At 46.9% G+C, this 288,358-nt stretch overlaps 2 protein-coding genes and 1 long non-coding RNA gene across 3 annotated transcripts; 1 reads left to right on the top strand and 2 right to left on the bottom strand.

Moving 5' to 3' along the window:
- Positions 1–58,786: 58,786 nt before the first annotated feature.
- On the bottom strand, positions 58,787–62,206 carry LOC119973681. The gene is made up of 2 exons (XR_005462369.1): positions 61,045–62,206; positions 58,787–59,896 (listed from the first exon to the last, which is right to left on the bottom strand). It is a non-coding gene; the product is annotated as an uncharacterized LOC119973681 (long non-coding RNA).
- A 42,726-nt stretch (positions 62,207–104,932) lies between these two features.
- Positions 104,933–259,780, bottom strand: ube2h (ubiquitin-conjugating enzyme E2H (UBC8 homolog, yeast)). Its single transcript, XM_038811779.1, has 7 exons — positions 259,211–259,780; positions 175,919–175,995; positions 150,439–150,513; positions 125,381–125,420; positions 117,363–117,415; positions 107,672–107,800; positions 104,933–105,932 (listed from the first exon to the last, which is right to left on the bottom strand). The coding sequence occupies exons 1-7, from the start codon at positions 259,261–259,263 to the stop codon at positions 105,808–105,810; spliced, it is 552 nt and encodes a 183-aa protein (XP_038667707.1). The 5' UTR covers positions 259,264–259,780; the 3' UTR covers positions 104,933–105,807.
- On the top strand, positions 195,853–196,218 carry LOC119973518 (60S ribosomal protein L39). The gene has a single exon (XM_038811780.1). It carries the CDS (start codon positions 195,906–195,908, stop codon positions 196,059–196,061), a length of 156 nt encoding a protein of 51 aa, XP_038667708.1. The 5' UTR covers positions 195,853–195,905; the 3' UTR covers positions 196,062–196,218.
- Positions 259,781–288,358: the final 28,578 nt, after the last annotated feature.

Raw genomic sequence — 288,358 nt, 5'->3', positions numbered from 1 at the left:
TTTATTTACGGCCATTTTAAAATTTACAGTCAGCATATACTTTGATTAATCTGACTCAAATCCAGTTCCATACCCCACCATTCCGCCCATAAACTGGCTCAACCATTTACCCCCTCTGTGTCCATGCCGAGGTTTAAATCCACTTACCCCCTCTGTCCGTGCAGACGTGTAAATCCAGTTACCCCCTCTCTGTCCATCCACAAGTTTAAATCCAGTTACCCCCTCTGTGTCCATGCACAGGTTTAAATCGAGTTACCCTCTCTGTCCATACACAGGTTTAAATCCAGTTACCCTCTCTCTGTGTCCATGCAGAGGTTTAAATCGAGTTACCCCCTCTCTGTGTCCATGCAGAGGTTTAAATCCAGTTACCCCCTCTCTGTCCATGCACAGGTTTAAATCGAGTTACCCCCTCTCTGTGTCCATGCAGAGGTTTAAATCGAGTTACCGTCTCTCTGTGTCCATGCAGAGGTTTAAATCGAGTTACCCCCTCTCTGTGTCCATGCAGAGGTTTAAATCGAGTTACCCCCTCTCTGTGTCCATGCAGAGGTTTAAATCGAGTTACCCCCTCTCTGTGTCCATGCAGAGGTTTAAATCGAGTTACCCCCTCTCTGTGTCCATGCAGAGGTTTAAATCGAGTTACCCTCTCTCTGTGTCCATGCAGAGGTTTAAATCCAGTTACCCCCCCCCCCCCCCCCGCGTCCATGAGAGGTTTAAATCCAGTTACCCCCTCCCTGTGTCCATGCAGAGGTTTAAATCGAGTTACCCTCTCTCTATGTCCATGCATAGGTTTAAATCGAGTTACCCTCTCTCTGTGTCCATGCAGAGGTTTAAATCCAGTTACTCCCTCCCTGTGTCCATGAGAGGTTTAAATCCAGTTACCCCCTCTCTGTGTCCATGCACAGGTTTAAATCGAGTTACCCTCTCTCTATGTCCATGCAGAGGTTTAAATCCAGATACCCCCTCCCTGTGTCCATGCAGAGGTTTAAATCCAGTTACCCCCTCTCTGTCCATGCACAGGTTTAAATCGAGTTACACCCTCTCTGTGTCCATGGAGAGGTTTAAATCCAGTTACCCCCTCCCTGTGTCCATGCAGATGTTTAAATCCAGTTACCCCCTCCCTGTGTCCATGCAGATGTTTAAATCCAGTTACCCCCTCCCTGTGTCCATGAGAGGTTTAAATCGAGTTACCCCCTCTCTGTCCATGCACAGGTTTAAATCGAGTTACCCCCTCTCTGTGTCCATGCAGAGGTTTAAATCGAGTTACCCGCTCTCTGTGTCCATGCAGAGGTTTAAATCGAGTTACCCCCTCTCTGTGTCCATGCAGAGGTTTAAATCGAGTTACCCCCTCTCTGTGTCCATGCAGAGGTTTAAATCGAGTTACCGTCTCTCTGTGTCCATGCAGAGGTTTAAATCCAGTTACCCCCCCCCCCCCCCGTGTCCATGAGAGGTTTAAATCGAGTTACCCCCTCTCTGTCCATGCACAGGTTTAAATCCAGTTACCCCCTCTCTGTGTCCATGCAGAGGTTTAAATCGAGTTACCGTCTCTCTGTGTCCATGCAGAGGTTTAAATCCAGTTACCCCCCCCCCCCCCCGTGTCCATGAGAGGTTTAAATCCAGTTACCCCCTCTCTGTGTCCATGCACAGGTTTAAATCGAGTTACCCCCTCTCTGTGTCCATGCAGAGGTTTAAATCGAGTTACCCCCTCTCTGTGTCCATGCAGAGGTTTAAATCGAGTTACCGTCTCTCTGTGTCCATGCAGAGGTTTAAATCGAGTTACCGTCTCTCTGTGTCCATGCAGAGGTTTAAATCCAGTTACCCTCCCCCCCCCCCCCCCCCCCCCCCCGTGTCCTTGAGAGGTTTAAATCGAGTTACCCCCTCTCTGTCCATGCACAGGTTTAAATCGAGTTACCCTCTCTCTATGTCCATGCAGAGGTTTAAATCCAGATACCCCCTCCCTGTGTCCATGCAGAGGTTTAAATCCAGTTACCCCCTCTCTGTCCATGCACAGGTTTAAATCGAGTTACCCCCTCTCTGTGTCCATGCAGAGGTTTAAATCCAGTTACCCCCTCCCTGTGTCCGTGAGAGGTTTAAATCCAGTTACCCCTTCTCTGTCCACACACAGGTTTAAATCCAGTTACCACCCCCCCCTCCCCCCCCCCCCCCCCCCCTCTCTCTGCCCACACACAGGTTGAAATTCAGAGATCCTCTTTCTCTCTCTTTTCTATCATGGGAATCAACATCCTTTTAAACAGAAAACCCACCACACCGATCATCGTTCCTGGGCTAAAATAATTTGCAATATTTCATGTGAATCAAATTAATGTTTACGATTAATCAGTATCCATTGAAGCTTGTGTTTCGGATTTAACATGTGGGTGAGTATATGCCAAGGTCGCCATCTGATAGCAAACCAGTTTGCCCTGATTTAAACTGCCGGATAGTCCTTTTTGTTAAAAACGTTGTGATAACACGGCTTAAAGCGAGAGAGATACAGGGAGAGAGAGAGGGTGGGGTGGGGGAGGGAGAGAGAAAGAGGTAGAGGGAGAGAGGGGGGGACAGAGAGAGGGGAAGAGAGAGAGAGGGACAGAGAGAAGGGAGAGAGAGAGAGAGGGAGGGGGAGAGATAGAGTGAGGGGGAGAGAGAGAGAGGGGGAGAGAGAGAGGGAGGGTGGGAGAGAGAGGGTGGTGGAGGGAGAGAGAGAGAGTGATGGAGGGCGGGAGGGAGGGAGGGAGAGACTGAGAGTGAAGGAGGGAGAGGGAGAGAGAGAGGGGGGGGAGAGAGAGAGGGAGGGAGAAAGGGGGAGGGTGGGGGAGAAAGGGGAGGGTGGGGGAGAGAGAGAGGGAGGGTGGGAGAGAGAGGGTGGTAGAGGGAGACTAAGTGAGAGTGAGATGGAGGGAGGGTGAGAGGGAGATGGAGGGAGGGAGAGAGAGGGAAATGGAGGAAGGGAGGGAGAGGGAGATAGAGAAAGGGAGAGGGAGATAGTGAGAGGGAGAGAGAGATGGAGGGAGTGAGAGATGGAGGGAGGGAGGGAAGGAGAGAGGGAGGGAGAAAGGGAGGGAGAGAGATGGAAGGAGAGGGAGGGAGAGAGATGGAGGGAGGGAGGGAGAGAGAGATGGAAGGAGAGGGAGGGAGAGAGATGGAGGGAGGGAGGGAGAGGGAGATGGAAGGAGAGGGAGGGAGAGAGATGGAGGGAGGGAGAGAGAGGTGGAAGGAGAGGGAGGGAGAGAGAGGTGGAGGGAGAGGGAGATGGAAGGAGGGAGGGAGGAAGAGGTGGAGGGAGGGAGGGAGAGGGAGATGGAGGGAGGGAGAGGGAGTGAGAGGTAGGGAGAGAGAGAGAGGGAGAGAGAGAGAGAGGGCGAGAGAGAGAGAGAGAGAGGGGGGGGTGGAGAGAGGGGGAGAGGGGTAAAATGGAATTGAAATCTCAGAACTCTCCCCCAATCCCTGGATATTTAACTAATTTCAATGGTTAATGTTGAACTACCTGAGCTTTCGGCGGGCCGGCTCTCTCTCCCTCTGTCCTCATCCAGGATGTGGGGAGTGGGTTTCGCCTCTCGCCCCCTCCCTCACTCCAGCTCTGTCTCTCCTCAATCGGATGGCAAACGACAGGAAGCATCGACTTTCCCCGTCTCTTCTCACACAGACACCAGAGGACAAAATAAATAACATTGAAAGGAAAGAAATCTGGAGAGGAGGAAGGGTGGGAAGGGTGTTTCTGTCTAGCTGCCACATTGACACTCCCTTTATAGCAGCTCAGCTACCCAGCCCGCCCTCCTGTGACTCGCATCTTTCCCCTGCTCCCGCTTACCTGCTGTCCCCAATTACTCGGATACTTTTAGAAGCCCCTTTTCCATATTTGATGAAGTACCTGAGCCTGATCGTGTTTCTCTGCCTCCCCCCCCCCCCCCCCCCCCCCCCCCCCCTCACACCCACCCCAAGCCCCTCCTCGTCAAGCAGCCTCCCTCCCCTGCTTCCATCAACTCCCAGACCAGGCTCCAGCCAACCAAATCTCATTGTTGTTTCCCGTCCACGTGTGTTAACCCCGCTCGCCGGCTCCAGTGGCGAGGCTGGGGGGGGGGGGGGGGGGGGGGGGGGGAGTGAGGGAGGGAGACCCCCCAACTCAACCTGGACCACAACTGAAAGCTGAACTGACCGCTTTCACATCAGGAGATTGGACCCCACCGCGCCTGCTAAATATTTTAAGAGCCCCCGGATTAAACTCCCACCTTACACCGCCCCAGACTCCAGGTGACAACCCTGCCCCCAGCTAGCTGCTCTCACAGCTGTAACACTATCTCACCTGTGTGCCATTCCTCCAGCCCAGTCTGTAACCGAGCCCCGCCGATCACAATGAGGAGTCAGGGAATTGAACCCAGTCCCCCGCGGTTTAAATTGGCTCCACTTACCTCCTGGGCAGGCTACTTTCAATCCCCCCACTTCCTAAATGTCAAAGACCATTGGCGTCGCCATGAAGGCTGCACTTTGAGCGATGGTCGTTCTCACATGTCTGGAACCTTCTTATAGTTTCCCGAATAAAGTGTATGTTCTGCTTCGTTTATCTTTTAGTCTGAATGGTCTGATTGCCGGGAAGTGCGGCTGAGCAAATCGCCACAATAAAACCCCACTCTACAAAACCGGGGAGATGGAATGCAATAGGAAAAGGAGACATCATTGCCATCAATAAATACAAACAAGGCAATGATGGAAATGCTGCTCAGGCCAGGCTGCAACCGCGGGCAGAGTTAAAGATGACCTTTCAATAGAATATTGTATCATTTCTGTGTCAAATCTGATCGCCGGCGTTTGGGGTAATTTCATTTATGTTTCCCTGTCTGTGAGTGAATGGGAGTCGATGATTCTGTGTGTTTGGAGGGATGTGAGTGGCTGGGTGTATCTGTGGGTGTCTGCCTGCGGATTCCTATGTCTGGGGCTTCTATGAGCTTGTTTGGCTGTGGGGCTATCATTCGATGTGTGTGCATGGCGTGCCTGTGTGTGTGTGAGTGGCCATGGGAGGGTGTGAGTGAGTGAATGACTCTAAGGACAGAGCGAATTCTGCTTTTGGTGTCAGCTTCCCGGCCAACTCTGTGTTCCTCCTTTGCTGCCCGGACAATTTGGCCGAAGTCAGGAGTCCCAGAGTCCGGGAGACAGGTGAATGCAGTGCTCAGGTGGGATTTCAGATCTCACCCCCAGGCCCATGTTCCTCTGCCTGTTTGGCTGCAAAACGTGAAGTCGTTTCGCTCCAATTCCCGGTGAACAAGGGTCCAAGGCACAGAGTTGCTGCCCATCATTTTACAACCTCAGTCAGAGCTGTCTCCACTGTGCACACAGTAACGATGGTGGGTGGGTGGGTGGGGGGGGGGGGGGGCGGTCTGGAGGGTTACTATATACTAAACCTTTCATGGGAGGCCATGGAGCTGATAGATAGGAAGTGTGTCATTCTCTAGTTCTGTTGTTGCACGAACAGAAGATAGGAGCTGGAATAGACCACATGGGCATCTCCTCAACCACCGCCACCCTGGGTCATGGCTGATGGCTTCACCTCCACTTCCCAGCCCCCTCCCCATCTCCCTTAATTCCCTAAGAGACCTAACCCCCCCCCCCCCCCCCCCAGCCATCGAGCACCCACAACCCTCGCGACTGCACAATTCCAAAACGCCACAATCTTCTGAGTGAGGCATGACAGTCTGAAATGATGGATCCTCAGTCGGTGCTTGTCCAACCCCCCCCCCCCCCCACCCCCAGCCCCCCCCCCCAACCCCACCATCTCCATTCGAGTTTCTACCCTGCCAACCCCATCAGACATCTACATGGTTCAATGAAATGAAGGATGTTGGAATTCAAGAATCGCCCTTTTTAAAAGCTAGTTCCTGAGTACAGTTCACTGATCCTGTCAGTTACCCGGATAGACAAGACAGGATTTAGTCAGTGTCACCTACACCTGGAAAAATCAACAACTGATACAGGATTGACACACTCAGCACTGGCCAACAGGGTAAATGATTGAATCATATCAAATCATTTGATGTTGTGAGGAAACACTCCTCTAAATCCTGGATTGTGATTTAGTAAAACTCTGGGAGGTGCTAACACTGAGGGAGATTTCAAACCAGGCGAACTACAGCTGGGACCGAACGATAATTTCATTCAACCCATAAAGCAGAAAGTGGCCATTCTCCTATTTATTCGTTAATAGTTTACTTCGTTAAGAAAGGAGCACCGAGGTATATAACCCAGACAATAAAACCTTATATTCGTTTAAAAAAAAATTAAAAATCAGCTCCCTGTGCATCGCACCGATTTAGAAAATAGCTGCCAATTTCTACCCCAACCATGCAGTTAATAATCATTGCAGAACATTTAAATTGTGTAAAATATCAAACATTTGGCAGATTTGGGGATTCAGGTGAGCTGGCAAAGTTCTGCAGTTATGTACGTTTCATTAACCCGTCCCTTCACCGATAGAGTTGGATCAGTAATAATAATAATTTGTATTATTGTCACAGGTAGCCTTACATGAACACTGCAATGCAATGTCTGTGTGGAGTTTGCACAATCTCCCTTTGTCTGCGTGGGTTTCGCCTCCACAACCCAAAGATGAATAGGCTAGGTGGATTGGTCACGCTAAATTGCCCCTTAATTGGGGGGAAAAAATGAATTGGGTAATCTAAATTTATTTTTAAAAAACACTGCAATGAAGTTACACGAGGGGCTCTGACCATTGGTTACATTTTAAACATGGGAACATTATACCCCCAGAATGATTCAATTCAGCTCAAGGAAGCAACACTGCCTGTCGGCTACCATCTCATTCCCTGTCAGGGGTCACCCAACAGGCAAGATTCAGGGGACACCCAGTTTTATATTATGGGATGGGGGGGAGGAGAAGGGTAAAATAGTTGCTGGCGTTTTTCTGTTGCACGATTGTTCACTGTTAATGTTGGGCATGTGCAAGTCTATTTCAGTGTAAAATGGCGCAAATATGGTTCATTTTTTCCTCCCTTTTTATTGCATCGACATAATCTGTTTTCTCCTGTCCAGATAGCAGTATCCGCACGGAGGCAGCTCGCTGTAAAGGCTCAACCCCGTTTTCAATGCACACCCAGCACCCACCACCACAGAAATAAATCTCATAATCCAGCTGCTTTTTGTTTGGGGGGGGGGGGGGGGGGGGGGGGAGGTTATTTCATACAATCGACCGAATATTGCAGAGGGACAGGGCGGGATCCGGAGTAAGGAGGGAGCGGGACAGTTTGTTCTTGATGCAGAGGGAAGGGTTTAGTCCCCGCAGCGGCTGAGATTATTCATGAACCTTCTCAACCTTACCCCTCATCTCTGCAGTGTGCTGACCCTCACGTTAAATCGCCATCACTAAGGGAAAACAGCCTATGTAAATCTGGGTCTAAACCACTTTTTAGGCTACCATACTCTGGAAATTGCCCGAAATCTGACACAGTCAATGTTTTTAAGCGCAAGAGCAACATTGTGCTTTCCTTGTCAATTTCATTGTGTCCAGAGCCATGTGTTGTTAATCAGGGCGCCGCCCTTCAGGGTTAACCAGTGCACAGAGATGCTGACACATTGTGCCTTTCCGAGCGGCGAGCCGCTCTAGAGAGCCCCTGTTATATTTCCACAATATTAACATCAAACTTGAATTAAAAAAAAACATATCTGACAATAAACAAATCCTGCTCGCTCTCGCATTCTGGACATCTTAATATTTGCACGAATCCTGAGCGTGGATTTCCAGTCCCAGTTTGAAGAGACATCCTGCCCTTCCCCACTCTCAAAGCACCTCTCCAAACACATTCTGAAGCATGTGTCATTAGGTATAAAAACAGAGTCCCGAATGGGTTAATAACATGCTGTAGACGTGGGACGGCGGGCAGTTTAACTTCATTCTACAGATCTACAGGTTAAAGACACGTTGCTCATCAAGCGTCTCATCTCCCGCTGTATGTATGTGTGCGCAGCCTGTGTTGGGATGACCGTCCTTTAAGATTCATTTGTCAACATTTTCACCTGCATTTGAAGAGTTTAATCCTGTGAAGGTTGGATGGTATGTATCTGAGAGTGATATTTCCCTCCACAGAATTCTTTGAGGTGGTAACCAGTCGGATAGATAAAGGGAACCAGTAGATGCAATATACTTGGATTTCCAGAAAGGTTTGATAAGGTATCACACAATTACATAAGAGCCCATGGTGTTGGGGGTAGTATGTTAGCATGGATAGAGGATTGGCTAACCAATAGAATCATAGAATTGACAGAATAGAAGGAGGCCTTTTGGCCCATCGAGTCTGTACTGGCCCTTGGAAAGAGCACCCTATTTAAGCCCACCCCTCCACCCTACCCCCATAACCCAGTACCCCCACCTAAGCTTTTGGACACCAAGGACAATTTAGCATGGACAATCCACCTAATTTGCACATCTTTGGACTGTGGGAGGAAACTGGAGCACCCGGAGGAAACCCACGCAGACACGGGGAGAACGTGCAGACTCCGCACAGACAGTGACCCAAGCCGGGAATTGAATCTGGGACCCTGGAGCTGTGAAGGAATAGTGCTAACCACTGTGCAACTGTGCTGCCCTCCAAGGAGGTAGTATATTAGCATGAATAGAAGCATGGTTAGAGGATTGGCTAACTAATGGAAGACAGTGACTTGTGGTACAAGGGGCATTTTTAGGATGACAACCTGTAACCTGTGGAGTGCCACAGGGATCCGTGCTGCGGCCACAATTATTCACAATATATATAAATAATTTGGACAAGGGAAGTGAATGCACTATTGCCAAGTTTGCAGATGACACAAAAATAGGTGGGAAAGCAAATGGTAAGGACACAAAGGGCGGGATTCTCCTGTACCCGGCGGGGTGGGGGTCCCGATGGGACGGTGTGGCATGAACCACTCCGGCGTTGGCCCACCCCAAAGGTGCGGAATCCTCCGCACCTTCAGGGGCTAGGCCGGTGCCGGAGTGGTTTGCGCCCCGCCGGCTGGCGTGGGAGGCCTTCGGACTGCTGACGACATCCCCGCACATGCGCAGGGCGGGGGTCACCTACGCGTCGGCCATTGCAGAGGCTGACACGACCGACACGTAGGAAAAGAGTGCCCCCACAGTACAGGCCCGCCCGTGGATCGGTGGGCCCCGATCGCGGGCCAGGCCACCGTGGGGGCACCTCCCGGGGCCAGATCCCCTGCACCCCCCCAAGAACCCCGGAGGCCACCCGCGCAGCCAGGTCCCGCCGGTAAGGGACCTACTCCAATTCACGCCGGCAAGACTGGCAGTAAACGGGCAAGACTGCTGACATTGGAGGCAGCCCTGGGGAGATTCATTCAGTTGATCCCGGGTATGGAGGAATTTTCTTTTGAGGAGAGGTTGCGTAGATTGGGCCTATACTCATTGGAGTTTAGGAAAATGAGAGAAGACCTTATTAAGGCATATAGGATTCTCGGGGGGGGGGGGGGGGGGGGGGTGGGGCTCGACAGGATAGATGCTGAGAGGTTGTTTCCCCTCATGGGAGAGTCTAGGACCAGAGGGCATAATCTCAGAGTAAAGGGTCACCCATTTAAGACAGGGATGAGGAGGGATTTCTTCTCTCAGGATAGTGAATCTGTGAAATTCTTTACCGCAGAGAGCTGTAGAGGCTGGGCCGTTACGTCTGTTCAAGGCTGAGATAGACAGATTTTTAAAATATATATTTTCATAGAACATACAGTGCAGAAGAAGGCCATTCGGCCCATTGAGTCGGCACCAACCCACTTAAGCCCTCACTTCCACCCTATCCACGCAACCCAATAACCCCTCCTAACCTTTTTGGACACTAAGGGCAATTTAGCACGGCCAATCCACCTAACCCGCACATCTTTGGACTGTGGCAAGAAACCGGAGCACCCGGAGGAAACCCATGTACACATGGGGAGAACGTGCAGACTCTGCACAGACAGCAACCCAGTGGGGAATTGAACCTGGAATCCCGGCGCTGTGAAGCCACAGTGCTACCCACTTGTGCTACTGTGCTGCCCACAGTTCCTCAGACAGTTTCATAAAAATAAACCAATACAAAGAAAAATCGTTCCACATTATCAAAAAACAAAACCCACTCCCTCCCCTGCTCTACACTATCACACCCTTCTCCCACCCTGCCTTCTCCATTTAAACCCCCTTACCCCCTTCCACCTCCTTGATGACCCCTCAATTCCCCTTACAGGAGTCAATGAACGGCTTCCTCCTCCAACTCAATCAACATATCCTATCCCTTGATCTCTTATGTGCTTATCTAAATTTCTGTAAATGCATCTCTGCCCGTCACCTTGACCACATGTTGTGGATGCGAGTTCCACACTCCAGACACTCTCTGGGTAAGGACAAAGAACTGTGTTATCCAGTTATATCTCCCCTCCAGCTGTTGTCCATTGCTGGATTTAAACTGCATCAGATTTTCTCACTCAAGTGGATTTTGTCAGTTGACAACTTTGTCTAACACTGAGATATTTGACCACAGAGGGCACATTAGCAACGTGAAAACAGTTTTACTGAGAAAGCTACTAAAAGCGAGGCAGAACGAGAGGACACAATGAATGAAAATACACAGAATGAGTGTGATTGAACATAAGAACATAACTAGGAACAGGAGTAAGCCACCTGGCCCCTCGAGCCTGCTCCGCCATTCAATAAGATCATGGCTGATCTTCTTGTGGACTCAGCTCCCCTTATCTGTCCGCTCACCATAATCCTTAATTCCTTTACTGTTCAAAAATCTATCTATCTTTGCCTTATAGATATTCAACAAGGTAGCCTCAACTGCTTCACTGGGCAGGGGATTGCACAGATTCACAACCCTTTAGGTGAAGAAGTTCCTCCTCAGCTCAGCCTGAAATCTGCTCCCCCTTATTTTGAGGCTATGCCCCCTAGTCCTAGTTCCATCCGCCAGTGGAAACAACCTCCCTGCTTCTATCTTACATATTCCCTTCATAATTTTATATGTTTCTATAAGACCCCCCCCCCCCCCCCCCCCCCCCCCCCCCCTACTTATTCTTGTAAATTCCAATGAATATAGTCCCAGTCTACTCATCTCTCCTCATAAACCAATCCTCTGAACTCCGGAATTAACCTAGTGAATCTCCTCAGCACCCGCTCCAGTGCCAGTACATCCTTTCTCAAGTAAGGAAACCAAAACAGTACCCAGTACTCCAGGTGTGAACGCACCAGCACCCGATACAGCTGCAACATAACCTCCCTGTTTTTAAATTCCATTCCTCTAGCCTTCTTAGTTACCTGGTGCACCTGCAAACCAACTTTTTGCGATTCATGCATAAGGACACCCAGTTCCCTCTGCACAGCAGCATGCTGCCATTTTTTAACCATTTAAATAATAGTCCATTTTGCTGTTATTCCTACCAAAATGAATGACTCACATTTACCAACATTGTACTCCATCTGCCAGACCCCTTGCCCACTCACTTTAACTATTTATATCCCTCTACAGACTTTCAGTGTCCTCTGCACACTTTGGTCTGCCACTCACCTTAGTGTCAACTGTGAACTTTGACACATTACACTTGGTCCCCAACTCCAAATCATCTGTGTAAATTGTAAACAATTGCAGTCCCAACACTGATCCCTGAGGCATGCCACTAGCTACTGATCACCAACCAGAAAAACACCCTTTTATCCTCATCCTTTGCTTTCTGTTAGTTAACCAATCCTCTATCCATGCTAATACATTACCCGTAACTCTGTGCACCTTTATCTTAAGCAGCAGCCTTTTGTGCGGCACTTTGTCAAATGCCTTCTGGAAATCCACATATACACATCCATCGGTTCCCCATTGTACTCCGCACTCATAATGTCCTCAAAGAATTCCAGTAAATTGGTTAAAAATTACCTGCCTTACCCGCCTTTCATGAACCCATGCTACGTCTGCCCAATGGGGCAATTCATATCAAGATGTCTTGTTATTTATTTCTTGATGATACATTCAAGCATTTTCCCCACGACCGAAGTTAAGCTAACTGGTTACATGCTTTTTGGCTACCTCCTTTCTTAAACAATGATGTCACATTTGCTGTTTTTGAATCTGCTGGAATCGCCCCAGAGTCCATTACCATGAGCGCATTTGATATTTGCCTCATCATAGTACCCTGGGATGCTTTCTATCAGGGCCAGGGGACTTCCCTACTTTAGCTCCATGAGCTTGTCCAACACTACCTCTTCAGTGATAATGATCGTTTCTAGGTCCTCACCTGTCATAACCTCCTTGCCATCAATTATTGGCAGGTTATTTGTATCTTCCACTGTGTAGACTGACACAAAATACCCGTTCAATGTCTCGGCCATTTCTTCATTTCCCATTATTAAATCTCCCTTTTCATCCTCTAAAGGGCTAATGTTTACCTTAGCCACTCTGTTTGTATAAGCCACTATATTTGTAGAAGCTTTTGCTGTCTGTTGACCTTTGAAGATTTTCCAATCCTCTAGTTTCCCACTAATCTTTGCCACTTTGTACACCTTTTCTTTCAATTTGATACACTCCTTTATTTCCTTAGATATCCATGGCTGATTAGCCCTTTTCCTACAGTCCTTCCTTTTCACTGGTATATACTTATGCCGAGCACTGTGAAAAATCATTTCAAAAGTCCTCCATAGTTTCTCAATTGTCCCACCATAAAGTATTTTATCCCAGTCTATCTTAGCCAACTCCTCCCTCATCCATTGTAGTCTTCTTTGTTTAAACACCAGACACTGGTATTGGATTTTACCTTCTCACGCTCCATCTGTCTTTTAAATACAACCATACTGTGATCGCTCCTTCAGAGAGGATCCCTGACTATGAGATCATTAATTACTCCTGTCTCATTACACAGGGCCAGATAGGGTAGCTTGCTCCCTCATAGGTCCCATTACATAGTGTTTGAGGAAACTATTGTGGATACATTCTATGAACTCAGTTCTTTCTGTCTGCAAAACACAGGGCCTGGTGTATTAATATGTGCAGATTCCAGTACACCAAGCTGCAAGCCTGACTGACAATCTTAAATTATTTGTCAGTGTAATCCTTAGCGCACTGAATACTTAGCAAATGTTGTCCAATTGCAGAATTAAATCTAATGTTGGACAATATGTTTTCAGTTTTTCAAATACTGGCTGGTTGGGAAAAGCCTGTACTTTGTCCATTGCATACAGAAACTAAGAGGTGCTGTTTGTAACAATCTGCCAGTCTTTGGGACATTATGCACTGGCTCTCATTTGTGTGATAGGCAGAACTCTTTTTGTCTTGATGGCAGCATCTTGGTAATGGCTAATACCACTTGTGTTGGTACTGCATAGTAGCAGCATGAATCAGCTAGTTCTATCTGGTTTTCAAGTTCTTGAGATACATTGGGGCGGTACAGTGGCACAGTGGTTAGCATTGTTGCCTATGTCGCTGAGGACCCGGGTTCGATCCCTGGTACTTTAAATTTATTAATAAATAAATTAAAATGTTCTTGAGATACATTGTCCTTCCAGTGAGGTAGAATTGGAACTTTTGGGGTGGCACGGTGGTGCAGTGGTTAGCACTGCTTCCTATAGCGCTGAGGATCAGGGTTCAATCCCTGCCCTGGGTCACTGTCCATGTGGAGTTTGCACATTCTCCCCATGTCTGTGTGGATCTCACCCCACAACCCAAAGATGTGCAGGTTAGGTGGATTGGCCACACTAAATTGCCCCTTAATTGGAAAAAAAAATTTAAAAGAGAAAAACAAGAATTGGATCTTTTCAGCGTCTAATGTGCCGGCCTGCAATCTGCCCATGATTTTGCATGAAATACAATGAGCAATGATCTGATCGGGGTAGCCATTATCATGCAGGATGCCTTTGATCTGCCCTGTTACAGCATCAAGCTTGCATGTACACAGTCATAAACAACTATGAAACAGAACACCCGGAGGCCTTGTTCATTGTGGCCGGAGACTTCAACAAAGCCAACCTCAAGAGTGTACTGCCAAAATTCCACCAGCACATCTCCTGTCCCACCAGGGGCGACAACACTCTTGACCACTGCTACTCAAAAATCAAGGGCACCTGCCGTTCCATCCCCCGACCGCACTTTGGGAAATCAGACCATAAGACTGTGCTCCTTCTCCCAGCTTACAAGCAGAAACTCAAGTGGGAGAATCCAGCTAAGAAGGTTGTGCAGTGCTGGTCCGAGGAGACAGAAGAGCTCTTACGTGACTGCTTAGAGACAGTGGATTGGTCCATATTTAAGAACTCAGCGACTAACTTAAATGAGTATGCCACCACTGTCACAGACTTCATCAGCAAATGTGTGGACGACTGCGTGCCAAAGAAAGTACGTACGTTTCCCAACCGGAAACCATGGCTCAACCGCAAGATTGACTCCCTACTGAAGGACAAATCTGAGGCGTTCAAGGCAGACGACCCTGTCCTATACAAGAAATCCAGGTATGACCTCCGCAAAGCCATCCGAGATGCCAAGAGAGAATATCAAACTAAGCTAGAGTCACAGACAGACTCTCGGCGGTTGTGGCAAGGACTAAACAACATAACGGGCTACAAAGCGAAGCCGAGCAGTATCTCTGGCAGCAGCGCACCCCTCCCCGATGAACTTAATGCAGTCTATGCTCGGTTTGAGCAGTTAACCAACAATCCGCTGTCGAGTGCCCCAGCAGCCCATAATTCACCCATACCCACCATCACAGTTTCCGAAGTCAGATCGGCCTTCCTGAAAGTGAACCCACGGAAGGCGATGGGCCCGGACCGGATCCCTGGTCGTGCACTCAGAGCCTGCACATACCAGCTGGCAGAGGTATTCACAGACATCTTTAACCTATCCCTACTCCACTCCGAGGTCCCCACCTGCTTCAAGAAGACCACCATCATACCGGTACCAAAGAAGAACCAGGCAATATGCCTCAATGACTACCGCCCTGACGTCAGTTGTAATGAAGTGCTTCGAGAGGCTGATCATGAAGTGCATCACCATCATACTCCCGGAACGCCTTGACCCACTTCAATTCACATACCGTTGCAACCGGTCCACATCAGACGCCATTTCCCTGGCTCTACACTCATCCCTCGAGCATCTCGAAAACAAGGACTCCTGCATCAAACTCCTATTTATTGACTACAGCTCTGCCTTCAACACCATAATCCCAGCCAAGCTCATATGAAAGCTCCAAAACCTAGGACTTGGCTCGCCACTCTGCAACTGGATCCTTGACTTTCTGACCAACAGACTACAGTCAGTAAGAATGAACACCAACACCTCCTCCACAATAGTCCTCAATACCGGTGCCCCGCAAGGCTGCGTACTTAGCACCCTACTCTACTCCCTGTACATACACGACTGTGTCGTAAAACTTGGTTCCAAACTCCATCTACAAGTTTGCTGACGATACGACCATAGTGGGCCGGATCTCGAATAACGACGAGTCCGAATACAGGAGGGAGATAGAGAACCTAGTGGAGTGGCGTAACAACAACAATCTCTCCCTCAATGCCAGCAAAACTAAAGAGCTGGTCATCGACTTCAGGAAGCAAAGTACTGTACACACCCCTGTCAGCATCAACGGGGCCGAGGTGGAGATGGTTAGCAGTTTCAAATTCTTAGGGGTGCACATCACCAAAAATCTGTCCTGGTCCACTCACGTCGACGCTATCACCAAGAAAGCACAACAGTGCCTATACTTCCTCAGGAAACTAAGGAAATTCGGCATGTCCACATTAACCCTTACCAATTTTTACAGATGCACTAGAGAAAGCATCCTATCGGGCTGAATCACAGCTTGGTATGGCAACTGCTCGGCCCAGGACCGCAAGGTACTTCAGAGAGTCGTGAATACCGCCCAGTCCATCACACGAACCTGCCTCCCATCCATGGACTCCATCTACACCTCCCGCTGCCGGGGGAAAGCAGGCAGCATAATCAAGGATCCCTCCCACCCGGCTTACTCACTTTTCCAACTTCTTCCATCGGGTAGGAGATTCAGAAGTCTGAGAACACGCATGAACAGACTCAAAAACAGCTTCTTCCCCACTGTCACCAGACTCCTAAATGACCCTCTTATTGGCTGACCTCATTAACACTACACCCTGTATGTTTCAACCGATGCCAATGCTTACGTAGTTACATTGTATATTTTGTGTTGCCCTATTATGTATTCTCATGTATTTTCTTGAATTTTGTTTAATTCCTTTTTCTTCCATGTACTGAATGATCTGTTGAGCTGCTTGCAGAAAAATACTTTTCACTGTACCTCGGTACACGTGACAATAAACAAATCCAATCCAATCCAATCCAATGATGAGCAAATGGCTTCGGCCCTATTTACAAGATTGCCAATAAGACCAGCCTTACAGATTGAAATGAATGAAATGAAATGAAATGAAAATGAAATGAAAAATGAAATGAAATGAAAATGAAATGAAAATCGCTTATTGTCACGAGTAGGCTTCAATGAAGTTACTGTGAAAAGCCCCTAGTCGCCACATTCAGCCGCCTGTCCGGGGAGGCTGGTATGGGATTGTGGGTCTGTAAGAATCGTATATTGACCAAGAGAAGGTAGGTGTTTATTTGGCTGCGGTAGTGAACCCGCTGACAGATTCCTGTTGTTTTCCCCTGACATTAGTATTTGTGTCCTGATGAGTTCAAGGCTGAAAGCTTCGACAGGTCTCTTTTTGCAGCAATATTTTAATATTAATATAATTAATATTCTGCCTTTGTTGGCCTCCTACCAAACAGGCTGAGTGGCAGCTTGTGCACAGGCCTGGAAACCAAGTTCAGAAAAAGACATGTGGGCACCAGGTTTTGGCAAAGCGAGAGGGAGGACATGCAGAGAATAATGCAGAGTGTCCTGGGGGATGGGGCAGGGGCGGGGAAAGGGCATGTGTGGAGGGAAAGCAGGGATAAGTGAGAAAGCAATCGGCCAAACCGGTCTGTGCAGTGTCTTAGATCAGATTCCAAATGAAACAGGAATAATTGGCAGCTGACAGCCAAGCAACTATTCAATTACACAGGAAGATAAAGTGATATATTCAAATAAATAACATGGATTCAAATGCTGATCATTACAAAAATTGACAGATTCTGACATTAAATCTGGATTATTTTATTTCCAGTTTATTTACTTCCTTCTCACCCCCCCCCCCCCCCCCCCCCCCCCCCCGCTCCGCCAGCCTCCCTCCTGATTCTTGGCTGAAGCACATAGGGATGCCAGATATCCTCCAGTTCCTCACTCAATAGATTTTTCTTTGTGCATATGCCTTGTGTCAGTGAGCTATTTGACTGCAGGGGCACTATCCCTGTGCTTGGGCCGTGCATGGAGCTTTGTGATGAAGGGTCTCGAGCTGAAATGGTATCTGTTTTCTCATTCCTGATCCGCTCCTCGCCCAATGTCAGGGCACTCACTCCGACCAGTAGGGGCAGACGGAGAGCTTTAAGGAGCAAGGATGTCAGATGATTGACCTTTTGCTTCCAGTGGGTTCTCTCTCTGTTCTGCAATCTAGTCATTTCTTTTGTCCTGTCTTTCCCTCACCCGGCCTGACTGCTGTTCTCTGGCACGTTGGTCAGCAGCAAGGATCCCGATCCTGGTCAACTCGACGATTCGCTGGCGGACAGCCTGGTGTTGCCGACAGCAAGCTCACCAAACAGCAGCACGTCCTTGGGGATGCAGCCACCATCCATCCAACTGACATGACCCAGCCAACGGAGTCGCCTCTGACTCAAGAGGCAAACATGCTGGAGCCCGGCACACTGGTGTGTTTGGGTATTTGACACTCTGTCCTGCCAAGAGATGCCCAATATTCACCTGAGGCAGTGGAGGGGGAAGCTGGCCAGATGCTTGCTCTTGGCTTGCAGTAAGGGAGGGTGCTGAGAACACAAGGCTGTAAGGGAGGGTAGCTGAGAACACAAGGCTGTAAGGGATGGTAGCTGAGAACACAAGGCTGTAAGGGAGGGTAGCTGAGAACACAAGGCTGTAAGGGAGGGTAGCTGAGAACACAAGGCTGTAAGGGAGGGTAGCTGAGAACACAAGGCTGTAAGGGAAGGTAGCTGAGAACACAAGGCTGTACGGGAGGGTGCTGAGAACACAAGGCTGTAAGGAATGGTAGCTGAGAACACAAGGCTGTAAGGGAAGGTAGCTGAGAACACAAGGCTGTAAGGGAGGGTAGCTGAGAACACAAGGCTGTAAGGGAAGGTAGCTGAGAACACAAGGCTGTAAGGAGGGTAGCTGAGAACACAAGACTGTAAGGGAGGGTAGCTGAGCACTGAGAACACAAGGCTGTAAGGGATGGTAGCTGAGAACACAAGGCTGTAAGGGAAGGTAGCTGAGAACACAAGGCTGTAAGGGAAGGTAGCTGAGAACACAAGGCTGTAAGGAGGGTAGCTGAGAACACAAGACTGTAAGGGAGGGTAGCTGAGCACTGAGAACACAAGGCTGTAAGGGAGGGTAGCTGAGAACACAAGGCTGTAAGGGAGGGTAGCTGAGAACACAAGGCTGTAAGGGAAGGTAGCTGAGAACACAAGGCTGTAAGGGAGGGTAGCTGAGAACACAAGGCTGTAACGGAAGGTAGCTCAGACCACAAGGCTGTAAGGGAGGGTAGCTGAGAACACAAGGCTGGAGGGGAGGGTAGCTGAGAACACAAGGCTGTAAGGGAAGGTAGCTGAGAACACAAGGCTGGAGGGGAGGGTAGCTGAGAACACAAGGCTGTAAGGGAAGGTAGCTGAGAACACAAGGCTGTAAGGGAGGGTAGCTGAGAACACAAGGCTGTAAGGGATGGTAGCTGAGAACACAAGGCTGTAAGGGAGGGTAGCTCAGAACACAAGGCTGTAAGGGAGGGTAGCTCAGAACACAAGGCTGGAGGGGAGGGTAGCTGAGAACACAAGGCTGAAAGGGAAGGTAGCTGAGAACACAAGGCTGTAAGGGAGGGTAGCTGAGAACACAAGGTTGTAAGGGAGGGTAGCTAAGAACACAAGGCTGTAAGGGAAGGTAGCTGAGAACACAAGGCTGTAAGGGAAGGTAGCTGAGAACACAAGGCTGTAAGGGAGGGTAGCTGAGAACACAAGGCTGTAACGGAAGGTAGCTGAGCACTGAGAACACAAGGCTGTAAGGGAGGGTAGCTGAGAACACAAGGCTGTAAGGGAGGGTAGCTGAGAACACAAGGCTGTAAGGGAAGGTAGCTGAGAACACAAGGCTGTAAGGGAGGGTAGCTGAGAACACAAGGCTGTAACGGAAGGTAGCTCAGACCACAAGGCTGTAAGGGAGGGTAGCTGAGAACACAAGGCTGTAAGGGAAGGTAGCTGAGAACACAAGGCTGTAAGGGAAGGTAGCTGAGAACACAAGGCTGGAGGGGAGGGTAGCTGAGAACACAAGGCTGTAAGGGAAGGTAGCTGAGAACACAAGGCTGTAAGGGAGGGTAGCTGAGAACACAAGGCTGTAAGGGAGGGTAGCTGAGAACACAAGGCTGTAAGGGAGGGTAGCTCAGAACACAAGGCTGTAAGGGAGGGTAGCTCAGAACACAAGGCTGGAGGGGAGGGTAGCTGAGAACACAAGGCTGTAAGGGAGGGTAGCTGAGAACACAAGGCTGTAACGGAAGAATAGCTGAGAACACAAGGCTGTGAGGGAAGGTAGTTGAGAACACAAGGCTGTTAGGGAGGGTAGCTGAGAACATAAGGCTGTAACGGAAGATTAGCTGAGAACACAAGGCCGTAAGGGAGGGTAGCTGAGAACACAAGGCCGTAAGGGAGGGTAGCTGAGAACACAAGGCTGTAAGGGAAGGTAGCTGAGAACACAAGGCTATAAGGGAAGATTAGCTGAGAACACAAGGCTGTAAGGGAGGGTAGCTGAGAACACAAGGCTGTAAGGGAAGGTAGCTGAGAACACAAGGCTGTTAGGGAGGGTAGCTGAGAACACAAGGCTGTAACGGAAGGTAGTTGAGAACACAAGGCAAAAGGGAAGATTGGCTGAGAACACAAGGCTGGAGGGGACGGTAGCTGAGAACACAAGGACGTAAGGGAGGGTAGCTGAGAACACAAGGCTGGAAGGGAAGGTAGCTGAGAACACAAGGCTGGAGGGGATGGTATCTGAGAACACAAGGCTGTAAGGGAGGGTAGCTGAGAACACAAGGCTGTAAGGGAAGGTAGCTGAGAACACAAGGCTGTAAGGGAGGGTAGCTGAGAACACAAGGCTGTAAGGGAGGGTAGCTGAGAACACAAGGCTGTAAGGGAAGGTAGCTGGGAACACAAGGCTGTAAGGGAGGGTAGCTGAGAACACAAGGCTGTAAGGGAAGGTAGCTGAGAACACAAGGCTGTAAGGGAAGGTAGCTGAGAACACAAGGCTGGAGGGGAGGGTAGCTGAGAACACAAGGCTGTAAGGGAGGGTAGCAGAGAACACAAGGCTGTAAGGGAGGGTAGCTGAGAACACAAGGCTGTAAGGGAAGGTAGCTGAGAACACAAGGCTGTAAGGGAAGGTAGCTGAGAACACAAGGCTGTAAGGGAAGGTAGCTGAGAACACAAGGCTGTAAGGGATGGTAGCTCAGAACACAAGGCTGTAAGGGAGGGTAGCTGAGAACACAAAGCTGGAGGGGAGGGTAGCTGAGAACACAAGGCTGTAAGGGAGGGTAGCTGAGCACTGAGAACACAAGGCTGTAAGGGAAGGTAGCTGAGAACACAAGGCTGTAAGGGAGAGTAGCTGAGAACACAAGGCTGTAAGGGAGGGTAGCTGAGAACACAAGGCTGTAAGGGATGGTAGCTCAGAACACAAGGCTGTAAGGGAGGGTAGCTGAGAACACAAAGCTGTAAGGGAGGGTAGCTGAGAACACAAGGCTGTAAGGGAGGGTCGCTGAGAACACAAGGCTGTAACGGAAGATTAGCTGAGAACACAAGGCTGTAAGGGAAGGTAGTTGAGAACACAAGGCTGTAACGGAAGATTAGCTGAGAACACAAGGCCGTAAGGGAGGGTAGCTGAGAACACAAGGCTGTAAGGGAAGGTAGCTGAAAACACAAGGCTATAAGGGAAGATTAGCTGAGAACACAAACCTGTAAGGGAGGGTAGCTGAGAACACAAGGCTGTAACGGAAGGTAGCTGAGAACACAAGGCTGTAAGGGAGGGTAGCTGAGAACACAAGGCTGTAACGGAAGATTAGCTGAGAACACAAGGCTGGAGGGGATGGTAGCTGAGAACACAAGGCTGTAAGGGAGGGTAGCTGAGAACACAAGGCTATAAGGGAAGATTAGCTGAGAACACAAGGCTGGAGGGGATGGTAGCTGAGAACACAAGGGCTTAAGGGAGGGTAGCTGAGAAAACAAGGCTGGAAGGGAAGGTAGCTGAGAACACAAGGCTGGAGGGGATGGTAGCTGAGAATACAAGGCCGTAAGGGAGGGTAGCTGAGAACACAAGGCTGTAAGGGAAGGTAGCTGAGAACAGAAGGCTGTAAGTGAAGGTAGCTGGGAACACAAGGCTGTAAGGGAAGGTAGCTGAGAACACAAGGCCGTAAGGGAGGGTAGCTGAGAACACAAGGCTGTAAGGGAAGGTAGCTGAGAACACAAGGCTGTAAGGGAGAGTAGCTCAGAACACAAGGCTGTAAGGGAGGGTAGCTGAGAACACAAGGCTGTAAGGGAAGGTAGCTGAGAACACAAGGCTGTAAGGGAGGGGAGCTGAGAACACAAGGCTGTAAGGGAAGGTAGCTGAGAACACAAGGCTGTAAGGGAGGGTAGCTGAGAACACAAGGCTGTAAGGGAGGGTAGCTGAGAACACAAGGCTGTAAGGGAGGGTAGCTGAGAACACAAGGCTGTAAGGGAAGGTAGCTGAGAACACAAGGCTGTAAGGGAAGGTAGCTGAGAACACAAGGCTGTAAGTGAGGATAGCTGAGAACACAAGGCAGTAAGGGATGGTAGCTGAGAACACAAGGCTGTAAGGGAGGGTAGCTGAGAACACAAGGCTGTAAGGGAAGGTAGCTGAGAACACAAGGCTGTAAGGGAAGGTAGCTGAGAACACAAGGCTGTAAGTGAGGATAGCTGAGAACACAAGGCAGTAAGGGAAGGTAGCTGAGAACACAAGGCTGTAATGGAGGGTAGCTGAGAACACAAGGCTGTAAGGGATGGTAGCTGAGAACACAAGGCTGTAAGGGAGGGTAGCTGAGAACACAAGGCTGTAAGTGAGGATAGCTGAGAACACAAGGCAGTAAGGGATGGTAGCTGAGAACACAAGGCTGTAAGGGAGGGTAGCTGAGAACACAAGGCTGTAAGGGAGGGTCGCTGAGAACACAAGGCTGTAACGGAAGATTAGCTGAGAACACAAGGCTGTAAGGGAAGGTAGTTGAGAACACAAGGTTGTAACGGAAGATTAGCTGAGAACACAAGGCCGTAAGGGAGGGTAGCTGAGAACACAAGGCTGTAAGGGAAGGTAGCTGAGAACACAAGGCTGTAAGGGAGGATAGCTGAGCACACAAGGCTGTAAGGTTAGATGCTGAGAACACAAGGCTGGAGGGGAAGGTAGCTGAGAACTTAAGGCAGTAAGGGATGGTACCTGAGAACACAAGGCTGTAAGGGAGGGTAGCTGAGAACACAAGGCTGTAAGGGAAGGTAGCTGAGAACACAAGGCTGGTGCACTGGGAGTATTTCCGGTTAGTTTACTGTTACTCCCAAATTGACCCCAGTAAGATAGCTACAACTTTGGCAATCCTGGGGCTGATCTCAGCGGGGACCGATTCCTGATGATTGTTGATCAACGGCACATGAAACTGTGGACGACCTCTGGAGTGAGGCTGGCCATGTTGATGGGAGGTGATGTCTTTACTTCCTGACCCATAGCTTTGTCAGTCCAACCTCCTTAGCTTGTGCAGGAGAACTGGTCTAAAAGCTGCTGTGAGTGAATTTAAGTGTGGGATGTCAGGGTGGAGTGCTCAGGAAATAGTAACTTATGGACCAGGACATGACATATTTGACCTCGGTCCACCGTCTGAGCAAATTGAACAGCTTGTTGCCAGCTTTTGTGTTGCTGAACGTGTACAATAGCGGCATGGAGGAAAATATGTGAAGGTACCTGACGCCAGGACATGGTCCTGCTTTACCCTGCTGCTGAATCTGAAATCCTCCGTTGATGCTCCATTGTATCTGATGAAACTCTGCACATTCTTGTGCTAAGGAAAAAAAGATGCCCAAGAGTGCAGGTGGGCACTCTTAAAGAGTTTGGCTCAGCTGACAATGCCAAAGGCCTTGGTGCGGTCAAGTAGATGGTCTATGCTCTTCAGTGCACTTCTCCTGTGAGAAAATCATGTCGACTATTGTCCTGCCCTCTCTGAAGCTGCAGTGAGAACCAGGGTAGGTGAGAAACGCCAGCATCTGCAATCAGGTCAGAGTCATGTGAACAGTGACCTTCCCTGCAATACTTGACAAGCAGATGTCTCAGTAATTGTTGCAGTCACTCTGATTCCCTTTGTTTTTGTACAAGGTGACTGTGTTTACATCCCCCATGTCTGGAGGCACCAATCCTTCCTTCCAGCAGAAACAGAAAAGTTCCTGGCAGTGCTGCCGCCCTTCTGGTTTGCCATTCTGGGTGATTTCAGGCGGAGTGCCAACATTTCCTGGGGCTTTACCACTGGCAAAACGGTCAATGCCTTTGTTGAGCTCTACTATGGTGTCCTCATCATCCATCTCCTCCATGACGAGCAAGTCTCTGTTGGTAGAGTTTGAGATAGTGTTCCGTCCACCTTTGCATCTGTTTGATATGTTATAAGACAACAATAACGTCATGAGGTACATCCATCAATGGGAAAGGTGAATTATTCTCTCGGGCCTCAGTCTCCAAGAGATCACTCAGTACTGCAACAAATTCTTCCTCATCACTCTGGGGAAAGCCAATTCAGGTCCAGCAGGTCTTCATGGAATGCTGCAGTGTCTTCTGTACCCACCCCATCTGGCGTTACTTTGAGAAGAACTGAGAGAATCCTAACTTACATGTCTGCCCGGTGGTCTGCTGGGTGGTGTCTCTGTGAAAGAAAGGAACTTACTGCTGATCGGACCAACCTCCTGAGCTGCTGAAGGCTGGATTTCCAACTGCTTTGAAATAAAAGGTTGAAAGAATCGTTCAAATCATGAGCATCGTCTGTTTTTTCTCAGATCACCAGAAGTATGTCAACGTCGCCACTCGACATGTTGATTGTGAAGAACATAGAGAGCGAATCAACGATCTGTTGCTCCTTGTAGTGAAGAGCAGCAATAATCCTGCCTTTAATTGGAATGTCAATGCCATCTGGGCCTTGTACGTTGATGGATAAATGGTCGTTGGCTGAAGCCAGTCAAGGTCATCTGTTGATATGTTAGCAGATGTCCCAATATCAATTTTAAAAGTACAGTAAGAAGTCTCACAACACAAGGCTAAAGTCCAACAGGTTTGTTTCAAATCACTAGCTTTCGGAGCACTGCTCCTTCCTCGGGTGAATTAATTTAAAAAGTAATATAGAAGCCTTGATCTTGTACTATAACCAGCCACTAATCTGGATTGAGGCTAACAACGTACCCTAGGAATTTTGCAGGGTCATCATTTTCTGGGCTTTCCATTTCTTGAAAGGAATTTGTTTCGCAAATATTAGCTGGTCTGCTAATTTGACTAAAACTACTGGATTGGCAGTAATGCTTTAAATGTCCAGTTTGATGGCACTGGAAGAATCTGCGCCCCCTGCTGGGCAATGTTAGCATCTATGCTGGGACTTTAATCCAGTTTGCAAGCATCTCAAAATGGCTGCTGGCATGGAGTCCTATCCTTTCAGTTGGCTGATGGGCTTGTATGTGGGTGCAGTAGACGGCGAGGCCACTGTCCATGGGCCTACCCAATTGAATGAACCATGTGACGCCTTGAGTCTGCCACAAATTATAGCCTGATTAAAAGCTCTAAACTCGGCCTACCTCACAATATGGACTGCCTGGTCCCATGTAAAATCATCTTCGGTCTGCAGAAACTTAGTGCTTTTCATCCCAAACACCCATGACCATCCAATCATGGAATCACTTGTCCTTCAGCGTCCCATAGCCACAAGAACTAGCTGAGCAAAAAGGTCAGTTCGAAATAATTCAGTCGATTCCTCAGTTCATTGTGAGTGCTAATTAAAATATGCTCGTTCAATTACTAAATTTTGCATCAAGCCAAAATAGATGTTAAAGACTATAATAATGGAATCAAAATGTTTGGTGGAGTCTTGGAGAACTTCATCCGTGGCTAGACCTACTGCATAATGGAAGGAGCTAACTTGAAGCATTGGTTCTTTCTTGTGATGACCTGATGCTGCTCGGCTCTGGAGAAAATGGCTTTTCCGTATCTCCCACTGCTGGCCTCTCCTCAGACCCTCAAGGCAGCCAAACTGGCAGGACAGGGCCGGGAATTCTCACCAGGTACGCTCATCATTTACCAGTGTGCTTCCTTCCTCTACCAAAATTCCTCAAGCTGCTTTCAAAGGTTTCTTCTCTCTGTGCTTCATTCGATAACACCCATGTGTTTTTAAAAACGATGGCCCCATCGATGCCGCCATCTTCTATGATTGGGTCCTTCTGTCTCCGGCTCTAGTCACGGGACTTGGTTCGTAGACAGACTGTGGACATACTCAGTTTAACACCTGTTTATTATTGCTGCAGGTTACAGAGCATGCACAACACTCTTAGGTATGATTTGAGAGACAGAGTGTAACACATAACTGACTGGTTTAAGTAGCACATCATCATATACCTCATATATTAGTATATCCCATTTATGAATCCCTTAGATGACAATAACCTGGTCCCTCCCAGTCTAAAATATCGTAGACTGATCAGATAATCTGGCTCCTCCCAGATTAAAATATACATTTGGGTTATATGACGGTCTTTCCGGCTTGATAGATGTCGGGCGGAATTCTCTGTCAGCTGAATTGGGAAATGTGATTGGGCATAGAATTGTTTTTGTAGCCAAAATCGGCAGGCGTCGGTTTCACGCGTGCCTCGACAGCGGCGTCAATGCGTTCCAGAACGCATGTATAGTAAACATCGTTGGCATATCATTAGCAGGCCTGACCCTGTATTCTCCGGGGCCTTCGCACTTCTCCACCTCCACGTGGGCGAATTCCCAACGGAAATTGTTCACTTGTGCTTTTAAAAATCGTGCAACAGGCAGAGTAGCTGCTGTGGGACAGAGAGGGGGTACGGAAAGGGCCCAACATCGCCATAGTTTGCTGATAGTTGTGCTGCTGGTCGGGGGGCTTTTGCCAGGGCTGGCGGGGAGTAGCGGGGGGTGGCCAGGAGGTGGGCTGTGGGGTCAGGGTGGAGGGGCACGGAGCACCATTGCCGTGGCCTGCAAGGCAGCCATGCAGCTGGGCACACCGCTGTGAACTTAGGGTCACGGGTCATATGGATGCCCCCCGGAACACCTCCCTGGGTGCCCTCTGGCCCCAGCTGACCCATCAGTGGGATGGGCGCACACCAGTGCAACCAGTGCCATCTTGTTGGCTGGGATGGTGTGCGTGGGGAGTGAAGTGTGGCTATGCAGCTGCAGCTTGTCAGCCTCCTGAGTGTCAATCACAAACCCGGCGAATCGCGCACCGTTTCTCATTGGAATCGATTGTGTTCCACGTGGCGCCAGGGCTAGCCCCTCAACAGTCACTGATGTGGCATCACTTTTGCTGTCGTGGAAGTTCACGAATCCTGCCGTGGCATCAGCACTTAGGCCAGGATTCTCTGGCCGCTTTTGCCCAGTGACCAGAGAATCCTGGCCAAGGTAAATGGATTTTTCCGTCGTCGGCGTCTCAGCTGTGCCGTTCTTGGAGCGAGCGGAGCGGAAGAATCCAGCCCCTAGTCTCAGGAATGGAGAATCCAGCCCAAGGGTTCTCTAATGCTTTTCAGAGTGCCTGGTTACTCATTACCACAGATAGTGTAGATTTGGTCCTGATGTGTAAAAAAGAAGAGTTGATAACACCAAAATTCCCAATAATAATATTAATCTTTATTGTCACAAGTAGGCTTACATTAACACTGCAATGAAGTTACTGTGAAAAGCCCCTAGTCACCACATTCCGGCATCTGTTCGGCTACACAGAGGGAGAATTCAGAATGTCCAATTCACCTAACAAGCACGTCTTTCGGGACTTGTGGGAGGAAACCGGAACACCCGGAGGAAACCCACGCAGACATAGGGAGAACTTTCAGACTCCGCGCAGTGACCCAAGCCAGGTAACAAACCCGGGACCCTGGCGCTGTGAAGCAACAGTGCTAACCACTTTGCTACCGTGCGCCCAAATTGGACACTTCTGTGTTTATTGACAAATCATGTGTACATTAAATTGTTCTGTTGGCTTATAATTGTTCTTACCTCACTAGTGTTTATCACTCAGCTTTCTAAAAGATCAGGAGCACATTTCAGCCTGTAGTATCCAGGTCACATAGCAAGGAGTTCATTTGTACAGACTCCTGGATTATGCTGTTGTATGACTAGATATTGGCCAGTAATGGCAAACCGCTGATCATAAGGTACCTGTTGGCGGTGCTTACAGGACAGAGCTGGTTGTTGAAGTTAAAAGAATACCTGGGGCAGATTGAAACTTGGTATCAGGACTATTGAGAAAAATAAAGAGCGGGGCCATTGAGCTCACTGCTGAGGTCAGGGAGCTTCAACTCAAAGCAGGCATCAAATGATGATGAAATATTGATGGAATGGAATTAGATGACTATTGATGTGATCCATTTCGCAACCTGACAACAGTCCATCAAGATTGCATTTCAACATTTAGTAATCTGGTACAGAGGGAGAGAGATAGACGGACAGCAGGAGAAGGTGAGGGAATGAGAGAGTGAGCCGGTTGAAGAAGGAGAGCTGGAAAGAGTGAGAGAAAGATCCAGAGAGGGAGATTAGAGAGAGAGAGAGAGAGAAAGAGGGCACGGCAGAGGAAGAGTGAGAGAAGCTGGAAGAAAAAAAAGAGAGAGCAAGTGAGAATGAGGGAGAGAATGTAATAGAAAGAATGGGAATGAAAGACGGTGAGAAGACGAGAGAGATAGAGGAGAAGATAGACAAAGCATGAGAGAAAGAGATAAAGAGACTGCAGGACAAGAGAAAGACTGTCTTATTCCACCGATATTCTGAACATCACTTCCCCTGTTGTGTAGCATCAGAATCCCCCTCAGACTTTTATGGTCTACACTTCACCAGGTTAAATGATGTTCAGAATAATCTGCTGACTGTTATCCCGTTAACTGATCCTGATTACACCGGTCGATATCTAAGTGTGAGCCAGGTGGAAACTTAGTTCTGCATTCAATTTGTTGTTTTTTTTATAAGCACCTACCCCATTCTCCCCCGAACTAAAAATGTAACATGGTCCAGCCGTTTACACACACAGTGGCCCACATCTCATTCTGAAACAACCTTTACTTCTCAAGTGCAATTAGGGATGGGAAATAAATGCTGCCCTAGTCAATGACATCCACATCCCAAGAATGAATAAATAAAACCTGTTTAGGCAAACTGTTTATTGGCTTGTTACCATGTATCTAAACTGGCACTGTTTGATGGAACAGTGCAGGAAGAGCTTTACTTTGTATCTATGACTTGCTGCACCTGCCCTGGGAATATTTGACGGGACAGTTGTTGTAGACACTATAATTATGGTTAACCTTCAAAGGCTAAGAACATTCTGGAAGAATCTGTGTGTTTTTTAAAAAGACATTGTCCCTGTCACCCTGCTTGTTGCTGTTCCTGGAAAACACAATGCACTCCTCCCATCTCCGCCATAGCACAGCGTAGAGGGAACTTTATTCTGTATCTAACCCAGGCTGCAGCTGACCGTGGAGTGCTTGATAGTGACACGGTGTACCTGAAAAGAAAGAATTAAATTATCACAAATAATATCCCTTACCTTGATAACCTTATTTTCAATCAACAATTTATTTAGTAATGTAACGAATAGTTAAAGAAGTGCCACTTTTGTAACATCAGGTAGGATAACATGATATTGCAATCCTAGCTGGGGACGGTTTATATCAAAAAGATGTGGGTAAAATGTAGTGTCAATCAGCAGGATTCAAGGCTATAGCATTCCCTTTTTAATCTTCGCCTCATGCATTAATAATGAAAATAGATCCTACTGCTGAATAATTTTTAGGCTTTGACAATCAAAGGGAGATGGGCTTCGAAATGTGTTGTGTCTGCTTGTGCTAATCACCAGGTGTCCTTTCAACAGATTTCAAAGAAAGGTTTCAGGTCTTTTGTCCTTCCCCTTTCAGCCCCCTTCCCTCCACTCCCTCCCCCTGGAAATCTTTATCTTTGTCTTATCTGTTGATAACTGAATTTACTGGTACAAAGGTCCGTTGTTTTCCCAGTGTCATCGGTACTTGGCCATTTTTCTTTGGCAGGCGGTTCCAAATTTTACTGATATCCTGCGGGCCTGGAAAACCCAATTGGCAAATATCCAACCACCATGGGCAAAATCCGGTCAGTAATTGAGCGTAACAGTAAACTTAAAGGCCATTTGGCCCACACAGCCATTCCCTTCCCATTAAACCATGCGAAATTTGCACCTCCATCAATTCAAACTTGTCTCCAGAAAAGCCGTAGGATGAATAAAACTCTCCTGATCCCTCTATAATGTAGGGGCTTTTGGTCTCTAAGGATGGGGTGGAAAGGGTACATGGACATGGGTATATATCAGAAAGCCAGAAGGACCCAAATGAAGTTTGTAATTGGTGAACATAGTAACATTCCTATGAAATAAAACAGAAAACGCTGGAAAGTCTCAGCAGGTCTGGCAGCATCTGTGGAGAGAGAGACACAGAGTGGACATTTTGAGCTGGCCTGACTCTTCTTCAGAGCTGAAGAGAGGTAGAAATGTGGTGGGTTTTATGCTGCTAAAGAGGTGGGGAAGGAAGGGGTGGTGATAGGGGCAGCTTCGTCCAAACTGGAAGTTCAGGTGAAGATTAGAGGGCAAGGGAGATTAAATAACAAAGTTCTCTTGTAACAAGAGGCAAAGGGAGCGGTAATGCTAGTGAAGAAACAAAGTATTTGTCTCGAATAGGTGATAATGACCAAATAAAATTCAGCTCTGTCTGAAAGCAAAAACATGAAAATAGGGTAGAAATGGGCATTTCCGGTAGGTTTAAAGAAATCAAAATGGAGGACACAGTTCATTGTCTGAGTCCAGAAGGCTGTAAAGTGCCACCGAGGACAGAGATGTGAGCAGGGAGAAAGGTGGTGAATTGAAATGGTAAGGCCCCAGAAAGGTCTGACTTACCAGAGGTGCTTCGCAAAGCGGTGACCCCATCTGCATTTGTCCTCCCCAAAGTGGAGGAGGTCGCATTGGGAGCAGTGAATGCAGTCGAACAAATTGAAAGAACAATAAGTCATTTTCTGCCATCTGAAAGGAGCATAATAATACCCTGAGCAATAAACGACCATTGGCCCATGAACCTACCTCGCCCCCTCTCCAATCAGTTTCTTTACTGTGGTTCTGGAACCAATGGCTCTTCATCCCCTTTCCTAACAATACTTGGACCAGTTTCTGTTTCACCAGCGACTGGTAATCTGTTCCACAATTTTATCCCCCTCTTTCTAAACAAAAAGTTACCTAAGTATCCAATTTTCCTTTAAGATCATTAACGTTCCATTGCCTCCCCTGATTCTCAAGTCTGATGGAGGAAATCCCATCTTCAGGTTTTCCATTCTTTTGCAAATCTCAGACCTCCACCATTTCTTTATTTGTTCATGGGATGTGGCATCGCTGGCTGAGCCAGCATTTATTGCCCATCCCTAAATGCATTGCTGTGGGTCAAGAGTCACGTCTAGGCCAGACCAGGTAAGGACGTCAGATTTCCATCCCTAAAGGACATTAGTGAACCAGAGCAGACAAGCAACAATGGCTTCATGGTTATCTTTTGATTCCAGATTTCTTTTTATTGAATTTAAATTTCACCATCTGCCATGGTGGGATTTGAACCCAGGTTCCCAGAACATTACGCTGGCTCTCTGAATTACTAGTCCAGCGACAATACCACTACTCCACTGCCTTCCCCTAATGAAGCATACAGGTTTAGGCCATGACCAAAACATACGGGTATGATTTTCTGGTCCCCGACAACAATGTTCGCACCCAGCTTCCACCCCTTACAAAAAGAACACTCACTTGGCCGGGTGCTCCCTGTTCATCATCTTGAACTGAATCAAACTAAGCCCAGCGCAGGAGGAGGTTGAGTTGACCCTGTGAAGAGTTTCACTCCAAACCCCTCCCTCAAAATCGGACCCAGCTCTCCCTCCCACTTCCTCCTCACCTCATCCTCAGAGCTTCCTCCGCCGATAAATTCGGCCATAAATTTCCAAAATCCTTCCCTCACCCGCATTGGCCAGGGACTGGCGGGGGGGGGGGGGGGGGGAATCACGTATCTGAAAGTGCCTAAATAAACTAGACCTCAGGAGTTGGAATTCATCCATGAGCTCCTCAAACCTGACAAACCTACTCCCCACTAACAGATCCCGTAACCTCTCTAACCGCCCCCCCCCCCCCTCTCAGGACCTGAACGTTGCGCCCAAACCCGCCGGCACATAAAGGTGATTCCTACAGATAGGGCCAACAGATAGGGGCCAACAGCAACATGGAGCCAACAGCAACATGGAGCCAAGCCTAAAGTGTTGTCTGAACTGCCTCCAAATCCTCAGCATGGACACCACTGCCAGACTCGAGGTAAATTCTGCAGGGAAAATGGAAGCGAGGCAGTTACCAACATCCCTAAACTAGGACCAGTACAAGAACCCATCACCATCTTCCCCCACATGGAACCTGGATCCTTCAGCCACCCCAGTACCTTTTCAATATTAGCCTCCCCGTTATAGGTAAGGCTAAGCCACCCGACTGTCTCTCTGAAGAAACACCCTATGGATCTCGGGGTCTTGCCCGCCCAGATGAAGGAAGCTCTCACCTTATTGACTGTAGCAAAAAAATGATTCGGTGAGAAAAATGGGGAGAAACTTAAGAAGAAATAAAAACCTCGGTAGGGCATTCATTTTGACTGTCTGAATCCTGCCCGCCAAGGATAGGGGGAGGTTATCCTACCTCTGCAGTTTTCCCACCTCTGCGGTTTTCCCACCTCTGCGGTTATCAACCTCTGCGGTTATCAACCTCTGCAAAACACTTCTAACTCCACTCACCAGCCGAGCATAGATTAGTGTATGAAGCGAGGCCCAATCATGGGTTACCCGGATGGCAGGCCCATGCCATGTGGGAAGCCCAAGAATTCTAGCTACGCAAGCTCCCCTAGGCCAACTGGATACACCCCACCAGCACCTCACTCCCTCTCTTCCCCCCCCCCCCCAGGTCATTAACGCCTTGAATTCCCCAAACCTCTTGAACCCTACTCCCAATCCTCTTAAACCCCTCACTGAGACCCCTGACCTCTTCAGTGCGGTTGGGACTGCCTGTAGTCCCAGCAGTGGCCACCATTCCTGGGTGGTGCTGCTGGGACTGCAGTACTCTCAGCCATCTGATTGGTTGGCAGCTTCCTAAGGTGGGACTTCGCGCTGAGAATGGTGCAGAGGTCTTGCCCAAAATAATTCATGCTGCTCCCACTAAATAGCTGCAGGATAGCTATAACGGTCATGGAGGGGCTCAGCTGGGATTCCTGAGGTCAAAGGTTGACTCACAGCTTTTTAAGAATTCTTTCTTGCTGGCTGGGCCCACATTTATTGCCCAACCATAATTGCCCTTGAAAAGGTGGTGGTGAGCAACCTTCTTGAACGGCTGCAGTCATGTGGTGTAGGTACATCCACAGTGCTGTTAGGGAGAGATTCCAGGATCTCGGCCAGGCGACAGTGAAGGAACGGCGTCATAGTTCCAAGTCAGGATGGTGTGACTTGGAGAGAACTGGCAGGTGGTGGTGTTCCCATGTATCTGCTGCCCCTGTTCCCCCCCAGGTGGTAGAGGTTGATTTTGGAAGGTCTTGTTGAAGGAGCCTTGGTGTGTTGCTGCAGTGCATTTTGTAGGTGGTACACACTGCTGCCACAGTGCGTTGGTGGTGGAGGGAGTGAATGTCGAAGGTGGAGTGCCAGTAAAGTGAGCTGCTTTGTCCTGGGTGGTGTCAAGCTTCTTTAATGTTGTTGGAACATCCCCAATCCAGGCAAGTGGGAAATATTCCATCACAAATGGCGTTCAGGTTTTTGCGAATTAGGCAGTGAATTAGTGCCACAGAACGCTAAGCATCTGACCTGCTCTTATTTTTTATTTAAAAAAAAAAAAATTTAGATTACCCAATTATTTTTTTCCAATTAAGGGGCAATTTAGCGTGGCCAATCCACCTACCCTACACATCTTTGGGTTGTGGGGGCGAAACCCACGCAAACACGGGGAGAATGTGCAAACTCCACACGGACAGTGACCCAGAGCCGGGATCGAACCTGGGACCTCGGCGCCGTGAGGCAACAGGGCTAACCCACTGCGCCACCGTGCTGCCCTTGACCTGCTCTTATAGTCAAAGTTTTATACAGCTGTCAAATACATGTCAGTTTTGGTCGATATCAGTGACCAAAACTGACATGGACCAGCCTTATAAAACTTTGACTATAAGAGCAGGTCAAGGGCAGCACGGTGGCGTAGTGGGATAGCCCTGTTGATAGTGATGGATTCAGTAATGGTCAGAGGTGGGCTTACAATAAAACATACAGCGCTTCAACTCTGGGCCCTGGACAATGGGGGGAGGGGGCCCATACAGAGAGGTGACTATGTCAGTCCACTTCTGCTGTGAAGCCTTCAGCGAGGCGAGGTGGAGGCGCTGGGCAACGGCCGCCGAGGGGAGCAGTGGGGTGATTCTCGACCTCCAGGTGAGGGCTGAGGAGGACAGAGGGGTAACCACCCAAAAAGAATAAAGTCCAGTTAGCCTGCAGCAGCAGCCAGGCAACCAGCCAGGAGCACGCACGGCCGTTGAGGGTCAAGGCTCGAGGCCCAGTCACCCGAGCGAGAGCCGAGAGGTGAGCACAGCAGCAATCGGGAGGCGTGAAATAGGCTCGATAAGTGCCGGCATCGTGTCTCAGGAATCAGGGAGCAGCAGCCAGGAGGAGGGGGGCGATTTGACCAGAACCAGAGGCCAGCCAGGTAGCAAGGCTGAGAATGAGAGGACTGGACTGGGCAGCAACCAGACTGGGCAGCGAAGGCATGATTTTGGGTTTCAATGCTTTGCATTGTTTGAGCTGAGGTCAGGAGGGCATTGATGTCATTCAGAGAGGGGCTCAACATTATTGTGTGCGTAGCTCGATTTTGACATCATTGGAGGTAGGCTGCCAAGTCACCAGGGGGCAGGGCACCTTCCAAACCCACAACCACTGCCATCTAGAAGGACAAGAGCAGCAGCACCTGGAAGTTCCCCTCCAAGTCATTCACCACCCCGACTTGGAAATATGTCGCTTTTCCTTCACTGTTGCTGGGACAACATCCTGGAACTACCTCCCTAACTGCATAGTGGGTGTACCTACAACTGAAGGACTGCAGCGGTTCGAGAAGGCAACTCAGCACCACCTTCTGAAGGGCAACTAGGGATGGGCAATAAATGCTGGCCTAACCAGCGATGCCCACATCCTGCCGCCTCAATCACCAGGGAATATCCCCACATTTGATATTATGATGGAGGGAAGGCCATTGATGAAGCAGCTGAAGATGGTTGGGCCTAGAACAGTACCCTGAAGACGTCCTGCAGTGATGTCCTGGAGTTGAGATGATTGATCTCCGACAATGACAGCCATGTTCCTTTGAGGCAGATATGACTCCAACCAGGCAGCACGGTGGCGCGGTGGTTAGCACTGCTGCCTCATGGCACGGTGGTTCCAGGTTCGATTCCGGCTCTGGGTCACTGTCCGTGTGGAGTTTGCACATTCTCCCAGTGCCTGCGTGGGTTTCTCCCCCACAACTCAAAGATGTGCAGGGTAGGAGGATTGACCACACTAAATTGCCGAAGTCTTTTGAGTCAAAGGTCACACAGAGGCAGACAGGATATACCACCCCAAACTGCACTTTTATATAATGCAGTCTTGACCTTGTTAAATGCGGCCCGTGTTTTAGCCAGCTCTGCCCCCACATTTTGATCGAGCCTGATGATGTGGTCCTTCCATTTGTAGCGCCGGTGTTCGATTCGCTGACCTCAGGACTTGTTCCTTCTCCCGTTAGCTGATTGCCCGCGGTGGTTCGTCTGAACGGGGCCTCTGCCAGGGTGACCGATGGGCCTGATCCAGTTCGGGAGGGGATAAATATCCACCCTCCCCCACCAGCCTCCCAAACATCTTTGATATATACTCAGCCATTTCCTCCGCCAGCCCCACGATTCTTTAAAAAAAAATAGATTTAAAGTGCCCAATTATTTTTATTTCCAATTAAGGGGCAATTTAGGGTGGCCAATTCACCTACCAGGTACATCTGTGGGTTGTGGGGGTGAGACCCACGCAGAGGGAGAATGTGCAAACTCCACACGGACAGTGACCCGGGGCCAGGATCAAATCTGGGTCCTCAATGCCATGAGGCAGCAGTGCTAACCGCTGCGTCACTGTGCCACTCAGCCCCACGATTCTCAGGTTTTGCCTCCTGGAGAGATTCTCCAAACCATATACACTTGTTAGTGAAAAAAACACCCATTTATAAATTATTATTAAAGCTTTTAAATCTGTTCAAGTGGTTAATCTCCTATAAAAATAAAATTCTATTGAGTAGTCACGTCAAAAACAATAAATCCTTTAATAGTCTCATCAACTAAGAATGAGAGTGACCGTCTTTGATGGCAAGGTAGCATTTGACCACGTGACATCAAGGAGCGCTAGCAAACCCGGAGTCAATGGGAACCAGAGTGATAACTCTCCACTGGTTGGAGTCATACCATTTTTTCTTAAATTTAGAGTACCCAATTCACTTTTTCCAATTAAGGGGCAATTTAGCGTGGCCTATCCACCTAGCCTGCACATCTTTTGGGTTGTGGGGGCGAAACCCAAGCAAACACGGGGAGAATGTGCAAACTCCACATGGACAGTGACCCAGAGCCGGGATTGAACCTGGGACCTCGGCGCCGTGAGGCAGCAGGGCTAACCCACTGCAGCACAGTGCTGTTGATGTGTTACTTTTTTAATGTTTATCAAAGTTGGACTGGGCGGGAGGCTGGTTGTTCAAGCTTTTTATTTATTAGGAAGGATTTTCTGATGTTGACTATAGCTTGTTCTTTGTTCTTTCTTGATGGGGGGGGGGGGGGGTGGCCATCTTGGGTGGGCTTGATGCCTGGACTTTTAAATGTGTTGTTGGAATATCTCTTTTGGTGGAAATGGCTGACTCAGGTAAGGGGTGGGTGGTGGAAAGGAAGGCCCCAAATTTGGCTGCTGACTTGGAATGTAAGAGGATTGAATGGCCAAGTAAAAAGATTGAGGATATTTGCTGATTTGAAGAGTTTGAACACTGACGTGGTGTTTCGGCAGGAGACCCATTTGCGGATCAGGGTTCCAGGCACGGTTATGGAAGGGATGGATGGGGCACGTATTCCACTCGGGGTTTGATGTTACAGCCAGGGGGAGTGGCGATTCTGATTAATAAGAGGTTTTCTTTGTCAGCTGCTAAGATTATGGCAGACCCGAATGGGAGACACGGGATTACCAGTGAGTCTTTGGCTGGCACCTTGGTGGTGCTGGTTAATGTGTACACTCCAATTTGGTATGATTTGAATGATATTATTAACAAGCTACTGGCCTCTATTCCTCACTTAGACACACACCAACTAATTTCGGGGGGGGGGGGGAGGGGGACTTAAATTGTGTTTTGGACTCTTGATTGGACCATTTAGGCCAAAGTCTCTGATTCCATTAAGAGTGGCAGAAGCAATTTTGGCTTAAGGTGGTCATTAGGGAGTGATAATCTCCTCCAAGTCATACAAGGACAAGACTGGAGTGGCTGGTGGATTTCCTTCTAGAGGTCATAGATCATAGATCATAGGATTTACAGTGCAGAAGGAGGTCATTCGGCCCATCGAGTCTGCACCGGCTCCTGGAAAGAGCACCCTACCCAAGGTTAACACCTCCACCCTATCCCCATAACCCAGTAACCCCACCCAACACTAAGGGCAATTTATCATGTCCAATCCACCTAACAGCCAGTACTCGCTTGCCCCTGAACCAGAATAGTTGGCGAGGAGGAAAAAGTTGCAGACGCAATTTGAACTGCTGTCAATGGGTAAGGCAGTGAGCCAGCTGCGATGCTCGAGGAGGACATTTTACAAGCACGGAGAGAAGGCCAGTCGCCTTTTAGCTCACCAGCTGAGGCAGCAGGCTGCTTCCCGTGTGAGCCGGTAAGGGACTTGGGTGGCAGGTTGGTCTCCGCCCCATTGAAGGTTAATGCAGTGTTTGAAGCTTTTTAATCGAAGTCTGACCAGGTCAAAGCCCCCGGAGGAGGAGTCACCCAGAATGCGGTGTTTGGATGGTTTGTCCTTCCCGATGGTGGAGAGGGAGAGAAGGGAGCAGGTTATGAAGTGTATTGGCTCAATACAGTCAGGCAAAGAAATTTGCGAGGCCATATTTAACAATTCCCTATCCCAGGGGATGTTGCTGCTACACCAGCGCAGGCCTTTATTTCCCTGATTTTACAGAAAGACAAGGGCCCCGCAGAATGTGGGTCGTATTGACCTGTCTCGCTGTTGAATGCTGGTAGTAAATTGTTGGTTAAAGTGTTAGCAATGCGGATGGAGTCCTGCCTTCCAGGGGTGATTTCGGAGGAACAGATGGATTTTGTCCATGGCCAGTAGCTGTCGGCCAATATACGCTGATTATTAAATATCAGAATGTCCCCCTGGCTGGCGCCCGAGCAGGAGGTGATTGTCTCAATGCACATGGAAAAAGTGATGAATAGGGTCAAGAGGACTATCTATTTGAGATGCTGGGAAGGTTTGGTTTCGGGCCATTGTTTGTATCTTAGATTTGTTTGTTGTACAGGATTCTCACCGCTAGTGTTGACAAAAATGGGGGATAATGTTCACCGGGGTAAGGGGACAAGGCAGGATTGTCCATTGTCTCCAGCTCAGTCCACCTTGGCAATCGAACCACTGGCCAGAGCGTTGAGATCTTCCACTGAGTGGATGGGGACAAAGTGGGGAGGGAGAGAGCTTGGAGTTTCCTTGTTTGCAGATGATCTGCTTCATTATATCACGGATCCGGTTTCCACAATGGACGAGGTATTGAGGCTACTTAGGTGTTTCGGCTCTGCCTCAGGGAAGAAGTTAAATTTGGATAAGAATGAATACTTTCTGGTTAACACCCAGGGAGTGGAGCCAACCTGGGATGTTGTCTATTTACCTGGCCAAATCTAGCTTCCATTATCTGAGAATCCGGGTAACCCATGATTGGGCCTCTCTCCATAAACTAAATTATGCTCAGCTGGTGAGTGGAGTTAGAAGTGTTTTGCAGAGGTGGATTAACCGCAGAGGTGGGATAACTGCAGAGGTTGATAACCGCAGAGGTGGGTTAACCGCAGAGGTGGGATAACCGCAGAGGTTGATAACCACAGAGGTGGGATAACCGCAGAGGTGGGATAACCGCAGAGGTGGGATAACCGCAGAGGTGGGAAAACTGCAGAGGTTGATAACCGCAGAGGTGGGATAACCGCAGAGGTGGGATAACCGCAGAGGTGGGATAACCCAGAGGTGGGATAACCGCAGAGGTTGATAACCGCAGAGGTGGGATAACCCAGAGGTGGGATAACCGCAGAGGTGGGATAACCGCAGAGGTTGATAACCGCAGAGGTGGGATAACCGCAGAGGTGGGATAACCGCAGAGGTGGGATAACCGCAGAGGTGGGATAACCCAGAGGTGGGATAACCCAGAGGTGGGATAACCGCAGAGGTGGGATAACCGCAGAGGTTGATAACCGCAGAGGTGGGATAACCTCCTCCTGTCCTTGGCGGGCAGGATTCAGGCAGTAAAAATGATTGTCCTTCCAAAGTTTTTATTTCTTTTTCAGTGTCTCCCATTTTTCTCACCGAATCAGTTTTTTGCGAGAGTCAATACGGTGAGAGCTTCCTTCATCTGGACGGGCAAGACCCCGAGATCCATAGGGTGTTTCTTCAGAAAGAGAGACAGTCGGTTGGCTTAGCCTCACCTATAACGGGGGGGGGGGCTAATATTGAAAAGATACTGGGGTGGCTGAAGGATCCAGATTCTACATGGTGGTGGGGGGAGACAGGTTCTTGTACTGGTCCTAGTTTGGGGACCTTGGTAACTGCCTCGTTTCTGCTTCCCCTGCAGAGTTTACCTCGAGTCTGGCAGTGGTGCCCACGCTGAGGATTTGGAGGCAGTTTAGGCAACAATTTAAGCTCGGCTCCATGTTGTTGTCGGCCCCTATCTGCAGGAATCACCGTTTTGTTCCGGCGGGTTTGGACTCAACGTTTTGTCCTGAGGGGGTGGGTGGGGGGGGGGGGGGGGGGGGGGGGGGGGGGGGGTGGGGGGGTGTGAGGGTGTTGAAGAGGTTTGGGGACATGTTGGGGGGGGGGGGTTAGGTTTGTCGCATTTGATGACCTGATGGGTAAATTCCAACCCCCGATGTCTAATTTATATAAGTATTTTCAGGTGCGCGATTTCCTGCGTAAAGAGATCTTCTCCTTTCCCTTTGACCCTGGCCGATGTGGGTAAGGGAAGGACTTCAGAAATTTATGCCCAGGTCTTATTGGCCCCATTGGATGAGATGACGAGGAAATGGGAGGGAGAGCTGGGTCTGATTTTGAGGGAGGGGTTTGGAGTGAAACTCTTCACAGGGTCAGTTCCACCTCCTCCTGCGCTGGGCTCAGCTTGGTTCAGTTCAAGATGGTGAACAGGGCACACCCGACCAAGGGTGGATGAATGTTTTTTTCTTGGGGTTGGAGGTGCGAACGTTGTTCTTGGCAACAAGTGAATCATACCCATAAGGTGTGCTCGTGTCCTGGGCTTGTAATCTTCTGAATCTCCTTCTTTAACACCAGGGATTCTTGATATCGAGCTGGAGCCTTGTCCGCTGGTGGCTATTTTCGGGGTGTTGGACTTCCCGGTGCTGAAAACCGGGGTAAAGACGGATGTCCTCGCCTTTGTCTCGTTGAAAGCCCGGAGGCGAGTTCTGCTGTGGTGGAGTTCTCCTCGACCTGGTTGGGACATCCTAGACCTCGAGAAGGTCAAGCCCACCATTGGAGGGTCATTAGAACGGTTCTACTCAAGATGGCAGCCATTCATTTCCTTTTTCAGAGAGCTAGTCACCATCAGCTGTTCGGGGGGGATTATTAGTCTGTGGTTACGGGGTTAGTGAAGATGATATTCATGTACTGTACCTGTATGTATTTGTTGGTTAGTGTGGATTGATTTTGTAATAATGAAAAATTACTTTTTGCAATAAAATTATGTTAAAAAGAAAACAAGTGCATGGATGAGACGGAGGTAAAAATGGGTCAGACTTTAGAAGTAGAAGTGAGTGGTCTAGTTGGAAGTCATAGTTGGAGGCTCTGCTCAGTGGTCAAAGGCTGCAAATATCTGGTTTCAGCTCAGACAGTGGCCGGAGATAGGGTGTTGGTGGCCGGAGATAGGGTGTTGGCAGCCGGAGATAGGGTGTTGGTGGCCGGAGATAGGGTGTTGGCGGCCGGAGATAGGGTGTTGGTGGCCGGAGATAGGGTGTTGGCGGCCGGAGATAGGGTGATGGTGGCCGGAGATAGGGTGTTGGCGGCCGGAGATAGGGTGTTGGTGGCCATAGATAGGGTGTTGGCGGCCGGAGATAGGGTGTTGGTGGCCGGAGATAGGGTGTTGGTGGCCGGAGATAGGGTGTTGGTGGCCGGAGATAGGGTGATGGTGGCCGGAGATAGGGTGTTGGTGGCCATAGATAGGGTGTTGGTGGCCATAGATAGGGTGTTGGTGGCTGGAGATAGGGTGTTGGTGGCCGGAGATAGGGTGTTGGTGGCCGAGATAGGGTGTTGGCGGCCGGAGATAGGGTGTTGGTGGCCGGAGATAGGGTGTTGGTGGCCGGAGATAGGGTGTTGGTGGCCATAGATAGGGTGTTGGCGGCCGGAGATAGGGTGTTGGCGTCCATAGATAGGGTGTTGGTGGCCGGAGATAGGGTGTTGGTGGCCGGAGATAGGGTGTTGGTGGCCGGAGATAGGGTGTTGGTGGCCGGAGATAGGGTGTTGGTGGCCATAGATAGGGTGTTGGCGGCCATAGATAGGGTGTTGGTGGCCGAGATAGGGTGTTGGTGGCCGGAGATAGGGTGTTGGTGGCCATAGATAGGGTGTTGGTGGCCGAGATAGGGTGTTGGCGGCCGGAGATAGGGTGTTGGCGGCCGGAGATAAGGTGTTGGTGGCCATAGATAGGGTGTTGGTGGCCGAGATAGGGTGTTGGCGGCCGGAGATAGGGTGTTGGTGGCTGGAGATAGGGTGTTGGCGGCCGGAGATAGGGTGTTGGCGTCCATAGATAGGGTGTTGGTGGCCGAGATTGGGTGTTGGCGGCCGGAGATAGGGTGTTGGCGGCCGGAGATAGGGTGTTGGCGGCCGGAGATAGGGTGTTGGCGGCCGGAGATAGGGTGTTGGCGGCCGGAGATAGGGTGTTGGTGGCCGAGATAGGGTGTTGGCGGCCGGAGATAGGGTGTTGGTGGCTGGAGATAGGGTGTTGGCGGCCGGAGATAGGGTGTTGGCGTCCATAGATAAGGTGTTGGTGGCCGAGATTGGGTGTTGGCGGCCGGAGATAGGGTGTTGGCGGCCGGAGATAGGGTGTTGGCGGCCGGAGATAGGGTGTTGGTGGCCGGAGATAGGGTGTTGGCGGCCGGAGATAGGGTGTTGGCGGCCGGAGATAGGGTGTTGGTGGTGAGAGGGACACTGTTTGTGGAAGCGACGGAAGGAAATGTCATTAGTTCTTCCAAAAAATTTCTGCTCGTCAAAAATTACTGGATGTCTTGAGAAGCCCAGCAAATCAGCAGAGATGGAGGTGAGAGACATGATGGTGAGGTCGATCTGAGTGCCATTAACGTACAAGTGTCTTCAGATATACAGACTTGGCGCCAAAACAACGGTTGGGATTTTCCAGCCCTTCCGGTCCGCTGTTATAACTCCCGTGAGGATCATGATTCAACAATTAATGATCTTCCAATGGGGCTTATTGAATACGAGTTGCTGTATTAGGGGGCAGAGACCCACCACCTGGAGTTCGTCAGACTAGAGGATAAAAGCAGGCCTCAGTCAGGGCACGGTCAGATCCATCGGCCCAGTTGGGTCTACACTGGGAATGAGGTACAGGAATAACGTAGAACTTGTACATATGTACAGAAATCCAGTTATGTTTACAACAGTTTTGTTTGGAATTATTACACCAGTCAAAGGTGACCCCCCCACCCCCTTCCCCCACCATAGCTTTCCCAGCCGCACGGCTGGCGGTCAACGCAAATGGCCATTGACTTCAACGGGACCAGAAGATCCCGCCAGCAGCCTATGCCAAGTTGCCTCCCCTCCCGGAAAAACTCACCGTGAGGGGGCTGTGTGTGTGTGTGTGGGAGAGGGGGCAGAGGAATCCCAGCCAGTACTTTTAAAAATAAATCTAATTTACAAAATAAAGTCAAGAGAAAACAATCCACAAAATGAGGAGGGCATGGACTAATAAAATATGGAACAGTCTTTTCATGGGTGGATGAGTCACTGACATCTTGTACATTGGATCCTGTAACTGAAGAGCCAGCCTCCTGTGGCCTTTTGTTTCCATGCACCCATTTGCTGAGTGCGTCTATTTTCTTAACAGACATAAAGTAGTTCAAATTTCACGATAAAATCAACAGTACGACCGGACCCACTGTTGCCCACCTCATCGGGGTTTGAGGGACCAAGGAAGCGTGGAGTAGATCATTAAACCAATACACATGCTTGCATACACACATACATGTGTACAGTATACAAGTACACTTAAATCCTTATGCATGCACAGAACAAACACACAGATATGTGAACACGTATAAACATAAATGCTCGCAGTTACATATTAGAGAGACACAGTCACAGATCTGAACACAGATGCATGGGTGAGACAGTGGCGGAGTGGTAATGTTACTGGACTGGTAATCCAGCTAGCTAATGCTCTGTCCCACCATGGCAACCAGTGGGAATTTAAACTCAATCAATAAATCTCTGTAATGGTGTCTGTGAAATTACAATTTAAAAAAAAATTTAGAGTACCCAATTATTTTTTTCCAATTAAGGGGCAATTTAGCATTTCCAATCCACCTTACCTGTACATCTGTGGGTTGTGGGGGTGAAACCCACGCAGACATGGGGAGAATGTGCAAACTCCATACGGACAGTGACCCAGGGCCGGGATCGAACCCGGGTCCTCAGCGCTATAGGCAGCAGTGCTAACCACTGCGCCACCCCAAAATTACAATTGATGGTTCACCTTTAGGGAAGGGAATCCTTACCTGGGTCTAGCTCCAGACCCAACTCTGGAATGGCCTAGCAAGCCAGTCTGTTCATTGGCAACAAATGTTGGCCTGGCCAGCGATACCTACGTACCATTAAAGGATAAAGGAAAAAAACACGGACATAGACACTTACAAGCACTTATAGAGACACTTATAAAGGCAGTATAAACACAGGCATTATGAACATTTAAAGCTGGATTAGAACCCAGCCAGGAAAGGAGCATTAAAATGGTGGCTGGGACTGCAAAGAGGGGCCAAGCTAGGTTCCCACATAATGCCACTTTAATATATCAAGGAAAGGCATTGAGGGAGACCCGCTCCCAGGGAGGTGGATGTGGGGGGTGTTACTTCCCACTCAGGTCTGCTGATGTCATCAATAATGTCATTAATTTTAACTCCAAAGGCCATAATACCAAATCTTAGAGCGGCTCGAAATTAGGGGAGAGAACATGAAGAATGAACCCAGAAAACTGAGTGATCCTCTGTCAAAGGCAGGGGCTGCTTGACCTTCATACTTGTGCTCCAAGGATTTCTCAGTTTGATTGCTGGAACATTGATCATCGAGCTCAGATAATCAAATCTCCCGTCCTCTCGCCCATCACTGACGTTACTGCCAAGGACTTGCTCTTTTAATACCTGCTTCACACTAAACTCCCTGCTCCCCCCCCCCCCTTCCCCCCCCCCCTCTCCTCCCCCACCAACCCCTCATTACCCAAAGGATGGCCAATGGCAGGGCACAGTGACAAACGTGCAGCCCTTCCGAAGGTTGCCAATCCTTCCTAATTGCCCTGGAGTTTCCAGAAATGTAGATTAATCCCTAGGGCAGTGCAAACCCCGAGAGAAAATAGAAGATCAGAAGGACTGAAACAACAAGCAAAATGAATTAAACATAGTTTTGAAGATTTTTATTCATTAATTGCGGAAGTATTGGAGATGAGGCAGAAAAGGCAGTTTTTTTTTAATTTTAGAGTACCCAATTCATTTTTTCCAATTAAGGGCCAATTTAGTGTGGCCAATCCACCTAGCCTGCACATTTTTGGGTTGTGGTGGAGAAAAGGCAGTTTGACTAATGGTCAAGATTAAAGCAATTGGATAAAGGAGAGGCTGTCCACCCTCCAATTGACCATTGGATGGAAGTGCCCCAGGAGGATGATCCAATGGTTTGAGTCGGAAGGTGGTGTCACGTTCAAGCTGGGAGGTCATCAGGTGAAATCTCCAGGGATATGCTGGACCAGAGTTGGCAACTAGACCTACCCACCACCCCCTCCCCACTACACCTATCATTATTGGTTGAAATAAAATTTCAGAGTCCGAGGAATTAACCTGCAACCCATCCCAAAGACAGACACATATAAACATACAAACACACACAAAAACACACATGCACTCTAACCCAAACATTACACACACAATCACACGCACAAAGAGAAAGATACGTAAATACAGGCACACGTAATCAGAAAAAACACAACACAAATATACACACACACAAACACTTACGCACAAAAACACACACTCCAACACAGCAGCTGCTATTCTCCACGGACACAGGTTAATTGTCAGGAGCTGACACGAGCTGAAATGAGCTAACTCAGTGCAGTCAGCAGGTCAAGGGTGAAATCTTCCCCTCCTGCAACAAGTTCATTGGCGGGATCAGGAAGTTGGCATAATTCCCGCTCTAGTGCAGGGCAGGTAGAAAGTCCTCATTAGTTATGCATGTGCATGGTCCATGTTGAATTTTGCGGTGGGACGGACAGGAAGTGTGGTGAATGCGATTCACACCGGATTATAATCTGTATATACATGTGTCTATATTGTAAGTGTAGTTGCACTGCCTGTCCTCCAGGGGGAGTAGCTCTGGGAATGCTCGAGTTGTATGGGGCTTCTCCCTTGGCTCTGCCCAGAACTCCTCCCCCGGAAGCTGCTGTATAAAAGCTCAGTGCCACATGGTCAGCCGGCAAGTTCACCGAAAGTTCAATGGCTAACCGGCTGGCTCTGTTGTGAGTATATTAAAACCGCTATTCTAATCCTACAAGCACGTGTCCGTAGAATTGTTGGTTCCAACAATTTAATATACTCAGGAAACAGTTGAAGAAATCGTGGAAGCAGCCCTCAAGCCCGGACGCCTAGAACTCGACCCAGAGGATGCAGAGGCTAAGGAAATTTTTTCCCACTGGCTGAGATGTTTTAAAGCCTACCTGGCAGAAGCCAGCACCGCCGGAACAACGGAGGAACAAAAACTCAGTCTACTGCACGCGAGGGTAAGCCACAGAATCTCCACACAGCTAAATCCGGCCGGTTCTTACACCGCAGCGCTGGCAACATTGGGCAAAATGTACGTTAGGCCCATTAACGAGGTTTATGCAAGCCACGTGTTTACGACTCGCCGTCAGCGGCCTACAGAAACGCTAGCCGAGTTTGTAAGGGAATTGAACAATCTTTCCAATGACTGTAATTATCAAGCCGTTACCGCGGCTGAACATAGGGAGCTTGCTGTGCGGGACGTTTTCGTGGCGGGCCTTAGGTCTAACTATGTGCGCCAAAGACTGCTAGAAAAGGGGGTCCAGGACTTAGACACTACAGTGGAGGCTGCTACCACTATGGAAGTTTCCTTCCGCAGCGTCACCTCGTTTCCCACGGACCCCGCGACCTCATCGTGGACCCCCGACCAACAGTTCCCCCAAGCCTGTGCCGCACGGCCCCCCAGCTACCGTGCTGCCAAAGCCAGTTACTCTGCTGCCCCAGCCAGTTACTCTGCTGCCCCAGCCAGCTACTCGGCTGCTCCAGCCTGCCATTTCTGTGGCCAAAGCCAGCACCCATGGCAGCACTGCCCGGCCCGTAACGCGACCTGCAGCAGCTGCGGGCGAAAAGGACACTATGCCAGAGTGTGTCTGGCGAAGAAAGCCCCAGCCTCTAACCCTCCCACGGCTCAAAGCACCCATTCCCTGAATTCACAGGCCTGCAGGCCCCGAAATGCTGCAGCCTGTATGCCGACTCCACCCCCACCCGACATGTGCGGCTCATGGGGGCGGCCATCTTGGCAATCCTCCTCCATGCGGCCGGCCATGTGCGACTCATGGGGGCAGCCATCTTGGCAATCCTCCTCCATGCGGCCGGCCATGTGCGACTCATGGGGGCGGCCATCTTGGGATCCATCCCCTTCAAACTCTGAAACTCACCTCGACGACTACGAACTCAGAGGGCAGTCATCACAGGGCCACTCCAGCTCAGCTGATCGAGCCACCGACTACCCGCAACTCAGCGCAGTCACCCTGGATCAATCCCGCCCCAAGCACCTACAAAGTTCGATGGCGGAGGTCCAGATCAACGGGTACAGCACGCCATGCCTCTTTGACTCCGGGAGCACCGAGAGCTTTATACATCCAGAGCTGGTAAGACGCTGTTCGCTTTCTATTTTTCCAGTGAACCAAACTATCGCCCTCGCTTCGGGCTCCCACTCAGTCCAAGTCCAAGGACGCACCGTTGCTACGCTCACAATTCGAGGCGCTAGTTATTCTAAATTTAAACTTTATGTCCTGCCCGACCTCTGCGCGCCACTCTTATTAGGCCTGGATTTCCAGTGCAACCTCAAGAGCCTCACCCTCAGCTTCGGCGGGCCCCTGCCCCCACTCACTATCTGCAGCTTAACCACGCTGCGCATCTCCCCCCCTTCGCTGTTCGCCAATCTCACTCCAGATTGCAAACCAGTAGCTACTCGCAGCAGGCGATACAGCCTACAGGATAGGGTCTTTATCCAATCGGAGGTCCGACGGCTGCTCAGTGAGGGGATCATAGAGGCCAGTAATAGTCCCTGGAGAGCTCAGGTGGTGGTCGTCAAGACTGGGGAAAAATTTTGCATGGTCGTCGACTATAGCCAGACCATAAATCGCTTTACGCTCCTAGACGCGTATCCCCTCCCCAGAATTGCAGACATGGTTAATCAGATCGCCCAATATCGGCTATTTTCCACGGTGGATCTGAAGTCTGCATACCACCAGCACCCAATCCGCCCGGAGGACCGCCACTACACGGCGTTCGAGGCAGATGGCCGCCTCTTCCATTTCCTCCGGGTCCCTTTCGGCGTCACTAACGGGGTTTCGGTGTTCCAACGAGCAATGGACCGGATGGTAGACCAGTACGGGCTGCGGGCCACGTTTCCGTATCTGGACAATGTTACCATCTGCGGCTATGACCAGCAGGACCACGACGCCAACCTCCACCGTTTTCTCCAAACGGCACAGAAATGAAATCTCACTTATAACAAGGAGAAATGCGTTTTCCGCACAAACAGACTGGCCATCCTCGGCTACATCGTGGAGAACGGAGTCCTGGGCCCAGACCCGGACCGCATGCTCTTAGAACTCCCCCTCCCTCATTGCCCCAAGGCCCTCAAACGGTGCTTGGGGTTCTTCTCATACTACGCCCAGTGGGTCCCTCAATATGCGGACAAAGCCCGCCCACTCTTTAAGGCCACACGATTTCCCCTGTCAGCTGAGGCGCGCCAGGCCTTCAGCTGCATCAAGGAGGACATCGCCAAAGCAGCCATGCGGGCGGTGGATGAATCCACTCCCTTTCAGGTTGAGAGCGACGCCTCAGAGGTAGCTCTAGCAGCCACTTTAAATCAGGCAGGGAGGCCCGTTGCATTTTTCTCCCGTACCCTATCCGCTTCAGAACTCCGACACTCCTCAGTCGAGAAGGAAGCACAAGCCATCGTGGAGGCTGTTCGTCACTGGAGGCACTACCTCGCAGGTAGGAGGTTCACCCTCATCACTGACCAACGATCGATTGCCTTATGTTTGACAACTCGCAAAGGGGCAAAATAAAAAATGATAAAATCCTTCGGTGGAGGATCGAACTCTCCACCTATAGTTACGATATTAAATATCGACTGGGGAAGCTCAACGAGCCCTCGGATGCCCTATCCCGTGGGACATGTGCCAGCGCGCAGATCAGCCGTCTGAAAGCCATCCACGTTAATCTCTGCCATCCAGGGGTCACCCGGCTCACCCACTACATCAGAGCCCGAAACCTGCCTTTCTCCAACGAGGAGGTAAAAGCGATCACCAGGGACTGCCCGATCTGTGCGGAGTGCAAACCGCACTTCTATAGACCAGACAGGGTCCACCTGGTCAAGGCTTCTAGGCCCTTTGAATGCCTTGCGATCGATTTCAAAGGGCCACTCCCCTCCACTAACAAGAACATTTATTTCCTCAACATCATCGACGAGTTCTCCCGATTCCCTTTTGCCATTCCATGCCCTGATATGACCTCCCACACAGTCATTAGGGCCCTGCATAGTGTCTTCATCCTGTTCGGTTTCCCCAGCTACGTGCACAGCGACCGGGGTTCGTCCTTTATGAGCAACGAGCTGCGTCAGTACCTGCTTAACAAAGGCATCGCCTTGAGCAGGACTACCAGCTACAACCCCAGGAGGAGCGGGCAGGTGGAGAGGGAGAACGCGACGGTCTGGAAGACCGTCCTGCTGACCCTCCGGTCTAGAAAACTCCAAGTCTCCCAATGGCAAGAAGTCCTCCCAGACGCGCTCCACGCAATCAGATCCCTCCTCTGTACAGCTACAAATCAAACCCCTCACGAGCGACTCTTCATTTTTTCTAGGGGCACTACCACGGGAGTCTCACTTCCGACGTGGCTGAGGACACCAGGCCCGGTCCTCCTGAGGAAGCACGTCAGGGGGCACAAAACTGACCCCCTTGTTGAAAAGGTGCACTTCCTCCATTCCAACCCCCAGTACGCATTCGTAGAGTTCCCGGACGGTCGCCAGGACACAGTATCCCTTCGGGACCTGGCACCCGCTGGATCCAGCCCCCCCCTACCCCCGCTGAGGAACCCCTTACCCCGTTCCCTATGCTGCCGCCCCCTCGTGCCCCCGATTCCGCAAGCTCACCCCACCGGTTCCACGAGCCAGAACCAGCCCACCCCCAGCGCCCCCAGTCTCCGGTCGAGCCAGAGGTGTATAAAGTTCGGACGGGACCCGCCCCGGAGTCTGCCATCATACCCCAGCTCTCAAAACCCACCCAGCCACCGCAAGAGGCTGCAACCCCGGTGCCCCGCAGATCGAAAAGAACAATTCATCCACCGGACAGACTAACTCTGAGCCACCACCCCCGCTGGACTCGATTTTTTCACAGGGGGTGAATGTGGTGAATGTGATTCACACCGGATTATAATCTGTATATACATGTGTCTGTATTGTAAGTGTAGTTGCACTACCTGTCCTCCAGGGGGAGTAGCTCTGGGGATGCTCGAGTTGTACGGGGCTTCTCCCTTGACTCTGCCCAGGACTCCTCCCCCGGAAGCTCCTGTATAAAAGCTCAGTGCCACATAGTCAGCCGGCCAGTTCACCGAAAGTTCAATGGCTAACCGGCTGGCTCTGTTGTGAGTATATTAAAACCGCTATTCTAATCCTACAAGCACGTGTCCGTAGAATTGTTGGTTCCAACAGGAAGTCAGGTGTCCCACTGTCACTTCCGGGCACCATATTCAAAAGGTGGATGGATGTCCCTTCACTAACTTGAAGGAGGAAAGGATGAGCAGGAGAAGGCAGCAAACCACAGCTCTCCACTCCAGTGATGCCAGTTGAAGAAAGATGGGATGTCCTCTTCCCTTGGGCTGGCCACAGAAAGCAAACCTGACTGACCACTGCAGCCTGGAAGGAGGTAGCCAGTGCAGTCAGTGCTCATAGGGTTCAGAGGGGGTGGTCTGCAGTGCAGGAAAAGGGCCAGTGCTTTAATCTGTGCCACAGGGTCAGTGAACCTTCAACTTTCCCATCCTACCTCAGCACATCTGTGTTTGACTCATGGGACCTGGGGCGTCACTAGCAAAGCCAGCATTTTTCATGACCATTCCTCCGCAGCCTTGACAAGCTGGTGGGCTGCTGTCTTATTGAACCCCCTGCAGTGCATGTGCTGGGTTATTACTGAGACAATTGCAGGGTTTTCATCCAGCCACAATGAAGACAGAGCCATAGGTTGTAGAGTAGAGGGCAACTTGCCAATGCTGCTGCTGCCATGGGTCCACTGCCCTTGTCATTCCAGCTGGTAGAGCCCCCGGGTTGCAGGGTGCTGCCGAAGGAGCCTTGGTGACTTGCTGCAGTGCATCTTGCACATGGTGTGCACTGTGCCACTGTGCGTCGGTGGTGGAGGAAGTGAATGTTGAGGGTGCTGGATGGGGTGTCAATCAAGTGGCTGCTTTGTCCTGGATGCCCAGAAACACACACCTCAGTGGCTCACACAACTCCTTTGGACTCGGGCTCACAGTGCGGTCACCACACAGGCCCGTGTCTACAGCAGGTGGAGGCAGTGACGGTCAAGGTCTCTGATACTCGGAGCACTGCTGGAGGCGAGGTCTCTGCAAAGTCTGAGTCAGATGAGGAGCGTCCAAAAGCAGCAGTGGAGAAGGCACTGGAGTGAGATTGAGACACAGGGTAACATCAGGCAGATATGTCAGAGACCCTCAACAGAGTGACACGCGAGGCAGAGGAGTTTGTCTGTGATATTGTGGCTCTGACATGTGAGCCCACCAAAGTCTCCATGGGAAGGCTGGCAAATGCCTGGAGACCCTGGTGCAGCAGAATGTCCAGTTTCCTCTGTAGATGTGCTCAGACTTGCACTGTATCCCTGTAGCCATGGGTCAGCTTTCACAGGTACACAAGAGGGGCCAGGGCAGCTCAAACTCTCTCCAGGTACTCCTTCTCCTCAAGGGGGTCAGGGAGGGGCCCTTGGGCATTGAAAATGTGGTGGAGTCAGGCAGCCATCTGGGGGCATCCACACAGGACACTTCAAAGGGTGTCCAAGCGTTCCCAGTCCCCTCTGCCTGCGACCCTCACAACTCCAGTTGCACAGGCCGAGGGCAGTGCACCTGCCACACAGCAGGAGACCCAAAGCAGGCCGGGACCTCCAGGTCTCGGCCCTCCAAAGGACACCTGTCAAACCTGACAAGGGTGACGTCTGCTTTGTGTGAGAGGCCTCCCCACTCACATTATTCCACTTGCCTCCACTGCCATCGTGACCCTCCGGAGAGACCTTGACACAACGGATTAGACTAACCACGTGAGCCCTTGTCAGGCAGGTCCATTCCCCAGGAGGATGGAGGTTTGGAGTCGCCATTTGGCTGCTATTCACCCCTGTAGGTGGCCCCTTCCTCCCTTCCCCATCTTCCCTTCCCTAACTCTGCCCGGGGAAAATGGTCAAGTGCTCAGTGTGAATGGCAGCTCTGCGCCTCACGTTGTAGCGAGAACCCTTTGGGCCAAACCTGTTGCCATGTGGCCTTCACCAAATAGTGAGGAATGGACAATGAGAAGGCTCTCATACAGTCTCCACATGTTTATTATGTTTTCCCTTCAGCAGTCTAACTGTGCTGACCTTTAACCCCACCCACCTGAGCAGATCCTCCCCCCACCTCAATGTTTTGCAGTTGGACACTAGGATGGCGTGTTACATTGCAAACTGTCTTCATCAGCTTTTACCTTCCCCCCTGTCACCCATCAACTCCCCCCCCCCCCCCCCCCCCCCCGCCGCATCCCATCAATCCCCTGATTGTCACCTTCACTCTCCCTTGGTTACCATTGACCCTCCCGCCCACCATCACCGTCAACCTGCACTTGCCTTACCTCCCCTCTGAGCCCACCCCAGTCATTGCTCCTATCACCACCCTGACCCTCCCCATGTCTCCCCACTCCCGTGATCATCATTGTGATGAAACTTAAACTTACCTTAGTCTGAAGTTCGGAGACCAGGAAATCCAGTTCCTGATGAGCCTGGGCCTCTCGTACATGCGCCGGGCGGGAACTGGCCGTACCTGCGCAGTCCGGTTATTTTACAATCTTCAAACTGAGGAGTGGTCGTGTGCGCGGGCACAGACGACAGAAAGAGAAAAGATGTGAAAACCCAGGTCAGATGACCTGACATCCAGCAGGTGTACCAGGGAGCAGTACATGGGAGGGGGGCTGGGAGAGCTCCCAAAAGGAAGATCAAAGCCAGGGATAAAAGACAGGGGCGTTAAATAGGTCCTGTTAAGTACAAAGACGGAGCAGAGAAATCGCCTCCAAAGTGAAGAAAAAGATGCAAGGAGCAGAAGTGGGCACAAGATGATCCAAGAAGGCAGCCAAAGGTTGGTGATTCCATGCTGCAGGCCGTTGGGGCAAAGGTGCCCATTTGGGGCAGTCGTGTTCTGCTTGGCCAAAGATCTCAGATTGTGCTTGGAAGGTGAAGTTTGAATGTACTCAGAGATCTAGGTAAAGAAAATCTCGGAAGGCGAGATTGAAACCCTGCGAGGTGATCATTGTTGAAGACGTCCAAGTGGGAATGAGAATTCCAAGGTTAGATCTTCAAATATAGAGATTGGAAACTCTTGTGAGAATGATAAAGCTTCAGTGAGAGAGGTTGGCTCACAATGTGGCAAACGTCTGGGTAAGTTCCTGGGAAATCCATGGAATCCGGTTTGGTTGCACCTGTCATTTATTGTGCGGTGTGGCATGTCTGACCACAGTTTGTCTGTTAATTCACATATTTACCCTGAATGTTAGAGTATAAGATGGATATTGCAAATTGTTTTTTCTTTTTGACCTTTCATAGTAAAGTTTATTTTTGTTTGTTCCAAATCCGTGGGATCTTGTGGATCTATTCACTTAGTAAGGATCTTGAATCTCAACCTTTATCTACTTCAGACAAAATATTGTTGATCCGTAATTGGGTCTCCCACACCTATGACCTCAGGTCTGGCCAAGGATCATAACGCCATCTTTGTCCCCCTTAGTGAACCCCTGGATAAGAACTATAGCTGCCACAGCCAGACCCTGACCCTTCCACCCTACAGTGCCCCACCTCCCCATACCTATGGTGCAGCCAGCTTCAGCTCCAGGTAAATGCTTTAAAATGTTCCCTCGCTGTGTGTATGCCATGAATGTCCGTGTAGGTTACGGATGGTTACGGAACTGGCTGGGGAGGATGGGGTGCAAGATTTGACAGGGGCACACAATTCCTTTCTGTTGAGGATTTATTGAGCACTCTTCAGTGGGAGGCCCGAGCCGCCATCAACCTGCCATCAACCCGCCATCAACCTGCCATGGACATGAGGAGGGGAAGATCCTGACCTGGTTTCCCAATGTCAGCAAAACGATACCTTTCACCCTCATGCGCCCCAAATCCTGCTGATGGTAGGGGGTGAAAATTCAGACAAAATATTGTTAATCCGTAATTGGGTCTCCCACGCCTATGACCTTGGGTCTGGCCAAGGATTATAACACCATCTTTGTCCCCCTCAGTGACTCCCTGGATAAGAACTATACCTGCCAGAGCCAAACCCTGACCCACCTTCTGTGGCCTGATTGTGCAAATATCCACTGAGTGCTGAGGAACCATTGCCATGAAACAGGGAGTTCTCACCGTGTTATTTACCAAGCAACGGTGACCAGAATTTCTACACAACGTCCATTTGGACAGATCTGAGGAATGAGCAGTTCTGGTTGGTCAGAGGAGCTCTATTCCCACAGCCCTGAACTGAAACAATAACAAATGAGGACAGTGACACACGCAACCTCTCAAACCTATGGTCTTGACAATCATCAACAGCAAGTTCTTTCCATATCTCACCTTTACCCTCTTCTGGTTTCTGTCCCTCGGCTAACAGCAGCAAGTGTGAGGTGCAGGAGGGTAATCTATCTACAGCACAGAGTGTGGGACAAATGGAGGAATGATTGTGAGGGTAGGAGTGATTGGGGAAGGAGTGATGGGTGAAGACTGATTGGGGAAGGAGTGATGGGTGAGGGAGTGATTGGGAGAGGGAGAAGGAGTGATAGGGGAGGGAGTGACTATGGAGGTGAAAATAGCACAGAGGGAGTGTCCAAGGGGAGAAAGGTGGCAGTGAGCGATTGGTTTGTTGAAGCAATTTGGGGATAGTGGAAGTACATTAGGGTGGTGGCGGAGTAGGGAGGAGTTGTATGGGGTGGGGGTGGGTGGGGGTTGGGGAGGAGTTGGATGGGAAGGCGGGAGATGGGTGGGGGTATGTGGGGATTGGGTAGGAGCTGGGTGGGGAGGTGCTGTGATCTGCCTCCCACTCCCTCAATCTCCTTGTATTCTATTTTTTTAAAAATCCAATTAAAGGGCAATTTAGCGTGGTCAATCCACCCACCCTGCACATCTTTGGGTTGTGGGGGTGAGACCCACACAAATACGGGGAGAATGTGCAAACTCCACACAGACAGTGACCCGAAGCCGGGATCGAAACTGGGTCCTCGGCGACGTGAGGCAGCAGTGCTAACCACTGCGCAACCGTGTCACCCTGTATTTTAATGATTCCATGTGACATCTGTGTTTTCCAGAGTATTTTCTTGTTGCTGCACAAAGATGTATTTTTCAGTGATTACCTTTGCCACACGAACCCCAGGGACCTTTACACTCTCCATGGAATATTTCACTGCAATATCAGAAGCTTCCAGAACGTTCTGCATGATGATCAAGCAGCTGCTAATTATATGGCGTACAAAGCTGACATGTCATTCAAATCTCCTCTGCAAATCTCTCCTGACACCAAGTTCCATTCACCCCTGTGCACATTGACCTACATTGGCCCCAGCTAAGCAACGGCCTGTTTTTAAAATTCTCATTCTTGTTTTCAAACCCCTCTGTGGTCTCATCCCTCCCTATCTCTGTAATCTCCTCCAGCCCCAGGTTGTGTCTCCACATCGGAATCAGATGACCAGACATCAGGCATTTTGGTGGCCCGAGGAGAAAACAATGCAGTCAGCATTGGAAGATGGAAGAGCAACTGGCAGGACCGGATCGGAGTGTCCCCAAGGAGCCATCCGAGAGGCAGGCCGGATGTGAGGCGGAGTTCCCCCAAGGAGCCATCCGAGAGGCAGGCCGGAGCGGGGCAGATTTTCCCCGAAGAATCTCCGGAGACCCACGGGGAGCACGAAGATGGTCAAGGTGTCGCTTCATTAGCTGACCTCAAACACGGATCTGGTATGAAACGGGACCAGGTTGGCGAACGACGACCCCAGGAAACCAATATGGACGTTCATTAAAGTTATGAACATTGACCACCGGTCAGGTGTGGAATGTCACAGCAGACTATGCCTATTCGGGCAACGCCCGTGGGTGGCGCACCTTTGCGCCTATGTCGAGTAGCAGCAAACCCAACCAAGTGAAGTTGGTGGCCCATCAATATTTAGGCCAGGGCCACCCCTGTGGTGTCGTCCTATACGAGAAGGGGAAGTGGTCAGCCTGATATCCATCGAACCAATGGTTTGTTTCTTCAGGCCCTGCTTCACCGTTTGAACGACACATTCCGCCAATCCATTCAACACCGAATGATATGGAGCAGTGTAAACATGGCGGATGCCATTTGTATTCATGAAACTCCTTGCTAGTAAATGAGGCCTCGTTGTCTGTAACATGTCACTGGTAATCCGTGGACAGGAAAGGATGTGCGCAGCCTCTCAATGGTTGTGCAGGAGGCGATGGACGTTATTTTGTGGACCTCGAGCCACTTCAAGTGTGCGACCACCAAAATAAGGAACATGGGGCCCAAGAATGGGCCAGCGAGATTTGCGTGAACGTGTGCCCAGGGACTTCCAGGCCACTCGCATGGGTGCAAAGCTACTGCTGCCGGAAGCTTCTGATGGGCCTGACACCCAGGGCAGCACTATGCCACCAGTTCAATGTCCACATTGCTGCCGGGCCACCAGACATATCCCCATGGCAGCATTTTTATTTTGGAAACACCTGGATGAGCAGTATGAAGATTATTCAAAACTAATGGCACGACGATACCCGAGCCTCACAGGATGACACTGTCTTCGACGGTCAATTCCAAAATTTTGGTTGAAAAAGCTTTCAACTCCACTGGAAGCTGTCACGTGGTCTATCGGATAAAACCAAATGTCGCACCTTTGCTAACACCGGATCATTTTGTGTCCAATCGCAGGTGCCATCAGCCGTTACTGCCAAGGCGTCCATGAAATTGAGGACTGCCACAATTTCATCAGCAGAGGGCGGATCCGCAGAGACAACCGGCAATGTTGTGTCAATGATTAACGCGTCGGCATTCACAATCGACGTGCCTGGACGATGCTCGGATGAACATTGGTACGTGGCTGATAGTCGGAGCTCACATCTGGATCTGGGCTGATATAATTGGCGGCACCGCCTTATCCTCGAGAAAGAGGCCAAACAGTGGCTTATGATCAGATATTATGAAAAATGGCGGCCATAAACGTATTGGTGGAGACGTTTAACTCCGAGGACAACCGCCAGATCTTCTTCTTCTACATCGCATAATTGCCTTCTGCAGCCGTTAACGTCCTGGAGGCAAAATATATTTGTCGGTCCTGGCTGTCACCCATGTGGTGGGAAAGGACGGCGCCAATTCCGTACAGCAATGCGTCACATGTCAAATAAAGGGGTTTAGCGACATCGAAATGAGTGAGGACGAAACCAGCGAACGTTTCACCAAACAAAATCCAGTTTTGTGACAGTGGAGCAGCCAGCGTTCCGTATACGTCTTCTATACGAAGGACTGGGTAGCGATCCAAACATGAAGCCGTATTTACGGTTAATTTGTAATTGCCGCAGAGGCAGACAGTCCGGTTTGGTCTCATTACCGGGGTCACCGGCACCACCAATGCGAACCGGCCGAATGATGCCAAGGCTTTCTAACCGAGATCAGCTTCGACCTCGCCCATAATTGCACAGGGGGCTGGTCGAGCACGGAAAAAATGAGCTGGGGGCCTACGGATTGCCACTAATTTTCACTCCGGCCCCTTTTATTTTCCCAAGGCCGGATCTGAAAACCTCAGGGTATTTCTTTTTTTTTTTTTAATTTAGATTACCCAATTATTTTTTCCAATTAAGGGGAAATTTAGCGTGTCCAATCCACCTACTCTGCATATTTTTGGGTTGTGGGGGCGAAACCCACGCAGACACGGGGAGAATGTGCAAACTCCACACGGACAGTGACCCAGAGCCGGGATCGAACCTGGGACCTCAGAGCCGTGAGGCGGTTGTGCTAACCACTAGGCCACCGTGCTGCCCCCTCAGGGTATTTCTGCAGCGCCGCATATAAACCAGCAGCTCCTACCTTGAGCGTACATTGCCAGCCGAGCTGCAAATGGTGCAGCTAATCCCAACCCAGCAGGTTTAGACCGTCGCCCTGCACCACGATAAGGGGAAGAGACAAAAACTGATGTCCATAAACCACCGGAATACGTGTGACGCCCATAATCGACAAACGCTCCTCGGTATACGTAGCAAGGCGGGTGGCTGAATCAGTTAATGACAATGTACTCAGTCTGTGTTGGATCCAGTCAAACATGTGGTGGGTACCTTGGAGACTGTGGCATCCATATCTAATTCCATCCGAATTAAATGGCCATTTACTCACACGAGGATGTGGATAGAGGCCACTGGTGGGGCAGCCACACAGTTCAGCTGCAATTCGGACTCGTCTCCAGCTTCTTCGGGACCATCCAAGTGAAGGGGGCTGATGTCTACCTCATCCTGAGCGGTCTGGGCACTGTCTCTCACACTGCCAGCGGCTTCAGTGTCCACACTTCTCACAGGAGGCGGAGTCGGCCCCTCTCAAATCTGGAGAGAGAATGCACCGCTGCTTAGGTCCCCGAGACTTCGGGCCTGCTGCCTCGCAGCGATCCGTTCTAGCTGTAGAAAGGTAGCGAGGGGGTAGGGGGGGGGGGGGGCAGCGTCTAACAACATTAACCTCCATTCCTTGGAGCTCCTGTACGCCCTGGGCAGCACTTTCCTGTGAAAGAGAAATCTGCAAAGCCAGCTGGAACATTAAGAAGCTTCACCTAGAAGCCGTTTTTTGTATGTCGAGATTGTTAATACCGCAAACCAAGCAGTCACAGAGCCTATTTGCCAGTACAGCCCCATATCCACAATACTCTACGATTTTCCACAGCCGGAAACATATTCGGTAGCTGACTCCCCTTCAGACCTTTCTGCTGTATTAAATCTGCACCGTTGCATAATGATGGATGGTGTCAGGTTGAAATGATGCCCATCAGCGTGATGAGCTGGTCAAATGCTACCCTATCAGGTAAACGTGAGGCCCCAAGTCTGCCGAATGTGTACCCACCACAGGCAGTTAACAAGATCACAGTCTGGCGCTCATTTTCAGTAGACACAGAAAAAGTATCACCAACATTCAGCCTACTGGTTCCATGACTCAACTGCAGGGTCAAAAGCATCTAATTAACTAAACAAAGACACAGTGAAGACTCAACGCTGTACTTTAGTCCCAGGTGAGGCAAAGTCACGGAGAGATGGCGTAAGCGGCAGAGTGGCACATCGACAGTTCCAGTTTATCTTCGTCGCAGCTTAATAAAGGCGAAAGGACTCAGACAAGCAACATAAAGAAGATGTTTATTTATAATACATACTCTTTACAAAGGGGCCAGTTAGACTTCACCGGGTCCTCTCTCTCTGTTGGTCGGTTCCTATCTGGCTGACCTTATATGCACATGGTAATAGCCCCGTAGTTAGCGGGAGAGCTCATACCCCTCGTGCTACACAGGGAAAATGATCAAGCTGGTTCTGTGTGCTCCATGCAGGGTATTACAAAGATGCTAATTAAAACCTACCCCAATGATCAAGCTTTTTGTCTTCTGCCCAAATACCTGCTTATGTGTCGCGGTTTTGAATGTTTGATAATGGGACCTTGGAACATTGTACTCTGTCAAAGGCATTATATAAATACAAGTTGTTGTTACCTTTCTAATTGAATCCAGTGGGAACAATCCAGAGAGCATGGTTTCAAACAACAGCCTCAGTTTTCACCCCAACCTTCGTATAAACTCACTCTCTGTTTTCATCCCTGTTTTAAGCTACAGCCCCACACTTTACCCAATCCTCCATACCTTCCCCAATCTACTACTCCACTGATGTACCCTGGATCTATGCCCAACAATCGCACTTCATGTTTATTACTTATCTATGATTGAGCCCAGTTGATTCGCAGCAAATATATATGATCCAATTGCTCGTTAAAAAATTATTTTCAGAATGGTGGTAAGGCCGCATTTATTGCCCTACCCCAGTGACCCTCACAAATCTCAGACTGATAGACTTCTACGAGCCGAGGGTGTTATTGTATTTGGGAGTTAAGACATGGATCCGGCATAATCACATTGAATAACAGAATAAGCTCAAGGGACTGAGTGGCTGCCTCCTGCTCCTACGCGGGAAGAACAGGTTCCCCTTGCCGTAAGATGGTGCACAGCCTTCACCATAACGCACTGCAGTCCTTGAGGAGATGGCCTCCCTTTGCTCTGTTGGAAAATCCCAGTGATGATGAAGGAACAGCCATTGATGTCCAAGTCCTGGAAAGAGAATTTGGAAGTCACGGTGTTCTTGCAATATTTCTGCTCTTGTCCGTTTTCTTATTGTAGAGTTTGCAAGAATTGGAAGTTGTTGATAGAATAATCTTTAACGGTTGCTGCAGTCCATCCTGTACAATCTAATAATAATAATAATCTTTATTGTCACAAGTAGGCTTACATTAACACTGCAATGAAGTTATTGTGAAAAGCCCCTAGTCACCACATTCCGGCGCCTGTTCGGGTACACCGAGGGAGAATTCAGAATGTCCAAATTACCCAACAGCATGTCTTTCGGGACTTGTGGGAGGAAACCGGAGCACCCGGAGGGAACCCAAGCAGACACGGGGAGAACTCTGCACAGTGACCCAGCTGGGAATTGAACCTGGGAGCTGTGAAGCCACAGTGCTACCCACTGTGCTACCATGCTGCCCTACAATCTACACAGTATTGTCACAGTGAGTCAGTAGTGGAGGGGTGGACAGTGAGTCCACAAGGCAACACCAGTTAAATAACTTGCCCTGTCCCAGATAGTGTTGAGTTGTACTTATCCAGGTGAGTGCTGACCATTCCATCATGTTTGGCCTTGACCTAATTTTGAAGGATAAGACTATCCTTTCTTACCTGTGTCCTTCCTCCTCTCCTCAAGCTGTGGTCTCACACAGAGCCATGCACAAATGCCCATTCTCCGTCTGTGAATCCAGGCTGCAGGCACCAATTGTGTTGTGAAGTTATCATCAGTTTGGGTCCTGTTCTCAGTCAGCCTAATCCAGACCGTCACTCCCTATGTCAGAGCTGAAGGAATGCTGTACTGTCAGTGGTGCTGCCTATCGTAGTGTTTATCAATTCTTTTTTCCCAGGACCCACTTTTACTAACCAATGGATCTTCGGATCCACGCCAGCTGACCTTCACAAAACACCATTTTCTCTTACCTCAATGTGATAGGGGAGCCTGCTTGGTCCTCAAGATGTCAGTTCAATCAGGTTCACAGGAGGAGAGGGAAATGTGCAGAGTTCAGCCAATTCCTTTGTTCTGCTTTCATCTTTATGAGGACGGAAATGCCAACCTCACACATGTAGGTTGTTGTGAAAGGTAAAAGCAACAAAATGCTCATTTTACTCAGCACTGGATATTCCTCGGAGACGCTACTCCAGAATGGTAACAGCCTCATGGACGTGTGGCGTGTTTTTAATGTGCTGTCACAGGTGAAGTGCAGAAGTTCAGTCTTTTCATTTGGAGTCAGCTGTAAGTTAATAATTGACTCTGGGGTAAAGATTTTTCACCCACCTTTTCTGTTTCAAAATCTGAAACTTTGCTTCTGGAAAGTCAAAAAACTGTTGATCAGTGCAGCCAGATGCGACTGAATAAGGCTGCCAGTCTGTTGACAGTTCCGTTACTAACAGTATTTTCTTCGAGGTGTCGTAGCAGTGTGGGGAACATGTAGTAGTTTGGGCTTTGTACTTTCACTTGTCAAACTTTCGATGACTTTTGGAAAGTATATTTTTCTTCACAGTGCCGAAAGCAATCCTTCCCTTGCAATTTGAGGTTCAGTTTGATTAGAATTGAAAAGATGCCTGCAAGATAAGATATGGTTAGCATCCAACTCTCATTTGCCAGTAATTTCCCTGCATATAACACATATGGGCTTTGTATCCTGATTTGCATTGGCACAATTAACAATACCATAACTCAAGAAATCATCTATACACTGCTTTGTTCCTGATTTCAGTTTCTTCTTAATGGATTGAGGCCCTGGAGCTCTGCACACAGTTCACACCAGCACTGCTCCTGTGCAGCACTGTCCAACAGATTCAGTTGGGAAATCCTGGCCAGTTTGTGTCTCTGGCCTTCTCTACCTTATTATAAAATGACCCATCTTCAGAGGTTTCTTGCTTGCTGGCAGCTACAAAATGGAGGGATTTCTCCTCCGTGATTTCGAGCCCAAAGCACGGATGTACAGGGCGCGTAACCTGCTCACTGCTGCCACTTCTGGTGGGAAGACTCCACTGTTCGCATTTAAAGGTCAGTCGCGGCCTGCATACTCAACGTAAAAGCTGGTTGCGGCTATTGGGCGCTTCTCCCGTGATTGGAACCCCCTGAATGATCGCTCCATGGCCCTCCTGACACACACCCAAGGGTTACAACCCCCAGTCTGAAAACCCCTGGCCTATTGGATGAGATATTAAACAGAGGTCCTTCCCTCCTTCTCAAGTGGATGGAAAAGATCTCATGATAATATTCGAAGAAGATCAAATGAGTTCGCCTCGGTGTCCTGACCAATATTTATCCCTCAACCAATATCGCTGTAGTGTGTGGGAGCTTGCTGTGCATAAGATGGTCCCTTGTGTTTCTCAACTTACAACAGTGGCTACACTTCAAAAGTATTTTATTGGTTGTAGAAGATTTACAGATGCCCTTGGTGAAAGGCGCTATATAAATGCAAGTCTTTCTTACAGAATGCTTACAGTGTAACTAGAGGCCATTCGGCCTGCCATAACCTGACTGGCTATCTGTAAGTGAATATCACCTAGTCACACTCACCTGTAGACTGCATCTGCCTCCACTCCAAGTAACCCCTCACTTCATCAAAGAGCTTCCCCTCAGGTCACCTCTGGTTCTTTTGCCAATTCTTCGATATTGGTTCTTGACCCTTCTGGTAGGAAACAGCATTTCTGTCCAGACCCCACATGGTCTTGAACCCCTAATCTCCCCGAAGGAGGACAGCTCCATCTTCCCCAATCTTTCTTTCTTTTCACCCCAGTAGCCACTGCACGGGAATCGGAGGCAGGAACTAGCAGGTTGGCCAATTTGCTCCTCTCGAACCAAAACCGTGAGTGTGGAGGAACACATGAATGCGGGACACCAGAATGTTGAAAAGGAGTAAGCGGGAAAAGCAAACAGGTGGAGGTCAGCTGGTTAGTTGATGCCAGGTTGGGTTTGAGAAGACTGAGGAGTGTAGGAGGGAGGAAAGACCGAGGGAGGTCTTCCTCAATTTAAAAAAATTTTTTTTTTTGCTTTTTTTAAATAAATTTAGATTACCCAATTATTTTTTCTATTAAGGGGCAATTTAGCGTGGCCAATCCACCTACTCTGCACATTTTTGGGTTGTGGGGGCGAAACCCACGCAGACACGGGGAGAATGTGCAAACTCCACACGGACAGTGACCCAGAGCTGGGATCGAACCTGGGACCTCAGCGCCGTGAGGCGGTTGTGCTAACCACTAGGCCACCGTGCTGCCCTAGGTCTTCCTCAATTGATCTCAACCCCAATTAGCCTCACTGCTTCTCACCATTGCCCTCGATCCCTTCTCCATCCTGAAACACTTGCGTCTACTTACATTCCATTTTTGTTCTCCGTTCCACTCCCAGTCTCTCTGTCCTCGGTCTCCAATACGGTGATGATGAAGCTCAATGAAAGTTCGCGGAGCAGCTCCTCATCTTCTGATTGGTTACTTTTCAGCCTTCTGGATTCCACATAGAGTTTAACAATTTGTGATGATAACTCCTGTCCCCTTTCTTTCAGGCAGCAGCTGCTGGTAACGGTTCTGTTGTTGCCATTCACGCTTCCTTTAAACCCATCTTTTGTTCCTTTACTTGACTCACTATGATCCCCGTTTGCCCTGCGCCATCATCCCTTTTCTCACTGAAATCAACGCCGCCTTCCACATTTTTGTTGTTTCTTACCAACCACATTTTTCTAAAATCGGGGTATCATGAATGATCAGGGGCAAGGGGCCTGTTCCTGTGCTGTACTTTTCTTCGTTCTGTGTTATCACCGTAACTTAGCCCAGTGTAAATTAGGTTTCCCCCTCTCCACAGGTTTTGAGCAGTGATGGGAAGATCCTGGTGTAACCATGGCGATCAGTGCCCCTGAATTTTCATGGCCCCAGAATCAATTATTCCTCACAGATGAAAGGTCCAACTGTATTTTTTTTTTAAAGAGTACCCAATTCTTTTTTCTTCCCAATTAAGAGGTAATTTAGCATGGCCAATCCACCTACCTTATACATCTTTTGTGTTTGAAACGGGGAGAATGTGGAAATTCCACACGGACAGTGACCCGGGGATGGGATTTGAACCCAGGTCGTCACAGCCGTGAGAGAACAGTGCTACCCACAGTGCCACCGTGCCACCCCAAGGTCCAGCTGTTTAATCATTCCCTCCTGTGTCCAGTCAAAGGGCAGCTTTTACCCTGAACAAGCTCTCCGTGGTGGTGGTAAGGCAGAATTGGGGGTGCGGTAAGGGGGCAAGAACCAAAAGAACCAGAGGTGACCTGAGGGAAAGCTCTTGGACGCAGTGAGTGGCCTACTTGGGATGGAGGCAGGTTGGACTACTCAGCACGAGTTAAAGTGAAAATTTCCAGTTGACAAACCTCCTGCTTCTCATCAATACCTCAATCTATGGGCCATATTCCTGGTGGAAAATGCCAGGAATTATAGATGAGTGGAAGCTTATTAGCAGATAGTAACACAATCAAGGAGTGAAACATTAGTGGATCTGCAGTCACTGGAGATCCAGGGATTGTTTTACATGACGGAATAAATGTGCTTTCTTTTTAATTAGCTGCTGAGCCTCTGTCTGGGGTTTGGTCTAACATTACCTCCACTGAATTTCTCTCATAACCTGATTACAGTCACGGACCTTTCTGCGGCACATCAGAGGATGAAGGCATTCTTCCCTCATCCTTTCCTGAAGATTTTGACATGTTTCCAACCCTGCCCCAGCTCATCTTCTGCTAAACTCGACAATGCTCTCTTGGCCAGAATTCAGCCTTGCACCCTCCCCTGGAATTAATAATATTTCTTAGTGCCACAAGTAGGCTGACGTTAACACTACACTGAATTTACGGTGAAAAGCCCCTAGTTGCCACACTCCTGTTGAGGTTCACCTGTTCAGGTACTCAGATGGAGAATTCAGAATGTTCAATTCACCTAACAGGCACGTCTTTCGGGACTTGTGGGAGGAAATCGGAGCACCCGGAGGAAACCCACGCAGACACAGGGAGAAGGTGCAGACAGTGTCCCAAGCGGGAATCGAACCCGGGTCCCTGACGCTGTAAAGCTACCGACTGTGCTACCGATCAGCCCGAAACCTGAGCTCTTTCAAAAGTCTGCTGTCTATTTCCTAACACACACCATGCCCCATCACCAATCACTCCTCTGTTGACTGACCTCCGTTTCTGCCTGGGGTCCAACAGGATCTTGATTTTAACATTCTCACCTCTGAACCTGCTCATCCCTCCCCATCTCTGTAACCTTCGCCAGCTCTACCACCCTCTCAAATCTCTGTAACCGTCGCCAGCTCTACAACCCTCTCAAATCTCTGTAACCTTCGCCAGCTCTACCACCCTCTCAAATCTCTGTAACCTTCGCCAGCTCTACAACCCTCTCAAATCTCTGTAACCTTCGCCAGCTCTACAACCCTCTCAAATCTCTGTAACCTTCGCCAGCTCTACAACCCTCTCAAATCTCTGTAACCTTCGCCAGCTCTACGGGGAGGCAGTGGTGTAGCGGTATTGTCCGTAGACTAGTAATCTAGAGGCCCTGAATCACGCTCCCTGTTCGAATCCCGTCATTGCCATGGCAGATGGTAAAAGTCTAATGCTGGCCATGAAACCGTTGTCGATTGTTGTAAAAACCCATCAGGTTCACTAATGTCCTTTAAGGAAGGAAATCTGCCATCCTTACCCGGTCTGGCCTACATGTGACTCCAGATCCACAACAATATGATTGTCCCTTCAATGCCCTCGGGATGGGCAATAAATGCTGGCCCAGCCAGCGATGCCCACATCCCATTAAACAATTTTTTTAAATGCCAGCGTTGTAGCTGTACTGGAACAGCTTGGCTAGTGGCACAGCAATTTGTGGAGCAAGTACTATTGTCAGGGCGCATAGCCTTTCCAGTATCCAGTACCTTCAGCTGTTTCTTGGTATCACTTGGAAATAATCAGATTGGCTGAAGGCTGACATCTGTGATGCTGGGGACCTTCAGAGGAGGCAGAGATAAATCATCCACTTGGCACTTCTGGCTGAAGATTGTTGCAAATGTTTCAGGATTTGCACTGATGTGCTGGGCTCTGCCACCATTGAGGGTGGTTGATATTTGTGGAGCCTCCTCCTTCACTGAGTTGCTTAATTGACCACCACCATTCACGACTGGATAGATCCGTCTATCACTTGCTGCTTCTGATCTTTGGCATGTCGCCTGCATTACAGCTTCACCAGGTTGCCACCTCATTTTACCTCGTATTGCTCCTGGCATGCCCTGCTGCACTCTTCATTGAACCAGGGTAGATGCCCGGGCTTGGTGGTAATGGTAGACTGGGGGATATGCCAGGCCATGGGGTTGCAGATTGTGGTTGAGTACAATTCGGCTGTTGCTGATGATCCACAGCGACGCATGGATGCCCAGTCTTGAGTTGCTAGATCGGTTCAGCACAGTGGTTAGAGTTAGACCACACAACACGACGGGGGGTATGCTCAAAGTGAAGATGGGACTTTGTCTCTACAAGGAGTATTGCTTCTCTACTGTGGACAAAAGGATCTGCAACAGGCAGGTTGGTGAGGACTAGGTTATGCATGTTTTCCCCTCTTGTTGGTTCCCTCACCACCTGCCGCAGACCCAGGCTAGCAGCTATGTCCTTCAGGATCTGGCCAACTCGGTCTGCAGTGGTGTGACCGAGCCATCCTTGGGGATGGATATTGAAGTCGCCCACTCAGATTACATTCTGTGCCCTTCCTGTGAGAGATGAACAATATGAAGCAGTGCTGCAGTGCTGATTCATCGACTGAGGTTGGCTTGGGGGTGGGGGGGGGCAGTGCTGCAGTGCTGATTCATCGACTGAGGTTGGTTTGGGGGGGGCAGTGCTGCAGTGCTGATTCATCGACTGAGGTTGGTTTGGGGGGGGGCAGTGCTGCAGTGCTGATTCATCGACTGAGGTTGGTTTGGGGGGGGGGGGGTGAGGGGGGAGGGCATTGTTGAGAACTCCGAGGGACATCCCTCACCAGCTAATCTGTCCTGCCAATGGAATCCATAGACTCCCAACAGAAGAAGGCCATTTGGCGCACCGAGTCTGCACTGACCCTACCAAGAGCACCTCACCTAGGTCCACTCCCCAACCCATCCCGCACATGTCTGGACACTAAGGGGGAAATTTAGCATGGCCAATCCCACCTCGGTGAGGAAACCCACGCAGGCACGGGGAGAAAGTGCAAACTCCACACAGTCACCCAAGGCCGGAATTGCACCTGGGTCTTTGGCGCTGTGAGGCAGCAGTGCTAGCCACTCTGCCACCCAGTGTAATCACATGTCGGCCAAACCAGATACGTTCTCCTAAAGGATTTTTAAAACATACATTTACGGGCGTCGCTGGTTAGACCAGCATTTGTTGCCCATCCCTAGTTGCCCTTCAGAAGTTGGTGGTAAGTTGCCTTCTTGAACCCCTGCAGTCCTTGAGGTGTAGCTGCAGTTGAGGTGTAGATGTGATTGATGGGAGGGGCGGCCACACTGCAATTTTGGGATGTCCTGTTCTCATCCCTCACCTCTCTTGGCTTTCTGTGGGTAATGACACCACAATTACCAAGAGGTTTACAGAAACAGCTCATTCAGCTCAACTGACCCATTCTGGTGTTTACGTTCCACAGGAGCATCTTCCCACCTTCTTCCCTTTGCTCTAATTAAAAATCATACAGCTGCCTGAAGTCTGCCGGGTAAGAATAAGTTTATTTTTTGCTCAGTCATCGCTGAAAGCTGATGGGGTTTTAAAGGGCCAATATCTTGATGCTTTTGCAACATCTTATTCCTCCAGCGCCTGCCTTTTGAGTATTTAAATCCTGTCAAAACCCTCAAGGATGAGAAGAAATGCAAGTTCTCTCACTTTGTTCTCCCCTTAAGATGCACTAAAATATAATAGTGCCCCACCCCCTCTGCCACAGAGACACTGTACCTTTAAATAGAACTTGGTCCCCGTTGTCATGTGGCCTGCATATTCGTATGTTCCCATAGCAGCGCCCAGCAACAGATACCCATGACCTCATCCCTGGACTGCAGTAACACCACCTGCAGACAACCTGTTTATCGCAATGCGGAGCAGGGACTGAATATTTCATTGCATGCTCGCTGCAGTGTTAACTCATTGAGTGCCAAGTGCCTTTTGGAAAAACAAGCTGTGGTTTTATTGTTCCCCATCTCTCTGTGATTTTTACTGCAGTCATATTGTGTTGTTCTACTCAAGGATAACGAATAATAAGAAGGGAGGAAAGGGGGACTGAGTGTGCAATAGAAACCAGGAGCAGCTGGGAAAACACCACACTCCAAACCGGCATATCCGTGTCAGATTAGGCGTCCCTTCTGAAGAAGGGTTTTCACCTGATCCAGGTTTTCCAACATAAGAACTAGGAGCAGGAGTAGGCCATCTGGCCCCTCGAGCCTGCTCCGCCATTCAATTAGATCATGGCTGATCTTTTGTGGACTCAGCTCCACTTTCGCTTGGGCTTTTCATTATTTCTGGAGAATAATTCTAGATCTATACAGGAACAAAATAATTCTAGACCTATACAGGAACAGAGTAATTCTAGATCTATACGGGAACAAAATAATTCTAGATCTATACAGGAACAGAGTAATTATAGATCTATACAGGAACAGAGTAATTCTAGATCTATACAGGTCTAAAATAATTCTAGATCTATACAGGAACAGAATAATTCTAGATCTTTACAGGAACAAATTGATGAATAATTCTAGATTGGGTTTAGAATCCAACACAGAATAATTTGCAATCTATACAAGATCAATTTGTTGAATAATTCTAGATCTATACAAGGACAGAATATTGAAGCATGCTAGATCTATGTAAGGGCAGATCAGTGAATCGTTCTAGATCTGTACAAGACTAACTCGATAAATAATTCAGCTTGGCACAAGAATTGATCGCTGAATCATTTCAAATGTCTGCAAGATCAGATCAAGAGGACTGGAATCTCGATCTCGACAAGATCTAATCACTGAATAATTCAAGATCTCAACAAAATCAGCTCAATTAATAATTTGAGATCTGAAGACGAACAGCTAAGTAACGTGGTGGATTGTGTCCATATGCTCTTAATGAAATGGTGAAGGATATAGATTTCACTCTGGACACCTGAATCAGGCAATGACTGAAAGCAAAGTGTGTAGAGATTATTGATGGTGCCTGACTGCTTGTTCATTGCTCTGTTTCACTGTAATAAAGGTAGTTGTTGTTTGCTTCCATTCAATCTTCCTAATGTCACTGCACCCCTCCCTGTGATCAGAACATCAGATAAATGGAAGATTGCATTTCCTTCGTTCTGTTCTAAGAACATAAGATCTGGGAGCAGGAGTGGGCAGTCCAGCCCCTCGAGCCTGCTCCACCTTCAATACCATCATGGCTGATCTCATCGTGGCCTCAACTCCACTTTGCTGCTCATTCCCCATAACCCTTCAACCCATTACCAATTAAAAATCTGTTTATATCCTCCTTAAATTTACTCAATGCCCCGGCATCCACCGCACTCTGGCTTTGTGAGTTTCACAGATTCCCCACCCTTTGAGGGAAGTAATTTCTCCTCATCTCTGTTCTAAAACTGCTACCCCTTATCCTAAAACTATGACCTCTCGTTCTAGAGCTTCCCACAAAAGGAAGCACCCTCTCTACCTCGACTTTGTCAACACCCTTTATCATCTTATATACCTCAATTGGCTATCCTCTCATTCTTTAAACTCGAGAGAGTATAGGTTCAATCTCTCTTCGGAAGACAAACCCCTCATCGCTGGAATCAATCTCCTGAACCTCCTCTGAACTGCCTCCAATACAACTCCATATAAATAAGGGGACCAAAACTGCTTGTCCAACAGGTGCAGCCTCACCAATGCTTTGTACAATTGCAGCAACACTTCCCCACCTTTATACTCTATTCCTTTAAAAATAAAGCCCCATTTCCATTTGCCTTCTTTATTATCGGTTGGATAAGGGGCTGGTTTAGCTCACTGGGCTAAATCGCTGGCTTTGAAAGCAGACCAAGGCAGGCCAGCAGCATGGTTCAATTCCCGTACCAGCCTCCCCGGACGGGCGCCGGAATGTGGCGACTAGGGGCTTTTCACAGTAACTTCATTTGAAGCCTACTTGTGACAATAAGCCATTTTTATTTCACCTGCAAGCTAGTTTTCTGCAATTCATGCACAAGGACACCCAGATCCCTCTGCAACAAAACACTCTGAACTTTCTCTCCATTTAGATAATAAGGTGCCTTTCCATTTTTCCAACCAAAATGCATAACCTCACGTTTATTCCCGCTGAAATCCAACCATTCACCTACCTGTCTATATCCATTTGTAAATGTTGTATTATCTCATTGCAACTTACTGTCCATCTATTTTAGCGTGATCTGCAAATTTGATTATAGTATATTTTATCCCTGCATCCAAGTTATTGATATAGATTGTAAATAGTTGAGCCCTGAGGACCAAACCCTGTGGCATCCCACCAGTTACATCTTGCCAATGAGAAAAAGACCCCAACTCTCTGTCTCCGCCAGCCAGTGCTATCCGAGTTAATAAATTAGCCCTACCCTCGGGATCTAACCTTGTGTATTAACCTTCTGTGCGGCACCCTATCAAACGCCTTCTGAAAGTCCAGATATACTACATCTACAAAATCCCTATTAGTCACTTGGTTTGTTACATCTTCGGAGAACTCTAGCAAATTAGGAAAACACGATTTATCCTTCATAAAACCATGCTGACTCTAATGGATTGTGCTTTGTCCTTTTATCACTTCCTTAATAATGGATTCTAACAATTTCCCAATGACAGATGTTAAAATAACTGGTCAGAGTTTCCTACTTTCTGCGCCCCTCCCTTTTTTGAATAAGGGCATAACGTGGCATTTTTCCACATACAGGGAATTCTGGAATATTATAATCAATGGATCCACTGTCTCCACTGCCATTTCCTTTACGACCCCAGGATGTAGGCCATCTGGCCCTGGGGTCTGCTTTCAATCCCAATTGTTTGTGTAGTACTTTTTCCCTATTGATGATGGTCGTTCTGTTAGTTATGGTGAACGTCCCCATCACACTGGAGTTTCCTGATAATCAACCTAAGCTCATCCAAAGCTGCCCATTTCCTAACTCACATCAGGTCTTGTTCACAAATCACCCCTGTGCTCACTGACCCATGCAGGCTCCCTTGTGCGTCACAATCTATTTGATCTCCTCCAGCCCTGCAACACTCCAAAGATTTCTTTGTTCCTCTAATTTTGGTCCCTTGAGCTTCATCGATTTTAATTGTTCCACAATTGGTGGCCATGTCTTCAGCTGCTTGGCCTGGGATTCCCTCCCTAAATGTCTCCATCTCGCTCTCTATGAGGGAGTGTATTTCTAAATCTTGGCACAACACATCGTTTAACTGGCTCCCCTCCCCCAGCGGACCAGCCCCGAGGACCTGCCCCAGTGGCCCTGCCCCAGTGGACCTGCCCCAGTTGCCCTGCCGCAGTTGCCCTGCCCTGAGGACCTGCCCCGAGGACCTGCCCCGAGGACCTGCCCCAGTGGATCTGCCCCGAGGACCTGCCCCAGTGGCCCTGCCCCGAGGACCTGCCCCAGTGGCCCTGCCCCAGTGGACCTGCCCCGAGGACCTGCCCCAGTGGACCTGCCCCAGTGGCCCTCCCCCAGTGGCCCTGCCCCGAGGACCTGCCCCAGTGGCCCTGCCCCGAGGACCTGCCCCAGTGGCCCTGCCCCGAGGACCTGCCCCAGTGGACCTGCCCCAGTGGCCCTGCCCCAGTGGCCCTGCCCCAGTGGACCTGCCCCGAGGACCTGCCCCAGTGGCCCTGCCCCGAGGACCTCCCCCAGTGGACCTGCCGGGAAGACCTGCCCCAGTGGACCTGCCCCAGTGGACCTGCCCTGAAGACCTGCCCCAGTGGCCCTGCCCCGAGGACCTGCCCCAGTGGACCTGCCCCAGTGGACCTGCCCCGAGGACCTGCCCCAGTGGCCCTGCCCCAGTGGCCCTGCCCCGAGGACCTGCCCCAATGGCCCTGCCCCTGTGGCCCTGCCCCAGTGGCCCTGCCCCAGTGGACCTGCCCCAGTGGCCCTGCCCCGAGGACCTGCCCCAATGGCCCTGCCCCTGTGGCCCTGCCCCAGTGGCTCTGTCCCGAGGACCTGCCCCAGTGGACCTGCCCCAATGGTCCTGCCCCAGTGGCCCTGCCCCGAGGACCTGCCCCAGTGGACCTGCCCCAGTGGACCTGCCCCAGTGGACCTGCCCCGAGGACCTGCCCCAGTGACCTGCCCCAGTGGACCTGCCCCAGTGGACCTGCCCCAATGGTCCTGCCCCAGTGGCCCTGCCCCGAGGACCTGCCCCAGTGGCCCTGTCCCGAGGACCTGCCCCAGTGGACCTGCCCCGAGGACCTGCCCCAGTGGACCTGCCCCAGTGGCCCTGCCCCAGTGGCCCTGCCCCAGTGGACCTGCCGCAGTGGCCCTGCCCCGAGGACCTGCCCCAGTAGCCCTGCCCCAGTGGCCCTGCCCCAGTGGACCTGCCCCAGTGGCCCTGCCCCAGTGGACCTGGCCCGAGGACCTGCTCCAGTGGCCCTGCCCCGAGGACCTGCCCCAGTGGCCCTGCCCCGAGGACCTGCCCCAGTGACCTGCCCCAGTGGACCTGCCCCAGTGGACCTGCCCCAATGGTCCTGCCCCAGTGGCCCTGCCCCGAGGACCTGCCCCAGTGGACCTGCCCCAGTGGACCTGCCCCAGTGGACCTGCCCCGAGGACCTGCCCCAGTGGACCTGCCCCAGTGGACCTGCCCCAGTGGCCCTGCCCCAGTGGACCTGGCCCGAGGACCTGCTCCAGTGGCCCTGCCCCGAGGACCTGCCCCAGTTGCCCTGCCCCAGTGGACCTGCCCCAGTTGCCCTGCCCTGAGGACCTGCCCCAGTGGACCTGCCCCAGTGGCCCTGCCCCGAGGACCTGCCCCAGTGGACCTGCCCCAGTGGACCTGCCCCAGTGGCCCTGCCCCAGTGGACCTGCCCCGAGGACCTGCCCCAGTGGACCTGCCCCAGTGGACCTGCCTCAGTTGCCCTGCCCCGAGGCCCTGCCCCAGTGGACCTTCCCCGAGGACCTGCCCCAGTGGCCCTGCCCCAGTGGCCCTGCCCCAGTGGACCTGCCCCGAGGACCTGCCCCAAGGACTTGTCCCAGTGGCCCTGCCCCGAGGACCTGTCCCAGTGGCCCTGCCCCGAGGACCTGCCCCAGTGGCCCTGGCCCGAGGACCATCCCCCGAGGACCTGCCCCAGTGGACCTGCCCCGAGGACTTGCCCCAGTGGCCCTGCCCCAGTGGATCTGCCCCAGTGGCCCTGTCCCTAGGACCTACCCAGAGGACCTGCCCCAGTGGCACCAAAAAGGAAACTCGACTTCACAAAGGGACTTTAGTAATGAAGATAATAAAAGAGTTCCATTTAATTGACCACTGGCCCCAATCTAAATCTGGCCAGTTCTACAGTGCCGCTTTGCATCAACAGGCAAACTTGGTTCCATGCCCGTAGGGCTTCTGAGGTCACAGCAAGATAGGAACTCCTCGAGTCTGCCACACCAGTTAAATCATGGTTGTACTCTATTTACCCGTGTTTACTTCATATTCCCCAATACGCTTACACTTATCCAACAAAGAAAATCTCCCAATCTCAGTTGGAAAGCGCCAGTTGTCCGTCAGCATTCACAATCATTTTGTGTTTCAGATTTCTCACCACCATTTGTGTCAAGACAGATTTCCTGCCTCCCACCTGAATGACTGAAGACAATGTTCGGGACTAATTAATCCGGTTTGGACTGGATTAATCCCGGGTCACATTTTGGTGAACCTGCTCCGTACCCCCCCTGAGGCCAGTGAGCCTCGAGGTGCCAACGCCCGAAGATGTAAGCCGCCATCGAACTCATTGTAACCGAGGTGAACTCTGAACCGTTGGGAAGGTCAAAGCCAATCTGGAGAGACAGAATGTAAAATTCCTATTGAAGGAGGAAAAATAATTTGAGATTTATAAAGGGCGGCACAGTGGTTAGCACTGCTGCCTCATGGTGCCAGGGGCCCGGGTTCGATTCCGACCTCGGATGACGGTCTGTGTGGAGTTTGCACGTTCTCCCCGTGTCTGCGTGGATTTCCTCCAGGCAGGGCTGGCCCAATGCACCGGCAACTCGGGCAGTCGCCCGGGGCGCCATGTGCTAGGGGGCGCCAGACTCGGGTCCCGTGCATGCGCAGTTGGGCCGGTGCCAATTGCGCATGCGCGGTGGCCGCCCTCCCCCAGGGCGGCCCCCTCCGCCCCCCCCTCCCCTCGCCCCCCCCCCCCGCCTCGGGCTCGGCCCCCCCCCCCCCCCCCCCCCGCCTCGGGCTCGCACCCCCCCCGCCTCGGGCTCGGCCCCCCCCGGCCCCGCCCCCCCCTACCCCCCGCCCCCTACCCCCGGCCCCGCCCCCCCTCCCCCCCGCCCCCCCCCCCCCCCCCCCCCGAAGGGCGCCGAAGTTCAGCTTGCCCGGGGCGCCAGCAACCCTAGGGCTGGCGCTGCCTCCAGGTGCTTGTCCGGTTTCCTCCCACAGTCCAAAGACGTGCGGGTTAGGTGGATTGAACATGCTAAATTGCTGCTAAGTGTCCAATGGTTAGGTGGGGTTACGGGGCAAGGGCAGGGGAGTGGGCCTGGGTTAGGGTGCTCTGTCAGAGCGTCGGTGCAGACCCGATGGGCCGAAAGGCCTCCTTCTGCACTGTAGGGATTCTATGAAAGGGTCTTTCAGAACCTCAGGATGTCCCTAAAGTTCTTTCCAGTCAATGAAGTATTTTTGAAGCGCAGCCACTGTTGTACCAAAGAAATGAGAGTCAGGCCCAGTTCCAAGTGATGGGGCCAAAAGCAGAACATTGTCCGCTCTGATTGGCCGGTGAACAAAGAGGCAGAACAATAACAATGTGTCGCTGACTCTGCGCTCCGAGATTCAATCTCGCAGCCACACCCTCTAACCCGTTGTCTTTTGCACCTGCCGCTGATTCAAATATTTATCCAGCTTTTCCTGTAAAAACATGCGAGGGCCTCTTCCTCAAGCAGTCCGTGTGGCAAATCACCCTGGTGTCTCTCTTAGTGCCAATTTTAAATTGAGATCTCCTCTCGTCACTGATTCCCCAACCCAAGGAAATTGTTTTTCCCTGTTGAGGCATGTTGGCAAACAGCCCTCACCCCTCCCAGGAGGTCTGCAGATCGCACATCAGACTGATCCCCAGTCTCAGAACCCTCGAACCGCAGTGAAAGCGCGTCATCCTCCATCCTGAGGGATTGCCAAAGACCACGTCACTGATCTCCTTAAAGTCCCAGCCATTCAGCCCAACTGGTGCTGTAGTGCCATCTTCTGGAGCAGTGACAGCACTGCAGCGCTCCTTCAAACCCTCCCCCCCACCCCTGGTCAGTGACATGCCTCAGTGCTGCTGTGTGTTGGTTCATCAATAAGGCAACTAAATATTTTGTGTTTGTGTTGCACACCTGAGTAAAATACCGCTTCATAAGCTTCACATAATGGGCAGTGGAAATTTGGAACACCCTTTCCCAAAAGGCTGGGGCTGCTGGGGGTGGGTCAAGAGAAAATGTTACGGCCAAGATTCATAGATTTTAGTTAGGAAAGGTTAACAAGGGTTTTGAAGCTAAAATAGGGTAAATGGAGCTGAAGTGCAGATGAGATGTGATCTAACTGAATGGCACAACAGGTTTAGGGCACTGATTAGACCCTCTATTTTCTATGTGTCACCCCTGCACACCCTTCCACCCCCCACCACCACCCCAACTAACCCCTGGCCTTCACCTCCAACACTCTCTCCCACTTCCATGTTAACGGTATCCATTTTGGATCAAAAAAAGAATAAATCAGGCTACTTTTGAGATGGTATGAAGCTAAATTCACTGGATGTCCAAAGAGAGCTGGGGTTCAGGTACATAGATCTTCAACATGGCACAAGAGAGAGAGAGAGAGAGAGAGACCATGGTGCCTTTGGATGGACAGCAGTCAAGCCAGATCCTGTCCTCAACTGAGTCAGTCCCTAACAGGGGCCTCCAGATAGCAACCAGGAGCAGGAACCATGGCTCCTTCTCTTCCACGGAGGTCGTTACCATTGCCAGACTGGGATTAATGCACACACAATGCATCCCACTGTTACTCTGTGGCATAGCCAACAACCACCTGACTCAGCCAACACTTGAGCCAAGCTCGGCTTTGACAAAGTCATCCAGTCACAAAACGTGAGCTCCCTTCTCTCTCCACAGATGTTGTCAGACCTGCTTCGGTTGTCCAGTATTTTCTGTTTTGTTTCAGATTCCAGCATCTGCAGTAATTTGCTTTTATCTTTGGTTCATTTGCTGATGGATAGACCAGCCAGGTGCATCCATCATGGGCATATAATGAGCCAGTGTTCCAACAGCATCAACTGATATTAATATAGCACTGCGAACATTATGGAACATTCCAAGGTGTTTCATCTGAGCACCATTAAAATATGACACCGAACGACTTAATAAGATATATTAGGGACTAAAGAAAGTTGTAATGATAGGAAATGTAGAATGAAGGGTTAACATTAGGAGAGACAGATACTGCTGTAATTATTATGCATAGACATGTAAATATAAAAAAAGAGTGTTTTTCTGGATAACAGTCTATGGTAGCGTTTTTAAGCTACCCTAGCCTAGAAACCCCAGCTAGACCACGAGCCCAAGATGAAACATGATGCCAAGGCGTACAAGACTATGGGCCAAGAGCTGGAAAATGGGATTAGAATAGTCAGGTGGTTGTTTCTGACCTGCGCAGACGCAATAGGCCGAAGGGCCTTTTCTGTGCTGTCGGCATCTATGACTATGATGACAGCTAGTCATTTCTATCAACTTCATTTTCATGTGAATCTATCAAAAACATGGTGGCAGCAGACACAGCATAAAGACCCAGAAAAACACAAAGTGAAGACTGCGGACCTGAAAGATCTACAAATCCTTGGAAAGAGGACTAAAAGAAGTGATGACTCACCTGAGAAAGATGCCTTGTGGATACTGCAGGTGCAAGCAGACACACAGATCAGGGGTCCAGACAGTAGTGAACACAAACCACAATCTATAAGCCAAACTGTTGAGACGGCAACAGATTCAGAACTTGGGCAATCCTCTCAGAACCCTTCTGAAGCACTAAAGGTTTGCAACAAGTTCACCATTAGAACAATGGGAGGAGGCAGTTCGGCAGTGTTACAATCCCAGTTGATGTTGTAACTGGAAGCGAAGATCCCAGAATGAAACCATAGAACAGAAGGCCATTCAGCCCATCAAGTCTGCACCGACTGCCTGACAGAGTATCATACCCATGTCCACTCTCCCGTCCAATCCCCGTAACCTAACCTACATATCCCTGGACACTAAGGGGCACCTGGACACCTTATCAAGGGCAGGACGAAATGATAGCTTGGATTGGAAAGGAACACAAGAAATTAATCTGCCTCCTTGGGGAGTATGGTGCACAAGTGACAAACCAACTTCATTTTGAGAACGAAACAGCCTTTGCAGATAATCACTTCCGGATGCTTCAAAACGTTTAAGGCTGATTTGGATCCATAGTGATGCAATTATTCCATGATGCTCAGTTTCAACTGTTCCTAGTGAAGTAGAATAGAAAAATGATAAGTAAATTATTTGCACATCTTTGGACTGTGGGAGGAAACCCACGCAAACATAGTGAGAAAGCACAAACTCCAAACAAGAATTGGATGAAGACTGATATCTGTGATGCTGAGGACCTCTGGAGGAGGGTCATCCACTCGGCCCTAGCAGCCGAAGATTGCTGCGAATGTTTCATCCTTATGTTTTACACTGATGTGCTGGGCTCCTCCCATCATTTAGGATGGGGATTTTGCGGAGCCTCCTCCTCCTCCAGTGAGTTGTTTAATTGTCCACCACCGTTCACAGCTGGAAGGGACAGGAGGTTGGAGCTGAGATCTGATCCGTTTTGTTGTGGAATTTCATAGCTGCGTCTATTACTTGCTTCACCAGGCTGTGACCTCATTTTTCGGTATGCCTGGGGTGTTGCACCTGACATGCCCTCCCGCACTCTTCATTGAACCAGACTTGACCCCCTGGTTCGGTGTTGCTGATAGAGGTTACGGATTGTGGTTGAGCCTTCAGTGCTTCATGGATCTTGAGTTACTAGATCTGCTGGAAGTTTATCCCATTTAACACAATGGTAGTACCACATAACACGATGGAAGGTATCATCAATATAAAGATGGGACTTTGCCTCCAGAAGGACTGTGCAGTGGTCAATTCGACCGATACTGTCATGGACAGACGCATCTGTGGCAGGAAAGTTTATGAGGTCAGGTGTGGACAGATGCATCTGCACCAGATCCCATCAAGCAGCTATGTCCTTTAGGACCCAACCCGGTCTGTTAGCACACTACTGAGTCACTCTTGGTGATGAACCTTGAAGACCCCCAGAGTACTGTGGCCACCTAAAATGGCATCCAGCAAGGGATGCTGGGAAAAGTGACCAGGGGTGTGGACAAGCAGGCTGCAGCACAGATCAAACAAAGTTGCAGCCCAGGCTTTGCAAACTTCAAAAGATTTGGCAGTTTGCTGCAAACAAAATAGGCAAAAGGCCATCTCCAGGCCACCCCAGGAACTGTCCTGTTAATCACACTTGTTTACCAGACACAGCGGCAGCTAAATTCCTTATTTGGAAGGGCCAACATGCCAGGCATGGCCAGAGTGCCCACCCCAAAATTGATGTGGCAGCCCCTGATTGGACTTGATTGATCAGACTGATGTACATGAAATGAAAATCGCTTATTGTCACGAGTAGGCTTCAATGAAGTTACTGTGAAAAGCCCCTAGTCGCCACATTCCGGCGCCTGTTCGGGGAGGCTGGTACGGGAATCGAACCATGCTGCTGGCCTGTCTGGGTCTGCTTTCAAAGCCAGCGATTTAGCCCTGTGTTAAACAGCCCCTATATATAAAAATCTGTAAATAAACAATAATGATTTTTATATATAACAGTCCATGTTAGCATTCGTTAGGTAATCTGACCTGGTCCACCTACGTCAACGCTACGACCAAGAAAGCACAACAGCACCTTTACTTTCTCAGGAAATTAAAGGAAATTCAGCAGGTCCACATTGACACCTACCAATTATTACAGATGCACCACAGAAAGCATCCTGATTGATTGATATTTATTGTCACGTGTACCGAAGTACAGTGAAAAGTATTTTTATGCAGCCGTGGAACACAGAGTATATACATAGTAGACCAAAGAATAATCGATTGATTTTAAAAAAAAATAATTTTTATTCAAATTTTTCAACAACAAATTTTCTCCCAACAATAAAGTAAATAAGGTGTAGAAATAAACAGAAAGAGAAATCCCCCCCAGTACAAAGCAATAAATGAATAACTTAATAACAATACAAAAAGGAAGAAAACAGCGAACACACCGTCGCAAATACAAACCCCCTTAACGGACCCCGAGCCCCCCCCCCCCCGGGTTGCTGCTGAGATTGACCACCCTCTAACCCTCCGCCAGAAAATCGAGAAAGGGCTGCCACTGCCGGAAGAACCCTTGTACCGACCCCCTCAGGGCAAACTTAACCTTCTCCAGCCTGATGAACCCGGCCATGTCATTGATCCAGGCCTCCGGGCTCGGGGGCTCCGTGTACCTCCACTGCAAAAGAATCCTGCGCCGGGCTACTAGAGACGCAAAGGCCAGGGTACAGGCCTCTCTCGCCTCCTGCACTCCCGGCTCCGATGCTACCCCAAAGATCGCGAGCCCCCAGCCCGGCTCCACCCTGGAACCGACCACCTTGGACAAGGTCCCCGCCACCCCCTTCCAAAACCCCCCCAACGCCGGACACACCCAGAACATGTGGGTGTGGTTCGCCGGGCCTCCCGAACACCTCCCACACCTGTCCTCCCCCCCAAAGAACCGGCTCATCCTGGCCCCAGTCATGTGCAGCACCTTCAGCTGAATTAAGCTGAGCCGTGCGCAAGAAGAGGACGAGTTCACCCTCCCCAGGTCGTCCACCCACGTCCCATCGTCGATCTCTTCCCCTAGCTCCTCCCCCTCCTGCATCACCTGATAAATCGCCGATATCCTACCCTCACCGACCCACGTCCCCGAGAGCACCCTATCCTGCACCCCCCTAGGCGGCAGTAGCGAAAACTCCGCCACCTGCCGCTTAACAAATGCCCTAATCTGCATATATCTAAAATTGTTCCCAGGGGGGAGACCCCACTTCCCTTCCAACTGCTCTACAGTCGCAAACTTCCCATCGAGGAAAAGGTCCCCCATCCGCCTAATGCCTGCCCTATGCCAACTCAAAAACCCACCATCAATTCTCCCTGGTGCAAACCAGTGATTGCCCCATATCGGGGCCCAAACTGAGGCCTTCACCTCCCCCCTATGCCGCCTCCACTGCCCCCAAATTTTGAGGGACGCCACTGCTACTGGACTCGTAGAGTACCTTGCCGGGGGAGTGGAGGCCTCCAAACTCGTACCCACACAGGACACCACCTCCAACCTCTTCCATGCGGCACCCTGCCCCTCCATCACCCACCTACGGATCATTGCCACGTTCGCAGCCCAGTAATATCCACACAAGTTGGGCAACGCCAAGCCGCCTACCTCCCTCGCTCCAGGAATACCCTCCTCACTCTCGGGGACTTCCGCGCCCACACGCCCACAGGGCAGCAGGGTGGCGCAGTGGGTTAGCCCTGCTGCCTCAGGACGCCGAGGTCCCAGGTTCGATCCTGGCTCTGGGTCACCGTCCATGTGGAGTTTGCACATTCTCCCTGTGTTTGCGTGGGTTGCGCCCCCACAACCCAAAGATGTGCAGGGTAGGTGGATTGGCCACGCTAAATTGCCCCTTAATTGGAAAAAGTGAATTGGGTACTCTACATTTTTAGGGGCTGTTTAGCACAGGGCTAAATCGCTGGCTTTGAAAGCAGACCAAGCAGGCCAGCAGCAAGGTTCGATTCCCGTACCAGCCTCCCCGAACAGGCGGCGGAATGTGGCGACTAGGGGCTTTTCACAGTAACTTCATTTGAAGCCTACTCGTGACAATAAGCGATTTTCACTTTCACTTTTTTCACCCCAGAATACTCTTGTTAACCCTCTTTAAAAAAGCCTTCAGAATCAATATGGGGAGGCACTGGAAAAGAAACAAAAACCTTGGGAGCAGCATCATCTTAACTGACTGGACCCTACCCGCCAAAGAGAGTGGCAGCGCGTCCCACCTCCTGAACTCCTCCTTCATCTGTTCCACCAGCCTCGAAAAGTTTAGCCTGTGCAGGGCCCCCCAGCTCCTAGCTATCTGGACCCCAAGATATCTAAAGCTCCTCTCCGCCCTCTTCAACGGGAGCTCTCCTATCTCCCTCTCCTGGTCCCCCAGGTGCAGCACAAACAGCTCGCTCTTCCCCACGTTGAGCTTATAGTCCGAAAAATCCCCAAACTCCCCAAGTATCTTCAACACCTCTGGCATCCCCCCCGCCGGATCCGCGATGTACAACAGTAAATCATCTGCGCTCAGTGACAACCGGTGCTCTTCCCCCCCCCCCCCCCCCCCACTCCCCGCACAATCCCTCTCCAGTTCTTTGAATCCCTCAGCGCCATGGCCAAGGGCTCAATCGCTAACGCGAAGAGCAGGGGAGACAAGGGGCACCCCTGCCTCGTCCCCCGGGAAAGCAGAAAGTCCTCTGACCTCCTCCCATTCGTCAGCACACTCGCTACCGGGGAGCTGTACAGCAACCTCACCCAGCTGATGAATCCCTCACCAAACCCAAACCTCCTCAGCACTTCCCACAGGTAGCTCCACTCCACCCTGTCAAAGGCTTTCTCCGCATCCATCGATGCTACTATTTCCGCCTCCCCATCAGCCGACGCCATCATCATAACATTGAGTAGCCGCCGCACATTAACATTCAGCTGCCTCCCCTTCACAAACCCCGTTTGGTCCTCGTGTATAACCATCGGAACCACATCTTCCACCCTCCTGGACAGTATCTTAGCCAACAACTTTGCATCCACGTTGAGGAGCGAAACGGCCTGTAAGACCCACACTGGAGGGGGTCCTTATCCCGCTTCAGGATCAGTGAGATCATTGCCCTAGACATCGTCGGGGCCAATTCCCCCTCCCCGCCCTCGCCTCATTCAGGGTCCTCACAAGCAGCGGGCCCAGCAGATCTGAAAACTTCTAATAAAACTCCACCGGGAACCCATCAGGTCCCGGTGCTTTCCCTGTCTGCATGCTCCCCAGCGCCTCTATCAGCTCCTCCAACTCGATTGGGGCCCCCAGACCCTCCACCTGCTCATCCTCCACTCTTGGGAACTCCAGCTTATCCAGAAAGCGGTCCATCCCGCCCACTTCCCTAGGGGGCACCGCCCGGTACAGCCCCTCGTAAAAGGATCTGAAAACCCCATTAATGTCCCTGCCACTCCGCACCAAGTTCCCTCCTGCATCTGTGACTCCCCCTATCTCTCTCACTGCCTCCCGCTTCCGGAGCTGGTGGGCCAGCATCCAACTTGCCTTCTCCCCGTACTCATATACCGCCCCCTGCGCCCTCCTCCACTGCCCCTCCGCCTTCCGGGTGGTCAGTATATCAAACTCTGCTTGGAGACTGCGACGCTTCCTCAAAAGCCCCTCCTCCGGGACATCCGCATACCTCCTGTCCACCCTTACCATTTCTTCCACCAACCTCTCCCTCTCACCCCTCTCGCTGTGCACCCGAATGGATATCAGCTCCCCTCTAACCACCGCCTTCAGCGCTTCCCAAACCACCCAACTTGTACCTCCCCGTTATTGTTAGCTTCCATATACCCCTCTATACCCCTACGGACCCGCCCACATACTTCCTCCTCTGCCAGAAGCCCCACATCTAACCTCCACAGCGGGCGCTGATCCCTCCCCTCCTCTAGGTCCACCGAGTGCGGGGCATGGTCAGATATGACTATCGCCGAATACTCCGCCCCCACCACTCTCGGGATTAGCGCCCTGCTGAGGACAAAAAATTCAATCCGGGAATAAGCCTTGTGGACATGGGAGAAAAAGGAGAACTCCCTACCTCCCGGCCTCAAAAACCTCCAAGGGTCTACCCCTCCCATCTGATCCATGAACCCCCTCAGCACTGAGGCCGCCGCCGGCCTCTTACCCGTCCTAGACTTCGAACGATCCAGAGCCGGATCCAGCACCGTATTAAAGTCCCCTCCCAGGATCAAACACCCCGTCTCCAGGTCCGGGATCCGGCTCAACATTCGCCGCATGAAGCCCGCATCGTCCCAGTTGGGGGCGTACACATTAACCAGAACCACCCGTTCCCCTTGAAGCCTACCACTCACCATTACGTATCTACCTGCGCTGTCCGCCACCACACCCTACGCCACAAACGACAAGCTCTTGCCAACTAAGATCGCCACCCCTCGATTCTTCGCACCCAGCCCCGAGTGAAATACCTGCCCCACCCAGCCACTTCTCAACCTCACCTGATCCGCCACCTTAAGGTGCGTCTCCTGGAGGATAGCCACATCCGCTCCCAGCCCCTTCAGATGTGCCAAGACCCGAGACCGCTTCACCGGCCCATTCAGCCCCCTCACGTTCCATGTGACCAGCCGAATCTGGGGTGTCTTCCCCCTCCCTCTGCACCGGTCAGCCATAACTCTCCCTCGGCTCACCACGTGTCCGCAGAACACCCCAGGCCCGTTCCCCATGGTGGTAGACCCCTCCCCCCAACCTCCCCCTTCACCAGCCGTTCCCCTACGGCCCCTGCAGCAGCAACCCGGTACCCCCCCTGCCACCCCCCCCCCTCCCCTCCCCGAGCTAGGGCCCCCCTAGCTGCGTAACCCCTACCATTGTACTTCCGTAAGTCAGCCGACTCCTGCTGACCCCGGCTGCTCCCGCCATCCCAACGACCCTCCCCCCGATGCAACACACCCACCATTCCCCCCTCCCAGTGCCGGCCCCGCCCACTACTCCCCCAGCGCGGGAAGAAAGCCCGCGCTTCCATCCCAAACCCCGACCCAACACGCGGGAAAAAGACGGGCACATGACCCAGCGGGACCGCGAACAGCTACCCAACCCTCCACCAGTGAAAAAACTAAAAAGCACCCAAATAAATAAATAACAGCCCCAAAAAGCAGAACAGCAAAAGGCAACATCATACGCAGCCAGTAAAAACAAAAGGATACCAAGGAGGACCGAGCCTCCGGACTATGCACATCATTCCCCAGCCACCCAGCCCTCAGTTTGAGTCCAACTTCCCTGCCTGGACAAAGGCCCAGGCCTCCTTCGGAGAATCAAAGTAGAGCTGGCGGTCCTTGTAAGTGACCAAGAGGCGAGCCGGCTGTAACAGGCCAAACTTCACCCCCTTCTTGTGAAGCGCTCCCTTCGCCCGATTGAAACCAGCCCTACTCTTCGCCACCTCCGCGCTCCAGTCCTGATAGATCCTGATCTCTGCGTTCTCCCACCTGCTGCTCCTTTCCTTCTTCGCCCATCTCAGCACGCACTCACGGTCAACGAAGCGGTGAAACCGGACCAGCACCGCCCTAGGCGGCTCGTTTGGCCTGGGCTTCCTCAACAGCACTCGATGGGCCCTCTCCAGCTCCAAGGGTCCTCGGAACGACCCCGCGCCCATTAGCGAGTTCAGCATCGCAGCCACGTAGGCCCCCAAATCCGAACCTTCCACCCCCTCCGGGAGGCCCAAAATCCGCAGATTATTCCGACGGGAGCGGTTCTCCACCTCCTCCATCCTTGCCAACCATTTCTTGTGAAGCGCCTCATGCGACTCCACCTTCACTGCCAGGCCCAGGAGTTCGTCCTCGCTCTCCGAAGCCTTTTGCCGAAGCTCTCGGATCTCCGCACCCTGAGCCGTCTGAGTCGCCATGAGCTTGTCCAGTGAGGCCTTAAACGGTTCCAGGATCTCGGCCTTCAGTTCACTGAAGCAGCTCCTGCTGCTCCCGCGCCCACTGCTGCCACGCTGCCGGTTCCCCGCCTGCCGCCATCTTGTTTTTCCTGCCTCGCACCTTTCTCTGCTCCAAAGCCGATTTTTTGACCGCTCCGCTCCTGGTCCAGTCCATCCACTGGCAGATAAGCACAGTGGATGTGTTCCCACCCGGGGAAAAGCTCAACCAGCGCCGTTACGGGCCATTAAAAGAGCCCAAAAGACCAAAATAGCGGGAGCTACCAAACGTGCGGCTTAGCTCCGCATCACCGCAACCGGAAGTCGTCCAATAATCAACTGATTATATTGACAATGGTACATCAACAGCGCCTATCTGGCTGCATCACAGCCTGATATGGCAACTGCTCAGCCCAAGATCGTAAGAAACTAAGAGAGTCGTGAACACAGCCCAGTCCATCACGAGAACCCACCTCCCATCCATTGACTGTCTACACCTCCCGTTGCCTTGGGAAAATGGGCAGCATAATCAGAGACTCCTCTCACCCGGGTTATTCTCTCTTCCAACCTCTTCCATCGGGCAGAAGATACAAGGTCTGAGAAGACAGACTAACAGGTTCAAAACCAGCTTCTTCCCCACTGTTACCAGACTCCTGAATGGCCCTCTTATGGGACTGAACTGATCTCGCTTTGCATCTTCTCTACTGTTGTCTCACTACACTCCGTGTGCTTCACCCAATGTCCATGTCTATGTATTTACATTGCGTATTTATTGTACGTCCTATGTTTTTTCATGTATGGAACAATCTGCCTGGAGTGGACGCAGAACAATACTTTTCACTGAACCTCTGTACCCGTGACAATATATCTAAACAGGCAAACCCTGAAGAAACTCCATCGAGATGGTGTTGAGCTCAAGATGAAACAGGAAGGTAATCAAGGCGGGATTTGACAATAATCTGTCAGTAATGTCAATGACAAATCTGATTTCTATATCTAAATCAGTCAATAACAATATTAGGTCAAGTGACCAAATGTTTGGTTTTAAGGTGGAAAGCAAGGTAAAGAGGTGGAATTCCAGGGCTCGAGTCCGAGGCAACATGGCCACCAGTGGTGGAGCGGTTAAAGTTGTGCTTGTACAGGGCAGCACGGTGGTGCAGTGGGTTAGCCCTGCTGCCTCACGGCGCCGAGGTCATAGGTTCGATCCCGGCTCTGGGTCACCGTCCGTGTGGAGTTTGCACATTCTCCCCTTGTCTGTGTGGGTTTCGCCCCCACAACCCAAAAAAAGATGTGCAGGTTAGCTGGCCTTGCTAAATTGCCCCTTAATTGGAAAAAATTAATTGGGTACTCTAAATTTATATATTTTTTAAAGTTGTGCTTGTACAAGAGGCCAGAATTCAGAGGACAGCGGATGTCTCAGGAGGGTTGTGGCGTGAGAGAAGATTACAGAGAGAAGGAGGGGAAAGGATTTGAAAACAAGAATGAGAATTTTAAAATCAAGCCAATGACTGAACCAACACGGGTCTTGCTGCTGGTTAAGACATGTGCAATAGAGTTTTGTATGACCTCAAGTTTACAGAAGATAGAAGGTAGGAGACCAGCCAGGAATGTATCGGAATATGCAGCTGTATAGGACAGTGCTTTTCAAACTTTTTTGCCCGGGACCCATTTTTACCAACTGCCCGACCTTCGTGACCCACGCAGGCCGACCTTTGCAACCCACCATTTTCATTTACGTTTAATGTTACCTGCTTGGTCCTCATGATCTCACTTGCTTTGTTATTCAATGTTACATTTCTGATAATGACTTCGGCTGATGATTTAAGATCTCACTGCATCTGTTGAATAAAGTCAAGAACTTGCTCTGCTTGATCTTCAAATGTCTTTGAATTTTGGAGGTTTTAATCTTTGCCTTGCCTGTGCTTCCCTACATATAACACACATGGACTTTGAATCATGATTTGCAGTAACCCACACCTCAAGTAATCATCTTTATGCTGCTTTGTTCCTGTTTTCAGTTTCTTCTTTATGGGTTGTTCACCATAGGCCCTGGATTTCACACCAGCACTGCCGGCAGCTGCAAAATGGAGGACTCTCTCTTGCGCGCCCAGCACACGTGACCTCAGTGTAAGGAGCACGTGACCTGCTCTCTGTTGCCACTCCAGGCAGGAAGATTAAAAAACAAAAATCTGCTACTGGGTCAGCGCGTTGACATAAGGAGGAGGGGTTCTGCCCGCTGACCTCTGGGCCTGTGCATTGCTGAGGGGGGCTACGTATACGCGGAATGGCCAGCATTCTGAAAGCTGGTCGTGACCTGCATTATTAAAAGCTGGTCGCACGGTTGGACACGGCTTTCCACGATCGGGAATGCCGCAACACAAGACAAAACGATCAGGAACGCCGCAGCGCATGGTCCCCATGACTCTCCCAACACCTATCTGGGGTTTGAAATGACTGGTACAGGATATCAGTGATACCTCATCTGGAGTACTGCGCACAGTCTTAGTCTCCTCACGTGAGGAAGGATATAAATGCATGAGAGTGGTTCAGAAAAGGTTCACCGGATTGATTCCAGGGAGCAGTTTGGGCCGACAATTGCTGGAGTTTAGAAGAATGAACGTAGATCTAATTGACGTTTTTATGATGCTGAAGGGGACTGACAGGGTAGACAGAGAGCAGATGCTCCCCCATGTTGGACATACTAGAACGAGAGGCCATAGTTTCAGGTTCAGGGGTGGCAGATTTAAAACAGAAACAAAAAGGAATTTCTTCACTCAAAGGGTTGTGAATCATAGAATTTACAGTGCAGTAGGCCATTCGGCCCATCGAGTCTGCACCGGCTCTTGGAAAGAGCGCCCCACCCAAGGCCAACACCTCCACCCTATCCCCATAACCCAGTAACCCCACCCAACACTAAGGGCAATTTTGGACACTAAGGGCAATTTAGCATGGCCAATCCACCTAACCCGCACATCTTTGGACTGTGGGAGGAAACCGGAGCACCCGGAGGAAACCCACGCACACACGGGAAGGATGTGCAGACTCCGCACAGACAGTGACCCAAGCCGGAATAGAACCTGGGACCCTGGAGCTGTGAAGCAATTGTGCTATCCACAATGCTACCGTGCTGCCCTAATCTGTGGAACTCTACCCCAGAGTGCAGGGGACACCAGAACACTGAATACATTTGAGGAGAAGATAGACAGGTTTTAATAGAGAAATGAAGGGCTATGGGGAGCGGGCAGAAAGGTGGAGATAAGGGCAGCCATGATCGTATTGAATAGCGGAGCAGGTTCAAAAGGCTGAATTGTCAACTCTTGCTCCTTGTTCTTATGTTATGAAAAGTCAAGTAGAGGTAATATTACGTGGATGTGGGCAATGTACTGGGAGCCCTGTGTATTTAGGGTATCAGCCTTGACTCAGTCCCCTGAAAATGGACCTTCGACCTGTGCCCACAGGGCCTGGGGCAGGAGTCCTGACAGCAAAGTGGTGTTTCTGTAGATTCTGCCTGTAATCAAAGCTGAAGAAATTCTACTTCTAAATGCAATAAAAACAAAGCACCTCCTTATTTTTAAAATAGTGGAAACCAGGCCATAATTTCAAACTAAACTATGAGAGTAGAGTAGGATAAAGGTTCAAACTAGTTATACTGTAGTATCAGGCGGATAGCAGTCAGCCGGCTTCAATGGTGGTGAAGAGTGAGTGCTGCACTGTCAGCGGCGCCATCCTGTGGCTGAAACATTAAAGCACAAGTGATTCCTCCAGCATCCTGGAGAACTGTAATTCATTAGCAACGAAGTGAGTTACAATGCCCCGAGGTTGTGCTACATTCACACAATTTGTGATACAAACCTATTTCTTGTTTTCTTTTAAATGAGAAACATAGAATGATCTCAAGTGTCAGGGACAGTGGGTAAAAAAAAAAGAAACGCAGATTCCTTCCAGAAACAACTAGAGGCTGTGTTCAGAGAGCACGGGAACTAACATGGGCTGAATAGCTAAGCTCACCTCCATCGATCTCGACATGTTTTGCTAATCAGGTGCAGTGAGGCTAAAAAAGAATACTGTATTGGAAAAACCTAGCAGCAAAACCAAAACATTGGACGCACAGCAGGCTATGAGAACTGGGAAGAGGTAAATCCTTTCATCGGGAATAAACAAGAGGTGAGTGGGAGAGCATAGATTTCAGAAAAAATGAAAATCATTTTTCCAACCTGACAGAATTTGCAAGGCAGAGTAGATAATGGTAATGCAGGGGCTGGACTGTATCTGGTTTTTTAAAAGGCCCTCAAAGAGAGAGAGGCCCCATAATAGAGAAGGTGGAGTCAGGGAGCAAGTGACAGAATGGATTGCCAGTTTGCTGAAAGACAGAATGCAGAGATTGGGAGGAAAGGGTAGTTATTGGAAGAGGCATAAAGTGGTGTCCATAAGGATTAGTGCTGGATTAACTGCAGTTCAGAAATTATAGTAAGTTAGGTCTATGAAATGCATTTAACCCCAAATTTGGTGGGGTGGGGGGGGGGGGGGGGATGAAGGAACAAATAGTTAATATTGAGGCGGGACTGCAATAAAGTTCAAGAGGACAGTATTAAAACTTGCAGAATGGGTAAATAATAAACTGAAGTTTAACACAGAATACAGAGGTAGTATATTTTGGTCGGAAGAATTTTGGAGGTCATTTATTTCCTCGGAGCGGTGCGTCTATGGTGGGCCAGAGGAATAAAGGAATCTTGGGAGTTCAAGAGCAGCAAGCATTAAACTTTGTGCTTCTGATTAGCAAGACCATAAAAAAAGGCAAACCAAACTGGAGACTTTATTTCCAGAGCATTGAAAAGTAGGGAAGTTATGGGAAAGCAATATTAAACCTTGGTTTGGTAATACCTCTTGAGAACTGTGCACAGTTTTGGCTGCTATATCATGAAAAGGATAAAGAAGCACTGGAGAGGGGACAGTGAAGATTTACAACGATCATACCAGTTTTGACAGGCTGGGCTTCTCTTAAATGCTGGCTAAAGGGGTGTTCTAATGTAGATTTTGATAAGAGTGGTTGTGGAGAGAGTGTTTCTCTCGAGTGGGGAAGAGCATAACCAGAGGCCATCAGTATGAGACAAACCCCCCCCCCCCCCCAGAGAGTGGTGAGAACAGGGAATGGTTGAAATAAGTGCTACACATTCATCCAAGGAGAAGCAAGGGATTTACAAGAGTAATGATGGGGGATTTAGATGAGGAAAGAAGGATGGGAGGAGGCTCAGGTGGAGCATTAACATCATCAACTGGTTGGGCTGAATGGCCCGTTTTTGTGCCACAAATGGTTTCTCATATCCCTCCTTATTTCTGGAACATCCTGCTGCCCTACCTACTACTTTCCGAGATCTCTGAATCCCTCTAATTCGGGCATCTTGTATATCCCCCCCATTTCTTTTCACCACTATTGATAGTTGTGGTTTCAGACGCAGTAACCTCTGTAATTGCCCCCATAAACTCAAGTAGAGGGGGGGGGGGGGGCATGGTGTTTAAAACTGCATCAAAGCCATCTCTTTGGCCCCCATCTAACATCCCCTTCTTTGGTTCTGTCCATTTCTTTGTCAGATTTCGCTCCCGTTAAGCACCATGGGACATTTTTCTGCATTAAAGGTGAAATATAAACCCAATTTGTTGTCAGGAATGCTAGATGCCGATTACACTGATTAGGCCTCATGTACAGCATTGGAGCCAGTCCAGGGCACCACATTTCAGGAAGGCTGTCGAGGCCTTGGACAGATTTATGAGAATGGCTCCAGGGATGAGGGACTCCAGCTATGTGGAGACAGAGGAGCTGAGATTGTCCTTCACGATTCAAGAAGGGTTTTGATGGAGTGGAAGAGAAACTGTTTCCAGCGGCAGAAGTCACTATCCACAGGGAGACAGATTTAAGGGGATTGGCAAAAATAAACTTACAGGAAGGAAAAAAAATATATATATATATTAAAACACAGTGAGGTCTTGCAGGCTCGAAAACACTGCCCTTTGGAGCAGATTCAACAGTAACTTTCAAAAGAGAATTAGTTAAAGACTTGGGTGGGGGGGGGGGGGGGGGGACATAAGGAAAGTGCAGGTTTAATTGGATAGCTGTACCAAAAAAGCCAACACCAGCACAATGGACCTGATTGTTTCTTTCTGTTGAGTATTATTCTACAGTTTGATCTAGAGGGCATATACTGGGTTTTACTTTCCCTATATTAGAATGATTGCATTTCAAAAAGTACTCAACTGGCAGTAAAAAGCTTTGGGACATCACAAAGTCATAAAAAGTACTATATAACTGTAAGACTTGTTTTGATGGCCACAGTTTTATAAACATTGCACCAGATGTCCAGTAGGTGGCGGCATAACAGCACTTTCCATCCGGGGACTCTCAGGAGGCCAGATTTACAGGAGATTAGATATCTCAGAGTTGTGGGGTTGGAGGAGATTAGAAGACAGGGAGGGACAAAGCCACAGAGCGCTTGGAAACCAAGGATGAGAATTTTGGAATCAAGGTGTTGCTTGACCAGGGGACAACATGGGCCATTGGGCACAGGGCTGAGAGGGGGATGGGACTTGGTGACCTGATGAGACACGGGAAGCAGAGCTTTGGATTACCTCAAATTTAGAAGATGGAATGTGGGAAACCAGTCAGGAATGCGTTGGACTAGTCAAGTCCAGGAGGTAGCAAAGGCGCAAATATGAAGATTTCAGCAGCAGAGGTTGAGATGGGGTGAAGCCAGGTGACATTAAGAGGTGGAAACTGGCAGTCTTGGAAATGGCACAAATATGAGGGTAGGAACGAATCTCAGAGTCAAATGTGACACCCTGGGGCAGCACGGTGGCGCAGTGGGTTAACCCTGCTGCCTCACGGCGCCGAGGTCCCAGGTTCGATCCCGGATCTGGGTCACTGTCCGTGTGGAGTTTGCACATTCTCCCCGTGTTTGCGTGGTTTTCGCTCCCACAACCCAAAGATGTACAGAGTAGGTGGGTTGGCCACGCTAAATTGCCCCTTAATTGGAAAAAAATGAATTGGGTACTGTAAAAAAAAATTATTTATTTTTTTAACGTAACACCAAATTTGCAAATGTACTGGTTCAATCACCTAACTTTTGCCAGGCAAATGGGTGCGATCAGGAGCTGGGAAACTAAGTTTGGAATGGGAATTGAAAACAATGGCTTCAGTCTTCCCAATATTTAATTGGAAGATATTTCTGCACCTTCATGACAGGTGCTTGGAGAGACCAGAGGTAAAAGTGCAGGAACAGCTGGAGTGGGAAGAGAAGCCATTGGGAGAGTGACACTCTAGATCCAATTGGATAGACAAGAATGTCAGCAGTCCTAGGCAGCTGGACGACAGTGGAGGAAGATTGCGTGCTCAACCGTGTCAAAATCTGCCGACAGGTCAAGGAGAAGGTTTACCTTTGTCCCAGTCACATGGAGTGGCATTTGTGACTGATGAGAGCTTTCTATGGTAGTGAGAGAGGGACCAAACCGGATTGGAGAGATTAAAATATGGAGTTCTATCGAAGATGGGAACAGATTTGAGAGGTCACAACACGTTCATCGACTTATAAAAGAGGAAATTTAAAGATAGGCCAGTAGCTTGCAAGGATGGTGGAGGTCAAGGATTGGTTTTGTGAGGGGAGGGATGATGAGAGCGGATTTAAATGGGAGAGAGGCAACACCAGAAGAGAAAGAAATATTAACAATATCAGTTGACATGGGGATCAAGAGGGAAAGTTGGGTGCTCAGCAGTTTCGTGGGAATAGGATAGAGGTCGAGAAATCAGGTGGGTCTCACAGACAAAATAAGCTCAGAGACAGAAGAGAAACTAGAGAAAGATGAGGGGTCAGGACGAGGGGGGGGGGGGGGAACGTCGGAGGAAGTTTGGTCGGTGGAAGGAGTGACGGGATAGAGGCAACTGTATGATCTTGTCCTTGTGACAAAGATGTTCATGAGTTCTTATTGTTGCAGGTGAGGGCAGAGGGGACAGGGAACGGGTTTGCTGGGCTTCAGGCCCATAGTCTATTTGAACAGTCCAAGCCAGTACCCAGTCACGATCCATCCTTTTCCACCATGGCTACCTGGAGGGAAAGAAGCTGCCTGTTCTTTTTACTTGAACTCCCAATGCAGGAAAATTACTGAGCCTTTGGAAAAGTCAAATTTAGTCTTTTGTTAAATCAAGCGGAGTAAGATCAAGGTCAGAATGTATAATTCTTTGCAGGTTTTCCATGAGGAGGGCAGGCACTTTAACTTCAAGAGCATTTTTGTACATTCTCCCCGTGTTTGCGTAGGTCTCACCCCCACGATCCAAAGATGTGGAGCGTAGGTGGATTGGCCACGCTAAATTGCCCCTTCATTGGAAAAACATTAATTGGGTACTGTAAATTTAAAAACATTTAATTCCAGAGTTTTCTTCAAACCCCCCACCCCAACTATTCGACCACTTTCACCCTTAATTCACCTTCAAAAATCTTCACCAAACCTGTATCTTCAACCCCAGGCTTACTTCTCACATGCCTAAACCTGCTTCCCATTCTTCCCAAGTGCCAAAATCCTCTCCTGCCCACATTGTACAAGTTATTGATTAAAACATTTTTTTTTAAGTATCCAATTCTTTTTCCCCCCCCCCCCCCAATTAAGGGGCAATTTAGCATGGCCAATCCACCTAATCTGCACATCATTTTGGGTTGTGGGGGTGAGACCTTCGCAGAGACGGGGAGAATGTGCAAACTCCACACAGTGACCCGAGATTGGGATCGAACATGGGTCGTCAGCGCCGTGAGGCAGCAGTGGTAACCACTGCGCCACCGTGCTGCCCACAAGTTGAATGAATGTGTGCTTATTTACATCTGATACGAAGGCACATTATTGAGGAGCTATGCTCCGCATCTAATCAAGCTTAAAAATAGCCTAATGTCAATGATGAGAAAATTGTCCATTTCATGGGAACACCAGAACAGGAATAGTCCATTCAGCCCCTCTACCTATTCAATTATAGTTGATGTGCATCTCAAGCCCATTTACCCGCTTCTGTTCCACATCCCTTACTCAATAAAAATATATCAATCTCAGAACTGAAAGCTCCAAGTGATCTCCAGTATGCACAACCTTTAAGTGGGAGAAAGTGGGAGTAAATGACTAATTTCTAATTTTCTTTAAATGGAAAAAGTGCTTCATGGTTTCCCTGCTCCCAAGACCCTGGCTCTAACTTTAAGGTAACAACTCCTTGCTTGTGATACCCACATCAAAGGAAACAGCCTCTCAATCTACCCTACCAAACCCTTTTAGCACTTTAAATGCCTTGATCAAATCACCCCAGAGTCCTCTACATGCAAGAAAATACAAGCCACATTTATACAATCTGCCCCCATAATTTAACCCTGCAAACTCGGGTATCATTCCAGTGAATCTGTGCTGTATTTCCTCCAAGGGTAAAATATTTTTCTGTCCAAACTGACCATTCTAAAGGATGCAATGTGACCAAGGTTCTGACCATTGCTTCTTCCAGTTTGTATTCCAGCTCTCAAGATTAAGACTAATATTCCAATCGCCTTTTTCTAACCACCTACTAGTTTTTAATGATTTGTCCGTTTGGACACACACCCTGTTTGCTACTCTACACTTATTGTTTCTCACCATTTCGAAAAAGTACTTGGATTCATTGTGTTTTAAGTTCAAATTAGATGACCTCACACTTAAACCACATTTCATAGCATCAGTATCAATCACCTTCCCAGAGTATCAAATAAATCACCAGAGTCCAGTTTTGCACAGAACTGCCAAGGTTTTAAAAATTAAAACTGTGCTACATATTTGAACAGGGCAGCTTTCGAATAAACCCAACCCACATTTGGCCACTCACACAGAATGAGGTCGGGTTTACGTAGGAACTCTTCACCGACACAGGAAAGTAGCACTGCACCTCGATATGCTCTTGGAATAAGGACTAGGCAAAGTCAATCTCCATTAAATAGAGATGCTGATTAAACTGGGCATCGCCAGGAATGAATGCAACCCACTGCACAATAATCAGCCAAAAAATAGCAACCCGCATCACAAAAATTAATTTGATCTGATTAGGCAATGTTTAAAAAGTCCAAACTCTAAAACAACTTTTATTTGTATAGTGCCTTTAATGTAATAGGATGTCTCGAGGCACTTCACAGGAGGGTTGGAACGCAAAATGCAACACCAAGTTACACAAGATGATATTTAGGGTAGATAACCAAAAGAGAGGTTGATTTTAAGGGGCATTCCAGAGGAGGACAGTGAGGCAGAGCCAGGGATGTGTAGTTGTGTGTGGTGGTTGGGGAGGGGGGGGGGGGGGGAGAGAAGAGAAGAGAAATTCCAGAGCTTAGGGCCTTGGTACTTTACGGCACAACTACCAACGATGGAAGTTAAAATTGGGGTTGCTAGAAGCTACAATTAGTGTAGATATTTTGGATGGTTGTAGGGCTGGAATAAATTGGAGATCAGGAGGGACCATCTACCCCAATATGTAGCCAGAATCAGAAAAAAAGACAGTCAGGTAAATAAATCAACGTGAGGGCGGCTCTGGAACTGGTATCTCAAAAAATATTTAAGTACAGTAAAGGCCCACCATTCGTGACTTCCTCTTGCAAATTCACTGATCCATGAAGAAATCTCTTGGATGCCGCCAGCTCACCTATTACTTGCCCAAATGTTCATTTAGGCATGGTTTTAAAAATAAGAAAAAAATAGCAGCCATCTTTAGAAAATGCCGAAGAAAAGTCGCCTAAATTAAGTTTTCGTTTTTAAAAAACAAGGTGTTTATGAGGTATTTCCTGCAGTAGAAAATGCAGTTGGCACATGCATGGTCTGCAGCATGTTTTCTCGCAGTCGGTTCCTTGTTGCTGTGATTTAATTCTTGATCAGTCCACCTCTGCGCAAGTACTGCAAGCATGACATAGCGAACACTTTCTTGCTTTAACAATTTCTAGTAAATTTCTGTTTAAATTACGTTTTTATTTTCTTTGATGCTTTACGCATGCAACATTTTAGGATGGCTGCAACCTTATTGACTCCTAGCGTAAAGCATGTTTAACGATTTCACCGGTTGCTATGTTTTGCATGGACTCAGGCTCCGCCAATGGCAGCACTTCACTTGACCATATGAATAAGGTGGAAAGCCTGGAGATTAGAAGGAAAGATGATCAAGATTCTGAAGGGGCTTGACGGAGGAGTCACAATAGGCAATTGCTCTGGCTGCAGACATTAGGACACAGGTTCAGGTCAAGGGGTTGACTGAGATTGAGACACTTGGAGATTAGGAGAAATTTCTCCACTTAGTGGGTTGTGACTCTTTGGAATTCGCTGATCCAGAACATGGTGTATGTTCCATCATTGAGTATTCAGGTCTGCGATGGATAAACTTTTGACCTGTGGTTCAAGGGGATAATGGGGAGTAGACAGGAAAGTGGAATTGAGGTTGATCAGCCATGATTATAGTGAATGGGGAGTTTATTCCTGCTTCAATTTATTATGACATTCAGCGCCTCCGGATCATCCTTCAAAATCCTATGATCTTACTCTCAACATCTGGCTGCCTCCCAAGACAATTGTGGAAATTGCATCCGTTGTCCTTCCTCGATGACCATGCCCTGCAGCTGTAGATATTAAGCTCCCGTACATAAGCAGCAGCCAAGATAGCAATTTAGAATTTTTGCCCCATGTGCCCCATCAAGTTTCCCCATTCTGAAGCTGGATAAGAGGGGGTAACTTGTAACCTTTTTGCACAGCGACTAAATTAAAAAATAATTCCTCATCAACTTGCTGCCTATATCTCAAACTTTTAAAAGCTGAAATTACATCAGCAAGCTTTACAAATGCAGGGGCATCACTGCCAGTAATTCCATGTTTTATTTTGAGGGGCAGAAATCATTGGCATCACTCCCTTCCACTTCACAAACTCATAGATTATCATAGAATTTAGAGTGCAGAAGGAGGCCATTCGGCCCATCGAGTCTGCACTGGCTCTTGGAAAGAGCACCCTACCCAAGGTCAACATCTCCACCCTTTCCCCATAACCCAGTAACCCCACCCAACACTAACGGCAACTGTGGACACCAAGGGCAATTTATCACAGCCAATCCACCTAACCTGCACATCTTTGGACTGTGGGAGGAAACCAGAGCACCCGGACGAAACCCACCCACACACAGGAAGGATGTGCAGACTCCGCACAGACAGTGACCCAAGCCGGAATAGAACCTGGGACCCTGGAGCTTGTGCTATCCACAATGTTACCGTGCTGCCCTTAAAGGCAACTCAAAGACTAACTGCAGAATAATTGTTTTTCCCCACTCCTCCCCAAACCCCAAAATATCAATTATTACAGGAGTGAAACTTGATCTTCTCACACCATCTTTAAAAGCCAAGACTAATTTGTAGACTGCAAACCAAACGATAGTGACATTTAAGGGGTATCTTGACAAATACATGAATAGGATGGAAATAGAGGGATACGGACCCAGCAAGTGTAGATTTTAGTTTAGTCGGGCAGCATGGTCGGCGCAGACCTGGAGGGCCGAAGGGCCTGTTCCTGTGCTGTACTTTTCTTTGTTCGTGAAAATAACCTTGTGAAAAACCTCATCAGCATTTCATCTTTTAAACACAAAATTTGATCCATTGGCAACAACCCATTCGGACATATTTTCACCAGCCTGCAGTGGAAACTTGCCACTGGCAAGAGTTAGTAACCATTCAACACATTTTAGGAAATTAACAAAAGTGTGAAGGGGAGAGTATTTTATTTTTATTATTTTTTTAAAAATGCTGTTCTTGATTTTGAATACGCTGACTGAAAAGGATGGTGGAAGCTTCTTCAACAGCATTTTTTTTTAAATGGGTGCATATTTGTAGAGCTACGGTAAAAGGGTAAGAGAGTGGAACTAACCAATGATTAATCCTCAAGAACAAACCACTCCCAATTGAGAATTCTGCATCACCTGATTAAATTCTAAAGTAGGTGATTCACATTTAAGAAACTGTCAGTTAACGCTAGTTTTAGATGAGTTGATTCAGGACAAAAGAGACAGTTAATGTGAACTTCTGGAGTACAGAACGTGAACTTCTGCAGTACAGAACAGAAAGGAAAAGGTATATACAAATATGGCTGAACAAAACAAACAAGCAAAAGTTCAGTATATAAAATAGCACTGGCAATTTCAGATATTGGCAAATTCCTCTGCATACAATGTTAAGGGAAGCAGAAGCTCAACCTCTTTAAGGATGTTGTGATGAGAAGGGTCATGGATGAAAAAATTAACTTGCATTTATAAAGCAACTCAATACACCCCATAAATCTTCATTATGAATATATTTTCCAAGTGTAGTCTTGATAACTGTATCCAGTTTGCGCATAGCGAGCCCTCACAACCAAGGAACATAAATTGAAGTTTGATAGGGTTATGGCAAAATATTGGCCAAGACAGAACATGTTGCTCTTCAATTAGTAACAGATATTTTCTGTCCATTGGAACAAGTAGCCATCTGAACCTCATCCAAGAGATGACATTTCTGACACTGCAGCATCTCCTCTGTACTGCACTGGAATACCAGATCAACTGAATGGCCTTGCTTCTATCTATCAACCTATCTACCTAGTGCTCTCCGGTATTGCTTGTAGCCCCGAGGCTTTCAACCATGTTCAATTTCAGGGATTCCAATTATATTTGTGAAAATGGAGAATGGCACTGACAATTAACATAGAACATACAGTGCTGAAGGAGGCCACTTGCCCCATCAAGTCTGCACCGACCCACTTAAGCCCTCACTTCCACCCTATCCCCACAACCCTTTCAGTTAGGAGCTGAGCAACATACATCAGGAAATGATCAGGCTCCTTTCTTAGTTGATGCTACGCTGGCCAAGCATATTCAAAATTGCATCGATGGAGCCAAAGAGGGGTTTCATTGTCTCTACAAAATGGAAAGCAAAATTGACCAGGCTTTCCACTCCCAATTGTTACCCCTGCACAGAGATTGCAGGCGAGTCGTCTGGCTCAGCTGAAATGCTGCCCTATCCCTCAGAAAAATAATAGTTTGTTTACATAGCTGGTTTAGCACACTGGGCTAAATCACTGGCTTTTAAAGCAGACCAGCAGCACGGTTAAATTCCCGTCCCAGCCTCCCCGAACAGGCGCCGGAATGTGGCGACTAGGGGCTTTTCACAGTAACTTCATTGAAGCCTACTCGTGACAATAAGCGATTTTCATTTTCACATTCACTCCCTCAGTTCACAAGAAAAAGTCACCTGGGCAAAACATTGCAGGGTTTGGTTTTTGAAGATGCCGGCAAAGAATTCAAGTGAACGCTCCATCCCTCCAAATCCCATTAACAAATCAAATTAGCCCTACAATAGTGCTCACGAGCACTGCAGACCTGCCTATGTTAAAATAACAAATGAAGAGTCTGCCACTGATAAGGTGCTGTATAAGGGGATATTAATACAGGTGAGCAAATAGAACATAGAACAGTACAGCACAGAACAGGCCCTTCGGCCCTCAATGTTGTGCCGAGCCATGATCACCCTACTCAAACCCACGTATCCACCCTATACCCGTAACCCAACAATTCCCCCCCCCCCCCTTAACCTTACTAATTATTTAGTCAAAAGATAGATTTTAAGGAGCATCTTAAAAAGGAGGTAGAGTGGCAGAGGAAGGAATTTCCAGAGCTTAAGTAGGTTTACCCCGCACTGTCCACAAAATGATTGCTGTGTATTGTATTCATATCTGGAAAAAGGATCCAGTACACAGTAAAGAGATAAATTAGGGCCAAGCTGTAAAGTCATATTTGTTCAAAATGAAACAGGTGCATTCCATAACCAGCATCTCTACACCAGATTGGTTATACATGCGATTTAGGGTCATGAATATTCCATGCCATTTACAGTTTTGAACCGAGTCCGGTTGTGGCCCATATGCTGGAAGCGCCATGCAAATCTAATGCAAGGAGAGACTTGGAAAGGAAAGATTTACAGGAATAAAGGGCAACAGAGTGGGGCTAATTGGATACCTCTCAAGGGGACAACAGAGGCATGATACACAGAATTACCAGCTTGTGTGTTGTATAGTTCTAAATAGTGAATATAAAATACATTAATACATGGATTAGCAAGGATTCTATTTCATTTATGCATTAAGACTGTCATGTTTATTTTGAAAAAGTTTATATTTATGCAATAATTTATTCAAGATTTTTATATTTGATTGAAGTAAAAGCACATTCATACTTAGCATCATTTTCAATGTGGCGCCACTTGTACAGCCATATGGCACCGTGTGTATCACAAGAGGATATCAAGGCATCCTAAAAACAAAACACTGCAGACCTTGCACATCTGAACTACAAACAATGCTGGAAACACTCAACGGGTCTGCCAGCATCTATAGAAAGAGGGGGGAAGGGTTAATGTTTCACGTTGATGACTTATTGTTGAGCAGTTCATCAGTAACTGAACCCGAGAAAGACGCCTGGGATTAGAGAAGGGGAGAGGTGATTTAATATCAGAAGTGATAATGCATGGTCAGGGGGCAATGAGAAAAATTTGAGAAACAAGAAATGTATTCAAAGGGTGTGAATGGTTATCAACAGGGGATCGCTACATCAAGCATGTGCAACTACCTTCAGCCAGAGATGGCAACTGGGTGCTGCAACTCCACCTCCTCCCGAGACCTCCACAAGCACAGATGTCAATCTTCAACCAATTTGATTCAATCCATGTGGTCTTAAACAGCTGTGAGGACTAGATACCAGCTGAAGCTAAGGGGCCCAGTTACATCCCAGCTGTACTAAAGATTTGAGTTTCAGAAGTAGCCAATTGCTGTCCCATCAGTTTATACTCATCCATCAGCGAGTAATTGAAGGGACCTCAGTGGTACATGGCTCACCAATTCTCAGTTTGGAGTCTGAAGCACTTGGCTCCAGATCTCATTACAGCCTTGGTTCAAACATGGACTAGAGAGCTGATTTCCAGCAAATGAGTCGAGTGCCCTTGACATCAAGACAGCCTTTGAGAGCGCCATCAAGGAGTCCTAGCAAACATCAATGGGATTGTTAGTCAAAGGTAATCAGGAATAAAGAGTCTCCACTAGTATAAAGGACGATGGTTATGGTTGATGGAGGTTAATCACTGCTTCACTGATTAGGGCAGTATCTTAGACCCATTCAATTCACCTGCTACCATGACATTTCTTTTATAGAATCACTATAGTGCAGGCCATTCAACCCATTGAATCTGCACCAACCCTCTGAAAGAACATCCTAACTATCCCGGTAACCCCATTTAACCTTTTGGACACCAATGGGCAATTTAGCATGGTCCAATTCACCTAACCTGCACATCTTTGGGCTGTGGGAGGAAACCGGAGCACCCCCACAGACACAGGGCGAATGTATAAACTCCAGACAACTACCCAAGGCTCAAATTGAACCTAGTCACTGGCACTGTGAGGTAGCAGTGCTGCCCCTTCATCGTCCACCATGGACCTTCCCTCCATCGTAAGGACGGAAATGGGGATGGTAACCGATTACTGTGCTTGGTTCCAAACACAACGCCTCAGGAAAAGGAAGCAGTCTAAACCCATAAGCGAGACCTGGACAGCATTCACACTTGAGTAAGTGCCAGGCAATGACCATTTCCAACAAGACATGGAACCATCACCCGCTTTCAACACCATTACCATAATCGGATCACCATCAATATCCTTGGGGAAACCAATGGTTAGAATTTGAACTGGACAAGCCACTTAAATACTATGGCTACAACAGGTCAGAAATTGACTGTTCTGTGGATAGTCACTCCCCAAAGCAGTCCACTATCTACAAAGGCATAAATCGGGACTGTGATGGAACATTCTTCACTTGATTGGATGAGTGCAGCTCCAAAAACATTCAAGAAGCTCAACACCATCTAGCACAAAGCTACCCATGGATCAGGACTTCACCCACCACCTTAAACATTCACTCCTTCCACCACTGGTGCAATGTGACTGCAGTGGGTACCATCTACAAGATGCACTGCCCCATTCCTTCACAGAACTCCCGAATCCAGAGCCGCCACCATCTAGGGCAAGAGCAGCTGGTGCATGAAAACACCATCGCCCCCAATTCCCTTCCAAATTATACCAGCTTGAGGTGGAACAATATCACCATTCCTTCATCTTCAAAGTCTGGAACTCTTACCTAACATTTTTCTTTTGTTTTTTTATAAACTTAGAGTACCCAATTATTTTTTTCCCAATTTAGCGTGGCCAATCCACCTAATCTGCACATGTTTGGGTTGTGGGGATGAAACCCATGCAGAGTTTTTAAAAATATAAATTTAGAGTACCCAATTATTTTTTCCAATTAAGGGGCAATTTAGGGTGGCCAATCCACCTATCCTCCACATCTTTTGGGTTGCGGGGGCGAAACCCACGCAGACACGGGGAGAATGTGCAAACTCCACACGGACAGTGACCCAGGGCCGGGATTCGAACCCGGGTCCTCAGCGCCGCAGGCAACAATGCTAACCACTGTGCCACCGTGCTGCCCACCCATGCAGAGTTGTGGAGAATGTGCAAAGTCCATAAGGAAAGTGCCCCGGGGCTGGGATCGAACCCGGTGCCTCAGCGCCCGTAGGCAGCAGTGCTAACCACTGTGCCAACGTGCCACCCCAACTCCTGCTTAACAATGTGACTCTACCACCTTCCGTAGGGCAATAAATTGGACACCTCCTGTAAAATGAAGAAATGCAAGTCCATAATCGTTCCCATTTCCAGATGTTCTTGGGAAAAGAATCCCTCAAAATGCACAGCCAGCAGGGCAGTTTTTTTTTACACATTTGCCTTTTCTCCTTCGATTCTGTTTTGTCAGGTTTCCTTCCTCCTGTTGAGTCTGCTGTAACCATTCACACCCTCTGGATCGCAAATATATCTTGTGCTAATTGAATTTCTCAGCTTTGCCTAGTCTTGCACCACTTTTGTCACTTAATGTTCTTCATCTAATTTCAGATTATTTCCTCTCCCCTTTTCCTGCTCAAAGCTATTCCTCTGTAACATCTTCCAGTTCCAGGAAAAGGTCAACCTGAAAGGTTAACACTACCTTCCTCTCGCTTGTTTCCAGCATTATCTGTTTTAATACCCAGGTACTGCAATTGATGCATTCCATACAATTCCTTTCACATACTGATCACAACACACAGTAACTTTCACCAAAACAATACCATTCACACAATCATTATCCCAAACTCCCTTCACCCAGTCACCAAAGACGTTGAGACATGTGTATATGTTCGTAACATTAGCACAAATGTGTCAAAGCACTTTACATACAATGAATTACTCTGAAATTTAATGGATATCTAGAAAACCATGGCAGCCAGTATTCACATAGCAAGATCCCATAAGCACCAGATAACTGCCCAGTTTGTGTTTGGCAGTGTTCGTTGAGGAAGGAATGTTCGCAGGACACTGGGAGAACTCTGCATACAGTATTCTTGATATCTTTAAATGGGCTCATGAATCACCAGAGGGCTCAACACTTCTGTGGGGTGTGGATTGAATACTCCTTTTTGTAGAAATGGGTCACCTTGCATTGATCTCCAGAATTAAGGTGGTCACCACAAACTACCACCAAGCAGGGTGATGCACTTAACACCAATAAAAAAAGCAGAGCTGTATTGCACAGTCATTCGCTCTAACGAGTTAGTGGGAGAAGCCCAGCTATCTTGCTTCGGCAGAAATCAAGTTTACCCAGGCTGCCATGTCATGACCTATATTAATGAAACGTACAAGTCCGTTCACAGATTGTACATAACCTCCATCTCTCTCATACTCCACGATCTGCAGCAGAAATAGTTATTACAGATGGAGAAATCTTTCAATGCGCACACAAGCAAATAATCCAGGAGTGGCAGCGCTGTCAATCAGGCAGCACAGTGACTGAAGCTCCTCCTTGATCACTCAATTGGATAAGTCTGTTAATACTCTCAACCCAGGCTCCATTAAATAAAAAGGAAAATACTGTGGATGCTGGAAATGTGAACTACGACATGTACAATGCTGAAAATTCTCTTGAGGTTAGACAGCAACTGAGGAGAAGGAAACATAGCATTTCAGGTCAATGATTTTTTTTGTTAGAGCTTATGGCATCAATATGAAACATTATCTCTGTTCCTCTCTGCCACAGGTGTTGACTGGCTTGAGCATTTCCTGCGTTTTCTGTTAGCTCTCATGAATGAGTGATTTATCCAAATCTCTCTGCCACCAATGGAATAGGATAAGCAACTGAGATGCCCATTTGCCGATGTCGGGTACCCTACTCTCCAATATCGTCTTTTGCAGACTACTAAATAACACAGAACATAACAGGCAAATGAAAAGCAGATGAACAGCACTGATTCTTGAGCAATTCAGAACTGCAGTCTTGTTTTGGAAATTAGCCTCCAACACCAAAATTGTTTCTTGCTGACCGTGCTTGCTAAAGTCTCGTACACCAGCAGATAATCTGAGGAAATGGACATTGCACTTGGCAAAATACAGTCCCTTTCACCTGGATTTAAATGCAGCCCAGACTGATGGGTTGAAAGAGTCCTCTGGCTGACGCCAAAATAAGTTGGAAGAGTTTCAATCAGAGTGCAGCACAAAGCTGCCTGCTCTCATTTAGGAGATGGTTAGAGCATGGACTGGGAAATATTCCAGTGGTATAGCTCCCCAATGCAGCGATCCCTCAATCTGATCCATCTGCAACTCACCAAAAAAATTTAACAGCATATTGCAAGTTACCCTGGGTGCAGTCGGGCTGCACTGAAAGGGCAGGGGGCAGCTGGGGATAAGAAATTAAAAATATAATAAGAGTGGGATGATGGCAAAGGACATGATGGCCTAAATAGCCTCCTTCTGTGCTGTAAGATTCTAGTTTTTGGGAGTGGTTGGGTGGGGGGGGTGGGTTGAAAAGAAGGAGCACAGTAGCAGGCTTTGCATTTCAATATGGTTTATGCCTCCTGTGGGTGTATAAAATGTAAATTGTTCCATTCCCCAGATTTCCACCCCGCATCTTGAGCACAAATTTCATACAAACGGGAGGGAATGGATGGAAAATCAATACAAGCTGCAAGGGAGAGGATCCAATTTTCCTTTGTTGTACAGCTGTATTTACAATTGCTGGCACAGAATCCCATGTAGGGGAAAAAAAAAACATTTCAATCAATGCCAAAATCAACTATTGTAACAATGAAAATATACATTTTTTATTTGAAATCACCAGCGAGCATACTAACTAACCCTAAATAAGTCAAACAGGTATAAGTCAGCACATAGCAATAGGCCATTAAAAAAAAAATCTATATAGCAAGATAGGGTGCCGGCAAATATTTCCCCAATAATAATAATACAACGTGCTAATTAGAGTAATCAAGTTCACCACTACCTAGTAATTACTTAATACTATCCTTCAGGTTAAAGCCACAAACACTAGGTTTTTTTAATAATTAAATCTGCTTTACGAACCAAAGTCCTAAACAAGTTGTATTCATCCATATCATGCCACAATAAAAAAGGATGTGTAATCTGTACGTCCATTTTTATTCACGAGGAAAAAAAAATAGGAACAAAAAAAAACATGCAGAGCAAATGTGTTAGTTTTTCTTTTGCCTAATAAACCTTCCATTGTGCTTCGATTTTACTGAAACTTTCTCTGTTCTCTCTAGCGCTGTTTTTTCTCTGGTCAAGAAATGTAAAATGTCATTCTTGTTTGGTTGATATCCTGCTCTGCACCAATCCGTTGTTCGCTTTTTCTTGCTCTCTTCCATTTTGGGTCAAAACATTTTACGAGTTAGGTATACCAAAGTTATGAGATAGCATGCATTTGGGCCTCACACAGCTACTGGAATGTGTGGTAAGATGCACCTCAAGTTGGAGAAATGACCAAGGAGAGAAACAAAATCTAGGGTGATAATATACCAATGCTATCCATAAAAACCTGGTTTTAGTAATAAAAAAAAACTTGCTTTTTTGTTTTTAAATATGAATATTATAGTCTGCTTTTCAATGGTTAGGAAATGATATAGTCTGTCTCTTTGAAAGAGGGTGGTGACACTACTACAATTCCATATCCTGGGCCTCATCCTCGGAGAAGTCAGACATGGAGCTCTCTGATGAACTTTCACCTGCACCCTCCTCTTGTTCCTTTAGCGCCTCTTCTGTCGCGTACTTCTGGATGTATTCTGTGAAGTGAGACAGGGAAGGGGATGGAAAAAAAAGACTCGAGTTTATTTAATACCAAACACTTTGCAAACTCAAATGCAATATTATGAATGCCATGCATCTGAACAAGTGTGCAGAAAACAACAATTAGGTGAAAGGCCAGTTAATCTGTTGGTAGGTCACTGACCCAAGTCTTGCTCCTCTCCTGGACAATACATCAATTCTCAGTGCTGGAATGTCAGACTGCAAACTTAGCCCCCTGGTAGACGAGGAATCCTCAAACACTGCCTGAGGCATAAGTGCTACTCCAGTAAGATGAGCAACACAATAAAAACAGTCTCATGGGAACATATATCAGTCAGCCTTGTAAAGAGATTTTATTTAGCAAATGCAAATCCCTGAAGCCAAACGGTAGCCTCCTCATCTACTGAGTTGAAGGTGATTAGTCCGCTACTTAAGTCTGCAGAGGGGACTGAAAGAGACCAAAAGAATTAAGCTTCTAGTAGAACCTGCCATTAGAGCTTCGAATCAGGTAGCAACACCTCGCTGACTACTTAAATTCAGCTGGCCCTCACAGTCACTTTTGAAAAATTATTTCAAGGGACGTGCGTTTCTTTAGTGAGGCCAGCATTTATTGCCCCTCCCTATCTAACTGCCCCCGAGATGGTCGCGGTGTTGCTGTCTTCTTGAACTGCTGCAGTTCATGCAGTGTAGGTACGCCCACAGTGCTGTTCAGGAGGCAGTTCCAGTATTTTGATCCTGCAAGAGGTGAAGGAATGGCAATATATTTCCAAGTTACGATGGTGACAGGTTTGGAGCAGATCTTCCAGGTGGTGATTTATCCATTCTTCTGGTGTTCTTGCCCTTCTAGATGGTAGTCGTCAGATGGAAGGTACTGTCAAGGAGCCTCGGTGAGTAGCTGTAATGCATCTTGTAGATGGTGCACACTGTTGCTGCTGTGTGAGTGTTGGAGGGAGTGTCAATCAAGTGAGCTGCATTGTCCTAGGTGGTGTCAAGTTTCTAGAGTGTTGTTGGAACTGCACTCATCCAGGCAAGAGTGTATTCCATCACACTCCTGACTTATGCCTCAAATTGTGGACAGGCTTTCAGGAGTCAGGTGACTTGTCAAGTCACCATTCAGTAATGGTGATGCCTTTGAGTGGGCGGCACAATGGCACAGTGGTTAGCACTGTGGCTTCACAGCTCCAGAGTCCCTGGTTCGATTCCCAGCTTGGGTTACTGTCTGTGCGGAGTCTGCATGTTCTCCCAGGGTCTGCGTGGGTTTCCTCCCACTGTCCAAAGATATGCAGGTTAGGTGGATTGGCCATGCTAAATTGCCCTCAAGTATCCAGAAAGGTTATGAGGGGTTACTGGGTTAAGGGGATAGGGTGGAAGTATGGGCTTACGTGGGGTAGTCTTTCCAAGGGTCAGTGGAGACTCGATGGGCCAAATGACCTCCTTCTGAACTGTAAATTCTATGTTCTATGAATGTCAACATAACCAGCACTGAGATTCAAGCACTCAATTTGTGGGCCACTTTGCTGTGGATTCTCAAGGGCATATATAAGTGATTCCACTGCAACATACTCTTCCTCAGCTGGTCTACACTCTGCCACTCGCCATGCTGCTACCGATCAGAGTACTAACTTAACATTGGATTCCAAGTATTCTAGTCTCAAGCACCAATTCTCCACAACCTTCAAAATTAAACTTTAGACCATTTTTACACCGTCCAATGCAATCATAAAGTAAGCCTTACCTTTTATTTTCTGTTTGTACTCTTCTGGTCGATGGAGATACATAGCTGCAGCATCACCATTTAAAGGATCGATTGGATTTGGATAGGCCAGCAGCTGGGGTAGGAACGACTCAAATATATTGGTGAGATCTATAGGGAAAATATCAAAGATTACTTCCTTGTGCAGCGACAAGGCTGTGACGATCTCAATAAAAATCCCAGTCAGTCAGTCAGTCAGTCAGTGTGCTGTCTGCTTTTTCAACAAGACAAACAACTTCAATAGGTCAAGTAATCTCAGAGTGGGAGAGGAAGTGAAGAAGATAAAGTCTCTTTTACTTATAATCAGGAATCCAGAAATCATGTATTTTTGGCCTATGTGTATATCTGATAGCATGCTATTAGATACACAGATATACACATCACCATGCCAAAGTTCCCTGAAATCAAACAGAGAAATATCCACAGAGAGGTCTCTATTTCCTTAGCAGTGACTACACATTCTCACCATTTATTTAATTCAGAAATATGTTTCGAAAACAAAGGTCGCTTTAAGGGAATTAGATTTGCATGGGTAATTATTAGTAATAAGGTATAGTTTTAAAGGGTTTATTGTAATATTTCTGTGCCTGTAAAGGTTACATTCATGCTGGACAACGGTGTTTGTATGTGTGAGCATTGGTCAAGACCCAAATTTGTTTCCATTGTGCTTAGAGAGGACTACCGTGTGAAGAATAAGAAGCATGTGGGTGTTGCTTAGCAACTGGGGCCTTGTAAGATAGAAGAGCTTTTAAGTTTGCTTTTAGCTAATTTGACTGCAGTTGGAGACAGGATCTCGGAGTGAACAGCCCTTTACTCTGCCAAGAAAAAGACTCGACAGGAACTGCAATGGGACATGCTTCCTAAAGTCAGAGTTACAGTCCAGATAGCCAGGGAATCGGGAGAATGTTTGAGAACAGAAACCAAGGTATTGTTCAGAAGAATTCAAGGAAGAGTAAACAAAAAGTGTACTGAGTTATAGACAATTTCAGTAACAGATTTAAAGTGGGACAGCAAACTTCAGAAGTAGATGAAATATTTGATAGCCTGGGAATTGAGAGTTTAAGCAATTGGGGCAGTTTGCACAGTAGTCAAGACTAAAAAATCCTAACTGTGTTGATACAAAATCCTGGACTGCATTTGCTATGAAAGGTGGAATGGAGGCTTTGTTTAAAAGTATTTGGAAAACCTGGTCTGAATTTTGGAATGCAAAGCGCTAAGGGAAGGCATTATTATGAGAAGATTTTAAAGTGTGTTTTTCGGAATGGAGTTTGGAAACTCTCATGTGACCATCTGGGAAGATTCGGAGGAGAAATCCACGGATACTAACTTGGGTTCAGAGTGGAGTGTGTATTTCACCACAGTCATCTTGCATGCTTAAAAGGGACTTATTGTGTGAATTAGACCATTGTAGCTCAAGATGTACTTTATAACCCATGTTAATCATTAATCTGGTGTATATTTAAGCTAAGGGAGAGTAAAGGAGTATTGTATTATAATCCAATTGTGTTCATGTTTAATAAATGCTTATTTCTTGTAAAAACTAATTAGTGGTCCCATGACTCTGGTTCAAAAGAATGTAACTAAATGTGGAGGAACAGAGTTCCATTCTGGCATTTTCCCACCAGTTAGGATTATAGAATACCTTCTGTGCAGGAGGCGGCAATTTGGCCCATTGCATCTGCACCAGCCCTTGGAAAGAGCACCCTACTTATGCCTCCACCATATCCACATAACCCAATAACCCCACCTACCCCTTTTGGACACTGAGGGGCAATTTACCATGGCCAGTCCACCTAACCGGCACATCTTTGGACATCTGCACATCTTATATCACCTGGGATCGTAACAAAGGTTTGACACAGGTTACAACAGCCAAGATTCAGGAATCAAGTGCACAACCAGCAAACCTGGAATTTAGCTAGTCAAAACCCAACTATTCCAATAACTAGGGCCATTATATCCATTGGGTTATGGTGTCTAATTTTTAAGCACACAGGTTGTTAAGACAGTGACTGCAGACAACTATGCAAGTGCAACCACCCACACAATAATGGGCCACCCCAAATAAAAGGTATGTCAACCTATCCACTGCACCACTCCCATCACAACCCTTTCTCAAACTTCACGGTTCTCAGCTCATTTAAACTCTCGAAGGATTGAAGACTGAGGGGATTGGTAAAAGCAGAATTCGGAATATTTATATTCACCAATAGGAAAGAGCTTTTTCCTGGCCTCCAGGTAAAGCGATGCTCAAAATATTTTTCCTCATCACTGCCCTAAAAGGATGAACCTTAATTTTAAAACAGTGCTCCCTAGTTCTGGACTAATCCACAAGAGGCAACATCCTTTCCACGTCCACCTCGTCAACACCGTTCATATATTCATCAATCAAGTCACCCCTCACTCTTCCAAACTTGGAAACAAGCCCAGTCTGTCTAACCTTTCCTCCCAAGACAACCTGCTCATTTCAAGTATCACCCAGTACACCTCCTCTGAGCTGCCTCCAACTCATTTACATCCTTTTCTTAAATAAGGAGACCAAACCGAACACAACATTAGAGATGTGACCCTTCCAATGCCCTGTAAGCCTCAAAACATACAGAGACCACTTAGCATTGTACTGAGAGCACCATTAATAATAAGCAAAACCGCATAGTGTGTGTTCACAGCTACAAATAAAATTACAACTGCAGCTGTGCTTCTCCCCTACTCTATATGGAGTTTTGTCTCCCTCTTCAGACTTCAGGTGGGAGTGAAAACTCCTAGTTTTCACTGACCTTTTCCATTGTCGGTTTAAACGGCCAGGAAAAACCTTACATTTATGAAATATTAGTCAGCTAGTTTTAAGAATATTTTTGCAAGCATGTTATGAAAGAAAAGACAGGCAAATCGGAAAGAGAGAATGCACCCTAGTATACAATCTGTTTAATGGTTACAAACCCTTTCAGCTTCATTGCCATCTCCTGAAAGCATCAGCTCATGCCAGGACATGTGTTGGCAACCCAAGTACCATGTCCTAGTTGCAATTCTTTATGTGAGGGATTAATCTGTCCGCAGAGGCTATTTGACCTCAGGGAAAGCACGATGTTGGAATGAAGCGAATGTTCCAATAAAAAGTAACTGGACACGAGATAGGGCAGCAGAGTGGCTTTCACTACTGCCTCACAGCACCAGAGACTCGGGTTCGATTCTGACCTTGGGTGACTGTATGAGGTTGGCACATTCTTCCTCTGTCTGTGTGGGTTTCCTCCTGGTGCTCTGGTTTCCTCCTACAGTCCAAAGACGTGCAGGTTAGGTGGGTTGACTATGCTGAATTGCCCCAAGGTGGGGTTACGGGAATAGGGTGGGGGAGTGAGCCTAAGTAGGGTGCCTTTTGCGAGGGTTGGTGCAAACTGAATGGGCACTGTAGGGATTCTACGGATTCCATGAGATAAATCTTTGAATGATCACACTGAGAAAAACGTTTGAGACTTTGGTGAGGGATACTGAAGATGATCATCTGGAAGAACGGAGTCAGATTGCAGATAGCCAGCTGGCAACGTAAAGGAATTGAATTAACACAGATGCCTGATCACTCCTGGGTTTTAATGACTCTATTAATGATAGCTCAGCTCTCTTACATGCAATCAGGCTCCTTCAAGTCAGTTGGAATTTTTCTCCCACCTTCCAAATAAACTGAGGTCATTGTTGGAACAACTTTACGAAGATGGAAAGAATTAAGTTGCTGTATTACCAGTGTTCAGCACTAACCCAAAATGACCTGGGCTCAAACTCAAAGCAAATTGTTTAAATCTGCTGATACCACACGAGGGCCAATGGAATCAGAAGCAACTCAGAAATTACAAAATGAGTTGGACAAAATAGATTTTGGGGCAGATGACACTGAATGCCAATCCAAAGTAATGCATGTAGAAGGTGAAAATAGGTAAAGCATGCAACCCATGAATAATTAAGCTGGACGAGACCAAGGTTCAACGTTCAATCAATGCAGTGCAGCAATCAATAAAGTCAATTAATGTGGAATTAAATGATCAAGCAATGTGACACAAGCTAGAGGAAACCTCGATCAAAGTATGTCTTACTCTGAGTAACCGCACGTTATTGCAGGAGGCAAGGGGAGAAATAGCTGGGGCCTTAACAGGCATCTTCACTTCCTCTTTGACCACAGGCAAGTTTCCAGAAGACTGGAGAATAGCCAATGATATCTCCTTGTTTACAAAATGAAGCAGGGCCAATCCAGCAAATTATAGACTAGTGAGCCAGATATCAGTGGTGGGGAAGCTTTTGGAAAAGATACCGAGGGACAGGACATATGCACATTTGGAGGAAAATGGACTAGTTAATGACAGGCAGCATGGTTTTGTACTGGGAAGGTCATGTCTCACCAACTTGATTGAGTTTTTTGAAGCGGTGACAAAGAAACTTGATGAGGGAAGGGCTGTGGATTTAGTTTATATAGACTTTAGTAAGACGTTCGACAAGGTTCCACATGGCAGACTGGTGTAAAAACTAAAATCGCATGGGATTTGGGGTGGGCTGGCTAAATGGATACAGAACTAGCTTGATTATAGGAGACAGAGAGGAGTGATGGAAGGGTGTTTTTCAAAATGAAGATATGTAGCTGGTGTTCTGCAGGGATCAGTGCTGGAACTCTCTGTTGTTGTAGTCTATATAAATGATGTGGGTGGTCTGATTCGTAAGTTTATGGATGACACGGAGATTGGCAGAGTTGGTGATAGTGCCGAGGATTGTCAGAAGATACAACAGGATACAGATAGATTGGAGACTTTGGCACTGAAATGGCAGATGAAGTTTAATCCGGACAAATGCAAGGTGATGCATTTTGGAGGACCAAATCTAGGTATGAATTATACTATAAGTGGCAGAACCCTTAGGAACATTAACATAGAGGGATCTGGGCGTGCAGGTCCACAGTTCCCGAAAAGTGGCAACACAGGTGGCCAAGATAATTAAGGCGGCATATGGATTGTTTTCATTCATCGGCCAGGGCATCAAGTACAAGAGTTGAGAAATCTGGAGATTTGGGGTGGCACGGTAGCACAGTGGTTAGCACTATTACTTCACAGTTCCAGGGTCACAGGTTTGATTCCCGGCTTGGGTCACTGTCTGTGCGGACTCTGCACGTTCTCCCAGTGTCTGTGTGGGTTTCCACTGGGTGCTCCCGTTTCCTCCCACAATCCAAATATGTGCAGGTTAGGTGGATTGGCCATGATAAATTGCCCTTAGTGTTCAAAAAGGTTATTTGGGGTTACTGTGTTATGGGGATAGGGTGATTAGTGTGGGCTTAAATAGAATGCTCTTTCCAAGGGCCGGTGCAGACTGCATTGGTCAAATGGCCTCCTTCTGCACTGAAAATTCTATGATTCTATGTCGCAATTATATAAAACCTTGGGAGGCCGCATTTGGAGTATTGCTAGCAGTTCTGGTCACCACATTATCAGAAGGATGCGGAAGCTTTGGAGAGAGTGCAAAGAAGGTTCACCAGGATGTTGCCTGGTCTTGAGGGTGTTGGCTATGAGAGGTTAAATTAACTAGGATTGTTTTCACTGGAAAGATGGAGGCTGAGGGGAGACCTGATAGAGATCTACAAAATTATGACAGACAGAGACAGGGTGGACAGTCAGAGGCTTTTTCTAAGGGTGGAAGTGTTAATTAAAATGGGGCACAGGTTCAAGGTGAGAAGGGGAAAGTTTAAGGGAGATGTGCGGAATATGCTTTTTACGCAGAGAATGGTGGGTGCCTGGAACGCGCTGCCAGAGTATGTGGTGGAAACAGGCACATTAACAACATTTAAGAGGCACCTGGATGGGTGCATGAATAGGGAGGAAATAGAGGGATGTGGACAGAGTAAGGGCAGTAGTTTTTTTTCCAAGTTAGGGCATCATGATCATCAGAGGCCTGGAGGGTCGAAGGGCCTGTTCCTCTACCGAACCTTTCTTTGATCTGTCCCACACCTTGAATATTATGTTGAATTCTAGTTGCTCAGAAACAAAGGAGATATTCAAACATTGAAGGCAGTGCATTAAAAAACAATGAAACAGATTTTTAGTATCAGAAGTTAGAGGACAGACCGCATTGCCAAGAGGACAATAGAGAGGCAACCTCAAGAGGTGTGCAGGGTAGTGTGTGATAAAGGTAAATTCAGAATATTACATCAAATTAAATTGCAAAACTAGCAAAGGTTCAAAGTAGTAACGGCCACATTTATCTTAAAATTCTTCATCTACAGACTGATGTATATGTGAAATGGATACCCCAAAAGAATATTTCAGTGAAAATCATGGAATGATTAAAGATACAACAGAATGCTCTCTGGGGGAGCCATTTGGATCTCTCTGGATGAACAAATTTAAGATGATCCCAGCTACAATTTTCTATGGGTTTTGTGGCATTTGAATTTTAGGTTTGATAATCCTGTAAACTTGATGGTAACTTATTTTAACTTGTGTTCCTAATGTGAAAGTTAGAAGTGTGCAGTGATGCATAATTCACATCTGCTCTTGATCCATTATGCATCAGATTTTCTTTGAAGGTGGAAATCTTGCTTTTATTTATAATTGCGGAAGGGTTGACACAAGGTTTGAAGGACCAGTCAGGATAGGAGGTAGTGAGAATGCACGAAGATCACAGAACAGGATCTGAAAAAGTGCAACAGATTTTTGAAATTTACAACAGGTCCAACAGGAGAAAGTGAGGGAAAGGAGATGACTTGCAATTCTTTGGCACCTTTCAAAAATTAACAAAGCACTTTTGAAGCGTAGGAAAAGCAGCAGCTGATTTATACACAGCAAATTCCCATGAACAGCAAATTGGCCAGCTTAAGTGACATTAGTTGAAGAATACATATTGGCCAGGACATTGAGAACTCCCCTACTCCTCTTCAAATAAAGGCATGGCATCTTTAACAGTCGGCTGAAGGCAGACAGGGCCCCTGGTTAAAATCAGCACTGCATTGGAGTGTCAGCCTGAATTTTGCATACAAATGTCTGGAGTGGAATTTGAACAACTGACATGAGTGATTGATTATAATACAGATAGCTGAGAATGTAAAATATTTGCATACCTCATTGAAAAGGCACAAAAATATAAAGGTAACAGAATAGTAAAACACAACACAAAACTAATGACCTGGAATGCACAGTCGGAAAGGATGGTGGAAGCAGATTCAATCATAACATTGAAAAACAAATTGAAGAACCATGAAGGAAATAATTTGCAGGGCTTTGGGGAATGAGGAGAGTAGCACCAATTGGATACTTCAACCAAAGAGCTTGCACAGTCACAATGGGTCAAATGGTCGCAGTGTCCACTGTATTAATTCATCACTAGATGAAATCAGGCATTTCATGGATTCAAAAAACTCTGGTGAGTAGACCCATATGCTGTACATTAATTACTGCTCAATGACACCAGAGAAATTGCAAGTACAAAAACAGATAATACTATGGCTGCCGTATAGCGTTTGCTTGAATTTGAACTAGCTGGTGGCTGTGTTTAAATCTCTTTTCAACACACCACATTGGAAAGAAAGTATCCTACACCCATTTAAATTTGTCCAGTCGCATCAATTTAAAGAACAGTCACATTGCTGGTCAACACCCAACCAGACAGCAAATCCTAACCAACTCACATTTACTGTTCAGGTAAAAGCAAATCAGATGTTGGTAAAACTTGCCCAAGTACGATAAATACTCAGCTGCACTGTTGTACATTAACTACGTTGACTTGTAGTTCAAAGATCATAGAGGGATGGTAAAAGCTTAATGTAAATTAGACACTGGTGCTTCAGCAAATAGCAGAGACATCAATGTGTGAACAGTCATGAACTGTTCAATTCTGGCAGAACTCTAACCCGTCACTTCTTTTTATATGCTGCTTGGCACACAAAGTCGCCTTTCTTTGGGAATCAAACAGTTTTTTATGCAAAAGCTTGATTAAAATGCATTTAGGCCTATTTAATCCAGAAAATTATTTCTGGTCTTCCCAGAAAGCAAGTTGCTCAGGTTTCCGAAATCCAGCAAGCGCAGAGAGAAACATTTAACACAATGCAGATTAACGATGGAACTTCTCCAGTTAGTAACTGACAATGATTGTCAAGAGTATCCCTTTACTTGGGCTTCTGAAGAACCTCTTCAAGGCCCGTATGTGCCATTTAGCAAGACAAAAGGAGGTGCACAAAAAGGGTCTCTTTCTCCGCCCCCCCCCCCACCCCAACCATAACAGGTTTCATTCACAGGTGGCATCTCAATGCTAAAACCAAATCAACCTTCGCTAGAATATTTCTTCCATCTATAATTATCCTAGAGCTTCAACTGCTTTCAAAACCAGGTGCTGGAACTGCATTGATTTCTCTCTCTCAAAAACAAAATCTATTTTTAATGATTGTTTATTTTAAATATCTAACACAATTTAAAGAATCTCAATATCCCTTCTTTGCAAGCTGCTTGCCACTTTAGTACTGCGTGCTCCAGGGCTGTGATTGCAAGTTATGTTGATCACTTGATATTCATATTATCGCTTCTTCTCAGCATTTTAACAAATCTTGATCATGCCCTGTTGACTTCTCCAAAGATAATTTTTGTCAGCTACGTCCAAGCCTTTATCGTCCCTCATAGTCGTAACATTAAAACATAGCCTTTTCAATTAATTCAAAAAATTACAACGCTCTAACCAAATGCATCCCTGTAGCTCAGCTTCAAACAGGTTCAGTGAAATGATAAAACATCAAATTCAAAAAGTGCTTTTTGTAATGAACTCCCACTTATTAACTTTAATTACAAACCTGTATTGCTGCACAATTATCTACATGGTGCCATTTCTCATTGCAATTTAACTTTTATCTAAATAGCCACTTCGGAATATCAGCAGGATGCAGAAATTCATAGGAACGCAGGTCTGATGATTAAATAAGTTTACGGAAAGCTTCAGCATCATCTACCATACAAGTAGATCAAAAATCTCCTCGAATCCATCTCAGAATAAACAGACTAGATTAAATCATCACTTCTACCTTGCTTTGCAACTTCACTCTTCTCCATCCAGCTGTTAATTTCTTCAACCATTTTACTAACTTGTCAGTACAAGGGATGATGCATATTCACCTGTGTTTAAATCCAGTACCATTATTAGGATTTCATAAATCTAGATAGAAAAAACTGGGGACTTGCATTCCACCATTGTAAACTAGTGTTGCAGATTGGGGTGGGGGATGGGGGGTTACTTGTTGCATCAATCCATTTCACCATAATATGCATCAAAATTTATTCTTTCATTTTCCTGGTTGACTAAAGGCACTCAATTGTCCATGCTCTTTTACTATGTGATCAACAGTATAGGCTATATTCTGCTTATCGACAAAAAAAGTAACTTAAAGACACAAAATTCCTGTTCAATCAACTTTGTCCCTAATCAGGCTCTCAGGGTTCTGGGTAATATGTCACGCTTCAATCTTTCCTTTTGCTAAGCCAGCTTTAGATCCTGTGTGTGACTGGCTCATTGAGCTTGGGAACACAAGCAAGATCAGCTACACATTGCAGAAAAACACTGACATTCACTTTGCTCCCATTTCAACAGTCAAACCTAGCTCCACTTAATGCAGGATTACAAAAGGAAGGATGGATTTAGAATTCCCTTTTTAAAAAAAGCTACTCACCATAAAGAGCTGTCCACGTTTGGTTAATTACATCTAGACATACAGTTCCTGATCTAGAAATAGAAGAAAAAAAGAGGGATGCCTGAAACAGGTGAGATGCTAATCAATTTTTATAACCTTAAAGATCATATCAAACCCAAGCCCAGTGGTAACTGGAATGGCCAGAGCTCTGTGCAAGCACACAGTACTGAAAATCCTAGTCTTCAAGGAACCAGAGTGGAACAGCCAATTCATATAATGACCATGACAAGGAAGGGAAGCGTGACAGTGATGGTAAAGGAGCATGGTTTTCAGGAGGATAATTAAATGGAGGCACTTCTCACTTTTCAGGGTTGATTTTGACCACTTAAATAATTTGGAAAAGCTGTTTTCAAAATTAGTTTAAAGCAAAGTGCATCCATACAAGTCCAGAAAAAAACACATGGATGAAAAATGGTTCATATGTGTGGTGAATTATAAATACTAATAATCCACACTGTATTGTACAACATGTGTTGAGCCTGTATATTGTATTGGATCACGTGTAGTTGCGCGGCTCTACTCATAGGGGGAGATAAGGAGCTTGTACTGGGCTCCACCCTTGGCTCCGCCCATGGCTCCACCCTTGGCTCCGCCCATGGCTCCTCCCCTTAACCGGAAGTATAAAGGTTGATGCTGAGAGCCTGCCTGCCAGTTCATCTGGAGTTCATCTCGTCACAGGCAGGCTCTGTTGTAAGACGATTAAAACCACTGTTCACTTCTAACCACGTATCGCGTGAATTGATGGTCTCATCAATTTAATTGTCTTAAGAAACAGTAAGTAACGACTATGGAATCAGCCCTCAAACCTGATCGACTGGAACTCGACCCACAGGATGCAGAGGCGAAAGAAATCTTTTCACACTGGCTCCGATGTTTTAAGGTCTACCTGGCTGAAGCAAGCACCACAGAAACGACGGAGGAGCAGAAATACAGCCTACTGCACGCAAGGGTGAGCCATCGTATATCTACTCAGTTAAATTGTACCGGCTCATATACAGAGGTCCTGGCCCTACTCGACAGAATGTACGTGAGGCCCGTCAATGAGGTCTACATGCGCCACATTTTTACTACTCGCCGCCAGCGCCCCACAGAATCGCTAGAAGAATTTCTAAGCGACTTAAAAGCCTTATCCCGGGACTGTAATTACCAGGCTGTAAACGCTATCTGCGATATCTTTGTTGCAGGCCTCAGATCCAATTACGTGCGCCAGCGACGTAATTAGAAGACACTGTTGAACTCGCTACTACTATGGAGGTCTTGTTTCGCAGCCTCACCTCGTTCCCTGCGGACTCCGCGACCCCGTCATGGGCCCCCGACCAGCGACTGCCCCAGGCCTGCGCCGCGCGGCCACCCAGCCACTATGCTGCCCCAGCCTGCCACTTGTGGCCAGCCCCAGCACCCGCTGCAGCACTGCCCGACCTGCAGCAGCTGCGGTCGCAAAGGACACTATGCCAGAGTGTGTCTGGCGAAGAAAGCCCCAGCCTCTAACCCTCCCGCGGCTCAAAGCAGTTCTCTGAATTTGCAGGCCCGCAGGCCCCGTAATGCTGCGACCTATACCTCGACTCCGCCCCCACCGACCACGTGCGACCCATGGGGGCCACCATCTTTGCGGACCCCCACCACGCGGCCGACCACGTGCGACTCATGGAGGCCGCCCTCTTGGACGCCATCTTCCTCGCCACGTGCGATCCACAGGGGTGGCCATCTTGGGCTCCATCCTCTCCAAATTCAGAAAATCTGATCGAAGACTGCGACCCCAGCGGGCATTCACCCGCTCACGGGGCCACCCCAACACAGCGGACCGAGCCACCCACTACCCGCAACTCGGCGCAGTCACGTTGGACCAGTCGCGTCCAAAACACCTCCGCAACTCAATGACGACCGTTCAAGTCAACGGGTACAGTACACCGTGCCTCTTCGACTCCAGGAGCACTGAGAGCTTTGTACACCCAGATCTGGTAAGACGCTGTTCGCTCCCTGTCTTTCCTGCACGGCAAACTATCTCCCTCGCTTCGGGATCCCACTGTGTTCACATCCAAGGGCGCACTGTTGTGACCCTAACGATCCAAGGTGCTAGTTACTCTAATTTTCAACTATACGTCCTGCGCGAACTCTGCACCCCACTCATACTGGGACTCAACTTCCAGTGTATCCTCAAAAGTCTCACCCTCAGCTTCGGCGGACCCCTACCCCCACTCACCATCTGCAGCCTAGCCACCCTGCGAATCTCCCCCCCCCCCCCCCCCCCCCCCTCCACTCTTTGCCAATCTCACTTGCGACTGCAAACCCGCAGCCATTCGCAGCAGGCGGTACAGCCTGCAGGACAGGGTGTTTATCAGAACCGAGGTCCGGAGGCTCCTACGTGAGGGGATCATAAAGGCCAGTAACAGCCCCTGGAGAGCTCAGGTGGTGGTCGTCAAGACCGGGGGAAAATTCCGCATGGTCGTGGACTATAGTCAGACCATTAATCGGTTTACGCTCTTGATGCGTACCCCCTCCCCAGGATTGCAGACATGGTGAATCAGATCGCCCAGTATCGTATTTTCTCCACGGTGGATCTGAAGTCTGCAAACCACCAGCTCCCAATCCGCCCGGAGGACCGCCACTACACGGCGTTCAAGGCCAATGGCCGCCTCTTCCATTTCCTCCGGGTTCCCTTTGGTGTCACGAACGGGGTCTCGGTGTTCCAACGAGCAATGGACCGAATGGTGGACCAGTACGGGCTGCGGGCCACGTTTCCGTACTTGGATAACGTCACCATCTGCGGCTATGACCAGCAGGACCACGATGCCAACCTCCATCGATTTCTCCAGACGACCCAGAAACTCAACCTCACGTATAACACAGAGAAATGCGTTTTCCGCACGACCAGGCTAGCCATCCTCGGCTATGTCGTGGAAAACGGAGTCCTGGGCCCCGACCCGGACCGTATGCGCTTAGAACTCCCTCTCCCTCATTGTCCCAGGGCCCTCAAACGGTGGCTGGGATTCTTTTCATACTATGCCCAGTGGGTCCCTCAATATGCAGAGAAAGCCCACCCACTATTTAAGGCCACACTTTTCCCCCTGTTGGCTGAGGCTCGCCAGGCCTTCAACTGCATCAAGGAGGACATCGCCAAGACAGCCATGCGGGCGGTGGATGAATCCGTCCCCTTTCAGGTTGAGAGCGATGCCTCAGGGGTAGCTCTTGCAGCCACAGTAAATCAGGCAGGGAGACCAGTCGCATTTTTCTCCCGAACCCTCTCCGCTTCGTAACTTCGACACTCCTCAGTCGAAAAAGAAGCACAAGCCATTGTGGAGGCTATACGTCACTGGAGGCACTACCTCGCAGGTAGGAGGTTCACCCTTATCACCGACCAAAGATCGGTTTCCTTCATATTTGACAACTCGCAAAGGGGCAAAATTAAATTGATAAAATTCTGAGGTGGAGGATCGAGCTCTCCACCTACAAATACGATATTATGTATCGACCGGGGAAGCTCAACAAGCCCCCAGATGCACTGTCCCGCAGCACGTGCGCCAGCACGCAGAGCGACCGCTTAAAAGCCATCCACAATTACCTCTGCCACCCGGGGGTCACCCGGCTCACCCACTACATTAAAGCCCAAAATCTGCCTTTCTCCACTGAGGAGGTAAAAGCCGTCACCAGGGATTGCCCAATCTGCGCAGAGTGCAAACCGCACTACTACAGACCATCCAGGGCCCACCTGGTCAAGGCTTCTAGGCCCTTTGAACGCCTCGCTATCTATTTCAAAGGGCCACTCCCCTCGACTAACCGGAATGTGTACTTCCTGAATGTCATCGACGAGTTCTCAGTATGTTAATGAAGACATTTTCCCTTAAGATTGTTAACAATGAGGAACTATCAGGCTCTCTTGATAAATCAATAAACACCTCACACTGCCTGTATTGGGAAGTCTTTGGTCCCAGGCATTTAGAAAAGGTTCAGGCATTTATTTGCAGCTACAAAGAGGGAAATGACAGTTCAACTCTGGTTGGACAAGGTTTCATTCATGAGGAATGAATCAGGAAGTGGCTGTTCCTGAAGCTTTTATTTAGTTGAAACAAGTTCAAGGACTGTCTGCAAAGGACAGGGTCCTGTGTGTTAATATATGTATCATAGAATTTACATTGCAGAAGGAGGCCATTCAACCCATTGAGTCTGCACCGGCCCTTGGAAAGAGCACCCCACTCAAACACACTCCTCCTCCACCCCATCCCCTTAACCCAGAAACCCAAATTAACCTTTTTGGACACTAAGGGCAATTTATCATGGCCAATCCACCTAACCCGCACATCTTTGGACTGTGGGAGGAAACCGGAGCACCCAGAGGAAACCCACGCACACACGGGGGGGAACATGCAGACTCCACAGTAACCCAAGCCGGGAATCGCACCTGGGACCCTGGAGCTGTGAAGCAACTGTGCTAGCCATATAGAACATTACAGCACAGAACAGGCCCTTCGGCCCTCGATGTAGTGCCGAGCAATGATCACCCTACTCAAACCCACGTATCCACCCGTATATATACGGTATATACCCGTAACCCAACAACTCCCCCCCCCCCCCCAACCTTACTTTTAGGACACTACGGGCAATTTAGCATGGCCAATCCACCTAACCCGCACATCGTGGGAGGAAACCGGAGCACCCGGAGAAAACCCACGCACACACGGGGAGGACGTGCAGACTCCGCACAGACAGTGACCCAGCCGGGAACCGAACCTGGGACCCTGGAGCTGTGAAGCATTTATGCTAACCACCATGCTACCGTGCTGCCCCTGATATCTACTGGCATACGCATGCGAGCTATATTCTTAAATTTGTCAGTGTAATGCTTAGCACTAATCAGGATTGTTCAGCAGTTGTTGAATAATTGCTGAATCACATCAAATGTTGGACATGTTTTGAATTAGCCTCTCTAATTCTCGAGCTGCATGCACCCAAGGCGGCGGAGTTTTGGGTCATCTTACAACAGTAGTTCCTTCAGCTCCACTTCTCTCCTTCAGGGGCTCACCGGGAAGATTTTACTCTTCCCAAGGTTGAGTTTGTAACCCGAGAAGGCGCCAAACACTCTACAGAGCCTCACTATCTTTCCCATGCTGGCCACGGGCTTCTACATGTAGAGGAGGTCATTTGTATGGAGTGAAACTCTGTGCTCCTTGCCCCCTCTCCAAATTCCGGTAGAAGCTGATAGACTGTTCTTCCCAATTGCACATTTGCGCTTTTCACCCACCTCAGGATCTGCTCCTTAACCTATTATCTGTGGAGCCTCACAATCATCGCCCACGGTGGTTCTCCAGCCTTGGCTTGTTGCTAAAGCGACCTGTGGCCCTGGTCTACCCCCCACGGGGGCTTGGCAAAGCCCTCCTTGCCAACCAGCTTCTCGAGCATCGCTGCAACATACTCGTGGGGTTCCTCCTCTCCATGCCCTCCGGTAGCCGAAGGATCCGCAGGTTTTGCCAACGTGATCTTGTTTCCTGGGTGGTTGACTTTTTCCTGCCACACCGAGTCCTGACCAGCCTCGCCACCTCAGCTTTGAGTACCGCAATCCGATCACCCTGATCTGTGGCGGCTCTCTCTCGAGGTCTTGTGGTGATGCCTCTTGGGCCTCAAACCTCTGCTCCATTTTGTCCATAGCCTCCTTTAAGAGGGCTGTTGCGGCCTCCAATACCACCCCTACGGCTGCCATGGGTCCTCCTTCATTACCTCCGTGTTTCTGCAACTCTTGGTGATGAAACATAATTTTTTCTATCAGCACCTGGGACCCCGTTGGAAATTCCACGGGGTTGGCCTTCGCTGGTTCCATGTGTTTTTGGTGCCCGCATCCTGGGGTTAAAGGGCCTCAATTAAAATTCTCGGACAAGAGCCACCTTTTGTGACTGCTCAGCACATGGCCACCACCGAAAGCGCCGACGGTGAATTTGCGTGTAAGGAAATTTTTACATGAAGATGATTCGCATACAGCAAACATCAATTACATTGCAGAAATATGCAAGAGGTAGAAGGTTGGATTTCCTGCCATCAGAGACGTGTTTTTCGTGGAAACTGCCCAAGATATTTGAGGGAGCTACGCCTACAGGTGTATTATTAAAACTGAACTCATGAGCCCAGCAATTCATCCATTTAAGTTTAATGAATACAGATTCATACAATGACTGTGTTTAGATCACCATGGTATAATGATAGTGAAAACATCTATGGATTCCTAAAAAGTATTTTGGTGAATAGGATAGCAAGGTCAAAAGATTGCTTGTAACACAGCATTGCTGGGGCAGCACGGTGGCATAGCGGTTAGCACTGCTACCTCACAGCGCAAGGACCCAGGATCGATCCCAGGCCCGGGTCACTGTCTGTGTGGAGTTTGCACATTCCCTTCCGTGTCTGCATGGGCCTCACCCCCACAACCCAAAAAGATGTACAGGGTAGGCCATGCTAAATTGCCCCATATTTTGGAAAAAATATTTGGGTACTCAAAATTAAATAAATAAAAACACAGCATTGCTATCAATACGAAAGTCATCTAGCCATATGGTCTTCGCAAAGAAAATGACCGTGTTATGTGGAAACTGGATTAGAACTAGTTGTTGCAACTTGCCCAACCATTCTGCCAATTTACCTTGTGCAAAACCAGTCAGATAAGATAGGGTGTAAAAGGACATATTTTTTGTGTGCCTTGGGGAGCCCATAGATACACGGACGCAATCAGCTGTGAAAATGAATTCCAGCACATATACCATCTAGCAGCTTGTCATTTTTGTACCCGCCTTGTTTTGGCAACTTCTCAAGCAGGGCTGTCCATTCATGCTTAGAGGCAGGTCTAATAGATAAGAATTTGATCTAATTTAGAACAGGGTGCATTTTGTTGATAGTTTCCATGGTAATTCTTCTACCAGAGTGCACTAGCCAACTGATCAGCATTCCTTTCGATAACACAAGTTGTTGTTCCCTTTGCAATTGGAATTGTTACGAATTCTGTCCTGATGAGTGGAGGGTGAAAATTTTCAATAGCATGACTTTTTTCCCCCCAGCAATACTAAATTCTGTACTACCAAACAATCAGAAGTCATCTTGTTTGTTTAAGTCAAGTTGGATAATTCACTGACATGGGGAAGCAACGCATATTATTTTATGGTACATGACAATAAACTCAACTGCACTGTCTAAACGGAGTGAGTTCAATCATGACTGTTCATCTGTATGTTCAACAGACAGCTTATCCTCATTTTAATCAAGAGTTTTTACAGTCTGCAATTGAGACACAAGAGAGCACGTGAAAGTAGTCAATCTCCAAATTAGGTCATAAGAAAGGGAGATACCTTTCTGGGTTAAGTTTTCTACAAGTAGAAGTACGGCAGCGCAAGTCTAATCCCATAAAAGCAAGATGCTCAGACTGCTTATAGGAGCAATTCATGCCACTGAGCTGGACATAACATCCTACACTTGTATTGGAAAAATTTAACAAAATCCAGCCCCCCCCCCCCCCCCCCAAAAACCCATACAATCTCCATTTCACCAAGCAGAAATTCTGGTTATATTTTAATACACCAATGAATAACCCACCATTTTGTTTCAGTATCCAAATGGAAGAAATCAAATCTCTATTCTTTCTTCCCATAAATTGATGACAAAATACTTTCATGTCTGTCCCCAACCATGCCTCTTCCAAAGGCAGCAGCTCCTTGCAGATGTGTAATCCCAGAGCCACCCCTTCTTGAAATTTCATGTGGGTGCCTAATCACTCACGTGACCATTTACTCTAAATGTGCAATAAAATTAATTTTGCCGAAAGGGAGAAAGAGGTGGTAATTTGATGCACTTAGATAGATATAGATAAGTAGACCGTGGTAATGCAACATCCACTCCACCCCAACCCGTAACAATGTAATTTCTTGAAGCTAATAGTCACGGTCGACCCATCCACTCCATTCTCTACTTCCTCATCCCAAAACATTCCCATAGGGTGCTGCAAGGGGGGAAAAAAAAGAGTTACTTACGCTTCATCAATGTTCGGATGGAAGATTTTATTCATGAATCCTATAAATAAAAGAAGAAAAAAGAAGTCACCTTTACCTACCAAAATGGAAAAACAGTAACATTTGGAAGAAATGTGTGCGAATAATTTCTGCTCCTTTTTGGGACAGGTAGTGAGAGAATGCAAACATTTCACAAGATTAAAAAAATGGCATAGTTGCCATGGAACGAGAAAACATTTTACATAACGGACTGTATGAGGTGTTTCTGTTGCAGCTGTCATGCTAGTTTGACTTAGACTAGCCTCAAGTCATTATTATAGTGTGCGCTTTGTGCAGTTACCATGATTAATTCTGTCCATCATTTTTGCAATATTGCTACCCCAACCAAATTTCACCATTTAATGTTTACCTACTGAAAGACAATCAGAGGTCATACTTCTTCGTTGCTTGAGCAAAGATAATTTGTCCCTAAAATTGGAGGTTGGTAAACTGCATGGAGTGTAAACCGAACAGATGAAGCCAGGAACCTTATGTTGATTCATCCCATTGCTTTCAACATGCTTCAATATTAAACCCAGCACGGAGATGGACTTATTTTATGCAGGAGCATATTTGGAACTCAGTTAATGTTTAAACTGAAATCAGAGGGTGCTTTAAGAAGAATGAAATACTTACTTCACCAACCAAGCAGCACCATTCAAACATAACTGCAGTGGTTTCACAACCTTTCAATCAGGATTCCTCATCATATTAGAGGAAAAGACAAAAGCATCAACAGAACAAATATCAGGCTGTGGTACTAAATGGTGGTTGTTGTGTCACCAGGGAAGACCTGGCTTATCCTGCCTCTAACTATATTCTCCGAGCTGAAGGATAAGAACAAACCGCTCGCCAAAATGAATGCAACTTTCAACAGCATCACCATTTCTTGTTCCCTTCTGCCCTGAAGGGACTGGATCACACTGGTGTGCGAATGAGCACCACCCGACAAAGAGGTAAAGAATTATATCACAACACAAGAGCCAGCAAATTATTTGCTGTAAGGGAAGTACTCGGAGGTATATTTTGACCTGTTGCTGGACAGTGCTAATGCTCTGCATTGCAGCAGAGCCTGATCACATCCTTAACTGTCACTACGAGATGCTCCTTTTCCAGCAGAGAAGAAACCCAAGCCAGAGCAACTGGAACAAACCAACTGATGGACGGGATGAGACCAGGACGAGATCAACTCTCACAACACAATTGGAGAACAAACTGATAACCGTTCAAATGACATGGCTCATTTCTATAATCAGATGCGTATAACTTGCATTTATACAGTGCCTCATCACATGACCTTGAACATTCCAAATTCCTTGCATTTTAGGGAGGCAAGTTTGAGAGCCATTACCAACACAGTAAGATGCCACAAATAGCAACAAGATGAATTATCAGTTTTCAGTGACTGTGTTGGTTGAAGAAATGTTAGATTTGTCACGTGTACCGAGGTACGGTGAATAGTATTGCTCTGCGCACAGTCCAGGCAGATCGCTCCAGACATGAAAACATAGAACATATGATAAAATACATGAGGATACATAATGAAAATACACAAACTTAGACATTGGGTGAAACATAGGGTATGTAGTGCTACAACTGTGTAGAAAGATCAGTTCAGTCCATAAGATCAGTTCAGTCCATAAGAGGGTCATTCAGGAGTTTGGTAACAGCGGGGAAGAAGCAGTTTTTGATTCTATTGGTGCATGTTCTCAAAGTTTTCTATCTTCTGCCTGATGGAAGAGGTTGGAAGAGAGAATAGCCCAGGTGGGCGGGGTCCTTGATTATGCTGCTCGCTTAGCCAGGACACTGCGATGGATATCTATTGCACTCGTTCACATGTGGCATTGGGATTATTAACATGCATCTAAACAAGCACACAGGAACATATTTATACTTTCTGTCCAAAGGGTAGCATTCATTGAAACTGTACTGGAGGCCACAACTTCCAACTGAGGCAAGAGTGCCATCAACAGAGTCAAACTTAGACTATAACAGAGTTGGTATTAATGAACACCAGGCAGTGCTTGCTACCACAAACCGATGCGAAGCAAATTTTGAAAGAAAAGCTATATACCCTATGGCAGACGGTTTGTGAAGGAGTTAAAGCTCTGAAATGCTCCCAATCTGTTCATCTTCATAATTACTGCATGGAGACACAATTATTACATCCCTTTTCCCAAATGCAGGTCTGACAGTTCTCCACTATTTCTCTGGACAAACTATTCAGACTATCCAACAGAAATTAATGATATGTGTCCCATTCATCAATTATAACCCCTGGTAGATCCAAGAACATTGAAAAAGCAGGAATTGACCATTTGGTCCTTTGAGTCTCCTTTGTTATTCAATAAGATCATGGATGATCCGTCCACCTCAACCCCACTTTTCTACCTACACCGATAGCCCCAGATTCTCTTCATGCCCAAAAATGTATCAATCTAAGTCTTGAATATATTCAAAAACTTTGTTTCCACAGCCCTCTGGGGTATGCAATTTTAAAGATTCATAATCCTGTGTGAAGAAATTTATTCTCATTTCAGTTCTCAACAGTTTATCCTGAGACTATGACTCATGAGATCAGCTCTCATTTTGAACTCAAAAGAAATCTTTTTTTTTTAAATTTAGAGTAGCCAATTATTCTTTTTCCAATTAAGGGGCAATTTAGCGTGGCCAATCCACCTAACCTGCACATCTTTGGGTTGTGGGGTCGAAACCCACGCAAACACGGGGAGAATGTGCAGACTCCACACGGACAGTGACCCAGGGCCGGAATCGAACCTGGGACCTCAGCACCGTGAGGCAGCAGGGCTAACCCACTGCGCCATCGTGCTGCCCCTCAAAAGAATTCTAACGGCAAAATAATTATTCCTTGGACAAGACCACCAAAACTGAACAAAATACAGTGTGGTCTCAAGAAAACCCCGAGAAATTCCAACAAGACTTCTTCACTCCCAACAGTCCAATCCCTTTTTTATATATAAAGTAATTGCCTTCCAAATTGCTTACTGTAACTGCATGTTGATCTTGCGTGTTTGCATACAGACACATAAATCCCTCTGAATACTGACACAGGTTAGTCTCGAATAGGATGCATAGTTTCTACTGATTCAGGAGACTTAACTTCACTCCAGAAACCCAAACACTATTATCACCAAAATGACGATTATACACAATTGCAGGTCCAAGTTAATTTATGAAAGGTTTAGCTCAATGCCCAGTGAAATTATAGAATATGCCCCATATAAACACAGGTTTTAACAGTAGTATGGTTGATTACAGGTCTGTCACTGATAAGGTGATTAAGAACATCAAACTTGCAGCACATCGCACAACACTGAAGCATATTCTCGTTATAGAAAATTGGTAACCAACCCCTAAATAACACTGGTGACGTGATCGACAGTTAATTAAGGCCAAAATTAACTCTTATGAACACACTAAGCAAATATCATTAGCAACAAACCTTTACACAATTAACATGTTCTATCTTGTGCACATTCTGGATAATACAAGGTTGGGAGATACAAGCCTTCGACTCAAATTAAGCGGCTCACATGCTAAATCACGAACTTGAAGACTTAAGCAGTATGCCAGCATTAGCAGAACCTAAATTACAGCCATGAACTCACTGCCAGCTGTTCCCTATTCTGTAAAATGCACATTGAAACGTTTACTATTAGGTAGGTGAGCCTGCTGTACCAACGTGAAGGTACTGAAGCAGAGAATGATGACGAAAATACAGTATATGACAACACCAGCTACCACTAGCCAGCTTCCCTGGCAGGTTACCATGAGTTGAGTAGTATATTAAAACCTTGATCATTCTGGTCAGGACTAATGGCGATGTACGAATCATGCATTTGCAAGCTCCATAGCATGTGCTTTGATACTTGCCATCTCTCGACTTCTCTACATTCATCCCAGGAGTACAGAGTATCTAATGACAGCTGTCGCAAAAGATTGGTTCATAAGTTCATAATTAGGTGGAACGAAAGATAACAAAAAAGGCCCTTTGATCCCTGGTTTGCAGAGATTAGTTATCTCAGCCAAAACATGAAGGGGGATAGCAACGTTAAGAGAGAGTGAGTGTTCAAGGATGGAGCACACTGCAAAGAAGTCTGGTTTTCAGTCATCCTCCACATCGGGACACTTTAAAGGAGGGATCCGGGATAAAGGAGTGGAAATAACAGCTGATTTTTTTTCAATGCTAACTACAGCATCCCACTACCTTGGTCAAGTTGTTAATTCAGGACACATTTCAAAAGCTGGATGACTAGCTGACCAATGCCTCCATTCTCATGTCTTGTATATTGCATTGAACAGATTTGTCAAAGTAAGCGGATTATAGGCCAAGACATCGAGTGAAATGGTTTAAAAAATATACAGAATTCTCCAGTCACCAGACATGCTGTAAAATTATTAGAAAAACACCCATCTGCATATCAATACACTTCAGTGTGCTACATGTTTGTGAAATGATGGAGTTGCTGTTAAGGCTACTTCACCTTTATTGTTCAGCGTATTCTCCAGACACAAAATCAATATTGGAAACAGAAAATCTAATTGAATGTACCACCAGATGTTTTTCAAAGTAGATATTTTACTGAGATTGAACACTGCAGTTCATTAGAAACCGGTGGACAACACCGCAGATTAGTCCTTTGAACATCATTGCACTCTGCATCCATCAGCAGTTAGCCAATAGTCAATAATATTTTTGTGAAATACCTTGGAACATTTTACTCTGTTAAAATGTCATGGATCCATCCAGCAACAGGTTGAAATCTACTTCAGAACACAAATTTAACGAGGCATGATGGGATGCAATCTGCCCAGCAAAGGTAAAAATTTGTCTGCCGACAGCAGTAGCCAACATTCAAACGGCATGATGAGGTGTGATTTTAAAAGTAATGTAATGCAGGTGTCTAGACAAATGATATACAGTTGCCAGGACCCTCAGAAGCAGAGAGGCAGTTGACATCTGACGGCCAGGGAGTGGCAGTTGACAACTAACAACCTGCGTGGACAAGCCAGGAGCCTAGGGTAGCATCAAAGTCTTAAGGACCCATGTTGTGCAGAAATCTTCGCAAAAGCAGTTTAAATATCTTCCCTGGACCAGGAAAAGACGTTTCCCAGACTTGACTATCAGCCCTGTATTGTGCGGCAAGCATAAGCTGGATTTGATTCATAGATTTACCCAATGGATGTTGTTTGGAGAAAGGGGAAGTATTGAGAGTTCAGGCATCATAAATATAGAACATAGAACAGTACAGCACAGAACAGGCCCTTCGGCCCTCAATGTTGTGCCGAGCCATGATCACCCTACTCAAACCCACGTATCCACCCTATACCCGTAACCCAACAACCCCCCCCTTAACCTTACTTTTATTAGGACACTACGGGCAATTTAGCATGGCCAATCCACCTAACCCGCACATCTTTGGACTGTGGGAGGAAACCGGAGCACCCGGAGGAAACCCACGCACACAGGGGGAGGACGTGCAGACTCCACACAGACAGTGACCCAGCCGGGAATCGAACCTGGGACCCTGGAGCTGTGAAGCATTTATGCTAACCACCATGCTACCCTGCAGCCCCTAATATAATTTGGAACCAGTCTATGTTCTACATAAACTGTGTTTTGTGATTCATATACTCAATGGTATTGTGCGTGTGTATTTGTCTTTAATTTAATAAAGTATTTAATAATTGTTTCACACCAACTCTGCTGATTATTCTCACTGGGTTTTACTTGACCCCTCACAACCTTCCAAAAACAAAGCTATAAACCCTTCGAACCAGTGTTCCGAGTTAAGATACCCTTGCAGATACCATTGCGTGGTTCATAACAAAAGGCACTATATAAATACAAGGTATTCATTTTGACTTTGTTTAAAGTCAATGGGAAAATCTTTCAAAGTAAGTGAACCCATTGAACAGGCTCACAGCCATAAAATACACAGTCCACAGAACAGAAAGGTATCTGACTAGCAAAAAATTAGACTATTTTTCTCCATTCGAGTATAGTTGTGTCATACATGTCTTTCTAGCCACCAGCTATCAACAGAAATCAGAAACTATTTTTACTGCCAGGTTCTGAGAAACAAGCTAGTCTGTTCATACTATACTAAACAAGAGATGACTGAAATTGTGATTTTAAATAATCAATTTGTATTTGCAATTTTCTTTTCCAGAATTAGCGAACCCCACCCCCCAATTCTCAAAACACCCTATTGCAAAACATACAGCGGATACTTATGGAAACCTGTGGTTACTTCCCAGTTGGGAAAAATGCAGTGTCTCCAGTTGTCGCCTTAGCCCAACAGGTCTGTTAAAGAAAGAACTTTCCAGGTGAGGAATCAGACTCCATAAGAAGCATGCTGCACCACCTTTCCAAATAGGAGAGGTCATTAGGTGATCAGCCTGACCTATGAATGGACAGGGTTTAGAACGTAGACCATGGAGACAATGCTGATGTAGAAACAGATCGATGGGAGGAAAGAAAAAGAATTTACGGAAATAAAAATGGGGTGAAGCTGGAGGAGAGAGTTCACTGTCGGAAGTCGTTAAACTCAATGTTAAATCCGGAAGGCTGCAATGGGAAGATGAGGTGCTTCACTGGAACATTGCTGCAGGTCAAGGACAGACATGTGGATATCAGAGCAGGACGATGGCAAGCAAAAGGAAGGTCTGGGGCTTGCATGCAGATCAACCAACGGTGTTGTGCAAAGTTGTCACCCAGTCAGGCAGCACGGTGGCACAGTGGTAGCACTGCTGCCTGTGGCGCTGAGGGCCCAGGTTCGATCCCAGCCCCGGGTCACACTCTGTGTGGAATTTGCACATTCTCCCCGTGTCGTGTGGATTTCACCCTCAACAACCCAAAGATGTGCAGGTTAGATGGATTGGCCACTCTAAATTGCCCCTTAATTTAAAAAAAAGCTGTCACCCAGTCTGCGTTTGGTCTCTCCAATGTAGCGCAGACTTCATGGGGAGCAGCAAATTCAATAGACCAGATCGAAGGAGGTGCACGTGAAGCACCACCTCACCTGAAAGGTGTGTTTAGGCCCTTGGATAGTGAGCGGGTCAGGTGTTGCATCTTGCAGAAGGTGTCTTCGGAAGAGGGCGAGGTATTGGGGGTGATGGGAAGAGTGGACAAAGGTATCTGAGAGGGAATAGTCCCTGTGGAATGATGAAGGGGGAGTGAGGGGAAAATGTATTTGGTGGTGGCATTATACTGGAATTGGCACATTGAATGCAGAGGCAGGTAGAGTGAAAAATGAGGACAAGGGGGACTCTATTCTGGTTCTGGGAGGGAGGGGAAGGGGCGAGAGCAGAGCTGCTCTCAGATGGGTCAGAATTGGTTGAGAGCCCAGTCAACCACTATTAAGGAAGAATCGTTTTGGAAGGTGGCATCCCGGAATAGATGAAACAGAGGCGAAGGAACGGTGAGAACGCGATGGGAGGGATGGGAAGAGCTGTAGAGGTGGTAGCTGTGGGAGTCAGTGGGCTTGTAATTGATACTAGTGGACAGTCCATCCCCAGAAATGGAGTTAGAGAGGTTAAAGGAGGGAGGTGTTGGAGATGGACCCTGTGAAGGTGATGGACAGGTGGAAATTGGAAGTGAAGTGAAGTTTTGAATTTTTCCTGGCCCAGACGAGAACATGAAGAGGCACCAAAACAGTTGCTGATGCACCGATAAAGAATTGTGGGATGAGGCCGTTTTAGGGAATGTTCCACATACTCCATAAGGAGACAGACCACACCTTTGGTTTACAGGAAGTGAGAAAAGTTAAATGAGAAATTGTTCAGTGAGGAAAAGTTAAGCCAGATGGAGGAGTGGTGGTGGTTGCAAACTGTTTAAGCCTCTGTTCAAGGAATGTGGAGAGTCCTCACCCTCCTGGTGAGCTATAGAAGGATTGGGTATCCATGGTAAAGAGGCAGCAGCTAGGGACAGGGAACTGGAAGTTATGATGCAGGGCATCAGAGGAATCACAAATGTAGGTGGGGAGGGACTGGACAAGAGGAGTGTGTTGAGTCAAGATAGGCATAAATGAGTTCAGTGGGGCAGAGACAGGCTGACATGAACGACCTTCCGGAACATGCTGCTTGTGGATATTGGGGAGGAGATAGAAGCGGGTTGTCCGGAGTTGGGAGACGGAGGTTGGAAGCTGTGGAGGGAAGATATCCAGAGAAGCGGTCAGTGACAGCCCTGGAAACAATGGCGTGATACTCACTGATGGGGTCATGGCCCAGAAGGAGATAGGAGAAAGTGTCAAGTTGGCACTCAGCCTCTGCAAGGGAGACTTCAGTACACCAGACAACAACAGCCTCACCCTGGACCGGAGAGAGGGGAGTGCTGCAAGCTCAGAAGGAGACAGGTGAGAATGCATAAGAGCAGAGATAAACATGTATTGCTCTGAATGAAGTTTCAAGACAAATTAAAGCTAGTTATCATACATATTATTGTATCATCTCTAGATTTTTGAATCGGTTTAAAGGATAAGGAGGAAATTGCTAACATAGGGCCAGCTGCACCTTGTAAGGCTCAATCCATCGCTCACAAAATCCTAGTCGCAGCACAGCTTAACCTTTACCCCAATTGCTGCTACCAATACTGTAGTTACAAAGAGCAAATTTGTTAACGTTCTATTATAATGGAATGAACTGCACAGAAGAGATTTGCTCACTTTATCCGATGTTGCGCTTTAAAATCTGCTTTGAATATTGCTACCTCAAAAAGTGAACCTGCTTACAGACCCAGAATTTAGAGCCTCAAACTCTGGAATAACTAAGAGGCACAGAATTCAGATACCATGAAACTATTATTGAGTGTCTTAATAATCTTTCTATGTCTTTAACAAATGTGAGCATGCGTGTGACGTTATCGGCGCAGGCTTGGGCCGGTTTTCAATTTAGCCACATGGAGCTTGTGTATTGTTGTGTTTAACTGCTGGTGTTTGAAGCCAAACTGTATTATCACCTCAATGTTTTGCAAAGTGGGGGCAGCACGGTGGCGCAGTGGGTTAGTCCTGCAGCCTCACGGCGCCGAGGTCCCAGGTTCGATCCCGGCTCTGGGTGACTGTCCGTGGGGAGTTTTCTCCCCGTGCTTGCGTGGGTTTCGCCCCCACAACACAAAAATGTGCAGGTTAGGTGGATTGGCCACACTAAATTACCCCTGAATTGGAAAAAAATATGAATTGGGTACACTAAATTTACTAAAAAAGAAAAAAAATGTTGATGGACAGAAACTTGGAGGTGGACACAGGAGACTCTGCATCTGTCAGTAAGGAGACAGTCAGGAGGAATTGGGGCTCGAAGCAGGTACCAGCCCTGAAACAGGCAGGATCAACTTTGAATGTACACTGGCAAAACTACACCATTACTTGGACCATTTGAAGTGGACATTGTGTATAACAGCCAAGAAGCAAAAGCATAGAGGTCAGGAGCACAGATTTGACTTCGCAGGAGGGTGCCAGTGTTCAGGTAGGTGGTTTGAAGTGTGTCTACTTCAATGCCAGGAGTATACGAAATAAGGTAGGGGAACTGGCAGCATGGGTTGGTACCTGGGACTTCGATGTTGTGGCCATTTCAGAGACATGGATACAGCAGGGACAGGAATGGTTGTTGCAGGTTCCGGGGTTTAGGTGTTTTAGTAAGCTCAGAAAAGGGGGCAAAAGAGGGGGAGGTGTGGCGCTGCTAGTCAAGGACAGTATTACGGTGGCGGAAAGGATGCTAGATGGGGACTCTTCTTCCGAGGTAGTATGGGCTGAGGTTAGAAACAGGAAAGGAGAGGTCACCCTGTTGGGAGTTTTCTATAGGCCACCTAATAGTTCTAGGGATGTAGAGGAAAGGATGGCGAAGATGATTCTGGAAAAGAGCGAAAGTAACAGGGTAGTTGTTATGGGAGACTTTAACTTTCCAAATATTGACTGGAAAAGATATAGTTCGAGTACATTAGATGGGTCGTTCTTTGTACAATGTGTGCAGGAGGGTTTCCTGACAATATGTTGACAGGCCAACAAGGGGCGAGGCCACATTGGATTTGGTTTTGGGTAATGAACCAGGCCAGGTGTTAGATCTGGAGGTAGGTGAGCACTTTGGAAAGTGACCACAATTCGGTGACCTTTACGTTAGTGATGGAAAGGGATAAGTATACCCCGCAGGGCAAGAGTTATAGCTGGGGGAAGGGCAATTATGATGCCATCAGACATGACTTAGGATGTGTAGGTTGGAGAAGTAGGCTGCAAGGGTTGGGCACACTGGATATGTGGAGCTTGTTCAAGGAACAGCTATTGCATGTTCTTGATAAGTACGTACCAGTCAGGCAGGGAGGAAGGGGTCGAGCGAGGGAACCGTGGTTTACCAAAGAAGTGGAATCTCTTGTTAAGAGGAAGAAGGAGGCCTATGTGAAGATGAGGCGTGAAGTTTCAGTTGGGGCGCTTGATAGTTACAAGGAAGCGAGGAAGGATCTAAAGAGAGAGCTGAGACGAGCAAGGAGGTGACATGAGAAGTCTTTGGCAGGTAGGATCAAGGAAAACCCAAAAGTTTTCTATAGGTATGTCAGGAATAAAAGAATGACTAGGGTAAGAGTAGGGCCAGTCAAGGACAGTGGTGGGAAGTTGTGTGTGGAGGCTGAGGAGATAAGCGAGTTACTAAATGAATACTTTTCGTCAGTATTCACTCAGGAAAAAGATAGTATTGTGGAGGAGAATGCTGAGACCCAGGCTATTAGAATAGATGGCATTGAGGTGCGTAGGGAAGAAGCGTTGGCAATTCTGGACAAGGTGAAAATAGATAAGTCCCCGGGACCTGATGGGATTTATCCTAGGATTCTCTGGGAAGCCAGGGAAGAGATTGCTGAGCCTTTGGCTTTGATTTTTAGGTCATCATTGGCTACAGGAATAGTGCCAGAGGACTGGAGGATAGCAAATGTGGTCCCTTTGTTCAAGAAGGGGAGTAGAGATAACCCCGGTAACTATAGGCCGGTGAGCCTAACGTCTGTGGTGGGTAAAGTCTTGGAGAGGATTATAAAAGATACGATTTATAATCATCTAGATAGGAATAATATAATTAGGGATAGTCAGCATGGTTTTGTGAAGGGTAGGTCATGCCTCACAAACCTTATCGAGTTCCTTGAGAAGGTGACTGAACAGGTAGACGAGGGTAGAGCAGTTGATGTGGTGTATATGGATTTCAGTAAAGCGTTTGATAAGGTTCCCCACGGTTGGCTATTGCAGAAAATACGGAGGCTGGGGATTGAGGGTGATTTAGAGATGTGGATCAGAAATTGGCTAGTTGAAAGAAGACAGAGAGTGGTAGTTGATGGGAAATGTTCAGAGTGGAGTTCAGTTACGAGTGGCGTACCACAAGGATCTGTTCTGGGGCCGTTGCTGTTTGTCATTTTTATAAATGACCTAGAGGAGGGCGCAGAAGGATGGGTGAGTAAATTTGCAGACACTAAAGTCGGTGGAGTTGCAGACAGTGCGGAAGGATGTTGCAGGTTACAGAGGGACATAGATAAGCTGCAGAGCTGGGCAGAGAGGTGGCAAATGGAGTTTAATGTGGAGAAGTGTGAGGTGATTCACTTTGGAAAGAATAACAGGAATGCGGAATATTTGGCCAATGGTAAAATTCTTGGTAGTACGGATGAGCAGAGGGATCTCGGTGTCCATGTACATAGATCCCTGAAAGTTGCCACCCAGGTTGATAGGGTTGTGAAGAAGGCCTATGGTGTGTTGGCCTTTATTGGTAGAGGGATTGAGTTCCGGAGCCATGAGGTCATGTTGCAGTTGTACAAAACTCTAGTACGGCCGCATTTGGAGTATTACGTACAGTTCTGGTCGCCTCATTATAGGAAGGACGTGGAAGCTTTGGAACGGGTGCAGAGGAGATTTACCAGGATGTTGCCTGGTATGGAGGGAAAATCTTATGAGGAAAGGCTGATGGACTTGAGGTTGTTTTCGTTAGAGAGAAGAAGGTTAAGAGGTGACTTAATAGAGGCATACAAAATGATCAGAGGGTTAGATAGGGTGGACAGCGAGAGCCTTCTCCCGCGGAAGGAGGTGGCTAGCATGAGGGGGACATAGCCTTAAATTGAGGGGTAATAGATATAGGACAGAGGTCAGAGGTGGGTTTTTTACGCAAAGAGTGGTGAGGCCGTGAAATGCCCTACCTGCAACAGTAGTGAACTCGCCAACATTGAGGGCATTTAAAAGTTTATTGGTTAAGCATATGGATGATAAGGGCATAGTGTAGGTTAGATGGCCTTTAGTTTTTTTCCATGTCGGTGCAACATCGAGGGGCGAAGGGCCTGTACTGCGCTGTATCGTTCTATGTTCTATGTTCTATGGCTCCTGGCAGTAAAAGTGCAATGGCCTAGTCCACTAGGGTACGACTGGCTTTAGAAAGTTCCGCTGAACTTGGGCGAGATAAAGCACAGAGTAACAGAGAATGTCATTCAGAAGTATCCTGAGGTTTTCAAAGACAAAACGGGTACATTGCCTGGCACTACAGCCAAGTTGTTTGTGGATCCTCAGGCACTCAGGCACTTTTTCAAAACTAGGATAATGCTCCGTGAAAGGCAAAGTGGAGGAGATGAAGCGGCTACAAAGGCTGGGAATCATTAAGCCCATTCAGTTCTTATGCTGGGCAGCTTCTTTTGTTCCGGTTCTTAAAAGTGATAGTACTATATGTATGAGTTTTCCATAGTTTTCCAAGCTGGCGTTTATCTGCTGCAGAGGGTAGAAGATCGGTTTTCAACTCTGGCAGGAGGCAAGATGTTCTCCAAACTTGACATGCGTCTAGCCTACCGACAGCACTTGTTAGAGGACTCAAAAAAAGTAGGTCACAATCAATGCCCACAAGGGTTTGTTCAAATACAACGACTTGGTTTTTGGGGTGTCCTCCAGTCCATTGATTATTCAAAGGACAATGGACAATCTGTTGCAGGGGATTCACCGTGTGGCAGTTTTTTTTTCTTCTGTTTTTTTTTGCAGCTCTGCCTCTGAAGCACAGTAAATGCATCTTCCAGGCACAGTGTGGAACATCTGGGTCATAGAATCACAGTGCAGGGTCAGTCCCCTGTGGTGGAAAACGTTCAAGTTATCAAGGAAGCTCCAAATCCCAAGAACGTGTCAGACCTCAGATCATTTCTTGGTTTAGTGAACTACTACGGAAACTTTCTGACAGACATTTTAACAGTGTTGGCATCACTATCTTTGCTCCACAAAGAGACCAAATGGAAGTGGGGGCAGCACAAGAGAAAGCTTTCAAGAACATGAAAGCACTGCTACAATCAGCTAATGTACTGATTCACTTTGATCAGGACAGAGAGCTCATTCTGTCATGTGCTGCCACGCCTTGTGGCATTGGACAATGTTCTCTCATCTGATGAGAGGACAGGTCCGAAAAACACATTGGGTTTGCATCAGGCACACGGTCAACATCTGAGAAGGGATATTCGCAGCTAGACAAGGTCCAGCCATCGCTTTTGTTGTGAAACGGTTTCATCAGCTCCTTTATGGGCATTCATTCACTAAACGTGCAGCCCACAAGCCATTGATGAGCCTTTTTAGCGAGTCCAGATGCATTCCTCCCATGGCCTCAGCAAGATTACAGCACTGGGCTCTCATATAGTCAGCCTACCGTTACACGCAGCCTACCGGTACATAATGTACAGGGCAGGGAAACACAATGCAAACACAGGCACATTGAGTCATCTTCCCTTACCAGACAGGCCAACCAACAGTACTTCCTCCAGAGACAATTTTCTTACTTGAACCCTGAATGCCAAACAAATTAAACAGTGGATGGACAGGGGCCACCCTGACTCCCAGATACTTGAACTGAGAACTGGCCAAGCGAAAAGGCAACACCTTGAAGTTGGTTCAACTTGTCACCCGAAAATGAATCAAAGCTCCGCAATAGCTCCATTATATCGACCGTAGTGGGAATTGGTACTGTTCATCAGTCAGCATACAGGGACACCCTATATTCCTGCCCTCCCCTCTTTCTCCCCTTCCATTTACCTAAAGTCCTCAAAGCTATGGCTAAGGGCTAAGTCGCTAACGCAAATTAGAGGCGAGACATCAGACACCCTTGTTTATTCACCTTTCTCAAATGTAAGTGCTCCAAACTCAAGGTATTGGCACACACACTAGCCAAGCGAGCCCCATACAAAGCCAAAATCTCACCTGGATCTGCTACATCCAGATGTCAACGTGAGAGTGGGAAGGAGACATGAAATGCAGAAGGATAGGCATTTCAATCCGGATGACTGTCTATGTCAAGAATTTCGGCAGTAACCAACAATGGCTGTCTGAAGTTATTCTGAACCTAAGTGGTCAAGTACCGTTAGTGGTGAAGCTGACGAATGGAAGGATCATCCACAGACACCAAGAACACACGTCTATGCCACAATGAAGTCAACTGTTTCTGGATCACATGGCAGAAGGAAACAGTGTTGCGGATTTCCAACAGGAAGTGGTTCCTGTTGCTCGGGCATCCAGTGATCGCTACTCTGGGAGAGGTTGAAGGACTTCTTCTCACTAAGAACCAACCTCTTCTGCACCCAAATCCAGCTCAACTTAACACGGATTTACCAGTGTCTCCTGAGCCACTAGCAGTTCTATGCAGATCACAACATAGTCACAAAGTTCCTGAAAGACTGACATATTAGTTGCAACGTTTGTTATTTGTTGTGGTCTCTCCTGAGGGGGAATTGAAATTTACGGCAGGGGGCGAGGGAAAAGTGTTAGTGTTTTAATAAGCATCTTTCTATTTGATTATATGTATGGATGTCTTTAACCTATGTGTGATGTCATAGGGCTTGCGAGGCATTTGGAGTTTAGCCACGAGGAGATTCTATTATTACCTCAATGTTTTCTGAAATAAAGATGATTTAACTCAGTTCATCCAATGTCTGGCTTAAAATTCTGCTTAAAACATTGCTCCTTCAAAGCATTTAAAAGGTGAACTTGCCTACAGACCCAGAATTAAGAGCCTCAAACTGGATAAGTAAGCAGCACAGAATTCAGATACCATTAAACTGTACCTACTTTATTTTAAGGACAAGGCAATGATCGAATGACTAAACTTCAGGAGTGGAAACTGACCAAGTTCAGAGACAGACTATTAAACAGTTGTAATGTTCACCTCAACTAAAAGAATGACATCTCAGCCAAATCAAATAGCACACTTGAAACCAAACCTTCTACTGGGGAAAGAAAGTTCAGGAGATTCAGTTGTATGCAAATCCACCACAGACTGAATGGTGTGCACTTTGCAGTGATTTCGAACAGTCTCCCCACAGACTTGGTCACACCAAGAAACACAAATTACTGGAAATTCTTATGAAATTTTATGAGCTTTACAAGTTGTGATAAGACCATAAGAAATTGGAACAGGAGTAGGCCATTCAGCCCTTCGAGCCTGCCCCACCATTTAATACGATCATGGCTGATCTAACACTTGCCAAGCCCACTTTGCAATGCACATACTCATAACCAATTACAAATCAGCTGTTCTTTAAATCCACCACCCTCTACGAAATGCACAGTACCATCCATCAAGCTAACAATGGTTTGTCATCAGGTTCAGACACCATTCCAGCTGAAATACACAAACTAGCAGCCCAACAATTAGACAGCACTTCAAAATCTAACAGCTCCGGGATGGATTGATCCATCCAGTTCAAGAATGAGTCTGTCACATAAAGGCAAGCCCCAATTGTGGATAATGCATCACATAAAGACAAGCCCCAATTGTGGATAATGCATCACATAAAGACAAGCCCCAATTGCGGATAATGCAATAACACATCACTCCTGCCTGCTACAAGGATCATTCAGGGACATCTGAGCATCCTCCTCCCTGGGGTCCACAAAGCGGTTTTCTTTTTTTTAATTTAAAGTACCAAATTCATATTTTTTTCCAATTAAGGGACAATTAGCATGGCCAATCTACCTACCCTGCACATCTTTTAGGAATTGTGGGGGTGAGCCCCACTCAGACACGGGGAGAATGTGGAAGTCCAAAGCCGTTTTCAATCCACGTTAAATATTGTGGACTGAGAGACCAATTCAAGAAAATTAAAAGTACAACAAAACCATTTCATGATTACTCTCAATACTACACAGGCAAAACTGAGAATGTTTTTGCCCAGTTTAATTGGTGAGAATTAATTGTAACATGATTACATTCAGTGGGCTGACTCTGGACATTCATGATTTGCCCTTTTTTGCATGGCAACATGCGATCGTGGAGTGGATTCGAAGGAAGCGTCGAGACTTTGGGACAGGTGTATGCCGCGAGACTTCTTCAACTAAAATTTAAATTAGTTCAGTAAGTGGTGGTAAGCAATGGCACTAAATAAAATAATCCATTAATTAAAATGTATTAACGATGGCAGGGAAGGTTTGTGTGTTGTGGGGGATCCAGTTGCCATGGTTCACGTGGGTACCAATGACATAGAACTACGAAAGAGGTTCTTCTGAACGAGTATGTGCAACTAGTGGCTAAATCAAAAAGCGGAACCTCATGGGTAATAATCTCCAATCCATTTGTCCTATGCCAATTATGGCTCAGGTAAAAATCCAGAGAGATTAATGCGTGGCTCAAAGATGTGTTGGAAAAGTGCATTTCAATTCATGCGGCATTGGCACCAGTACTGGGGAAAGTGGGATCTGTACCTTTGGGACAGTCTAAACCTGATCCATGGTAATGCCAGTCTTTTGACAAATCATACAACCGAGGTGGTGGAGGGGGCTTTAAACCAACTGGTGGAGTGAAGGGATCACTGACAGAAATATAGTAACGGGAACCAAAGTAATGGGAGCAGGGCAACCATTTAGATAATTATAGCCCGAGTGTGACAGGAAGGGACAGAACCTGGTGTCTAAGCATATGCCAGCAGAAGGCTAGAAATTGCAAAAATGTTTAAACAAGAGACCCAATATCTAAATGTACGCATTTGTAACAAAAGGACTGAATTGTTAGCACAGAGATAAATATGTATGACCTGATTGCCATTCCAGAGACATAGTTGAAAGGTAGCCAAGGCTGGGACCTAAATGGTGAAGGGTATTTGACACATTGGAACGTGTCAAAGCTAGGAAAAGCTGACAGGACAGCTCTGTTAATTAAGGGTGGCATTAGTTCAGCACGCGGACGATCTTAGCTTAAAATATCAGGATGCTGAAAGGCAAGGGGTCACTTTTGAGAGAGTACTTAATATTACACTACAGGACAGAGCACAAGGTAATAAATGAGGCAAGAAAGAAAGATATGGAAATCATTCTGGGTCATTTTAATCCACACGTACATTTGGATCAAAATAGGATTGGTAGCTTGGAAAATGAATTCAGAGTGTTTGCGAGATCATTTCTTAAGAGCACTACATTCTACAGCAAACCAGAGAGTACGCTATCCTAGATCTGGTAATGTGCGATGAGACAGGATTACTCAATAATCTCATGGTATAGGAGCCTCTAAGTGACAGCAACCACAGCATGGCAGAATTTAAATGTTCAGTTTGAAAGCAAGTAGTGTGAGGCCATAACTAGTGTTTTAAACCTGCAAAGATAATTAATTATGAAGGTTTGAAGGCAGAGCTGGCTACGGTGAACTGGGAAGCTACGTTAAAGGAGGGACAGTAGAGTTGCAATGATAAGACTTTTAAGGAGATATTGAATAAGTCTTACCAAAGATTTATCCCAGTGAGAAAGAAAAGGCTCTTTGAGAAGGATGCATTATCCATGGCTAAATAAAGAAATCAAGAATAGTATCACATTGAAAGAAACACTGTACAGATCTACAAAGAGTAGTTGTCAGAAGATTGGACAGACTTTACAAACCAAAGAACTAAAACGATAGCAAAAAGAGGCAGTAAACAGTATGGGAGAAAGCTAGCTAATAACATAAAACAGATACTAAGAGCTTCTACAAACATTTGAATTGGAAAAAAGAGTTCACCAAAGCTGGCGTTGGACCTCTACAGTGTGTCTGGGGAACAAATAATGAAAAACAAAAAAATTGTGAAGCTGTTGTACAGGTATTGTGTGTCTGCCTTCAAGGTCGAAGACTTCCCAAAAATAATTGAAAATCAAAACGTTAAAGGGAGCAATTAACTTAACAATCACCATCACCAGGGAAGAAGTGCTAGGAAAATTATGAAGGCTTGACGGCTGACCAGTCCCCAGGAGCAGATGGCCTGCATCCTCGGGTTTTGAAATAAGCGTAGACAGTAGATGTATTGGTTGTAATCTTCCAAAATTGCTTAGATTCTGGTCCCAGGGATTGGAAAATAACAAAATGTTAACACCTTTATTCAAGAAAAGGAGGGAGGCAGCAAATAAGGCTCTATAGGCCAGTTAGCATAACATTAGCCATATGGAATGTACTAGAATCCAATATGAAGGAGGTTTAAGCAACAACCAAGAAATCACGACATGATCGAGGAGTCCCAATATAGCTTTGTTGAAGGGAAGTGCTCAAGTAATATTAAATGTTGGGCAACTGGTAGGGGTGGTATACTTGGGATGTCCAAAAGGTATTTGATAAGATGCCGCACCAGAGGTTAGGACACAAGAGAAAAGCATATAATGCAGGTGGAGGGGGTAACAAATCAACATAGATAAAGGTGTTAGGATACAAGACCAGACCACAATTTGTTAGGATACCGGATCAGAAACCCCAATATGCAATTTGTAAAACTGCCCAGAAGCAAGTACTCTGATCGTTTATATTAAAACAAACTTCAATTTAAACACACAATTACTTACATCAAATAAATACTTTTACAATTAATAGTTAAACGGTTCTGAAATAAAAGGAATGATTTGAACTTACTATCTATACCTGTCAACTATATATATTCCAACAAAGCAACCCAATGCAGTTCAAAATTCACTCATAAATAAAGTTAGCATTCAGGGTTACTTGCTGTTCTCTGTGCAGAACTGGAGAGAAGCCCTTCCGGGAACAACCTGAAATCCTTTTGTCGCGTCAGGCTCAAATCCTATGACAAAACTGCCAAAACCACAGAAAGATCTGGCTCTTCCCATTAATTACATCATATGTATCCCACTAAGTTGTCCCGTGGCCAGCTCAGCTAGGACTAAATGCCATCCCTCATTAATTATCTACACTCCAGGGAATCTTCAAAAACAAACCAACAATATTCCATTAGCCATCTCTCAGTAAACAAGTAATTGGTTAAAATCAATAACTACCGTACCATTACGACTTCACAGCTTTAGCAGACATACTGCATGTATTTGAACACAGGGTTTTTAATAACATTACTACAACAAAATATGAGGTATATAACAATTTCTTGCATCCACCACAAAGGATTGGTTAGCTATCTGGAAGCAGAGAGTAGGGATAAATGGGTGTTTTTGATTAGCAAATTATAACTTGTGGAATGCTACATTAATCAGTGATTGGGCCTCACCATTTACAATCTGTATCAATGAGCTAGATCAAAGGGCCAGATGTATGATATCTAAATTTTCCAACAACACCAAAATAGGTAGGAAACTAAGCTGGAGGTAGAGTCTACAAAGGGTTATAGGCAGGTTAAGTGAGCAAATATTTAGCAGGTGGAGTATAAAATGAGTAAATGTAATCTTGTCTACTATAGGAAGAATAGAAAAATGATATACTATTTAAATGGAGGAGAGTGTTACAGAACTTGGTGGTACAGAGCGATCTGGCACAGTGCAAAAGACATGCTGTTAGGTAATTTGGACATTCTAAATTATCCCTCAGTGTACCCGAACAGGCGCCAGAATGTGGCGACTAGGGGCTTTTCACAGTAACTTCATTGTAGAGTTAATGTAAGACTACTTGTGACAATAAAGATTATTATTACATGAATCACAAAGTTAGTTTGCAGGCACAGCAAGTCATTAGGAAAACAACTGGAATGTTGGCATTTATTGCAAGAGGAATGGCATATAAAAATGGGAAGTTTTACAGAAGCAGTACAGGTCCTTGGTGAGACCACATCAGGACTACGGTGTACAGTTTTGATTTCTATATGAAAAAATATACAAATTGCTTTAATTCAGAAAGGGTTCACTCGACACATCCCTGTGGTGAGGGGGTTTTCTTGTGAAGGAAAGTTGAATAGTTTAGGTCTATACCTATCGGGGTTTTGGAAGAATGAGAGAATTTTGCATTGAAATGTCCAATACCCTGAGGGGGCGGAATAGGGTGGATACCAGGAGAACGTTTCCTCCTGTGGATGAAACGAGGACTTAAACAGATAGTTTGGAGTCTCTCCCTTTTATAACAGAGGTGAGGAGAGATTTTGTGTCATTATAGTATGGAATTCTCGTCCCTAAAAAGTAGGAGATAGAGGCTGTATCTTTAAATTTTATTCAATGCTGAGTTAGATAGATAGTTACACAAGGGAGTTAAGGGCTATGGGATGCAGAACAGGAAAGTGCAGCTGAAACCACAATCAAATTGGCCATGATCAGATCGAATGGTCGAGCAAGCTCGAAAAGTCAAATGGCCCAATTCAGTTCCTATGTCCTATATTCCAATTTTTGAAAGCACGAAAGAGCTGCAATAAATTCTCTCAGGGACTGTACATGCACACGTGTGAAATACTTTCTGCAGCATTAAGACTGCCAATTTGAAAAAAATGTTTCATAATTGTCAAATACTTGATTTGAACAGGTTAGTGGTTCTCTTAACATTCTGTTAAACATGCCTGAGGGTAGCAGCCTTCCTTCATTGCAGGGGTGGTTGATTCTGAACAATTTTGGGTTAAAAATTACACTGAGTACTTATTTTTGGATGGGATTTTTGCATTGAGGAATGGTAGTTGGCCCTACTACTTACTTAGAGGTAGATCAGGATACATCAAAATGACTAAATGTTACAAAGCTTAACACAAAAACTTGAGGCCAGAGGTGCATCCAGAACATACACGGTGGCAGACCGTATTGCCTGCTTGTACACTCTTCTTGCTACTAGTTACAGCCATTTTTCAAAAGCAAGTGAATTTCAATGACAAAGTAACCTGAAAGGTACGGATGCAGGCACACATCAAAGAATTACTGAAAATGAAATTGCCATATGGAGCAACTAATCTAAAGAAAACCAAAGAAGAAATCTAGCATAAAGCAACAATAACTGCAGTCTATATTACATTACACAATCCACGACGCCAACAGGCCATTCAACCTATCAAGTCTATGCCAGTATTATCCTCGCCTTTGTTTCATTTCACTATCATATATACAGGTCCAATAACTCAAAAGTAGTTACAGTAGCCTCCTTCTGTTCATGTCTGTTCATAAAATACATTAGCCCTCTTTTTTTCCTAGATGTGTGTCAATCTGAGCTTGTACTTTCCAACAGATGATCGTCATAAGATTAATTCAGAGCAAGTTTTAAAAAAAACTGACAAATATCAAAAGGACATGACAGAGACGATTGCCAAATACATATTCAGCCCCTACAAAGATCACTTTTGCTATTCCTCAATGCTAATTGACTAATTTAACAACTTCCGGAAAGGCTCTGCAAATATCATTCTTGCAATATCAGAATATTACAGTAAGGGAGTTAGCACTTCTTGCAGCACTGGTCTCAGTAACTTACTCAACAGCAGATGTCATAATAGATAAAGTTGTACATTTGAAGCAGTTTAGCTTAGATTGCAACACAAAATGCAAATATGACAAAAATTATTTGTGCCAATTATTTACTCATTTAATTCTCTATTATGCATTATACCTTAACAGAATTAATCACATTAAGTCCCTCTAATGCTCTACTCTATGTCATGAGATTAATATCAATTGCTTCTTTCCTATCTACTCAATTGTAGTTAAAGGATCAACTTTTCTAAAACATTGGTTCGGCCTCAACTGATGTACCATTCCAATTCTGGTCACTGCACTTTCGGACGGAAGGATGTGAAGGATTTAGTAGGTACCAGGGTTGCACGGTGGTATAGTGGTTACCACTGCTGCCACACAGCTCCAGGGGCCCGGGTTCAATCTGACGTTGGGTAAGTGTGTGTGTGTGTGTGTGCGCGCGCGTGTGTGCATGCATAGTTTGCACGTTCTCCGTGTCTGTGGGGGTTTCCTCCAGGTGTTCCGGTTTCCTCCCATAGTCCAAAGATTGTGCAGGTTAGGTGGATTGGTCATAATCAATTGCCCCTTAATGTCCAACGACATGTAGGTTAGGTTGAGCGGCACGGTAGCACAGTGGTTAGCACTGTTGCTTTACAGCACCAGGGTCCACGGTTCAATTCCCGCTTGGGTCACTGTCTGTGCGGAGTCTGCACGTTCCTCACGTGTCTGCGTGAGTTTCCTCCGGGTGCTCAGATTTTCTCCCACAAGTTCCGAAAGACATGCTCGTTAGGTGAATTGGACATTTGGAATTCTCCGTGTACCCGAACAGGTTCCGGAATGTGGCGACTGGGGGATTTTTCACAGCAACTTCATGGCAGTGTTAATGTAAGCCTACTTGTGACAATAATAAAGATCATTATTACGGAATGCAGGGATGGGGTGGGGGGCCTAGGTGGAGTGCTCTTTCAGGTTGTCTGTGCAGACTCGATGGGCCGAATTGCCTCCTTCTGTGCTGGAGGGATCATATTTCTGAGAAAGGTTCGGAGGAGGTTCGGAAGGACTTCAGATCTGAGCATAAAGTTGAAGTAGCTGTGGTTGTTCACGTCAGACAAGTGAAAGTAGACAGAAGATTTGACAGATGTATTCAAAAGCATGAGGGATTGAGACAGCAGAGTGGTTTAGACAGCAGTTAAACATGCTCCCAGTCGCAGACAGGTCAAGCACCAGGGGATACAGATTTACGGTGGTTGACAGAAGAGCCAAAAACAACATGAAGAAAAGCATTTGCTTGAGCAAATGTTTAGTATCTGGAATGCATTACCCAAGAGAGTGTTGGAGCCAGATTCAATCATGATTTTCAAAAGGGAATGAGATACGCATAGGAAGGTAAAAAAAATACAGGGCTATGGGGAAAGAGTAGCAGAGTGGGACTAACTAAATTTCTCTTGCAGAACACCGCATGCACACAACAGGCCAAATGACCTTGTGTAACACCGACATCCCAGAATCCGACTGTCATTTGACAACATTGTTAGATATGTTGTCAACTTCCCTATGTACACTGATGTGATAACGCCAATAATCCTCCTCACAACATCTCCCAACCTCCACCGTCAAGACCCCTTTTCTCCATCATGCAGTCGGACCAACTGTAATTTCCTCCAGTTAAATAAATTGAAACCACTGCCTTTCATCATTGCCACAAACTGCATTTGCACCATTCTTTCGATGCCATCATGTAGGTAGCATGGTAGCACAGTGGGTAGCATTGTTGCTTCACAGCTCCAGGGTCCCAGGTTCGATTCCCAGATTGGGTCACCGTCTGTGTGGAGTCTGCACGTTCTCCGTGTTTGCGTGGGTTTCCTCCGGGTGCTCTGGTTTCCTCCCACAGTCCAAAGATGTGCAGGTTAGGTGGATTTGCTATGCTAAATTGCCCTGAAGTGTCCAAAAATGGTGAGATGGGGTTACAGGGATCGGGTGGAGGTGTGGGCTTGGGTGGGGTGCTCTTTCCAAGAGCCGTGCAGACTCGATGGGCCAAATGGCCTCCTTCTGCACTGTAAATTCTATGATCATGTCAATGCTCTTTAGTTCAAACAAGCAAGGATCAGGGCATTCTGTCCCCTCCGCCTGCATCCTAATTTTAAAACATTAATAAATGTAATCAGAGTTAGCAATTAGCACATGTAATTTTAAAGACAAAGTAGTGATCGTCAGTATGTGTACAGTTAGCAAGCCAGCATTTTATTGCCTGCTTGTTTGTTGGCCTCAAGCAGGTGGTAGGCCTGCAGTCTGTGTAGTGAAGGGGCTCCCACAGAGCTATTAGGTAGAGAATTCCTGGATTTTGACCCAGTGACAAAGGAACAGCAGTCTGTGTGCCATGTGCCTACTCTTTTCAAAGACCTATTCAATTAGTCTACCTCCCCTTCTCTTTTCCTAGAGTCCTGTGCACTGTTCCTTTTAAGTTTATATGCAAATCTCTTTTAAAAGTTTCTACTTCAATGAACCTTTCGTACAGTGCATTCCAGATCACATCTTGCTGTGTAAAACAAATTCTTGCCATCTTCTGGCTCTTCGCTAATTATCTTAAATCTATGCAAGTCTTGTTACCAACAGGAGGTACAGATCCTCCCAGAGACAAAGATCCACAGCATGAAGAGTTTCTGTGGGCTAGACGTGTGTATATTTAGCACAATTAAGCTAATTGTTCATGTCAAGTGTTTAATGTGCCATTCAAGCTTCTTCCATCTTTATTCATCTAAATTTCCCATTGTAACCACATATTCCATTCTCTGTCAAGCGCTCATAAAGCTTCGCCGTAAATGCATCTGTACTATTTACTTCAAACATTCCCATGTTTCAAGGGTTCAAACTGGGGTTGCTTGCAATGCTTTTTTTTTTATTTAAAAATAATCAATTCAGTTTTACCAATTAAGGGGCAATTTAGTGTGGCTAACCCACCTATCCTGCACATCTTTGGGTTGTGGGGACAAAACCCATGCAAACACGGGGAGAATGTGCAAACTCCACACGGACAGTGACCCAGAGCGGGGATCGAACCTGGGACCTTGAGCCGTGAGGCAACAGTGCTAACCACTGCGCCACTGTGCTGCAATGCTATAATTTAAAAGACCCCAACGGTACGAGAATTTATGGGCACTAAATTTTCATGTGACTTCATCTGGAATGAGGCAGTGAGAGTGGCATCTGAGACTGTGAAGGGGTACCGCGGCCAAGTAAATCCTTTCTTCAGTCTTGCACCATGACCAAATAGAGCACTCTACTGCCACCTGGCAGCAATGCTCCTTCCCAGTTTGCGTGCTTTACCCAATCGCTCGATAAAAGTTAAGCCATCATGGAAACCCTCATATTCCTCTAATACTCCACGAGTGAGACAACCAGCCATCTCAACACAAACACAAAGTACGTTGTTATGCAAGTACTTACCTATAGAAGGAGATTTGAATGGGTATTTGTCTGGTAGGTCCACTCTAACTTTCCATACGCCACCTTCATAGGGAGCTAAATAAACAAAAATAAACAATTGAAGGTGGATAATCAAAGGAGTCTAAAAATAATTCCTCAGAAATACAGAATGATCAACATTGATTATCATACAATAATATATCCAGAGGATGGTGGCATCATAGTAATGTTACTGGTCTGGTACTCCAGCTCTGGCCGAGTTCAAAATTCACCAAATCATCACCTTATAGCCAATGTCCCAGACTCCTCATTACCACACCAGAGATGGCAGCACAGTGCTGTACAGTCGGGAATCCTCACCAGAGAGTCTAAGCTTCACGAAGTCTCATGGAATCAGGTGGAACATGAGCAAGGAAGCCTTCTGCCTCCCTCAACCGATGAATCAGTAGTCCATGTTAAACGCACAACTCCGAAGAAATACTGAGGGTAGCAATGGGGAACATCAATACTCAGTGGTATTGCAACTGCTCAAATTCCAACTGCCTGCTACAGGTAGTGAGGGAACCAACTAGAGAAATAAACTACTGGACTTCACCCACACCAATCTACCAATCACAGATGCATCTGTCGATGACACTAGAAGCAACCATCACACAGTCAGTGTGGAGACCAAATCCCAATTTCACACTGAGGCTACGATCCATGTGTGGCACTACCATTGTGCTCAATGGGTTAGGTTGAGAATGCATCTAAACTCACAACTGATGATCCATTATGCATTCTAGGCCATCAACTGCAGCAAAATAGCATTCAGCCACAATCTGTACTTCATGGTCTGGCATATCCCTCATGCCAGCACTGCAATCAAGCCAGGGGACCAACTCCACTTCAATGAGGTGAGGAGAGTAGCACCGGTATACATAAAAATGAAGTATCATCGTGTTGGTGCTACAACGCGTGCATGCTAAACAGAAGGCATCTGCAATAGACAGAGCTAAGTAAGCAGACAGTCAACAATCTGCAGTCCTGCCATATCCAGTCATGGATGGTGGAAAATTAAGCAACTGATCAGAAGGCTCCACAAATATCCCCAACATCAATGAGAGATCCTTCACTATGTCAGCGCAAAAGGCAATGCTGCAGCATTTACAACCAGAAGTGCCAAGTGGATGATCCACTTGAGCCTCCTACAGAGGTGCCCAGCATCACAGATGGCATTGTTTAGTCAACTCACTTCACTCCACGTGATATCAAGAAGTGGAAATGGCTGAAGACACCCTGACAACATCCAGGCAGCAGTACATAAGGCTTGCGCTTCAGAATCAGCTCGGGCTCTAGCCAGACTGTTCGTAGACTAGCATCTACCCAATATGGAAAATTGGCCAGGTGCGTTCCCAAAAAGGATGATAAATCAAATCCCAGCCAATTTCCACCGATCAGTCTAAGCTTGATCGTCAACAGTGATGGAAGGTGCCATCAGCAGTGGTATCAGGTGACACTTGCACAACCACCTGCTCACATGTTCAGTTTGGGTTCCACAAGTGCTACTTGGCTCCTGACTTCATTGTGCCCTTGATTCAAATATAGACAAGAGACCTGGACTCCAGAGGCAAAGTGAGCATGACTGCTCTTAACATCAAAGTAGCTTTTGACAGGGTGTGGCATCACGGAACACTAGTAAAATTAAAGTCAATAGCAATTAGGGGAAATCTTTAATTGGTTGGAGTCATACCAAGTACAAAATAATATTGCAGCTGTTGGAGGCGTAGTCACACCCAGCCTCAAGCTATCTCTGCACTCAGTTCCTCGGGGTAGTATTCTGGGTCCAACCATCTTTAGCTGTGTTATCAAACACCTTCCCTCTGTCACAAGGTAAGTGGGAAACCTTTTCTAACGATTGCAGTGTGTTCCGATCCTGAAGCAGTCTATTTCCAAACACAAAGACCTGGACAATATCCAGGCTTGAATTGACGAGTAGCATTTGTATCATAGAGTTGTCAGGCAATGACCATCACCACGAACAGAAAATCTAACAATCTTCCCCTTGACAATCAATGGCATTACCATTGCTGAAGCCCACACCATCAGGATCTTGTGGTACTTTGATTGACCAGAAAGTGAGCTGGATCAGGCATACAAATATTGTGTCTACAAAAGCAAGTCAAACACTTGGAATTCTGTAGCAAGTAACTCATCTAACTCCCCAATGAACAGTGGTATTATCTAGGAAGACAATGTCAGCAGAGCCATGAAAATGAAAATCGCTTATTGTCACGAGTAGGCTTCAATGAAGTTACTGTGAAAAGCCCCTAGTCGCCACATTCCGGCGCCTGTCCGGGGAGGCTGGTACGAGAATCGAACCGTGCTGCTGGCCTGCTTTAAAAGCCAGGGATTTAGTCCAGTGAGCTAAACCAGCCCCTGGGGTTGTGACAGCATTATTGCAAAAATAAATCTTTTGGAAATGAAATAGAGCCCCCAATTAAATGGCTGCTTCTTCCATTTGTGTGCAGAAGATGAATGGGAATTATAACAGACCCATTAAAAATCGATACAAACAACAATTTACAGTGCCTTGGGCAAGGTCCTTTTTGACCTCCTGAAGGTGATGCTCACCAAGAGCTCATTCAGTTCTAAAGAAACTTGTTCTAATCAGTGGAAATAATGCTTGGCTTTCTTAATCAAATTCTCACCATCAAGGTGGTTTCTCCAAATTAAAACCAAACTACAGGAAACTATTGAAAACTGAAGAAACACTTCTGAAAGCACAATCCTAGACACATCTGGACGTGCTAAACCAGACCCCACTCCCCAAATCCACCTCCACAATCCAAGCGTAAAATTTAGAAAATATCTCATACCGTGCAGATCTTAAATTAGCACATATCTCTGTAGGGAAAAGAATATAGAAAAAGAAAATAAAACATGCGTCAAAATCTTATTTGAATCCATGGGGCCAATTAGAATCAACCCATTTACCCATTTGTTTTCAATTCTCATCGATCGAGCCCCCTTTTAGATGGTGCCTGCTCCTCACAGACGTATAGAATAATATTTAATTATAGCACAAAAGGAGGTTAGTCTATTCATGTTAAGAGCAGCTCCAAGTCTAACACCCCACATTTTGCCCTGCAAGGATTTTCTCTAATTATCCAATTCTCTTTTGAAGGTCTCAGTTGAATCTACCTCGATCACACACTCAGCCAGTGCACCTTAGATCCTAACCACTAGCTGTGTTAAAAAACAAACATTTTTCACACCGTCATTACTTCTTTTGCCAAATACCCGAATTCAGCATCTCTCTGGTTTTCGATCCTTCAGCCAATTATACAAGTTCCTCCCCATTTACACTGACCCCACATGATTTGGAAAATTTATAATAAAAAATATATGGATACAGTAGTGACCACGCTTTAAGCATAAAGTGCATTTTGAGAGAGGGGGTGGGGAGAGGAAAGAGGTGGAAGTTGGAGGAGGGGAAACAACTGCAGCCAATCAGATGTTGTCCTCACTCATTTCCAGCATAGGTCACTGAAGCCCAGAGTAGGAACTTGGCAGGTGTTTCCTTCATAACCCAGGGCACAGAACACAATTGTGTTTTGAGCACTGTTCTGGGACCAACTCCACCAATCAGTACCTTTCTGGTCCACATGATTCAGCTACATTCTGGTAAACCCAGGAATATTCCAGCTTAATGGGAAATACCAATATGGACATTCACTATTGCATTTAGTGAGAATTCAATGTTTACTGCATATAAGCACCCTATTTAACTTCACTAAATTTATGGATTAATATTTTTCAAATTAGTTTCCATGGTTCAAATGCAACCTCCTATTATTACCAAATGCAGTACAGAGCTGTAAACAAAGACGTCTGGTTTACATCTTGCCTTTTCTATCCCTGTCGAGCTACTAGAAAGGGTCAATTCTAGCAACCCATGCATGTACTGTTTTCCCTCTGTCATAATGACAAGCAATTAGATTAGATTAGATTCCACGAGACTGGTATCAATGAGCTGGTTCTAAGCATTTGCACTTTCACGACTGAATACTGTTCCATTAATGCAAATCCTTAGAAAAATCTCCACAATTCTATTCTAGATAAACAATCTGGTGCAAATTCAGGAGCTGGATCATGGAAACCAACGTCCCAAAATCTGGCCGAAACCTGGAGGGGAGAAACGATTAGGAAAGAGACAATCCTGGGGCCACTATGGATCAAAATAACTGCCCGGGTCAGGCCATCAACGAAGTCAGGAAAGAATGGTTGATGGCCTTTGTAAAAAAAACGATTCCTTCCTCAAATCAAATCAAATAAAATGCCAAATTTAAAAAAAAAATGCAGTGCAAAACTTAGCTTACAAAATAGAGTATAGCTAGCTCCTAAGTAGCTGCACTGCATTTCCTCGTGGTTCCCACTGTTAATGTCACGTGCATATGTTAAATCTTTAACACAATTTTAGTCACTTAAGCAACAGGCAAAGACACCAATAAACAGACACCAGTAGATGAAAGTACAAGACCACTATGTACCAAAGTCAATTCCAAGCACCCGAAGTGTTAACTACTGACAAGAACCTTGTTATAAAGTAAAATTATCAGAGGCAAATTGAGAGAACAGATTGTTCCAAAGTCCACAACAACACGGATTCTTTGTTTGAACGATATCCAAGCTATCAGAGGCCCCTCAGTTCATCCGTGCAATTTGCCACATTTGATGTGTAACATTATACTCAGAATACAAGTATTTGGTTAACTGTATTCATCTGGAGGATAATTGAAGGGGAGGCAGTGTTGGAATAGTCAATGGTGCTTTCCCCACATTGTTAACTATTAGTCTTTTTTTAGTCCTCGATAACTATAATCGGGGCTGGTTTAGCACAGGGCTAAAGAGGTGGCTTTTAAAGCAGACCAAGGCAGGCCAGCAGCGCGGTTCAATTCCCGTACCAGCCTCCCCAAACAGGCGCCGGAATGTGGCAACTAAGGGATTGTCACAGTAACTTCATTTGAAGCCTACTTGTGACAATAAGCGATTTTCATTTGATTTAATTTCATACATAATCAAAGATCAGAAGGCCTTTTAAACAGAACAAGCGTTCCAATGACGTTGGAAGATTCAAATGCTGTTGCACATATGCACTGATTTTTCAGATGGTTACAAATCTACATTGAATCAATCTTTATGGAACTAATGGACCCTGAGAGCACCTCACAATCCATGTTTTTTTTTTAAAATTTGTTTTTATTCAAAATTTTTCAATAATTTTTACAAACCACTATAAAAAGAAAAACAATGAAAAGAAAACGGCAATAAAACAGAAAACAACTTAACCCTTTAACAATTTAACAAAATAAGGTGCTGTATCTGCCCTTTACAAATGAAATCCATCCACCGCCCAAGCCACCCTCCCACCTCCCCCGCTCCCTCTCTGGTTTGCTGCTGCTGACCGCCACCTAACATTCTGCGAGAAAGTCAAGAAACCGTTCCCACCACCTGGAGAACCCCTGCAAGGACCCTCGCAAGGCAAACTTTATCCTCTCTAACCTGAGAAATCCCGCCATGCACTGACCCAAGCCTCTGCGCTTGGGGGTTTTGCGTCCCTCCACATTAACAAGAGCCTTCTTCAGGCTACTAAGGAGGCAAAGGCCAGAACTCCGGCCTCTTTCAACTCCTGCACTCCCGGATCGTCTGATACCCCAAATATCACTATCCCCCAGCTCAGTTTTACCAGAGTGTCCAAGACCTTGGACATAGCCTTTTCAAAATCCTGTAAGTGCCAGGCATGCCCATGATTTGCTGGGCTCCCTGAGCACCTCACACACCTGTCCTCCACCCCGAAGAACATACTCATTCTCGCCACTGTCATATGCGCCGGGTCCACCACCTTAAACTGAATCAGGCTAAGCCTGGCGCAAAATGAGGAGGAATTGATCCTGCCCAGGGCATCAGCCCACAGGCCCTCACCCAGCTCCTCCTCCCACCTGCCCTTCAGCTCCTCCACCGAGGCCTCCTCCACCTCCTGATATATTTCCGATATCTTGCCATCCCCTACCCACACACCCGAGACCACCGTGTCCTGTATCCTCCGGGCAGACAGCAGTGGGAATTCCCCCACCTGCCTTTTCACGAACGCCCGAACCTGCATGTACCTGCATGTATTCCCGGGGGTAGCCCAAATTTCCCCTCCAGCGCCCTCAGACTAGCAAAAGTCCCATCAATGAACAAGTCCCCTATCCTTTTGATAACGGCCCTGTGCCAACTTAGGAACCCCCCCCGTCCATTCTACCCGGAACAAACCCGTGATTATTCCATAGCGGGGCCCAGACTGAAGCCCCTGCCTCCCCCCTGTGCCGTCTCCACTGCCCCCAGATCCTCAATGTCGCCGCCACCACCGGGCTCGTGGTGTACTGCGTCGGCGGAAGCGGCAACGGTGCAGTTATCAGTGCCCCCAAGCTAGTATCTTTACAAGGTGCCGCTTCCAACCGTTTCCACGCCACCCCCTCTCCCTCCACTACCCATTTCTGAATCATGGGTATATTCGCTGCCCACTAATAGCTGCAAAAGTTCGGCAGCGCCACCCCCCCCCCCCTAATTCCCCCAACCTCGGGGCAGCACGGTGGCACAGTGGTTAGCATTGCTGCCTACGGCGCTGGGGACCCGGGTTCGAATCCCGGCCCTGGGTCACTGTCCGTGTGGAGTTTGCACGTTCTCCCAGTGTCTGCGTGGGTTTCACCCCCACAACCCAAAGATGTGTTGGATAGGTAGATTGGCCACGCTAAATTACCCCTTAATTGGAAAAAATAATTGGGTACTCTAAATTTTTTTTTTTTTTTTTTAATTCCCCGAACCTCCCTGGTCGCCTCTCTTCCGCAGCTGATACGCCAGCATCCTACTTGCCTTCTCCCCATACTCGTACACTGCTCCCTGTACCTTCCTCAGCTGAGCCTCAGCCTTCCCCGTGGTAAGCAAGTCAAACTCCGCCTGCAGGCTCCGGCACTCTTTCAACAACCCCTCCTCGGGGGATTCCGGATACCTCCTGTCCACTCTAAATATCTCCCCCACCAATCTCTCCCTCTCCATCCTATCCCTCTTCTCTCGGTGGGCCCTGACCAAAATTAGCTCCCCTCTGACAACTGCCTTCAGCGTCTCCCAGACCACACTCACCGAAACCTCCCCATTGTCATTGGTCTCCACATAGCTTTGGATACACCTCCGAACCCGCCCACAGACCTGGTCTGCCAGTCGTCCCACGTCAATTCTCCAGAGGGCGTTGGCCTCTCTCCTCCCTCAGCCCCAACTCCATCTAGTGCGTGGCAAGGTCCGAGATCGCAATGGCCAAATACTCCACTCCCTTCACTCTTGGCATTAGCGCCCTACTTACCACGAAGAAATCAATCCGTGAATACGCCTTGTGCACATGGGAGAAGGAGGAAAACTCCTTCGCCCTTGGCCTGGCAAATCTCCACTGGTCCATGAATCCCCTCAGGACCTTGGCCGCTGCCGGCCTCTTACCCGATCTCGACCTAGACCAATCCAGTGCCGGGTCCAGGACCGTGTTAAAATCTCCCCCCATTACCAAACTGCATGACTCCAGATCCGGAATCCTACTCAACATCTGCTTCACGAACCCTGCATCGTCCCAGTTCGGAGCATACACATTCACTAGCACCACCCGGGCTCCCTGCCACTCACCATAACATATCGACCCCCTTTATCCGCCACAATACCCACCTCTGTGCGCCTCATCCAGCTCCAAAGGCCGCGGGAAGGCCCCCGCGCCCATCAGCGTACCCAGCATCGTGGTCACATACGCCCCAGCATCCGACCTCTCCACGCCTTCAGGGAGACACAGAGTCCGCAGGTTCTGCTTCCTTGACCTATTCTCCAGGTCCTCCAGCTTCTCCTGCCATTTTTTGTGCAGCGCCTCGTGTGCCTCCACTCTAACCGCCAGGCCCAGAATCAGTCCTGATCATCAGAGGCCTTCTGCTGCGCCTCCTTGATCGCCGTCCCCTGCATCTTCTGGGTCTCCACCAGCCTTTCAATCGACACCTTCATGGGGGCCAGCATCTCCGCCTTTAAATCCGCAAAGCAGGTTCTTAAAAACACCTGCTGCTCCCGTGACCACTGGGCCCATGCTGCCCGATCTCCACCCGCCACCATCTTGCTTTTTCGCGCCCATTCTCCTCTTCTCCAAAGCCACTTTTCTGACTGCCCCACTCCTGGTCCACTCCATACAGCGCTGGGGGACCCTCACTGTTTCCTTCCCACACCCGGAATCGTCGTCAAAGTGCCGCTGGAGCTCCTTAAAAGGGCCCAAAAGTCCATTATCGGCGGGAACTGCCAACCGTGCGACCTACTTAGGCATAGCCGCAACTGGAAGTCCTTCACAATCCATGTTACTGAAACTACAAATCATTAATCGTCCAGGGCAGATTTAGTCAATTATCAAGGTGTACTTCAGCACTGAAGCAGCAACTGCAATATAAAGTACTGCGATGCATATGTAAACTGTCTGTGTGTTGTGGAGATAATGTTTGAAGAAAGCCTATATTCAGGTATGTCAAAATGAAAATGGTTCCGCAACTGCAAAAGGATGAAATAAGTTTAAGCATCATAACACTGCCTGTATTTAAAATCAATTATGGAGACTTAAGATGTATTGATATATACAAATGCATGCAAATAAAAATTGCAATTTTGCAATAGTGGATTTAATTTATCCCAGTGTATTTTCAAAAGCAATATTTCGATGATATCACAAATACTTGTGCTATATGTGAGTTTGCCACAAAGACAAAAGGTATGGAGATATCCACACTCTGGGATTCTTACAAACATGATGAGAGGTTTTATTAAAAGGTATTGTTCATACAATCCTTGATGGAGAATTGAAAGCCCACACAGAACACTGACATCACTACAGATCACAAGACATCACCAGGAGGAATGTAATATCTGATGAACAACACCCCTCCCCCTTTACTTCTTTAGCGCGACTCAACATTTGTTCAACAGACCCACTTGTGCATTATCTCTGTACATGCTGCCTCACAGCGCCAGGAACCCGGGTTCAATTCCGGCCTTGTGTGACTGTGTGGAGTTTGCACACTCACTGTCTGTGTGGGCTTCCTCCGGGTGCTCTTTTCCTCCCACAGTACAAAAGATGTGTAGTTTAGGTGGATTGGCCAAATGTTCAAAGACGTGTACGTGTGTATTTTTTTTTCCATATTATATTGTTCCAAGTATCGCTGTCTAGATATTCCAAGGATTCCAGATATTCCAAGGGAGGTACTCCTTCGAAAAGTTTCAGTGATTTCACTGTGAAGCTAGTAGCTAATTAGTCCACGCCACCAAATTCCATGATCCATCTGAAGTATGATAGTGAGCCTGTCTTGCTAAGATCACAGCAGGTATCCATTTCTTGTTGGTGTAGCTTCTGGCCAGCACTCGCTCTCCTTGACTGAATACTCAGAGTTTTGCTTCCTCCGAGCAATGCGTGTGGTTGACAATCTGAAATATGAGGTGGAAACAACAAATCAAACTGTGTTTGCAGTTCCCCTTTGAACAGCAGCACTGCTGGTGAACTTTTTTTGTGTATGTGGTGTTCTAGGAAGACATCAAGAATTTGTTCTCTCTTCCAACCAATTTACCTTGGTCCTCTGATGCCTTGATGGAATGCTTCAACGACTGAACAAAATGTTCAGCTAATCCATTTGAAGGATGGAACGATGCTGACTTGATGTGGTGAATCCCATTTCCCTTCAAGTTGTCTTCAAACTCATTCGAAGTGAAGAGTACCATTGTCACTTATGATCTGCTTCGGTGTTCCAAACGTTGTGAATATTTGGTCCAGCTTCTCAATTAACTGTTCTGTCTACGTGGATTTCCATGATCACGACTTCTGGCCATTTAGAGAGTACTTCCACAATCACTAGAAACACATAATCCTCCAATGGACCAGCATAGTCTGTATTCTCTGCCATGGCTGTAGCCCACAGATGTAATGGTTACAGTGGTGGAGCATTTCCGAGTTTTGCCCCAGGACTGACATTACCCCACTTTCTCTTTGATTTGAGCATCTAATTCCGGCCACAAAAAAATAACTGCGTGCCAGTTCCTTCATCCTCACCACACCATGATGCCCCTCATGAAGCTGGTCAAGGACTTGGTTATGCGAGCATGGAGCAATTATCATTCATTCCCCATAACAGAACTGCATTCTGGATTGTCAACACAAGTCATGTGATACAAGGCTGGAGATCTGGATTTTTCCAAAATAACGTCTCACAGCTTTCCTTTTTGGACCATGACCGTCACCTTCCCCCATTACTGGATAGGTTCTGGAGTGTCTCTGAACTCGAGGTGAAGGAGGCGGGATTTTCCCACCACCCGCCCGCCGCATCAGGAAACCCATGCACCGGTGTGTAACCGGAATTTCCCGCTGACAAGTCCCACCCGAAAGGTAGATTATTCACAAGTGAGAAATACAGGATGTTGACACAATGTTCTTCAGGTTAGACATAGAACATACAGGAGGCGGCCATTCGGCCCATTGAGTCTGCACCGATCCACTTAAGCCCTCACTTCCACCCTATCCCTGTAACCCAGTAACCCCTCCTATCCTTTTATGGTCACTAAGGGCAATTTATCACGGCCAATCCACCTAACCTGCACGTCTTGGACTGTGGGAGGAAACCGGAGCACCCGGAGGAAACCCACGCAGACATGGGGAGAACGTGCAGACTCCGCACAAAGTGACCCAGCAGGGAATCGAACCTGGGACCCTGGCACTGTGCTAATCACTTGTGCTACCGTGCTGCTCGACAATCTTGAGAAAGCTTCAACATTTGCATATTGCTCGGACTGGTGAAACTGGATATTGTACATTTGCCGACAATATCAAAGACCACTGTTATAATTTTTTAGCTAAAGGAATACCTTTGTACAGCCCAAAAACTGACATTAAAGGTCGATGATCCGTCAAAGGCGTAAAATGGCATCCATAAAGTTAATGGTCAAACCGTCTTAACTCGAAAATGATGCTCAAAGCCTCTTTTTCTAGTCTAGTGTAATTCATTCCTGTGTTAAGAGTTTGTGAAGTGAATGCTAATGGTCGTTCCTCTCCTGAAGGCAATCTGAGACAAGTGAACCAACCCCCATAGAGTGAAGGCATTATGAGAGACAACTGCACCAACCGCATATAGTGACTTATTGAAAGTCGTAACTTCAGCTTCAGACTGTAGTGAATCAACAGCTGACTTCTGCAAGACATCTTTTACCTCATTGTATGTACTTTCACATTCTTCGGACTAGTGCCTTATCAGTTTGGCACTTAAGGTGTGTGAAGGCTTCAATTTTGTTGCTTAGTTCAATACAAATTTGGCAAAATCATTGATCAATATTCTATTGTGCCACGTTTGGAAGATATGGTGCTTCAAGATTATCTTCTTGGGCTCCTTTTGGAAGCCATTTTTGTTGATGCTATGACCCACGTAATTGATGGGTGTCTTGAAAAAGTTGCATTTCTTTCTCAGTTTGTGGCTCTGTAGACACTTCAAAGTCACTTCCAAGTACTTCCAAGATCTTCCAAGTGCTCCTGTTCACTTGAGAATGTTATCTAAATAACATTGCACCCCATTTAGCCAAACTCAATTTGGCCCATGGACCACTGTAAAGGCACAGGTGTTATTCCAAAATAAAGTCTTCTGTAATGAAACAGACCTTTGTGCATCACGATAGTGAGTAGAGGCTATGTTATTGCAGCCACATTCATCTGTAATTATGCCTGCGAAAGATCTATTTTACAGAATTCCTGCCCTTCAAAAAAGTCCAGCAATAAGTCTTCAAAAAAGTCTTCAATTAGCGACAGTGGATAGCAAAATGCATCCGGTACTGGGTTGTTAATGGTTTTAAAAATCACCACATTTTCAGGTGAGCCATCATGTTTCAATACAGGAACTATTGGTATTGCTCAATCACTTGCAGCAACTGGTTCAAGACTTTTGACCTGATAGCTTTGAGACATTTTGGTCTGCCTCTTGGTTTGATTTTTAGCTGCACTTCCAAGTCCATTCATTGAGCCTAATGAATCCTCGAACACCTTCTCAAACTTCTTCAGAAGTTGTCGCAAGTTGATTTTTGAATCCACTTGTTGATTTACTGCTCCCATTTGAGTTTAATATTTGCCAACCATGCTCTGCCAATTAAAGCACAAGTTTCCATGGACAACATGGAGTGAGACATTGCCACCATCTGTCCATTTGTTTCTACTTTCACCATAACGTATCGTTTTCATGGCACAATGTCAAGGGGCTGTTTAGCACAGGGCTAAATCGCTGGCTTTGAAAGCAGACCAAGGCAGACAGGCAGCACGGTTCAATTCCCGTACCATCCTCACCGGAATGTGGCGACTAGGGGCTTGTCACTGTAACTTCATTGAAGCCTACTCATGACAATAAGCGATTTTCATTTCACTCATTTCATTTCATTTTCTGTATACGTCCTTCGTTTTAAAGGCAGATGCTCCAACTTTTGCTTATAAATGTGCTACCGTGTTGGGGCAGCACTGTAGCACATGTGATTAGCACTGTGGCTTCACTGCGCCAGGATCCCAGGTTCGATTCCCTGCTCGGTCACTGTCTGTGCAGAGTCTGCACGTTCTCCCAGCGTCTGCGTGGGTTTCCTCCAGGTGCTCCGGTTTCCTCCCACAGTCCAAAGACGTGCAGGTTTGGTGAATTGGACATGATAAATTGCCCTTAGTGACCAAAAAAAGTTAGGAGGGGTTATTGGGTTACGAGAATAGGGTGGAAGTGAGGGCTTAAGTGGGTCGGTGCAGACTTAATGGGCCGAATGGCCTCCTTCTGCACTGTATGTTCGATGTTCGAAATCGTCTCATATCAGCGATACAGCTGCGCGCCCATATCTACTTCCAATTTGGTTTTGTGCTTCTAGTTTTGGATGTGCCAAAAAAAACTTTGATTGCCCTGTACCGACAAGACGCCTAGTTTCAGCTTCTGGGGTTGCTAGAGTACACTGCCTTTTTTTTTTAAAAAAAAGAGTACCCAATTAATTTTTTTTTTTCAATTAAGGGACAATTTAGCATGGCCAATCCACTTAACCTGCACATCTTTTGGGTTGTGGAGGTGAAACCCACGCAGACACAGGGATAATGTGCAAACTCCACACGGACAGTGGCCCAGGGCCGGGATTCGAACCTGGGTCCTCAGTGCCGCAGTCCCAGGTCTAATCACTGCACCACATGCTGCCCAAGGGTACGCCGTCTTCTTGCGTCATCCTGAACTTAGTATACTAATTTATAGACACGGCTATTCTGTTTAGATCTGTTTTTTCCTTGCTCACCCTTAGTTATTGGAGAAGTTTTCTTAGCCCAATATGCCTTGCTAATATCACCCTTCTTGCCACAGCTCTTACACTTATTCTCTCGACTCCAGCATTCCCCTGCCTGTGATGGAATATTTAAGTTATGAAGAGAGGTTGGATAGGATTGGGTTGTTTTTGCTGGAGCAGAGAAGACTGAGGGGTAACCTGATTGAGGTGTACAAGATTTTGAGGAGCATGGACAGAGTGGATAGGGAGCAGCTTTCTCCTTAGTTGCAGGGTCAGTCATGAGGGGACACAAGTTCATGGTGTGGGGAGACCGTTGAGGCGGGGGATTTGATACAATACCCCTTCACTCTACCTGATCGTCACAAAATGTACACAGATTTTAAGGATAACAACCAACTCTGAAACCAAATGGCAGATGCCACACAAATCAATCTTCCGTGGATTGCTCCTCAAACTCCCCCAGATGGTTGTCAGAATGTTTTCAGTCTCCACTCTCAGAAAGACGCTCTTTTAAAATCTTTCAAACAGGGCTTTCCATCAGCTGTTTTCATCATGAATGCACCTCCAGGTCTTCCAACTCTCCTTTCCAGATTCCTTTGTCTTGGATGCTGTTCCACAAACTGAGATCCAGCCACCGACTGTTCCACAATTATTTCAATTAATGTCTCTCAAACTGTGCTAAGATGTCACAAATCTTAAAATCAGATGGGTTTTTATGACAATCGACAATGGTTTCATGGTCATTAGACCTTAATTCCAGATTTTTATTTTTCACCATTTGCTGTGTTTTGAACCCAGGTCCCCGATCTGGTCCTGGGCCTCTGAATTACTAGTCCATTGACAATACCACTAGGAAATAGAAATCAGAGATAGTATTCAATCCAAGGAAGAGGCATACAAATTGGCCAGAAAGAACGGCAGGGCTGAGGATTGGGTACAGCAAAGGAGACCCAAGGAATTGGGCTAAAATAGTTATGAAAAGGGACAAAACTGGTCCACATGTGCAGGTTCTAAGTTGGGGCAAGGCGAATTTCGATGGAATTAGACAGGAGCTTGCAAGTGTTTATTGGAGTAGCTTGTCGGAGGGGAAAAAGGACCTCCGGCAAGTGGGAGGCCTTTAAAAGTGAAAAATCTAGAGTTCAGGGTCTATAGGTTCCTGTTTGGGTGAAGGGCGAGGCTGGCAGGAGTAGGGACCCCTGGATGACAAAACATTGAGGTTTTGGCCAGGAAAAAGGAGGCATGGCTCTGGTACAAGCAGCTGAAATCAAGGGATTTCCTGGAGGTGTACAGAGGGATCATGCATTACAAATTTGTTAGGGTTCTTTGATGAAGTAACCAGGAAGGTTGATGAGAGCAGGGTGGTAGATGTAGTCTATTTGGACTTTGGTAATGCCTTTGATAAAGTTCCACATGGCAGGCTGCTCTGGAAGGTTGATCATATGGAATCCAGGGAGAGCTGGCAAATTTGATATACAATTGACTTGATGGTAGGAAGCACAGGGTAATGGTGGAAGGAGGGTTGTTAGACTGGAGGCCTGTAACTAGTGGTGTGCCTCAGGGGTCAGTGCTGAGTTCATTGCTGTTTGTCATCTATATCAATATCAACGATTTGGATGAGAATGTACAAGGCATGATCAGTAAGTTCGCAGATGACACTAGAGTAGGTAGTGTTGTACATAGTGAGGAAGGTTATCAAAAATTGCAGTAGGATTTTGATCAGCTGGGGAAGTGGGCTGAGAAATGGCAAATGGAGTTCAATACAATGGTTTCATGGTCATTAGATCTTAATTCCAGATTTTTTTTCACAATCTGCTGTGATTTGAACCCAGGTCCCTGATCTGGTCCTGGGCCTCTGGATTACTAGTCCATCCACTAGGAGACTGAAATTAGAGATAGTATTCAATAGGTGTGAGGTGTTGCATTTTGGTAAATCAAATCAAAGTTGGACTTTCACAGTAAATGATAGGACCTTAGGAAGTATCGTGGAACAGAGGTACCTTGGGGTTCAGGTGCATGGTTCTCTAAAGATGGGAGTCACAGGTAGATGGGGCAGTAAAGGTGTCTTTTGGCAAACAGGCTTTAATCAGTCAAGGTAGTTATGCTGCAGTTGCACAGGACGTTGGTGATGCCACGCCTGGAGTAGTGTGTAGAGTTTTGGTGGTCTTGCTATAGGAAAGATGTTATTAAACTGGAGAGTGCGCAGAAGAGATTTACGAGGATGTTGCCAGGACTCAAGGGACTGAGTTACAGGGAGACATGGGCAGGCTAAAACTTTTTTTCTTTGGAGCGTAGGAGACTGAGGGGTGATCTTACAGAGATATACAAGATCATAAGAGGCATGGATAGGGTGAATGCCCTCAAGTCTTTTTCCCAGGTTTGAGGAATTGAGAACTCGAGGGCATATGTTTAAGTTAAGAGGGGAAAGAATTAATGGGAATCTAAGGAGCAAGTTTTTTTTTTACATAGATGTATGTAGAATAAACTGCCAGAAGAAATGGTTGAGGCAGGGACATTGACAATATTTAAAAGAAATTTGTACAGATACATGGATAGGAAAGGTTTAGAGGGATATGGGCCAAATGCAGGTAAATGGGGTTAGCTTAGATGGACTTTTTGGTTGACATGGACCAGTTCAGGCTAAAGGGCCCGTCTCCGTGCCATAGATTCTATGATTTATTTTTTTTAAATGTTTTTATTCTCCATTTTCACATTTTCCTTCAAATTTTACACCCCACCAACAGACAGTAAACGGTAACAAATACAAAATTAATCACCTATATATAATCACCAACAATAACAACGATCCCATCCTCCCATCACCCCAAACAACGGCCCACCTGTCAATATATGCATCCAATAAAACAAGGAGAAAAAGAAAAAGGAGTCCGGGACCGCCCATGGTCACCATTAACCTAGAGTCCACCCCCCCCCCCCCCCCCCCCCCCCCCCCCCCCCAACTCCTGCCCTCCACTGCCTCTTGTAAAACTGCTCCCCCCAACCCCTGTTCCTTCCCCCCAACTTTCCACCCCGGCTAGACCCCTCGGACCCTGTTCGGCCAGGCTCCGATGGCCGCAGTCCCTCCCCCACCTCACTCCCATTCACTGGCCGGCTTAAACTGCCAAGCGTGGAGGCCCCTGCCCAGGTCCCTTTCCCGGCCCTAGGAAAGCCCAGAAATCCCCTTTTAGCACACAAACCCCGCATATCCACCTACATCCCAAAGAGCCCTCATTTCGAGTGAAAGTCCCATCACTTACCTTGTCCAAATATGTACAACATTGGCTCCTTTAGCCCATACACCTGCACGCAGTGAAACAAAAAAAGAAGAAAATACAGCCATGAGGTTCCATCGGCACATGGCCATTTCTCAGTTCTGCCACAGTCCTTCTGTCTTCGCAAACTCCTCCGCTGCTTCCACCGTCCCAAAATAAAAGTCCTCGAGCTTGTAAGTCACCCTCAGCTTCGCTGGATATACAATGCCACACTGCACCTTGCTAATGTACAGTGACCTCTTCACCCGGTTGAAGGCAGCCCATCTCCTCGCCAGTTCCACCGTAAAGTCCTGGTGCACACGTATACCAACTCCAGCCCACTGCACCACCCGCTTCTGCTTGGCCCAGAACAGGACCTTCTCCTTCACACTGTACCTACGGAAGCACAGAGTCACGACCCTTGGCGGCTCACTCGCCATTGGTACAGGCCTCCACGACCGATGAGCCTGATCCAGTTCATATCGAGAGGGATCCTCCCCCCCCTCCCCCAATAGTTTTGCAGCATCGCAGCAAAATACTCAGTCGGCCTCGGGCCTTCCACTCCTTCGGGCAGACCCACAATCCTCAGATTCTGTCGCCTGGATCTGTTTCCCAGGTCTTCCATTTTTCCTCGCAGATCCTCGTTAATCTCCATTACCTTCCACATCTCCTTCCCCATCGAGGTGAGTTGATCACCGTGCTGCAATAAGTCTCCTCCACTTCCTTCAGCGCCTCCCCTTGCTCCCGCACCTCCTCTTGCCACCGCCGTCGTCGTCACCGGGGAAATCGCCTCCTCCACCAGTACACTCAAAAACTCCCTCATCTCCTTCCTCATTATCTCCATGTGTTTTGTAAACTGCCTTTCAAATTCCGCAGCTATCACCTTCGTCATTTCTTCAGCCGTAAGCAATGCGGCCTCCCCTGGTGCTCCAGCCTCCATTTTCCTTGGTGACCTTTCCACTCCCCGATGTTTTTTTCACGACCGTTTTTTTGCTCACCCTCGACATTTTCCTTTACTGTGCCTTCATTGTGCCTCCTCTGTCTTCTCCCTGCTTTTGCCGCCTCCGTGGACTCTGGGACCGGGCTTAAAGTCCAGAAAATGCCATTCCCGAACGGGAGCCCTCCATTGTGCGGCTGCCTCCCACCCGCCGTCACAGGAAGTCCACAGATTCTATGATTCTATGGCTGTAAAAGCTTCTACAGGTATGTGAAGTGAAAAAGATTGGTGAAGACAGCAGTCAGAAATGGGAAATTATTAGGAACAAAGAAATGGCTGACCAACTAAATACATACTTTGGTTCTCTCTTCACAAAGGAGGTCATAAAAATTTTTTTATAAATGAAGTACCCAATTATTTTTCTTTTCCAATTAAGGGGCAATTTAGGTGGCCAATCCACCTAACCTAGCACATCTTTGGGTTGTGGGGTGTGAAGCCTACACAGACACAGGGAGAATGTGTAAACTCTCAAAGGAGGTCAGAAATAACGCACCAGAGATGTTGGGAAACACAGGGGGCACAATTCTCCCATCGCGAGACTGAGTCCCAATGGCAGTGAAAACCGGAGTGTTTCACACAGGCGTCGGAGGCTGCTCCCAGCCCCCTATTCTCCCGCCCCCGGGGGGCTAGGAGCAGCGTCGCATCATTTACGCGCGCCGTACCTTGGCGCCGCGTAAATGATGCGGCCAGCACTGTGTAAATGACGTCACCCGAGCATGCGTGGTTGCCGTCCTCCCCGAGGCCACCCCGCAAGAAGATGTCAGATGGATCTTGCGGGGCAGCGGAGGAAAGGAGGTACTCCTTGGTGGGCACCGATTAGGGGCCAGACCCCTTTTGAGGCCCCCCTCACCCCGTGCAGGAACCCCCCTCCCCCCCACAGGCCGCCCCTCCAGTGTTCCCACGCTGTTCCCGCTGGCAGCGACCAGGTGTGGACGGCGCCGGCAGGAACCAGTCGTGTTGGGCAGGCCGCACGGACCATCCGGGCCGGAGAATCGCCGCTCGCCCGTTACAATCGGCGAGGGGCGATTCTCCCAGTGGTCAGCCGTGACTCTCGCTGCGCCGGTTTGGGGGCTGGGAGAATCGCATGCGGGTACCGGGGCTCGCCCGGCGCCCCGGCGATCCTCCCACCCAGCGTGGGGTGGGGAGAATTCCACCCAGGGTTTAGAAAGGGGAAGGAACTGAAGAAAATCAGGATTAGTAGGGAAATGTTGTTGGGGAAACTGATGGGATTGAAGGGTGATAAATTCCCACGCCCTGATAATCTACACTACAGAGTACTTAAGGAAGTGGCCCGAGAAATAGTGGATGCATTGGCAGTCATTTTCCAGGATTCTAGACTCCAGAACAGTTCCTGCAGATTGGAAGGTAGCTAATGTAATCCCATTATTTTAAAGGGAGGTAGAGAGAAAACTGGGAAATATAGACCAGTCAGCCAGACGTTGGTAGCGGGGAAAATTCCAGGGTCCATTATAAAAGATTTAGTAGCAGAACACTTGGAAAACAGTGCAGGATCGAAAGAGTCAGCATGGATTTACAAAAGGGACATCATGCTTCACAAATCTACTGGAATTCTTCGAGGATGTAACGAGTAGAGTTGACCAGGAGAAGTGGATGTGGTTTATTTGAGCTTTCAGAAGGCTTTCAACAAAGTCCCACATAAGAGATTAGCATGTAAAATTAAAGTGCATGATTTTGGGGTAGTGTATTGAGCTGGATTTTTAAAAACTGGTTGGCAGACAGGAAGCAGAGTAGGAACAAATGGGTCTCTTTCCAAATGGCAGGCAGTGAATAGTGGGGTACCGCTGGGATCAGTGTTAGGTCCCCAGCTCTTATAAATCATTAATAAATGATTTAGATGAGGAACTTGCACATGCTGGGTGGGAGGGCGAGCTGCGAGGAAGATGCAGAGATGCTTCAGTGTGGTTTGGACAAATTGAGTGAATGGACAAATGTGTGGCAGCTACAGTATAATGTAGGTAAGTGAGATTATCCACTTTGGTAGCAAAAACAGGAAGATCATCTGAATTACTATGGATCGAGAGAGGGGAACGTGCAAAGAGAAATGGATGTCCTCGTACACCAGTCACTGAAGCATGGAGTTGCAGCAGGTGGTAAAGAATGTAAATGGTATGTTGGCCTTCATAGAGAGAGGAGTACAGGAGCAGGGATGCCTTGTTGCAATTGACAAGGGCCTTGGTACGCCCACACCTGGGATAGTGTGTGCAATTTTGGTCTTATCGGAGGAAGGATGTTTGTACTATAGAGGAAGTACAGCAAAGGTTTACCAGACTGATTGCTGGGATGATGGGACTGTCACACGAGGAGACTGAGCCAGTTAGAAATATATTTGTTCGAGCTCAGATGAATGAGGACGAGACAGGGTAAATGCAGGAAGAAGGTTCCCGATGGCAGGGTGTCCAGAACCAGGGGTCACAATCTAAGGATTTGGAGTAAACCATTTAGAACTGAGATGAGAAGAAATTTCTTCACCCAGAGAGTGGTGAGCCTTTCTAAGCTGCTCCACTGCCTTGCCAGTGGACAGTACCCCAAACTCAGCCTGCAGCCTCCAACGCTCCCTTAACAGTTCCACCCCTCGGGTCACCACATACCTCCTATCTATCCGTAGGATCTCCTTGATCAGTCAGTCCGTCCTGTCTCTATGAGCTCGAATTAAAATCAACTCCCCTCTCACCACTGCCTTCAGCGCCTCCCAGACCAACGCTGCTGAGACTTCCCCCGTGTCATTGACCTGCAGGTAGTCCAGCACACACTTTCTTACTCTCCGCCATACGCCTTCTTAACAACCCTATCAACTTGGGTGGTAACTTTGAGGGATCTATGTACGTGGACCCCAAGATACCTCTGTTCCTCCCCACTTCCAAGAATCCTGCCTTTAACCCTGTATTCAGCATTCAAATTCGACCATCCAAAATTAATCACTTCACATTTATCAAGGCTGAACTCCATCGGCCACTTCTCAGCCCAGCTCTGCATCCTGTCAATATCCTATTGAAACCTGCAACAGCCCTCAACACTATAGACAACTCCACCAACCTTCGTGTCATCGGCAAACTTATTAACCCACCCTTCCATTTCCTCATCCAAGTCATTTATAAAAACCACAAAGAGCAGAAGTCCCAGAACAGATCTCTGCGGGACACCACTGGTCACCGACTTCCAGGCAGAATACTTCCCATCCACTACCACTCGCTGTCTTCTTTCGGCCAGCTAACACTGTATCCAGACAGCCAAATTTCCCTGTATCCCATGCCCCCTGACTTTCTGAATGAGCCTACCATGGGGAGCCTTATCAAATGCCTTACTGAAATCCATATACACCACATCCACTGCCCGACCTTCATCAATGTGTCTCGCCACATTCTCAAAGAATTCAATGAGGCTCGTAAGGCATGACCTGCCCCTCACAAAGCCATGCTGACTATCTTTAATCAAACTATGTTTCTCTAAATAATCATAAATCCTATCTCCAATATTTTGCTCATCAAAGACGTTAAGACTGACTGGTCTGTAACTCCCAGGGATTTCCTATTCCCTTTCTTGAACAGGGGAACAAAATTCACCTCCCTCCAATCATCCGGTACTAATCCAGTGGAGAGTGAGGACGCAAAGATCATCGCCAATGGCGCTGCAATCTCCTCCCTCGCTTCCCGGAGTAGCCTTGGGTACATCCCATCAGGCCCAGGGGGCTTATCTATCCTGATGCTTTTCAAAATTTCAAGCACATCCTCCTTCTTAATATCAACCTGTTCCGAGTCTATTGACCTGGTTCACACTGTTCTCATGAGCAACAAGGTTAGGTGGATTGGCCATGCTAAATTGCCCATAGTGTCCTAAAAAGTAAGGTTAAGGGGGGGGGGGTTGTTGGGTTATGGGTATAGGGTGGATACGTGGGTTTGAGTAGGGTGATCATGGCTCGGCACAACATCGAGGGCCGAAGGGCCTGTTCTGTGCTGTACTGTTCTATGTTCTAAGGTTCCTCTCTCTAATGAATACTGAAGCAAAATATTCATTTAGTGCCTCCCCTATCTCCTCAGACGCTAGGCACAAGTTCCCTCCACTATCCCTGATCGGCCCTACTCTCACTCTGATCATTCTTTTATTTATCACGTAAGTGTAGAACGCCTTGGGGTTTTCCCTAATCTTTCCTGCCAGGGATTTTTCATGCCTCCTTCTAGATCTCCCAAATCCAGTTCCGCCTCAACTCAATCTTAAATCTTCTCCCCCTTATTTTGAGGCTATGCCCCCTATTTGTAGTTTCACTTGCCAGTGGAAACAACCTCCGTTCTGCCATCCTATCTATCCCCTTCATAATTTTATACGTTTCTGCAAGATCCTTCTTCATTCTTCTAATAATTCAGACTCCTCATAAATTAATCCTCTCAACTCCGGAATCAACCTAGTGAATCTCCTCTGCACCCCCTCCAGTGTCAGTAAATCCTTTCTCAAGTAAGGTGACCAAAATTATACACAGTACTCCAGGTGTGGCCTCACCCGCACCCTACAGAGCTGCAACATAACCCCTGTTTTTAAACTTCACCACTCTAGCAATGAAGGACAACTCCTCTTGTGCAAGGATGAGCCTGATACAGTTTGAGGTGGTGCACAGATTCAAGCATTTTCCCCACTACAGAAGTTAAGCTAACTGGCCTATAGTTACCCGCCTTTTGTCTACCTCCTTTTTAAAACAGTGGCGCCACAGTTGCTGTTTTCCAATCTACCGGAACGGCCCCAGAGTCCAGTGAATTTTGGTAACTTACCACAAACGCATCTGCTATTTCCCCCAACACTTCTTAGTACCCTGGGATGCATTCCATCAGGGCCAGGAGACTTATCTACCGAGCCCCATTAGCTTGTCCAACACTACTTCCTTAGTGATAATAATCATTTTTAGGTCCTCACCTGCCATAGCCTACTTGCTGTCAATTATTGGCATTTTATTTGTCTTCCATTGTGAAAATCAACACAAAATACCCGTTCAATGCCTCAGCCATTTCCTCATTTCTCATTATTAAATGTCCCTCCTCATCCTCTAAAGGACCAATATTTACTTTAGCTACTTTTTTTCGCTTTATAGATTTGTAGAAACTTTTGCTATCTGTTCTTATATTCTGAGCTAGTTTACTCTCAATCTATCTTACTCTTCTTTATAGCTTTTTTCGTGCTTTCTATTGACCTTTAAATATTTCCCAATCCTTGGGTTTCCCACTAATCTTTGCCACCTTTTCCTTCAATTTGATACCCTCCTTTATTTCCTTACATATCCGTGGGCGATTATTCTTTTTCCTAGTCCTTCCTTTTTACTGGTATATACTTTTTCTGAAGACTGAAAAATCTCTTTCAAAGTCTTCCACTGTTCCTCAATTGTCCCACCACAAAGTCTTTGATCCCAATCTACCCCAGCCAACTCCTCCCTCATCCCATTGCAGTCTCCTGGTTTAACCACAAGACACCGATATTGGATTTTACCATCTCACACTCCATCTGTATTTTAAATACAACCATACTGTGATTGCTCCTTCCGGGAGGATCCCTATGAGATCATTAATTATTCCTGTCTCATTACACAGGACCAGATTTATCCTTTGCTAGAACACTGGTCCCAGATCAGTTCAGATGGAGACCATCCCAATGGTACAGATCCCTCCTGTTCAATATTGATGCCAATGTCCCATGAAATGAAACCCCTCCTCCCCAGACCACTCCTTTAGCCAAGTGTTTACTTCCCTAAATCTCTCATCCCTATGCTACTTCGCACGTAGTAATCCAGAGATTATGACCCTGGAGGACCAGTTTCTTAATTTAGTTCCTCGTGCTTGATAATCCCTCAACAGGTCTTTGTTCCTAGTCTTGCCTATTTGTCCCAACGTGGACCACAACAACTGGATCCTCCACCTCCCACTCCAATATCCTTTCAAGTCGGTCAGAGATGTCCCTCACCCTGGCACCAGGCAGGCAGCGTACCATGCGGGACTTTCGATCATGCTTACCAAGGATGTTATCTATCCTCCTAATGATAGAATCCCCTACCACTTGTCTTTTAGCTCCCGCATTTGAATGGCCTCCTGTACCATGGTGCAGTGGTCGGCTAGTTCATCCTCCCTCCCGTCCTTTTCCTCATCGACAGAGGGACCAAGTACCTCATCCTGTTGGACAAGGTCAGGAGCTGAGGCTCCTCTGTTCCTGAATTCAGGATCCCTCTACCTAATTTCTTGACATGCATGTTATCCAGCGACTTAAGGAGACAGCAGTGGAAAATTGGAACAATTTCTTATCCCAGCGAGGTCACCAGACATAGAATAGAGAAGGACAGCCTCAGTCCTTTGTGATCCACATCGCCTGAGAAAGTTAGGAAACCATTATGCAACTAAGTCAATTTACTGTTCATTTTCCAGGAGTCACAAAATCATAAATGGCCAGCAAAATAAGCTAAAGAAATTAACCCCCAGAACCAAAGGAAAGGTGCCTTGCACAAGTGTAAATCACGAAGACACAGCTGTAGGTACCATATTACCCGGATATCTGTAGTTGACAAAAATTGTTATTTTCCCTTTCTGGTGCACATGTGGCAGATTCCTGGTGATGTGCAAAATAAAATCATTAGCAGCATAGGTTCATTTTCAGACAAGGGGTTGGCTGTTAATTGCAAGATCAGAAAGCGGTCTTGCTGTTGGCTTTATGCAGGTGGCATGGAAAACACTGTGCATTCCCCATGGTGTACTGCCAACTACTTCCTTCTTCAACCGATTCCCCCTCATCCTACCGCAGCAACTCTGTTCGCATTACATTACATTCAGTGGCAGTCCCCTGATATTTCACTCAAAGAAGAATTCATTATTGCTGATCGGCACTAAAGCTGAGCCCCATCCTATCTCTCACCTAGCACATGTGCATTTCCAGCACTGTCACAGGTTTAGAAATCAGGAATAGGTACATTGGCAGATTCTGCCTCCCGCCCTACAATGCAGTGACCTCAAGGTCTAGTACAACTCCCTCACTTTGCCTTGGCTGATACTTAACTCCGTAGAGACCAAGGTCAAATCTGGGACTTTCTAGGTCAGTCTGGTCGATCAACTCACCATGCGTTAATATTTATCCACCAACATATAAGAGAGCCAAGACTTGTCCTATGATGAGGATTTATAGTTACATCAATAACAAGATTAGGAACTATGCTAGGTAAATAAATCTTTCACCATTGAAGGTTAAAGTTTCTCTGACGCAACAAATCAAGCAAATATATCACAGTTTCAAAATGGGCATTAAAAAACCCTCCCTCAGACCCAAGATGTTTAATAATCATAAGATACCAAGCTACAAAGACAGGGTAAGTCACTGATTCAAACCCATGCTTGTCCTAAGTTAGCTGACCTCAACCAAATATCAATGGGGACAGTACAATTGATCTTAATGTTCCTTGTTTGAAGGAGGAAATATGGCAGTCACGATTTTCAGTTCTGATTAATATCCAGTACACATGCCTGGACAGTACAGGGATGGATTATCATTTGACAAGAATCCGTCCTGATCATAACACCCACCTGAACAGGCCTAGGTTCATAAATGAAGAATGGTTACTTAGGCAAGGAACTGGAGAGTGCCTAATGTTAGCAACATTAAACTCCAGCCAGAGGCCTTCACGGTGCTAAGGACATAACTTTTTAGTTACGTCTTCATTTAATGTCTGAAAACGCATGTGGTGAAAATAAATGAACTCTCCATGGAATTGCACAATGCTGTTAAATCACTCAAATTAGAAACTTATCACCCAATAATTGCAAGACATTGACTTCTCAAAACATTATATTTGAAGTTTGTTTTTGAAAACAAACTGTAGACAGCACTACATAGATAGCAGCAATGAGAAAATGGGAGACGTTGGTCAACTTACTTCCTTGTGGTCCATAAAACTTGACTACAAATTCGTTCAACCCACCCAGTATGGTTACTTCATGTTTGCTTTCAATTCTGCAAGAGAAAAATGTCAAGGAAAACAACAGAAACAAAACACAGAATTTCAAAGAACTCGCTGCAGGAATTTACTGAATTAACTAGCTTTAACTATAAATTAGAAGTGCAATATACTGCACTGGGTTCTGAGCAGCATACTGTCGAGCTGGAATATTGCAAAATACTGAGAATCTTGAGTAATATCAGTACAGCTTCTTCAAGGCCGAGAATGAATTAGTTCCATTCCAAACTATATTTTGTTGAAACAGCTCAAGTTAAACTCGGAATAAATTAAACTGGAGAGACAGCCCAAAATCAGAGACACTGGACACAACAAAGCACATCCTGCCCAGTCAACCTGGGGACTAGTTACCAAAATTGAGAGAGGTGCCCCTCAAACTAGACAGGCAAAAGCTTGACATCATCACAGCCACGTTACACCTCACAGCCAATGTTCAAGACTAATTGGCAGCAATGTTGGGAGGAAGTGACCCTGGAAGTCCTCATCATTGACGCAGGGCTCCAACGAAGTCTTGTGGCATCATCTCAAACATGGGCAAAGAATCGCCTGCTGAGCATCAGCAACCACCCTCCCATAGTTCAGTAGTCCATGTTGAAAACTACCTAGGAAATGCAGAGGGTCTTAATCAGACACCTCCCAGAAGATTCTACACCAGTTCAGCTGTTACATCAATTGGATTCACGACCAGAAAACAGTCCCACCATCCAGAAAAAAAAATCAAAGATGGGAAAATTGAACCCAATATCCAAAGAAACTGAATCCTGTCTTCCCAATAATTGGGTAGAATTTGACACATTTGCCATTACTGGATCCCCACTGATGTGATGCTTTAGAGTGTGTTCAGGATTTCCAATGCATTGCACCAAACAAAATACCTTCGAATTATCTCTGCCACTGTGCATAAATTGTCTGTTGACTGAAAACTGCAATCCACAAAGTTAAAATTTGCATCTCATACTACTCCTAGTTAGAGCTCATGAAATGACTTGCCATCTGTGTTGACATCAAATATTAAACCACATCTTCACCAGCCAGATTATTCAGGAATACCATGCAACATTTTAACCACTGGAGATTGCAGCAGCTCCGTAAATGGACAGTTTCGTGGAATGCAATCATATACTCCAACTTGTAGACCATAGTCAGTCTCAAATGAGGGGAAATATTCAGCAAATCACTGTTTCAAGGATTCTCAGCAGGCATCTTTGGACGTGGACACAGTTTGAAAGTGAAGGTGTATTGTGGGCTAATGTTTGAGAACACCAGGCTATATTCAAGACCAATGCAGTTGAATTTGGCTGTTGTAGCGTTAGGTGAATAAAAGGGCATCTTAAGAGACACTTGTTTACACAGCAGCCACCATCATTGCATGGGTGCCCAACTTTCTTTGAAGATTTCAGCAGCTTTTTACCAATCTCTTCTTAAAAATACCCAGTCTATCATAACTGTTACATGCTACTCTTTGAAAATGAAGAATCTTGCCATCTAAGCAACATGCATTTCATGAAGTTGCTCTTGGCATCGTTGGTTAGGCATGGACTCGCACACCTTTGACAAGATTTAAAGCTTTTGAAGGTCATTGTTGGAAGAAGTGCAGACCCAACTAGAAATGCAGGCACGTGTTTTATTACAGACGTGTATTATAAACACGTGTCCTATGATTGCATCCCAACTGGGGCATACACTTTTTTCTACCCATATCCTTTGTGAGGTTTGCTTTTAAAAATCCCATATTCTTATTCTCAACATAGTGAGCAAAGGTTTGGTCACTGGTACCGTTATCCTACATAAACAGCACAACCGTTTCCTTTTTATGTAAGCTTGTGTTAAAAATGGTAACCTGGTATCATGTTCTCTGCAAGTTATCAATACACCAAGCCTCCAAAGATACTAGAGATAAATACAAAATTTAGAAAGTCCAGATAAAATATACAGAATATTGGACTAATTCAAGCTTCAGCATTCTGAACACTTTCTCAGTTAATGGACAATTAATTTCAGAAAATGAGCAGAGGGCAATGCAGTTCATCAAGCCTACTTAAGTCATTCAGTAAGATCATAGAACATAGAACAGTATAGCACAGAACAGGCCCTTCGGCCCTCAATGTTGTGCCGAGCATTGTCCGAAACCAGATCAAGCTGGCTGATGTTTTCCCTCAACTTCATTCTCAAGGAACAGAAAACATTCATCAATTGTTTCGCTCTTTTCAACACCAGGCTACCCTTTCAAATAGCAGACTATCAGCCATTTGCAAAACAGTCAGGTATTCGAAAGGGCACCCGAGTGTCCTCGGCTGGCATGGACAAGATGGGCTGAATGGACTCCTCCTGTGCTGTAACTTTTCTATGATTCTATATTAGTGCTCGTCACTCAGGGTAGATCGTAATTAGCACAACCAAGTACAAGGTCTTAAAACAAAACCACTTGAACAAAGTTAAAAATTCTTCATTAAGTCTTATAAGTTAGCAGTTCCAGCAAGATGTTCCTTTGCATTTATCAGATAGCCTGGCCATGTTCCAAATATCGTCAATAAGTGATTTTGGGTACAAATTCTCAACCCTCTGATACTGCATTGTGAAATAAGCATTTAGACTTCCCCAACCATACTGCACTTTTCATCTGTACCGTGCTCCTTAGAGGATGGCACTCAGACTAAATAATGAACTAATTATGTGCTCCAACCACTGGATATTGGCATTGGTTTCAAATTTACACGTCAAACCCGATCACCATGTGGGTAAATTTCCCTAAAGTACTGCAGCAACGAAGGGACAGAAAAGGAACAGTCCTGAAGCTTCTGTTCATAATGCTAGATTTGCTTTTGCTGCAGTCGTGGAATATAGTGTAATCCACCAATTAACACAAGACAGTGCCATTAATTTGTCCACTGCAATATTTACAGTGGCTAAAGCACAGGCCTGAGACCCAACTTTTGTTCCCATCAAAACTATGAATTCTTACCCTTAAGGCTGCAATATCCTTTTACTCCAAATAAATGTTGCAATGCTGCTTTAAAGTCAAATTTTCTTTAGTTCGATTAGTGAAACAGCAGGTACAAAACAGCTGTAATATCAAGTTAAAATTAGTCAGCGCTGGTGGAAATTACCAAGTCCAGTTTCAATCGATGCACTGTCAGGCTCAGGAATATTCTCCAATCTAGTTCCACTGATGAAATTGTTATCAAAGCCCACGGTCTAATTCCTGAAATTATTTTACATGAAAATCAAATTGTTTCTCATCACTTTCAAAAGTTTATAAAAACAGTCACATTGAACTCAAAACCCCTCTCTCGTCACAGATGCTGCCAGACTTGCTGAGCTTTTCCAGCATTTTGTTTTTATATTAATCACTTTCCCGGGATACTCAACAACAGAGGTGAAATTGACTCTTCTCACCCACCTCAAAAGCATAGATCCTGGAGGGTTCAAGAGTCTTTAAGAGTTTAAAGAGACTTGAAACGTAAAGCATTTAATTTGATTTGCAGATACTTGGGATAAGAGTTGCATTATTAGGTAATGATTGCCTTTGATCGCCTTACCGGGTGCCCTGTAGTTTCTGGTAACTTGCACATGAATAAAAGCCACCCAGGCAGTTATTGAAATATCAAATTACAGGGCACCGCATAAACCAAGATTGATCCTATCTTTGCCCAATATCCACATCCACCTGCTGGCTGGATGACAATCAGGAGCAGCAACCATATCTCATTTCTCCCCCACCCTGCAAGATCAACTGTCAGGTGCATACTTTTACACTAATTAAAATCAGCTAATTCAGCCAGCCAGCAAATCTTGGGACCTTCTTGCTTTCTGCCACTCAGATACATACTTGGGCCATCGGGAAATGTGACCCATAAGCTTTTGTTTTTAAAATCTAGTACAAGGGCAGAGAAAAGCCATTCCAGAATTAAAACTTAGCTGGGCATCATTGAGTGGGCAGCACTTTTAAAACACAAAGCCATGAAGCAGTTCTATATGTGAAAAAAACATCACCAAATGCCTTAGGTTTAATGAGTAATCAAGATTGTTTGCAAAACTGTTTCTTATAACCTTATCCATTTGGCATCTCAATATATGCCGGCATTCACACCAAAACCAATGACACAGGACCACAAAATGAGATTCCACCCAAATATGCAGTCTTCTTAAAGAATAATAGTGAAGCAGAAAAATAATCCCAGAGAACTTGGCTCCTAAAAAACACAGCACTGCTTTAAAATGAACTTCAGTAAGGAATGTTGAGTGCACCAAATGTTATGAAACTGAGTGATACAGGGCAGGAAGGTCTTAAATTTAGTTCATGTTCAGAACTATTTTGACTAACAGAAATAACCAAGGAAACAAACTCAAATTAACTGAGCAAGAGTTACCGATTATCAAGGTGATAACACTGTTCCATAATTGGCCTCAGCCTGTGTAAACGAGGCAAGGGAAAAGCAAGAGAGTCAGAACGCAACAGAGAACAAAATAGAAAAATGAGATGCAGAAATAAAGGAAGAAAAAGCTGAATTTGGGCATCAGCTTCTGATCACTACCTTGTGATTCTTGCTCCAAAACGCATGTGGAAAGGGTCAGGTTCAGCTGGGGAGCTCCACACTAGAATCAGCATCTGAGCTCACGCACAAAAAACATTGCGGTTTGTGGCCACAAATCAAGCTTGTGCCCATGGAACCACTCTGCAGCGTTTTGAAGATGGACAAAATTGGAAGGGAACTTGATGCAGCACCCTCTAGTCAGGAGAGAATATGGAGAGATCAAAATATTGCTGCAGTAATGTGATTGCAGAGTAATAATACCCACTCTGGTGACTGCAGAGAGCTGCAGCAAGTCCCAAAAATACTCCAACAATCACATACACAGTCAAGGTGAATTGTAAGATTTCACAGTACCTATTCAATTAGAAAATTGAAACTTCAGTCAAGGGTTAGATGGATTGTTATCTGAACCATGGCATTTAATTTATACAGCCTAGTCACTCACTCCCAAACATTTAACATTCTGTATTCCACCAGACCTTTTGTTTATTTCGGGTCAAGTTCATACAAGGATAAAACGACAACTGGTCCTCCGTCTCCCATCCCCATTTGAAAATTATGCCTCTTAACCAGAACACTTTGGAATCCAAAAATAAACATGAATAGCACATTAGCTTCACTAGAAGTAGGTACCAACTCACTTGTATAATGCAGAATTGGCCTGCTAATGGTTTTGGAAGCTGATAGACATATACCCAATATATGCCTAGAACTCGGCAAAAGTGTCTGACCTCTCTGCCCCAAATGCAGGCCACGGCTCCCCCTCAGTTCGCTCTCCATGCAGAAAGATTTCTTCAGACGGTGGACCTACCAGCAGCACCAAAGCAAAGAATTTCCCTCACCTGCAGGGTATAAACGACACATTTCCTTCCCAATTCCTAGCTTCAGTCCAGACTCGGCCATGGATTCATAAATAGAAACGATCTCATCGAACACAAAGGACATTTAAAATCAGCAGATGATGATGAGAATAAAGTTGGAAAACTAGGGTTAACATTTAATGATTAATGAAATTATAGGAGTACAAAATCATACTCAAAAATCACAGAGTGGTCGGTTGTAAACAGTTCAAAGTAGAGTCATAATCATAGATCCCTGGTGCCAGAGGACTGAGGTTGGAGCAGGTAGTGTACAAGCTTAAGCTTTTGAGTCTTTAAAAGGAGACAACTGAATGATTCAGTAATGCTGAAGGAAAATATGCATGTCCTTTAATTCATCTAACGCATTTGATAGTGAACCATGACAATAAGACAAGGGAGCACAGGTTCAAACCAATAAAAGGTGAAGAGATGGCTAATGTCCCAAAGTTCTTCAGACTGATCAACAAATGAAGCGGATTTCCTTGCAGGGGCAGCAGAGGTAAAACCACCAAAACTAATCAAATTTCAGCACAGCCTGCATCTGTTTGCACAATTATTCTCCTGTGTCACTGCTCTGATCCCACATCCCTGCCCTATAGTCTTTTGCAGTATACTTCTCAGAATATCATGTTGCTTAATACAAATTATTTGTTCATACATTCTTGAGCACTAACACAGATATGTTGTGTGAAATTCAGATCACTTTTAAATTTAATTCTGCAAAAAACAAAATGACTAATTATGAGGAATAGATTAGATCAGTCTGCTCTTGTACATATTTATCCAATTTATGAATTGTAATCTCTTCCTCTATCCGCATCCTGCCAATCAGAAGTAATACCCATTCTCCACTATTCCTCAAGCGTTCCTAGCCACTCTTTTGGCTGTTGTAATGACAGGGCAGCAAGTTTCTTCTAGCTAGGCAAGCTAAGACATGCTCAATGGTCTTCCTCATTTCAAGCAACCTATGATTATGAACATTATTTTTAAATGCCAGCCAACAAGATAACAAGGAACATGGCTGACTAAGTTTTGTTAAATTGTCCGCCATCTTATACGAGGTCATGGGTTTCACTTTCTCCACCTCGTAATCCAACCCAAGTGTTTTGGGGGTAGACATATCAAGCAGATACAGTCAATAAAGGCAAAATTGCTCAGCATGCATAATTTCATCTTTCAATTCATCACTATCAAATATTTTAAAATGAAGTATTATGAATGAATGACTTCATTAGATTTCATTGTTCGGTTTTTAAGTTGATATACAAGCAAAATAACTGTTCCATGTTGCCAGCAGAATTTATCTAAAAGTGTAATGGTGTAGTATTTTCTTACTGCATTTTATGCTGCACCCCACAATACAATTACTCATTCTGTCCATCCAGACTTCAATTATCTCTGGAGTGGACATTTTAAGATGTATAACAGTAGGGTGAATTGCTAATGGTTACAGGTAATGTGAAGAAAGTAATTGGAGGCAAATTAAGAGTAATGTATAATAATTATTCCACACTGTACTGGTACCACTATAATAAAACAAGCTCAATGATGACGACAAAACCTAAACTGGAAACTGGCCAATTCAGTTCAGCGCCGTAATTTACAAAAACATGGCTAGGTTCATCTATTACAGCACACAATTCAATCTTAAATTAAAGGGAAGAGATGTAACAAGAGCCAACCCTGGGAAGCTGTGCAACAAACTGGGAATGTACATTTCTTAGCCTGTGGGGAAATTTTCCTTGATCAAGTTGTTCCGGTATGACCTCCAGAAACAGTGAGATCACCTCCCATTCCCATGGAATGCAGTGGGGCAGTTTGCAACATCTGGAGTCACTGCCACAGCTGTGCAAGAAAGAGTAATGCAACACTAAAGCTTACTGATTTACCGCACACTGAAGGCATAGGTTTTTGCACATTAGTTTGGAGGCCATGTTTGCAGATGGTAACAGTGGCTAGGATACTGGACAGAAACACCAATATTTTATTTTAATTTTCTAAGACTGTGAGGAAAGGATAGCTTGCTCCAGGAGTGATTTCACACAAAATAGGGAGATGGTATATTAAAACCAACTTCTGTTACTAAAATATCTTGAACATCACACAAGTAAATATCTTACAATTATCCCTTAAACAATGCTAATCAATACAATGACACAATAACCCTTAACTGCTATCTTCATTTCCACTGAAGCAACAAAACCATCTCAGATCCCAATCCACTTTTAAGTAGTTAACATTCAAGAATACTTCCTTTCCAGCCAAAACCAACACTGAAAAACCTTAACATCCGACTGCTTCAATTCCTGGCTTGTCCCATTAACTACAACTTACTAAATTGAACACGTCTCAAATTAAATACTCCACAGGGAGCCCTCTTAAATATAAACAAAAATCCATTAGCTCAAACTTTTACGATGCTTTAACTGCACCTCTGGCTCCAAAAACCTAGCCACCTTGCAAACTAGGACTTTTAAACACACGACTGCAGCAGCCATACACACACTAACCCGGGCTTTTAAACTCAACTGCACCAAATACAGCTAAATACAATATATCTGAAATTCCTACATTGATCACACAGGGGAAAGGGAGGAAGGGTAGGGACGGAAGGCAGAAAGAAGAACTGAGCATAATATTTTAGTTACAAAATATAACAACTGGCACTGACCACACCCCCCACCCCCCCCCCCCCCATTCCCAAATTACTGATTGGACTGAAATGGAAGCCCTTCAGTTAAAATGAGTCGGTCCACAATGCAAGCAGCTCCTCCCCAAAAATGACACTGACCCATCAACCAAAGGCAGTGTCACCAGCTGATTTAAAAAAATTTTTTTTTTTTTTTTTTTTAAGAACAAGCATTTTTTTTTAACGCATGGTGGCACCATAGCACAGTGGCTAGCACTGCTACCTCGCAGCACCAGGAACCCAGGTTCAATTCCATCTCCAGGTGACTGTGGAGTTTGCACATTATTACCGTACCTGCGTGAGTTTCCTCCGGGTGCTCTGGTTTCATCCCACAGTCCAAAGATATTCATAGACTTTTACAGCAAGGAAAGAGACCCTTCAGCCCATTGCATCCACGCCGACTATCAAGCACCTAACTCTTCTAATCCTATTTTCCAGCATTTGGTCCGTAGCCTTGCATGCAGATGGCGTTTCAAATGCTGATCTAAATATTTCTTGCAGGATAGGTGGATTGGCTATGCTACATTGTCCCGAGGTGGGGTTATGGTGATTGGGTGCTCATTCAGATGGTCAGTGCAGACTCAATGGGTTGAATGGTCTCCTTCTACACCGGAGGGATATTATGATTCTATGCATTATAGCAGTGAGAAGGGGGCACTTTCAATGAAAAAGCACTCTCCCTAAACTTTCCTTCCCACTGATATCAATCTGTACGGACTACAGCCATTAGTCACACGCACAAGCATAAGGATAACAGAAAATAAGCTACTATCACAAACATCAAATGTATAAAAATGAACATAATCGAGGACTCAACCTGCAGTTCTATTATTCAGGTCTATCTGACCTCTACTTCACAAGTAGAATTATAACTTAATGCTCCACATTCCAGATCCGATTTAGAAAAGGCTGGATTATAAAGAGAGTTGTTTCTCCAGGCACCACACACGTCCAAAAGCAAAGGCGAGAGGTGATCACACTTTATCAGTGTCATCTAGTCAAACTGACCTGTCCTAGAGAATCCAACTTGCCTGGAACATCTGTGCCATACGCCAATTTATCAACCACCTGAAAATGACAATGACCATTCCTGCATAATATCAATACGAAACCGCCCTCAGTGCATTCTCACTGTCACAACCCCTCCCAGACAAACATATGTTGGCTCTTGAACATGCCAGTTGTGAAAGGTTCAATCTGATCACTCATGTGCATGTGTCCTAAATACCAAAAATAGACACTACCCCTCTGATATCCAGGAAACTTAGTGTGGCCACAGGCCCAATAGTAAAACCCTGGACACAGGATTTCAGGTTAACTAGATGCATCAGGTACTGCCACATGAATTTCCTCAGCTTTAGAAGGCCACAAAATAAACACCATCAGGCCATGGCTAAGCGATAAACTGCCTTCCAGATATATTAAACAGTAACTTTAAGTGAATAATAGTAATGATGATATATTTTTAGTTGGGGGATCAACTACCCTCCTTGAAGATAAAAATAGCATGTTCATGTCTGCTACAAATCTCTGGTAAAATGTATTATATTCTCTAAATTATCAAACCGAAGAACACCCATACCCTGTGGGAGGGCACTTAGCAATTGCACATCAACTACCCAAGACTAGATCACTGGAGAAATTACAAGCATAAATTACCGCTGACCCTGTTGTAGAGCCACAGTACATTCTGGTGCGAAAGCACGGTCTGCTCAGTAATGATAATTCACCCCAGAAGTAGTTTTTAAACTTTTTAAAACTGTGGGAAACAGGTTGAAGGGGATGTGGTATACTGCAAACAATTACCGTAACTCTTCTGTCCTGTGGACTGCTCAACCTTTAAAACAGAATGTGGCACTAAACAAATTGTCGTGAAACTATCCCACTTCAATTGTAGTTTACAATGTGCTCTATTTATAATTCAGCAGAAATTAAACTTGCAGAGTTGTCCAAAACATGGACTAGAACAGCTAAAGATAGTTGGACCAAGGGCACTGCTGGCGGAGTACTTCAAGGGTGTTCTAGGACGGTGATGATTGGCTTCCAACTCCTAGGAGCATCTTGCTTCAGGTCAGGTCTCCTGCCACTGTGAGGTCTCCTTGTTCACCTCTAGTTTTCCTTGGCCAACTTGGTCAAACACAGCTTTGACACATTCTTGTTCTATTGCCAGATTACTTCGGCTAAGTGGCTCTTGCATCCAAACATGGATGAAGGCTTCAATGGACATCTTCCACGCACAGGTATCTACCATTCTCTTCCCCCCATCCCCTTCCCGGGCTCACCCTGGCTCAGAAGTAGGACACAATAGCTGTTGGAGCCTTCATCCCAACCATAGATACGAGAGCCTACACCCCAACCCTAGATGCAATGAACGAGGCAAGAGGAAAGAGAGGCATTCTGCTCTAGCCTTGACCAATCGCTGTCACACATACCAAAGGGAGACAAGCTGATTCTCTTTGATGGTTTCAATGCTAGATTTGGGAGAGATGCAAATCGTTAGAAAGGCATGTGAGGCAGGGAAGGTGAAGGGAAAACAAATGCCAACAGAGTCCACATCCTGACAAAACGTTTAGAACATAACCTGGTCATCATAAACACCCTGTTCTGCCAGAAGGACAAGCAGAAGGTCTCATGGCAACTAGCACTTAATGGACTATATTACCATCCATGCAAGGGATCACAAAGAGGTCCGCATCATCCACACCACGACCAGAGGAGACAACTGCTGGGCCGACCATTGACTGATCCGCTCTACCCTCTCCATCACCCTGGCCCCAAACTGACAGAGGCAGAAAAAACTCTGTGGCAGGAGATTCCATGTCATTGGACTCAAAAACCCAAAGACCTACTCAGCCAATGCTTCAGTCAACCTGGCAGCACCCAACAAGCTAGAGCCACAGAATTCCCACAACGCCTCAAAGCCACCATAGTTTGCACCTGCGAGGAGATGCTCAGGAGAAGACGTTCGGGCTCTTGACCAGGAAACAGCAAGACAGTTCAACAATAACGATCAAGAGATCCAGGATCTCCTTGACCACAAATGCAATGCGTTCCTGAACTGGCAGCTCCACCAAAACTCGAGTGAGATAAAACTAGCCTACAGACAACTGAAGGCAGAGGTTCAACAAAATGCTTGTGACCAAAAGAACAGGTGGTAGGTGGAAAGAGCGTGGAAGACTCAGCAACTCACCGACAACCATGATGTGCGCGGCTTCTTCAGCACAATTAAAACTATTACAGTCCGAGTACCCAGGAACCCACCCTAATGAGAGTCAAAAATGGAGAAGTGCTCAAAGACAGAGAGGCAGTCGACACCTGCTGGAGAGTGCACTTCAAGGACCTCCTCAACCAAGACAGCCTTTGATGCAAGTGTCTTCGACACCATCCCGCAATACGCTTTCAGCCATCCTCTCACCCCAGCTCGCCTTGAGCTCAAAAAAGCTATCAGACAGCTGAAAAAACAACAAGATCTCTGGTGCAGATTGAATCCCACAGAAGTATTCAAATGTAGCCAAGATGCACGCTTGACAAGAATCCACAACCTCATCGCCCTTGTCTGGAAGAGAGCATGCCAGGTAATCTCAGAGAAGCCTGAATTAGAGATAGAGAAATACAGCACAGAACAGGCCCTTCGGCCCACGATGTTGCGCCGAACTTTTGTCCTAGGTTAATCATAGAATTTTGGACAATTTTTCATGGCCAATCCACCCAACCTGCACATCTTTGGACTGTGGGAGGAAACCGGAGTACCCGGAGGAAACCCACGCAGTCACGGGGAGGATGTGCAGACTCCACACAGACAGCGACCCAAGTCGAAATCGAACTTGGGACCCTGGAGCTGTGAAGCAATTGTGCTATCCACAATGCTACTGTGCTGCCCTTAAGAAGTTAACCTACACTCCATTATTCTACCCTAATCCATGTACCTATCCAATAGCCGCTTGAAGGTCCCTAACTTTTCCGACTCAACTACTTCCACAGGCAGTGCATTCCATGCCCCCACTACTCTCTGGGTAAAGAACCTACCTCTGACATCCCCTCTATATCTTCCACCATTTATCTTAAATTTATGTCCCCTTGTAATGGTGTGTTCCACCCGGGGAAAAAGTCTTTGACTGTCTACTCTATCTATTCCCCTAATCATCTTATAAACCTCTATCAAGTCGCCCCTCATCCTTCTCTGTTCTAATGAGAAAAGGCCTAGCACCCTCAACCTTTCCTCGTATGACCTACTCTCCATTCCAGGCAACATCCTGGTAAATCTCCTTTGCACCTTTTCCAAAGCTTCCACATCCTTCCTAAAATGAGGTGACCAGAACTGCACACAGTACTCCAAATGTGGCCTGACCAAGGTTTTGTACAGCTGCATCATCACCTCACGGCTCTTAAATTCAATCCCTCTGCTAATGAACGCCAGCACACCATAGGCTTTCTTCACAGCTCTATCCACTTGAGTGGCAACTTTCAAAGATCTATGAACATAGACCCCAAGATCTCTCTGCTCCTCCACACTGCCAAAATTGTGACCATCTTCAAGAAAGGAGACAGGTCCAACTGCGCAAGTTAGAGGGATTTCCCTACTCTGACACGGGAAACCTCATTGTGATAATCCTTCTCACCCGCCTCCTCCCAGTGGCAGAAGAGCTCCTCTGAGCTTGGCACAAAGAACGTGATAACATGTGACAAATCCAGAAAAAGTGCAGGAAGCAGCATCAACCTTCTTCGATCTCGCAAAGGCCTTCAACTCTGTTAACCATGAGGGATCGTGGGATATCCTCCTCAAATTCAGCTGCTCGCAGAAATTCCACCAGTCTCCACCTGCTCCATGATGACATGCAAGTAATGATCATCACTAACAGAACCACCACAAATACAACGTGTGCACAAACAGGGCTGCGTCATCGCACCAACACTCTTCATCTTCCTCACAGCAACACTCCAGCCCATCACCCTGAAATTCCCCACTCGAGTGGAGCTAACCTGCTGGACAAGCGGGAAACTCTTAAACCACAGTCCTCCAGGCCAGAACCAAGACCACCACAACTTCTGTCACCGAGCTGCAGTACGCAGATGACGCCTGTGTGCACACACTTGAGGCCAAGTTACAAACCATTGATACATTCACCAAGGCATAAGATAATGTGCCGCAGACTAAACATTCAGAAAACAAAAGGTTCTCTACCAGCCTGCAGCTGCCACACAAAACTGACCCCACACCATCAAAATCCACACTGAGCCCTTGGACAACATAGATTACTTCCCATACCTCGGGAGTCTCCTCTTGGTGTGAGCAGACATTGACGGCAAAATCCAACATCGACTCCAATGCGCCACTGCAGACTTTGGAGGCCTGGGGAACAGAGTATTCAGAGACTTAGACTTCAAACCCAGCACCAAGCTCATGGTCTACAGTGCAGCCGTGCTCCCCATCCTCCTGTACGCATCTGAAACATAGACAACGTACAGTAGACACCTCAAATCCTGAGAGAGAGATCACCAACTCTGCTTCCGCAAAATCCTGCGAATCCACTGCAGGATAGCCATACCAACATGAGCATCCTCTCCCAGGTCAATATTCCCAATATCGAGGTACTGACTACACTCGATCAGCTGCGATGGGCGGGCTACACTGCTTGACACAAGGCTCCCAAAACAAATGCTCTACTCCAAGCTCCACAATGGCAAGCGGTCACAAGGAGGGCAAAGGAAACGCTACAAGGACGCTCTGAAAGCCTCCCTAAATAAATGCAACATCCCCATCGATATGTGGGAATAGCTTGCCTTAGAACACACAAGCTAGAGAAGCATCCGCGAAGGCGCCAATGATCTCGTGTGGCACAAGGCTGACCACACAGGCGTAAACAGAGGAAAGAGTGCAGAATCCAGAGCATCCCACCCACCCACTACATCAACCACCACCTGCCAAACCTGCAGCAGAGTCTGCGGATCCAAGATTGGACTCCACAGAACCCACCACCCCAGTGGAAGGAGGCCGAGAAAGAAGGAAAGAAAAAAGTAGTCCGAGGGACATCTCTTCAGTGATCAAAACATTTTAAAGTAGTTGACTTCATAGTTCAAGGGACTACAGTACTGCCTTGACAATTGGGCACCAGATATTTGGCGATTGGGAGAGGGCAGAAAGCAAATGAACTGATCAGTAATTTGCTGGAAATGTGTGCAAATGAACAAGGACAAGATTGGTCTGGCTGTGACACTTAATCCATAATCTCAAGCAACTGACAACAGAAAGGTCCTGCACCCTGGGCACTGTGCCCCAGCAAATATTAGCACTTTCAGATGAGACAAATTGAAGAAATTAAGGGCAACAAGAGTTTGACCAGGCAAGTGTAATTTGTGAACTATAGCCATGTCCATCACTGAAAAAGCTTCATGCAGAACAACAAAAACCACAGAAAGCCATGACTTGCAATGGCCCCTTGCTAGGTATCTCATTCTTGCCTCCTTTGCCCCGGCTTCCCTACCTTTTCACTGGCAAACAATATACTAATATTATGCTGCTTTAATCCGAAGTTGACAACATAGAATAAATGAGCACTTGCATCGTATGGCAACTTTCACAGATGTCCCCAGGCACTTGGCTGGGAGTGGATTAGAAAGGTAGTAAACAAAGGGCAGCACGGTGGTGCAGTGGTTAGCATTGCTGCCTCACGGCACCGAGGTCCCAGGTTCGATCCCGGCTCTGGGTCACTGTCTGTGTGGAGTTTGCACATTCTTCCCGTGTTTGTGTGGGTTTCGCCCCCACAACCCTAAGATGTGCAGGGGTGGTGAATTGGTCACGCTAAAATTGCTCCTTATTTGGAAAAAATGAATTGGTACTCAATTTATTTATTTTTTATTTTAAAAGATAGTAAACAATGAGGTGGATACTGCACACAATTCATTTTCAAGGCCAGTGATTATCTGCACTAGTTTTGATCACTTAAGATAGGAAAGGTATTTCCCAGATTGTCTTTTCCTCCAATTAGCCCAGATTCACATGGATGTGCGAGGGGTAGGGAGTGTTTGATTGCGACTCAACAGGTATCAGAAATTGTACTGGACAGATTGGAGGGGCCTGAGGGTCTCTTTACCCGTGCCTCATTGTTTACATGTCCGAACGAGACTGAGTTTAAGCCCTGTCCAAGAGGGAAACTAGAAGGCATTTAAAATTATGAAATAAACTGGTTCAGAGTGTAGCAGTATGGTGAAGGGCTCAAGATATTGGTTGTAGTACAAACAGAAGAGAATACACAGTATTGGGAAAGTAGAGGACAAGTGCTAGGTCTTGTGGCTGCAGAGGACTGCAAACAACCAGCAGAAAGTGATAAAGTGGAAGACGAGGATTATTAATTTGAAATCTATACCATGACATACGAGAAATCTGTGAATAACAGCTGGAATAAAAATGGTGTTGGTGGTTTTGTGGGGTTATAAGCTGCACATGCCTGAATCTGCAGGCTGATCTCCCAACTCAATGACAAATACCATAAGACTCAATGGGCGGGATTATCTGGTCTCCGACCCTGAAATCCCATTCGGCAATAGTTTGGAGAAATCACATTGGTGCCGAAATCGGGGGCGGTGCCGCTTTTGCAATGCTCCACCCCCTCCAAAACGGCATATTCTCGGAGTACGCCGCGCAGACGACCTCAGGACGTTATCAGAGGGTCTCCCCCCGATTCTCCGTCCCCGATGGGCCGAGTTCCCGGCTGCATGGGTCTATCGGGCTATTTGTCTGGAACTCGGCGTGGTGGCTGCTGACGGAGTCCAACGCCACCACAGTCGGTGGAGAGCCGATCCGTAGGCAGGCTTTGTCAAGGGGTGGGCACTGATGGGCGGTGCCGAGCCTGGCCAAAGGGGGACACTATTTGGCAGGCCAGGTCCGCGCACGGCCAGCACCATGTTGCACTGCGCAGCCACTGCAGGCCACCGCATGCATTCACTGCCACGGACCCGACAATTCTCCATCCATATCGGCAGCTCGAGTCGGTTGCTTTACGCTGCGTGCCTGCTAGTCCCCCACCAGACGAGGGAAAATCGGTTGCCAATTTGCACCCTTTTTTCGGTCATGAAGGTCACCGCTCCCACGCCGGGAGTGTCAGAATCGGATAATCCAGCCCAATGTATCAGAACATTCCAGTGTACAATATTCTTGCATTTTTTGAAATCAACAAAACTGATATCACAAAAAGTGATCATGATGCTGCTCGATTGCTATAAAAACACAACAGGCTTATTAAAATTCTTTAGGGAATTAAAGCCAGCATACTTCTGTCTGGTTTATGTGCAATGTCTTTCCCAAACCAATGTGGTTGAATCTTGACTGCCCTCAAGTGGTAAAACAGGCCTTTCAGATCTACCAGCTATTTGAAGTAACGGTCCCACTACCACCTTTACTGGGCAACTAGCAATGACAATAATTGGCAATCTTTTGGGGGAGATGCATCCTAAACTGGGACAAAAAATACATACTTTTCTTCAAGTTCCTGCGACTGACAAACCCAGCGACTCTAATCATGTTGTTCAATACATTTGTCAGTCAGGATAAAAACTGCAGGCCTTGGAAAATCCGTGTTCAGGCTATTAAACAGTCCTGCAGCTGCTAATCTCTTAAAATGAGTTTAATATTAGGACATGCAGATTTGTCCAGTGTGTAACAAGACAAAAGTAGCAACAAATAATTAGGCATTACTACTCACATAGAAGCTGAGGTTGGCCAGACAATGAAAAATGTGGTGAGCTGTATTTATGTTCAATAGGAGTTGACCAATTAGGACATAGGGATTTCTTTTGAAGGAAAAAGTTTACAAATTAGTGCAGACCCTTCTCTGCAAATCTTCTTCATTGATTTCCCTTTTAACCTGTTTATTTTCCATCTTTATGAAGTCACTGCTGAATGTTTACAAGTAGGAGAGGACAATGACCTGTAATGTGGGACAGAGGGAACTCATTCCAGCTACATGTTGCAAACTTTCCACATTGCTGACTTGAAATAACAGGTGTGTACTCATGATCAACCCAGCTTTAAATTACAGCCAAAATCAAAAATAGAGATACATGATCAACTGAGACAATTTTGGTTAATGTCCATCTGCAGAATATCCAGAGCAATAACTTCCAGTCTACTTTTATTTAATTTTTAATCAATCCAGTGTGTATTGGACAAAAGGAATTGCACCCAAGTGAAGTCTTTGGTGAGGCATGGTTACAGGACAAGGGGAGGGTTAACTGGATCAGGGCACACAGATAAGGCATGCATTGTCATTTCTATATAATCTTCAGAAATTTCTAGGTTCGAATGTTTATGTTGGAAACTCCCAATGCAAACTGGTCACGCTGTAATTATATGCTACCAGCAGGGAGGAATAAAATAGGTTGTAATTGCAGCACAAGTTCACTTAGACAGTGGCAAGAAATGTATAACAGAAAACATTGAAATTATTTTAATAACCTGTGGGTTAACGTTAACTGAACAAAGTATGTAGAAATTAAATTTGCATTATCAAAGTTAAATTGAAGTACTCAACTGCATTACTTACAAAGTCACAAAAACTTGCCTTTAGTGTGATAAAGCAAACGTAACAACGTCAAACATTGCACTGGTAATACTAAAATACAAAAGCTAACCATTATATGGGCAGAATTTCCAACTAAAATGTACTAGGGTGCAGGCCTGTCATTTCTGGGAGCAAAGTTCAAATTCATCCCAGATTGATGGGATACAACCTCTCTGTTGGCTGAAGAATCCTATATAAAATCAGGTTGGACAACATCCACAAGCTGGTCAAGACAAGCCCAAAGAAAACTATCCCTAATTACTAAGAGGCCACAAGAAGAATGGTGCGGGCATGAAGTTTTAAATGACTCTATATTCAATCACACCAACCTGGGAATTTGAAATGTTGGCACAAGGTGCCTCAAGGGAAAGATTTCCAATTCCTAGATCAACATTCTCTCTTGATAGGCACAAAAAACACAATTTTAAAAAGGAGCATGCGAAACTGAATTCCCATTATAAAAACCACATCAGGACAACACGACTTAGGTTGTCCCATCAGAGGGATTAGGGGGAAAAGTAAATACCGGAAACAAACATTAGCCAAGTTTATCATCTCACCTTTTGCCTGACGCTGACATTAGAACAGGATATCCAACTTTCCCTTCACAAATAGAGATGCATATCTAGGAAAAATATCAATGGGGCCAAGTACTTAAAATTAGTCCATTGCAATGAAGTGAAAAAATGTTATGAAGGCATTGTTTTAGGAAAAGACAGCTATTTTGAAAAAACTGCAAACAAAATTCCGTCGATATTAATAGCCAAATTACTCAATTACTTTGGTTAATTAGAAATACATTTTGGCGAGCAGCACGGTGGCACAATGGTTAGCATTGCTGCCTACGGCGCTGAGGACATGGGTTCGAATCCCGGCCCTGGGTCACTGTCCGGGTGGAGTTTGCACATTCTCCCCGTGTCTGCGTGGGTTTCACCCCCACAACCCAAAAATGTGCAGGATAGGTAGATTGGCAACTCTAAATTGCTCCTTAATTGGAAAAAATAATTGGGTACTCTAAATTTATATTTTTTTAAAATACATTTTGGCAAAGCCCTGGGGCCAGATGGATACCCAGTAGAGTTTTACAAGAAGTTCTCGGAGTTAGTGGAACCGGTCTTGGCGAGGGTTTTTAATGAGGCAAGGGACAGAGGGACCCTGCCGCCGCCGATGTCGCAAGCCACCATCTCGCTGATACTGAAGGGGGACAAGGACCCGGAATCTTGCGGGTCATACATGCCAATCTCCCTGATCAATGTAGATGCCAAGCTACTGGCAAAGGTCCTGGTGATTAGAATTGAGGACTGCGTACTGGAGGTGATTGGGGACGACCAAACTGGGTTTGCGAAAGGCAGGCAGCTTTCAGCTAACTTGAGAAGATTACTCAATGTGAACATGATGCCCCCGATGGGCAAGGAGGTGGAGGTAGTGGCGGCGATGAACACTGAGAAGGCCTTTGATCGGGTGGAGTGGGGCTGTGGGAGGTGCTCGGACGGTTTGGGTTCGGGCAGGGACTGGTGAATTGGGTCAGACTACTGTACCAGGCTCCAAAAGCCAGCATTAGGACGAACAGAGTAGTGTCAGATTATTTCAGACTACATCGCGGGACCAGACAGGGATGCCCACTCTCCCCGTTGCTGTTTGCGCTGGCCATAGAGCTGTTGGCGATTGCGTTGAGAGCCGCAAAGGGATGGAAGGGAATGACCACGGGTGGAGTGGAACATAGGGTCTCTCTCTATACTGGAAACACTGAGAAAGTTCGGCCAGTTTTCAGGGTACAAATTAAATATGGCCAAGAGTGAGATGTTTGTGGTGCAGGCAAGGGGCCAGGAGAAGAGACTGAAGGAGCTGCCATTTAGGCTGGTTGAGGAAAGTTTCCGGTACTTGGGGATACAGGTGGCGCGAGACTGGGGCAGGCTGCACAAGTTAAATTTGACCAGGGTGGTGGAACAAATGAATACGGACTTTCGGAGATGGGATGCACTCCCGCTGTCGCTGGCGGGGAGGGTGCAGACTGTAACGATGACAATCCCCCCCTAGATTCCTGTTCATTTTTCAGTGCCTCCCGATCTTTATCCCACAGTCCGTCTTCAAAAGGACTGGCAAAATTATCATGAGCTTTGTCTGGGCGGGAAAATCCCCGTGGGTGAAGGCGGCGATGCTTGAGAGGAGCCGCAGCAAGGGAGGGCTGGCATTGCCGAGTCTGATCAACTATTACTGGGCGCCAGCTCTTTCCGCCTGCGAGGCAGCCGGAGTGGACGTTCAGCCATGCCATCCCACAAAACCTTCAGGATCAAGCGATTCCTCGCTAAGAAGATGAAGCAGAACCGGCCGATTCCGCAGTGGATTCGCATGAAAACCGGCAACAAGATCAGGTACAACTCCAAGAGGAGACACTGGAGAAGGACCAAGCTCGGCCTGTAAAGGCACACACCATCGCTGGTACACTATCACCAACCTCTCTTGCAGAGAAGGGTAATATGGAAGGGCAGATCTGAGCGAACGTTGGCTGGAGAGGATAGTTTTGTTTTCATGTTTTCTATTGTGGAAAATAAAATTGAGATCTTTATCAAAAAAAAAACTATTACTGGGCGCCTAACATTGCCATGATAAGGAAGTGGATGGTGGGTACGGGGTCTATCTGGGAGCGGGTGGAGGCTGCTTCGTGCAGGGGCACCAGTTTGACAGCCCTGGCCACGGCACCCTACCGCTGTCGCCGGCCAGGTACTCCACCAGCCCGGTAGTGGGGGCGACCCTGCGGATATGGGGCCAGTGGAGGAGGCATGTAGGGGAGGTGGGTGTGTCTGTCTGGGCTCCAATATGTGATAACCATCGGTTTGCCCCCGTGAGCATGGATGGGGGATTTCTAGCATGGCAGCGGGCGGGGGTGGGGAGGGTGGGCGATATGTTCCTGAAGGGGAGCTTTGCGAGTTTGAGGGGCTTGGAGGAGAAATTTGGTCTGGCAAGGGGAAACGATTTCAGGTATCTACAGATGCGGGACTTTGTCCGCAGACAAGTCCCATCCTTCCCTCGCCTCCCGCCAATGGGGATCCAAGACAGAATAGTCTCTAGAGGGGAAGGAGGCGCGTAGAGTCTCAGATATTTATAAGGTGCTCATGAAGGGGGAAAGAGTCCCAGACGGAGGAACTGAAACTCAAATGAGGAGGAGGAGCTTGGCAGGGAGATGGAGGACAGGCTGTGGGCGGAAGCCCTGAGTAGGGTAAACTCAACCGCAAAATGTGCCAAGCCTGGCATGATTCAATTTAAGGTCGTTCACCGGGCCCACATGACGGTAGCTCGGATGAGCAAATTCTTTGGGGTAGAGGATAAGTGCGCTAGATGCGGGGAGGACCAGCAAACCATGTTCATATGTTTTGGGCATGTCCGATGCTGAGGGGGTACTGGGAGGAATTTGTGGGGATCATGTCCCGGGTGCTAAAAACAAGGGTGGTGATGGGTCCAGGGGTGGCAATTTTTGGGGTTTCGGAGGACCGGGGAGTCCAGGTGAGAAAGAGGCCGATGTTTTGGCCTTTGCTTCCCTGATAGCTCGGCGACGAATACTGCTGGCAAGGAGGGACTCAACACCCCCAAAGACTGAGCAATGGCTTTCGGACATGTCGAGTTTTCTGGGTATGGAAAAAATTAAGTTTGCCTTGAGGGGATCTGTACAGGGGTTCGCCCGAAGGTGGCAACCATTCATCGACTTCTTCGCGGGAGAGTGAGCGTCAGCAGGGGAGGGGGGAGATTAAAGTAGAGTAGGAGGGATAAATAGGCGGGTAGTGTCGATGGGAGAGGAGCGGGCTTGTGCAGTATGGTTCGATTGAAGTATTGATTCTATGTTGATGTTTGCACATTTTTGCCTTTTTTGTTTTCTTTTTCTTGTCGTCTGTAACTGTTTACAATGCCGAAAAATACCTCAATAAAATTGTTTGTTAAAAAAAAAAGAAATACATTTTGGCTCACTACTCCAGTGATTTCAAAATGACCTCAATTTAAAATGAAATTCTGCCCAATGTGCTGCTCTTTCAAGCAATGTGTTGCTGCCATTACAAGAAACTTGTCAGGAACAGAGTGGGTTTTTGCAACTTCCAGGTGATTGAGCAGGATTGAGCCCAACAGCCCAGAAATTGACTCCATAGTTAATCTTTGATCTGTGCTCTTAATTCAAGTTGCGCTTTGCCTCTGACAAAAAAAGATCAGGGATGGACTTGTATACAGCTCAATCATACTGAATTATTTTCAAACTCAAGCATTGTGATGCAAGAAAAGGGAACAGCTAGGATTCCTGCTGCTGATGATCCCTCTCATCAGTGACCCTTATTGCAAGTGTGTGTGCGCATCAGGTAATCAAGCAGACATGGCCAATAGCTCATCACAAACTATATAATGCTGCTAACACTTCGTTTCCAGCATTTGGGTTCCCCTTAAACTCTAAATTGACGATGGGGATTCTTTTTCACTTGCTCTTTATTTTATGTTTAAATTACAATGGTGTTTTATGGCCATCAAGAAAGAATGCACACTCTAGGAATCCGGAAAACTTTCTACCCTGTGCAAACATGTAACAACCCCAGGTCAGTGTGGTTGAATATGAAGTAATTCCAAAACAGATGCCTCTGCAACAATCTCAATGTCCACACTATTCTTCTTGCGGCATATTTAGCAGATTTTTGTTGAAAATTGGGGTCAGGTTTTTTCTGCTGGAACGAGAGAAACTTCACACTAGTACCTCGAGAGAGGTGGAGGGAGGAATGCAAGAAAATATATAGAACACGAGTTTTTTTTTAATTATTTATTTGCTCATAGGATGCAAACAAAATTGGCTATGCCAGCATTTATTGCACATCCTTAATGTCATTAAGGTGCTAGTGAGCTGTTTTGTTGACCTGCTGCATTTCATCCAATACAGGTACACTTACAGCGCTGCTAGGAGTTCCAGGATTTTGCCACAGCAACAGTGAAGGAACAACGATATAGTTTGAAGTAAAAATGCTGTGTGACTTAAAAGGGAAACTTGCAAGTGGTGGTGTTCCCACACATCTGCTTCCCTTGTGCTAGGTTTGGAAGGCGCTGTTGAGAAACCTTGGTAAATTACTGCAGTGCATCTCGTTAATGGCACACAGTTGCAACTGTACATGGCGGTAGAGGAAATGAATGTTTACGGTAGGAGACGGCGTATCAATCAAGTGGACTGCTTTACTGTGGGTGGTGTCCAGTTTTCAATTTCATTGGAGCTGCACTCATCCAGGCAAGTAGGATGCATTCAATCATGCTCTTGACTTCTTCCTTGTAAGCGGTGGGGGAAGCGGTTGGGGGGGGGGGGGGGGGCGCTTTGAGTCAAGAAGCGAGTTACATGCCACAGAATTCCCATACTCTGACCTACTTTTGTATCCACAGTATTTACATGGCTGATCCAGTTACGGTTATGATTAATGGTACCTACCTTCCCCATTCAAAAATGTCGAGTGTGGGGGATTTAGCATGTTAATGCTGTGGAACTTGGAAGGGGTCATGGTTAGATTTGTTTTTGGAGAAGGTCACTGTTGATACGTGCAGCACAGATGTTACTCGCTACTTATCAGTCCAAGCCCGAATGTAACCCAAGTCCTGTTGCATTCATTATGAGGAATTGAGATTGACATTGAATACTGCAATCCATCAGCAAACATTCCCACATCTGAACCTATGATGGAGGGAAAGTCAGTGATGAAGAAGCAGAGGCTGGTTGGGCTGAGGACACGACCCTCAGAACTCCTGCAACAATGTTTGGGGCCGAGCTGAATGGCCTCCAACAACCACACCCATGTTCCTTTGTAGTAGATGAGACTCCAATCTGCTAAAAACTGCAGAGGCTGGCACATGAAATATGAGCATGTTGGTGCCTGGAAAACTGCACCCTAGCACCTCAGAAGAGGTGAAAGCGCAAGGAAATATATATTCCAAATGCTATTTGGCAAACTATCACTAATAGAGGAAAATGCCTCCTTAAACAGTACTGCTCCAAGATATTCACAGCTAAATTGTCATGTTGATCCATGAAGGTTCTTTGCCTCTTCTGACTTTGGTAGAAAAGTATTGCCAAATGGCCTTCATGGGCAGCACGGTAGCACAGTGGTTGGCACTGTTGCTTCACCACACCAGGGTCCCAGGTTCGATTTCCGGCTTGGGTTACTGTCTGTGGAGAGTCTGCACGTTCTCCGTGTCTGCGAGAGTTTCCTCCGGGTGCTCCGGTTGCCTCCCACAAATCCCGAAAGGTGTGCGGTTAGGTAATTTGGACATTCTGAATTCTCCCTCAATGTACCCAAACAGGCGCCGGTGTGTGACAACTAGGGGCTTTTCACAGCAACTTCATTGCAGTGTTAATGTGAGCCTACTTGTAACAATAAAGATTGTATTTCTCCAGACAGCAATCTTGTTAAATCCAAATCACTTAAAATCTGCATCCTTTTTACTGCTAATTTTCTCCCCTTCCCAAGATGCTAATTCCTTGCATAATCCCAGACAGTTATTATTCATGTGAGAGTTTAGACAGCAAGCATGGAATATCATAGCAAACTGGAACATGTCTCCACTGATGACCACACACTCGCGTGGATAATCCAAGATTTGGTAAACGGTTCAATTTTCCTCTCCGAAATCTCGAGTCACTGAAACAAAGTATAGCATCCAATCACTGGCCATGTCAAAGGTCTGAGACCTTGCTGGTAAGTGTATCTCAGCTACTCGTTGGAGAAATACATTGAACCACTGGTGATTCTTCAGAATGAAAGTTCAAATAAGCTCTTCTTTATGTTTATTTTGTACCATAGGGTTCTGCCTCATTGGTTCAATAAAAGCATTCCAAAAACCTGGTTCACAGGATGCAAGGCAGCATCATAACGGCCAACATGGGTAGCAAAAGGAAACTCTCTTGAGCTGGTTCTGAATTGCACACTCGCTGCCCAACAAGTGGCTTATGAATCTCCCTCCCTGTGCCAAAAATCACAGAAAAAACAATTGCTTGGAGTGAATGGGCTTTAATATTGGCTGAACTAGATTCCACTTGCATAAAGCAATCTCAAGATGAATCACAATTCTCTCATCTGCACCTGCCCAGAATACAGAGGTATGAGCAACACAGGTTTTAGTATGTTCACTCATATTTCAGTTAACATGTAAAGGCATGAACTAAAAATACCCAATGAAATTATAAACTCCATCTTGCCATTCTTGGATTGCACAAGAGTGAAGTAGTGGTCTGCCATGGGATACTGGTTATGATGGCAGGTCAAGTGTATCTTATGAGTAATGTATTTTGGCTGGAGTGCAATTTTCCCCGTCGATGATCAGTAACCAGTATGCCAATGACAGCATTGGGTAGTGAATTATTTGCTCTCACAATAGCACATTGTTACACAATATAGAGTTAGCTGTCACATGGGCCACAAGAGCATTTTAAAAATGAAGCATTTTTCAACTGCCGTCATTACTAATTTGACATCTCATATATGTTTACATGTGTAATGCCCCTTTCTGTAATCTGAAAGATATAATTTTGCCCATACACATCATCTGATTGCCACTCAGAAATGAATGGTCTTTATTGCCGGTGGGATGAACAGACTGAAGTAACATTCATTATTGTAATGGTGGCAAATTCCAACTCGGCTGTAGACTGCTCCTAACCACCAGGCTCTTTGTTCTGCAGTTACTATACTTTGAATACTGTTTCAACCTACCTTTGTAGGCTAGTACCACTTTAGTCACCTTCACTTTGATCAGTTGGCAGTCGCTGGCCAATTTGTGCTCTAAATACATTTCTAAAATGGCTACAACTACCAGGTGATGCAACTTTCGAACATTGGCAAAATTCCCCTCCAGGAACCGACAAACGTCAAGACAGTGATCAAACCACAGCCGGTTATAACCAGGAGTCAGCAAAAATAGACAAGGGGCAGATCCTTCGGGGAAACAGCATTGCTTGATCCTTTCAAACGAAAAGCACAAACAGTGGACACTACAGGAAGATGTAGATGAGAAAGAGTGAGGGCAACTTTATTATTGTGACCACAATAAATCCTAATTAAATGAAATGAAAATCGGCTATTGTCACAAGTAGGCTTCAAATGAAGTTACTGTGATAAGCCCCTAGTTGCCACATTCCGGCACCTGTTCGGGGAGGCTGGTATGGGAATTGAACCGTGCTGCTGGCCTGCCTTCATAGCCAGGGATTTAGCCCTGTGCTAAACCAGACCCCAGTATGAATTCATCAACTAAATAAAGAATACAAGTGTTGTTCAGTATGACCCAATTGCTTTCACCTAAATACTCACTGTTTCTATATATTTATAGACACTACATGCATCATCCTACAAACAGTCTCTTCTAAGTTCAGCATACAACTAGTCACTTAAGCGTTACTCACTGCAAAAAATACAATAACACACTTTCCATATCTTGTCCAATTTCACAATTTCCTTTAGCCTTAATTGACTTTTTCAAAAGCATTGTGGTTAACTTTGTTTATGTTAAAGAGGGTCACTGCAGAGACCTAAAAAGTGGAAGCCCACTCTTCCGCTCCTCTTTTTACCTGCTGCCATCCCATGCCCTAAAAGCAGGTTGATCTCTCATGCCTTTCAACAAATGACTATTCAGCAAGCCTGGGCAATTGCCTCTTTACTCATCTCCAACTATTTTCCATAAACGACACCCAACGTCTTGGTCAAGAGGTGACTTTGGAAGAGGGGAGAAATGAAAGTTTCTTTAACTAATTTACCAAAGAAGTAGAGCTGATAGAACACAGTCACCTTCACTCGGCCTGCTTGCTAAGCACACTTGTATCCTCTTATTTTATTAGTGAAACTCATGTCCACTTCACTCACTGAACCAGCAGAGCACCACACAACCTTACAGTCATTAGCATGACAGTTTGGTCTTGTTTAATTGCATTTGAATATTAAATCTACACCATTCTTGTGAAAAACTTCATCGCACAGAACTACACCACATTCATCAGACACCTGGGAGAGAATGGTCAGTCCCTAAAGCAGTATTTCTCACCAAATTTCTCTCCATCACTTCAAAATGCACAGACAACTACTGCACAACCAACAGTAGTCATTCTACATGTGATGTTCATAGCACAAAAGTAAACGGTTACAGAAATCTGGTCTGACCTACCCTCATTTAAGAATACACAGGTGACAATGGGTCGGGATCAGAGAAGTTCATCTGGTGTTCTGGGCAACATTTATCCCTCAATTGACATCGCAAAAGCAGATTATCTGGCTATTATCACATTGCTGTTTGTGGAGTCTTGCTGTGTGTAAATTATCTGCCGTGCCTCCCTACTACAGCTGATAAAATTTGAAAATCAAATGGTAAGACATACCTACTCTACTTCCAACTTATTTCAGTTGATAATGTATCGTGCATTTCCAAATTACTCTCTTCAGGTTCAGTCATTACAGCAACAGATTTAGGTTTCTTGTTTGAAGTAGTTTCTCATCACATGTTGGGTGGCCCATGCTGAGCACTAACTTCAAAAGTGCCTCTCTGAACCTCTGGCTATGTGGAAGTATTTAGATTGCACCTCCTTCTCATATCCACATGTCTCAATTGATCACCACCTCCTCCAAAGTCATAATATCATGCAGTGTTGACCAAAAGCACAGAGTAGATGAAAAGCTACCTTACACTGGAAGTAACAAGTTTCTCAATATATAGTTTGAAAACTAGCTGGTAGCTTTCTGTACCTCAGTCCCAGCAGATTAAACTGAATACGGTCATCTCTACCCATTTATAAAGAGCGTATCAGTGGGAAATTCCTACGTGATGCTCATGAGAAGTAATTTGAAGAAAAACAATGAGAAGCAAACAATCCAGAGGAATTATTCAGCTGGGATTACAACTAGCCTCAGCACACCTGGTTCAGTGAAAAATACAGGCCGGGGATTCCACTCTTGAACACTATTGTGAGTGTACATTCAGACCCAGATTCTGCCTTCAATCTGTTTCCTTCCAGTATTAAAAAGCCTATCATTTGCCATGAAGGCTTACACATGTATGACAGCCACTGAGTTGAGCTACCGGCCCCCAAAGAACTGCACAACACTGTACCACAACAGCTTGGAGGACAAGCATGATAAAGGAGGATCCAGTCTAACACTAATTAACTATCAATCTTAAACTAAGAAGATGGTATAACATGTCTACCATGGAAAAATTAAGGGAAATACTGCTCAGGTAGCATCATCGCAATTCAGCACCCATCGAAAGTAGACTTTGGCTGCAATTATTACGATCCTAGACCATACAGCTCTCAATCTACTTTAAAATAGCCATGATGTGGAGATGCCGGCGTTGGACTGGGGTGAGCACAGTAAGAAGTCTTACAACACCAGGTTAAAGTCCAACAGGTTTGTTTCAAACACGAGCTTTCGGAGCACGGCTCCTTCACCTGAAGAAGGAGCCGTGCTCCGAAAGCTCGTGTTTGAAACAAACCTGTTGGACTTTAACCTGGTGTTGTAAGACTTCTTACTGTACTTTAAAATAAGCATGGCATGGACTTCCAGTGGTGGCAATGTGCTTAACAATCGCACAAAAGGTGGCTCTCTCCCAGAAACTGCAACCTCAGACCTTTTAACTCTAAAATCAGCATGAAACTAACTAAAAACAAAAACCACCACTGCCCCTAAACCTGAAGAAATGCCCTCAAGTCAGCAGAAAAGCCGAAAAGACAACAAAAGTATCAATAGCCAGGAAAAGGAAAATCCAAACATCAGACACAAGGAATGAAGTGGAGGACATGGTGGATTAAGAGGGAGCACCAACCCAAATGCTGACCCATCCACCGATAGGACAGCTGACAGAGCTAACTCAAGAGCAAAGGGGCACCAATGGTGGACCTCATAACCGTGCAGGCGGCCATAGTGATCGTGATCACCCCCTTTACGGAGGCACCAGAGAGGATGGAACAGTGATTGGAGGTACAAGAAGCAGCCATCCGGGAACTGGAGAAGGCGGCCACCAATCAGTTACAAGACAGCCTCGCTGAGACTCAAATGGCAAGGTTAATAATAGCCCAGGGAAAACTCAAGGACAAGGTAGAGCAAGAGAACAGGTCTCGCCGCCAAAATATCAGGATCGCCGGACTACCAGAGGGCAGAAACCCAGCAGTGTACGTAGCATAGCTGCTGGGGAAGCTGGTTGGAGGAGAAAACTTCCCCAAGCCCCCAGAAGTAGACAGGGTCCACAGGTCCTGTCTAAAGACCTTTTCAGGGCTGCATGGTCGTACATTGTTGCTTCACAGCGCCAGGGACCCAGGTTCGATTCCCAGCTTGGATCACTGACCGTGTTGAGTCTGTACATTCTCCCAGTGTCTGCGTGGGTTTCCTCCAGGTGCTCTGGTTTCCCCCCACCGTCCAAAGATGTGCGAGGTGGATTGGTCACGCTAAATTGACCGATAGTGGCCAAAAGTTGTGAAGCTGCTATTTATGGGGATAGGGTGACGGTGTGGGCTTGAAGGGCAGCACGGTGGCGCAGTGGTAGTACTGCAGCCTCATGGCGCCGAGGTCCCAGGTTCAATCCCAGCTCTGGGACACTGTCCGTGTGGAGTTTGCACATTCTCCTCGTGTTTGCGTGGGTTTCACCCCCACAACCCAAAGATGTGCAGGCCACGCTAAATTGCCCCGTAATTGGAAAAAATGAATTGGATACTCTAAATTTATTTTATTTATTTATTTTTTATAAAAGGTGTGGGCTTGGGTAGGGTGCTCTGTCAGGGGCTGGTATAGACTCGATGGGCTGAATGGTCTCCTTCTGCAGTGTAAATTCTACGAGGTCATGCTGCCAGAGCCAGAAAAAATGAATGAGGTATTCGAGGCATTCTTTCAGGGGCTGTATAGATCCCAGCCCTGGGGGAGAACGCAAAGATGCGGCATTTTTTAGATGGGTTGGCATTCCCGGAGGTGGAGAGCGGGAAGGGACAGTGATTGGAGGCACCATTGGGGTTGCAGCAGATAGTGAGATAGTGAGAGAGAGAGTGAGAGAGTGAGAGAGCGAGAGAGCGAGAGAGAGCGAGAAAAGACAGTTGCTGACCACACGTGCGCAAGCGTAGATTTCTTTGATCCCAAAGGACAAGGACCCAAAGCATCGGTCTTAAAGGCCCATCTCTCTGCTTAACACTGATGTGAAGTTGCTGGCGAAGCAGTTGGGGGGAGTGTACCCAGAGGTGGTCTCAGAGGATCTGACGGGTTGTTAACTGGCAGCAGTTGTCGAGCAACATCAAGAGGCTGTTGAATGTAGTCATGATTCAGTCAAAGGGTCGAATGCCAGAAGTTATTTTATCAATGGACGCAGTGAAGGCTTTTAACCCGAAAGAATGGAGGCACCTATTTGAGATCTTGGAGCAATTTCAGTTTGGGTCAATGTTTGTTTCGTAGGTGCGATTGTTATCTGTCGCCCCAACGCCAAGTGAGAAGACGAATACGGGATATTTTAGGCTGCCTAGGGGCATGACAGGGATTGCCGCTGTGCCCACTGTTGTTTGTGTTGGCTATTGAGCTTCAGGCGAATTGCACACTAAATATTTGTCTGACTCTTCCCCCTCCCCCCCCAAAGGGTGCATCATGTGAATATGTTTTTGGTATGCCCAAAGTTGGAGAGTGTGGGGTGCAAATGACGCCATGTCCTGGTGACAGTTTACGGTGTTTCGGACCTGCTGGAGTGGAAAGGGGCCAATGTCATGGTCTTCACCACTGATTGCCCGGCAGCGAAACCTACTGGGTTGGAGGTCAGGCACACCACTGAGGGCATCAACCTGGTTGGGTAATTTGGCAGAATTTTTACAACTGGAGCTGTGGGGTTGTGGGGGCGAAACCCACACAAACACTGGGAAAATGTGCAAACTCCACACGGACAGTGACTCAGAGCCGGGATCGAACCTGGGACCTCGGCGCCGTGAGACAGCAGTGCTAATCATTGCGCCACCGTGCTGCCCTCTTTCTATCTCTATTTGAAAATATGCTTGTCGCCAGCAGGGGTAATTTAGGGGAGAACAAGGGAGGAAATGCCGAATTGTTGGAAACTTGATGATACGAATAAAATATATATATTTAAAAACAATACAAAGATGTGATGGAACTTCCCAAAAGCGGAATGGCCAAAATACAACAGGACCTTGAACTACATCACTGAAACTATTCCTATTCAATATATGCCTATGGAGCAATTATAAACGTTTTTGTGGTGCCATTAATAAAGCTGCTTGCACAGCCATCTGTCATGGTCACCTACACAAGACCATAAGACATAGGAGCAGAATTAGGCCACTTGGCCCAACGAGTCTGCTCCGGCATTCAATCATGGCTGATATTTTTCTCATCCCCATTCTCTTGCCTTACATTAATAGGATGGGAATAGAGGGATACGGACCCTGGAAGTGTAGAAGATTTTAGTTTGGACGGGCAGCATGGTCGGCACAGACTTGGAGGGCCGAAAGGCCTGTTCCTGTGCTGTACTTTTCTTTGTTCTTTATTCTCCCCATAACCCCTGATCCCCTTATTAATCAAGAATCTATCCATCTCGGTCTTAAAGACACAGTGATTTGACCTCCACAGCCTTCTGCGGCAAAGAGTTCCACAGATTCACCACCTTCTGGCTGAAGAAATTCCTCATTTCTGTTTTATAGGATCGTCCCTTTAGTCTGAGATGGGTGCCCTCTGGTTCTAGTTTTTCCTACAAGTGGAACCATCCTCTTCACGTCCACTCTATCCCGGCCACGCAGTATCCTGCAAGTTTCAATAAGATCCCCCCCCCCCATCCTTCTAAACTCCAACGAGTACAGACACAGAGTCCTCAACCGTTCCTCATATGACAAGCTGTTCATTGCAAGGATCATTCTTGTGGACCTCCTCTGGACCCTTTCCAAGGCCAACACATCCTTCCTTAGATACGGGGCCCAAAACTGCTCACAATACTCCAAAAATCGGGTCTGCCCAGAGCCTTATACAGCCTCAGAAGTACATCCCTGGTTTTGTATCTTGCCCTCTTGACATGAATGCTAACATTGCATTTGTCTTCTTAACTGCCGGCTGAACCTGCACGTTATTAAGAGAATTGTGAACAAGGACTCCCAAGTCCCTTTATGCTTCTGATTTTCTAAGCATTTCCCCATTGAGGAAATAGTCTATGTCTAAATTCCTCCTTCCAAAGTGCATAACTTCACACTTCTGCACATTGTATTTCATTTGCCACTTCATTGCCCATTCTCCTAGCCTGTCCAAATCCTTCTGCAGCCCCCTTGCTTCCTCAATACTACCTGTTCCTCTACAGATCTTTGTATCATCTGCAAACTCAGCAACAGCACCTTCAGTTCCTTCTTCCAGATCATTACATACCATGCCTTGATGCAGAGAGTGTCGCACTCCTAAAGAAATAAGATTCATCTGGTGACCCAGATATAACTGACCACCTCATCAAATCTCTCAATACTGCACATCATGTCAAATGTAAGGAACAGACAGTAGGCCTCAATTTCAGACATTCCAGTCAGGTGCTGGAGCCTGATTCATTGTATTGGAGCAGCCCATAATTCACCTACATTTAATTGCCCATCAGTCACCCTGTGTAGCGAAAACTCCACAGGAAAATAAATCACCTATAACAAATTCAAAATCGCAAGTTACATGCCGAACACAGAGGTCCTGGTCCCAAGATCACAGAATTGGAGAAAGCATTCAGGGGTCTGAAATGTGACAAAGCAGCAAGATATAACAACATCGCACCTGAATTCCTAAAGCAACTTGGCCCTCGTGGCCTGGCTGACTCAGTTCTACACAAGAATCATCAGCTCAAAATAGCATCCAAAAAATAAAAACCTGAAGATAAGCAGAATACGACTGGACCTCACAGCTGCCTATGATTCAGTGTAGCACACTGGCCTGCTCCTTAAAGCTGTCCAGATGCTTTCAAGCTGGGCCAAAACAGTAATTGAAACACTTCGCAACATACGATTCAGAGTCCACCTTGGCCAAAGAAGAAGTGCATGGAGAAGACAGGGCAAGAAACTAACTCAGGACTCAGTGCTAGCCTCAATTTACATATGACCGACCAACAACCATGTCCCGCGAGTTCAACAATGCGGATGACATCTGTGACCCGAGCTCCATCCTTCTGCACTCTCTGGGCCTGATCCTTAGTAAGTTGACAGACTAGTGAGGCACATGTTATCTCACACCAAATTCCTGTAAAACAATATGTCGTGTAATGCCACAATGCCAAAACAAAGCAACTGCAAATCTGCAAGCACTTCCAGAGGCGAAAGCATAACCGAACCCAACACACTTGGAAGTGACGAGAGACAGAACCTTGTCCTTCCAGGAATATATGTAGATTAAAAGCAGAAATAACCTACGAACCTAACTTTCTGAATCTATGTGGGGTGCTGTTACAACAGTCCAGACCTCAGCACGTACACATGTACACACACACACACGCGCACACACTTCCAACTATCACTCTGCCACATGTCTGCTGAATGACAAAAACCCATAAGCCAATTGAAGATATCCGTGCTGCACTTCACTTACCACTCCAAGATGACCTGTTCAGCCCATCTAATGCAAACATTCCATCTCAGCATCCCACATGAATCACCCCTCCTGAGAAAGATCTACCAGCCGACATTCTTTGGATCGAGGAATGAGAAGCACTGGAAAGTGATAAACCAGGGGTGGGCAAACTTTTCCGTGCAAGGGCCACATTCAGAAATTCACAATTCACAAAGGGCCGCATAGTATATTAAGTAAAATAATTACTTCACCCGGTTATGATTCTGGGCGCCTCATATAGAACATAGAACAGCACAGAACAGGCCCTTCGGCCCTCGACGTTGTGCCGAGCAATGATCACCCTACTCAAGTCAACGTATCCACCCTATACCAGTAAGTAACCCAACAGCCCCCCCGCATTAACATTAAAAAAAAATTTAAAAAAAAAAAAAAAAAATTTTTTAAAACAAAATTTTTTTATTTTTTTTTAAATGACTTGGTGGGCCGCAGAAATACCTTTGGCGTGCCGCATGCGGCCCGCGGGCCGTAGTTTGCCCACCCCTGTGATAAACCATCAAATGGCAGGCTTTGAACTGCCACAGCAACAGCAGTACTTGCAAAATAAGTTCAGGATAGGCCACAGCCGCCTGTCACCAACCTCACTGCTGGGGCATCAGTACAAACCCTTTATGGACTTGTGGAAAGATGCAACACAAACAATGCTGCACATTACACAGGAGTGTCTCCTCTACAGTAAGCAATACACTAATCACCTTAAAACTCAGCAAATGAGGAAGCTATCACTTGGCTTCAGGGATTTGTATTTGCCAAATAAATAAATCAATTGGACAGGTAGAGCAGTGGAAACAGGCACACTAGAATGAATGATCTAGCAAATGATTTGAAATTTGCAATTATACACCCAAAAAAAAAAGAAAGAAATGGTTTGCTTCTCAATTAAGCTTTTGCAAGTTGTGAAACACCAAAAGGCAAGTATCAGAGTGTTTCAGACTCTAAACAGCCACCAGAATACAGATCAGTATCTCTGCGTTAGGACATCCTGGAAACTGCAGAACTCCTCTCCACCACCCCTCCCCCAACTTATGACTATAATTAGCAGTAAAAAAAATCAAATTACAGCTCCTACAGTGGTTTTGCTTTTACTGCCCCTTTTTCTATAATGGCAGTGGTTAGCACTGCTGCCTCACAGCTCCAGGGTTCTATTCCAGCCTTGGGTGACTGTCTGTTTGGAGTCTGCACATTCTCCAGTGTCTGCACGCATTTCCTCCCAGTCGAAAGATGTGCAAATTAGGTGGAGCGGTCATGCTAAATTGCCCCTTAGAGTCCCACAGTTAGGTGGGGTTACGTGGATAGGGCAGGGGAATGGAACTGGATGGGGTGCTCTTTCAGAGGGTTGGTGCAGACTTGATGGGCCAAATGGACTCCTTCTACACTCTAAGTATCCTCTGATTCCATTATTCTAATGTAGAAAAGCTCCAGTTAAGTCTATGGCTACAAATCAACTGGCACAGACCTCACCTGTTGCTTGTAATGAATGTTAACATTCACCACCTTGGAAAATAAAATCTCACAAATTACATCTGGTTACATCTCTCATTATGGATCATAGTTTGCACCGTAAGGGAGAAATAAAACATTTGATACCATTGGTAGACTCTCACATTCACAGTGGTATATAACAATATAATTATCAAGCTGTGCCAAAATTCTAATTTAAAGATTCTGAAATCAGGTCCTTTATTAACTTCCTTTTACTTGCCGTTTACATTTTACAAGCTGAGCTTCTGTAAACATTCATTAGCTCCATTTTAAATATTAAGTGTCGGCAGGGTTTCCATTCCAAAAGGCAACTAACTAAAAGTGACTCCTCACCTAACTACTCAAACTCTCTTCTGGCATTTTAAATCCACATCCCAATTCTTAGCTAAGCCACTGGATATAATGCACAAACTGTAATGTATGGTGCTCTGCCATCAACCTGTAAACCAAATGGCTGACAGCAGACAAAGTGCAACATTATTATTTAAGTTGCACTATATTAACAGCCCTCAGTCAATGTGCAGACAGCAGAATGGAGATGTGACTGACAACTGCGCCTTGAAAATCACAGAGGTCGGCCACAAATGGAGCTCTTGTAATTACACATTTAAATTCATCTAGTGGTTCCTCTTTGGGCAGCTAACTTTTTATCTCGAGAGTGTGTGGGAGCTTCTATACCAGAGCATCTATAAATAAGTTCCATATTAACATGATAAAAGTTTCAAAATATTTCTCCGGCGATCATTTTTATAACTTTGCAGTTTATGTGGCAGTCAGAAAATTGAAATAGATGTGCACAAGTCAAAATCAGGCAAGGACAGGTTGGAACAGGGTGGTAAAGTTCCTCAACAGTTAAGGAACTGCTCACTACACAATTGCTCACTACAAAAAAGATACAGCATTTGTAGAACTACACACTCTTGCAAAATTTTACACATTTAGGGATGGAGGGGAAAACTGCTGGGGAGAGAAAAAGTAAAATAACCCACTAACGAGTTTGAATGCGCCTGATGTAAGTGAGGAGAGAAAGAACAAGGCAAAATGGTTCTCTGTCCTAATGCAAGATACCAACTGGTGTCATCACCTGCTTGCCACCACCTTGTTTTGTTTGTGGCTAAAAAGCACGTCTGCTCACAGTCCATGTCCATGTTGTAGCAAAAGCCTATTCCTCCTGCATCAGCAAAATCACAAGCACATTGACTTATCCGGTGTGCAATTAAAGACATGGCTCACTCTATTGGGAGGATAAGAATGTCATAAGCCACACAACATGCTGCCCGTTAAGTTGAATATTTCCAACATTGTGTCTTAATTAAAGCAAAGCTAAAGTGGGTTTCAGGCATCATCTGAACTTCAAGATTTAATTGCAGCCTGACACGTTCCACCATTTATAATTTAAAAATCTATAATGCCCTTAATAAAATAAAAGCTGACTGTTAAAAAGTGTAAAAATGACCCTAAACAGACTGCAAAACAGTCAAGTAATCCACTGGGAAAAGGAGTATTTTTGTAGCACACTTATAGAAAATAATAGATACTCGAGTGATTGCAATACTTCAGGCCTCATCTGGGACTGGACATGACATCAATCCAGAAAGGTAAAATTGAGAGGTTTACCATTTGAACCCAAGAGATTACGCAAAATGATGGGCAGCCTTCCTCAAGTTTGTTTCCTTACGTAGGCACATTCTAGAGAGTCGTTATATCAGAGGCTATTTGGGACCAAAACTCCTCTTGGGTATCCTCTTAGGTCTCCTAATCAAATCATCCAACTGTATTTTGAAATAACCACACTGTTCACAATTATGAAGCACAGTTATTCATTTCCCCCCCCCCCCCCCCCCCCCAGTCGACAACATTAAAAAATAACATTCAAAACAATTGTTTGGGTAAAGGCCAAAACTAAAATGAAGTAATTATCATAAACAGCTACATGCTGAATATTTTGCTTCCTTTAGTGTACTTAGCACTCTGGCAATGAGCAAAGTCAAAAATGCCAAACCTAAAACATCAGCACACCTTGCATTTTTCAAAATTCAAAACCTGGCAGTCATCACATCCTAATCACAGTCCCTTAGCAACAGGATTTCATAGAACTGATTAGTCACTTCTCCCTACCTGTTATGTTCAATCTTTGTCAGTAAATTGTGTCACTGGTGTACAATTACACATTAGGTTCAAAACACAGTCTCTGCTGACTTAAAGCTGATGTCAGCCTTGATGGTCACCAAAGTCTTTTAAAAATTGTCCTTAGCACTGCTGACAGGCAAAAATCAACCCGATTGCATTTCCCCAACTCCTACTGGAAAGGTTTAAACATGCTTTCATCAACAACGCTGTGATAACCTCAACACCCAATTAGCCTACCATAGCTGTTGCCAACCCTTCGTTAACCACCACCACTTAGGCATCACAGTGGAGCCAGAAATCCCCCATGGAACTATTTAACTGCTTCCCCCTCTTCACCGCCACAGCATATACCTAATTCTTCAAGGTAGGGAGAAAACTGGGGAGTGGAAAAGTTTGAGAAGAGGTGGAAGTCGTGGCAAAGACGACAAGAATTCTAGTCAGAATACTTTGGAACAATTGAGAAATATTAACAATAATTTTCTATTTATTCCCACAACTAAATGCGCTGATTATTATTAAACTGCATCACAGTACTGTATAGTGATTAGCTGGGAATATATACGAGTTTTGACAATTCTGGAAAATACAAGCAAGCCTTTCTAATCGTAACCCTGTGTAAACATGGCAATAGGAACTTGCCAGTTAATGGTTAGAAATCCTCAGTTGCCCCTTCAGTTCACAAATATCAAAGAAATGTTTCTTAAAATGGAGTTACAGGACATTGGATTTTCCGGCCCTGCCGTGGCAGGATCAACCATGGGAGATGCAGACAGCCAGCCTGAAGTCTAGACTTGAAAATCAAGACTGTAGGCATGCCCAGAAAATACCGGCCATCGTCTCAGGCTCAAAGAAGCATTTTTACAGGTCATGAAGATCATAGGAAAACATTTAATTTAGTTTCTAGTGGTGGCAACCATGAATGCACTGACATTTACAGCACAAAATTATTGATTCGCCAAAACCACTGCAATATTTTAGATTCTAATACAGTTCAACTTGAAACAGTACCTCGTCTCTCTCCCTTTCTTATCCTGAATGGCCTGTACATTTCCAGTAAATGCTTTAAATCCTTGTAATAAGTCAATAATTAGAAAATGCTAATAGATTTTAGAACTCTAGCATGGATCGGTGCATCAGGACAAAGCTATTGTTTCGATCCAAATGTTTCTCCCAACCAGAATTTGTAGGATACAAATCAGTGCCCAATGGAACATTGTATTTATATGCAGGGCTTGTTAACTTTGTCAGTCAAGCACAACATTTTAATTGAAAAGAGCAACTCTTTAAAAAAGGTCCCATTTCCAGTTGCAACACAGCACTGATTTTGCTTAAAGCTATTACTTCCTCAGTCATTATAGACAGCCTACAGGTTAAGATAAAGAATCATCCGGTCCAGCTTAAACCTAATGTACCTCATTACTACAGCAAGTAATTTATCAGTCGTGCTCGCATGTATTATCCTCAAGTCATTCTGATGTAGTCCTCACATAAATCAAGCAAAACATTACGCATTCTTATTAGTTGCCTTTTTGCCATGATTGTTCCATGACAGTACCCTCTGCGCCATCCAACCAGTTCTATCTTGACTCACTGGTACACGATTATAAAAGTTCACATTTACTTTTCTAACCCAGCTTAAAAAAAAAGAGAAAAAATGAGCTGCATGACTCCAAATGTTTGGAGCATCATGTCAAGGCAAAGACATGAATGGACAAGTGCAAATCCCCAAAACTGGAAAAAAATAGCCAGATTTCATTTCTGCAAGGCACTACAGATTGTTCTATAGAACCCATGCTTTCCTTCATTGTTTAGTTGCAAACTGGTTTTCAAGAAAACAAAAGTGAACTTAGCATTGGCATCGTCAGATCAAAACATAAACAATCCAACTAAAACCTATTAAAAGAGTCTAACCAGGTTTGTACGAATGTTAGATCATGCAGATATTTGCTAATGAAATGCTGTCAAAATTACAACTTTCCAATTAAACCTCGTTAATAACCCATAGTATACAAGTCAACCTCCACGGACAGTGAATCAGGAAAGTGTAATGTTCCGATGAAGTTACAGGTGGTAGAATACTGAAAAGAACAAAAAAACAGAGTAATTGGACCAGCACATACCATCAGAATTCCATCTCCGTTTTGAAGTTTTTTCTATTCGTTCAGGGAATATGGACATCACTGGCTGGGCTAATATTATTGCCCATCCCCAACTGTTCTTGAACTGTAATTTGATAGCCCATTTCAGAGGGCATTTAGTGTCAACCACATTGCTGTTACCAGGTAAAGATGGCAAATTGCCTTCCCTCAAGGACATTAGTGAACCAAATGGGTTTTTTTTTTTAAAAACTACAATCAACAATGGTTTCATGGTCATCATTAGACTTTTAATTCCAGATTTTTATTGAATTCAAATTTCACCATCTGCCATGCTGTGATTTGAACCCAGGTCCCCAGAAACACTACCCTGGGTCTCTGGATAACACGTCCAGTGACAATGCCACTACCCACCATCTCCCCACAAGTGATAATATTCTGTGGTGGTCTTTAGATTTCCATATCAATTGAAGTCCTGTATCCACTTGCAAATTGCTACATAAATTCACTGCGCTTTAATTACATCCTCCTGCCAGTGATACCCGCTGCAGCAACTCTATGGGGCGGGGGCTGAAAAGAGGTGCAATTACAAGCATTTATCATGAGAAACGTGGGCATTAAAAGTTCTAAGTTTTGATATAATACTTACTGGTTAATCTTCCACAGAGCTGTCAAAATTAAGTCACCACTCCTTTTTTATCTTTGCAATATTCACACCCAGCACTCATCTGACTCTATTCTCATTTATACTTTGTAAAAGGTTTACAGGGCAAAAATATCAGCTCCAAGGGTTTTTTGGTCGAGGTGCAGACTTCAAAATGGTATTTTGTTTTAGGCTTTATTTTGGTCATCGAAATAAGGTGCAAATGGAAAATAAATAAAAGCAGTTTGAAAGAATTAGTATTAGTCAGGTATTAACATGGTTGAAGTGAAGATGGGAATTGAAATTTACAATGAAAAAGATTTAACAAAAACATGACAACAGGAAGTGAAGTAGCCCAAGCTGGAAGTGTGCACCGATGTGACATTAAATAGGTCAGATTTTAATGCATTGCAGATATATTGGAATGGGAAGGTGAATTGCTTCAGAAACCCAAATTTCTTTAAACCATCAGGGAACCAGTTGGTGGCTATTACTTAAATCGGCAGGTTCAGCTGATATTTACAAACCACGGGTTCAACCCACAAATTTCAAAAACAGAAGTCTAGTTAACCAGCAGCTTGCAGCCACAACAAGCAACTGTCCTAATTTGCTTCAGTCTGAACTCAATGAACAGCAGCCATTGCTCTTATACTGTGCAAAAGTATTTTATTCCCTGTGCTCAACTGGTTCAGGCCTCACTCCATCTCTAACCCTCCCTACCTGTGGCTACGTCGTTAAATCACCCCAGTAGTAGAGAGCAATCGGCACATCAACTTTGGCTCTCCTAACAGTTTGATAGGTAATTTCATTGCCCAAAGTGCCAAATACTAGCAGATTCAAGATCCAATTTATTGAATTAGCTTACTGCACCCAGAGTATACAATTTAATTCAGAGTTGAGAGAATGAGGGGAAAAACAGAAAACAAAAAATTACCCAGCACTGCAATGTTTGTTCGCCATCCAGTAACCCTACTGAAAAGGTGTGCATGGCTATCCACGAGAACAGCATCAGACTTGGTACAGGACAACTTTAAGTGTTCATGGAATCTTACTGCACTGGCAGACAGCATCTTTACATGAGAGGGAAGAAAATAATGTATCCAGTGGCTCAGAGAAAATCAGTGATAGGATTCTTCATCGTTGGAAATAATTTCTAATGTTTCCCAAGAACTCAACCACGGCATCCTCTTTTACACACAGAATTTCCAATGATTTACCTCCAGTTTCTTAAATACTTCCACCTCTTCCAGTATCCCCCACCAAAAAGATTTGGTGTGTGCGCGCATGAACAGCAGCATTGGAGAGGGTGGGGGTGAAATAAATCGAAGCATTCCTTTAAATGGCTTGAGTTTCAACCTGATGATACTAAACAAAATTATATCAAACCTCATCTAAGTTAAGATTGCTTGAAGTTCTATTGCACTGATGGCATCTTGCCCACCCCACCCCTCCAGGTGAAGGCACAATTCCAATTTTGCAAATTGATGCACACATATAGATTTTATTTTTCAATTCTTAGTCTCAGCCTATGCTTAGTGGAACAGACATCACTGTATCAGCACAGAATTTCCCCAGTTCATTGGCTTATTGTGCTGTTTTAGACTAAAGACAAGTAACGAGATGACGAAAGCACAGTTAAGTTGCAATTGAGGACAAGCAGCTTATCTAAAGAAATTCAAACACAGATCAAGTCTTTCAATTAAGGCAACAAACACAATAGCTCTATTCAGTCAATGCAGGGTATCAGAGTGTATTAATTTCACAAAAGTGACAGCCTCATAAGATTTTTGAAAGAGTCGGAATAGGCAGAACTGTTAAAAGGGACATTTGTTGCTGTACTGTCAGCCTTTCACTCTGCTGAACATTCTGGAATTGCTTGCTCAGAGGTCTCTATTCATACTGTCATGTGCCCTGACAAAGAAACCATAAGCTTTTACTGTGGTTTTTCCTTAATTTAAAACTTGGGAAACCAACAACTTCTCCTAACGACACCATCATCTGGACATGGCACACTTTTGTCTTGCCAACATTTATTCTTCAAGAAACACAACTATAACAAATTATTTTGGGTTTCGATGGTATGAACTGATAGACAATATCTATCTACTTTAATTCCCCTCCTCCTCATCAGCACTGAATGTTACAGGGTGCAATTCCACAGTTGTTCATTGCACTTCGGTACTTCACCCAAGTGACCATTCTTCATGCATTAGCCTATGGAGTCTATTCCCACTCAAGAGGCCATCATAATGGAGCATAATGCTATCCTCACCAAACATGCCCAAAAGTCCAATGTCCCAAAGATCGGGAGGGGTGTGGTTATAGACCAAGGGCACGATCTGATGGCCACGGTGTGCTCGGCCTAGATCCGAGTGAGCCGGTTAGATCGAGGGAGACACCGAAATCGGGATCTGCACCCAACACCAATCGGTTTCCGATCTAATGGGCCCGCGCGCATTGGCAAGATTTGGGTCCTCCTAGACATGGGCAAGAAACCAATAGTCACCAATTAAGGCCAATCTCCATATCATTAACAGGATGGACCCTCTATCGAACGGCCTCCTGTGTTCTAACAGGCTCCCCAGCAAGCAGACATCCTTCAGCATACCTATTTAAAAACATGAAGCTAGCGCAATGGTTGCAGTGAGGATCAGGAGGAGGAGAGTAGCCATCTTCGGGCTGATTGCCCGGAGGCATTGTGGCTCCTGCACCAGTGCTTAGGGCAGGGTTTGTTTTGGGGAAGGGACGGAAAAAAGAGAAAATGGGTGGATCCAACATGCCAGCCCCCTGGATAGTGTTTACCCATACCAGGGGCAATTTCAGCTGCTGCCTATCCCTCCCACCAAACACCCTCAGAAAAGAGCCCTGTCCGTGGCAATATAGTGCAGGTCACTTTTAACTCCCTCTGTAAGGAACCTGTTTTAAATACTTGTCTGTTCCTGGTTTCATTTCAATGCCCGTCCTGCTGGTTGTTTTTAAACACTACAGACTTTTGGTTTGAACTGAAACCACCCCCACCCGCAAGCTGCTATTTGGACTGGCTCTGGCACACCCTTGATGCAATGTTCTGTGTGCCATAGTTAGTGATGTCATTTGATGGACTTGGCCAGGCCTGTGAAGGTTTAAATCCTGATTTAAATGCTGCAAGCATTCTCTATCTAGCCAGGCCTGTGCAAGTTTAAACCTCTGAGAAAGGCTGGGAAAAGCCCAGGCTGATATTTCTCTCCTGAGAATACAAAATGGGTACTGATGCCCAGGCTCTCTCTCTATACACCAGTCGGAAATCCTACACAAAGGGCAGCCAAGCATTCCAGAGGCAAAATAGATGGAAGACCCCACCTTTAACCTTTCAGGTAGAGAATTCTAGTACTATCTTAGCGAGACTGAGTCAGACTGAGAGTCAATCTCAAGTGAAGGTGACTCACCAGAGGAATTCCTGCAGTCCGCGCGGTCTAATAGAAGCAGATTCTAAAGGATCCAACCGATGAGGTCAAGATCGCCAATTACAAAGATTACCTCAACAACAAAGATTCATCTCAGTCCTTTAATCCGTTATTTTTTACCCCCATGTGTCTGTCTTGTGTGTGACTAGGTGGAGGGTGGGACAAGGTTTGGGGAATAGTGACTTTAGTAGACCACTATTCTATTATTTCCATTCCATGTTTATTTCTACTTTTGTTATAAATAAACTGTTTTTTGGATGTTTTACTTACAAATCTGTGCGTGAACTATTGGAGCAGTCAAGGGTCAACGATGTCAGGAAAATATATACAAATTTTGGTTAATTGACTAATGTTGGGACTCCGGGGCCTGTGGGGCTGGAATTGACGATGCACTAGCCCAGGGTACCACAGCACCCCGCGACGGTGTGGATCAGGGAGGGAACCAGCACCCGGTCAAAGTAATGTTCCCGGTAGGTGTCTGGGGTCCAGGTCCGGTGCCCTAGGGTCCCTGCTGTGGCCAGGAGTGCGGGTGCAAGGTGCCCCCCCCCCCAGCAAAAGCAACTCATTGGATGACACCCAGAAAGGTGGCAGGGAAGTCACGGGTGGGGGAGGCTCAGGAGACCCCAGGGTCCCGGGGTGGAAGCCCTAACTGATAGTCAGTCTCTTATCCTCTCCAATTCCTTAGAGATACCATATTACAGATGATATTGTGGATCCTGCAGCAGCTACCCGCAGTGTTGGTGGCAGGCCAGGCACAGGGGGAAGGTAGCGGCAGCAGAGAAAGTGGAGGCTTGAGGTGGCAGCACGTGTGCAGGGCCCACTCCACCGCTGGAAGTCAGAGAGGGACCCATAGGGGGAGACCAGAGACATTACAGGGTGTACAGGCATCGCTAGTCGTTCAAGGAAATGTCGGACAGCATGTGCCCAAAGATACTCCGCCTCAACAAGGAGATGGTGTGGCTCCTATGCCATGCCCTTGCGGACTTGGCACCACGTGGATGAGGAGGCTACCCACTCCTGGTGGCCGTCAAGGTCACCACAGCTCTGAGCCTTTACCCTTTGGGTTCATTCCAGGGACTTTGTGACATATCACAACCTACAGCCCCACAAGTGTTATTTGCCCATGCAGCTGACGATATATAAACTTTGACCTTCCGATGTCGCGACTGTTCTGGTGGCGCACTGCAGTACACCCCTCTCCCCCACAGGGTCACCCACTTTGCAGTGGTCTACTGTGCCCTCCCAAGTCTGGCACAGCAGTGGGGTGATGAGAGAGGTCAGGGTCAAAAGCATGCAGCACCAGCCATGATCCGGATGCAGAACTGGGTAATCTGGGGGAACTCACTGTGCAGGTCAATGCTCTCAGTAAATTGTGAGGCAGTCAAGGTATTGTTTGCACCTGCTGAACAAAAACGTCAAGGCTACATTACGATATGCTACTCCTGATCAATTCATGGTAGAATTGAAAACTTTGGTGAAAGAGTAATATGTCAAAATTGTGCATTAATTAGTGAACAAGTAAATATTTACAAAATGAATTTACCTGGAAGGCCTTTGTCAACTAGTTTGTTTATGCGACTAATGAGTAATTTCTACAGGATAACACAGATGTAGGTGAATATGGCAGTCGTTCTACACAGTGAGACCCCACAAACAGCACTGAGGTAAACAAGTTAGGATATTATCCATGCCTCCCGACAATGAACTGCCATTCTGAAGTAACACTTTTGTATCAGATATATAAACAATGGTTCTACAAGTTTATCATTGCATCCTTCAATAATTCTGGAAACAGACTGCATTAATATTTAAACCAGTGTAAGGAATATGGAAGTATCATTAAAAACAGGGCACAGAAGGAAGGCTAGTCCATTTAAGCATAGAAGCTGCATTTGTTAAGAAAACCCATAAATGATTTTAGGGCTCCACCAGTGAATTATACATCAGCGTATGCACAGTGCAATCCATTGGTGAAATGAACAGGATTGGAGTTGCTGCAAGCCAATTATTCCCCACTTGGGGTCTATCCTTAGATGAATGAAAATGCTCCCGATGCATTAATTTGAAACTTTTTATTTCCTCCAAAAGCATTAACACCCCTTTCCTGTGCTACTTCCTGTGTCATTGTACAGCCTTCCTCTCAGTTTGTTCCACATCAGATTAGATTCTTTCAGTCACCCTGTAAGCAAATTACTTGCCTCAACTAATGCAAAGACGCTACATTCACGGCTGTGTGTCCCTGGAGAGGGAGCATACGGTATCCATGGGCACTCTCGAGACATTCTGTGCCTGTTGGGAATCGCCAAGGCTGGGGTGCCTTATTGATCCGGTTAATCACAATTTGGTTTAATGTCTTAAGTTTCATTTGTGATTTGCTTTATGTTTAAGGTACTTTCCTTTAAGGGACTGTCCCTTTAATTTGTCCCTCAGTTAATTTGATTTTGTTTATTTGGCTCTTTGTGTTAAAAAAAGTTATTTCTCAACAGAATATAATCAAGATTTAAAATCACACCACACTTGCAGCTTCCTTCAGGCTGTTGACATAACCAATGTGTGCTGCATACAATGCAAAGATTTACTGTTCCTTTCCTGCAGCAAAATGAGAATCAACACTTTTTGAAATGTAAATGAAGTCAGATAGGGTAAAAAAAATGGACCTCTAAATTCCTCCCACAGTCCAAAGATGTGCAAGTTAGGTGGATTGGCCATGCTAAATTGCTCTTGTGTCCAATGGTTGGGTGGGGTTACGGGGGACAGGGCGGGAGAACAGGCCTAGGTTAGGGTGCTCATTCAGAGGGCCGGTGCAAACTCGATGGGTCAGATGGCGTTCTTCTGCACTGTAGGGATTCTATGACCATAATTCAACAATTGGAGCAGAATGCCACAATTCCTTTAGAAAAAAGCTAGAATATCCAACGATACAACACAAGTGTTATATAAAGCTGCACTCTCAGCAAATTGAAGTTCATTAAGCTTTGTTATTGAATTATACAACCTTGCAGAAATCTTCAGCAGCCCGATATCTTACTACTTCTCATCCTGATTTAGCATGCTTTCCCACTGCGCTCCACCACCAGTGGTAACAACCATTGAGATGCTACAATCGGGAATGGTTTCCTGAATCTCTTCATTCACAATTTCACTTTCCTGACCACACCCTCTCAAAAATATCCTCACAATATACCTCATACACTGTGCCTTTGTTCACTTTACATCTCTCCTACCTGGTCTTCACTGCTCCCCCATAAAGCACACTGGAATGCGTCTTACAGAGTAAAGACGCAAACCATTTGATGAAGCGCATTATATTCACAAAATGTCTTAATTTCTTCATGTAACCGATCACAAAAAAATAACGTATTTCCTTTTGATCTAATCCGATGGTTGATAAACTTGTCCCTGCTGATTTCATCTGTGGGAAGTGCACCCAACTCCAGCTCCTCAAAAACCGTGTTAGTGACCTGGAGCTTGAGCTGGATGAACTTCGGATCATTCGGGAGGCAGAGGGGGTCATAGATAGGAGCTTCAGGGAAGTAGTTACACCAAAGACTGGAGATAGATGGGTAACTGTAAGAGGGACTGGTAAGAAGCAGTCAGTGCAGGGACCCCCTGCGGTCGTTCCCCTGAGTAACAAGTATACCGTTTTGGATACTTGTGGGGGGGGGGGGGGGGGGGGGGGGAACTTACCAGGGGTAAGCCATGGGGTACGGACCTCTGGCACGGAGTCTGTCCTTGTTGCTCAGAAGGGAAGGGGGGAAAGGAGTAGAACATTAGTAATTGGGGACTCAATAGTCAGGGGCACAGATAGGAGATTTTGTGGGAGCGAGAGAGACTCACGTTTGGTATGTTGCCTCCCAGGTGCAAGGGTACGTGATGTCTCGGATCGTGTTTTCCGGGTCCTTAACGGGGAGGGGGAGCAGCCCCAAGTCGTAGTCCACATTGGCACTAACGACATAGGTAGGAAAGGGGACAAGGATGTCAGGCAGGCCTTTAGGGAGCTAGGATGGAAGCTCAGAGCGAGAACAAACAGAGTTGTTATCTCTGGGTTGTTGCCCATGCCACGTGATAGTGAGATGAGGAATAGGGAGAGAGAGCAATTAAACACGTGGCTACAGGGATGGTGCAGGCGGGAGGGATTCAGATTTCTGGATAACTGGGGCTCTTTCTGGGGAAGGTGGGACCTCTATAGACAGGATGGTCTACATCTGAACCGGAGGGGCACCAATATCCTGGGGGGGAGATTTGTTAGTGCTCTTTGGGGGGGTTTAAACTACTTCAGCAGGGGCATGGGAACCTGGATTGTAGTTTTGGGGTCCGGGAGATTGAGAGTACAGTAGTCCCCCGTTATAACGCGGGTGTTCGGGTCCAAGACAGCCACCCGCGTTGTAACCGAGCCGCGGATATCCAAGATGGCGGATATCGAAATGAATGAACGAGAGGAAACATCGCTGACTGTGCTGAACATTGCTGAATGGAAGGGCGTTTTAAATAAGAAACAGCAAAGTTCGTTCAAGTCTTAAATCAAGTTTTAAATTTATTAAAATATATACAATAATATACAGTATACATACAATAATATACTTAAAATTGTACTTACAAGCATATTTTTAAAAATCATTTTAAAAAGTCTGTGAGTTTCCTCTGGCACATCCCCTTCCTCATCTTGACTTGTGCTTGTCTCTGGAGGTTCTTCAGGTGTAGGATGTATATCGGGTCGAAGTCTTGCTGCTCTGTGTATGCTATGAGCCACTTCAGGTGCGTGATGGCATCCGAGTGGCTCTTTGCCACTGTGGGCTGGGGTTCTTCTTCTTCTTCTGCCTCCTCTTGGGTGACCTGGTCGATGATCTCCTCCTCTGTGAATGTTTCTGCGGGTGCCATGTCGTCCTCTGCTGCTGACCACCTGTCCACCCAATCCTGGAGTGTTAGGTTCTCATCCAGTTGGTCCTCTAGCCTCTCCTCAGCTGCCCTGATCTCTGCTTCAGTAAAGCCTACAAAATCCTCTTCATCCGGGTAATGTTGGGGTCGTGGGAGTGCTGCTCCTAGGGCCTTGTTCCAGCAGTTGGCGATGGTCTTCTCTGTCACAGCTCCCCAGGCTTTCCCTGCCAGATAACAGGCATCCTTGATGGTGATGGCTTTCAGGTAATCTGGGACAGTGAGAGGAGAGTCTATCATTTCCAGGATCAGTTCCTTTTTGTACACAGACTTGAAGGTCTGAATGATGCCAGCATCACATGGCTGGATCTTGCTGGTGGTGTTCTTTGGGAGATAGAGCACTTGGATCTGCCCATCCCTGGTCTTGAGAACATCTCCCTGAGGGTGGGCTGAGCAGTTGTCCAGTAGGAGTGTGGCCTTCTGCGGTAAGTTGCGGGCTCTAAGGTGGTCCCTGACACTGGGTACGAAGAACTTGAAGAACCACTCCTCAAATAAGGAAGCTGTCATCCAGGCTTTGCCAGAGTTCCGGTAGGTAATGGGTAGGTTCTCCATGTTGATGTGGTGAAAGCATCTAGGAGACTTGAATTTGCCCACAATCAATGGCTTCAGCTTGTGTGTTCCCGTGGCATTGCTGGCAAACAGGATGGTGAGCCTGTTCTTGGCTTGCTTGTACCCCAGAGTCTTGTGGGCATCATCCTTGACAGCTAGGGTCTTGTCAGGCAGCATCTTCCAGTAAAGCCCTGACTCATCTGCATTGTAGAGTTGCTCTGGGGTCAGCTCCTCTTGCACCATGTAGTTCTTGAGGATGTCGGGAAAGGCTGCTGCGGCTCCTGAGTCGGCGGATCTCTGTTCACCACTGATGGTAACTGCACCTATCCCATGTCTTTTCTGGAACCGATGGAGCCAACCCTTGCTGGCTACGAAATTGCTGTCCTCTGGGTGGAGCTGGTGATGGAACTTCTCAGCCTGAGTCCTGATGATAGGTCCAGATAGGGGGGTGCCACCAGACTGTTCCTGGACAAACCAGGTGAACACAGCCTTCTCTAAGTTACTGTCACTAGCGTTCCTTGCCCTTTTTCCTGCTAAGCCCTTCACTGAGAAACTGTCCCAACATATGCTCTTAAATTGGGCTCATCTTTCACCCACCCACGGAGGGTTGACTCTGGTACACCAGTCTCTCTGGATAATTTTGCCTTCGTTTCCCCGTTTCGAAGCCGGTCTATCAAATGTATCTTTTGACTCACTGAGTAAGACTTGCGCTTAAACATTTTGAACGACAGTAACTGAACTCGAAGATACCTGCACTGGAAAAGGTATCCCTTTTATGGCTGTGTAATTGGGCTAATCGGTCGCGGCTACTCATCGCGGCTAATCGTTCTACAGTACAGTAATCATCGCTGCTAATCGGTCTAATCATCGCGGGTAATAATCGCTGCTAATCGGTCTAATCATCGCGGGTAATCGGTCTAATCATCGCGGCTAAAAAAGGTGCTGTTTCAAAAAGAGTTTAAAATGAGTCAAGTAAGTTGGGGTCCATAAGCCCCCCCGCCGTATATCGCGAACCGCGGTATTGCGGGGCGCGTTATAACGGGGGACTACTGTATAGAGGTTAGGAGCACAGATTTGACTTTGCAGGAGGGTGCCAGTGTTCAGGTAGGTGGTTTGAAGTGTGTCTACTTCAATGCCAGGAGTATACAAAATAAGGTAGGGGAACTGGCAGCATGGGTTGGTACCTGGGACTTCGATGTTGTGGCCATTTCAGAGACATGGATACAGCAGGGACAGGAATGGTTGTTGCAGGTTCCGGGGTTTAGGTGTTTTAGTAAGCTCAGAGAAGGGGGCAAAAGAGGGGGAGGTGTGGCGCTGCTAGTCAAGGACAGTATTACGGTGGCGGAAAGGATGCTAGATGGGGACTCTTCTTCCGAGGTAGTATGGGCTGAGGTTAGAAACAGGATAGGAGAGGTCACCCTGTTGGGAGTTTTCTATAGGCCACCTAATAGTTCTAGGGATGTAGAGGAAAGGATGGCGAAGATGATTCTGGAAAAGAGCGAAAGTAACAGGGTAGTTGTTATGGGAGACTTTAACTTTCCAAATATTGACTGGAAAAGATATAGTTCGAGTAAATTAGATGGGTCGTTCTTTGAACAATGTGTGCAGGAGGGTTTCCTGACACAATATGTTGACAGGCCAACAAGAGGCGAGGCCACATTGGATTTGGTTTTGGGTAATGAACCAGGCCAGGTGTTAGATCTGGAGGTAGGTGAGCACTTTGGAAACAGTGACCACAATTCAGTGACCTTTACGTTAGTGATGGAAAGGGATAAGTATACGCCGCAGGGCAAGAGTTATAGCTGGGGGAGGGCAATTATGATGCCATCAGACATGACTTAGGATGTGTAGGTTGGAGAAGTAAGCTGCAAGGTTGGGCACACTGGATATGTGGAGCTTGTTCAAGGAACAGCTATTGCATGTTCTTGATAAGTACGTACCAGTCAGGCAGGGAGGAAGGGGTCGAGCGAGGGAACCGTGGTTTACCAAAGAAGTGGAATCTCTTGTTAAGAGGAAGAAGGAGGCCTATGTGAAGATGAGGCGTGAAGTTTCAGTTGGGGCGCTTGATAGTTACAAGGAAGCGAGGAAGGATCTAAAGAGAGAGCTAAGACGAGCAAGGAGGGGACATGAGAAGTCTTTGGCAGGTAGGATCAAGGAAAACCCAAAAGCTTTCTATAGGTATGTCAGGAATAAAAGAATGACTAGGGTAAGAGTAGGGCCAGTCAAGGACAGTGGTGGGAAGTTGTGTGTGGAGGCTGAGGAGATAAGCGAGATACTAAATGAATACTTTTCGTCAGTATTCACTCAGGAAAAAGATAATATTGTGGAGGAGAATGCTGAGACCCAGGCTATTAGAATAGATGGCATTGAGGTGCGTAGGGAAGAAGTGTTGGCAATTCTAGACAAGGTGAAAATAGATAAGTCCCCGGGGCCTGATCGGATTTATCCTAGGATCCTCTGGGAAGCCAGGGAAGAGATTGCTGAGCCTTTGGCTTTGATTTTTAGGTCATCATTAGCTACAGGAATAGTGCCAGAGGACTGGAGGATAGCAAATGTGGTCCCTTTGTTCAAGAAGGGGAGTAGAGATAACCCCGGTAACTATAGGCCAGTGAGCCTAACGTCTGTGGTGGGTAAAGTCTTGGAGAGGATTATAAAAGATACGATTTATAATCATCTAGATAGGAATAATATGATTAGGGATAGTCAGCATGGTTTTGTGAAGGGTAGGTCATGCCTCACAAACCTTATCGAGTTCTTTGAGAAGGTGACTGAACAGGTAGACGAGGGTAGAGCAGTTGATGTGGTGTATATGGATTTCAGTAAAACGTTTGATAAGGTTCCCCACGGTCGGCTATTGCAGAAAATACGGAGGCTGGGGATTGAGGGTGATTTAGAGATGTGGATCAGAAGTTGGCTAATTGAAAGACAGAGTGGTAGTTGACGGGAAATGTTCAGAATGGAGATCAGTTACGAGTGGCGTACCACAAGGATCTGTTCTGGGGCCGCTGCTGTTTGTCATTTTTATAAATGACCTAGAGGAGGGCGCAGAAGGATGGGTGAGTAAATTTGCAGACGACACTAAAGTCGGTGGAGTTGTAGACAGTGCGGAAGGATGTTGCAGGTTACAGAGGGACATAGATAAGCTGCAGAGCTGGGCTGAGAGGTGGCAAATGGAGTTTGATGTGGAGAAGTGTGAGGTGATTCACTTTGGAAAGAATAACAGGAATGCGGAATATTTGGCTAATGGTAAAATTCTTGGTAGTGTGGATGAGCAGAGGGATCTCGGTGTCCATGTACATAGATCCCTGAAAGTTGCCACCCAGGTTTATAGGGTTGTGAAGAAGGCCTATGGTGTGTTGGCCTTTATTGGTAGAGGGATTGAGTTCCTGGAGCCATGAGGTCATGTTGCAGTTGTACAAAACTCTAGTACGGCCGCATTTGGAGTATTGCGTACAGTTCTGGTCGCCTCATTATAGGAAGGACGTGGAAGCTTTGGAACGGGTGCAGAGGAGATTTACCAGGATGTTGCCTGGTATGGAGGGAAAATCTTATGAGGAAAGGCTGATGGACTTGAGGTTGTTTTCGTTAGAGAGAAGAAGGTTAAGAGGTGACTTAATAGAGGCATACAAAATGATCAGAGGGCTAGATAGGGTGGACAGCGAGAGCCTTCTCCCGCGGATGGAGGTGGCTAGCACGAGTGGACATGGCCTTAAATTGAGGGGTAATAGATATAGGACAGAGGTCAGAGGTGGGTTTTTTACGCAGAGTGGTGAGGCCGTGGAATGCCCTACCTGCAACAGTAGTGAACTCGCCAACATTGAGGGCATTTAAAAGTTTATTGGATAAGCATATGGATGATAAGGGCATAGTGTAGGTTAGATGGCCTTTAGTTTTTTTCCAGGTCGGTGCAACATCGAGGGGCGAAGGGCCTGTACTGCGCTGTATCGTTCTATGTTCTATACAATATCAGGAGCTCGGACTTCAGTAGTCACGAATACCATGTGACTTAAGTAACATGCAGTGTTCTGGAACTTGACCATTCCTGGCATTTTTTTTTATATGGCAAGAGGCCAGAACAGTTAACACAAATAGCTGTTAACTTAGTGATGGGAGAAAAAAAAGCTGGGTCAGTAGATAGGCACTTTTGAGGACTGTTGTATGTTATACAAATAACTAGTCAGAGAACATGCTCAGACAGCCACAGCAATTTTTAATCGCAAGTAAATGTCAACTGATAAATGCATATTCTTCATGTGCAAAACCATAATGGAGTTGGGAGAGATACTTCAGAAACTTACTTCATAGATCTTAGGCCTGCTGCAATCCTGAAATGCTGGTTACTTTGATATTTATGACTCAGTTGTTCTCAGCTTTAACCGGTTCAACCAGTGAACATCCAGTTCGATTTGTAAAGCTGATACCAATAATGCAAACTGATATTTGTTGATACTGCAGATTACTTTTAGTGGGGGGACAAGCATGGAACTCCCATCCCACCAGCACAGAGTGCACCTTCACATGGACTGCAGCAGGTCACCACCACACTCTCGAGGGGAATTGGCGATGGACAGCAAATTCTGGCCTCGTCAGAGATAGCCACATCCCATTAAATAATTTTAAATATATATATTTTTTCAAAGATGCCGACTGCCTCGGAGTGCAATGCTGAAGTGATGTCTCTGTTGTAATACATGAACTGTACAGTCAATTTGTGCACAGTACCATGCTTGCAGGATGGGCTAGTTAACAGGAGTGAAGTGGGGGGTTGCCAGGAGGAAGGCATGGGTGGGCATTGCTGACAAGGATGCGATTGGTGTGACGCAGTTGGGAAGGGACTGATGGTGGTGGACATCAGAGGGCATGCCTAGAGAGGCGCATGACGCGGCCGGCTTAAAAAGGGGTATGGTTGATCGGCAGGGGCAGGGCCCCCACCCGGCCCCCACCACCTACCACGGCCCCCCGGCCAGGCTGGTCGTGTGGAACAGGAGGCAGTTGAATGGGCCAGTTAAACGGTCGCATTTGTTCATGCATCCAATGAATGTGAAGGCGGTCATGGCATTTTTACAGGAGACACACCTGAAGTTGGGGGTGGGATCAGACGAGGCTGAGAAAGGGATGGGCGGGACAAGTGCTTAATTCGGGGTTGGACGATGAGGGAGGGTGGCTGTGCTGGTCAATTAGAGGGTTGTGCTCAAGGTGGGGAGCACTGTGGCCGATCCACCAGGATGATAGTTAGTGGGAAGCTGGAGGGGATGCTGGTGGTTCTGGGAAATGTTTATGCCCCAAATTGGGATGACATGGATTTTATGAGGCAGGTGTTGGGGAAGATTGCAGACTTGGACTGGCATCGGTTGATTATTTTGGGGGGGGGGGGGGGGGGGGGGGGGGGGGGGGGGGGAAGAGATTTCATCATGGTCATCAATCTAAGCTTGGACCAGTTAAGTCCCAAGTCGTCAAGGGTGACGGCAGTGGCAAGAGAGCTGAGGGGGTTCGTGGAGCACATGGGGGAGGTGGACCATGGAGGTTTGGGAGGGCGAAGGAGTTTTCTTACTTCGCCCATCTAAAAGTACCAAATAAAAGTACAGCACAGGAACAGGCCCTTCATGCCTCCAAGCCTGTGCCGATCATGATGCCTTAACTAAAAAAAAAACTTCTGCCCTTAAAAAGAACAAATTGGTTGAATTGTTAAGTATTGAGCAAAATGAACTTTAAAAAATTAAATTGGGATAAACTCCCGGATTGATGTTTTTGTGATGGACAAGGCGCTGCTAACTCAGGAGTACTCGGCAATTGTGGTTTCCAACCACAACCCGCAATGGGTGATTTTGCGGGTGGCTCGGGAGGAGGTCCAAGGGCTGCAGTGGAGGCTAGATGTGGGGTTGCTGCCGGATGAGGTAGTGTGTGAGCAGGTGCGGGCTGCCATTCGGGGCTACATGGAGTTGAATGAAACAGGATAGGTTTCAGCCACCACATTTTTGGAGGCACTCGAGGCTACAGTTAGAGGGGAGTTTATTTAAATTTTGCCACACAGGGAGAAGGCAGAGCAGGAGGAGGAAGGCAAGGCTGGTGGATGAGATTCTGAGGGTAGTCTGGAGATATTCAGAGGCAGGTTTGCTGAAGGAAAGGCAGAGGTGCCAGATGGAGTTTGGACGAGTCTCTACAGGGAAGGCAGTGGGACAGTTGGGGAGGGGGCTATGTAGGAGTACGGAGAAAAGGCAGACAGGATGTTGGCCCATCAGTTGAGGAAGCAGGCAGTGGCAATGGAGATTGATAAGAGTTAGGGATGATAAAGGGTAGGGTGGTGATGGACCCGGAGGCGGTGAATGGGGTGTTTGAGGTCTTTTATAGGAGCCTATATGAGCCAAGGGTGTCCGGAGCCCCCGATCGGGGAGAAGGGGATGCAGCAGTTCCTGGATGGGTTGGAGTTTCCTCCAAAATGGAGGAGGGGCTGGTTCAACTGGGGGCCACAACTGGGTGAAGAGAAATTATGATGGTATGGGGGCAATGCAAGCAGGGAAGGCCCAGGGCCGGAAGGGTTCACGGTGGGGTTTTACAAAAGGTTGGGGGCAGACCTGGGGCCACTGCTGGCGAGGGCGTATAATGAAGCGATTGAGGGGGTGGGGAAGAGAGACTCCCCCCTACACTGCCGCAGGCTTCCATCTCCATGATTTTAAAGCAGGATAAGGATCCGGAGCTGCATGGGTTGTAACACCCAATATCTTTGTTGAATGTAGATGTCAAGTTATTGGCGAAGGTGCTTGCATCGCAGATTGAGGACTGTGTGCCAGCGGCGATAGGCGAGGATCAGACGGGTTTTGTGAAAGTCAGCCCTCATCAAATGTGGAGGCTATTGAATGTAATTATGCCGCCTTCGGAGGGGCAGGAGGTAGTGGTGGCGATGGACGCAGAGAAGGCTTTTGATCACGTGGAGTGGGCCTATTTGTTGGAGGTACTGGGGTGGCTCAGGTTCAGACAGGGGTTTGTGGATTGGGTCTAGCTGCTATACAAGGTGGCAGTTGCGTGCGTGCGGACGAACCGAGTGAGATCAGGTACTTTGGTTACACTGCAGGACGAGGTAGGGATGCTTGCTCTTCCTGTTGCTTTTCACCTTGGCAATGAGCCGGTGGCAATAACGCTTAGGGCGCTGAGGGATTGGAGAAGGAGTGACTGGACGGGGTGCCAAACACAAGAGTTTCACTTTGCGTGGATGACCTGCTGTTATATATATCGGACCCAGTGGGCAGCAGTGAAGGTATTATAGAGATCAGGGGGGAATTTGGCCAGTTTTCAGGATATAAATTGAAAGGGTAATAGTCTGGTGTTCCTGATAATGCCAGAGGGCAGGAAAGGAGACATGGGGAGTTGTCGTTTAAGATATTTGGGTATTCGTGGGGACAGATGCAAAAACTGAACTTGGCTCGACTGATGGAGCAGATGAAGGTGGACTTTAAGAAGTTTGATTGTTGCCGCTGTCGTTGGCAGGACAGGTGCAGACAGTGAAAATGACAATTGATGGAGTGGGAGGGAGCCCTCGCAGGGGAATATTAAGTGTAAATGAAAGGAGAAGCTGGGAGGGCAGGTGGGGGCTGAGACATGGGCAGAGGTCTTGCGAAGGGTGAATGCGTCCTCGTCGTGAGCAAGGTTAAGCCTCATCTTATTTAAGGTGGTGTATAGGGCCCACATGACGGTGGCGAGGATAAGTAGGTTCTTTGCAGGGGTAGAAGATATGTTGGCGGTGTGCGGGGGAGGATGCGAATCATGTCCACAAGTTTTGGGTGTGTCCAAGACTGAGGGGTTCTGGCAGGTGTTCACGGACATTATGTCAGAGGTTTTGAGTGTGGGGGTGGCTCCAAGTCCCGAGGTGGCGATATTTGGGATGGCGAAGGCCCAGGGGGTGAGAGGCTAATGTTTTGGTCTATGCTGGATTACATTACAATTAAAATAGACTGCTCCTGTTCAGCCCATTAACAATCCAACAGTAACTGACTAGAATCATAGAATCTCGACAGTGCAGGAGGCCATTCAGCCCATTGAGTCTGCATAGGCCCGCTGAAAGAGCACCTTCCCTCAGCCCCATCCTATCATTGTAACGCCATCTCACCTTTCGACACTAAGGGGCAATTTAGCTTGGCTAATCCACCTAACTTGCACATCTTTGGACTGTGGGAGGAAACCGGATCACCCTGAGGAAACGCACGCAGACACTGGGAGAATGTACAAACTCCACACAGTCACCCAAAGCCAGAACCGAACCCAGGTCCCTGGCACTGAGGCAGCATTGCTAATCACTGTGCTGCCCCTCAACAGGCTCCTTAGTAAATCACCTGCTGCACTTCAGCTGAATCCTCCAATTGCCCTTCCATATCCCACACAAATTACAATTGTTACAGTGCAGGAGGCAGCCATTTGGCCCATTGTCTATGCACCAGCTGTCCAAACGATCATCGTGACTTGGTGCCATTCCCCTCCATCTTGCACATTTCACCTAATGCCCCCTTGAATGACTCGATTAAACCTGCCTCCACTAAACTTCCAGGCAGTGCATTCCAGACCCAAACCACTTGTACGTTTTCACATCACATTTGCTTCTTTTGCAAATCACCTTAAATCTGTGCCCTCTTGTTCTTGATCCTTTAATGAGTGGGAAGTTTCTGCCGATCTACTCCGTACAATCCACATGATTTTGAACATAATTATCAAATCTCCTCCAAGCCTGCTCTTCATGCAGCCAGCCCCAACCACCCCAATCCATCTTCATAATTGAAGTTTCTCATCTTGTAATCATTTCTCATCATTCTTGTAAACTTCTTCTGCACGCTCTCCCATGCGTTCACATCCTGCCTATAGTGTGGCATCGATAACTGTACACAAAATTCCAGCTGAGGTCTAACTAGTGACTTGGATAAGTTCAGCATAACGTCTTTGCATTTATGCTCTATGTCGCTATTAATAAAGCCCAGAATACTCTATGCTTTAACTGCTCACTTGAATTGTCCTGACATCTTCAATGATCTATGCACATATACATCCAGGTCCCCTCTGCTCCTGCACCCCTTTAAGAATTTGATCCCTTATTTTTTAATTGTCTCTCCATGTTCTTCCTACCAAAATGTATCACCTCACACTTCTCTGCATGTAACTTCATCTGCCACCTATCTGCCCACTCCACCAACTTGTCACTGTTCGGAATTTCAACACTGTCCTCTTCACAGTTTACAATATTTCCAAGTTTTATGTCATCCACAAACTTTGAAATTAACTCCTGCACACCAAGATCTAGCTCACCCTGCCCAAATCACTGCACTTTTGTCACGTCTACCTCCACTTTCACAATTCTCATTAAAGAAAAGCTGACAGCATTTCTAATCACCTCTGCTATCCTGCCTCAACTAGGATGACTCACCCTAACTGCAAAGCACTTTCGGGCAATTTAACATATTAAAGGTATTTCTGTAAATGTAAGCGGTTTCTCAATTAAATAATGCTTCACTGCACTGCACTGAAAGAGCAAATTATAAAGCATACGGTAACATTGTAATAATTTGCATGGAATGCATAAGGGCCAAGGTATCTGTCATTGAAAGAATTTTAATGCTGCTCTTCTATTCAATAAGCATTTTCCATTACTCTTAACAATGAACTTTGCTAACTCACACTGGAAACAGAACATTTTAAATTTCAAGTATCCAGTGTCAATATTAAGAAATCCCAGTTCAAATTACATGCAGGGCAAAGCTCCCTCACTTTGCCTCAACTTTATCCTCATGCCCCAACCTCATGGGTGTCCAGAACAATTTTAATATCAGCCATTCTGGGGTCTCATTAACTGGTGCTGAACTAGTGGCATCATGGTGTATTATCACATCAAATCTGTAAAACCAGGCAGACTTGCAACCATGGATAGAATTTAAATCCACATATTAGGAGGTTAAAGATCATATCTAACCCACTGCACTTTTCAGTCTCTAGTTAGGGTTTGCCACATATTGATCCTGACCATGTTTACCCACCAGCGCATTAAATATTTTTAGAGGACATTTGCAAAACCAAAAAAAATCTGTTGCTTACACTGAAGTTCTGCATTCATTTGATAGCATATTTATTTCCCTTTTTCACTGCTACTACGACATGGATTTCCCTGGTGTGACAATGGTCAAGTCTCCACTTTCCAGTCATTTTCCTCAACTGGCCATCAGTATTCTCATCCAGCAAAATATACAATGCCATAAACAGACCTATGCAGTAGCCTGGATTAAGCCCCATATAGCAGTATAGGAGTTAAACACCATGTTGTTCTGTGCATCTACCAAGAAACCAATTTACTGCAGGGTGAGACACATTTGTATAACTGCATGCGTCACTCCTTATTTTAGATTTGTAGAGTGCAGCCACTATTTCCTGGGTGGATTAAGAACAGCACAATTTCTTGACATTCCTGTGGCAACATTACAATCACATGAAAAGATTGTTATGTCACTATACTGTACAGAGACAGCACTGTTCCATAACAGATCATAACATACCATTCTCCTTCCTCTTTATTTCCCTCAATAAATTCAAATTTGCCTATTTACAATGATGTAACTATTGTACCCCAATTTGGAGCAGCTTTCACAGATACAGCTTGGGGAGTTGCATCTTTACATAACAACTATAGTCTTCATATAGTAAGAAGTCTTACAACACCAGGTTAAAGTCTTCATTCAGAGATACGAACATCTACTTACATTAGGCTCAAACCTGCAGGCAACACAAACGACTCCAAGTCCAGCTTAATTTTCAACATCCAACAAATGGTTCTACAAAGGGACTACGTTCTGCTAATAATCTCCCCACCACGGTGAATTTTTAATTTGTTCCACTTGAAGCTGCATTCATCCATACACACTAGAGATTCATTGGAAGGACTCCAAAAGATACCGAAAGTGAGCAACTTCCCCTATGCCGAGCAAAAAAAAAAGGGGACGGTGAATGTCACATAAAATGGTGACACATGCATGATACTGTAGGTAAGTTGGTCAGAAATATCACACTAAACGGTGGCGCCGTGGGCAGCACTGCTGCCTCACGGCGCCGAGGTCCCAGGTTCGATCCCGGCTCTGGGTCACTGTCCATGTGGAGTTTGCACATTCTCTCCATGGGTTTCGCCCCCACAAACCAAAGATGTGCAGGGTAGGTAGATAGGCCACGCTAAATTGCCCCATAATTGAAAAAAATGAATTGGGTAACTAAAATTTTTTTTTTTTTTTTAAATATCACACAAAAGGGACATGAACACCGTTGAACCGCTCTGATACTTGTTAACTGCTCACTATTTAGGCAAGAAAAATCTACAAGATTAATCAGAGCACAAACAATTCCATATTAAACGAGAACAAATGCTGTGCAATCCATTTATTTTGAATAATCTTTTATGTGCCACTAGAAGGTGCATACAAACAGGTGTGCACAACAGAAACAATTCATTCCTTTTACTTTTCACAGAATTGGAATTCTTCACTATTTTCTGTTTCCAAGCTTGCAGAGCATGAGGAAAGGCTGCCTGTGATTTTGCATTCAAGCAATTCCTCACCCAGTTCCAAGACGGCACAATTGTAAAACACTTCCTTGATATGCCTCGCCCGCTTTTCAGCAGGACCCAATTTACCAGGAGCTCCACTGACACGGACTGCCCAAACAGCACACAACTGTACTATTAAGGCACCAGCTCAGTTCAAATTGAACATATTTAACATTGGTTGGGTACAGTAGGACTTGGCCCATTGCGAACAGCTGAAGGTATGTGCCAGTCGTTGGGACATATGGCCTACATGCTTGGCATCACACTGCCACTAAATTCATATATCACATTTCTCGCTTGTTGCAACAGGCAGAATGATTTTTTGGGCTTGACAGCAGTATTGGGTTAGTAGCAAATTCCACTCATCTATGTTGCTACTGCAAAGCAGCAACATGCAACAGCTAGCTTTACTTGCTGTTCAAATAATTGTGATAACTCACCTCCTAGGGAACCTGGAGGTAGACTCGACACTTCAGGACTGAAAGTGCCAACCTCAGGTTTGCAGAGTGAGCAAAAGGCTCAGGCCCTATTTACAAGATTGCAGAAAGTCAATTTTATCTTCCACGTAAGGCATATGGAACTATAGGAACCCCATCACATATAATAACCAGACAACTTTGGAAGGCTCAAAAGTTGACTGCACCAGGTACCCACTGGCTAATTTCTCAAGTACCACATAGACAAAGGGAGCTCTTTCGACTGCTCCATTTCAATGGTGAATTTCAGCACAGAATTCAAAGCAGCTACATCAATAAGTAGAATCAAAATCTAAAATGTCTTCAAGCACTCGCAATGCCAGCAAGTTCTTCCAGAGCAGACACAAACAGCACCACTTCCAATTGCCCAGGGGAGCTCTGGTGCACCACCTACAACTGGGACAGCTTCGGAGTGCAGGAAACAATTTCATTAAATCTGACTCAAGAGTAGTCTTTTTTTTTAAATAATTTTTATTGAAATTTTTACATAATACAAAATATAAACATCTTAACTCTATTAACAACCACCCCATAAACACCCCATGAACAATACCCCCCCAGCTTCAAGAGCAACTTCAAACAAAAGGAAAGAACAAAAACAAAAAAAAACAAAAGAGCACCCAGACAACGAAAGCGAAAGAGATATCACCCTCCCCAAACCCATGTGCATAGTTTTCCCTCCCCCCAATCCTTAACCACCCCCCCCCCCCCCCAAAATCTCCTCTTCCCATTTACCCTTCAGTTCCTCCACCGAGGCCTCGTCTACCTCCTGCATTACCCAGTATATGTCCGAAATCCTCCCTCCTCCGACCCGCACCCCCGACAGCACCCCGTCCCATACCCCCCGTGGGGGCAACAAGGGGAACCCCTCCATCTGCCGCCTGGCACACGCCCTACCCTGCATGTACCGAAACATGTTCCCGGGGGGGGGGGGGGGGGGGGGGAAGAGCCCAAACTTCCCCTCCAACTCCCCCAAACTAGAGAACCTCCCCTCCACAAACAGGTCCCTCAACCTCCTAACCCCTGCCCTGTGCCAGCCCAGAAATCCACCATCAATGCTCCCTGGGACAAACCGATGGTTCCCCCGTATCGGGGCCTCCATCGAGCCCCCCATTTCTCCCCTGTGTCGTCTCCATTGCCCCCAAATTTTGAGGGTAGCCGCCACCACCAGGCTTGTGGTATACCTCGTTGGAGGGAGCGGCAACGGCGCCGTTACTAGCGCCTCCAAGCTCGTGCCCACACAAGACGCCGCCTCCATCCTCTTCCATGCTGCCTCTTCCTCGTCCATTACCCACTTACGCACCATTGCTGCGTTGGCAGCCCAATAGTACCCACAGAGGTTGGGCAACGCCAGCCCCCCCCCCCCCCCTCCCCGCCTCGTTCCAGGAACACTCTTCGAACCCTCGGAGTCCCATGCGCCCACACAAATCCCGTGATACTCCTGTTGACCCTCCTAAAAAAGGCCTTCGGGATAAGGATGGGGAGGCACTGGAACAGGAACAAAAACCTCGGGAGCACCGTCATCTTAACGGACTGCACCCTCCCCGCCAGTGACAGCGGTAACATATCCCACCTCTTAAACTCCTCCTCCATCTGCTCCACCAACCTTGTGAGGTTGAGCTTGTGCAGGGCCCCCCAGCTCCCCGCCACCTGGGACCCTAGGTACCTGAAGCTCTTCCCTGCCTGCTTCAATGGGAGCCTACCAATCCCCTCCTCTTGATCCCCCAGATGCACCACAAACACCTCACTCTTGCCCAGGTTCAACTTATACCCCGAGAAACCCCCGAATTCCCTAAGAATCCTCATCACCTCCGGCATCCCCCCCACCGGGTCCGCCACATACAGCAACAGGCCGTCCGCATACAGCGACACTCCATGCTCCTCCCCACCCCAGGCCCCTCCAGTTCCCTGACTCCCTCAATGCCATGGCCAGGGGCTCAATCGCCAACGCGAAGAGCAAGGGGGACAGGGGGCACCCCTGCCTCGTCCCCCGGTACAGCCGAAAGTACTACGACCTCCTCCTATTTGTGGCTACACTCGCCATCGGGGCCTCGTAGAGCAGCCTCACCCACCGGATAAACCCCTTCCCAAACCTAAACCTCTCCAACACCTCCCACAAATACTCCCACTCAACCCTATCGAAGGCCTTCTCCGCATCTAATGCCACCACTATCTCCGCCTCCCCTTCCACAGCCGGCATCATAATGACGTTGAGGAGCCTTCGAACGTTTGTGTTCAGCTGCCTTCCCTTCACAAACCCCGTCTGGTCCTCATGAATGACCCCAGGCACACAATCCTCTATTCTAGTGGCCAGGATCTTTGCCAGCAGCTTTGCATCGGCGTTCAGCAGCGAAATCGGCCTATATGATCCACACTGCAGAGGGTCCTTGTCCCGCTTCAGGATCAAGGAAATCAGCACCCGTGACATAGTTGGGGGCAAACCCTCCCCCCCCCCCCCCCCCCCCCCCCTCGTTAAAGGTCCGGACCAACAGGGGGCCCCAACAGGTCCAAATACTTTTTATAGAAATCCGCCGGAAACCCGTCCGGCCCCGGCGCCTTCCCCGACTATCCCTTTGACCACCTCCTCCAGCTCGATCGGCGCCCCTAGTCCCTCCACCTGCTCCTCTTCCACCCTCGGGAATCGCAGCTTGTCCAAGAAGCGCCCCATTCCACCCCCCACCACCGGGGATTCCGACCGGTACAGTACCCCATAGAAGTCCCTGAAGACCCCATTGACATCTACCCCCCTCCGCACCACCTTCCCAGCTCTATCCATCACTCCCCCAATCTCCCTGGCCGCGTCTCGCTTCCAGAGCTGGTGCGCCAACATCCTGCTCGCCTTCTCCCCGTATTCATACACCGCCCCCTGTGCTTTCCTCCACTGAGCTTCCGCCTTTCTGGTCATCAGTTGGTCAAATCTGGCCTGAAGGCTACGCCTCTCCCCCAGCAATCCCTCCTCTGGGGCCTCGGCATATCTCCTATCCACCTGCACCATCTCCCCTATCAGTCTCTCCCTCTCCCTATGGGTTCGGATGGAGATCAATTCCCCCCTCATCACCGCCTTCAATGCCTCCCAGACCGTCCCTACTCGAACCTCCCCGTTATCATTGGCCTCGAGGTACCTCTCGATACACCCCCGAACCCTCCCGGCCACCTCCTCATCTGCCAACAGCCCCACCTCCATGCGCCAGAGCGGACGTTGGTCCCTCTCTTCCCCCAGCCCAAGGTCCACCCAGTGCGGGCATGATCCGAAATGGCAATGGCGGAGTATTCCACATCCTCCACCCTCGACACCAGCCCCCTGCTCAAGACAAAAAATTCAATCCTCGAGTAGGTCTTATGTACATGGGAGAAAAATGAGTATTCCCTGGCCCTTGGCCTCGCAAACCTCCAGGGGTCCACCCCCCCATCTGGTCCATGAATCCCCTCAGCACCTTAGCCGCCGCCGACCTCCTACCCGTCCGGGACTTGGTTCGATCCAATGGGGGATCCAGTACTGTGTTAAAGTCCCCCCCCCCCCCATGATCAGGCCCCCCGCCTCCAGGTCCGGAATGCGGCCCAACGTACGCCACATAAACCCCGCATCGTCCCAATTTGGGGCATAGACATTCACCAACACCACCCGCTCCCCCTGCAGCTTGCCACTCACCATCACGTACCTCCCGACACTGTTAGCCAACACCTTCAACGCCTCAAACGACACCTTCTTCCCCACCAGGATCGCCACCCCCTTACTCTTCTCATCCAACCCTGAATGGAACACTTGGTCCACCCACCCCTTCCTCAGCCGGACCTGGTCCACCACTCTCAGATGTGTCTCCTGGAGCATGGCCACATCCGCCTTCAGTCCCTTCAGGTGCGCAAATACTCGGGCCCGTTTGACCGGCCCATTCAGCCCCCTCACATTCCAAGTTATCAGCCGGATCCGAGGGCTCCCTGCCCCCTTCCCCTGCCGATTAGTCATACCCCATCCCTTGCCCACCCCCGGCCAGCGTCCCACGCTCTGCCCGTTTCCCACGGCGGCAACTCCCCCCCCCCCCCCCCCCCCCCTCCAGCACCCCTGCGTCCTCCAACTCCTCCCTGACTGTTTCAGCAGCAACCCGGTACCCCCCCTCCCCCCCAGGCTAGGACCCCTCCTAGCCACGCCCCCCTCTCCAGCACTCCTGTGAGCCAGCTAACTTCTGCTGACCCCGGCGACTCCCGCCCTACTTTTGGCTCCTCCCAACGTGGGCCTACCCCACCTCCATTGTGCCCGTCAACGAGTCCACCCTCCCCCCGCTCCTGCGCGGGAAAAGAAAACACGCCCCCACCCTCTCACAGCGCGGGAATCCCGCAGAAAGCCCGCGCTTTCGCCCTGCCGGGCCCTGCCTCCTCCAGGGTCACTCCCATTGTCAGTCCCCCCCACCTCCCCGTTTACCCCTCTGCCCGAACACGTCCACCTGACCCCTGCTTAAAAACCCATATAGAAAAAACCGTACAACATCACCCCACCCACCCTAAAGCCACCCTACATCCTACACTAAACCAAGCAAATACAAAATTACACAGCATCCCCCATCAGGGGGACCCTCAGTTTGAGTCCAGCTTCTCGGCTTGCACAAAGGCCCACGCCTCCTCCGGGGACTCAAAATAATGGTGCCATTCCTTATAGGTGACCCACAGACGCGCCGGCTGCAACATTCCAAACTTCACCCTCCGTCTGTGTAGCACTGCCTTCGTCCGGTTAAACCCGGCCCTCCACCTCCGCACTCCAGTCCTGGAAGATCCGCACCTCCGTGTTCTCCCATTTGCTGCTCCGCTCTTTCTTGGCCCACCGGAGCACACACTCACGATTCACGAACCGGTGAAACCTCACCAACACCGCCCTCGGCGGCTCGTTCGGCTTGGGCCTCCTAGCCAGAATTCTGTGGGCCCCCTCCAACTCCAGGGGCCCCTGGAAGGACCCAGCCCCCATCAGCGAGTTTAGCATCATCACCACATAGGTCCGACCCCTCCAGCCCCTCCGCGAGGCCCAGGATCCGCAAATTCTTCCTCCTCGACCGGTTGTCCAGCTCCTCGAACCGCTGCTGCTATCTTTTATGGAGCGCCTCATGCATGTCCACCTTCCCCGCCACGGCCACGACCTCGTCCTCCCTTTCGGAGGCCTGCTGCTGCAGCTCCCGGATCGCAGCCCCCTGGGCTGTCTGGGTCTCCATCAGTTCCCTGTTGGTTACCTTGATGGACTCCAGCAGCTCCAACTTCAGCTCCTGGAAGCAGCGCAGCAGAATCGTCTGCTGCTCCTGGACCCACTTCCTCAGCTCCTCGAAGCCTCCGCCGGCCGCCATTTTGTTTTTCTGCCCCCGATTTTTCCTAGCTGTTTCCGACGGTTTTCTCGCTGCCCCACTCCTGGTCCGGACCATGGGACCATTGGGGTCGACTCCTGGGCTCTTCCCCCGTTGGGATTCGCCACCTCAGCTCCGTTGGGGGCTCTGAAAAGAGCCCCAAAGTCCGTTATTCGCAGGAGCCACCGAATGTGCGGCTCAACTGCGCATCGCCGCCACCGGAAGTCGTCCTCAAGTGTAGTCTTAATGTCACCTGTTTATTGTACTCAGACAAGAAAGTTATGCTGCTTACTGCAAATTCAAAAAAGTGCTTGGTCACATTTGTCAGACTGTTATATGATGGAGGCAACGTTTGTAGACCACTGATATTGTTAGGCTGAGAATCCACATTTTTTCTCTGGTACATCGGATAATTCAATCCTTGATACACATGAATGAATACAATACCAGCAGAAAATAGACGTAAAGCCTGCAAAAACCCTGATGAAAAATTGCTGGTTTGAGTCCTGTCTTTTAACAAATTGTCACTTAAGTTTAAGGGAGTTTCTTATTCCATACTGTAAACAAAGGCGCACAGGCAAGTTCAGACAATGTTGCTCTTAACTAGGTACAGTGAGCCAAAGGTACTTAATACTCTCCATGGAGGTTGATGAGGTAACAGTATCACACAGCGCAAACTAAGCCACACTGACCAGTTCATTCCCAGGATGTGCTGAATTAGCTGCTCTGAACAATGGATTATAGCTGACCTCACCATCCATGGGCTAGGGAAAGGCCAAATGAGAAACAAGGGCAGCACGGTAGCACAGTGGATAGCACGGTTGCCTCACAGCTCCAGGGTCCCAGGTTCAATTCCTGGCTTGGGTCACTAACTGTGCGGGGTTCTCCGTGTCCGCGTCGGTTCCCTCCGGGTGCTCCGGTTTCCTCCCACAAGTCCCGAAAGACACGCTGTTAGGTAATTTGGACATTCTGAATTCTCCCACAGTGAACCCGAACAGGCGCCAGAATGTGGCGACGAGGGGCTTTTCACAGTAACATCATTGCAGTGTTAATGTAAGCCTACTTGTGACAACAATGATTCTTATTAATAATGGAGAATCTCATTCTTGATTTACTTCCCCAACTGATTCCAGATGAAAAATGTAAGTGCGGCTATACAATCTGGCTTGTTGGTGATAAACTTTCCAGTCCATCTCCCCTTCCCTTAAGACAGGTAATGGCAGTCTGGCTCAACCTGGAAACGATACTGGAGGGCGACGGTTATCTGTGGCCATAGTCTGAACCAAGTAACATGTGACCATGGAGTCATCGTCCTCTTGAGGAGTCTAACAGAACCCATGGTAGAGTCACCACCATTGGGAAAATAGAAAAGTGGAACAAGGAAATTGCTAAAAATGAATTCCTCAACAAACAGTTAGGCCCGTCACCCCTGCCAAATTTTGAGAAAGAAAACAATGCAAGAAAAGTAAGGAGATTCGATATTTACCTAAATTAATATGCAAATAACAAAGGAAACAAATGCTCTTGCATAGATACATATCAGTTGCACATATTTAAAAGCTAGGACACACCGATTTGTTACGCTGGTGACAGTCTAAAGCAACATGTTTTTATGATTCTGCATCAAGTATCATCTGAAGATGTGCATTGAGGAACTTAAGATTACAGAAGGACATCTGCAGAACAGTAAGCTGGCACAATTTCCAACCACAAGAATAAAACAACTGCTTTGTGCTGAACAGGAAACCTTTAAAACACTGGCCTTCCTCAATGTTCCAACGACTCTGCTTTGAGATGTTCTTGGGTTCCAAAGCCTTTTATTATATTGTACCATCTCCCCAGATGCCTCTTACAGCCCAATCTGGTCAGGCACCATTTCCAGTTCATCAACACAGACAAACTTCAGCAATATTTCCATAACGTTTAACACAAATTTATGGTACAGAAACAATTCTCATGTACAATGGGCTTTATGGCTCAGTCGATTAAGTTAGCAACAGCCAAGCAATAAAAACAGGAGGAGCCAGGTTCAATCTTTAAACTATCTAAACCAGAATGACGCTATTTTCAGTAGTTAGCCTCAGCTCCATAGGTCAAGAACGGTGCATTTAGTCAAGATTCCTGTACATTATGCTGTGATGTGTTACAATGTCACCCCTCTCTGCCTTACACCCACAACCCAAATCAAATAGCTTCCTGACACTCGGTCTAAAGTCCAGGCTCACATTTGAAGGGGCACTCGGCTGAAGTACCAGAAACACTCATGATACCATAATGTGAATAAAATCAATGCTTTCAGGACAAGAAGCAGAGAAAATTAACGGAGCAAGGAAAAAACAGTGTGAATTGACAGATTGGAATTATAGAAAAGGGTTTACTTCAGGAGTAAGAAAATAAGGATCTTTTTAAAAAGAATGAAGAGCTCCTATTGGCAATCCACGAGTTCACTTCCAACTTCACCATGAATACAAGTTCTGCTTCATAAAATTAAGAGAAAACCACTGAAAGATAGGACACAATTGTGCCAGATTCAACACAACATATACCCACTCAACAAACTGAGTAACACTTGACTCAAATGCTCATGTTACAAGGTCATGCAAACATTTCCACGTCTCGTAAATAGAGGCCTCCAATTTCTAAGAGCCTAGTGTTCCACAGAACACCTGTTGAATACAATTTTTAAATGGGGGCACAAGATCACAAAGCAATTTAAATCCCCCAGTGAAATTGATGAGCAAATGTAACACTGAACAGTCACCAACACCCCAGACACTCCTTTTATAAAAACTCCTATCTCCTGCCTTGGGTAAACAAGATTAATAGAAGACCTGCCTTGTACCCTTTTACTAAGCAGCTTTAGCATAATCTTACCAAATCTCTAAATAATGTTTACAAGATAGTTTTAGAGATAAACACAAAAGAATAGAATAGTTAATTGCTGGATTTTTTAAACAATTCCCTTCGATATGGTTAACTGCAGCATTTCTGATATTGTACATAGAGCTCCTCTGCTGTGACCTACAACTCGACATTGAAACCATTCTAAATATGTAATGAGCCTGTTTGCATTTTGACCTCTGAAAGGAACTCAAGTCCAGCTAATTTCCATCCACCATCACTTTCTTATTGTTCCAATATTTACAAGTAAAAACGAGAAGACAATTTCAAAATCGGAAGGCTGTTTTCAGGAAAAGAATAAAGCACTGATTCTTACATCAACTTCCAGAAACTCTTACATTGACTTCCAGAAACTCAACACTTTGATTATCCAACAGATTAAAAAGGCAGCCAATTCTAAAGATCGGCTTCACTTACGTTTTTACATCTAAATAAAGTCTTGCATCCCTATTGTGGTTCAACTATTTCTTTCCAATTAATTTAGAGTATCCAATTCTTTTTTTCCCCCCCCAATTAAGGGGCAATTTAGTGTGACCAATTCATCTACCCTGCATATCTTTTTGGGTTGTGGGTGTAAGACCCAAGCAGGCAGAGAGAAAATGTGCAAACTCCACATGGACAGTGACTCAGGGCCGGGATCGAACCTGGGTCCTCAGCGCCATGAGGCAGCAGGGTTCAACTATACTAACAATTAAATGATCACAAAGTCTCACCTCCACAGTGCTAACAACAAAGAGTATATACACACAATACCAAATTATATAGAGTTTGCTTTATAAACTTTACCCCTCCTCAACTACCAACAATACATTACTGGTAACCAGAACCCACTGTTGATATTCCAGCAAATCATCTCAGCTCCCTTTTGTGCTCTCATTTTTCTACAATAAAGTAGACAAATCACTAACAACAGCAAGCAGGTCCACACACAATACGCCAAGATTTTCCAGCTGTTACCATTAGTGTGTTGTGGAAATCGACTTTAAAAGGAAACTAGTGGGCCAATTTGCTCTTGAAGTTATTAAACAGCCTGGTAATCCCCCCCCCCCCCCCCCCCCAATGCCATAAATCACAACCAGACTGATGGCAAGCTGGTTGCTCTGACGCAGGCAGAGCAATAAGAATCAAGCAAACTTAATTTTGACAAATGATTCCATAACCAAAAAGTCGATTTGTTTGCTGTCAGCCCAACCAGCTAAGCATTTCCAGGATTTTCTGCTTTGGTTTCAGCTTCACAGAGCAATGCCAATTTATACCCTCCTTTTTTAGAGGCAGAGTTAATTCCTTTTTTTTTATATAAATGTATTTATTACAAACATGTATCAAAACATGTTACAGCAAATAAACACCCCGGGAAACATACTTCCCAGCAGTCAACTATATAGTCCACACTGATTTTCCCCTTCCCCCTCCACAAACAGCTCCTCAAACACGGTCACAAACATCCCCCACCTTTTCTCAAAACCCCTGCAGAGCCCCTTAATTCATATTTTATCTTCACCAACCGCAGGAGGTCATAAGGTCACCCAACCAAGCCACTACCCTTGGCAGCGATGCCAACCGCCACTCCAGCAAAATTCATCGCCGTGCAGAGAAGCAAAGGCAACATCGGCCTTCCTCCTCTCCATGAGCTCCGGCTTCTCTGAAACCCCAAATATCGCCACCAAAGGGTCCGGGTCCTCCACCTCCTCCACTACCCTGGCTAAGACTGCGAACACACCCGCCCAAAATCTTACCAATTTTTTGCAACCCCAAAACATGTGCACGTGATTCGTTCGCTCCCGCCCACACCTCTCACATTCATCTGCTACCCCCCCGAAAGAACCCACTCATTCATGCCAGAGTCATATGCACCCTGTGCATCACCTTAAACTGTATCAGACTCATCCTTGCACAGGAGAAAGTCCCGTTTACCCTACACAGTGCCTCACTCCATACTCCCCAATTGATCTCCTCTCCCGACTCACTTCTCATTTCTCCTAGATCTTCACCACCCGCTTGCCTCCCTGCTCCTCCAGCCACTTGTATACATCTCCTCCCACCCCTTCCACATCCGGAAGCAGCAGTTGCTCCAGCAGAGTGTATCCCAGCAACCGTGGGGAACCCCCTCCAGACCTTTCGCGCAAAGTTCCTAACCTGCAGATACCTGAACTCACACCCCTCAGCAGATCCCCAAACTCCCTCCCCTCGGCAGATCAAGTTAATTCCTTGCTACTAACCAGTTCTACCAATTGTTCCTCCAAATGTACTTGGATGTCTTGAGAGCAAGAACTAGCTGGTAGCTTGATTATATTGGTGTTGGGGGCCAGAAAGGAGTTTTAGCAGGGAACCAGGAGACAGAAATTAAATATGCGGTTACGATCCCAGACTAGATCTCAACAGTGGCTGAGGTCCTTGACCGGAACCCCAATATTTTAGCTAATTTGAAAGACCTGTACGGAAAAAATTTGCTCCAGTAGTGATTGCATGAAGAAATAGGGCTTGGTTATTTTTTTTTTTAAATTCCAACTACAATATTAAATGTTTTAACTTCACACCCAAAAAGAACATCTTACAATGGTATTCTCCAATACACCAATGTTCACCTCAGACCACAATTCTGAGTCTATTATCATACCTCAAGGAGGCTCCCTGTTCCCAAAAATATAGGTCATTCCTCTCAATTACTCACTTAATGTGTATGTGGAACTGAATCATACAGGTAAGCAAGGTCCCATACACAATTATGTGGACTTTACCAATCACATTGCGAACATCAGTTACACCACTACAAATTACCTTAGCATCTCTAAGCTATTGAGGGGAAGGGTCAGGGACAATACAAGAGATCTTAGTCCTAATTACAATTCAGTAATCAATAGTGGAAAGCAAGTGACAACCATCAAGGACAAATCTGGAACCATCTGCAATATGTGCCAACGCTCACCACTTGCGCTCATATGTTAAGAGTGATCACCTCAGTAAGGTGTCAGAGGTCACTTGCAATCCATGGAATGTGCCTTAGGGTAAGTCAACACCCTGGGAAATAGCAAATCTAAAAATAAAGCGTAGCAAAAGCAAACTCCCTGATGGCAATGTTATCCATTGAACCATCAACTCCAGGAAGCAGATTTGTTTCTCGCTGTATTGTAATAGCTGACCCAATAACTATGTGAGGCATGGTGTGTTACAACTAACCTCAATATTCCTATGTTATTGGAAGGAAGAGAGAGGAAGAATAAAATGGCTCCCACATATCCCCAGTGACCAGTGTTGTCAAGTGAGTGGCAGTGATACCTCCAGAATAGCCCAACAATGGTCAGAGTATCAGAGATTGACAAGCAGCCATGCAACCAAATCTCAGCAATAATGCAATACCTTCAAAAGATTGAGGAAGAAATGGAACTCCTATACAAACACAGGACCTGAAAGGGCTCCTCGAAGCTCACCGGTCACATGCTCCGAATCGCAGCACAATCAGCATGTAGATCTTTGCCTTCTGATGTCAAATAACTCTGTTTTCTTATATATTTTTTAAAAATAAATTTAGAATATCCAATTCATTTTTTTCTAATTAAGAGGCAATTTAGCGTGACCAATTTACCTACCCTGCACATGTTTTGGGTTGTGGGAGCAAAACCCACGCAAACACAGGGAGAATGTCCACACGGACAGTGACCCAGAACCGGGATTGAACCTGGGGCCTTGGCAGCACCGTGAGTTGCCTTTTTTACATGAGGGAAGTCACAGCATAATTCATAACAGTACCATAATTAGTGTATCATTAACCCCTAAACTGATGGACCATAATTTTAACGTGGGAGGCAAGCCTTTTATTCAGACAGGAAAGGTTATGAGGACATTGTTTAACATCCTCTGTGGAAGTGTGCAGTGCCTCCATTTAACTGGTGGGATAAGTGTTCACCCTGTAGCTGAATCGCCTTTCACGTTGCAGTTATAGCTTCATCACATCAAAACAACACTTCCAAAATGCAGTGAGCATACAAGCAAATCTCTTTTAAAACTGAATTAGTTTCCATCACAGTAATGTTTCATGAAATCTAGGGACAACCTTGTATCAGTTCACTGTACAGTAGAGTACAGTGCAAATTGCTGGTGGAGGATTGATCTAGAAACTAAATGGAAACAATGCAGAGACACAGTAGGAAATAGATTCCTGCAACAAAAGGCCACATGAGAATGAGCCAATGCACAAATGATCAGCTCTGTCCAAAATATAATTAAAGGAGACAGTCTGTGGCACCTCTCGGAGGGTTACACATTTAACAGTTTGGGGACGGAGGTGGGTGGGAGGAACAGACTTTACGGCACGGTAGCACAGTGGTTAGCTCCGTTGCTTCACAGCGCCAGGGTCCCAGGTTCGATTCCCGGCTTGGGTCACTGTCTGTGTAGTCTGTATGGTCGCCCCATGTCTGCTTGGTTTCCTCCGGGTGCTCCGGTTTCCTCCCACAAGTCCCGAAAGACGTGCTGTTAGGTAATTTAGACATTCTGAATTCTCCGTGTACCCTAAAAGACACCAGAATGTGGCGACTGGGGGCTTTTCACAGTAACTTCATTGCAATGTCAGCCGACTTGTGACAATAAAGATTATTATTGCAGTGTTAATGTAAGTCTACTTGTGACACGAATAAAGATTATGGTACAACGAAAGAAAAACAATAATAGGTTCACACACTGCAATCAAAATATACAGCCAAATAAATATTCAACAGTTGGTGTCAATTACCTTAATTAAAAAGGAACAATTCATTAAGTGAAGCACCTATAACAGAGTTCAACAATTATTCGCTTCCTCCATTCTCCAGCTAAAATCATTCTGCAATTATGAGCAAGAAAAAATCTCAGACCAATCAAACAACAAAGCTTCATAGTCAAGGCTGACGTAACCTTCAGACAGCCAGATAAACAAAAGTTGGTGTGTGGGTAGAACAGGTGATTAAAAAGGCTACAATGCTCCATCTCACCCTTAGCACATTCCCCTATCGTGAGTGGAGATAAACTACAGAACAGGAATGTGTTCAACTTACTCTACCTGCAGACCAGATGTGTGCCCCCCCCCCCCCCCCCCCCGCCACGCGCCAAGCCCACTACAGCACAGTAGTGTACCTAATCTCCTGTATGGCTCAGAGATGTGAACTGTGTACAGAAGGCACCTCAAAACCCTGGAGAAGTACCACTAGTGCTGCCTCTGCAAGATCTTGCAAATCCATCGTGGATAGATGCACCAATATCGGTGTTCTCACCCAGCATTGAACAGGCTCCACCAGCTCCACTGGGTAGGCAACTCCGTCCACATGCCTGACAAGTCTTACGAAACAAAGTGCTCTACTCGGAGCTATGGCACGGCAAGTGAGCCCAGGAGGGCAAAGGAAATGCTTACCAGGATACCCTCAAACCCTCCTTGAAAAATACAACATTCCTACCGACATCTGGGAATCCCTGGCCCAAGACCAAGTGAAGGAAAGTTATCCAGGAAGGAGCTGAACAAGACTTATCATTGAGAGCAAGCTGAAGCCAAGTTTCGGCAATGCAACCTGGACAGCGCATCCACCCACTCTTCCAGCCAGCGTCTGTCCCACATGACAGAGACAGAGTTGTGAACTGGAGACCTGTCACTTGGAAACTCATTTTTAGTGTGGAACCAAGTCACCCACGACTCAAAGGGACTGCCTAAAAAACAGGATGGCAAATTGAATGTCGTTGTTGCTTGCAAGGGGAATGGAATATAAAAGTAGGGATGTTTTGCTAGTTATACAGAGTGCAGGCCAGCACGGTGGCACAGTGGTTAGCACTGCTGCCTCACGGCACCGAGGACCCGGGTTCGATCCCAGCCCCGGGTCACTGTCCATGTGGAGTTCAAACATTCTCGTTTTTAAGGGGTGGCACAGTGGCAAGCACTGCTGCCTCACAGCTCCAGAGACCCGGGTTCAATTCCAGCCGTGGGTGTGTGGAATCTGCACACACCCCGCAGATTTGTCCCCGCATCTGCCTGGATTTCCTCAGGGTGCTCTGGTTTCTTCCCACAGTCGAAAGATGTGCTGGTTAGGTGGTTTGGCCATGTTAAATTGCCCATTAGTGCCCAAAAGGTTTGGTGGGTTACTGGGTTGCAGGGATAGAATCATAGATGTTTACAGCATGGGGTGGAGGCGTGGGCTTAAGTAGGGTGCTCTTTCCAAGGGCCGGTGCAGACTCAATGGGCTGAATAACCTCCTTCTGCACTGTAAATGCTATGCCTTTGAATCTCTCAGTGTCTGCACGTGTCTTACAACCCAAAAAGATGTGCAAGGTAGGTGAATTGGCCAAGCTAAATTGCCCCTTAATAGTACTGGTGAGACCACATCTACAGCACTCTGTACAGCTTTGGTCTCTTTATTTAAGAAAGGATGTTAGAAGCAGTTGAAGTTCACTCGACTAACACCAGGGATGATGGGGCTATCATAGGAGGAAAGCATGGTCACGCTGGGCCTGCATCCACTGGAATTTAGAAGCTGGAGAGATATTATTGAAAGATAAAAGATCCTGAGGAGCTTGATAGAGTGGATGTTCAAAGTATGTTTCCCCTTTTGGGAGATGCTAGAAATAGGGTACACAGTATAAGAACAACGGTTTCCCATTCAAGACAAATGAGAAGAATTTTTCTTCCCCTCAGCCATGAAATTTTTGAACTCTTTCCCCAGACCGTGGTGGGGCAGGGCAAATAAATATTTTCAAGGCAAGAGGTAGATAGATTCTTGACTAAGAGTCAAAGATTTGCAGGGATAGGCATAATGTGGGCACAATATCAGTTGTGATCTCATCAAATAGCAGGGCAAGCACAAGGGGCCAAATGATCTACTCCTGTTCCTAATTTGTATATTGGCATTGTAAATCATCCCCATTGTGTATTAGTTCAGCGTTGACCTCACCAGTATCTTTAACTAAAATGTATATTTTATCGTATTGTCCAATAAGGACTAAGGCTTCAATTGGCTATTTTCTACATTTTGCCTTGGCCCCATTATCATGTTGGCAGGTGCCGTGTTGGGAGGTGCCGTGTTGAGTGCAGTCACTTGCCTGCTAGGCAAAGAAATCACAGTAGGAATCATCACCAGACCACAACTCCCAACAACCAGTTCAGAGGAGCATTTGTGGGGCCTTGGAAGCAGATGTCACAGCTCTTAAGCAGCTTAAAGAGAAACGGAATGAAGGTTCATATCTTTCAAGAAAAAGAAAGGTAGCTCAGTTGGCAAACACTTCATATTGGTGACAAGAGGAGAAAATAATTGAAAAATAAGCCAAACCCTGTTGTTGGCTATTCCAATGCTAAATTTTCCACACTTCCTGTCCTCAAAGAAGAAAGAAAAGTACAGCACAGGAAGAGTCCCTTCGGTCCTCCAAGTCTGCGCCGACCATGCTGCCCGTCCAAACTAAAATCTTCTCCACTTCCAGGGTCCGTATCCCTCTATTCTCATCCTATTCATGCATTTGTCAAGATGCTCCTTAAATGTCACTATCGTCCCTGCTTCCACCACCTCCTCCGGCAGCGAGTTCCAGGCACCCACTATCCTGTGTAAAAAAAAATGTTCTTAAACTTGCCTCATACATCTCCTCAAAACCTTGCCCCTCACACCTTAAAGCTATGCCCCCCAGTAATTGACCCCTCCACCCTGGGAAAAAGCCTCTGACTATCCACTCTGTCTATGCCCCTCATAATGTTGTAGACCTCTATCAGATCGCCCCTCAACCTCCGTCGGTCCAGTGAGAACAAACCGAGTTTATTCAACCTCTCCTCATAGCTAATGCCCTCCATACCAGGCAACATCCTGATAAATCTCCTCTGCACCTTCTCTAAAGCCTCCACATCCTTCTGGTAGTGTAGCAGCCAGAATTGGATCACTATACTCCAAGTGTGGCCTAACTGAGGTTCTATACAGCTGCAACATGACTTGCCAATTTTTATACTCAATGCCCCGGCCAATGAAGGCAAGGGTGCCGTATGCCTGACTACCTTCTCCACCCAAGTTGCCTCTTTCAGTGACCTATGGCCCTGTATACCTAGATCTCTCTGACTGTCGATTCTCTTGAGGGTTCTACCATTCACTGTGTATTCCCTACCTGCATTAGGACCTTCCAAAATGCATTACCTCACATTTGTCCAGATTAAACTCCATCTGCCATCTCTCCACCCAAGTCTCCAAACGATCTAAATCCTGCTGTATCCCCTGACAGTCTTCATCGCTATCCGCAATTTCACCAACCTTTGTGTCGTCTGCAAACTTACTAATCAAACCAGTTACACATTCCTCCAAATCATTTATATATACTAAGAACAGCAAAGGTCCCGCAGGGATCCCTGCGGAACACCACTAGTCACAACCCTCCTTCCATTGCTACTCTCTGCCTTCAATGACCTAGCCAGTTCTGTATCCATCTTGCCAGCTGACCCCTGATCCCATGTGACTTCACCTTTTGTACCAGTCTGCCATGAGGGACCTTGTCAAAGGCCTTACTGAAGTCCATGTAGACAACATCCACTGCCCTACCTGCATCAATCATCTTTGTGACCTCCTCGAAAAACCGTGCTGCTCTCGCTAATACTTTTTTTTTTAAGCCCCCACCACCTCCACAGCCCAAAACTTGGAAAAATCCAAAAGGATAAAAGCCTCCTTGTACAAAAAGGTGTGCATGTCATTGGGACAAACAGAACACCATTGGAGGAATTCCATAACCAGCTAGCAGGATGTATTCTACTCCCAAGCACACTGGGCTCCCTCCACACAGACCATACTTCAATAAACTGCAAACATGCCTTCAATGTGAAGACAATCAATAACAAGTTTCAACTTAAAGATTAAGGTGGATTTCAAATGTCAATTTCTAACACCCAGGATACCAATTATACAGCAATTCTGTGAATCAGTACACAACTTAAAGAAATTTTTCTAAATGCCTTAAAATCCCACTTGTAGTACATGAACCCAACTAATTTTCCTCGGGTAAAAAACTGATTTAAAAATATATTGAACACCAATAAAGATGTCATTAGTTTTTGAATTTTGCGGCCACTAATGCAAGTAAATGCACCAACGAATCTTTGTCTTGTTAATGTTATTATAGCAGTGGTTAATAAATAAATAGTGGCCAGGAAACCAGGAAGACTTACCTGCTCAAAATCATCTGAACATGCAGACAGGGGTTCAGTTTAATCTCGCGTCCAAAAGGCAACACCTCCAACAATACAGCATGCATTGAACTCAAAATGATAGCCTAGATTACATACAGACAGACGACTGTGGTTTTGACTCCCAAGCTAAGGGACACCACAAAGTCAAGGATGATATGAGAGCAAAGTCCGAATGGCAAGTCAGTGAACCCAGGAACTGCACACACAACTCCAGCTGCCTTCAATGACAGTATTGCTTTCCTGTTCAGGTTTGCTCACTCTGTCTCGCGTTATCACTCTCGTATTTTTCGAACTTCAACATTATATCTAATGGGGATGGGGCAGTTCATTCAGTTGGCTGGACAGCTGGTTCATGATGCAGAGTGACGCCAATAGCATGGGTTCAGTTCCCGTACCGGCTAAGGTTGTTCATGAAGGCCCTGCCTTCTCAACCTGGCCCCTCATCTGACATGACTACAGGTTAAATCACCACCAGTCACCTGTCAGAGGAGAGAAGCCTATTGTTCTTTGGGACGTGGCAACACGAACAAAATGTTATATTTTTTACCTGGAAACAGTACATTTTCTTCTCTTTAGGTAGAGATCGATGGAGTAAAAACTTTCTTCCACTGCTCGACAATCCCTCAATTCATACCCATTGGGAAAAATTTACAGTACCCAAGGATTTTTATTCCAATTAAGGGACAATTTAGCGTGGCCAATTCACCTACCCTGCGCATCTTTGGGTTGTGCGGGCGAGACCCATGCAGACAGGGAGAATGTGGAAACTCCACACGGACAGTGACCCAGCGCCGGGATCGAACCTGGGACCTCGGCGCCATGAGGCAGCAGTGCTAACCATTGTTCCACCAAGCTGACCCAAAAAAAAAAACTTGCTTTTCCCACATTCTTCAATATTGTGCCAATAGGTTTCTTATGCACTCTCATTTGTCACCTCAAATGACTCCCATCACCTCCACCGGAGACCAATAACCAACAGAACTTCACCCGGTTATTAAACAACTCAAAAAGCTTTCTCTAGGTTTTGGAAAGGCAAAATTTATTAGTGTTCTATTTATTCCCCGCACAGGTCAATTAGACACACTAAGAAAACTCACACCCATAATGCTTCACAGGAATCCTGGAAACACAAATTTGCATTAGCCTAGACTTGATAACATCCCAGAAATGCATAGCTTAACGAACAAGGCCTTGTATAAAAACTGAGGGAGCTTGAACAAATTCACAAATTATTCAATGTGCCATATAACCTGTACACACACCAGCAATCCATGCACGGAGTCAAATAAGATGCAATTTCCCTTAAGACAGCCCAGTGTTCCCAAAGTTTAGTTATTTTCCTGCCCTGATTAGGACTGCAGAAGAGTAACATTCTCAGGGTCACATTTGGCAAATACCACTCACTGTATTAATGCACAAGTTCTGATTACCCTTCGCCACAACCAGTTCCGTTCTCCTCCCATAAAACATACAAAGCATTCCAGAGTTAGATAAAAATATGCATTGCTGTTCCTTTTTAAGAACATGAGCTTGGACAAATTTTATTAAGGAAACTTGCTGCCTGCTCAGTTGCTTCCAGTCTTGGCAGCAATTACAAAAAAGCAAAGTGATTGGCACCCAAGATGACTTTAGAAAACACAAAAAAACTGCTCTTTGATCCCCAAGAGAGAATTGTCCTCATGGTAATTCATCGCATATTTTAATCATTTGGGCCCTCCAGTCTTCAAACTCCAGTCTACAATGAATGCCTCCACCCCCTTCTGCAGTCATTATCGATGGCAGACTTCAGCTAAAATGATTCGCAATCTAATTTTCCAATCATTAATTTCCTCCCTCAACTTGGCATCCCATTTGTCGAGTACCTTAAGAATGTTTTAATCAGTTTGTTCAGTGACTTCAAAAGTTCATCTAATTGCATTCAGCTCCTTTTCACTGATGGTAAACACAAGTACAGATAGCAACAATCAGACACAAGACTCTGTTGCAAAACAATGATAGCACTGGAAACATCAATGTACTAATGGATAAGAGCACACCCCTTTATAATACAAGTCATACAGGGCAGAAGGTCCGGGTTTGACTTCCAGCTTCTGCCATATTCGCTAATCTGAACCAGTTATAGCAGTTGGAGCGCCAGCACATGTACCGGGAATAAACTAACTTGGGTTTACTTATTTTTACTATACATTATGTCCTGCCGGGAAGCATTCATGTATATGAAATGAAAATTGCTTATTGTCACAGGTAGGCTTCAAATGAAGTTACTGTGAAAAGTCCCTAGTCGCCACATTCCGGCGCCTGTTCAGGGAGGCTGTTACGGGAATCGAACCGTGCTGCTGGCCTTTCAAAGCCACCGATTTAGCCCTGTGCTAAACAGCCCCTCTAAGATAGCAAAATCTAGCACCAATGCAGGTCTTTAACAGTCAATCAGACCTCTCACATTCACTGTCTAGGTAGCAATCTTGTACCAGCGTTATGAGAATGTAAATGCCCAGAAAGAGTCACCATTTAAAGGACCAGGCTAAAAACTGATTTTTTAAAAGTTTCCATGAAAATATTAAAATTACAATACAAATATATTAATTCACACGATGAGGGCATCACTGGCAACATTAATATTTACTGTCCATTCCCAATTGCCCTTGAGATGGTGAGACAGAGCAAGGTGATCCAACAATGATGGATTATATCGAAGCTCTGTAGTCCTTCACATCCAAATGTGAATGATGTGGATAATTGCAAAACTAATGTGAGAAGGAGACTCTACAAACATCTTCAGTGGTGGTCGAACTCAGTCCAAAGACAAGGCTCAAGCATTAGCAACCATCTTGAGCTAGAATTGCTAAATGGATGATCCATCTTGACCTCCGAGGTCTCCACAATCTCAAAATGTCAAACTTCAGCTATTTTGATCCACTCTGGCATCAAGAAAGGGCTGAATGCATTGGACACAGAAAGGGTTATGGGCCCTGATAATATCCCAACTATAGTAATGAAGACTTGTGCTCCAGAACAAGCTGCACCCCGAGCCAAGCTGCTCCCAGTACAGCTGCAACACAGGTATCTACTCAACAATGTGAAAAATTACTCGGGTATAACTTGTCCATCAAAGGTTAGGACGCATCCAATTTGGCCTCTTGTGTATTTTACTTTGAAGGAATACATCGGAATAGGACAACCACGTATTCAATTCTAACTCTGGCATAAGACCTTAGTCATAATTGCAACACCAAGCATGACAACACAAACTTTTGTAGGATGCAGTCAACTTCTGTACAAACCTGCCAGCAATGCTGCAAAGAGTGAAATGGCAGTCAGTGCTGCCTGCCAAAACATGGCTGCAGAAATGTGGAAGTAATTATGTAAGCTGAAGAGACAGGATAAAGAAAGCCAGTGACAGAACATCAGACCAGGCATTTGGTGTCATAAAGCTTAGACACAGAGGCGAGGAGGGAGAAAAAAATTCCACCATCTCTCGCACACTCCAGCAGTTGCTGACAGGAGAGAGGTCAGGCAATAGAGTCTGTCACCTGGGCTGCAATAGAGTCTGTCACCTGGGCTACAATAGCAAATCAGGCAGATTAATTCAAATTACCAAAGTATACAATAGGGATGGTGGAGAAATTAGATCAGAAACTGGGGATGTAAGTAAAAGGGACCAATCAAACTTCAAAATGAAACTAACAAATACGAGCTGACTACATTTTCTTACATGACACTTTACGCAGACAAGTGAATACTAAAAAAAACAGTAGTTTAGAAAGTGTAACCCAAGGTAACAACCTCCAACTAACGACCTTCCAACAGCCCTTGCAATGACAGATTTCAAACTAGTTCAAGAACGTTTCTAAAAATATAAAAGCATGACAATTTTTAAAGGAGTTAGGAGCGAAGGAGAATTGAATTGTTCATTAGTAATCTGCTGTTAACTGTGTGCTCCTCCACCCAACGGAGCGCTATAGACGCATAGTCTTTCTTCTGTGGTGTCAGCTGGTGTATGTGTTTGTGTGTTAAGTAAGCTCCTCCTCCAACTCAATTCCGGCTGGTAACAGTACAGCCAATCTGCTCTTTGCAGCTCGCTTTAGGACCAACAGTTGCTGTCCAGCGAGCTCCAGCAGGTAGCACCACCAAAAAACATAAACCCAAAATGGATGAGGGGCAACAAGATATTAAATGTACCAGATATTCGTGACACAAACCTCTGTACATAAAAATTCAGTAATTCCACAATACATTGCAAACAAGCAACAAAAATGACAAGCCGTCACAGGAAACCAAAAAAGTCTCAATTATTCCACAAGAACAAGAAAATAAAAGCAGAAGGACCCATGTACAACACCATTAAAGAAAAAAAGTAGTAATTCTATCAGCTAAGGTGGCGCAAGTGTAATGAAGCATTAACTTGTCACTCGATTAAGAGTTGACATCTGCACTCAAATTCCTTCGGTTTTTCTTCCTCTCCCCCCACCCCCTCCTCCCAAGTAAAGCTAGACAGATCAACAGGCCAAAAATACCCCACAAATACACGTCAGACAATCCCCGATCTCTATTGTAGATGAAAACATACAAACAAGGTTTGATTAGATGTGACCCTGCCTTTTAATCATAAATCGTTTGTTGAAACGTTAAATCTGGCCTTCAAACACATGACACACTGCACACACAAAAATAACTGGGGCTAGATGTTTTTTGAAAAGGTAAAAGGCCTAACATCAAAAGAACCACAATCTCACCATAAATTCAGAACTGAAAATGCTACGAATTTAGATTAAAATTCCTCACACACACACACAAAAGGCCAATCCTTTCCCCCAGAAAATACTGGAAATATATATTATAGAGTAATAACACTTAAAACAGAAAAACAGAGGAATCCTCGAAATCCGTCACCATGTGGATGTTGTCATTTTCCTTTGATACAAGCCATGGCAAATCCCAAGAACATAACAACCGCTCTTCCCCTCCCCAAAAAGAAAATATCAACCATTACAATCGCTGTCAGTTATATTTTTACAGTTAGGGACATACATTATGTATTAAAATACCAACTGATAGGCTGAGCCTGCGGTAAAATATGTATAAAAAATGATATATTTCTGAAACATCTTGTAACACAAACAGCGGATTTGACACGATAATTAACAGAGGAGACAAAGAAGAGGAGGGAGGAAGGGGGGGAAAAGGAGGGGGGGGGGGGGGAGAGAAAGGAGATAGCGGTTGACTGCCGAAGCCTCTCCGAGTGGGGAGACTCCACTGGTCTGAAGGATACAGTTTGACCACATCGGTGTCCATTCGCCTTTTCCCTGGGCTGGGGGAGGACATGTCGGTGGTGCTGCTGGTGGAGGTGGCACAGGCGAGCTTTTAATTCCTCCTCTCGGGCCTGTCTTCCTCCAAAACACCTCCCCCCTACCCCCGCCACCCCCGCGTACACCCGGAGAGACAGAGAGAGAAAAATAACCAAACTCTCCTCAGGTGCAGTGGAGAGACGGTCACCCCTGGCCGGGAAAATAAATGCTGGGGGTATTCAGTCAGCAGCGATGGCGGGGGGCTCAAGTGTGTGTGAGTGAGTGTGTCTGAGGGGATTCGTCCCCCCTCCTCCTCCTCCTCTCTCTCCGCTCTTCACTCGGGCGACGCCACTTTGTCCTCTTCAGACTCTGAGGTGATTCTCCGCCACTCTCTGGGCTTCACTTCAATGGTCGCTCTGATTGCGGCCGTTTGGGTTTTTTTCTCCCCCCACCCCCTCCGTCCTCACGACGCTCCCTCCACCCGTCTTCCACACACTTTGTTTTTTTTCTCTCTCTCTTTCTCCCTCTCTCCTGCTCCCTCTCGCTCTGACTCCTCTCTGATCCTGAACCTTCTCTTCAACCCTCGCCCGTGACGTTGACGTTGTTGTTTGTCAGCGTCGACCACGACGCACATTGCGTCATCTATACGTCACCACGCAGTTCCGTCACTGACCCCCCCGCCCCGCCCCCATAGCCTCTCATTCGCCCAAGGGCATGCCGGGAGCTGTAGTCTCTGCCTCGGCGGTTTAAACCTGGATGAAGCAGTTCAGTTGCAACCCTGCTCAGTGAATTTTTTTTTCTCCTGAGGCCACCACTTGTTATTTCGTAACGTGGCCACTATGCGTGCTAACGAATGGCAAACTTAAACAAAGGCGTTCAAATCGACTATTACGTCATATAGGAATGTACCAACAATGCGCATGCGTTTTCGTCGAAAGGCATGACGGGGGCTGTAGTTCTCCTCAGTTGGCAAAAGAAAGCTGAGGGAGATTTCAAATATTTAACAATGCAGGACTAGAGACGTTGATGGGATGTAGTGAGGAAATGTCGTTTAGAACCTGAGCATTATTATTTAAAGGACCATTGTCTTCGAACATTTTACAATGAAGACATTAAAAGCACAGTACCTGACAGCCAGTTAGGTACTTCTGAAGTGTATGCACTGTTGTAATGTGGAACCTGACAGACAATCACATTTGTGCGCAGCACTTTTCTGCAAACAGCATTGCAACAATGACATGGCAATCTGTTTTTATGATGCTGAGAGAGGGAAAAATGTTGGACTGGACACTAAGATCTCTGGTCTTGGAAATAATGCAATGGGATCTTTTTAATGTCTGCCTGGTTTAATGACTCATGCAAATGACATAACAATACATATATGGACACTCATTAGCAGCATCACAGTAACTTTGGAAGAGATGGACAGATGTTGGGATGGCAAAGGTAGCCATCCTAGTAGCGAGGGATTAAAGTTCTTGCAAGACTCCCACATAAAACAATATTGATAATACATGCTGCGGGAAATATCAATTTGCACATGTGCTGGTTGCACAACCATCTAACATGGAGTGGTGTTTACCTTTTAAAATAAGAAATTCAAATTGGGTATATGAATACTAAATCATAATAATGCTGCTATTCATGAAACACTAATTTGTGAGGCAGCTGCTTTTTCTAGCTTTCTCTCAGACCCTTTGACCACCGTTTTCAGACCCTTTGACCATCGTTTTAGTATATTTCAGTATCGCTATTAAAATCTGGTACCTCTACCCTTTATTATGTTCACCCTGCATGATTTGCGGGTGTGTTTTTTTTTGCTCTTAATTTTATTTCTGATTGATTCGCTTATCCACTTATTTGAGTCAAGAACAGTGGCTGGGTTGAGCAAAACTAAGGATACTGGGCCAACAGTTCTGCTCCATTAACACCCCACAGTCTGTGTGGGCAAGAGAGATAATGTTGCAAATTGATAATAAGCCAGAAATGTAGCCACTCACAGCCCTGCAGAAGCAGCAGGAAGAGGGTTCTCTTCCTCAATCCTCCACATTCCAATAGTGCTTTACTCAAGGAAAGCAGGCAGATCAGCCCCTCTGCACAGGCTCAGTGTCAGGGAAGGAAATTAAACCTCTGGGTGGATGCATGTCACAAGTTGTGAGATTTGTGCTCTTTCACAGAACGAAATACCAACATGAACTTTCCCAAAGATTAAAGGCAGTATTCTCCCCTTAGTACAAAGACTTTCATTCTTCAGTAGTATTCAGTGTAATATTCTTGAACAATTTATGTTTCGATGAATGCTCATCAGTGGGAACTTTGCATCTCAGCTGTGACTCAATGGGCCATATTGTCATCCACATTGTGAGTTCAAATCCCACTCCAGAGACTTGAGCACATAACTTAGCCTGACATACCAGCCCTGATAAATTGCTGCAATGTCTGAGATGCTGGGCGGGATTCCCCATTGCCCAACACCAAAATTGAGAATGGCGATCAGGCGGAGAATGGCTCCCGATGCCGAAATCGCAGCAGGCCCCGGTTTGACGAAGGGCCGCAATGCTCCACCCCTCCTAATTGTCGTCATCGAGACAGGCACCGCGCACAGTCGCAACCCCGTTGGAATGTCATTAGTTTGCCCACCCACGAAGCTCCGCCTTTGATGGGCCGAGTTCCCGACAATGCGAGCCACATGTGGTCTCAGCGGTCGTAAGCCTGGTGTGGCGGCTGCAGAGAGAGAGAGAGAGGGGGCAGGCGGACAGTATCCAGCACTGCCACACTCGGCCGACATCCTTGCCTCTGGCCGGTGCTTCTGCCAGGGCTGGGGGGAGTGGTGGGAGGTGGCCAGGAGGTGGGCTGTGGAGGCGGGGTGGGTTGGTCCGCAGTCCAGCACAGCCAGCGCCATCTTTTCCGGCACGATCAGTGCGTGCGTGGGCTGTGTCGGCGTATGTGCGGCTGCAGCTTGGCAGCCTTGCACAGGGGCAGCACGGACCCGGCGATTCTCCAACCATTTTCTGCACGTTCCACGGGTGTTTCCTGCGGCGCCGATGCTCACCCCTCACCGGGTGCAGAATCGGTGAGGATTTTGCACTGATTTTCCCGTTGTGAAGCACCACGGATCCTCCATTGGCGGCGACACCTAGCCTCAGGGACGGGAATCCACTGTCTTTCAAATGAGATAATAAACCCTCTACCTTCTCAAAGGGTGAAAAACTATTAAAAGAGCAGTTGTGCTTCTCAATTTGCTGGTGAATATTTCTAATAATAATAATAAAAATTATAATCTTTTTATTGTCACAAGTAGGCTTTAATGAAATTACTGTGAAAAGCTCCTAGTCGCCACATTCCGACACCTGTTCAGGTACACAGAGGGAGAATTTAAAATTCACAGCTGCTACGGGAATTTTACCTGTGCTGCTGGCCTTGTTCTGCATTACAAGCCAGCTGTATAGCCCACTGAGCTAAACCAGCCCCTCAATCTCTATCATTAAACACATTATATGATCATTATCACATTGCTGTTGGTGGGAACTTGTTGCTTGCACATTGGCTGCTATGTTTCCTGCAGTATTGACTCTAATTTCAAAAGTACATAGTTGGCTGTAAAGTGATTTGGGACATCCTGGTATTATAAAAGGTGACATTCAAATGCAAATCTTTCCTTCACCCAACTCTGCTCTAACTACTAATGTTGTATAATGCCCTATTAATTAGGTGACGCTGTTTTTTCAGTGGTTGTAGGTACGAGTTGAAATAAAAATAGAGAGTGCTGGAAAAACCCAGCAGGTCTAGCAGCATCTCTTGTTAACATTTCAAGTCTAAGAAGAGTTATGTCAGACTCCAAATGTTAACTCTGTTTCTTTCTCCACAGATACTGCCACAACTGCTGAATGTTTTCCAGCACTTTCTCTTTTTATTTCAGACCTTGTACAAAAGCAGTATTTTGCTTATATTGTAGACTGGAGTTGGTTTTATTTCCCTCTCAAAGTCATATATAATTTGTTATCGTTGGGCGAAATTCTTCATTTGGAAGACAAAGTGCGGGATTCTCTAATAAAGGGGCTATGTACCCATGCCGGCATGAAAACCGGCGCCAACGGCCCCCAAAAGTGAGGAATTCTCACCTTCCCATGGGGGCTAGGTTGGCGCCGGAGTGGTCCCCGCAGCTCCAGCCGGTGCGGAACGGCTCACGCGAGTTCGCGCATGCGCGGAACGGCCGACGGAGCCCTACAGGGGCCCGGCGCGGAGTAAAGTAGGCCCCCACAGAACCAGCCCACCCCCAATCAGTAGGCCCCAATCACAGGCGAGGCCACCATGCCCCCCCCCCCCCCGGGGTCGGATCCCCCCAACCCCCCTCCAGGACGGCCCCCACACACTCACCTTCCAGGTCCCGCCGTGTGGGAGGTGAGTAATCCATGCCAGCGGGACTCGGCCAAACTCGTCGGCCACTCGGCCCATCGGGGCCAAGAGAATCGCTGCGGGGGCCGCTGTCAATGGCCCCCAACCAGCGTGGCGGCGATCCCACAGGCGCCTGAAAAATGGCACCGGAGAATGGGGAAGCCGGCGTCAGGGCGGCGGGTCAGAGAATCCTGGCCAAAGTGTTGACGTCGGGACTGAATTGCGTGCGGTTCGTGTTTCCATTGGGGGCGCTAATTGTGGAGCTATTCAGGACAAGCTAATGGGCCGGTACTCTGCCTACATGAATTGATAGCAATTCTCATTCCCGCCAGCATCAGATTCGCTAGGGCCGAATTGGCGTTGGAGAGCTTGACAAGCTGGAGCTACTTATAAGCACTCCACTCCCCACACACTCTCATTCCAGCTAAGAAGATGATTCAGAGAAGACCAGCACCATGCTTCACCGACTCAGAGCTCGATGCGATGTTGGATGCAGTGGAGAAGAGGCGGGGCACCCTCCTTCCCAGGGTGGGCAGGAGGTTTCCACCCGCGGTCGTCAACTGGGCCTGGCTGGATGGAGGTGTCCGAGGTGGTCAGTGCTGTGAAGCTCACCAGGCAGTGTCGCAAGAAGATGAATGACTTCCTTTGGGCTGCTCGAGTGCCCACCTCTGACATCTGATGCCAGAGTCAACACCTCTATTCCTCTGATGTCACCCGTGTCCCTCACTCCCCACATCTCACCCCCACTCCCATAGAGGCCAATCAAAACCCAACTTCCTGCATCTCCTGCACATCCCACTCGGCACAAAACCCCAACACCCGTATTGTCCTCTTTGGCCCGGTGCCTTTCATACACATGCCACCAGCTACAGGTATCCTCTTCCATACCCCCATGGTGCCAGGTGCGCTATCATCTGACTCAGGTGATTCAGCAGCTCCTTGAAGGATAGGCATTGCCGGTATACATGTGGCCTGATGCGGCGCCTCCTTCGCACCTTCTCCTTGGACGGACGGCACTTGAGCCTCACCAGCTGGCCCCTGCTCTGCATACCTCCATTCCTCAGCCATTCCCACTGATATGTTGCCTTCCACACTGCACCCCTGTCCCCATCACCAAGTGGCACCGGGCCTGTGATGTGGGATGCCTCTATCCTTTTTTTTAATAAATGTTTTTTTTTTATTGGGCACATGGCACCCCTAGAGTGAGAAGGATTTTCTTGGAACGGAGTAGGGACAGTGGAGGATTAGCGCTACCCAATCTTTCCGGATACTACTGGGCGGCGAACGCATCGATGGTGCGCAAGTGGGTGATGGAGGGGGAGGGGGCAGCTTGGAAACGTATGGAGAGGGCGTCCTGCGGCAATACAAGCCTGGGGGCGCTAGTAACGGCACCATGGCCGCTCCCCCCCACAAGGTATACCACGAGTCCGGTAGTGGCGGCCACCCTTAAAATCTGGGGTCAGTGGAGGCGACACAGGGGGGAAGTGGGGGGTCTGATGGCGGCGCCACTGAGAGGGAACCACAGATTTGTCCCGGGGAACACTGGCGGGGGATTCCAGAGCTGGCACAGGGCGGGCATCAGGCAACTGAGGGACATGTTCATAGAGGGGAGGTTTGCGAGCCTGGGAGAGCTGGAGGAGAAATTTGAGCTCCCCCCGGGGAACACGTTTAGATACCTGCAGGTGAAGGCATTTGCCAGACGACAGGTGGAAGGATTTCCCTTGCTTCCCGATAGAGGGGTGAGTGATAGGGTGCTGTCAGGGGTCTGGGTCGGAGAAGGGAAGGTCTCGGACATCTACAAAATAATGCAGGAGGTGGAGGAGGTATCGATAGAGGAGCTGAAAGACAAGTGGGAAGCGGAGCTGGGAGAGCAGATAGAAGATGGGACATGGGCGGATGCCTTAGAGAGGGTCAATTCGTCGACGTCGTGCGCAAGGTTGGGCCTCATCCAATTTAAGGTGCTGCACAGAGCCCATATGACGGGGACTAGGATGAGTCGGTTCTTCGGGGGTGAGGACAGGTGTGTTAGGTGTTCGGGAAGCCCTGCGAACCATGTACATATGTTCTGGATGTGCCCGGCACTGGAAGAGTTCTGGGAGGGGGTGGCGGGGACGGTATCGAGAGTGGTGGGAACCAGGGTCAAACCAGGGTGGGGGCTAGCGATTTTTGGGGTTGGGGTGGAGCCAGGAGTACAGGAGGCAGGGGAGGCCGGAATATTGGCCTTTGCGTCCTTGGTAGCTCGGAGAAGGATCTTGATTCAGTGGAGGGACACAAGGCCACCAAGTGTTAACACCTGGTTAAACGACATGGCAAGCTTCATCCAATTGGAAAGAATCAAATTCGCCCTGAGAGGGTCGGTACAGGGGTTCTTCCGGCGGTGGCAGCCCTTCCTTGACTTTCTGGATCAGAGATAGGAACTGGAGGCCGAAACAGCAGCAACCCGGGGAGAAAGGGTGGGGGGGAAGGGAGGGGGGGGGATAGCAACGAAGGGAGCACGTCAGCGGGGGGTCGCGGGCAATGACTGCCCGAGGCCATCGGCAGAAAGGGAGAAACGGTTTGGTTGCTAGACTGGTAGCGCGGGGGGGGGGGGGGGGGGGGGGGGGGGGGGGGGGGGGAGGGGGGGGGGGTGCGCGCGGGGGGAGGGCGTGGGGAGGATTTTCCAGGGGGGATTTGTTGTGTTATAATTTAAAATGTAGTAGGGGTAAATGTTTGTATCGAAAAATTTCAATAAAAATTATTTTTAAAAAAAAAATTAATGTTTTTTTATTGAGTTTTCATATTTTATATATGACAAATTACAAGTTATTAGAGAGAGAGAAAAAAAAAAGGAAAACACAAAAATTTAACATGAATATTTACAGGTAAGCATCTTCATAACAATAATTGTGGCCGCCCCCTTTAGCCAGCATACATATTTTACATTCCCCAATATGGCCGAGGCACATGTTTATAGGCATTTATTTATAGTTTGGTTTTGGGCCTTGGCTTGCCATCAAACCCCATACCGAGCCCGTAGCGCCCCCCCCCCCCCCCCCCCCTCCCCCCGGCTACCTTCCCCCGATTCCCGCCCATTTTCCCCTGGTTCTTGGCCACCCGACTATTCTTCCTCATGTACGTTGGCCACAAACAGGTCCCGGAACAGTTGCATGAATGGCTCCCACGTTCTGTGGAAGCCGTCATCCGACCCTCGGATGGCGAATTTGATTTTCTCCATTTGGAGAGATTCCGAGAGGTCGGACAGCCAGTCTGCAGCTCTGGGTGGTGCTGCTGACCGCCAGCCAAACAGGATTCTACGGCGGGCAATCAGGGAGGCAAAGGCAAGGGCGTCCGCCCTCCTCCCCAGGAATAGATCTGGCTGGTCTGAAACCCCGAAGACCGCCACTATCGGGCATGGCTCCACCCTCATCCCCACCACTTTGGACATAGCCTCGAAGAAGGCTGTCCAGTACTCCACAAGTCTGGGGCAAGACCAGAACATGTGGGCGTGGTTGGCCGGGCCTCTTTGGCACCGCTCACATTTGTCCTCCACCTCCGGGAAGAACCTACTCAAACGGTTTCTCGTTAAGTGGGCTCTATGTACCACTTTTAGTTGCGTCAGGCTGAGCCTTGCACACGTGGAGGTGGAGTTGACCCTATGCATTGCTTCGCTCCAGAGTCCCCACCCTATCTCCATCCCCAGGTCGTCCTCCCATTTCCTTCTTGTTGCGTCCAGTACGGTGTCGTCCCTATCTACCAGTCGGTCATACATGTCACTACAGTTCCCTTTCTCTAGGATACTTGCGTCCAGTAGGTCTTCCAGTAGTGTCTGTCGTGGCGGTTGTGGGTACGTCCTTGTCTCCTTTCGTAGGAAGTTTTTGAGCTGCAGGTACCGTAGCTCGTTCCCCCCAGCTAGCTGAAATTTCTCTGTCAGTTCGTCCAGTGTTGCGATCCTGTCGTCCGTGTATAGGTCCCTGACTGTCAGTGTCCCCCCGTCCTGCCTCCACCTTTTGAAGGTGGCGTCAGTCAGTGCTGGTTTGAACCTATGGTTGTTGCAGATGGGAGCCTTGTCCGACATTTTGTACAGGCCAAATTGCTGCCGCAGTTGGTTCGAGGATTGGAGGGTGGCTGTCACCACTGGGCTGGTGGAGTGTTTTTTGGGTGGGGATGGGAGTGCTGCCGTGGCGAGGGCCCGGAGGGAGGTTCCCATGCAGGAGGCCTCCTCCGCACGCACCCACTCGGCTTCTGGCTCCTGGATCCATCCCCTTACTCGCTCGGCTGTTGCCGCCCAGTGGTAGAATTGTAGATTCGGGAGGGCTAGCCCCCCCCTGGATTTTGTTTTTTTGTATGACCTTCTTTGGGATCCTAGCATTTTTACCCCCCCATACGAACGCCATGATATGTTTGTCCAGCGCTTTGAAAAAGGCCTTGGGGATGTAGATCGGAATGGATCTAAACAGGAAAAGGAACCTGGGCAGTACGTTCATTTTGATCGTCTGGACTCTCCCCGCGAGGGAGAGCGGGAGTGTGTTCCATCTTTGCAGGTCCTTTTTAACTTCCTCCGTCAGGCTGGTGAGGTTCCATTTGTGGATCCCTTTCCAGTCATGGGCTATTTGGATCCCCAGGTAGCGGAATTTATTTCGGGCTTGTTTGAACGGCAGCCCCTTTCGTGCTGCCCCCCCCCCCCCCCCCCCCCCCCCCCCCCCCGCTTGCGGGTGTACTGGGAAGATCTCACTTTTGCTCATGTTGAGTTTGTAGCCCGAGAAGGCTCCAAACTCTTTCAGGAGCGCTATGATTCTGTCCATGCTGCTTTGTGGGTCCGAGATATAGAGGAGCAGATCATCCGCATAGAGTGAGACTCTGTGCTCTCTACCTCCCCTTCGGATCCCCCTCCAATTTTTTGCTGCCCTGAGCGCGATTGCTAGCGGTTCGATTGCTAGTGCGAACAGCAGCGGGGATAGTGGGCATCCTTGTCTAGTGCCCCTGTGCAGCTGGAAGTATTGGGAGTTGGTATTGTTGGTCCGTACACTCGCCATGGGAGCGTTGGGATGCCTCTATCCTCATCGTCCATCCCTGTCAACAGGGGTACCCGTAGCTTCCGCAACCTGTGTCAGCGATAGGCTCTGGGGCCTTTGTCCTGTTTCCCCAGTGGGGTTTACTGTGGCTGCTCTCACTGGGTGGGCCATGTGTTATCCCGCCAGCATGGTGGCACCCTGGCTGTGGGGTGGAGAAGGTCACCGAGTGCCACCACTCACCTCCATGCTTAGAGGCTTGTGTGTGGGCAGGTCCTACAGATGGGGGTGAGGCAGGGAAGTGTGGGTCCACTGGGAGCTGAGCTGCAGTGCTTTGTGGGTCCTGGTTGGCACACACAGGTTGTAACAACCTCCGGGGACGGGATGGGTGGGAGTAAGGGCATAGTGAGCCGGCAAAGCTTGTAGACTGCTGGTGGTCTTGCGGAGTGGGCTACCTGAGAGGGTAACTATTGAGGCCTCTGCCCTGAGAGTGTGCCAGGGAGTGTGCCAAAGACCATGGTGCATGTGCCTTTTGTTTGAGGTGAGCTCTTCTACTCCTGCTTCCTCTGCAATGGGCCAGCGCTTCTGATGAGTGAACTGAGGGCTGGCAGCGCCTGGTGTGCCACTGATTGAGCTTGGCCACACCCATCTCATTGATGGGTCAGCTGAGGTCTGACAGTTTCCAAAGGGGCAGCCTGGGTAGGGTCCCAAATGGCCGCAGCCAGGGGCCTTTAACTTGTACTAAATGGTTGTGTTCAAAACAAATACTGCAGAATAGCAGCCTGATCCAGGCCACTCCGATCCCGAGGGGGATACCCCAAATCCACAGAGCTGTCACCAAGTTGCTCCCCACTACCCCCCCCCCCCCCCTTGGCCCCCGGCCCCGGCAGCCACCCCCCTCAGCAAGTGCTACAATTTTTAAGTTTTCCAAACTTTGCTTAACTTCTCTCTCTCTCTCTCTCCCCCTCCCCCCCTCTCCCCCCCCCCCCCCCCCCCCCAGTTTGTAAATACTGTAGTAAATCCCACTCGCATGGCCTTTGCCTGAGAGGGGCGGAGCATTGTGGAGGCCTGGAACATAGTGGGTCAAACGCACTATTCACATTTAAATGCATGCAAATGCGAGTTTTATATGCCACCGACGCAGGCTGCAAACCTCATCATTGCCACCAGCAAGAGATTGGAGCATGGCGCCCGAATCGGTGTCAGGCACGGACCACAATCTTGGCCGGTCGCCCAATTTTCCACCCGACCACGGTTCCGCGTTTGTGGTATTGCGAGGTGGAGAATTTCGTCAATTGCCTTGAAATCGTAGGTTTAAAAATTCATTCCAGCCCATTCTGAGGTATAGAATGGTCAGTGCACAACTTTTACGGGAGGCCCAAGATGCACTCGCAATTAGGCCTCATTCCTGTCTTTCCACTGACCTGTGAACACTAATCGGGCTTCCAGAAGCAGATCGTTGGTTTGTCGAGACCCCGGTAAATCCCTGGTTTGGGGGGGCAGAGGAGTGGGGCGGGGTTAAGAGGGGCAAGTTAGAGGAAACTGGGTCTGGGGGACAGATTTGATGGGGTATCTTCTGGCCTACAATGGCAGCAGCCTGCAGAAGCAGTTTAGAGTTGAGAGGAATAATTCACCCCAGTCTCTCCAAAGTATCCATGTGTGGTGTCTAACGATGCCATTAGGGTTGATCCAATAAATTTCCATACGAAAGGTTGGCCCTTCTGGCTGTGATTTGAACCTGTTCCCCAACTCTGGCTCTCTCCTATTGCTGTGATGTATACTCCCAGAAACATGGTTTTCATGGAGCTTCCATGGTTTCACCACCCTGACCTTTCACCTCTTGGCTTGGGTTCAAATCCTGCCCCCATCAAGGACACTGTCATCCTGTATCTCTCAGCTGTACAGCAACAATATTAAAATATGCACAATTCTCAACCCAACTGCACAGCACCAACTCACTGGCTACCACCACCCCATCCACCTTCTAAAATTGAAAATGTTTTACTTTTCACTGTTCCCAAAGAGTAGGGGAAGCTTTTGTGCCACCCTGTCCTCAATAGGGTTACTAATTCTGGTTGAAACATATTCCCTGATGGTTTCAGCATATGATGTCCTGCTATCAAATGCCTCCATTGCAACATTCTTGACATTAGTCATCCAATATGTTCATCCTCACGGCACCCAGTCTTTCCACATCCAAACAGGCCTTTTTTTTAATAGTTGTTCACGGGATGTGGCTAGGCCACATTTATTGCCCCCAATTCCACCCCCCCCCCCCCCCCCCCCCACCCAACCCCTTATCTGCTGCTAACCCGTCCAGACTCCAATCTCTGGAATTCCCACCCAAATCCTTCCCACTTTTTTTACTTGTGTTTTAGAAACCATCTCTTTGACCCACGTTTTAGTCACGTGTCGATAGCTCTTCATGTGGCATCATGTTTGACAACATATGTGTGATGCCACCTTGGGACATTTTGGGCGGGGTTTACTGAGCCACCCGCTGCGTGTTTTTCACCAGCGGGATTTCCTGGTCCCGCTGTTGTCAACGGGATTTCCCGTTGAATGCACCATCGTTGCCAGGATATTCTGAGGCGGGGGTGCGCCATCGGTGCCAGAGTGAACAGCCGGTACATTCTGCCCATTATCCCAGTCAAGCTGCTGGGGCCGTTGCTGCAGTTGCTTTGTTACTGGGGCGAGTGATCTACAAAAAGGTGATCTAAAAAAAAGTCAGTGGCAGTTTGAGTATTTAAATTCAGTTTCAAAAGTCTGAAATAAAAAATCTGATAAGAAAAGTTACCAGGAAGCTGTTGGGTTAGCACACAAATCTAATTGGATCATTAACGCCCTTCAGGGAAGAGAAACTTTAATTCTTGGCTGGTCTGACCCTGACACGACCCCAGTTCCACACCAGTGTGGTTGAGTCTGAACCGGCTGCGAAAGCTACTCAGTTCTACCAAAACTCGGCAACGTGGCAGTTTATGGAGGAGGCCCGTCAACACTTTCTCAGAGTAACTAGAGATGGGCAATAAATGCCAGCTTTGCCAGCAAGATAGAAAAGCCGAAGAAATTCCACCCCAAAGGGTTTAATTTACAATTGTGCAGTGCACAATTTAACACATTTACAGGAAGCCCTCGTGCCTCTCGCAGTATCACAGAATCTCTCCAATGTCTTCGCATCTTTCCTCATGCATGGTGGAGGCAAGGGCAGCACGGTGGCACAGTGGATCAGCTCTGCTGCCTCACGGCGCCCAGGTCCCAGGTTCGAACCCGGCACTGGGTCACTGTCCGTGTGGAGATTGCACATTCTCCCCGTGTTTGCGTGGGTTTCGCCCCCACAACCCAAAGATCTGCAGTCTAGGTAGATTGGCCACACTAAATTGCCCCTTAATTGGAAAAAATGAACTGGGTACGTATGGTGGAGGCATTACTCCAGATGTGGTCGAATGAGTATCTTTTCAAGTCCAAGATAGCCTCCTTATTCTTGTACTCAATGCCACTATTAATGAAACCGAGGATGCCATATGCTTTTCAAATACATTTTCATTATTTATTGTACCATTTGTTGACCAACTCAAACAAGCAGGTTAATGAGTCATAAAGGAATTTTGTGTGAACTCATTGAGTGCGGCACCCCTGAAGAAATTGGGAGGGTATCTAAGGGCATTTGAGCAATAATCCAACTGATACCAATTCTGAATATTTTCCTATTGAATTGTATCTGCAGTTTAAACTTTGCTGTCAGATTCCTGTGCTGCCCTGGGGACCATACAACACAGCTCAGAAATAGCATTATGGCATGACATCTACATTCAACCAACGCTGGGGTTTAAGAGGGAAAACATTAAAAATATCTTCTTTAACATCATTCATAAGTCAGGCATGCTGCTATCTTGGCTGCAAGAACAGTCCATAAGGAACATAAGAACAGCACGGTAGCACAAGTGGGTAGCACTGTGGCTTCACAGCGCCAGGGTTCCAGGTTCGATTCCCGGCTTGGGTCACTGTCTGTGCAGAGTCTGCACATTCTCCCCGTGTCTGCGTGGGTTTCCTCCGGTTGCTCCGGTTTCCTCCCACAGTCCAAAGACGTGCAGGTTAGATGGATTGGCCATGATAAATTGCCCTTAGTGACCAAAAAGGTTAGGAGAGGTTATTGGGTTACGGGGATAGGGTGAAAGTGAGGGCTTAAGTGGGTCGCTGCAGACTCGATGGGCTGAATGGCCTCCTTCTGCACTGTATGTTCTAAGTTCTAAGGAGGCCATTCAGCCCCTCACACTTATTCTGCTAATTGATTAGATCATGGCTAACCTTTACTGAAATTCCATTTGCCTTGGTTCCAAATCACTTAATATCATTGCCTAGAAATACCTATTAATCTCAGATATGAAATTTCCAATTGACTTAGTCTTCGGTATGCCAAAGGGAATTGGATGCGGAACAGTTTGATTAAAATACAGAAATATTTTGTATCTGTGAATTTGATTCCTAGTTAAGTCAATCCAATACAGTCAGGCTCTCAGTAAAAGATTAGAGGTCCTGATGCAAACAAGATAATGCTGGAAACAAGCAGGAAGGAGAATGGAGTTGAAGACCTAGATCAGCCATGATCATATGGAAAGGTGGAGCAAGCTCAATAGGCTGATGGTCCACTGCTCCTCCTATTTCTTGTGTTCTTCTGTTTGCTTGTTCCTTCCAACTCCATACCCTCAAAATGCCTCTCATTGCAAAAGCAGAAGGGAATCACAAGAAACCAGTGTGAGGACAAGATGATCTTAGTGTGTATTTGGCAATGGATACACCCAGGCAAACTGATTTCAAAATAGCACCCCGATCTCTGAGGAGCCGGTATCGCTGGCGAGTTCAGTTCCCCACTGCTGAATACATTTCTAAGTGTGGGCTAAACTAGGGAGAAACTCCCGAGACCCCAAAAAACTATGAAGTGTGGGTGAATTCAGGTCTGGATCTCACCCAAAAAGCCGGCAGAAACACCCTGCCAAACTCGCCCACAGTGACACTTGGAAATTTTAAAGTTGAATCACGCCTCATGTTTGATAAATGGGGCTAAGCAGAAATTGTGAAGAGAAATGAAATAAATTCCAGGGAATTGAGGTGATGTTTAAATGGTGTAGCTATTGCGTTTGCCTGTAGAAATTGCTGTCAGATCTACAGTGAAGGACAAAGTGACCCTATCAGAAATTGTAAACAGGTCGCACAGTGGTAAATTATTGACTAATCCTTCTATGCCTGTAATTTGGATTCATACCTATAGTTTATTTCTGTGAATAAGTTATATCAATAAACCAGCACCCTGCCCTTCCTGGGATGATAATGCTGGAGGTTTGCACACTAAAGTTTATAGAGGCAAAAAGCCTTCCCTTGAAGCTGCACAGCCTCATACAGAGTCTGTGCGTGGGCTTCTTATCCATGCCGCTGCCTCAGCTGAGTTTGTGTGAAAAGGTTCGCTCTGCGGGAAAGCGCTAATTAGGGTGAGATGATGCTCTGGATTAGAATCTGCCAGTATCTAACAATAGCGGCTGGCATTGTATAGTACCTATGGCAAAGTAAAATACTTCAAGGTGCTTCACAGCAACAAAATAAGACAAAATTTGACACTAAGCCATGACTTGTTACTGTAGTAGGACTGATGACCAAAACTTTAGTTGAGTAAATTTAAGGATTATCTAAAAAAAAAGAGAGGCAGAAAGGTTTAAGCAGGAAAAAATCTCAGGCTCAGGCATCTGAAAGCATATCTTATAGTGAGAAGGCGATGAAAGCAGAGGATGTTCAAGGGGCCAGAAATGGTTGAGCACAGGGAGCACTGAGGTTTGTAGGGCTGGAGAACATTATAGAAATAGGGAGTAGGGAGCAGTGAAGCTATGGAGGGATTTGAAAACAGCTCAAGTACCAACTCAGCACATTTTTAAAATCTAATTTGCCCTCAAATTTCACCAAATTAGGTCCTCACTCATGTAAGCAGACAGCTGCATGTCTCCTAGCAACCAGTGTGTGCCTAGTATCAGCACAATGGACACAGACACATTGGGTTAATGGGGGCCTTGTGACCCCTTTCACTGGAACATACTCATTTTCATCCAAATTAGTCAGCGGATGTGTACACCCAATAACGGGGCAAGATTCAAACAAATTTATTGCACAATGAACATGTTGAACATTCAGTACAACCAGTAACTTTAAATGTTACAAATCCCATTTCAATGCCAAAACAATTCTTGCCCGCAAACTCTCAACGTCCCTGAATCATGGCCACTCTTCCGCCCTATGTTACTAAAGGCACTCTCCCTGTTTCCACAGGCTTCAGAGCATTCAGAGCATTCAAAATTCTTCAAAGATATTTGCACGGTAGCATTGTGGTTAGCACAATTGCTTCACAGCTCCAGGGTTCCAGGTTCGATTCCGGCTTGGGTTACTGTCTGTGCGGAGTCTGCACATCCTCCCCGTGTGTGCGTGGGTTTCCTCCGGGTACTCCGGTTTCCTCCCACAGTCCAAAGATGTGCAGGTTAGGTGGATTGGCCATGATAAATTGCCCTTAGTGTCCAAAATTGTCCTTAGTGTTGGGTGGGGTTACTGGGGGATGGGGATAGGGTGGGGGTGTGGGCTTGGGTAGGGTACTCTTTCCAAGAGCTGGTGCAGACTCGATGGGCCAAACTAATTGCAGCAATACATTAGCTGATGCAGCTCTGCAATAGAAGTAAAAATTGAGAGGGCAGTATGTTGGCGCAGTGGTTAGCACTGCTGCCTCACATTGCCGAGGTCCCAGGTTCGATCCTGGCTCTGGGTCACTGTCCATGTGGAGTTTGCACATTCTCCCCGTGTTTGTGTGGTTTTCGCCCCCACAACCCCCCAAAGACGTGCAGGGTAGGTGGATTGGCCACACTAAATTGCCCCTTAATTGGAAAAGAAAATAATTGAGTACTCTAAATTTATTAAAAAAGAAAAAAAAAGAAAAAATTGAGAGCATTACTAAAGTTAGGTCAAACGTTTCGCACAGGCCATAGCACACAGTCAGTGTTTCAAAGTTTATTGAAACAGTGAGTACTTACTGGCCTTAAATGTTATGTTCTGGTCAGTGAAAATTTCAATTTGATAAATAATCTAATCTAAGGTTGATAAGGCTGTTAAAAAAAAGCATCCAGGATCCTTGGCTTTATAAATAGGGACAACAGTACAAAACAAGGAGGTTATGCTGTATTTTTGTAAATCTAGGCCTCAGCTTCTCGAGTGTTGTGGCCAATTCTGGGTAGGAAGGATGTCAAAGCTTTGGAGTGGGTGCAGATGTGATTTACTAGAGTGGCATGAGAGACCTCAGGTATGTGGAGTGACTGGAGAAGCTGGAATGTTCTCCATAGGGCAGAGAGGTTGAAGGGGAGATTCAGTAGGTGTTCAAAATTATGAAGGGTTGTGATAGAGTCGAATAGGAGAAACTGTATCTACTGACAAGAGGGTTGATATCCAGAGGGCATAGATTTAAGATAATTGGCAGCAAAAACAGAGGGAAGATGAGATCTTTTTTGCACACATAATGATCTGGAATGCACTGCCTGTAAGGGTGGTAGAAGCAGATTCAATTGTATCGTAACTTTTAAAAGGCAATTGGATACTTGGATGAAAAAGGAACATTTGAAGGGTTGTGAGTACAAAGAGCAGGGCAGTGATACTAATTGGACAGCTCTTTCAAAGAGCAAGCACAGGCCTGATGGGCTGAATGTCCTTCTCTGCTGTAAATTTCCGAGGTGTCAGTCTTGGCTTGCTGTAGCTTTCCTGTCTCTAAAATAGAAGGTTTTGGTTTCAAGCCCAACTCCATCACATAATGTCGGCTTTTCAGTGCAATACAGAGAGAGTGCTACATTATCAAAGGTCCCACCTTTCGGGAAAATTACTTCTGAAGTATAGTCACTGTTGTAGAGTCGGGGAATGTAGCAATGTATTTTCACACAGTGAGGTCCCACAAACAGCAGCAACACAAATAAGACAATGGGCAGGATTCTCCGTTTCAGAGACTAGTTTTTTAAAATAAATTTAAAGTACCCAATTCTTTTTTTTCTCTATTAAGGGGCAATTTAATGTGGCCAATCCACCTACCCTACACATCTTTGGGTTGTGGTGGTGAAACCCATGCAGACACAGGGAGAATGTACAAACTCCACATGGATAATGACCCGGGTGCTGGGGCACCTTGGCGATGATGGCGAACCCTGCTGCCGGGCATCATCCACATTAAAGATGACTTCTTGTGGGGCAGCACGGTGGCGCAGTGGTTAGCATTGCTGCCTACTGCGCTGAGGACCCGGGTTCGAATCCCGGCCCTGGGTCACTGTCTGTGTGGGGTTTGCACATTCTCCCCGTGTCTGCGTGGTTTTCACCCCCACAACCCAAAGATGTGCAGGATAGGTAGATTGGCCACGCTAAATTGCCCCTTAATTGGAAAAAATAATTGGGTACTCTAAATTTATTTTTAAAAAGATGACTTCTTGTGCCGACCGGGCATATAGGGCCTCCGTGATAGCATGGATGCACCTATGCACCGAGGTCTGCATAATCCCAGACAGGTCCCCACTCAGCGCCTGGGACCCTGTGGCATAAATGTTCAGGGCGACCGTCACCTTGACGGTCAATAAAAGTGGGTGTTCTTCCCCATGGTAGAGATGGTGGGGGGCTGGCGTTACCCAATCTCTCGGGGTATTATTGGGCGGCCAATGTGTCGATGGTGCGCAAGTGGGTGATGGAGGGGGAGGGGGCAGCATGGAAACGGATGGAGAGGGCGTCCTGTGGAGATACAAGCCTGGGGGCCCTGGTAACGGCGCCGTGGCCGCTCCCTCCTACGAGGTATACCACGAGTCCGGTGGTGGCGGCTACCCTCAAGATTTGGGGGCAGTGGAGGTGACATAGGGGAGAAGTGGGGGGCTCGATGGAGGCTCCGTTAAGGGGGAGCCATCGGTTCGTCCCGGGGAACATTGATGGGGGTTCCAGGGTTAGCACAGAGCGGGCATCAGACAGCTGAGGGACCTGTTCATTGATGGGAGGTTTGCGAGCCTGGGGGAGTTGGAGGAGAAATTTGGGCTCCCCCGGGGAACATGTTCAGGTATCTGCAGGTAAAGGCGTTTGCTAGGCGGCAGGTGGAGGGATTCCCTTCGCTTCCCGCGAGGCGGTGAGTGACAGGGTGTTTTCGGGGGTCTGGGTCGGGGAGGGGAAGATATCTGATATCTACAAGGTAATGCAGGAGGTGGAGGAGGCGTCAGTAGAGGAGCTGAAAGCTAAGTGGGAGGAGGAACTGGGGGAACAGATCGAAGATGGAACATGGGCTGATGCCCTGGAGAGGGTTAATTCTTCCTCCTCATGTGCGCGGCTTAGCCTCATCCAATTCAAGGTGCTGCACCGGGCCCACATGTCCGGGTCTAGGATGAGTAAGTTCTTTGGGGGCGAAGACAGGTGTGTCAGGTGTTCGGGGAGTCCAGCGAACCATGCCCATATGTTCTGGGCATGCCCGGCACTGGAGGAGTTCTGGAAGGGGGTGGCGAGGACGGTGTCGAGGGTGGTAGGATCCAGGATCAAGCCAGGCTGGGGACTCGCGATTTTTGGGGTTGGGGTGGAGCCGGGAGTGCAGGAGGCGAAAGAGGCCGGTGTGCTGGCCTTTGCGTCCCTAGTAGCCCGGCGGAGGATCTTGCTACAATGGAAGGATGCGAGGCCCCCAAGCGTGGAGACCTGGATCAATGACATGGCGGGTTTTATTAAGCTAGAGAAGGTCAAATTCGCCCTGAGAGGATCGGTACAAGGGTTCTTTAGGTGGTGGCAACCTTTCCTCGACTTTCTGGCTCAATGATAGGGTACTGGGACAGCAGCAGCAGCAACCCGGGGGGGAGGGGGGAAAAAGGGGGGGGAGGGGGGAAAAAAAGGGGGGGGACGTTGACTATGTTTGCTTATTTAATTTAAATTTATTTTTAAGTTCTCTTGTTGTTTACTGGGTTTGGGGGGGGGGGTGGGGGTGTGTGTGATACATGCGTTGATACGGTGTTGGAGGTGTTACAGTTATTATGGTGTTTTATTGTTGCTTTTCATTGTTTGTTGTTATATTTTCTGTAAAAAATTCTAATAAAAATAAAAAGATAATACAAAGGCTTTAATTAGCAGAGAACCAGACAGCTACCGAGAAGTGTGCTCACTGCACACTGCCCACTGAACATTACCTTACATATGGCTCCCGGGGGGGGGGGGGGGGGGGGGGGGGGGTAGAGGTGGAGTCCCCCGGGGGGGGGGGGGGGCAGAGGCGGGGTCCCCCAGGGTTCCAAACACGGTCTTAAAGAGATCATTACATTAAAGGTGCAGTAATCATTCATCACATTCACCCCCTGTTTTAAAAGAAAACACAGAGTCCATCGGGGTGAAGTGGAATTACATGTCCAGTCTTTTGGGTGGTCTGTCGCCTTCTCAGCTCCGGCGGTGATGCGGCGGACAAGAGCGTCTTCAGTGGGAGTATGTCCGGGAGCACGGTGGTCTGAGCCTTTGCCCGTGTTGGAGCAGGGGGGGTATCCGGGGTGACTAGGGTGATTGGTGCCGGCGCCTGTTGGGGGGGGAGGGGGGCGCTGTCGGAGTCGGCAGCCGGTGCGGTGAGGGGAGCGCAGGTTGAGGGGGGGGCGTCAGTGGGAGAGCCAGCAGGTGCCAGGTCTAGCAGGGAAACTGTGTCTTGCCTTCCATCGAGGTGCTCGGCGTAGGCGTATTGGGGGTCAGTCTTATGGTTCCTCGCGTGCCTCCGGAGTAGAACTGGTCCCGGAGACGTCAGCCAACGTGGAAGCGAGACCCCAGAGGTGGACTTCCTGGGGAAGACAAACAAGCGATTGTGAATCGTCTCGTTCGTGGCCATGCAGAGGAGTGACCTAATGGAGTGTAGGGCATCGGGTAGGACCTCCTGCCAACGGGTGGTTGGGAGACTTCTTGACCATAGGGCTAGAAGGACAGCCTTCCAAACTGTCGCATTCTCCCTCTCCACCTGCCCTTTTCCCCGCGGGTTATAGCTGGTCGTTCTGCTCGAGGCGATGCCCTTGTTGAGCAGATACTGACGCAGCTCATCGCTCATGAACGATGTACCCCGGTTGCTGTGGATATAGGCGGGGAAACCAAACAGGGTGAAGATGCTGTGCAGTGCCTTGATTACGGTGGCCGAGGTCATATCGGGGCAGGGTACAGCGAATGGGAAGCGGGAGAATTCGACGATGACAGTGAGGATATAGATGTTGCGGTTGGTGGAAGGGAGGGGCCCTTTGAAGTCCACGCTTAGTCGCTCAAAGGGCCCAGAGACTTTCACCAGGGAGGCCTTGTCTGGTCGGTAGAAGTGCGGTTTGCACTCCGCACAGATCTGGCAACCCTTGCTGATGGCCTTGACCTCCTCGGTGGAGTAAGGTAGATTGCGGGAGTGATGAAATGAGCAAGCCGGGTGACCCCCGGGTGACAGAGGTCATCGTGGATGGCCCGCAGACGGTCTTTCTGCGCGTTGGCGCACGTGCCGCGGGACAGGGCATCTGGGGACTCATTGAGCTTCCCCGGACGATATGTAATATCGTACGCGTAAGTGGAGAGTTCGATCCTCCACCTCAAAATTTTTTATTTTGCCCCGTTGTGTGTTATCAAACATGAAGGCTACCGACCGTTGGTCGGTGACGAGGGCGAACCTCCTACTAGCTAGGTAGTGCCTCCAGTGCCTCACAGCCTCCACAATGGCTTGTGCTTCCTTCTCGACTGCAGAGTGCCGAATTTCCGAGGCGATGAGGGTTCGGGAGAAAAATGCTACTGGTCTGCCTGCCTGGTTGAGGGTAGCAGCCAGGGCGACGTCTGATGCATCGCTTTCTACCTGGAAGGGGATGGTTTCGTCCACCGCGTGCATGGCGGTCTTGATGATATCGGCCTTAATATGACTGAAGGCAGAACGGGCCTCAGCCGTCAGAGGAAAAACCGTGGTCTTAATGAATGGTTGGGCTTTTTCCGCATATCTGGGGACCCACTGGGCGTAATAGGAAAAGAGCCCCAGGCACCGTTTGAGTGCCTTCAGGCTACGGGGGAGGGGACGTTCCTTTAGGGGGTGCAGGCGGTCGGGGTCTGGCCCTAGGACCCCGTTTTCCACGACGTAGCCGAGGATGGCTAGTCGAGTTGTGTGGAAAACGCATTTCTCTTTGTTGTAGGTCAGATTGAGGGCCCGGACGGTCCGGAGGAACTTTTTCAGGTTTGCGTCGCGGTCCTGCTGGTCATGGCCGCAGATGGTGACATTGTCCAAGTACGGCTAAGTAGCCCGTAAGCCATACTGGTCCACCAATTGGTCCATTGCCCTTTGAAAAACAGAGACTCCATTTGTGATGCCAAAAGGGACCCTGAGGAAGTGAAAAAGCTGAGCGGCTGCTTCGAAGGCCGTGTAGGGGCGGTCCTCCGGGCGGATAGGGAGCTGATGGTAGGGGCGGTCCTCCGGGCGGGTAGGGAGCTGATGGTAGGCGGATTTTAGGTCAACCGTGGAGAATACCCGGTACTGGGTGATCTGGTTAACCATTTCTGCTCTGCGGGGAAGGGGGTACACATTGAGTTGCGTAAACCGGTTTATGGTCTGACTACAGTCCACCACCATCCGTGTCTTTTCCCCAGACCGGACTACCAATACTTGTGCTCTCCAGGGGCTGTTGCTAGCCTCTATGACCCCTTCTTTCAGCAATCTGACGATAAAAGTCATATCTTGGGCATTGTACCACCGGCTCCTGGTGGCGACGGGCTTACATACGGGGGTGGTGCAACTTTGAGTGTTGCCAGGCTATATACCGTGAGTGGGGGCAGGGGTCCGCCGAACTTCAGTGTCAGGCTTCGGTGGCTACACCGAAAGTCCAGACCGAGCAGCAGGGGGGCGCAGAGGTGAGGGATGATATAAAGTTTGAAACGGGTGTATTCGGCGCCCTGGATCGAGAGATCCACGATACAATACCCCGTGATTTCGACCGAGTGGGACCCGGACGCGAGGGCAATAGTTTGGGAGGCGGGATAGGTGCGCAGGGAGCAGCACCTTACCGTTTCTGGGTGAAGAGGCTCCCGGAGTCGAAGAGGCAAGGGGTGTCGCCTGTTGATTTGGACCTGCATCATGGAGTTCCGCAGGTGTCTCGGCCATGATTGATCGAGGTGATCGCTCCCAGTTGCGGGTAGTCAGAGTCCTCAGCTGACTCAGACTCACAAAATGGCCGGCCGGAGTCACAAAATGGCCGCCGCCGTCGGTTGCACATGTCGGATTTTGAAGATGGCTGCCACCAAGATTGCCGCCCCCATGACTCGCACGAGGCCGATGACACGTCAGAAGGGGGCGTGTCCGGCCGGCGCCCAGCCGCGTTGCAGGGCCTGTGGGCCTGGGAGCTCGATTTTTGGGCCCGATGAGACTTTTGTTTCTGAACCTTGGGCCCAGTTAGGCAGACCTTTGCGAAATGCCCCTTCTTTCCGCAGTCGTTGCAGATAGCGGAGCGGGCTGGGCAACGCTGACGTGGGTGCTGGCCTTGCCCACAGAAATAGCATGGTGTGCCCCCGATGTGAGCGGGTCACTGCGCGGCGCAGGCCTGTAGCGTGGCCGAGTCTGGAGGGGACCGAGAGGGGCTCGCAAGGTCCGCGGGGTACGTGCGGAGATTATGGTGGGCCACTTCCAGCGAGGAGGCGCGCGTTACCGTTGGAGGTCTTTTGCTCCGTCTTCGAGGAGTCGCTGCCTGATGTATGTGGATCGTATACCGGACACGAAAGCATCTCGGATGTGCAAGTTCATATGGACTTCTGGCGTCACGCCCTTGTGGTCACAGTTCCTAGTGAGCGCGGTGAGTCTTTCCACGTACTCGTCTAACGTTTCCCTGAAGCGCTGCCGGCAGGTCGAGAGCAAATGCCTTGCTTGTACCTCGTTTATTGGCTTAAGGAAGCGCTTCCGCAGGATTTCGACCGCCGTCTCGTACGTGGTGGCTTTTTCGGTCGCGGAGGAGAGTCTGTGGCCCACCCAGCCGTGTAGTAAGCTCAACTTGCGAGGTCTGTCGACTGGAGTTTCTGGTAGGTCTCAAAACACCGAAGCCAGTATTTAAACATTTCTGCTGCCTCCGGCGACCGAGCTTCCAAATTGAGCTTCTCTGGTTTTAGACCGCTGTCCATCTCGATGTAATCTGCTAATTAAATTGAGATGCCCTCAATTACAACTCGAGAGAGATGATTGGTAATACAAAAGCTTTAATTAGCAGAGAACTTGACAGCTACCGAGAAGTGTGCTCACTGCACACGGCCCACTGAACATTACCTTATATATGGCTCACTGGGAGGGGTGGAGCCGGTGGATTCTTAAAGGGACCATTACATTAAAGGTGCAGTCATCATTCATCACACACACTTTAGTGCTGTTTTGTTGGAAGCGACATCTTTCAGATGAGGCATTAAATCGAGGCTCCGCCTACCCCCTGAGGTGGATTGGAAAGATTCCCCGGCGCCTTTCAAAGAAGCTGCGGGAATTGCATTCAGTCTTCTGGCCAATATTTATCCCTTAACTAATATCATGATATCAGATAATCTGGTTATAACCTTCTTATTGTCTGGGTGACTTTACAGTGTGCAAATTGACTGCCGTGTTTCTACATCGCAAAATCACTCAACTGGCTGTAAAACACTTTAGGTCATCCTGAGGTTCAGAAAGGTGCTATATAAATGCAAGTCTTTCTCTCTACAAGGAATTCAGAAGAAAATTATTTGCCAAGAGTGATGAGAATGTGGAATTCACAAACACAGGGAGTAGTTGAGCTGAATAATATAGATGTATTTAAGGGAAAGGTAGCTTAGCACAAGAGAATCGGGGTTTTGCTGATTTAACTAAATGACAAGGAATGGGAAGAGGCCCAAGAGAATCCCTTTGCAACCTTGTTGAGATAGGATAAGGCACCAAATAAATGCAATTTTGTACTCAAAACAGGCACCACCCCATCAGAACCCTGTTAACTGCTTCTAGTTCAGAACGCCTTAATAAAATTCTCCGGATCAGTGAGGTGAAACTGCACCTGTTGATAAGTTAGGTGAATGTTTCCAATTTGTGATAGTGGGTTATAGATCACTCGTGGATTATACGCTGCTATGGCAAAATGCCATTTTACATACATGTTGTTGTCTGGAGCAATGGATAGCAATTGTAGAGAATCCAATTATTCTTCCATCACATGGCTGAGCAGGACTCTCTGCCGCTCGAACCATCTTACATTGACATCGAAGGCTTTGCAGGTTGAGGATCAATTTGTTTGGATGGATGTGAACGCACCTTCCTTAGCCATCAAGTTGAGGGAGTGGGGAGACTGGAACCTAGAGCTCCTGGCTCAGAGGCAGGGATGTGACCCACGACACCACAAGGCCTTCCAATTTGTACTCCAGCTAATTATCAGTAAAAATGAACCTCAAATCCCAACGTATTTTAATTTATATTTTATTCAGGACAATTACTAAAATCGAGCTTTGTTTTTGCTGGATGGGGATTGAAGGAGGGGAAAGAACACAGTGTGAGGAACAAACTGAAATAATGCAGCGCAGGATTAATGAGGAGCCAATGTACAGCCGTTGACGTACTTCTGAAGTGTCATCACTGTGTCTCTTGGCACTGTAATCAAATGCATTCTGTGCATCCTCAAATGTTACTGCCAATTACACTGCATTTCTGCATGTCCTGGTAGTGCATCCCCTCTGGTTGGGGTGTCACCAAATGCAGTCAATTCTGCACACAGCAAGATGCCACAAACAATAGTGTGATAACCAGAGAATCTGTTTTTCTGATGCTGATTGAGGGATAAATATTAGCCAGGACACCGGGGATAACTTTCCTGCTCTTCTTTAAAGTGTCTGTGCCGAGTCTGCACTTTCTCCTCAAGTCTGCACGGGTTTCTTCCGGGTGCTCCAGTTTCCTCCCACAAGTCTCGAAAGACGTGCTGTTATGTGATTGGACATTATGAATTCTCCCTCTGTGTACCCGAACAGGCCGTAGTGTGGCGATTAGGGGATTTTCTTTTCAAAAAAATTTTTTTATTCTTCTTATTTTCCACTTTTTCATCAAATATACATCCAACAAAAGATAACCAACAATAATAAATACAACAGCAATCACCTGACCGGCATCCCCCTCAACATACAAACCCAAACCTCCCCCCGACATCCCAAATACAAAACAAGTGGAGGCCGGCACTATCGGGAAGCTCTGAACCTTCTTCCTGCCAAAATACCGGACCTGAAAATATCTAAATGCCTCCCCTTGCCCCAGTCCATATTTCTCCCCAACTCCTCCAGCCTCGCAAAACGGCCCCCCAGAAACAAATCCTTTAACACGCTAACTTCCCTCTCTTGCCATCTCCGAAATCTCCCGTGACTCGGGGGTTTTCACAGTAACTTAATTGCTGTGTTAATATAAGCCTACTTGTGACACCAATAAAGATTAAAAATTGATTAATACCATGGGATCTTTTCTGTCCACTTGAAATAAACAGGACATCCAACAGCACTCCCTCGATACTGCACTAAACCATGAGTATGCCACCAACTGAACCACAGTTATCATGGCTTATGCCTACACTGAATAGTGTAGTGTTACTGCGTCACTATAATACACACAATATAAGTATAATTTTAACTGTTACTGTGGCTGTACAATATATACTGTAGCAAAAGGACAGGAAAGGAGACACCTCCAAATAAAATACTTCCTCCACAAAGAGACATTGGGTACCCCGGGGCCTCCTCCGAGGCAATGTCCAAGGTTGTGGGGGTGAGGGTGAAGCCATGCCCAAGAGTGGCAATCTTAGGGACGGCATGGTGGCACAGTGGTTAGCATTGCTGCCTACGGCGCTGAGGACCCGGGTTCGAATCCCGGCCCTGGGTCACTGTCTGTGAGGAGTTTGCACATTCTCCCCGTGTCTGCGTGGGTTTCACCCCCACAACCCAAAGATGTGCAGGTTAGGTGGATTGGCCACGCTAAATTGTCCCTTAATTGGAAAAAATGAATTGAATATTCTAAATTTATTTTTTTTAAAGTGGCAATCTTCGGCGTATCGGAGCAGCCAGAGTTGCATATTGGGAAGGGGGCCAACGCCCTTGCTTTCGCTTCCCTAATCGCACACCGGATAATCCTGCTCGGCTGGCGATCGGCGACACCACCCAAAGCTGCAGAGTGGCTGGCTGACCTCTCGGAATTTATCCACCTGGAGAAGATTAAGTACGCCATCCGAGGGTCAGAGGAAGGCTTCCTGGATACTTGGGGGCAGTTTGTCGGTCTGTTCCAAAACCTGTTTGAGGCCAGCAGCGACGAGAACCTAATAAGAATTTTTTTTAAATTAATAAATATATATATATATATATATATATAAATGTACCAATGTGTGGTGCTGTAACCTGTGGCTGGATTCTCTGCCGGCGGGATGCTCCGTTTTGCCGGCAGCCAGGTTGCAGCACGTTCATCAGCAAGTGGCTTCTGGAGAGCAGAGTGAAATGGAGCAGATTTGCAGTGCTTTGTGATTGGGCAGCAATGAATTTAACCCTTAAGCTAACGTCCTCTGTACAATTGGTAGTAACACCATTGGTTCAACTGAGACCACTGTCACAAACCAGGATAAATTATAGAGTGAGATGAGGATCATGTGGCTGATTTTTCTTTTTCTTATATCAGTGGGACATTGGCGTCAATCATTCCACCCACACTACAGCCCCAGTTGAGAACAGTTATAAAATAGCAGCTTTTATTTACACCGCACCTTTAATGTAGGTGAGGATGTAGGAGGTCAGCCAGCAGTATATTGAACAGTGAAGCTCAGACGTAATGAAGGCAAGAGTGAGGGATTGAGCTGCAGATAAGCTGAGATGGGGGTGAAGTCAGGTGATGTTATGGAAGGGGTAATAAGTGGTCCAATTGATGGTGCAAATATGAGATCAGCTTATCTTGGGATCAAATGTGATACGGTAGCACAGTGGTGGCACAGCTGCCTTACAGCGCCAGGGACCCAGGTTCAATTCCAGCCTTGTGTGGAGTTTGCCCGTTCTCCCCGTGTCTGCGTGGGTTTCCTCCGGGTGCCCCACAGTCCAAAGATGTACAGGTTAGGTGGATTGGCCACGCTAAATTGCCTCTTAGTGTCCAAAGGTTAAGTGGGGTTATGGGGATGGGGTGGGGGATTGGGCCTAGGTAGGGTGCACTTTCAGCGGGTCAGTGCAGACTCAATGGGCCGAATGGCCTCCACCTGCACTGTAGGGATTCTATGACACCAAGATTGCAAACAGATTGTCTTAATCTCAGACTGTTGCCAGGCAGAGGCAATACCTAGGGAACAGAGTTTGCAGTGGGAACTGTGAATAATGGCTTTACCATTTCCAATACTTAATTGGAGGAAATATCTGCTCATTAGATAAGCGGTCTCACAATTTACACATAAACACACATAAAAGTACATATAATGTTGCTAGTTTATAACATGAATGCTACTGTATAATATAGATTGATGTCTAATACTACATGGAAACCCCCAGCCAAAACAGGCCATTCAACCCAACAAGTTCATGCTGGCATTTATGTTCCACTTGAGCCTCCGCCTACTCCTCTTCATCTCATCTTATCAATACAAACTACTATTCCTTTCTCCTTTCTGAACTATTGCACTCAGTGCATTCTGAGGGTTTCTATTATAAATCCGATGCTTTTTCGTGATTTACTTTTCTTTTCATGGATTTGGTTCAGTTTGATGCAATGTGAAGTTTGCACCGCAGGAGGGGAGTGTAGAGCAGCACAGATGAGGTAATGTGGGGAGACAGCAGAAACTGGGGTTATTCTGCTCGTCTAGCTTCCTCTTAACCGCATCCTATGCCAGGACCACTGTTATGAATAGCCTACACAAAGGTCAGCACGGTGGCACAGTGGTTAGCATTGCTGCCTACGGCGATAAGGATCCCAGCCCTGGGTCACTGTCCATGTGGAGTTTGCACGTTCTCCCCGTGTCTGCGTGGGTTTCACCCCCACAACCCAAAAGTTGTGCAGGATAGGCGGATTGGCCACGCTAAATTGCCCCTTAATTGGAAAATATAATTTGGTACTCAAAATTTATAGAAAAAAAATGAATAGCCTACACATGGGCACATTAGGCAGAACTCGGGGACAGGGGTTAAGGAGAGAAGGTCACTGGTATCTCCTTTCTCTGTTTTGAACCACAGGACTCCTATCCCCTAAACTGAGCACCGCCCCATTACAAATTCTGCAGTTGAACCCTGGGTGTTGTGCGCATTGTGGGGCTATGTAGCAGGGGTGGACTGGAGAATGGTGAACTGTCCAATTTGGTAACATCTGTTTGACAACAGCAGACAAGGCACTGGGGGCCTCTATAAATAAAGGATATCTGAGGAGGGCAGCAGGCAACTCCTGTTTCTATTACGGTGCTGAGTGCTGTCTCGTGACTGGGTTATATAACCAATCCTCAACATTGAAACTCACCATGAGAGGTTCAAAGCAAATTGTAAAACAGCTATGAACCCAAGTTGAACCCTCCAGCTTGAACTGTTGCTATCAATGGACTCTTAGGGTTTCTGTTACCAATCAGTGCTGTTTTTACTCGGTTCAAAATGTTTTTTTTCCAGGGTCATGTGGGTTTGACGCTGTGTGATGTTTACACCACGGGGGGGGCGGGGGGGATTGTAGAGCAGCAACAGATTGGAGCAACAAGTCATATGGCGAAATAGTAGAAACTGGAGTTC

Source organism: Scyliorhinus canicula, chromosome 11, assembly GCF_902713615.1.
Source record: "Scyliorhinus canicula chromosome 11, sScyCan1.1, whole genome shotgun sequence".
Lineage (NCBI taxonomy): Eukaryota > Metazoa > Chordata > Chondrichthyes > Carcharhiniformes > Scyliorhinidae > Scyliorhinus > Scyliorhinus canicula.
This window is presented reverse-complemented; position numbering and strand designations above follow the sequence as displayed.

Bases quoted from the DNA above. Each gene is read 5' to 3' on its own strand.
- ube2h (XM_038811779.1), bottom strand. From the start codon at position 259,263: ATGTCCTCCCCCAGCCCAGGGAAAAGGCGAATGGACACCGATGTGGTC. The intron at 117,416-125,380 runs GTAAGTAACTCT...TTCTATTTCTAG, and splicing joins CATCCGAACATTGATGAAGC to ATCAGGAACTGTATGTCTAG. The intron at 105,933-107,671 runs GTAAGGCTTACT...CTCACTTCACAG, and splicing joins GTACAAACAGAAAATAAAAG to AATACATCCAGAAGTACGCG.
- LOC119973518 (XM_038811780.1), top strand. From the start codon at position 195,906: ATGCCATCCCACAAAACCTTCAGGATCAAGCGATTCCTCGCTAAGAAG.